Source organism: Salvelinus alpinus, chromosome 9 (genome assembly GCF_045679555.1).
Source record: "Salvelinus alpinus chromosome 9, SLU_Salpinus.1, whole genome shotgun sequence".
NCBI lineage: Eukaryota > Metazoa > Chordata > Actinopteri > Salmoniformes > Salmonidae > Salvelinus > Salvelinus alpinus.
This window is the reverse complement of record NC_092094.1, coordinates 29,980,369-30,227,940: the sequence shown is the minus strand read 5'-3', so window position 1 is coordinate 30,227,940 and position 247,572 is coordinate 29,980,369. Positions and strand designations below refer to the sequence as shown.

The 247,572-nt window shown below is 42.8% G+C and overlaps 6 protein-coding genes across 7 annotated transcripts; 2 read left to right on the top strand and 4 right to left on the bottom strand.

Annotated features, from left to right (window-relative positions):
- The first annotated feature begins 27,482 nt into the window (after window positions 1-27,482).
- On the top strand, window positions 27,483-40,252 carry LOC139584613 (zona pellucida sperm-binding protein 3-like). Its single transcript, XM_071416660.1, has 8 exons — window positions 27,483-28,001; window positions 28,301-28,419; window positions 35,424-35,527; window positions 35,754-35,931; window positions 39,098-39,284; window positions 39,470-39,552; window positions 39,727-39,827; window positions 40,140-40,252. Exons 1-8 carry the CDS (start codon window positions 27,543-27,545, stop codon window positions 40,199-40,201), a joined length of 1,293 nt encoding a protein of 430 aa, XP_071272761.1. The 5' UTR covers window positions 27,483-27,542; the 3' UTR covers window positions 40,202-40,252.
- Window positions 40,253-53,301: 13,049 nt separating this feature from the next.
- mapk8ip2 (mitogen-activated protein kinase 8 interacting protein 2) lies at window positions 53,302-185,378 on the top strand. Of its 2 annotated transcripts, none has more exons than XM_071416658.1 (14): window positions 53,302-53,763; window positions 126,953-127,058; window positions 158,245-158,475; window positions 158,598-158,676; window positions 166,564-166,665; window positions 167,221-169,549; window positions 169,658-169,866; window positions 175,326-175,401; window positions 178,586-178,758; window positions 179,029-179,138; window positions 179,267-179,389; window positions 180,246-180,316; window positions 180,424-180,522; window positions 181,374-185,378. In XM_071416658.1, exons 1-14 carry the CDS (start codon window positions 53,699-53,701, stop codon window positions 181,444-181,446), a joined length of 3,846 nt encoding a protein of 1,281 aa, XP_071272759.1. In that variant the 5' UTR covers window positions 53,302-53,698; the 3' UTR covers window positions 181,447-185,378. The 2 variants fall into 2 exon arrangements, with proteins under 2 accessions (XP_071272759.1, XP_071272758.1); XM_071416657.1 differs by having other exon boundaries at window positions 166,564-166,767.
- Window positions 73,442-80,046, bottom strand: LOC139584609 (gastricsin-like). Its single transcript, XM_071416656.1, has 9 exons — window positions 79,940-80,046; window positions 79,602-79,743; window positions 79,178-79,295; window positions 78,832-78,950; window positions 78,455-78,654; window positions 74,995-75,111; window positions 74,636-74,783; window positions 74,376-74,474; window positions 73,442-74,153 (listed from the first exon to the last, which is right to left on the bottom strand). Exons 1-9 carry the CDS (start codon window positions 79,993-79,995, stop codon window positions 74,001-74,003), a joined length of 1,152 nt encoding a protein of 383 aa, XP_071272757.1. The 5' UTR covers window positions 79,996-80,046; the 3' UTR covers window positions 73,442-74,000.
- LOC139584608 (gastricsin-like) lies at window positions 95,240-100,983 on the bottom strand. Its single transcript, XM_071416655.1, has 9 exons — window positions 100,878-100,983; window positions 100,540-100,681; window positions 100,116-100,233; window positions 99,770-99,888; window positions 99,393-99,592; window positions 96,769-96,885; window positions 96,438-96,585; window positions 96,178-96,276; window positions 95,240-95,971 (listed from the first exon to the last, which is right to left on the bottom strand). The coding sequence occupies exons 1-9, from the start codon at window positions 100,931-100,933 to the stop codon at window positions 95,819-95,821; spliced, it is 1,152 nt and encodes a 383-aa protein (XP_071272756.1). The 5' UTR covers window positions 100,934-100,983; the 3' UTR covers window positions 95,240-95,818.
- Window positions 113,217-119,386, bottom strand: LOC139584607 (gastricsin-like). The gene is made up of 9 exons (XM_071416654.1): window positions 119,280-119,386; window positions 118,875-119,016; window positions 118,451-118,568; window positions 118,028-118,146; window positions 117,651-117,850; window positions 114,877-114,993; window positions 114,462-114,609; window positions 114,202-114,300; window positions 113,217-113,940 (listed from the first exon to the last, which is right to left on the bottom strand). Exons 1-9 carry the CDS (start codon window positions 119,333-119,335, stop codon window positions 113,776-113,778), a joined length of 1,164 nt encoding a protein of 387 aa, XP_071272755.1. The 5' UTR covers window positions 119,336-119,386; the 3' UTR covers window positions 113,217-113,775.
- On the bottom strand, window positions 184,368-203,910 carry arsa (arylsulfatase A). The gene is made up of 8 exons (XM_071416659.1): window positions 203,424-203,910; window positions 195,795-196,035; window positions 190,042-190,260; window positions 188,883-189,052; window positions 188,558-188,682; window positions 187,030-187,157; window positions 186,789-186,891; window positions 184,368-186,554 (listed from the first exon to the last, which is right to left on the bottom strand). The coding sequence occupies exons 1-8, from the start codon at window positions 203,648-203,650 to the stop codon at window positions 186,256-186,258; spliced, it is 1,512 nt and encodes a 503-aa protein (XP_071272760.1). The 5' UTR covers window positions 203,651-203,910; the 3' UTR covers window positions 184,368-186,255.
- Window positions 203,911-247,572: the final 43,662 nt, after the last annotated feature.

Below are 247,572 nucleotides of genomic sequence, written 5' to 3'. Positions count from 1 at the left end.
GGGCGGGCCACTGAGGAGGGGGTTGGGCTGACCTCTCGGGAAGGGGTTGGGCAGGCCACTGAGGAAGGAGTTGGGCGGGCCTCTGAGGAAGGGGTTGGGCGGGCCTCTGAAGAAGGGGTTGGGCAGGCCTCTGGGGAAGGGTTTGGACATGCCACTGAGTAAGGGGTTGGGTTGGCCTCTGGGGAAGGGGTTGGGCGGGCCTCTGAGGAAGGGGTTGGACAGGCAACTGAGGAAGGGTTTGGACAGGCCTCTGAGGTAGGGGTTGGGCAGGCCACTGAGAAAGGGGTTGGGCAGGCCACTGAGTAAGGGGTTGGCCAGGCATCTGAGGAAGGGGTTGGGCAGTCCGCTGAGGAATGGGTTGGCCAGGCATCTGAGGAAGGGGTTGGGCAGTCCGCTGAGGAATGGGTTGGGCAGGCATCTGAGGAAGGGGTTGGGCAGTCCGCTGAGGAAGGGGTTGGGCAGTCCACTGAGGAAGGGGTTGGGCGGGCCACTGAGGAGGGGGTTGGGCTGACCTCTCGGGAAGGGGTTGGGCAGGCCACTGAGGAAGGGGTTGGGCGGGCCTCTGAGGAAGTGGTTGGGCGGGCCTCTGAGGAAGGGGTTGGGCGGGCCTCTGAAGAAGGGGTTGGGCAGGCCTCTGGGGAAGGGTTTGGACATGCCACTGAGTAAGGGGTTGGGTTGGCCTCTGGGGAAGGGGTTGGGCGGGCCTCTGAGGAAGGGGTTGGACAGGCAACTGAGGAAGGGTTTGGACAGGCCTCTGAGGTAGGGGTTGGGCAGGCCACTGAGAAAGGGGTTGGGCAGGCCACTGAGTAAGGGGTTGGCCAGGCATCTGAGGAAGGGGTTGGGCAGTCCGCTGAGGAATGGGTTGGGCAGGCATCTGAGGAAGGGGTTGGGCAGTCCGCTGAGGAAGGGGTTGGGCAGTCCACTGAGGAAGGGGTTGGGCAGGCCTCTGAGGAAGGGGTTGGGCAGGCCACGGAGGAAGGGGTTGGGTAGGCCTCTGAGGAAGGGGTTGGTCAGGCATCTGAGGAAGGGTTTGGGCAGGCCACTGAGGAAGGAGTTGGGTAGTCCGCTGAGGAAGGGGTTGTGTAGGCCTCTGAGGAAGATGTTGGGTAGTCCGCTGAGAAAGGGGTTGGGCAGGCCACGGAGGAATGGGTTGGGCAGGCCTCTGAGGAAGGGGTTGGGCAGGCTTCTGAGGAAGGGGTTGGGTAGGCCACGGAGGAATGGGTTGGGCAGGCCACAGAGGAAGGGGTTGGGCAGGCCTATGAGGAAGGGGTTGGGTAGGCCTCTGAAGAAGGGATTGGGCAGGCCACGGAGGAAGGGGTTGGGCGGGCCTCTGAGGAAGGGGTTGGGCAGGCCACTGAGGAAGGTGTTGGGCAGGCCGCTGAGGAAGGTGTTGGGTAGGCCGCTGAGGAAGGGGTTGGGTAGGGCTCTGAGGAAGGGGTTGGGTAGGGCTCTGAGGAAGGGGTTGGGTAGGCCTCTGAGGAAGGGGTTGGGTAGGGCTCTGAGGAAGGGGTTGGGTAGGGCTCTGAGGAAGGGGTTGGGTAGGCCTCTGAGGAAGGGGTTGGGTAGGCCTCTGAGGAAGGGGTTGGGTAGGCCTCTGAGGAAGGGGTTGGGCAGGCCACTGAGGAAGGGGTTGGGCAGGCCACTGAGGAAGGGGTTGGATAGTCCACTGAGGAAGGGGTTGGGCAGGCTTCTGAAGAAGGGGTTGGACAGGCGTCTGAGGAAGGAGTTGAGCAGGCTCCTGAGGAAGCGGTTGGGAAGGCCACGTCGGTAGTGTTTTCTGTCCCTTCACAGATTGAGCGTCACACAGACCGATAAGCATGGCCACTGCCATGAAGCAAACTGGACTCCACCTCATCGCGATGGCTTCACGACAAGAAGTGATCGTCAATATTCACTGGATACTCTGAGGAGGATGAAGGAGTTGTGGACACTTTTATAATGGATGGAGCGTTATTTACTTATTAGAAACCTGCCCCCTCCTTATTTGACTGTTCCTTTTATGAGGAGTCAAGGTTTTAGCCAATCGAATTCCCTGGATAATGGTCCTTTAGTAGCACAGTATTCAAAACAGTTGTGTAACATTTGCTAACATCCAACATTTTGGTCATGGCCTTGAGAAAGGTCTTCGTGACCGACACATATCATGTCATTGGAGGTTTTGCCGTTCTGTCAGTATCTTAGTGTGTGGTAGTTCATCCAACAACAAAAATAATGGTCAGATACAATTCAAAAGTGTAAGCTGCAAGGAGAATCCTGCATGGCCCCTTTTTTACTCTAGAACTGTGGCTAATGGCCCTTTAGTAGCAACTTATTCAAAATAGTTGTGTAACTGCTTTATGTTTTGGTAATGACTATTTAATGTAATCCAAAAAGTGATGGTTCCCATTTAAATGCAGTACCTTCAGAAAGTATTCATACCCCTATATATATGTTTTTCTCACTCCTCTACAGATACTACCCCATAATGACAGTGAAAACATGTTTTTAGAAATGTTTGCAAATTTATTGAAAATGAAATACAGAAATATTACATTTACGTAAGTATTCACACCCCTGCGTTAATGCATGCTAGAATAACCTTTGGCAGCGACTACAGATGTAAGTCTTTCTAGGTAAGTCTCTATGAGCTTTGCATACATGGATTATTTTCCCATTATTATTTTCAACATTCTTCAAGCTCTGTATTTGATCATTGCTAGACAACCATTTTCAGGTCTTGCCAGAGATTTTCAAGCACATTTACTGTAAGTCAAAACTGTAACTCGGCCACTCAGGAACATTCACTGTCTTCTTGGTAAACAAGGCCAGTGTAGATTTGGCCTTGTGTTTTATGGTAATTGTCTTGCTGAAAGGTGAATTTATCTCCCAGTGTCTGGTGGAAAGTAATCTGTACCAGATTTTCTTCTAGGATTTTGCCTGTACTTAGCTCCATTCCGTTTCTTTTTTTATCCTGAAAACCTCACCAGTTCTTCACGATTACAAGCATACCCATAATATGATGCAGATACCACCATGCTTGAAAATATGCAGAGTGGTACTTAGTAATGTGTTATATTGGATTTTCCCCAAACATGACACTTTCTATTCAGGACAAAAAGTGAACTGCTCTGCCAAATGTTTTGCAGTGTTACACTGAACAAAAATATGAATGCAACATGTAAAGTGTTGGTCCCATGTTTCATGAGCTGAAATAAAAGATCTCAGAAATGTTCCATACACACAAAAACAAATATTTCTGTTAGTGAGTATTTCTCCTTTGCCAAGCTAATCCATCCACCTGAGAGGTGTGGCATATCAAGAAGCTGATTAAACAGCATGATCATTACACAGGTGCATCAGCGTGCTCGTCGTCCTCACCAGGGTCTTAACATGACTGCAGTTGGCAAATGCTCACCTTAGATGGCCACTGGCACGCTTGAGAAGTGTTCTCTTTAAGGATAAATCACAGTTTCAACTGTACCGGGCAGGCATTGTGTACCGGATATGGCATTGTGTGAGCGAGCGGTTGGCTGGGTTATGGTATGGGCAGGCATAAGCTACGGACAACGAAAACAATTGCATTTTATTGATGACAATTTGAATGCATAGAGATACTGTGACAAGACCCAGAGGTTCATTGTCGTGCCATTCCTCCGCCGCCATCAACTCATATTTCAGCATGATAATTCCAACCCCATGTCGCAAGGAACTGTACACAATTCCTGGAATCTGAAAATGAAAAAATCTTCCATGGTCTGCATACTCACTAGACTTGTCACCCTTTGAGCATGTTAGTAATGCTCTGGATCAAGGTGTACGACAGCATGTTCCAGTTCCCGCCAATATCCAGCAACTTTGCAAAGCCATTAAAGAGGAGTGGGAAAACATCCCACAGGCCACAATCAACAGCCTGATCAACTCTATGCGAAGGAGGTGTGTCGTGCTGCATGATGTAAGTAGTGGTCACACCAGATACCGACTAGTTTTCTGATCCACACCCCTACCTTTTTTTAAGGTATCTGTGACTAACAGATGCATATCTGTATTCCCAGTCATGTGAAATCCATAGATTAGGGCCGAATTAATTTATTTCAGTTGACAGATTTTCTTATATGAACTGTAACTCAGTAAAATCTTTGAAATTGATGCATGTAATGTTTTATATTTTTGTTCAGTGTACTTTAGTGCCTTGTTGCAAACAGGACGCATGTTTTGGAATATTTAGATTCTTTACAGGCTTCCTTCTTTTCAATCTCTCAATTAGGTTAGCATTTTGATGTAACTACAATGTTGTTGATTCATCCTCAGTTTTTTCCTATCACAGCCATTAAAGTCTGTAACTGTTTTAACGTCACCATTGGCCTCATGGTGAAATCCCTGAGCGGTTTCCTTCTTCTCTGGCAACTGAGTTAGGAAGGACACCTGTATATTTGTAGTGAGTGGGTGTATTGATACACCATCCAAAGTGTAATTAATAACTTCACCGTGATCAAAGGGATATCCAATGTCTGCTTTAAAAATGTCATGCCCTGAACATAGTAAGCTGTTTTTTCTCTGTGTTATTTGGGGCGTGATGGTGACTTGGGTGGGTTATCCCAATCAGAGGCAGCTGTTTATCGTTGTCTCTGATTGGGGATCATATTTAGGCAGCCATTTCCCTTTTCTGTTTGTGGGATCTTGTCTATGTTTAGTTTCCTGTCTGCGCTATTTGTATAGCTTCACGTTTCGTTCGTTGATTTTGTTGTTTTTGATTCAGTGTATCATTCATTAAAAGAGAATGTACGCATACCACGCTGCGCCTTGGTCTCACTCATACAACGATCGTGACAAAAAAATATATATATATCTACCAATAGGCGCCCCTCTTTGCGAGTCATTGGAAAACCTCCTGGTCTATATGGTTGAATCTGTGTTTGATATTCAATGCTTGAGTGAGGGACCTTACAGATACAGTGCCTTCAGAAAGTATTCAGAGTTCTTGACTTTTTCCACATTTTGATGTTACAGCTTTATTCTAAAATAGATTACATAAAATAAATAATCAGCAATCTACACGCAATACCCCATAATGACCAAGTGAAAACAGGATATTAGAAATGTTCGCAAATGTATAAATAAATAACATTACTTACAGAAATACCTTATTTACATACAGTACCAGTCAAAAGTTTGGACACACCTACTCATTCAAGGGTTTTTCTTTATTTTTACTATTTTCTACACTGTAGAATAATAGTGAAGACATCAAAACTATGAAATAACACATATGGAATCATGCAGTAGCCAATAAATTGTCAAACAAATCAAAATATATTTTAGATTCTTCAAAGTAGACACCCTTTGCCTTGATGACAGCTTTGCACACTCTTGGCATTCTCTCAACCAGCTGACTGAATCGAGCATAGAAGTAATTTAGCTCGTCTGGTAGGTTCGTGTCACTGGGCAGCTCGCGGCTGTGCTTCCCTTGTAGTCTGTAATAGTTTGCAAGCCCTGCCACATCCGACAAGCATCGGAGCCGGTGTAGTACGATTCAATCTTAGTCCTGTATTGACGCTTTGCCTGTTTGATGGTTTGTCAGAGGGCATAGCACATGTGTCAAACTCAAGGTCATTTTATGTGGCCCGCGAGAGCTTAAAAGTTTTGAGTGTCTAAAAATAAATACCAAAAAATAAATTAAGAGCGTGCTTTGACCAAAAACTACATTCCCACAATGCCTTTCGACTACGCTAGCCACGGCAGTGTCCATGCCAACGAGTGGAATTGAGATATAAATAATGATCCCAAAATGTCCAGAAAGAGAAAAGTTGATGCAGACGGAAGACTGTTTCAAGAAAGATGGGAAGGCGAATACTTGTTTGTGCTTCAAGGAGAAAGACCGGTATGTCTTTTGTGTTACGAGGCGGTGTCGGTTGTCAAAGAGTACAATCTGCGTCGACATTTTGACACCAAACACGGAGCTAAGTACGCTAAAGCTAGCCTTCAAGAAAAGCAACAAATTGCCCAAGAATTAAAAGGCAAACTGCGGTCGCAGCAGAGTTTGTTCATGAAATCCACAGCCAAAAACGAGGCCGCGGTGAAAGCTAGCTTCATTGTGGCTGAAGAAATCGCCCACGCTTCCAAGTCTTTTTCAGAGGGAGCGTTTTTGAAGCAGTGCATGCTGAAGGTCTGTGAGCAGGTGTGTCCCGACCAGTTACAGACTTTTAAAAATGTCAGTTTATCAAGAAACACCATCGCCGACCGAGTGAAGGAACTAGCAGAAAATCTTACAACACAGCTGGCCGAGGAGACACGCAGCTACACAGCTTTTTCATTAGCTGTTGATGAAAGCACAGATAACACGGACACAGCGCAGTTATCAATTTTTATTAGAGGCATAAAGTCGGACCTCTCTATCACTGAGGAGCTGTTGGATGTGGCTGCAATGCATGGGACCACGACGGGACAGAACATTTTTGATGCGGTAGAGAAGTCCGTAAGTAAAAATGCATTGCAGTGGGAAAACTTGGTAGGATTAACTACAGACGGTGCACCGGCAATGTGTGGAGGAAAAGTGGGCTTGGTTGGACTAATGAAGGGGAAAATGCAAAAAATTAACTGTCACACGCCTTTGATAACGTATCATTGCATTATCCATCAAGAAACTTTGTGTGGGAAGGTGCTGGGGATGGAGGACATTGTGACCACAGTCATGAAAACAGTGAACTTCATTCGGGCGCGTGGCCTGAATCACCGTCAGTTCCAGCAGTTTTTGCTGGAGATGGGCTCGGAACACGGGATGTGCTGTACCATACAGAAGTGCGGTGGCTGAGTAGGAGCAAAGTCCTCAAGCGATTTTTCGAGCTCAGGAAAGACATTGCTCTTTTTATGCAGAGTAAAGGAAAACTCATGTCTGAACTATCAGATCCAAAGTGGATGTGTGACTTTGCTGTGTTGTGTGACATAACCGACCATCTCGCCCAGCTGAATCAGAAGCTGCAGGGACGCAAACAAGTCATCACGCAGATGTCCGACACGATCACGGCTTTCCAGCGTAAATTGGACTTATGGATGTGGCAAGTGAAACAGGACAATCTTGTTCACTTTCCTGTTTGTCAGAGCATGTCAGCCTCATTTCCCGAGACTTTTTCATGTGCTCAGTTGGCTACCAAACTGAGCTGGTTAAAGACTGAGTTTGATCGGCGCTTCTCTGACTTCAGAGCACAACAGTCTGGGTTTGACATCTTTGCCAATCCTTTCACCACCGATGTCTGCACTGCACCCCAACACCTTCAGATGGAGCTAATTGAGCTTCAAAGCGACAGTGGCCTGAGAGCAAAGTTTCAGGATGCTACAATCCAGGACCTTTACCGTCTGCTGCCTCCTGGTTTGATGCCACAGCTTCGACTTCATGCTGCCCGTGTTCTGTCCATGTTTGGGAGCACCTATCTGTGCGAACAGTTTTTTTCCATAATGAATCTGAACAAAAACAAGCACAGATCACGCCTCACGGATGACAACCTCCATGCTGTTCTACGCATTGCCTCAGCACAGGACCTAAAACCAGACATTGACACACTGGTAACGGGAAAACGGTGTCAGACATCTGGTCAGAAAACACACAGGCAAGCATTTTTTTTTAAACTTAATTAAAATATAATAAAATGTAATTCAACCAAGAAGAAGAACAGTTAAACTGTGTGCAATTTAATGATTGTGCTTGCATTTTGTTTTGTGTTTATCATTTTCAGAACATGATCAATCGATAGTAGAGAGAGAATCCACTTGGTGTGTTCAAGGACAGGCAGCATCTCCTCATCAAAGACTAACCGAAAAACTTGACCAATATAGTTGTGAACTGAGTCAACCTTTATTTTGGTATTTTTAGTTGATTACATATTATTTATGTGTAGCTGCTGTAGTAATTATTTAATGTTTGCAGGTTTATGTGTGTATGCAGACAAATTGTTGTCATCAAACCATCAGTTGGGTGCAAGGCTGTGTGCAGCCTTTTTTTGTAAAATGCTACATGTGTCATACATGTTCTTTGCAGCTCAGTTTTATGTTATTTTTCTTTATTCACTTGGACAGTTTGATCCTTCATTAATGGAGTTACAGTGGGGAGAACAAGTATTTGATACACTGACAATTTTGCAGGTTTTCCTACTTACAAAGCATGTAGAGGTCTGTAATTTTTATCATAGGTACACTTCAACTGTGAGAGAAGGAATCTAAAACAAAAATCCAGAAAATCACATTGTATGATTTTTAAGTGATTCATTTGCATTTTATTGCATGACATAAGTATTTGATACGTCAGAAAAGCAGAACTTTATATTTGGTACAGAAACCTTTGTTTGCAATTACAGAGATCATACGTTTCCTGTAGTTCTTGACCAGGTTTGCACACACTGCAGCAGGGATCTTGGCCCACTCCTCCATACAGACCTTCTCCAGATCCTTCAGGTTTCGGGGCTGTCGCTGGGCAATACGGACTTTCGGCTCCCTCCAAAGATTTTCTATTGGGTTCAGGTCTGGAGACTGGCTAGGCCACTCCAGGACCTTGAGATGCTTCTTACGGAGCCACTCCTTAGTTGCCCTGGCTGTGTGTTTCAGGTCGTTGTCATTCTGAAAGACCCAGCCACGACCCATCTTCAATGCTCTTACTGAGGGAAGGAGGTTGTTGGCCAAGATCTCGCAATACATGGCCCCATCCATCCTCCCCTCAATACGGTGCAGTCGTCCTGTCCCCTTTGCAGAAAAGCATCCCCAAAGAATGATGTTTCCACCTCCATGCTTCACGGTTGGGATGGTGTTCTTGGGGTTGTACTCATCCTTCTATTCCTCCAAACACGGCGAGTGGAGTTTAGAGCAAAAAGCTCTATTTTTGTCTCATCAGACCACATGACCTTCTCCCATTCCTCCTCTGGATCATCCAGATGGTCATTGGCAAACTTCAGACGGGCCTGGACATGCGCTGGCTTGAGCAGGGGGACCTTGCGTGCGCTGCAGGATTTTAATCCATGACGGCGTAGTGTGTTACTAATGGTTTTCTTTGAGACTGTGGTCCCAGCTCTCTTCAGGTCATTGACCAGGTCCTGCCGTGTAGTTCTGGGCTGATCCCTCACATTCCTCATGATCATTGATGCCCCACGAGGTGAGATCTTGCATGGAGCCCCAGACCGAGGGTGATTGACCGTCATCTTGAACTTCTTCCATTTTCTAATAATTGTGCCAACAGTTGTTGCCTTCTCACCAAGCTGCTTGGCTATTGTCCTGTAGCCCATCCCAGCCTTGTACAGGTCTACAATTTATCCCTGATGTCCTTACACAGCTCTCTGGTCTTGGCCATTGTGGAGAGGTTGGAGTCTGTTTGATTGAGTGTGTGGACAGGTGTCTTTTATACAGGTAACGAGTTCAAACAGGTGCAGTTAATACAGGTAATGAGTGGAGAACAGGAGGGCTTCTTAAAGAAAAACTAACAGGTCTGTGAGAGCCGGAATTCTTACTGGTTGGTAGGTGATCAAATACTTATGTCATGCATTAAAATGCAAATTAATTACTTAAAAATCATACAATGTGATTTTCTGGATTTTTGTTTTAGATTCCGTCTCTCACAGTTGAAGTGTACCTATGATAAAAATGACAGACCTCTACATGCTTTGTAAGTAGGAAAACCTGCAAAATCGGCAGTGTATCAAATACTTGTTCTCCCCACTGTATGTGGGTTTTCATAAGCTGACAAAATTTAAAAGGATTTATGTTAGAGCTACAAGCAAACATATATTTTCTATGCAACTGTAATTGTCACTTGAATAAGTTATAATGAGTTATTTAACATTAAGGAGGAGTTACATTTATTTTACATTACATTCGATTACATTTATAAGTTACATCTGGCCCTTTGAGGACAGCCATTATGCTGATGTGGCCCTCAGTGAAAATGAGTTTGACACCCCTGGCATAGAGGGATTTCTTATAAGCTCCCGGGTTAGAGTCCTGCTCCTTGAAAGTGGCAGCTCTACCCTTTAGCTCAGTGCAGATGTTGCCTGTAATCCATGGTTTCTGGTTGGGGTATGTACGTACAGTCACTGTGGGGACGACGTCATCGATGCACTTATTGATCAATCAATCAATCAATCAAATGTATTTATAAAGCCCTTCGTATATCAGCTGATGTCACAAAGTGCTGTAAAGAAACCCAGCCTAAAACCACAAACGGCAAGCAATGCAGTTGTAGAAACACGGTGGCTAGGAAAAACTCCCTAGAAGGGCCAGAACCTAGGAAGAAACCTAGAGGAACCAGGCTATGAGGGGTGGACAGTTCTCTTCTGGCTGTGCCGGGTGGAGATTATAACAGAACATGGCCAAGATGTTCAAATGTTCATCGATCACCAGCAGGGTCAAATAATAATAATCACAGTGGTTGTAGAGGGTGCAACAGGTCAGGACCTCAGGAGTAAATGTCAGTTGGCTTTTCATAGCCGATCATTCAGAGTATCTCTACCGCTCCTGCTGTCTCTAGAGAGTTGAAAACAGCAGGTCTGGAATAGGTAGCACGTCCAGTGAACAGGTCAGGGTTCCATAGCCGCAGGCAGAACAGTTGAAACTGGAGCAGCAGCACGGCCAGGTGGACTGGGGAAAGCAAGGAGTCATCAGGCCAGGTAGTCCTGAAGCATGGTAATAGGGCTCAGGTCCTCCTAGAGAGAGAAATAAATAAGAAATAGAGAAAATGAGAGAGAGAATTAGAGAGAGCATACTTGAATTCACACAGGACACCGGATAAGACAGGAGAAATACTCCAGATATAACAGACTGACCCTAGCCCCCCGACACATAAACTATTGTAGCATAAATATTGATGAAGCCATTGACTGATGTAGTGTACTCCTCAATTCCATCGGAAGAAGCCCGGAAAATATTCCAGTCTGTGCTAGCAAAACAGTCCTGTAGCTTAGCATCTGCTTCATCTGACCACTTCTTTATTGACCGAGTCACTCGTGCTTCCTGCTTTAGTTTTTGCATGTAAGCAGAAATCAGGACAATACAATTATGGTCAGATTTGCCAAATGGAGGGCAAGGGAGAGCTTTGTACCGTCTCTGTGTGTGGAGTAAAGGTGGTCTAGATTTTTTTTCCTATGATTGCACATTTAACATGCTGGTAGAAATGAGGTAAAACAAATTTGTTTCCTTGCATTAAAGTCCCCGGCCACTAGGAGCGCCGCCTCACGATGAGCGATGAGCGTTTTCCTGTTTGCTTATGGCCTTATATAGCTCTTTGGGGGAGGTTTTATTGCCAGCATCGGTTTGTGGTGGTAAATAGACAGCTACAAAAAATATGGATGAAAACTCTCTTGGTAAATAGTGTGGTCTACAGCTTATCATGAGATACTCTACCTCAGGCGAGCAGATTTTGTGCACCAGCTGTTGTTTACAAACATACACAGACCGCCACCCCTTGTCTTACGCTGCTGATGCAGCTTAAACCCTGCCAGCTGTATGTTATTCATGTCATCGTTCAGCCACGACTCAGTGAAACATAAGATATTACATTCTGTAATGTCCCGTTGGTAGGTTTTTCGTGATCGTAGCTTGTCTATTTTGTTATCCAATGATTGTACGTTGGCTAATAGGACTGATGGTAAAGGCAGATTACCCACTCGTCGTCGAATCCTTACAAGGCACCCCGACCTACATCCCTATATCTCCATCTCTTTCTCCTGCCAATGATGGGGATGTGGGCCTTGTCGGGTGTCTGAAGTAAATCCTTCACGTCTGACTCGTTAAAGAAAAAATCTTCTTCCAGTACGAGGTGAGTAATCGCTGTCCTGATATCTAGAAGCTATTTTCGGTCATACGAGACGGTGGCAGAAACATTATGTACAAAATAAGTTACAAATAACGCTAAAAAACACACACAATAGCACAATTGGTTAGGAGACCGTAAAACGGCAGCCATATCCTCTGGAGATATTGGAAGGAAAGGGTTATTCTGTGTAGGCCAATGACAAAGAAATCTCAATTTAATTCATTTTAAATTAAGGCTGTAACTCAACAAAATGTGGAAAAAGTGAAGGGGCATGAATACTTTCTGAAGGCACTGGACTGGATATAAATATCTGTTTTGCCTCTTGAGTGGCACAGTGGTCTAAGGCACTGCATCGCATTGCTAGCTGTGCCACTAGAGATTCTGGGTCCAGGCTCTGTCGCAGCCGGCTGTGACCGGGAGACCCATGGGGCAACGCACAATTGGCGCAGTGTCGTCCGGGTTAGGGGAGGGTTTGGCCGGCAGGGGGATGTCCTTGTCTCATCGCGCACTAGCGACTCCTGTGGTGGGACGTGCGCAGTGCACTATGAAATAACACATATGGAATAATTTAGTAACCAAAAAAGTGTTAAACATATCAAAATATATTTTATATTTGAGATTGTTCAAATAGCCACCCTTTGCCTTGATGACAGCTTTGCACACTCTTGGCATTCTCTCAACCAGCTTCACCTGGAATACTTTTCTAAGAGTCTTGAAGGAGTTCCCTCATATGCTGAGCATTTGTTGGCTGCTGTTCCTTCACTCTGCGGTCCGACTCATCCCAAACCATCTCAATTTGGTTCAGGTCGAAGGATTGTGGAGGCCAGGTCATCTGGTGCAGCACTCCATCACTCTCCTTCTTGGTAGAATAGCCCTTACACAGCCTGGAGGTGTGTAAGTCCCACTAAGCGCAAACCAGGTGGGATGGCATATTGCTGCAGAATGCTGTGGTAGCCATGCTGGTTAAGTGTGCCTTGAATTCTAAATAAATCACTGACAGTGTCACTAGCAAAGCACCACCACACTATCGCACCTCCTCCTCCATGCTTCACGGTGGGAATCACACATGTGGAAATCATCCGTTCACCTACTCTGCGTCTCACAAAGACATGGCGATTGGAACCAAAAACATTAAATTTGGAACAATCAGAACAAAATATATATTTCAACCGGTCTAATGTCCATTGCTCGTGTTTCTTGGCCAAAGCAAGTCTGTTATTATTATTGGTGTTCTTTAGTAGTGGTTTCTTTGCAGCAATTTGACCATGAAGCCCTGATTCATTCAGTCTCATCTGAACAGTTGATGTTGAGATGTCGGTTACTTGAACTCTGTGAAACATTTATTTGGGCTGCAATTTCTGAGGTCGGTAACTATAATGAACTTATCGTCTGCAGCAGAGGTAACTCTGGGTCTTCCTTTCCAGTGGAGGTCCTGATGAGAGCCAGTTTCATCATAGCACTTGATGGTTTATGTGACTGCACTTGAAGAAACATTCAAAGTTCTTGAAATTTTCTGGATTGAATGACATTTCCCTTTGCTTATTTGAGCTGTTCTTGCCATAATATGGACTTGGTCTTTTACCAAATAGAACTATCTTATGTATACCACCGCTACCTTGTAACAACACAACTGATTGGCTCAAATACATTAACCCTTGTGCTGTCTTAAGGGTCAAAAATGACCCGCCACTATGTTTAACAGCAGAGAAAAACCCCTAAATTGTATTTTTTCAACTTGAAATTTGATGACTTTTCTTAGAGTGACCCCAACATTAGAAAAAGTGAAACATCGCCTTTGTTCATATTTCCATGAAAGCACTACATCACCAGGGTACAAAGATTGTCTTTGGGTCCTTTTTGAAATAACATCATTTACACACCACAAAAACCACAAAGACACTGATTGAACTCAGCCAGCAGCTCCTGAAGAGGAAGATCCCCATGGTTTGCACAGTTAGAAATAACAAGCATGAGCTCTCCCCTGCACTCCTCGCAACAAGGGGAAGAGAGGCCTTCTCATAAAAGTTTGCCTTCACCCCCACCACTCTAGTTTCTTACCTCCCAAAGAGGAACAAGAATGTGGTCCTCCTGAGCACACTGCACAAAACGGCTGAGATCAGTGATCATGAGGACAGGAAGCCAGCCATCATCCTGGACTACAACCACAACAAAGGATGCGTGGACAACCTATACAAGGTGATTGGAACTTACAGCTGCAGGAGGATGACTGCCTGCTGGTCCCTGGTCATCTTCCTTAACATCATTGATGTGTCCTCATTCAATGCCTTCATGATATGGAACAAGATCAACCCTACCTGGATGTCTGCTAAGCGGAACAAGAGGAGGGTGTTCCTGCAGCAGCTGGGAAAGGCACTTGGAACGCCACACATTCAAAGAAGGGAGCACCTCCCCCGTACAGCAGCCTCTGCAGCACTTGTGAAAGCTGTTCAGGGGGCTGAATCTTGTCCTCATCCACCTGATGCTGCAGCTGGGGCAATCAAGTGGAGGAGATGCCAATTCTGCCCCCCAAAGAAGGACTGTAAAACAAATGCTATGTGCTGCACATGTGAGAAATACTTCTGCAAAGTCCATGCACACACACTTGCATACTGTCCTACATGTGCTAATTAGAGTTGATTGATTTATGTTCTTCATGTTTTTGTTTTGTATCTATCTTATTTTATTCTTATTTATTGTTGTTGTTTATAGACCTTGTGGGTGGGGGCAATGGTTAAAAAAATGGGAGAAGACTAGTATTTTGTAGTTTAATTCCTCATTGTACAGTACAGTATATAAAAATATATCACCATGTTGCCAAAAAAGTTAAAAACTGTTATTGTTTCCCTTCAATAAAATGCATTATAAACTACTTTCTGCACTTTTCTGCTACTTTCTTAGTCTATAAAAGTGCTATTTCTTGCAACAACAAAAATTTTTTTACACCTATGCAGTACCTTTAGCAAGAATAATAATAAACCTCTACTTTAGTAAAGAAAACAATTATGACAGGTGTGTTGTAATAAAAAATGAGTGGTGTCCACTGATTAAATGTCTTTCTGCATTGTGAAGAGGGAAAACCCAGATATTCACAAAGTTTGTGATGTTTCTTCATGCAAAATTGGTTTGGGTTTTAAAATTCAATTAAGCTGCTTTATTTTAGGGGTTTAGTGAAGGCGGGTAATGTTTTACCCTTAGGACAAGGGAAGTATACAGATAGTTAAGACTACACAAGGGCTAAGAAGGAAAGAAATTCCACAAATTAACTTTTAACAAGGCACACCTGTTAATTTAAATACATTCCAGGTGACTACATCATGAAGCTGGTTGAGAGAATGACAAGAGTGTGCAAAGTTGTCATCAAGGAAAAGGATGGCTACTTTGAAGAATCTAAAATATATTTTCATTTGTTTAACACTTTTTTGGTTACTACATGATTCCATATGTGTTATTTCATGGTGTTGATGTCTTCACTATTATTATACAATGTAGAAATAAAGAAAAACCCTTGAATGAGTCAGTGTGTCCAAACTTTTGACTGGTACTGTATACAGAGAAAATAATAAGGGTCCTAAAATGGAACCTTGCGGAACACTGAAACAGTTAGACTCCTGAACTGTGCATAAGATATGCCAGTCAGGTATCACAAGTTCAGTAAATGTATTTAAGCATTTGATAATTTATAATTTCTGTTCTGCTACAGTAACGTTTCAACACAGAAAAACGGCTTGTATGTGAAAATTAATCAGACTGTGTATTCATACCCCTTGACTTATTACACATTTGTTGTGTTACAGCCTGAATTTAAAATGGATTAAATAGATTTTCTTTCTCACCCATCTACACACAATACCCATAATGGCGAAGTGAAAACATGTCACTCCCTGATCTGTTTCACCTGTCTTTGTGATTGTCTCCACCCCTTCCAGGTGTCGCCCATCTTCCCCATTATCCCCTGTGTATTTATACCTGTGTTCTCTGTTTGTCTGTTGCCAGCTCGTCTTGTTTGTCAAGTCAACCAGCATTTTTTCTCAGCTCCTGCTTTTCCCAGTATCTCTTTTTCTCGCCCTCCTGGTTTTGACCCTTGCATGTCCTAACTCTGAGCCCGCTTGCCTGACCACCCTGCCTGCCCCTGACCCTGAGCCTGCCTGCCGACCTGTACCTTTGCCACATCTCTGGATTGTTGACCTCTGACTACCCTGACCCAGAGCCTGCCTGCCGTCCGGTACCGTTGCCCCACCTCTGGTTTACTGACCCTTGCCTGCCTTGACCGGTCTATTGCCTGCACCTGTTGGATTATTAAACCATTGTTAATTCGATGTTGTCTGCATCTGGGTCTTACCTTCATACCTGATAGTACGAACTGGCCATGACTGACCCAGCAGACTCGGTCCAGCTGAGCAATGCCATCTCCTCCCAGGGACCTGCATTTGTAGTCACGAGGATTTGCTTTGTAGTCTTATGGAGGGGGTCCACACGTTGGCTGACCGGGCATTGGACATGCTGCTGAAACAATTCCGCGGGTTGTCTGGGGGGCAGCCTGCCACAGTGGTAACCCCACCGCCCCTCAGTAACTCGGCGGTTAGCAGCACTGACCCACCGGCCACTCCACCTTTCCGGGAGCCCCGTTTACCACCCCAGAACGTTTTAATGGAGAGCCAAGCACCTGTTGGGCGTTCTTAGCTCAGTGTGCCCTCATTTTCGAGCTTCAGCCCTCCTCCTTCCCCTCGGATCGCTCCATGATAGCCTACCTCATCACGCTGATGTCTGGGAGGGCTCTCACCTGGGCTACCGCCGTGTGGGAACAACAGCCGGCCATGTGCATGAGTCTGGAGGGGTTCATGGGGGAGAGGTGAGGAAGGTTTTTGATGCCCTGTTCTCCGGGAGAGAAGCTGCCTGGAAACAAATCCAGCTCCAGCAGGACACCCGCAGAGTGGCCGACTATGCGGTGGATTTCCGCACTTTGGCAGCGGGGAGAGTGTGGAACCAGGAAGCACAGTTCGACATGTTCCTCCACGGCATCTCAGAGGAGGTTAAGGACGAGCTTCCTGCTCGGGGGTTACCCACGGATCTTGACTCCCTCATCGCTTTGACCATTTGCATCGATGGGCGATTGCGGGAATGACGGGTGGAGAGGGAATTCGATTTCGCTCGCACGTCCAGGGATTCCACCTCGCCTCCGAGTCAGCCCGGAAGTTCCCAACGGTCCCGTTGTCGAGAGCACCCGAGGTTTCCCGACCTTCCTCGAGAGTCATCGAAGGCCGAGGCACTGTTTACCGAGCCTATGCAACTGGGCAGAGCTGGGTTGTCGCCAGTGGAACGGCAATACAGGATCAACACCAGGAGCTGTCTGTAAGGCGGGACTGTGATGCGAGAGGTGTAATGCGAGAGGTGCTGGGTCCCCACTAGAGACATCCTGGACCCAGCCCTCATCGCCGACAACCAGGTATGTGCCGGGGGGGGGGGGGGGGGTACTGTCACACCCTGATCTGTTTCATCTGTCTTTGTGATTTCCTCCACCCCCCTCCAGGTGTCACCCATCTTCCCCATTATCCCCTGTGTATTTATACCTGTGTTCGTCTGTTGCCAGCATTTCTTTCTCAGCTTCTGCTTTTCCCAGTTTCTCTTTTTCTTGTCCTCCTGGTTTTGACCCTTGCTTGTCCTGAGTGAGCCCGCCTGCCTGACCACTCTGCCTGCCCCTGAGCCTGCCTGCCAACCTGTACCTTTGCCCCAGCTCTGGATTCTTGACCTCTGCCTACCCTGACAATGAGCCTGCCTGCCGTCCAGTACCTTTGCCACACCTCTGGTTTATTGACCCCTGCCTGCCTTGACCTGTCTATTTCCTGCCCCTGTTGGATTATTAAACCATTGTTAATTTGATGTTGTCTGCATCTGGGTCTTACTTTCATACCTGATAAAACATGCTTTTAGAAATATATTGACAATTAAATACAGAAATATAACATTTACATAAGTATTTGGTATTTTATTAGGATCCCAATTAGCTGTTGTAAAAGCAGCATCTACTCTTCCTGTGGTCCACACAAAACATTAAACATGACACAATACAGAACATTCACACCTCTGAATCAATACTTGTAAAAGCAGCTTTGGCAGCGATTACAGCTGTGAGTCTTTCTGAGTAAGTCTCTACGAGCTTTCCACACCTGGATTGTGCGACATTTTCCAATTAATCATTTGAAAATTCTTCAAGCTCTGTCAAATTAGTTGTTGATCATTGCTAGACAACCATTTTAAGGTCTTGCCATAGGTTTTCAAGTAGATTTACGTCAAAACTGTAACTAAGCCACTCAGGAACATTCACTGTCTTCTTGGTAAGCAACTCCAGTGTAGATGTGGCTTTGTGTGTTAGGTTATTGTCTTGCTGAAACGTGAATTAATCTCTCAGTGTCTGGATTTTGCTTGAACTCAGCTTCATTCAGTTTCTTTTTTTATACTGAAAAACTCCCCAGTCCTTAATGATTACATGCACACCCACCACTATGCTTGAAAATATGAAGAGTGGTACTCAGTAATGTGTTGTATTGGATTTTCCCCAAACAAAACACTTTGTATTCAGGACATGAAGTTAATATGCTTTGCCACAATTTTTGCAGTATTACTTTAGTACCTTGTTGCAAACAGGATGCATGTTTTGGAATATTTATATTCTTTACAGGCTTCCTCCTTTTCACTCTGTCAATTAGGTTAGTATTGTGGTGTAACTACAACGTTGTTGATCCATCCTCAGTTTTCTTTTATCATAACCATTAAACTCTGTAACTGTTTTAAAGTCACCATTGGCCTCATGGTGAAATCCCTAAGATGTTTCCTTCCTCTCCGACAGCTGAGTTAGGAAGGACGCCTGTATGTTTGTAGTGAGTGGGTGTATTGATACACCATCCAAAGTGTAATTCATAATTTCACCATGCTAAAAGGGATATTCAACGTCTGCTTTTTTAAAAATCTACCAAGGCATTGGAAAACCTCCCTGGTCTTTGTGATCAAATCTGTGTTTGAACTTCACAGTTCGACTGAGGGACCTTACAGATAAGTATGTGTGGGGTACAGAGATGAGGTAGTCATTCAAAAATAATGTTCAACACTATTATTGCACACAGTCCATGCAACTTATTATGTCACTTGTTAAGTAAATGTGTACTCCTGAACTTATTTAGGCTCGCTATAACGAAGGAGGTTAAATACTCAAGATATTTCAACTTTTCATTTGTAAGTAATTTGTAAAAATGTTTAAAAAAAATAATAAAAATAAAAATTTGACACTATAGGGTGTTGTGTGTAGGCCAGTAACAAAACATCTCAATTTAATCACTTTTATATTCCTGCTGTAACACAACAAATGTTGGAAAAAGTGAAGGGGTGTGAATACTTTCTGAAGGCCCTGTACCTGTACACAAGGTGTACTTGCAAGAATAACATTTGCTAACATCCAACATTTTGGCCATGGCCATGAGAAAGGTCTTTGTGACCAACACATGTCATGTCATTGGAGGTTTTTCCAGTTCTGTCAGTATCTTAGTGTGTGGCAGTTCATCCACCTAAACATGATAGTCAGATTCAATTCAAAAGCATTAGCGCAAGGTGGAAGCATCGAATCCTACATTGTCCCTTTAGACTTTTTATATATATTTTTTCCCCCCGCAATCAGAATACCTACCCTCAGAAAAATGAAAATGGGAAATGTTTTATAATTTTCTTACCTTTTTACAGTATTACATCATTTGCAACAGCAACATTACATGTGAGGAGAATAACATTATTTAACCTCACATGTGATCTTGCAATTTCACATGCGAAACTACAATTTAGACTGAATTTCACATATTAATCTGTAATTCACGTGAGGTGAAAACAAGTTATTCTCCTCACATATAAAAAAGGTGATGATATTTTTTTCAATCTCTTCGGTGCTATTTTCACATCTCTTATTTTTATTTCTCGTGTGTTTTTTTGTGCTACATTTATATTGATAGTGCATTGTTGGGTTTGGAGCTAGCAAGAAAGGCATTTCACTATACTTGTGAGATTAAAACTATAAGGGCACAAGGTGAGACACATATGCAGACACAGGAGGCAGATGGTTGAGCTCTGATATTTATTATAACACAAGGGGCAGGCGAGAGTTCATAAACCAAGTCAGAGTCCAAACAGTACAGGTCGTTAGGCAGGCTCGAGGTCAGGGAAGGATGAACGGTCAGGCAGGTGGGTTCGGTGTCCAGACAGGCAAGGGTCAAAACCAGGAGGACTAGGAAAAACAGAGACTGGGAAAAATAGGACCTAGGAGATAAACGCTGGTTGACGTGGCAAACAAGACGAACTGGCACAGAGAGACAGAAAACACAGGGATAAATACACCAGGGATGATGAGCGACACCTGGAGGGGGTGGAGACAAGCACAAGGACAGGTGAAACAGATCAGGGCCTGACAAAAACATGAAACAAAACGCCAAACTGGTTACACTTGTAATGCAGCAAGTCTCGTATTCAAAACTTTTTATTGTGCATTCATTTAGTTTGAAGACAACTTTCACCACATAACCATTGATACACAATATACGTTTACTGTAACATATCATGAGAAGATTGATTTAATCATCAAAACACAACATAATTATATCTTCTCAATTTTGTTATTTTAACAACCAGTAATTCCAATAGCAAAAAATGCAAGATACATGTTTCAAAATGTCCCTTTGAACGTCATATGCTCAAGTACTGTAAATCACAGTACGTTACACTCTTTTCACATTAGACATTACACATGCACTACCAATTAAAATTGACTGAACATCACATATCCATAATTTCTATCCCATGTGTGATCAAAGGTGTGAGTGTTGAAGACATCTTTCACAATCACTGATGCAAAAAATAAATGAATTGTTCAGATACAATTACAACATAGGTGTACTGTATCCAAATTCAACAAATGCAATACTTGAAAAAAACAATGTTTAGCAGGCACTAGTTTGCATCAAGCCTGTCTTGAGCATTTGACCTTGGGTTATCATCGACATTACAGTAAATGTCCTAATTATTCATGCACCTGGGCAAAACTTTTGGCAAGGTGAATCCGAGCCTGACATAGGCCTGGATTGATGCCATTGCATGCCTCATCCACGGCCTGTAGGAGGGTGGTAAACTCATGTGGATGGCAATCAAACATCTTCCACTTGTATTGTATTCATTGTATATTGTATTGTACTTATGTACTGTAGTGTTTCTGTATGCGACTCTGTTAGTAAGAGCATGGCATTAGCAACACCAGAGTTGTGGGTTCAATTCCCACTGGGGTCACATATGAAAATGCGTGGACTCACTGTTGGATAAAATCGTCTGCTATTTAAATGGAATATATTACGGTATTACAGTACTGTATTGGCCAATGCAATTTTAGTGAAACAGTGTGAACCCCACAGCTAAGGCCTAGATCAGATCGGGTGTTAACTAGCGACAGCCGCCACTCGCATAGCTGGTGCTTTGGCGGTGTCTGGGGTGTAACTGCATTAGAGCTTCAAATCAGAGCGGCTGCTCATGTGGTCATTGTCACGAAGCCACACCCAACCCACTTGTGTTAGAAGTTCATAGCAAAAAATTGTAGTCTATATAGAAATAATGACATTCAAATTGAAAATCATAAAAGCTGTCAAATCCACAAGCGGCTCCTAGCATTATACCTAAAGCGGACTTGCTATTGGCTGCATGACGGAGTCATATTATGATAAATCCCATGCAGCCTTGTTTACAAGTTCGAACACTGGAATGTGAGATGTAATCTACAACTCGATTAGGCTGATAGAAACCCTCATTTAGTTTAACCTCCTAGTCGATTGATGCACCGGTGTCAATTTAAGTATCATAATAAAAAAATCCCCATATCAGTTGGATGTGTCTCAATCCACCACATCCGCCAGTGTCGTACTTCCGCATCTGCAGTGAAAAGGTGGCAGAGCTAGAGTGGTGTTTGTCAGACCATGAGACATCAACCCGAAAATCGGTCTTCTCACGAAAACGTCTGGAGCGCCTGAGCGGTTTGGCCAACAAACTATGGAAAGATGAGACTCTCATGAACACAATGGTGGTCTCCGTTTTGCTCTATGACTTTTTCCCACCAGTGTCATGGGATTCGTCTAAAGGTAACTGGTACCAGTTTTTAAAAAGTAGTGGAAGTATGAAGGTAATTTTATGCATACCCAAAACAAGGGATTAAATATGTGTAAAAATTAAATGATATACACTACCGTTCAAAAGTTTGGGGTCACTTAGAAATGTACTTGTTTTTGAAAGAAAAGCAATTTTTTTGGTCCATTAAAATAACATCAAATTCATCAGAAATACAGTGTAGACACTGTTAATTTTGTAATTGACTATTGTAGCTGGAAACGGTTGATTTTTAATGGAATATCTACATAGGCATACAGAGGCCCATTATCAGTAACCATCAATCCTGCGTTCCAATGGCACATTTTGTTAGCTAATCAAAGTTTATCATTTTAAAAGGCTAATTGATCATTAGAAACCCTTTTGCAATTATGTTCGCACAGCTGACAACTGTTGTCCTGATTAAAGAAGAAAAAAAAGACTAGTTTAAACTAGTTGAGTATCCTGAGCATCAGCATTTGTGGGTTTGATTACAGGCTCAAAATGGCCAGAAACAAAGACCTTTCCTTTGAAACTCGTCAGTCTCTTCTTGTTCTGAGAAATGAAGGCTATTCCATGTGAGAAATTGCCAAGAAACTGTTATTTTGATGGACAAAAAAATTGCTTTTCTTTCAAAAACAAGGACATTTCTAAATGACCCGAAACTTTTGAATGGTAGTGTATATACAGTACCAGTCAATATTTTGGACACACCTACTCATTCAAGGGTTTTTCTTTATTTTTACTATTTTCTACATTGTAGAATAATAGTGAAGACATCAAAATGACGAAATAACACATATTGGAACATGTAGTAACCAAAAAGTGTTAATTTTTTTTGAAATATATTTTATATTTGAGATTCTTCAAAGTAGCCACCCTTTGCCTTCATAACAGCTTTGCACACTCTTGGCATTCTCTCAATCAGATTCATGAGGTAGTCACCTAGAATGCATTTCAAGTAACAGGTGTGCCTTGTTAAAAGTTCATTTGTGGAATTTCTTTCCTTCTTCATGAGTTTGAGCAAACCAGTTTATGTTGTGACAAGGTAGGGGTGGTATATCGAAGATAGCCCTATTTGGTAAAAGACAAAGTCCATATTATGGCAAGAACAGCTCATATAAGCAAAGAGAAATGACAGTCCATCATTAATTTAAGACATGAAGGTCAGTCAATCCGGAACATTTCCAGAACTTTGAAAGTTTCTTCAAGTGCAGTCACAAAAACAATCAAGCGCTATGATGGAACTAGCTCTCATGAGGACCGCCACAGGAAAGGAAGACCCAGAGTTACCTCTGCTGCAGAGGAGAAGTTCATTAGCGTTACCAGCTTCACAGAGTTCAAGTAACAGACACATCTCACCATCACCTTTCAGAGGATACTGTGTGAATCAGGCCTTCATGGTTGAATTGCTGCAAGAAACCACTACTGAAGGACACTAATAAGAAGAAGAGACTTGCTTGTGCCAAGAAATATAATCAATGGACATTAGACCAGTGGAAATCTGTCCTTTGGTCTGATGAGTACAAATTTTGCGATTTTTGGTTCCAACCGCCGTCTTTGTGAGACGCAGAGTAGCTAAACGAATGATCCGCATATGTGGTTCCCACCGTGAAGCATGGAGGAGGAGGTGTGATTGGTTTGGGGGTGCTTTGCTGGTGACACTGTCAGTGATTTATTTAGAATTCAACACACACTTAACCAGCATGGGTACCACAGTATTCTGCAGCGATACGCCATCCCATCTGGTTTGCGTTTATTGAGACTATCATTTGTTTTTCAACAGGACATTGACCCAAAACACACCTCCAGTCTGTGTAAGGGCTATTTGACCAAGAAGGAGCGTGATGGTGTGCTGCATTAGATGACCTGGCATCCGCAATCCCCCGACCTCAACCCAATTGAGATGGTTTGGGATGAGTTGGACCGCAGAGTGAAGGAAAAGCAACCAAAAAGTGCTTAGCATATGTGGGAACTCTTTCAAGACTGTTGGAAAAGCATTCCAGGTGACTACCTCATGATGCTGGTTGAGAGAATGCCAAGAGTGTCCAAAGCTGTTATCAAGGCGAAGGGTGGCTTCTTTGAAGAATCTCAAATATAAAATATATTTCGATTTCTTTAACACTTTTTTGGTTACTACATGATCCCAAATGAGGTACTTCATAGTGTTGATGTTGTCACTTTAATTCTACAAAGTAGAAAAAAGTAAAAATAAAGAAAAACCCTTGAATGAGTAGGTGTGTCCAAACTTTTGACTGGTACTGTATATATATACAATTATTTTCCTGAGTTTTCTTATATCTCCTAGATATGGGACAGACACTTCAAAACCTTATTCCTTATGAAACATTTTTGGACTGTCTTTTTTTACCATTTATGAATGCGTTATTCAACGCGCTTCTACGCTGTACTTGTTGCAGTTAAAAAAACAATTTGGGGGGGGGGGATAATGAAGCAAGCTTTATGTGACATCTTTTTTAGTGCGGACCCATTACACTTGTTGTTTTTGGGATTTGGTACTAAACACCAAATTCACCAAAACAACCACTATGCGGGTGTCGGCTAGTGCGTATCTTATAGAATCTAGCCCAAGGTTCAAATGGGAATAGGCTACAATGTCAGATATTTTGTATTTACAGTATACAACAACGTAATGTGTTATCACTGTACTTAATATAATAGTACAACCAAAATCAACTGAATTGCAGCTGAGATTACATTAGAAGTACATAGTGTAATTGATTAAAGCTTTTAGCGAATCTTTGCGTTTTAGGCTACTATAGCAATTGTGAAGATCTCAACAGACCTGTGACCTCTGCATGCTATCTTGAATATGCAGGCTTTCTATGATTACATACAAAGACATTTACAGTGCCTTCAGAAAGTATTCACACCCTTTGACTTTTTCATTTTGTTGTGTTACAGGCTACAGCGTGAATGTAAAATGTATTAAATTAAGATGTTTTTGTCACTGGCCTACACACTATATCCCATAATGTCAAAGAAATTAATAAAAAATTAAAAGCTGAAATGTCATTAGTCAATAAGTATTCAACCTCTTTGTTATGGCAACAACAGGGTTTAAAACCTCTCTAGGGTATGTGGGACGTTAGCGTCCCACCTCATCAACAGCCAGTGATACTGCAGGGCGCCATATTCAAAACAACAGAAATCCCATAATTTAAATTCCTCAAACATACAAGTATTTTACACCATTTTAAAGCTACACTTGTTGTAAATCCAGCCAAAGTGTCCGATTTCAAAAAGGTTTTACGACGAAAACACACCAAACGATTATGTTAGGTATGAGCCAAGTCACAGAAAAAGACAGCCATTTTTTCAGCTAAAGAGAGCATTAACAAAAAGCAGAAATATAGATTAAATTAATCACTAACCTTTGATAATCTTCATCAGATGACACTCATAGGACTTCATGTTACACAATACATGTATTTTATGTTCGGTAAAGTTCATATTTATATCCAAAAATCTGAGTTTAGGCAAGACACTACTGTTTCACTTGGCAAAAAGCCTGAGAAAATGCATAGCGCCACATTAAAATGAATGACTATGAAAATTACTATAAAATCAAACTTTCATTAAATCACACATGAAAGATATCAAATTAAAGCTACACTGGTTGTGAATCCAGCCAACATGTCAGAATTCAAATAGGCTTTTCAGCGAAAGCATACGATGCTATTATCTGAGCATAGCACCATTGTAAACAAAAGAGAGAAAACATTTCAACCCTGCAGGAGCGACACAAAGCTCAGAATAAAAATATAATATAATATATAATATAATATAATATAATATAAAAATATAAAGTATTGGAGCATGTAGTGAAGAAAAACTCAAGTGGTCAAAACCATCTTGGTGCACCGGGAGGAGCGGGTTTGCAAAACACCTTCCTAATATTGAGTTTTGCCCTCAGAACAGCCTCAATTCGTCGGGGCATGGACTCTTCAAGGTGTCGAAAGCGTTCCACAGGGATGCTGGCCCAAGTTGGCTGGATGTCAAAGGCACTTAAATCTTTTGCCTTGCCCATTCACTCTCTGAATGGCACAGATACACCATATATGCCTCAATTGTCTCAAGTCTTAACAATCCTTCTTTAACCTGTATCCTACTCTTTATCTACACGGATTGAAGTCGATTTAATAAGTGACATCAGTAAGGGGTTAAAGATTTCGCCTGGATTCACCTGGTCAGTCTTTGTCATGGAAAGAGCAGGTGTTCTTAATGTTTTGTACACTCAGTGTATATTTTCTTCATACAGACTAGCAAAAAATAAGTGAAAATTGACAAATTATCCAATGGATTATGATAGTTTTCTGGTTAAAAAAAGCTTGGGTACAAAAAAACTAAGTTTGCACCCTTTATTTGTATTTGCTCCATGGCTCAGGTGGTTAAATGGACACAAGGCTGTTTGGCTTATCTCAGTCACGAAGAGGAATACATTTTCATCTGTTTCTAATCAATAAACAATGCCATTCTGGTGGTTGGTAACATTCAAATAAAACCCAACCCTGAAACGAAACGTAGGCTGAAAAAAATGTGAAAATTGGTTATGATGATGACATTTTTTAAATAATATTTTTTATTTAACCTTTATTTAATGAGACATAATCCTGTGGTTTAAATTTAACCCTCAAAACAACAGTTAAAGTTGATGACTTTTTGCAAATCCAATGTATTTTCCACATAGACTCCATGTCTCAATATGTTGACAAATTACATTGAAATAACGTTGATTCAACCAGTTTGTGCCCAGTGGGCAGTCTCCTGTGTTGATCTTGTGTGTGTTCGACTGTGGCCTTGACAGAGGTCTTACTGACCGACACGCAGCATGTCAATAAATGTCAATTTTGCAAGTATACACAGTGTGAGAGGTCATTCACCCAGGCAGTCTGCTTCGCGTTCACTTAATCTACCCCCATGTGAAAGTAACATGAAAAATCTATTTTTACATTCAATAAATACATAATCTCAAATTATTGCAACCAGCAGTTTCTCTTTAAGAATGAATGAAAGGTTAGTGTGTTTCTTTAATCTAATCATGATATAGACTTGTATATGTTCATATATAATATATCATAATTACAGTATATGTTATTTTTGCAAAACGCTATATACTGTATCCACCTTACAAAATATAACTCACATATAAGAGAACTCTTACTGAAAAGGATGTCGAAAGTCGATCAAATGTGACACATAAGTAACATTTTAATATATTAACTATAGAAAAAATACGTTTGTGGCATCTATATATAAAGCAAACTTAGCAAACACACATATAAAGGTACCCAAAAACATTTATTTCTGATGAAAAAGCATTTTTTAACAACAAAAATCTTGAAACTTTGATAATATAACATAACATTTTTGGTATTAAGAAGTTGCTTTGAATAGTCTGCTATTAAAGGACCATCATCCACAGCATTTGATTGGCTAAAACCTTGACTCCTCAGAGCTAATAGGGAATGTTCAAATGAGGAGGGGGCGGGTTTCCAATAAGTAAACAACGCTCAATCCGTTATAAAAGTGGCCACTTCTCCTTCATCCACTTCACATCATCCAGTGAACATTGCTGATCAATTCTTGTTGTGAAGCCATGGCGATTAAGTGGAGTGTAGTTTGTCTCGTGGCAGTGGCCATGCTTGGCTGTCTGTGTGTTGCTCAGAATTGGCCACCCTTCAAACCCAATCGTCCGTCACTTCAGCAGCCTCAGCAATCACCGTATCAGAAGCCCAGGATCCCACCAAAAGACCAAACCCAGGCTAAGCAGAAGTTTGATACACCATTGGATTGGAGCTATCCTCTGGACCCAAAGCCAGAGCCCAAGATTATTGGGAGCTCAGAGGCGAGAACCCCTGTGGCTGCCAATTCAGTAAGGGCTGAGTGCAGGGAGAACATGGTCCACGTGGAAGCGAAGCACGACCTGCTGGGGATCGGCCAGTTGATCCAGCTAGAAGACCTCACTTTGGGAGACTGCCCTATGTCTGGATTTGACAATATCAACCAGGTGCTCATCTTTGAGTCTCCGCTGCAGTCATGCGGCAGCCAGCTAAGGGTATGTATTATAATGATGATAATGATAGTCATGAACTGTATTTATATTATTTGAAAAGCAAAATGAAAAATTATAACCCCAAATGAGTGATAAGTGGCAAAAAAATAATACAAGCCCAGGTATTTATATTGTATGTAGGGCATTATTGTACATGGCAGTTAGTTGTCAATTTACCTGAACAAATGGTTGGATAAAAAAAATCTCACATTCCTCACAATCTCACATGTCCTGTCCATAGTAAATTGGTCTATTTTAATTAAATTTGTGAATGTATTAATATTGTTGTGATTGTTTCTCAGATGACTACCAACTCCCTCATCTACATCTTCACTCTGTTTTACAAACCCAAACCTCTGGCAAACACCCCCCTCATCAGGACAAATGACGCGATGATCCTTATTGAGTGCCACTATCCAAGGTGGGAGGAGCAGACCTAGGTCCAAATAGTACAGACTGATTTAGTTTGCCTGCCACAACAGGAACTAATGAAACAGTTCCAAAAGTACCAGTCCTGCCCACCCAGCATGTAGTATAAGATAAATCAAGCAGACTTGAAGTATTTCAGGAAATAACCTCAACCCAGTGTAGCCAAAACCCACTAGCAATAGTGGGTAAACTCAATTCAATCAAACCTGCATTCTAATATATATATTTTTTTTGACAACTTAATTCAGAATATATATATATATATACATATTATATTATTATATTATAGTATTATATTATATTATATATATTATTATATTATATCATATTATATTATATATACAGTGGGGAGAACAAGTATTTGATACACTGCCGATTTTGCAGGTTTTCCTACTTACAAAGCATGTAGAGGTCTGTAATTTTTATCATAGGTACACTTCAACTGTGAGAGACGGAATCTAAAACAAAAATCCAGAAAATCACATTGTATGATTTTTAAATAATTAATTTGCATTTTATTGCATGACATAAGTATTTGATCACCTACCAACCAGTAAGAATTCCGGCTCTCACAGACCTGTTAGTTTTTCTTTAAGAAGCCCTCCTGTTCTCCACTCATTACCTGTATTAACTGCACCTGTTTGAACTCGTTACCTGTATAAAAGACACCTGTCCACACACTCAATCAAACAGATTCCAACCTCTCCACAATGGCCAAGACCAGAGAGCTGTGTAAGGACATCAGGGATAAAATTGTAGACCTGCACAAGGCTGGGATGGGCTACAGGACAATAGGCAAGCAGCTTGGTGAGAAGGAAACAACTGTTGGCGCAATTATTAGAAAATGGAAGAAGTTCAAGATGACGGTCAATCACCCTCGGTCTGGGGCTCCATGCAAGATTTCACCTCGTGGGGCATCAATGATCATGAGGAAGGTGAGGGATCAGCCCAGAACTACACGGCAGGACCTGGTCAATGACCTGAAGAGAGCTGGGACCACAGTCTCAAAGAAAACCATTAGTAACACACTACGCCGTCATGGATTAAAATCCTGCAGCGCACGCAAGGTCCCCCTGCTTAAGCCAGTGCATGTCCAGGCCTGTCTGAAGTTTGCCAATGACCATCTGGATGATCCAGAGGAGGAATGGGAGAAGGTCATGTGGTCTGATGAGACAAAAATAGAGCTTTTTGGTCTAACTCCACTCGCCGTGTTTGGAGGAAGAAGAAGTATGAGTACAACCCCAAGAACACCATCCCAACCGTGAAGCATGGAGGTGGAAACATCATTCTTTGGGGATGCTTTTCTGCAAAGGGGACAGGACGACTGCACCGTATTGAGGGGAGGATGGATGGGGCCATGTATCGCGAGATCTTGGCCAACAACCTCCTTCCCTCAGTAAGAGCATTGAAGATGGGTCGTGGCTGGGTCTTCCAGCATGACAACGACACGAAGCACACAGCCATGGCAACTAAGGAGTGGCTCCGTAAGAAGCATCTCAAGGTCCTGGAGTGGCCTAGCCAGTCTCCAGACCTGAACCCAATAGGAAATCTTTGGAGGGAGCTGAAACTCCGTATTGCCCAGCGACAGCCCCGAAACCTGAAGGATCTGGAGAAGATCTGTAGGGAGGAGTGGGCCAAATTTTTATTTATTTATTTATTTTTATTTATTTATTTAACCTTTATTTAACCAGGTAGGCAAATTGAGAACACGTTCTCATTTACAATTGCGACCTGGCCAAGATAAAGCAAAGCAGTTCGACACATACAACAACACATAGTTACACATGGAGTAAAACAAACATATAGTCAATAATACAGTGAAAAAAATAAGTCTATATACAATGTGAGCAAGTGAGGTGAGATAAGGGAGGTGAAGGCAAACAAATATATGTATAAATAAATAAAAATATAAAAAGGCCATGGAGGCGAAGTGAGTACAACACAGCAAGTAAAATAAAAACTAAAAAACACTGGAATGGTTGGTTTGCAGTGGAAGAAAGTGCAAAGTAGAGACAGAAATAATGGGGTGCAAAGGAGCAAAATAAATTAATAAATAAATACAGTAGGTAAAGAGGTAGTTGTTTGGGCTAAATTGTAGATGGGTTATGTACAGGTGCAGTAATCTATGAGCTGCTCTGACAGCTGGTGCTTAAAGCTAGTGAGGGAGATAGGTGTTTCCAGTTTCAGAGATTTTTGTAGTTCGTTCCAGTCATTGGCAGCAGAGAACTGGAAGGAGAGGCGTCCAAAGGAAGAATTGGTTTTGGGGGTGACTAGAGAGATATACCTGCTGGAGCGCGTGCTACAGGTAGGTGCTGCTATGGTGACCAGCGAGCTGAGATAAGGGGGGACTTTACCTAGCAGGGTCTTGTAGATGACCTGGAACCAGTGGGTTTGGCGACGAGTATGAAGCGAGGGCCAGCCAACGAGAGTGTACAGGTCGCAGTGGTGGGTAGTATATGGGGCTTTGGTGACAAAACGGATGGCACTGTGATAGACTGCATCCAATTTATTGAGTAGGGTTTTGGAGGCTATTTTGTAAATGACATCACCGAAGTCGAGGATTGGTAGGATGGTCAGTTTTACAAGGGTATGTTTGGCAGCATGAGTAAAGGATGCTTTGTTGCGGAATAGGAAGCCAATTCTAGATTTGACTTTGGATTGGAGATGTTTGATGTGAGTCTGGAAGGAGAGTTTACAGTCTAACCAGACACCTAGGTATTTGTAGTTGTCCACATATTCTAAGTCAGAGCCGTCCAAAGTAGTGATGTTGGACAGGCGGGCAGGAGCAGGCAGCGATCGGTTGAAGAGCATGCATTTGGTTTTACTTGTATTTAAGAGCAGTTGGAGGCCACGGAAGGAGAGTTGTATGGCATTGAAGCTCGCCTGGAGGGTTGTTAACACAGTGTCAAAAGAAGGGCCAGAGGTATACAGAATAGTGTCGTCTGCGTAGAGGTGGATCAGAGAATCACCAGCAGCAAGAGCGACATCATTGATGTAAACAGAGAAGAGAGTCGGTCCAAGAATTGAACCCTGTGGCACCCCTATAGAGACTGCCAGAGGCCCGGACAACAGACCCTCCGATTTGACACACTGAACTCGATCAGAGAAGTAGTTGGTGAACCAGGCGAGGCAATCATTAGAGAAACCAAGGCTGTCGAGTCTGCCAATGAGGATGTGGTGATTGACAGAGTCAAAAGCCTTGGCCAGGTCAATGAATACGGCTGCACAGTATTGTTTCCTATCGATGGCGGTTACGATATCGTTTATGACCTTGAGCGTGGCTGAGGTGCACCCATGACCAGCTCTGAAACCAGATTGCATAGCGGAGAAGGTGTGGTGGGATTCGAAATGGTCGGTAATCTGTTTGTTGACTTGGCTTTCGAAGACCTTAGAAAGGCAGGGTAGGATAGATATAGGTCTGTAGCAGTTAGGGTCAAGGGTGTCCCCCCCTTTGAAGAGGGGGATAACCGCAGCTGCTTTCCAATCTTTGGGGATCTCAGACGACACGAAAGAGAGGTTGAAGAGGCTAGTAATAGGGGTGGCAACAATTTCAGCAGATAGTTTTAGAAAGAAAGGGTCCAGATTATCTAGCCCGGCTGATTTGTAAGGGTCCAGATTTTGCAGCTCATTTAGAACATCAGCTGACTGTATTTGGGAGAAAGAGAAATGGGGAAGGCTTGGGCGAGTAGCAGAGGGGAGGGCAGTGCTGTTGTCCGGGGTAGGGGTAGCCAGGTGGAAAGCATGGCCAGCCGTAGAAAAATGCTTATTGAAATTCTCAATTATAGTGGATTTGTCGGTGGTGACAGTGTTTCCTATCTTCAGAGCGGTTGGAAGCTGGGAGGAGGTGTTCTTATTCTCCATGGACTTTACGGTGTCCCAGAACTTTTTTGAATTTGTGTTGCAGGAAGCAAATTTCTGCTTGAAAAAGCTAGCCTTGGCTGTTCTGTGTATATTGGTTTCTGGCTTCCCTGAAAAGTTGCATATCACGGGGGCTGTTCGATGCTAATGCAGAACGCCATAGGATGTTTTTCTGTTGGTTAAGGGCAGTCAGGTCAGGAGAGAACCAAGGGCTATATCTGTTCCTGGTTCTAAATTTCTTGAATGGGGCATGCTTATTCAAGATGGTGAGGAAGGCATTTTAAAAAAATGACCAGGCATCCTCTACTGACGGGATGAGATCAATATCCTTCCAGGATACCCCGGCCAGGTCGATTAGAAAGGCCTGCTCGCTGAAGTGTTTCAGGGAGCGTTTGACAGTGATGAGTGGAGGTCGTTTGACCGCTGACCCATTACGGATGCAGGCAATGAGGCAGTGATCGCTGAGATCTTGGTTGAAAACAGCAGAGGTGTATTTGGAGGGCAAGTTTGTTAGGATGATATCTATGAGGGTACCCGTGTTTACGGAATTGGGGTGGTACCTGGTAGGTTCATTGATAATTTGTGTGAGATTGAGGGCATCAAGCTTAGATTGTAGGGTGGCTGGGGTGTTGAGCATGTTCAAATTTAGGTCGCCTAGCAGCACGAGCTCTGAAGATAGATGGGGGGCAATCAGTTCACATATAGTGTCCAGAGCACAGCTGGGGGCAGAGGGTGGTCTATAGCAGGCGGCAACGGTGAGAGACTTGTTTTTAGAGAGGTGGATTTTTAAAAGTAGAAGTTCAAATTGTTTGGGAACAGACCTGGATAGTATAACAGAACTCTGCAGGCAGTCTTTGCAGTAGATTGCAACACCGCCCCCTTTGGCCGTTCTATCTTGTCTGAAAATCTTGTAATTGGGGATGAAAATGTCTGAATTTTTGGTGGTCTTTCTAAGCCAGGATTCAGACACGGCTAAAACATCCGGGTTGGTAGAGTGTGCTAAAGCAGTGAACAAAACAAACTTAGGGAGGAGGCTTCTAATGTTAACATGCATGAAGCCAAGGCTATTACGGTTACAGAAGTCATCAAAAGAGAGCGCCTGGGGAATAGGAGTGGAGCCAGGTACTGCAGGGCCTGGATTCACCTCTACATCACCAGAGGAACAGAGGAGGAGTAGGATAAGGGTACGGCTAAAAGCTATGAGAATTGGTCGCCTAGAGCTACTAGAGCAGAGAGTAAAAGGAAGTTTCTGGGGGCGATAAAATAGTTTAAAGGAATAATGTACAGACAAAGGTATGGTAGGATGTGAATACAGTGGAGGTAAACCTAGGTATTGAGTGATGATGAGAGAGATATTGTCTCTAGAAACATCATTGAAACCAGGTGATGTCATCGCATATGTGGGTGGTGGAACTGAGAGGTTGGATATGGTATAGAGAGCAGGGCTAGAATCTCTACAGTGAAATAAGCCAATAAACACTAACCAGAACAGCAATGGACAAGGCATATTTACATTAAGGAGAGGCATGCTTAATCGAGTGATCAATAAGGGTCCAGTGAGTAGAGGTTGGTTTGGGGTCGTGGCGATCCAGACAGCTGGCCGGGTATATGGCTATCGGTAGCAGCATAGGATGGAGGTCTGTTTGTAGATACCTCGTGCGTTTCCGTCGGTAGGTTAGTGGGGTTCCGTGTAGTGGGGTTCCGTGTGGTAGAGGGGATCAATCCAAATTGGCAAAATAGATATAGTGACCCAAGGAAAAAAATAAAATAAATAAATAATAATAATAATAATAGTTGTCCGATATACTTGTTCAGATAGCAGCCGATAAGACAGCTAACGATTAGCGGGCCTCAGATGAACGTTCAGGTAACGTCGGGACGGAGGTGCCGGTTGGATAAATCCCTCGGGCAGATAACGTCGGCAGTCAGTCGCGGCAGTCAGTCGTGAAGGCCCGGTGGGGTTCCGTATCTGCAGCAGCAACAAAAGAAACGGGTCCGGATGGTGATGGAACTCCTCAGCTGGCTAGCTCCAGAATGATTTGAGTTTGCTCCGGGGTCGACGTAAGCCAATAGTCACACGGTTTGCAGCTAGCTAGCTGCGGAATCAAGGTGCAAGTGTCCAGAGCCTGCGGCTGGAATCCGGGGAAACTGAGAGAAAAAAAGTCCCGGAATGCTCCGGTCCGAGTCGCGTTGCACAAAAGTGCCGGTAGATTATCGAGCTAAAGGAATAGCTGATGACCACAAAACGTGGGCAGCTGAAACACCAACGCTAGCCAGCAAACCGGCTAATTTCGGGGCAGCTACAGATTAGCTTCTGGCTAGCTATCGGAGTAGCTTCTGGTTAGCTTTCAGGCTAGCTTCTGAATTAGCCCCTGGCTAGCTTCCACGATGGATTTTCAGATTGAGGTAAATAATACTTTTTGTAATTGGTGAAGCGGGTTGCAGGAAAGCTTTTGCAGGAAAGCTTTTGTAGTTGAGTTCTTGGATAATAAAATAAATAAAAGATATGCGAAGAAAGGTGTAAATATATATATATACAGGACACGACAATACGGAACAGAAAAAGACGTCTGAACTGCTAAGCCACCTTGGACTAAAAATCCCTGCTGCAGTGTGTGCAAACCTAGTCAAGAACTACAGGGAACGTATGATCTCTGTAATTGCAAACAAAGGTTTCTGTACCAAATATTAAGTTCTGCTTTTCTGATGTATCAAATACTTATGTCATGCAATAAAATGCAAATTAATTACTTAAAAATCATACAATGTGATTTTCTGGATTTTTGTTTTAGATTCCGTCTCTCATAGTTGAAGTGTACCTATGATAAAAATTACAGACCTCTACATGCTTTGTAAGTAGGAAAACCTGCAGTGTATCAAATACTTGTTCTCCCCACTGTATATATATATACTAGAATGCAGGTTTGATTGGATTGAGTCTCTAGTTGCAGGTGAATACAGTACTACACTGTTTCACTACCATTAAAGTTATCATACTTTCACCACACCCACAGTGGACATTTATTTGGCTTCTTAATTTAAAACACAATTAATATTAAAACCAGGTATGGTGATTCCTATACAGATGTACAACACATTTATAAAAAACATTTGTAAAACAATGTCTCTCTCCTCCAGGAAACACAATGTGAGCAGCCTGGCCCTGATCCCAACCTGGACCCCTTTCTCCGCTGCTAAGTATGCAGAGGAACTCCTGTACTTCTCCATGAGGCTCATGACTGGTGGGTACAAATGCAGTGTAGAGAGGGTCCACACTAAAAAGCCAATTTCCCGGACCCAGATTTGGGCTTTTCCTGGGCTAAAAATAACTTTCAGTGGAGATTCTCCATCGAGTTCTAATGAAACTCTTAATTGAGTGTACTTTTTAGACCAGGAGTACGCTTAACCTGTTCATTTCGGTAATGTTAGTATCAATAGCAAATGTAATGTTACAACTTCTCTTGGCAGCTGACTGGCAGTATGAGAGGGCCGGTAACATGTACGTGTTGGGTGATATGGTGAACATCGAGGCCTCTGTCATGCAGTACTTCCACGTCCCCCTGCGTATCTTTGTGGACAGCTGTGTGGCCACCCTGGAACCCAACATAAACGCCAATCCCAGATACGCCTTCATTGAGAATCATGGGTAAGTAAAGGAGGGGGTTCAGTCAACACTAGGGGTGGTTTCGTGGACATAGCCTAATCTTGGATTTAAATGCACTTTTAAACTGGACTAATGAACATGTTATTTCTCAAAAAATGGTTTAGAATAGTCCTAGACTTTAACTAATCTGGAATTAACAGTCTGATTTCTAGAAATAAATTTTGAGCTAGTCCAGGTCTAAGTGAGGGTATAAACTAAACCAAGAAGGAGGCAGGTTTAACTTCAGAATAACGCACTGTGTCAATGACAATATAAACTCAGCAAAAAGAGAAACGCCCCCTTTTCAGGACCCTGTCTTTCAAAGATAATTCGTAAAAATCCAAATAACTTCACAGATCTTCATTGTAAAGGGTTTAAACACTGCTTGCTCAATGAACCATAAACAATTAATGAACATGCACCTGTGGAACCGTCGTTAAGACTCTAACAGCTTACAGACGGTAGGCAATTAAGGTCACAGTAATGAAAACTTAGGGCACTAAAGAGGCCTTTCTACTGTCTCTGAAAAACACCAAAAGAAAGATGCCCAGGGTCCCTGCTCATCTGCGTGAACGTGCCTTAGACATGCTGCTAGGAGGCATGAGAACTGCAGATGTGGCCAGAGCAATAAATTGCAATGTCCGTACTGTCAGACGCCTAAGACAGCGCTACAGGGAGACAGTACGGACAGTTGATCGTTTTCCCATTGGCAGACCACCTGCACAGGATCGGTACATCCGAACATCACACCTGCGGGACAGGTACAGGATGCAACAACAACTGCCCGAGTTACACCAGGAACACACAATCCCTCCATCAGTGCTCAGACTGTCTGCAATAGGCTGAGAGAGGCTGGACTGAGGGCTTGTAGGCCTGTTGTAAGGCAGGTCCTCACCAGACATCACAGGCAACAACGTCGCCTATGGGCACAAACCCACCGTCGCTGGACCAGACAGGACTGGCAAAAAGTGCTCTTCACTGACGAGTTGCGGTTTTGTCTCAGCAGGGGTGATGGTTGGATTCGTGTTTATCGTCGAAGGAATGAGCGTTACACTGAGGCCTGTACTCTGGAGCGGGATTGATTTAGAGATGGAGGGTCTGTCATGGTCTGGGCGGTGTGTCACAGCATCATCGGACTGATTTTGTTGTCATTGCAGGCAATCTCAACGCTGTGCGTTACAGGGAAGACATCCTCCTCCCTCATGTGGTACCCTTCCTGCAGGCTCATCCTGATGTAACAGTTTAACTTTAGTCCATCCCCTCGCGCGAACCAGGGACCCTCGGCACACATCAACAACAGTCACCCACGAAGCATCGTTACCCATCACTCCACAAAAGCCACGTCCCTTGCAGAGCAAGGGGAACCACTACTTCAAGGTCTCAAAGCAAGTGACGTCACCGATTGAAACGCTATTAGCGCGCACCACCGCTAACTAGCTAGCCATTTCACATCGGTTACATTCTCCCCCCTTTCAACCTCCTCCTTTTCCGCAGCAACCAGTGATCCAGGTCACGGCACCAATGTAACAGTATAACTTTAGTCCGTCCCCTCGCCCCGACCCGGGCGAGAACCAGGGACCCTCTGCACACATCAACAACAGTCACCCACGAAGCATCGTTACCCATCGCTCCACAAAGCCGCGGCCCTTGCAGAGCAAGGGGAACCACTACTTCAAGGTCTCAAAGCGAGTGACGTCACAGATTGAAACGCTATTAGCGCGCACCACCGCTACCACCGGTCACTGACATGACCCTCCAGCATGACAATGCCACCAGCCATACTGCTCGCTCTGTGCATGATTTCCTGCAAGACAGGAATGTCAGTGTTCTGCCATGGCTAGTGAAGAGCCTAGATCCCAATCCCATTGAGCATGTCTGGGACCTGTTGGATCGGATGGTGAGGGCTAGGGCCATTCCCCCCAGAAATGTCTAGGAACTTGCAGGTGCCTTGGTAGAAGTGGGGTAACATCTCACAGCAAGAACTGGCAAATCTGGTGCAGTCCATGAGGAGGAGATGCACTGCAGTACTTAATGCAACTGGTGGCCACACCAAATACTGACTGTTACTTTTGATTTTGACCCCCCACCCCCCTTCCTTTGTTCAGGGACACATTATTCCGTTTCTGTTAGTCATATGTCTGTGGAACTTGTTCAGTTTATGTCTCAGTTGTTGAATCTTGTTATGTTCATACAATTATTTACACATGTTAAGTTTGCTGAAAATAAACGCAGTTGACAGTGAAAGGACGTTTCTTTTTTTGCTGAGTTTAGGTTTCCTGCTTTCCCTGACAGAGCTTAAAGTTAAAGTTTTCCTTTTCCAAATGAGTTATTGCAGAATTAGGTAACTAATTTCACTTGCATGAAATGGTTGTCCAAACTTGGCTTTCTGTTGCAAAATAATATTGTTATGGGGTAATATTTTATTAACTGCAATTATTTTGAATGTTTGCTTTTATCTTCTGCATTGTTTTATTTTGATTGTTTGCTCCAGTCTGTGCTCATACATACAATGCTTGAATATTTGTGGTCCATACGAGGCTTCTGAAGCAACCTCAGATCATAACCACCTTCACATAGTGCATGTAATTATGCTGTGTTTACACATGCAGCACAGGTCTGATCTTTTTCCACTAATTGGTCTTATGACCAATCAGATCAGCTCTTTTGCCAATAATTGGGTATTTGATCAGAATTGGGCTGACTATGTTGACACAGCCGCTGTCAAGAGTCATGTTCCCCTGCTCAGACGTTGCTGACGCATACTAGATGTTACAATGCCTGGATAGGTATTTTACATTTCAGCTAACCGCATCATATGCTATAGTAATCTGTCATTGGTTGATGCATTCAACGTCTGAGCAGGGACACACAATCAAGGACTCCACGGTCTGGATCTAGAAAACAGTATTCTGAAGTTTTTTATTCTGGATTAATGTAAGAATCCTATTTGTGATGTAATTTAAGATCTGTCCAGGAAACCGGCCCTAACTGTGCAAAGTGTGATGAGTAACCTTGACTGAGGCAACATCTAATGCCTATGCTTGAGTTGTGCGGGCAACCAGGGCAGTTTAATGAGTGCACTGACTGTCATGTTGTTAAATGTGAGCCCAGCTAAAGCTTCCCCCTACCACGCCCTGCCCCTGCCCTTGCACCATCTGTACCCCCATAGGTGTCTGATCGATGCCAAAATGACAGGTTCCCACTCCCAGTTCATGCCTCGTTCCGCAGACTACAAGCTGTATTTCCAGTTGGAGGCTTTCAGGTTCCAGAGCCAGAAGGGGAGTGACCCAATTAATCCGCAGAAAACAAAGATACCTGTTCAGGCTGCTTCAGATTATCCCGCTACGCTCGACATGGTGAGTTAATTCATTCAGTTCAATACTACTTTATTTATCCCTCACAGGGCAGGTATGCAGACAAGCAGAAATAATACTAACAAATAACACGGAAACATATCACATGAGACATAATTTTTTTAAATTGGGTATTTATCCTATGCTTTAATTGTTACAATGGCCATGTTCTTGGTAAATTCCAACAGATCTTCATTACCTGTCACCTGAAGGCAACCACAATCGCCTTCCCTATTGATTTTGAGTACAAGGCCTGCTCCTTCATTAATACGTAAGTGTGTGCGTTCTACACCTGGGTCAAATACATGTTACATTAATGAAATAAATGTTCATACTTGATGACACAGCGTATGTTATGCAATACATGAAAGGTATTATTATGTTACGTCAATACTGCAATGCTGGTTTGATCGAATGTAGCCCTAAAGATGCAGTTTGTTAACAGGTGGAGGGAGGCTGGTGGAAATGATGGAGTGTGTGGCTGCTGTGACTCCACCTGTAGCAACAGGAAGGGACGCGATACCACTAAGCATCAAAAACCAGCAAGTACGTATGAGGCAACAAAGGTCTGCTTTTTAAGATAACAACAATCTGGAAACCTCAAAAATACTTGCAGAGAATGTTTGAATTTCTGAAAGGTCAATATCTGCTCACTGTTTGCTGCTCCTAAAATCCATTTTTGAAAGTGTTTTATTCCCCACTATAATAATTATTAATAAAGGTAACTTTTGAGAGCAGATAAAGAGTGAGTGAATATTGATGTTCTTAACCTAGCTGTCTTTGTATTGTCCAGCTGCTGAAGGCTACTTTTGGATATGTATAATGTCTCTCCTGTCCTTGTGTCTACTCTCTCCTCAGATATATGGGAGGGAGATGTTCAGCTTGGTCCCATCTTTATCACGGAAAAGGTTGAGCAATAAATTCAGACCCTGCCATTGGCATGCCCATTGAAATAAACATAGTTGATGGTTCATCATCGTCTGTGTCTTCATTCCTGCTGTTGATGTTATGCACTAATTCATTAAAAACTAAAGCCATGCACTAGTTTAGGTGCTGAACAGATAAAAAAGTCCTAGGTCTATTAATCAAATCCACAACTCTGTTTCCAAAAGTCACTTATTATTATGCTCATAACATATACCATATTAGACCATAATAATACTGACGTTGCATTTGTCTGCTTGATTAAGTCTCCTTGTAGCCTATTATCCAATGTTACAAACATATGCTCTCAGATCAGTATAAAGGGATGACCTTAGACAATTTTTATGAGCCTAATTATGTGTAAATGTATGTATGTAGGAAGGAATGAAGTGTATAAAGGAAAACAGGGTGCTATTTGAAACTTTTTTTAACAAGACCAGACGAACTTCTTATGGCTGCAATCCCGGTAACAGGATGATATGACAAATCAAATCAAATCAAATCAAGTTTATTTTATATAGCCCTTCGTACATCAGCTAATATCTCGAAGTGCTGTACAGAAACCCAGCCTAAAACCTCAAACAGCAAGCAATGCAGGTGTAGAAGCACGGCGGCTAGGAAAAACTCCCTAGAAAGGCCAAAACCTAGGAAGAAACCTAGAGAGGAACCAGGCTATGAGGGGTGGCCAGTCCTCTTCTGGCTGTGCCGGGTGGAGATTATAACAGAACATGGCCAAGATCTTGCCTTAGATGAAAAGCCCCTGATTGATCGTGCCCACCGGTCGCTGCGCCCAAAGCCCCGGGATGGGGAGAGGCCCCGTGACATAATTCTTCGAGTGCACTTTTTCCATGAGAAGATGGAGATTCTCCGACGAGCCCGCAATACCTGAGCTTTCAAGGACAGAGCTTCTCCATCTACCAGGACTACTCCCCCACTGTTTCCAGGCAGCGCGCAGCTTTCGGACAGGCCAAACGACTACTTCGGGACCATCCAGGTGTGAAGTACGGACTGCGATTCCCGGCCGTTTATGGCTATCTCATGATGGTAAAGACTACACATTTGAATCTCCGGATGAAGCTCTCTCTCACATTCAACGTCACATCAAGAAGTCTTGAACTTGCTCATAGTTCAGCAACTGTTGCTTGCGAACTGTGGATAGTAAGTAACCCACATGTGGTACAATTATGTTTAGCTACAACATGCTAATTTTGTATAGTTGGGGAGTTGGCGAACCCATTCAGGCTTATTTGATGTGATCATCTAGTGTGCTTGCCTTACAAGCATTCAGTCATTTTAATTTCATTGTATTGAGGTTTTACTTTACTCCTGTGTTTCTAGGCTGTCTTGCTCACCTATTCAGTTTGTTTACATAGTGTCTCAGTGACTCAAAATATTCTTGGTTATTTGTTTACTGCATCCGTTTGCATTGACCCAGTAAACAGTAAATGCTTCCCGAGGCGACACGTTTTTTGGGGTCTTCACTTAAATTTTAAAAGTTCTGAGCGTCATTTATGCCCAGCAAGCGTTCAACGTTGCGCACACGTAGTTTTTTGATCTTGGTTGTAAGCTGTCTCAGCATTCAACTAGAAAACTATTATAATAATAATTATTATTATTATTTTGGATTGTCTTACTACGATTTCCTTACTTCAAATTAGGTTTTCGGCTGAGAGCCTTTATACATTTTCTTTATTTTCTTTATTTTCTCTCTCAAATGCCTGTTATAAGACTGGGAATATAATTATATACATCTACAAGTGGTGCTTTTGTAATTTCGTCTGCACAAGGGATTCACTTGTATTTTTTTTATTTAAAAAATGATTATCTCTTTTTGCTGTTTGATCCACTAACAAAACGCGACTTTAAAGAGCGGGACTGTGGGTTTAGGTTTAAGACCGCACTCTCACAGACATACTGTGCGAAGAGAACATGTTCTATTTAGGCTTGTACCTCGTTTGGGGAGGTATTGTCTGGGATGGGGGGAGGGGGTGGGGGGAGGGGTTGAATTGTTCAGTTCTAATGTTGTCATTCTGTCTTTTTCGTTTTTTTTCCTGTACTTTTTCCAAACATCTACCACCGTACATTATTACTCTGAGACAAGTTATTCTGGGGGTTTTGGGCGCTCATTGCTTTTCCATTCTATGCGCTAATGACAGGGTTGTATAACGGGAATGCCCAGAGGGGCCGAAACAATGCGATCAAGTACATTTCGTGGAACATCAAAGGGGTTAATAACCCAGTGAAGCGTAAGAGGGTGTTGACACACTTAAAGGGTTTGAATGCAAATGTTGCATTTCTACAAGAGACTCACTTGAGGACTGGTGAGCACTTTAGGATGTGTAGGGACTGGGTTGGTCAAGTGTTCCACTCTAACTTTCATAGTAAATCAAGAGGGGCTGCCATTTTGGTTGATAAAGCTACTCCCTTTGTAGCTTCTGAGGTTATCGCTGATCCTAAGGGACGATACGTCATAGTAAACGGTAAACTGTTTTCTACCCCTCTTGTTTTGGCTAGTGTTTATGCTCCCAATTGGGATGACACAAGTTTCATTTCTTCCTTTTTGTCTGCTATACCCAATTTAGATTCTCATTTGTTGATTTTAGGGGGGGATTTCAACTGCAAAATGTCCCCAGTTCTTGACAAGTCCTCACGAACAACTACAGGCCCATCTAAATGTGCCCTACTTATTCAAGCCTTTCTTCAGAAATATGCCATGTTTGAGGCCTGGCGTTTCCTACATCCTACAGATAGACAGTATTCCTTTTATTCTCATGTTCATCAAACATACTCCCGGATTGATTACTTCTTTTTGGACAAAAAACTTCTGCCTAACCTTCGGCAGTGTACTTACAAGAGTATTGTTATTTCTGACCATTCACCATTAGTGCTTGAACTAGAGTTTCCCCAGCGACCTCCTATGTGTTATCAATGTCGTCTTAACCCCATTTTACTCTCAGATAAGGAGTTTGTCAATTTCATTTATTCTGAAATCACCTTATTCCTAGAAACTAATTCAACACCAGGTATGTCCTGCCCTACCATATGGGAGTCTCTCAAAGCATACCTACGTGGCCAAATTATTTCTTATACAGCCAACCAAAACAGAGTTCGCTCTCAGCGACTTCGGGACCTGAGCGAATCCATAGCCACATTGGATGAGAAGTATGCTATGGTTCCTTCCTCTGATCTGCATAAAGAGCGCCAACTACTCCAATCTGAATTTGATGAGCTTTCTACCAGGCAAGCTGAACAGTTACTCTTGCGAGCTCGGTACAGAGTGTATGAACAAGGCGACAAGGCCAGTAAACTCCTTGCACATCAGATCCGTAAATCTGAGGCCTCACGTTTAATCCCACAAATAAGGACCCCGTCTGGTGCCACCACAGTTATACATAAAGAGATCAATGATCAATTCAAACAATTTTACTCTGCGCTATACACCTCTGAATCCCCTCAAGACCCTTTGCTGATTGATTCCTTCTTTAATGGCCTGAATATGCCTTCAATTGATACAGACACCCATGACTGTCTAGAAGAAGAATTTACACCTGAGGAGATTGCAACAGCAGTGTCCGCAATGAAAAGTGGCAAATCACCGGGTCCGGATGGTTTTCCAACCGAATTTTACAGGACGTTTTCTGGTCTGCTTTGCCCATTCTTGTCTCGACTATTTGCAGAGTGCCTTAATACCTCAAAGCTACCGCCTAGTCTTTATCAGGCTTCAATTTCATTACTATTAAAGAAAAACAAAGACCCCCTGGAATGTGGATCCTATCGCCCAATCTCGCTTTTAAACTGTGATTACAAAATCCTAGCCAAGCTTTTAGCCATCCGTATGGAAGGCTCGCTGCACCAAGTAATACACTCTGACCAGACTGGCTTTGTGAGAAATAGGCATTTGTTTTTCAATATTAGGCGCCTTATGAATATACTGTACTCCCCAGCGTCGGAGGACCCAGAGGTGGTGGTCTCACTTGATGCAGAAAAAGCGTTTGACCGTGTTGAGTGGGATTACCTAACAGCTACTCTTTATAGATTTGGCTTTGGCCCCAAATTCATTGCGTGGATAAAGATTCTTTATTTTTCCCCCATGGATTCGGTACGGACTAACAACTTGTCCTCTGACTATTTTCCCTTGCACCGCGGATCCAGACAGGGCTGTCCACTCTCCCCCTTGTTGTTTGCTTTGGCAATCGAACCTCTCGCCATTGCACTACGCTCTAATGATGCCATTCAAGGAATAATCAGGACGGGCTCAGAGCAGAAAGTCTCGCTATATGCGGATGACCTCCTTTTGTTTATCTCTAACCCTGATACCTCATTGCCATGCGCCTTATCTGTTCTTAAAAGGTTTGGATCAATCTCAGGGTACAAGCTGAATCTAGGCAAGAGTGAGCTTTTTCCTGTAAACAAGGCAGCTTTAAAGTGCTCTTTTACAAGTTCTCAGTTTAGGATTGTCCGGGATCAATTCACCTACTTGGGAGTTAAAGTGACAAGAAAATATTCAAATTTGTTTCAGGAAAACTTGGTTGCTCTAGCAGACAGTTTGAAACAATCTTTTACTTTTTGGAATTCGCTACCTCTTTCTCTTATCGGAAGGATTAATGTCATTAAAATGAGTGTGTTGCCCAAATTTCTATATTTATTTCAATGTTTACCCATTTTTATTCCAAAATCTTTTTTTATTTCACTGGATCAAACATTCATGCATTTTATTTGGGATGGCAAGGTACCACGGATTGGTAGAAAACATTTACAGAAGCCTAAGTCATTGGGGGGTTTAGCTCTACCAAATTTTCAGACATACTATTGGGCTGCAAATTTCAGAGCCCTTCTGTACTGGCTGTAGACTGATCCTACTGGCCCTAGACCACTCTGGGTCCAGATGGAGTCTGAATCGTGTAAACCTGCTGCACTTTCTTCTATGTTGTGCTCGTCTCTCCCAGTGTCCCCAAGCAAAAGGTGTGTCAACCCAATTGTAAAGCAGTCTCTTAAAATTTGGAATCAGTTCCGTTTAGCCTTTGGCCTCCGAGGCTTTTCTCTATCAGGCCCAATCAATCAGAACATTTTATTTCCTCCATCTTTGAATGATGGGGCTTTTGGCATCTGGCACTCACTAGGCCTCTCCTCACTAGCCCAATTATTCTTTGATGATACATTTGCCTCTTTTGCTCAGCTACAGGAAAGGTCCCACTTTTTCCGCTATCTCCAGACTAGGAACTTTGTCAGAGCTAACACACCTGAATTTCCCCATAGGCCTGCGAATACAGCTATAGAGAGCATCTTGGAGCTGAACAAGCTTCCTAGGGGCGCAATTTCAGATGTATATGCAATCATTCATGACTTACAGAACCCTTCTTTGGTGCCTTTAAAGACTCGATGGGAAAAGGATTTGGGGGAGGAACTTGGGGAAGACACCTGGGAATCTGTGCTGCGCAGGGTGCATTCGTCCTCTTTTAGCACTAGACACAGCCTCATTCAATTCAAGGTGGTTCACCGTATCCACTGGTCTGGGGCCAGACTTGGAAGAATATTCTCTGATTTTGATCCTACCTGTGTCAGATGTAAAATTGAACCAGCCACACTGTTGCATATGTTCTGGGGCTGTCATAAACTGTCAGGTTTCTGGGAATTAATATTTAAATGTTTCTCTGATATATATGACACTGTTATAGATCCCTCTCCCCTTACAGCCCTTTTTGGAGTACTGCCCATAGGTACCCCCCTGTCAAGAATCCAGTCGGACACTGTTGCTTATACAACTCTTTTAGCTAGACGGCTAATACTACAGAACTGGAAGATGGCAGCTCCCCCATCTTATAAATATTGGGTGAGAGATGTGTTGTGCTCTCTGAAACTAGAAAAAACTCAATTCAATTCACGTGGGAACCCCAAACTGTTTAATGAGGCTTGGGCTCCATTCCGGTCTTACTTTAAACAGTCCATCCTCTGATGGCATTCCTATTAAAACCAAAATAAGTCTGTATTTGACCCCCCTGTGACTTAGGGGTTGGATGAGCATTTCTCTGTGTTTTTTTCTGGGGTGGGGGTGGGGGGCATTAAGGTTGATGTGCTTATTGATTGTGACCTGCGGATGCCTTGTTAATCTTGCCCGGGCAGAGACTAAGGTGTGAGCTTGTTTTTCCCAGTTATTTTTATTTTTAAATTTTGTTCACGCCTACATAAAATTATTATTATTCATTTTTTATTTTAAAGCATTGTAAACTTTTTATTTTTGGTCCAGTGGATGGTTGGTCTGTGGCCTTGACTGTCTGTGAGTGGTTGCATTTCTCCACCCCATCCCTTGACTGTTTACAGGAACAATAAACTACTGCAGCATAAATACTGGAGGCTGAGACAGGAGGGGTCAGGAGACACTGTGGCCCCATCCGATGATACCCCCGGACAGGGCCAAACAGGAAGGATATAACCCCACCCACTTTGCCAAAGCACAGCCCCCACACCACTAGAGGGATATCTTCAACCACCAACTTACCATCCTGAGACAAGGCCGAGTATAGCCCACAAAGATCTCCACCACAGCACAAACCAAGGGGGGGCACCAACCCAGACAGGAAGATCACGTCAGTTCAACACACTCAAGTGACGCACCCCTCCTAGGGACGGCATGAAAGAGCACCAGTAAGCCAGTGACTCAGCCCCTGTAATAGGGTTAGAGGCAGAGAATCCCAGTGGAGAGAGGGGAACCGGCCAGGCAGAGACAGCAAGGGCGGTTCGTTGCTCCAGAGCCTTTCCGTTCACCTTCACACTCCTGGGCCAGACTACACTCAATCATATGACCTACTGAAGAGATAAGTCTTCAGTAAAGACTTAAAGGTTGAGACCGAGTCTGCGTCTCTCACATGGGTAGGCAGACTATTCCATAAAAATTGAGATCTATAGGAGAAAGCCCTGCCTCCAGCTGTTTGCTTACTAATTCTAGGGACAATTAGGAGGCCTGCGTCTTGTGACCGTAGCGTACGTGTAGGAATGTACGGCAGGACCAACTCGGAAAGATAGGTAGGAGCAAGCCGATGTAACGCTTTATAGGTTAACAGTAAAACTGTGAAATCAGCCCTTGCCTTAACAGGAAGCCAGTGTAGGGAAGCTAGCACTGGAGTAATATGATCAAATTTCTTGGTTCTAGTCAGGATTCTAGCAGCCGTATTTAGCACTAACTGAAGTTTATTTAGTGCTTTATCCGGGTAGCCGGAAAGTAGAGCATTGCAGTAGTCTAACCTAGAAGTAACAAAAGCATGGATTAATTTTTCTGCATCATTTTTGGACAGAAAATTTCAGATTTTTGCAATGTAACGTAGATGGAAAAAAGCTGTCCTTGAAACAGTCTTGATATGTTCGTCAAAAGAGAGATCAGGGTCCAGAGTAACGCCGAGGTCCTTCACAGTTTTATTTGAGACGACTTTACAACCATCAAGATTAATTAATTGTCAGATTTAACAGAATATCTCTTTGTTTCTTGGGACCTAGAACAAGCATCTCTGTTTTGTCCGAGTTTAAAAGTAGAAAGTTTTCAGCCATCCACTTCCTTATGTCTGAAACACAGGCTTCTAGCGAGGGCAATTTTGGGGCTTCACCATGTTTCATTGAAATGTACAGCTGTGTGTCATCCGCATAGCAGTGAAAGTTAACATTATGTTTTCGAATGACATCCCCAAGAGGTAAAATATATAGTGAAAACAATAGTGGTCCTAAAACGGAACCTTGAGGAACACCGAAATGTACAGTTGATTTGTCAGAGGACAGACCATTCACAGAGACAAACTGATATCTTTCCGACAGATAAGATCTAAACCAGGCCAGAACTTGTCCGTGTAGACCAATTTGGGTTTCCAGTCTCTCCAAAAGAATGTGGTGATCGATGGTATCAAAGGCAGCACTAAGGTCTAGTAGCACGAGGACAGATGCAGAGCCTCGGTCTGACGCCATTAAAAGGTCATTTACCACCTTCACAAGTGCAGTCTCAGTGCTATGATGCGGTCTAAAACCAGACTGAAGCATTTAGTATACATTGTTTGTCTTCAGGAAGGCAGTGAGTTGTTGCGCAACAGCTTTTTCTACATTTTTTTGAGAGGAATGGAAGATTCGATATAGGCCGATAGTTTCTTATATTTTCTGGGTCAAGGTTTGGCTTTTTCAAGAGAGGCTTTATTACTGCCACTTTTAGTGAGTTTGGTACACATACGGTGGATAGAGAGCCGTTTATTATGTTCAACATAGGAGGGCCGAGCACATGAAGCAGCTCTTTCAGTAGTTTAGTTGGAATAGGATCCAGTATGCAGCTTGAAGGTTTAGAGGCCATGATTATTTTCATCATTGTGTCAAGAGATATAGTACTAAAACACTTAAGTGTCTCTCTTGATCCTAGGTCCTGGCAGAGTTGTGCAGACTCAGGACAGCTAAGCTTTGGAGGAATACGCAGATTTAAAGAGGAGTCCGTAATTTGCTTTCTAATGATCACGATCTTTTCCTCAAAGAAGTTCATGAATTTATTACTGCTGAAGTGAAAGCCATCCTCACTTGGGGAATGCTGGTTTTTAGTTAGCTTTGCAACAGTATCAAAAAGACATTTTGGATTGTTCTTATTTTCCTCAATTAAGTTGGAAAAGTAGGATGATCGAGCAGCAGTGAGGGCTCTTCGATACTGCACGGTACTGTCTTTCCAAGCTAGTCGGAAGACTTCCAGTTTGGTGTCGCGCCATTTCCGTTCCAATTTTCTGGAAGCTTGCTTCAGAGCTCAGGTATTTTCTGTATACCAGGGAGCTAGTTTCTTATGACAAATGTTTTTAGTTTTTAGGGGTGCAACTGCATCTAGGGTATTGCGCAAGGTTAAATTGAGTTCCTCAGTTAGGTGGTTATTAACTGATTTTTGTCCTCTGACGTCCTTGGGTAGGCAGAAGGAGTCTGGAAGGGCATCAAGAAATCTTTGTGTTGTCTGAGAATTTATAGCACGACTTTTGATGCTCCTTGGTTGGGGTCTGAGCAGATTATTTGTTGCGATTGCAAACGTAATAAAATGGTGGTCCGATAGTCCAGGATTATGAGGAAAAACATTAAGATCCACAACATTTATTCCATGGGACAAAACTAGGTTCAGAGTATGACTGTGGCAGTGAGTAGGTCCAGAGACATGTTGGACAAAACCCACTGAGTCGATGATGGCTCCAAAAGCCTTTTGGAGTGGGTCTGTGGACTTTTCCATATGAATATTAAAATCACAAAAAATTAGAATATTATCTGCTATGACTACAAGGTCCGATAGGAATTCAGGGAACTCAGTGAGGAACGCTGTATATGGCCCAGGAGGCCTGTAAACAGTAGCTATAAAAAGTGATTGAGTAGGCTGCATAGATTTCATGAGTAGAAGCTCAAAAGACGAAAACTGATTTTCTTTTTTTGTAAATTGAAATTTGCTATCGTAAATGTTAGCAACACCTCCGCCTTTGCGGGATGCACGGGGGATATGGTCACTAGTGTAACCAGGAGGTGAGGCCTCATTTAACACAGTAAATTCATCAGGCTTAAGCCATGTTTCAGTCAGGCCAATCACATCAAGATTATGATCAGTGATTAGTTCATTGACTATAACTGCCTTTGAAGTGAGGGATCTAACATTAAGTAACCCTATTTTGAGATGTGAGGTATCACGATCTCTTTCAATAATGGCAGGAATGGAGGAGGTCTTTATCCTAGTGAGATTGCTAAGGCGAACACCGCCATGTTTAGTTTTGCCCAACCTAGGTCGAGGCACAGACACAGTCTCAATGGGGATAGCTGAGCTGACTACACTGACTATGCTAGTGGCAGACTCCACTAAGCTGGCAGGTTGGCTAACAGCCTGCTGCCTGGCCTGAACCCTATTTCCTTGTGGAGCTAGAGGAGTTGTCTATGTTGGTAGATAAGATGAGATAAGATGAGAGCACCCCTCCAGCTAGGATGGAGTCCGTCACTCCTCAGCAGGCCAGGCTTGGTCCTGTTTGTGGGTGAGTCACAGAAAGAGGGCCACTTATCTACAAATTCTATCTTTTGGGAGGGGCAGAAAACAGTTTTCAACCAGCGATTGAGTTGTGAGACTCTGCTGTAGAGCTCATCACTCCCCCTAACTGGGAGGGGGCCAGAGACAATTACTCGATGCCGACATCTTTCTAGCTGATTTACACGCTGAAGCTATGTTGCGCTTGGTGACCTCTGACTGTTTCATCCTAACATCATTGGTGCCGACGTGGATAACAATATCTCTATACTCTCTACACTCGCCAGTTTTAGCTTTAGCCAGCACCATCTTCAGATTAGCCTTAACGCCGGTAGCCCTGCCCCTTGGTAAACAGTGTATGATCGCTGGGTGATTCGTTTTAAGTCTAATACTGCGGGTAATGGGGTTGCCAATGACTAGGGTTTTCAATTTGTCAGAGCTAATGGTGGGAAGCTTCGGCGTCTCAGACCCCGTAACGGGAGGAGTAGAGACAAGAGAAGACTTGGCCTCAGACTCCGACTCGCTACTTAATGGGGAAAACTGGTTGAAAATTTCTGTCGGCTGAATGTCGGCTGAATGAGCGACACCAATTGAGCATTCCTACAGCATGAGTTAGATGCACTATTGTAAAGTGGTTGTTCCACTGGATATCATAAGGTGAATGCACCAACTTGTAAGTCGCTCTGGATAAGAGCGTCTGCTAAATGACTTAAATGTAAATGTAATTTCCCTCCAGAAGCCATGAGAAAGTTGTCCGGCTGCGGGGACTGTGCGGGGGGATTTATACTACTATCTGTACTTACTGGTGGCACAGACGCTGTTTCATCCTTTCCTACACTGAAATTACCCTTGCCTAACGATTGTGTCTGAAGCTGGGCTTGCAGCACAGCTATCCTCGCCGTAAGGCGATCGTTCTCCTGTATATTATAAGTACAGCGACTGCAATTAGAAGGCATCATGTTAATGTTACTACTTAGCTTCGGCTGTTGAAAGTGCTGACGAACCATGTCCAGATAAAGCGTCCGGAGTGAAAAAGTTGAATGAGGGAAAAAAGTTGTGAGGGAAAAACTAAAAATATAAACGGTAATTAAAAAGTAAAAAGTAAAAACCGTAAAGTTGTCAGCTAGCAAAGTAAGGTTGGCAACAAAACGCACAGCAACACGTCTGCAAGTTCCAACCGGACAACAGCCAGTGAAAGTGCAGGGCGCCAAATTCAAAACAACAGAAATCTCATAATTAAAATTCCTCTGAAATACATGTTTCTTATACCATTTTAAAGGTAATCTTGTTGTTAATCCCACCAAAGTGTCCGATTTCAAATATGCTTTTCAGCGAAAGCACTACAAACGATTATGTTAGGTCACACCAAACCACAATAAGCACAGCCATTTTTCCAGCGAAAGATAGCAGTCACAAAAAGCAGAAATATAGCTAAAATGAATCACTAACCTTTGATGATCTTCATCAGATGACACTCATAGGACTTCATGTTACACAATACATGCATGTTTTGTTTGATAAAGTTCATATTTATATAAAAAAATCTGAGTTTACATTGGCGCGTTACATTCACTAGTTCCAAAAACATCCAGTGATAGTGCATAGCCACATCGTTTCAACAGAAATACTCATCATAAATGTAGATGATAATACAAGTTATACACATGGAATTATAGATATACCTCTCCTTAATGCAACCGCTGTGTCAGATTTTTTTAAAACTTTACGGAAAAAGCAAACCATGCAATAATCTGAGACGGAGCTCAGAACAAGAGTCAAATTAGCCGCCATGTTGGAGTCAACAGAAACCAGAAATTACATGATAAATATTCCCTTACCTTTGATGATCTTCATCAGAATGCACTCCCATGAATCCCAGGTCCACAATAAATGCTTGATTTGTTCGATAATGTCCGTTATTTATGTCCAATTAGCTACTTTGGTTAGCGCGTTTGGTAAACAATTCCAAAGTCACAAAGCGCGTTCACTAAAACGTGACAAAATGTCCAAAGGTTCCGTAACAGTCAGTAGAAACATGTCAAACGATGTATTGAATCAATCTTTAGAATGTTGTTAACATACATCTTGAATAACGTTCCAACCGGAGAATTACATTGACTTCAGATGAGCGATGGAACGGAGCTGCCTCTCACGTGAACGTGTGTGGTCAAAGCATGGTCACCTCATGGCAGTGGTTACTCATTCCTGTCTCCTTCGGCCCCCTTCACAGTAGAGTCATCAGACAAAGTTCTATTGACTGTTGACATCTAGTGGTTACATCTCGCTGTAATTTCAATGGGAGCTTGGTTGAAAATCTACCAACCTCAGAAAAAATCCAAACAGGAAGTGGAACTTCTCAGGTTTTTTCCTGCCATATGAGTTATGTTATACTCACAGACATAATTCCAACAGTTTTAGAAACTTCAGAGTGTTTTCTATCCAATACTAATAATAATATGCATATATTAGCAATTATGACTGAGGAGCAGGCCGTTTACTCTGGGCACCTCTGTGCACCTTTCATCCAAGCTACTCAATACTGCCCCTGCAGCCATAAGAAGTTAATCGGTAAATACTTAGTTAGACCACATGGGGCGGAATACTATAATTGTATTTCAGCACCCAACCAACTGAACAGCTCCTCATGGCATTTATAGTGTCCATGAGACAAACAACCCAATCCCCATTGTCAGTGGCGGTATTATTGAGCTAACATTTAGGTCTATTCCCTGCAATCACAGCTTTGCCAAACTATAGTTTTCAGCAACAATTCATGGCAAAGCATTCACAAACAAGTATTGTATGGCAATTAAGACAATCCACATTTTAGTGTTATTAAATAGCGATCCTGCCTGTCCTTTTATGTAATGGAGTCATGGTGCTCTATGGAACCCTTAGCAGGAGGTTAAATATCTTATCACATGCATAGGCTACCACCCACCCTCTCCAGTCGAGAATGAAAGATACCTCCAATCACCTGACAGAACGATTTAATATGTTTTGTTGCTATAATCTGTGTTTGACCTTGAATTTAAAAGCATGTTTTCTGCTGTCTGTACCAACACCCCACCCCCCTGCCTGCCCCTCCCTCTCTGCACCGCTGGCCCACCTCCGCTTCGTGTCACAGGCATCCTCCCAGCGGCAGACATTTGGCAAGGCAGGCAGCGGATTGCGGGTGTGTGGCTGGTCTGGCTGCATCGGGAAAAGATAGGGCTTTTTTGTGTGATTACGCAGTGCTGTTCTTTTTCTCTGCCATTTCCGGGCTGTAGAGTGGATAGCAGCTCAAGGCAAATGTGATGGTGATGCTGAGTACGCGTATCTGATTTGACTAGATCGAGGCCAGGGGGATCTGTAACAGGGTGGCGGTAGGATAGAGGGAGGGCGAGCGAAAGAAACTGGGCTGACCGTGACTGTGTCCGTCTGTCGCGCGCTCCGTGGTTGTTAATGGACTGTGCTCCTTCTGTGATTCTCTGCAGTCACTTTGAGCCGTTTTTGGAGGAAGATGGCGGACAGGGCTGAGATGTTTTCCCTCTCCACCTTCCACTCCCTCACTCCTCCAGGCTGCAGGTAAGACAACAAACCCGCCGACGGAGCAATGAGTTATCACCCAGAAACGGAAAGTATGAGTATCGGAAGCTGATGATGCTGCTCTACGTCTATATAGGTCTAGGACTGCGCGCAGTGCGTATAGCTGATGCTGTGTTGGTTTCGGCTTTGTCTTTGTCTCTCGCATGGTGTGAGTTCGTATTAAAAATACCCTTCAGCTACACACAACACATAACTGCGTTTCAGAGCAAAGGAGAGAGAGGAGGAATGGTCACAAAGGACAAGCCATTGATTTGTGGCTGTCACGTCATTTGCCTTGCTGGCAGGCCGCATTCTCTCTCTCTGATTCAATTACCTCAGAGGTAGAGGGAGTGAGGCCCACGCCCTGTTGAGACAAGCATAGCTCGAAATGGGTGCTGAGCTGTTGCTGACATGTTTTGTTTAATATCAGTAGCCACAAAATGCATATCTCCCTATTGTTAATTGTATTGGGTAGGTTGACACTTCACGTCTGTGCTCATGGTTTGGTGTAAATATAAGCTTAACTGTGTGTAGTACACTATGTGGATTGTCTGGCTGTCAGGCATCGCTAGATTTGACTCATTCTTAGAGATGATAGCTGGAGGCAGCAGCCGTCACCACTATCATGACCTGCTGTATCCTGTGCATGTGATAATACAACTTGAAACTTTGAAACTGCTAGGCTGTTGCCAATGCCATAAATTAAAAAACAGCTTATTGATCAAATAAATAAAACAATTCTCTCTAATTGAACATAATATAACAAAATACAATAATGGCTGTGGACGATAATATAATGGGAAGATAAATGTTACAGATTATGATAAGATTCCTTGTCTTTGTATGATCAGATTTAGTTATGGATATGACTCTAATATTAGATATTATTTTAATGGATTAAATTTGCAGAATCATATGGTTCCTCTTGTAACGTTCCTGACCTGTTTTATGTTGTTTTTGTATGTGTATATGGTCAGGGCGTGAGTTTTGGGTGGGCAGTCTATGTTTTCTGTTTCTATGTTGGTTTTGGTTGCCTGGTATGGCTCTTAATTAGAGGCAGGTGTTTTGCGTTTTCCTCTAATTAAGAGTCATATTTAGGTAGGGTGTTCTCACTGTTTGTTTGTGGGTGATTGTCTCCTGTGTCGTCGATGTATGTACCATACGGGACTGTTTGGTTGTTCGTTCGTTTTGATGTAGTCTGTTCCTGTCCGTGAGTTTTACGTTTTAGTTATGTAAGTTCATGTTCAGGTTTTCGTCTACGTCGTTTTCTTGTTTTGTAATTTTGTAAGTGTTTTGTTTTCGTGTGCCGTCGTGTCAAATAAAGAGATGGCATATTTCCCTAATGCTGCGTATTGGTCCACTGATCCTTCTCTCCTCTCCTCATCTGAGGAAGAGGAGGACAACAGCCCTTACACCTCTATAACAGGCACTCTATTCCCAAACTGGGGTACGCATGCCCCCAGTGGTATGCGCAATGCTGTGGGGGGTACACCAAATAAAAATGTGATTCACATTAAAAAAAAGAAATAATAATCTTCACATTTTCAAACAGTCCATTTATATTTTCCAACGGGGTTATACATTTGGGTAAGGATTTTTTCTCGCCTGAGTAGCCTCGTTTCACTGCCTAAAATTAAACCATCTAGTGTTCAGCGAAATAACAACACAATGTCAAATACAGGTAGCCTAGTCAAATAATTCATATCCAATCACATTAACCGTTACTCTCTCGCGGGAAATCCACTAACGGTTCGTATATAGCCAAACGTAGCTGTTGCTCATTCCATTCCATAGAGACACACACCAGCTCTACATGGTAGTACTGCACCGGCACCTGTCGATGACACAAGTTGTTCTGCTTCCACAAGCACATCCAATGCTAGCATCAGTAATTCTACATTTGCTGTTAGCTCAGCTAGCATGGACATTGACAGTTGTGAATCTGATGCAGCCGAAGAGCTACTGCCCCTTACCTGGGAAAGCACCGAACAACAGACAGGGACGTTGGACCATCGAAGAGGCACAAATGATGAGAACTACATTGATTTGGGGTTCACTTATATTGGGAGTAGTGCCTTTCCTCAGCCACAGTGTGTTATATGTGCAAAAGTACTATCTCACATCTCGATGAAACCTTCACTCTTGCGCAGACATTTAGAAACAAAACATGCCAATTTGAAAAATAAGCCACAGGAGTGTTTTGAGCGAGAATTAAGACGACTTTCGAGTAGTAAGACATGTATAAAAGCAACAGATACCATTAATAAGAAGGGATAGAAGAGTCTTATATGGTGAGCTACCGAGTATGGGGCAAGCCCCATACTTTTGTGGAGAACTTAATTCTTCCTCCTGCCAAGGATATAGCTGGGACAATGCTGGGGGAAAAGGCCCAAAAAACTACACAGACAATGCCTTCATCAAACAGCACTGTTTCACGAAGCATCAGTGACATGGCAGGAGATGTTTTGAAACAATTACTGCTTCACATACAAGTGGATTCTATGCGTTACAGCTGGATAAGTCAACAGACGTGGCGGGCCTGGCACAGCTCCTGGTATATGTCCGTTACGTTTATGGGGGGTCAATTAAAGAAGACATCCTCTTCTGCAAACCACTGGAAACCAGGACAACAGGAGAGGATATTTTTAAAGTACTGGACAGCTTTGTGACATCAAATGGACTTTGGTGGTCAAGATGTGTTGGTATCTGTACTGATGGCGCTAAGCCATGACAGGGAGACACAGTGGAGTGGTAACGTGCGTGCAAGCAGTTGCTCCCGACGCCACTTGTGTACACTGCAGCATCCACCAAGAGGCTCTTGCTGCCAAGAAAATGCCTTACAGCTTGAAAGACGTTTTGGACACTATAGTGAAAATGGTTAACTTTGTTAAAGCAAGGCCCCTGAACTCTTGTATATTTTCTGCATTATGCAATGATATGGGCAGCGACCATGTAACGCTTTTACAACATACAGAAGTGCACTGGTGATCAAGGGGCAAAGTATTGACATGTTTTTTTTTAAATTGAGAGACGAGCTTAAAGTTTTCTTTACTTACAATAGTTTTCACTTGTCTGACCACTTGCATGATGATGAGTTTCTCACGTTGTTTTTGCTCGCCTGAATGATCTCAATCTAGGATTACAGGGACTCTCCGCAACTATATTCAATGTGCCGGGCAAAATTGAGGCTATGATAAAGAAGTTGGAGCTCTTCTCTGTCTGCATTAACAAGGACAACACAGGTCTTTCCATCATTGTATGATCTTTGTGTGCAAATGAACTCAAGCTTACAGACAATGTCAAATGCGATATAGCGAAGCACCTGAGTGAGCTGGTTGCGCAATTACGCAGGTACTTTCCCGAAGTGGATGACACAAACAACTGGATTCGTTATCCCTTTCATGCCCTGCCTCCAGTCCACTTACCGATATCTGAACAAGAGAGCCTCATCAAAATTGCAACAAGCAGTTCTGTGAAAATGTAATTTAATCAGAAGCCACTGCCAGATTTCTGAATAGGGCTGCGCTCAGAGTATCCTGCCCTAGCAAATCATGCTGTTAAGACACTGATGCCCATTGCAACCACATACCTATGTGAGAGTGAATTCTTGGCCCTCACTAGCATGAAAACTAAATACAGGCACAGACTCTGTGTGGAAAATGATTTAAGACTGGGACTCTCTCCAATACAACCCAACATTGCAGAGTTATGTGCATCCTTTCAAGCACACCCTTCTCATTAACCTGTGGTGAGTTATTCACAATTTTTGATGATCAAATAAGGTTTTATACTGTTAGGTTCTAATTCTCAGAGTAAAAAACTCTACGGACACTATGAAATCTAAATCAAGTTTAATTCTTCCCAGAGGATCAATACAGCTGCATCAGACCAAGACATTTTCACACAAGCGCTGATATTTAACCATTCCTCATTAGCCGAGTCTCCTCCTACACATCTGTACAAACATCGTTCTTTACTTCTAGGCAGGACACTTAGTGATACAGGCCATAAACTTTTATTTCTCCCTTAACGTGACCTGACCTGATCTCGACCCCCGATCTCGACCCTCCTCCATCACTAATCCATGGCTCTCTCCCCTTATCAATGCCTGCCATATGTGATCGCTTCCCTGCACTCAACACACGGCTGTCATGGTGCCTGGTACCAGACTGTGTCTATTCTCCTCCCAGAGGATCCCTCCCATTGGATCCCTGATGGCTAACAATAACATATCCTGACATAATGTAAACGTTATACATTACCCTCTCTCTCTCAGTGACATGAATATGTATATTTCATATTCTCAGAACCCATCAGTAAGATGGCTAAGTAAAGAGCAAAATTATTGATTTATTATTATATTATTATTTGTGCCCTGGTCCTATAATAATAAATCGATCATGTTGTTTTTTTGCCACCATTGTAAGCATGCCACACACACACTATACGATACACTTCCCACGAGCTGGGTTGTGACAAAAACTCACACTCATTCTTATGTTTAATAAATGTATCGTATAGTGTGTGTGTGTGGCAGGCTTACAATGGTGGCAAAAAACAACATTTGAGAGTGAGCTGACCCTGGTGCTAGAGGGGGTACGCAGCTCGAGGTTGAATGTTTGAAGGGACTATAAACAGTTTGGGAACCACTGCTCTATAACATCCAGAAAGCCATACTGTAGCACATGTATTATTGTAGATCATGTGTTCCAACCTGAACTGAACTGGGATTTTTCATTCTTAAATAAGAAATGAGTGAGAGTGAGAGTGGGGTGAGAGGGAGAGGTCCTATGTTCCCTCAGCCCTATGTTCCCTCAGCCCTATTTTCCCTCAGCCCTATGTTCCCTCAACCTTTATTCCCTCAACCTTATGTTCCCTCAGCCCTATGTTCCCTCAGTACCCACTGAACCAATTTCAATAAAAACTGGCCAAATAATTTGTATTGTAATCAAATTTTGCCTTGTTTGGGGACGGAGATCATTAGACTAATACCTAGTGTGCTTTGCAAGTGTTCATTTTCGCATAACATTTTGGTCATTTAGCAGACACGTTTATCACACCATAATGCCATCACACTTCGGACACCAATGCAGTATATTTGGAGTGATAGGGGCCATGAAATTGTGAGCTGCTATAAAAATAGTATAGAAAGGTATTTTGTATTTTGAAATAGTGTAACTTATTACAAAATACATTACATTGTAGTTCAGGCCAGTGAAATACAAATTATAATATACTTAAAAGTAATTGAAATGCTTATTTCAAAAACATGTAACTGAAATACTGCCCATCTCTGTTCCATCATGCAACAGTGGATCAACTCACCAATCAACATTTGTACAACGTGTGCATTTCATTACCCACCCTCCGCCCCCTCGACCCCTGGTTTAGAAGATAGAACCGGGGGAAACATAGGGCTTTAAGCATCAGCTGTCATAGCAGTTTATCGATCACTGTACCTGTACACAGCCAATCTGTAAATAGCACACCCAACTTCACTTGTTATTTATCTTTTTGCTCTTTTGCACCCCACTATCTCTACTTGCACATCATAATCTGCACATCTATCACTCCAGTGTTAATGCTAAATTGTAATTATTTCGCCTCTATGGCCTATTTATTGCCTTACCTCCCTAATCTTCTACATTTACACACACTGTACATAGATTTTTCTATTGTGTTATTGACTGTACGTTTGTTTATGCGTAACTCCGTGTTGTTGTTTTTGTCTCACTGCTTTGCTTTATCTTGGCCAGGTCGCAGTTGTAAATGAGAACTTAATCTCAACTGGCCTACCTGGTTAAATAAAGTGAAATTAAATAAATAATTAAAGGGCTGAGGAAACATAGAATTGAGGAAACATAGTTTGAGGGAACATAAGGCCTTGGAAAATAGACATGGTCCCCCTTTGAAAGGTGTGCATTCTATGATGATTAGAATTTAGAGGCATACACAGGACTATTCTATGCTTCATTCTATGGCAGCTCCTCCTGAATGGACTTCTGGAATCCTGAGTGGAGTTGCGCTCCTCTCAGAGAATTGATAGTTTAAGAATCCCCTCTCAGATTTGCGAGCTACTGTAGCTAGAATTCAATCCCATTACCAGAGAGATTGATCCTAGCTCCTAGCCCTTCCTTCCTTACCCTCCCAGGCTCTACTGCTCATTGGGACTAATGCTAACCAACCACTGGCTTATGTAAATAACATTGGGAACGACCTTGAGGTCCAGACAAGAAGATACAGACCAATCAGAGATACCGGACAGGGTCCCATGTCATGAGAGGAGGGTGAAAATAAAAATATCAACACCATAAGCACAAATGACAACCACAACTGACTGAGAAAGGGGAACGGGAAACAGTAGAGGCCTCAGTAAATAGGATGTGGCAGGTGTGTGTGTGAAAGAAAGAGCTGCAAAGAGAGAGTGACAGAGAGAATGAGAGAGAGATGGCAGTGCTGTTTCGGGACTAAATGATGGCCACAGGATTCTCTCTCCCTTGTTCCTTTCAAAACAGGAAATAATACTTTCACTCCAGATGGTGGCAGCTTGGTTGCAATTATTTTGCTATTACTGCTCGGTGAGGTAATTTAGTGTTTCTCTTCTTTCCTTTTCTTTCTTTGCATGGTTAAAATACAATTTTACTGTTGCAGTTCATCCACTGGTCAATAACAGCACTGTAGGGCTAACCAATAAGAACTGTTTGATCTGAACCAAAATCAGATACAAACAGTGTTATTGACTGCTATTCCACATAACCTGACCATTGTGGATTTGTGGATTTCCATACTTCAGAAGAGGCTGTGTGTGTGTGTGTGTGTGTGTGTGTGTGTGTGTGTGTGTGTGTGTGTGTGTGTGTGTGTGTGTGTGTGTGTGTGTGTGTGTGTGTGTGTGTGTGTGTGTGTGTGTGTGTGTGTGTGTGTGTGTGTGTGTGTGTGTGTGTGTGTGTGTGTGTGTTTATGAGCCCTGACTGAGTACTGTTGATTAGTATACTACAGGAGAGGCCTGTTCTCCAATATATGAGGATATGGTTAAGCACACACAATGTGCTAACTAAATCACTATGATAAATCGAGGGATCTTATGAGACAGCAGTCTTGAGTGTGTGTTTGTGTGTGTGTTCATGCGTGTTTACATGAATGTATGTGAGAGAGAGAGAGAGAGAGAGAGAGAGAGAGAGAGTATGTGTGTGCTAGTGTTTTTGCTGTGAGTATATGCCATATACTTTAGATCTGATGTGCACATGTTTGTGTTTGTGTAAGTGTATTGCATGTGTGTGTATGAGCTATCTGGTTTTCCAGTAATCCTGATTGGAAGGTCCTGGAATCAGGAGGGAATAAGTAGGATATTTGGGAATCCTCCCACCAGGATTTCTGGAAACCCGGGGAATATAGGGAACGTTACCGGAATTTTGCAACCCTAGCCAGTGGTGTATTTGTGTAGTAGCCTACGGTCAGTAATTTATCTTACATAACCTCCAAATTGTTTTCCATGGGCACCATAAGCTTTGTGGGAGCTCTACTTCACACATACATGTGAGAAATATATCCCATTATATCTTGTCTATTTTTCCCTTCATAGACTGATGATCCATCAAAATAGTGACAGCACAGCGTGCGTGGAGTTAACTTGATTTACTGACATTTTCATTTCCATATGGAATATACGCCAATGACAGGCTGCTTTTAGCCTGCTTTTGTGTAGAGAGAACATGGGACTAAATACCCTAGGTAGTGCTTAATTTGTAAATCGGGAAGTCCCGGAACACATGGTGTGTGCGAGGGGGGGGGGGGGGGGGGGGGGTTTATCCGGGGCGGCTCTTAGGTACCGGGACACGTTGAGAAAAATTGGGTCAAAAACGTAGCAGCCAAGTAGCCTACTATCTATGGTGGTGAAACTCTCCAAGGTGCTGATTCATTCAAAGTATTTTAGACGTATGCACATACTTGAGTATAGCTGCAGGGCTTATGCAAGTCCGAATTTCTTATAGCCTAATCAAGGTACAACAACATGTTTAGATGACACTGCAGAACACCCACCATATCCACACATACTCAGCTGTGGGGCTTACAAGACCCGAATTTCAAATAATTTTCATGACATCAATGAAGCAGTAGAATAAATATCACAATATCGGAATATAACTTCAAATATAAAATATATATATGTTGGTTACAGCAGAACAAGCAAATATGAGAATATACAGGCCTCCTGCATATGTGATAATATGAAGCACATATTCAGATTACAAACTTGTTCTGTGAAGGTAAAGGAAAAGAAATCCTACCTAAGTTTTCAAAACCTCCCACAATGACTCTCCCCATGTCAAGTCCATTTAACTCCTGAGAATCAACTTCTTGCTCAAAGCCATGAGTGAGCATGTGGCTGTGATGCCTCCTAAGGCTGTTCTGAAGACTCTGACTGTAGTGTCAATTTATTTTTTCATTTTGCCTGTTAACCTGGGTGTCCTCTATAGCCATGTCTGCAATGCTTGCTGCCACGAGATGCTCCTTGGTTCAGGCATGTTCAAAACCTTTTTTCTGAGGGCTCTTTGTTGTTGTTGTTTTCCATCTGATGCATAGGATGTTGATTTACTGTACATTCCACCTACTCTTTTGATAGTTTAATCCCTCCAGTCGTTTCTATACCACAGCTCCCTACCTTTTTGCATGTTGTGCAGCCCAACTTTGAATACTGTATTACAAGCCAGGGGTTATACATTTGCTTGTTCTTGAACTGAAAATTGCACCTGCTCCGAGCACTTCGTCAGTGGATGCACTGCCCTCCTCCCCCCCAGCTCACCGTCTCCCTCTCCCACTGAGTCTGACTCGCCAGTAGGACTACTAGCTAGTGGAGGTGCCATTTAATATTTTTATACCTTTTATTTAACCTTTATTTAACTAGGCAAGTCAGTTAAGAACAAATTCTTATTTTACAATTACGGCCTACACTGGCCAAACCCTCCCCTAACTCGGACGACGCTGGGCCAATTGTGCGCCGCCCTATGGGACTCCCGGTCACGTCCGGTTGTGATACAGCCCAGGATCAAAGCAGGGTCTGTAGTGACACCTCTAGCACTGAGATGCAGTGCCTTAGACCGCTGCGCTACTCGGGAGCTCGTGGTGATGCTGAACTGGTGGGATTAGCATCGCCATCAGGAACAGTTTGCCCCTCACTCCTCTCCTCCGGCACAGTTCTCTGACTCGTTCTGGGTTAGATTCACCATCTTTCTCTGGATTTTTGGAGTCAAGCTCGATTGCCTTTTCTCGTCAATTTTTTTATTTGGCTTTTCCACGATTCAAATTCAGTAGGGAGACGACTAGACTAGGCTACGTGACGTGATTACGTAGGGACCTCTTCACTAGCTGACCACCACTACCAAGACCTATGTCAAGATCAGTTACTTACCCCACCGGCCCTCCCATAATCTTTATGTACAAATAAGAGAGCAGTTCTGGAATCAGAGAAGGATCACCGCGCTTTTACATGATGGTCTTTCTGGGGATCGGGAGAAATAACAAGAAGGCAAATTGATTTAATGCTGATCGCTTTTATTGGAATGTCTACAGTGCGAACAGTGAAATAATTAATAAATCATGCTGCGAGAGGTACTGGATCGGGGCCAATAGGTGCCGGAACAAACAAAGTCAAATCTGAGAGGTGCCGTATCCTGTTCCGACAGGATCCGGCTCAAATTAAGCACTGACCCTGGGATATAAACCACCATAAACCACCTGAAGAAATGTTTCCACAAATGTGAGTACTGAATAGTGTACCTAAATACATATGAACACCTTCAAATGTTGCAGTCTCTCTCTCCCTCTCTCTCTCTCTCTCTCTCTCTATCTATCTAATTTGTATCTCTCTGTTTGGATGTGTGTACAGTATGATCTTTATATGCCGAGACTCTGGTTCTCTCCTTTTGTGGTTTCTACTCTCTATGATTGGAGTGTGATTGAGGATTGCTAACCCCTTGCCTCTTTGGGTGGCTATTTCAATATGATCTCTTTTTTACATTCTGCCCCTTTGAAGCCAGCTGGATACTGGGATGGGGGAAGAGTGGAGCAGAGGGAGGGTAGGTGGGGAGGCATTCTCCAGAGCAGGATACTGGGATGGGGGAAGAGTGGAGCAGAGGGAGGGTAGGTGGGGAGGCATTCTCCAGAGCAGGATACTGGGATGGGGGAAGAGTGGAGCAGAGGAAGGGTAGGTGGGGAGGCATTCTCCAGAGCAGGATACTGGGATGGGGGAAGAGTGGAGCAGAGGGAGGGTAGGTGGGGAGGCATTCTCCAGAGCAGGATACTGGGATGGGGGAAGAGTGGAGCAGAGGGAGGGTAGGTGGGGAGGCATTCTCCAGAGCAGGATACTGGGATGGGGGAAGAGTGGAGCAGAGGGAGGGTAGGTGGGGAGGCATTCTCCAGAGCAGGATACTGGGATGGGGGAAGAGTGGAGCAGAGGGAGGGTAGGTGGGGAGGCATTCTCCAGAGCAGGATACTGGGATGGGGGAAGAGTGGAGCAGAGGGAGGGTAGGTGGGGAGGCATTCTCCAGAGCAGGATACTGCCACAGAGTATAAGAGGCTTAAATAAAAACACACATTTTAGACTAAGAGTTGTCTCTCTCTCTGCCCCCTCCCCATCTCTTAATTTTTCTTTCTTTCTTTCTCTCTCATTCTCACCCATATTGCATTAAAGAAAGATTATATCAATGATGGTAACTGAAATAACCTTAGGTCTTTTTGTGTTCTTTTTTTTTTTAACTTTCCCATTTCCAAATGGGTCATTTTTGCGTAATCCTTCATGATTCGGTTCCATCAGTAAGATAGTAATCCTTTTTTTTTTATGGTTTATTTCTCTTCGCTTTTGCGCAAGCCTCGGAATTATATCAGAATGGTTTCTTATTGAACAGTCCTCCTACAAATTAATTCATTTTAATATGAAGTCCAATGTTATTATCAGACTCGGCCATGGATATCGACATGCCATAAGCACAAAGATGGTCCCCACTCACATTAATAAAATCATGTGTTTTCATTTCGCTATGTTTCCTGAGGTAATAGATGTCCTCCAGACCAGAAACTGTGTTTGTGCGGGGGCATGCACATGTCTCTCTGTGTGCCTGATTGAGTGAGACGGAGATAAAGCACACATGGGTAGATTGCTTGGTACCTCAGTCACATACCCCTTCTCTTTTTTCAAAAGACCATAACATACTCTTTAGATTCCACCAGACAGCAACCCTGACAGTTGAACATTGGCATTGAGTTGAACAGTGAACACAGAGTGGAGACAGCCACAGATGAGAACACGGAGGCGAAGGAACTGCCCTGGGCCTGGTTTCCCAAAAGCATCTTAAGGCTAAGTTCATAATTAGAACCTTCGTAGGAGCATTGTTAAATCTCAGAGCTGTTTCCCAAAACCATCGTTATTAACGTTGCACTTGAAACATAGAATCACATGGTTTATCTGTCTCTATGTGACTGCCGATAACTTCAGAACAAAGTTGACTACAAATACTGCCAATGTCTTTGCAATTGATACAAACAAGTGACGTATAAAAATATACTAAAATACAAACAGAGATGATTGCATTAAAATATGAACAGTATTGCATTAAAATATGAAGTACATTTCATGTTCAATCAATTGAGTTCTATTTTGCTATTTGTAGGCTACTGTCTGTAATTTGTCTCAACATATTTCATGATGTGTAGCTAAACATGTATGCGATGATGTTCCAAATTGGTGATTTAGTGCATTTTTATTAGGTAAGCATTATAATAAGCTGCCTCAATATTTTCGGCCGTAGGTAGTAATATCTCTCAAGGATCTGATCTGTCGTCAGTATTGAGAAATAATTATAATATTAAGGCCAGTTTGAATGGAGAAAGCTGATCCGAGAGCAGCACTCCCTTTCTTTCAGTATTGACACTATGCCACAACAACGCACTTAGCAACTGTTCTCCCTAAGTGGTGTTTTGGGAAACGCATGTTACATCTTCAGCCGTTGTAGAAAAGATGCATTGTTAAAACACTTTTAAGCCTAAGTTCCATCGCTTTCGGGAAACCGGGCCCTGGTCTGCTTTGCTCTGCTCTGATATGATCACAAATGACAGAAGGAGAATGGAAGAACAAGTCTGTGGTTCAAGGACTGGTCATCAGTCTGAGAGAGGGACAGAGAGAAAGTGAGAGGGAGGAAGAGAGAGTGAGAGGGAGGGAGAGAAGGAGAGTATCGATACTGATATCATAGTACAGCACTGGCTATAGACCAGCAACAGGGCAGAGACAGAGACAGAGACCTGTCTACTTGAACTACACTACAAGTCAAATCACATCTGATACAATACACAGACACAACAGAAGAGATGTAGGATAGAATGGCAGTGTGGTTTACAATGGAAGACACATATTCATGGATCCCCCTTCCTCCTCAGTGTCAGATCCAGGTTGTAAAAGACTGGGTTGTGACATGGTTTTGGTCTCTTGTCTCCATGCCCTAATAAGGCCACCGCTTTCTCTCTAACCTCATGATTTATGCAGGATCACGTGCAGAGGAAGAGACCAGCCATTGCTACACTGGCTAAGGAGAGGAGGGGGACACATTATGGCGTCATACACATTTCAACACTGCTTAAGCAGCGAGGGGGCATGCGGTATTATGTAGTGATACATTTTGTCCAGTCAATGCCACGGGGCTCTTCTCAATATTCTAAACAGACTTCCTCCCCTCATTTCCTTGTGACAGGGTCAGGGTGAGTTTGAGGTTGAGGGAGAGAACTAGAAAGTGAACGAGAAAGACAGGGGTAAAAGCAATTGAGCGAGAGAAGGCTATTGGTCTTGTGCTTGCATATTACCCCCAGTGAGTATGCAGCTTTTGGTGTGACACACATTCCTCAGTGCTTGCAGGTGGCGGGAAATGGAGACACATTTAACTGTGACACACATTGCAGGGCTGCAGGAGAGCCACAGCACTTAGCAGATGAGACGGACGGACGGACGGACGGACGGACGGACGGACGAACGGACGGACGGACAGACAGACAGACAGATAAAACGGAGTCTGTAGACAGACACAGCAGTACACTAAACTCCTGAACCTGACAAAGCACAATACCAAAATAATCATATAGTGAGGCATTCAAAATGGCTGGTTTAAATATGGATATTAGCCAGTGGCGACCCGTCATTCAGGCTCTGCCCCACCTGTTTTGAGCCCCACATTTTAAGCAAAAAAATAAGTAAAGATAAATGATATATAGAGTATACTGTATATATCATTTTTTGAGGGGGGGCTTGCCTGTTTTGCATGTTATTTTAGCATTAATACGTGTCACATATCAGTTTACAAACAATGTAAAAAAAGAATAAACATATAATTCAGTTAATAAAGCTGCATACACACATGATCTCTTGTTTGTTTACTTGAGTAAGGCAGCTCCAAAATACAGGTGTTTCGGCCTAGCTCAGTGCGTTCTGTGGTTGTGGGGCGAGCCAGCAGAAAATAGGAGCATTGCGCCGTGATTGGCTCTGTGTTCTGTCACTCATGGGGACAGTACATCATCGCCAAGTTTAAGTTCTTAGTACGGGTAGACATCCAAAATTTCAGCCCTTTGGGTCCTGCCATAGAGTTATATTACAAGTGCCCTTCCAAGAAGGCTCAAGGTCATTGGCCACAGATAAAATGACATCAAATTACGTTATATGTACAGTAGCTTTGATTGGACTGATCATGTCAGTATCTAACTTTCAAATTTATATATATGCAGGCCTTAACCACTACCCTGAGAGCACTTGATTCAGTGTATCATGCAGCCCTCAGGTTCATTACCAATCAAAAACGTCTAACACATCATTGTGATCTCTACAGCGCTGTTGGCTGGTCGTCATTGACCTTGCGTAGGCTTAAACACTGGTATACACTGATTTATAAGGCCATATTGGGTAAAATGCTATTTTATCTCTGTTCTTTTTTAGTCAGGTCGGTAAATAAATATAAATTCCGGTCCCATTTTCATTTGCTTCTAACAGTACCAACATTTAAAACAGGTCATGGTAGAAATATTTTTTGTTACTTAGCTCCGTGGTCTTGGAATTCTCTCCTGAACATTTTAAAATTTGATGATCAAGTTTTTTTGGTGGAGTTTAAACACTTGATCGATGTATATATCATAGAAGAGTGTAATTGTCTTTAGAACAACTGTTTTTAGTCAAGAATTTTGTTTTTGTAACGTAAAATGTTTTTGTTGTACTGTATGTGTGTTTATAGTTTTGTTTAATGTTGTGTTAGTGTATGTAAGTTGTTTTGTCTGAAACATTGTTCCCCCTGCTGCTATTGGACCAGGTCTCTCTTGGAAAAGAGATGTTATCTCAATGAGAGAAACCTGTATAAATAAAGGTAAATAAAAAAGTATTACATAGGAGTCATCATCATGAATCAAGTCGACAATCTACTGGCAAATCCTTTTTAATCCTTGTCATATGAAGAGAAATAATGAATATACATTTTTGATAAAACGTTTCGGTGCTCTTCAGCCATTGGATATATAAAGATTACACATATATAAAGTTATATAAAGTTGGAAATCGCAAATTCAACAATGAGTCGTTTGGAAGGAATCAGTGGCTAACTGCAAGCATTTCAAAGCAACCACTAACGTTAGCCTGCTATTCAATGGAGTGGCTGTGTGAATGCCAGACCTTGATGACAAAGGTTGATGACAAAATTTGCCCACAAAGGATCGCCTTACCACCTTCACAAGGTGAGTCCAAAAATGTCTTGTATGCTGCTGAATAAATTCTGTAATATGCAAGGGAGATATGTATACTGTAGCTAAGACAGTAATACTAAGTGTATGTTTTGTAGTAAACTGTTAGTAGCCTTGTGCCTCACCCTAATAATTTGGTCTATTTTCACCAACGCTGTAATGTAAACACATCGTTCGTGGCCAGTGTGTGCTTGTTTGCTAACTTTTTTTGTACAGCTTTGACAGTGCTACTGATAGTAGTGGTGGTGCTTGGTTTGCACGTGCAAATTCAGCACACACAACATTCTATAATAGAATTTTGATATTTGACGTGTCATATTAAAAGCTTATTTAACACGTCAAATAGTGTTATTTGACGTGTATCTTTCTTGACACGCAAAGACCCAAACGGCGTTCAATGGGCCTCACCCTAATAATTTGGTCTATTTTCACCTCTTCATTTCGCTTACTGTTCTACCTTGGTGGTGCACATGTAGCCTATAACCTGTTTTAGAGAAATGTAATCATCGAATATTGAACTTTCATTGTCTTTTATATGCCCCCTTTATTTAATTTACGGTTCTGACTTGTTGTACAGGGAGAGCACTGTAAGAACGGCACGTGTTCTGAATTCTGTCGCTGTACATTTCAAAAGTGCTGAACAAATAGTTATATTGACTACATCCGTTCTAGCTCGCTCATTAATGTCTTAATCGAAATTACGGATTGCCTCTTATTGCTTGTCGTCCCCTTATGCCATAGTTTGTACATCTCAAATGTAGTAGAAACCACATTTGTTTAAGCAAGTCAGCCATATCAGCTATGTTTTTTTAAATGCAGTAAATGCGGCTGAATGAACTGTTTCGCTGCCAGGCAAGGCTCCGCTGATAGCCAGCTGTAGCAGTGGTAAGGTGTTGGGACTGCTTTATGTAGGCCCTAACAGTTTGTGGGCACCGTTTGTCACCGTTATAGTAAAATTCATGTTTTGTTTAGTGTTGTGTTGTGTAGTGGCTTTGCTGGCATGCATCTAACATTTTTGTGGGTTTGCCCCACCAAGATTTACATGCTAAAATTGCCACTGATATTAGCGTAGGGGTTGTGAGCTATGTGTAAACATTGCTGCTATTTGAGCTAATTCTACTGATGATTATTGTATGGTTCTCTTCCTCAGTTTTCTGTCTGGATGTGCTGCGTCGGGCAGTCACATGTGTAATAGCATTCATTGATTAACTAATCAAGTGGAGAAACGGAGCCCTCAAGGACATGGGTGTATTCTTTTGGGTGAAACGTTCCGAACGTTGCAGATAGAAATGTAATGTATAGAGCTGAGGTGAATCCCTATTTCTATTCTGTAATATTAAATTCATTCATTCACATTCTTCTCTTTACCGTGCTGTGATTGGCTCAGTTCTGTGCACCACTGGACCCGCCCACCGTAGTCAGGGCCACTCCCTGGAGTTACTGCAGCTGGAGGTGACATCACCCCATTTAACCTGTATGTGAGTCACTCCCCCACACACACATACACACACACACACACACACACACACACACACACACACACACACACACACACACACACACACACACACACACACACACACACACACACATACACACTTCCCCATCTGCCCCTCTCTCATACCACAGCTGATGATGGGTCTCATCCCCCCCAGAAACCTGAAACATTCGTTTAGCCTCATCCTCATTTTCCCATCTGGCTCTCCCTCCTTACTCATCTCTCTTCCCCTCCCTTTCTCCATTTCCAATCAGCCAATCATGTGTCTTCATTCCCCCTGGTGTGTTGACAGCTGCCATGGCGACACGTATGGAGATCCAGCTGTAGTGCTTTTCCATCATGACGCTCAGACACAGACACAAAGACGCACACACACGCACATCCTGCTTCTGTTGATCTGGTATAATTGGTATTGCTCTGTTGGAGAAAAACAGATCTCCTGGAGATTCATTGGAGGAGGAGGAGGAGAAGGAGAGAGAAGAGGGGGGAGTAGGGGTGGAGGGTAGAGGAGGAGGAAAGAGGGGAGAGGGCGAAGGAAGGAAGGTGGAGGAACTGATGTGTGACCTCATCTCCTCCCTCCTCCTCTGAGGTATTAACTTATTTTGAATCATCAATCATGTATTTCAATAGTCCAAGGTTGCTTCCTCTCCTTATCTTTATCCCTTTACCTGTTCTAATGTACGATCATCCACCAAAGGTTTTTCTTTGCATAACCTTCCCAGGTTTCTCTATATTTCTAGATTTGGACTTGTTGTGTAAAGGGCAATTCCATGCCAGGATGGCCCAAAGATATATATGATGTTTTGGATCTTCCTAAAATGAAGGTCTTTTGGGGGAAGAATTTATGCATTCACTTTTGAAATCTGTATCCAAAAGAATAATTGAAAAATTGCAAATTAGAGATGTAATCCGCATTCGGGTAAACAGAACCTGTTATTGTTTTTGTTTTGTGGATGAAACGGAGGTAAGCTGCATCGAGCAGTGTGGTAAAAACCAATTGCAGTTTTATTTATTTTTTATTTCACCTTTATTTAACCAGGTAGGCTAGTTGAGAACAAGTTCTCATTTACAACTGCGACCTGGCCAAGATAAAGCAAAGCAGTGTGACACATTCAACAACACAGAGTTACACATGGAATCAACAAACATACAGTCAATAATACAATAGAAAAAGTCTATATACAGTGTGTGCAATTGAGGCAGGATAAGGGAGGTAAGGCAATAAATAGGCCATAGTGGCGAAATAATTACAATATAGCAATTAAACACTGGAGTGATAGATGTGTAGAAGATGAGTGTGCAAGTAGAGATACTGGGGTGCAAAGGAGCAAAATAAAAATAAAAATAACAGTATGGGGATGAGGTAGTTGGATGGGCTATTTACAGATGGACTATGTACAGGTGCAGTGATCTGTGAGCTGCTCTGACAGCTGGTGCTTAAAGCTAGTGAGAGAGATATGAGTCTCCAGCTTCAGTGATTTTTCAGTTCGTTCCAGTCATAGGCAGCAGATAACTGGAAAAAGAAGCGGCCGAAAAGGAATTGGCTTTGGGGGTGAACAGTGACATATACCTGCTGGAGCGCGTGCTACGGGTGGGTGCTGCTATGGTGACCAGTGAGCTGAGATAAGGCGGGGCTTTACCTAGCAAAGACTTATAGATTACCTGGAGCCAGTGGGTTTGGCGACGAATATGAAGCGAAGGCCAGCCAACGAGAGCATACTGGTCGCAGTGGTGGGTAGTATATGAGGCTTTGGTGACAGAACGGATGGCACTGTGATAGACTGCATCCAATTTGCTGAGTAGAGTGTTGGAGGCTATTTTGTAAATTACATCGCCAAAGTCAAGGATCGGTAGGATAGTCAGTTTTACGAGTGAAGGATGCTTTGTTGCGAAATTGGAAGCCGATTCTAGATTTATTTTTGGATTGGAGATGCTTAATGTAAGTCTAGAAGGAGAGTTTATAGTCTAACCAGACACCTAGGTATTTGTAGTTGTCCACATATTCTAAGTCAGAACCGTCCAGGGTAGTGATGCTGGACAGGCGGGCAGGTGTGGGTAGCGATCGGTTGAAGAGCATGCATTTAGTTTTATTTGCATTTAAGAGCAGTTGGAGGCCACGGAAGGGGAGTTGAATGGCATTGAAGCTCGTCTGGAGGTTAGTTAACACAGTGTCCAAAGAAGGGCCAGAAGTATACAGAATGGTATCGTCTGCGTAGAGGTGGATCAGAGAATCACCAGCAGCAAGAGCGACATCATTGATGTATACAGAGAAGAGAGTCGACCTGAGAATTGAACCCTGTGGCACCCCCATGGAGACTGCCAGATGTCCAGACAACAGGCCCTCCGATTTGACACACTGAACTCTGTCTGAGAAGTAGGGCCTAGATTAACCTCTACATCACCAGAGGAACAGAGGAGGAGTAGGATAAGGGTACGGCTAAAGCCTATAAGAACTGGTCGTCTAGTACATTCGGAACAGAGTAAAAGGAGCAGGTTTCTGGGCACGGTAGAATAGATTCAAGGCATAATTTACAGACAAAGGTATGGTAGGATGTGAATACAGTGGAGGTAAGCTGATAGAAGATACTGATAGAAGCTGTTTTTCAGTCTCTCGGTCCCAGCTTTGGTGCTCCTGTACTGACCTCGCCTTCTGGATGGTAGCGGTGTGAACAGGCAGTGGCTCGGGTGGTTGATGTCCTCGACGATCTTTTTGGCCTTCCTGTTCATGCTGTTGAGTGTGTGTGCACACGTGTGTGCGTACATGTGTGAGTGCATGCATGCCTGTGTGTGTGTTTCATGTTGTGGTGAAAATGTGTCACTGTAGAGTCCTAAATATTTCACTAATGAGCTTTCATCCTAATCAGACACACACACGCGCGCACGGACACACACTCGCACACTCGCACACACACACACACACACACACACACACACACACACACACACACACACACACACACACACACACACACACACACACACACACACACACACACACACACACACACACACACACACACACACACACACACACACACCAGCCCCTGACCATGTTACAGAGATAATGAGAGCTTGTTTGTCCATTTCATAGTATACACTGCTGCTGCTCTCCTGAGGATACTTAGGACTTAATGCCATTTAACAGATGGCATATTTGACTGTGATATTTAGTTATTTCTATATGTATGATGTGTAGATGGTTGGATATATTTACAGGCTCCAATTGGGTAAAGCTGCTCTTGTTGTTTTTTGTTGCAGGTTCTGGCAACAGTCAGTGGTGAATGTGAGGTGTGATTTCAGTCTTACAGGCATCATGAGCTTGATGTGTCAGATACAGGAATTCAAAACAAATAGGATTATTGTGCACTTCAATAGTTTATTCAGTCTAAATGGAAGCTAAACAAACACCAAATACATCCAGTCTTGAGATTAAATGCGTTTATTTGTCAAAAATCATATTTTCATATTTCACTGTATTTCTGTATGTCATTTTCTTTTTCACTCAACTCAGAATTGCAACTCAGCATCATGATGCAATCCGCAACATGGCTGAACCTGTGTTCACATCCGATGTTGTCTGGGAACTAGGAGGTTGTCATTGCAATGCCAGAGTAGAAAGGAAACAACCTTACACCTTACAGCTGAACTGAAGATATTAGCAGATGTCATCTAACAAAGACCACAGCTTTAACCCAATGATGTCCATGCTTGCTTTAACCCCACTGGACCAAAGACAAACTGACCCACAGTGGTTGCCATGGGTAATATGCGTATTATAATGACCAGAGCGGTTGCCATGGGTAATAGATGTATTAAAATAACCAGAGAGGTTGCTATGGGTGATTCAGAATAGATGCCTTTGGTGATTGATGTTCTAGAATGGCCAGAGGTGGAATAGGTTCTGTGTGAGGTTTGGGATGGTAGACTTCTAAGAACGGTCGGTGTCTGTGTTGGTTTGCGGTCATGGTCATGTTGGTCAGGTTTAGGCTGCGGTGGCAAAGCCCACTTGGTTGCTTGTGCGGTCGTAGACGGAGTAGTACTGCATGAGGAAAACATCTCCCAAAATCCACAGGGGCTGTCCGTTCTGGGACGGCAGGTAGGTGGGGGTGATCCCCACGGAGCAGACCTGGTTGTTCTGGATAGAGAGGAGAACACGCATTTTGAGTGCAATACACACACACACAGGCAGATAAACACACATGCACTACTGACACATGGCTTAGGCATGCACAAGGCTTATGGACCAGCTTGAGCCATCTAAAATGGCCTTCATTATCCTAACATCAGTCATAGATGGTAACACACGGACAGACACACACACACACACACGCACACACACACGCACGCACACACACACCTGCTGGATGTATGCAGATGGCGGCAGGGGGAAGTTGATTCCATTGATGGTGAAGGTGAGAGTAGGCAGGCTGTTGATCTGGTTACAGTTCACTGTGTACTACATCAACAAACAATTCAAAGACATGAGTGACACAAAACATCCCTGTACTGGTTAACTCTGTTCTGCACTGGTTTCCCCAAACTCTACTTTCTGGATTACACTGGTTTATGGTGTCAGTTAGTACTGGTCTGTAATGGTTTATAATGGCTTCCTGCTACCTGTCCGTACTGGTCCTGCTGGGCTCCAATGGACTGCATCAGGGTTCCCATGATCTGTCTGGGTGCAGTCAGCATGGAGGTGCCTGTATCCACGATGGCCTGGCAGCCCTGCCCACACCACCCTGTCTCCTGACCGTTGATCTGGAACCTGGAGAAAAACAAGGGTTAGTGTTAGACAGACAGACAGACAGACAGACAGACAGACAGACAGACAGACAGACAGACAGACAGACAGACAGACAGACAGACTAGCATTGACAGCGGCCTTAGACATTTTTCATCCCAGCTTTTCCAGTCTCTTGGTGGTTCTGATGTCAGTGTATGGTTAAGTATGTTTAGTTGTTGTGGTTGATCCTGACCCTTGGATGCCGATCTGCCAGTATGTCTGGGAGGTGACGGGGGTCCAGTAGATCTGACCCTGATACTTGGTGTTGTCCACTTCTCCAAACGACAGCTCACTGCCCTGCTGGCCGTCCCTGCACAGAAAAAGAGTTTTAAGTCATCTAACAGTTTTACAAATAAAGTAGGTGGTTGGCAAGAAGATGGTTCACTCTTCACAGAAGACACTTTTCTCCTCAAAAATCTTGTGCCTTATATGGGTGATATAGTTTCTGGAGCAGGAATAATGAATATAACATTGATTATATACATAATTAAGTAAGTACATAATTGAAGTATATTACCCAGTCATCTAGAAAGCGAACACATTGGCTTGCAGAAGGTTCTGTGATATCTGTGTGTATTTTATATTGAGGTCCGGTAGTAGTACATTATATGTGTGGTAAGTAAGTAGTGGTAGGGGTACAGATGTCGGATCTTAACTTGATCACTTTTTTGTCACTGATCATTTTCCTGCTGCATCAGGAAATAGAAAAAAGAGCAGTTGTCTTTCTGTCCATGCTGGGGCAGTCGATCAGGGCTTGCTATTTAAATATCAAAATCCTCTTGCTCGATGAAACGTTAGGTCTGGGTCAAATTACTGCAACATTCAAATGTACAAACATGTATCTGAAATGCAGTTATACACATAAACAACCGTCGTTTGATATAGCTTAATAACAGAAGATAGATATTGGTCTCCACTAGGCTATGAGACGTTTCAAGTGTATCCTAAGTTCAAAATTGAGTTCAATCGTGGGGTGAAGTGGGTTAGGGCTTCTGCCTTCAGCGAGCACGTATAACCCTACCATTCCAGCCCATACCTTTCTGGCACAAATATCTCAATCCCCCCAATTTACTAGATTTATTTACACATTTTAAATATGGACAGTCTAGGGATATTTTACCCTCGATCTTAATTATAAATGACCATATCAGACACTTTTGGAAAACATAAACAGGAAACCAATTGTAACTATAGGCTACACCAACATTAGTGTCAGGTAAATTCCCACAGTAGATTATTTCTATTGTATGGAATGCTTGTCAAATAGATAAATCACCCTTAGTCTGTTCAAAAAGTACTCTGTTGTTCTGATTACAATACCAAACAGAGGGTGAACATATCTTGAAACACTTTGGTTGCAAGCAGGACTAAGGTAACGCCGACATCGTCTTTTAGGGAGCGGTAATAAAGTAATTGTGAAAAGGTGTGAAAACCGCTACTGTTTGTTTCCCTGGCTGAGTTGATGAGCTGATTTGGACCATCATCTGATTGACAAATGTAGGTCTGCTGTGGAACAATAAACTTTCCTCCAGTTTGGATGCTTGTCTGTGTTTTATAGTTCGGCTATGTATAATTTATAAAGTTCTAGTCTTTGGTGTGAATTGGAAGCCTGTATTGTGTGCCTTTAATATTTTATTTCTTAAAGCTGTCAAGATGTTTATACATTTGAGCCTATCCAAAGACCATTTCGTTGATTCATTTTACTTCTTGAAAACAGTTAAATAAATGCAATTAACTTGTGGGTCTAATGTAGTCTCAGGCTGGTCACTAGATCGCTCAGCACTGGATGCAAACTCCTGAGGTTCGTAGTGAGCTGCTTAGACCACTGCACTATTGCAGTTCACAATGCTCTAGCGAGGATTAAGAATATTCTGAATACTGATGATACATAGGCGCGTAATTTTGTATTATTTTGTTTTAAGCCTTCCCCAAACCATAGCCCTAAACTTAACCACTCTGAATTAATTCCTGAACTGTTAACATTTGAGTTGTTTCTGTTATAATCCTGTAACCACGCGAAATGAATGCTTCAAAAATAGTCATTGATCCATGAGTCAAAGGGCAGGGGTCGAATTTGAACCCATGCCGACTCTGACATGTCTGTGCCGGGGTCAGTGGCTGTAACCGCTGGACCACACAGGATTTGAGGAAAACAATGATTAATCCTGCCTATTGCTTTCCTTCAACATATAATTAAACAGTTAATGTAAAACAACAGATTTTCCCAAACGAAAAAACATCTACCCCCTACGAATATGCCAGTTTATTATAATCCACATAAGAATTAACACGAGACATGCCGTAGCCTTCACGTAGCCTACATAAGATACAATGTAGGTATGGTACTGCTTTGTATACAAACACGCTTCCAGCTGCCCACTGGAACAATTCTAAATACTTCTTCAGATATTCAAATCCTCCTGCTGCAAGATTATTTTCCTCCTGTGCTGAAAGCAGTCCAATTAACAGACGACATCTGTAGTGGTATATGTGTGGTAAGTAGTGGTAGTGGTATATATGTGGTAAGTGGTGTAGTGGTATATGTGTGGTAAGTTGTGGTAGTGGTATATGTGTGATAAGTAGTGGTAGTGGTATATATGTGATAAGTAGTGGTAGTGGTATATGTGTGGTAAGTTGTGGTAATGGTATATGTGTGGTAAGTTGTGGTAGTGGTATATGTGTGGTAAGTTGTGGTAGTGGTATATATGTGATAAGTAGTGGTAGTGGTATATGTGTGGTAAGTTGTGGTAGTGGTATATATGTGATAAGTAGTGGTAGTGGTATATGTGTGGTAAGTTGTGGTAATGGTATATGTGTGGTAAGTTGTGGTAGTGGTATAATTGTGGTAAGTTGTGGTAGTGGTATATGTGTGGTAAGTATTGATAGTGGTATATATGTGGTAAGTATTGATAGTGGTTTATATGTGGTAAGTATTGATAGTGGTATATATGTGGTACGTATTGGTAGTGGTATATGTGTGGTAGGTAGTGGTAGTGGTATATATGTGGTACGTATTGGTAATGGTATATGTGTGGTAAGTTGTGGTAGTGGTATATGTGTGGTAAGTTGTGGTAATGGTATATGTGTGGTAAGTTGTGGTAGTGGTATATGTGTGGTAAGTAGTGGTAGTGGTATATATGTGATAAGTAGTGGTAGTGGTATATGTGTGATAAGTAGTGGTAGTGGTATATATGTGGTACGTAGTGGTAGTGGTATATGTGTGGTAAGTTGTGGTAATGGTATATGTGTGGTAAGTTGTGGTAGTGGTATATGTGTGATAAGTAGTGGTAGTGGTATATATGTGATAAGTAGTGGTAGTGGTATATGTGTGGTAAGTAGTGGTAGTGGTATATGTGTGGTAAGTTGTGGTAGTGGTATATGTGTGGTAAGTTGTGGTAGTGGTATATATGTGATAAGTAGTGGTAGTGGTATATGTGTGGTAAGTTGTGGTAATGGTATATGTGTGGTAAGTTGTGGTAGTGGTATATATGTGATAAGTAGTGGTAGTGGTATATGTGTGGTAAGTAGTGATAGTGGTTTATATGTGGTAAGTATTGATAGTGCTATATATGTGGTACTTATTGGTAGTGGTATATGTGTGGTAAGTAGTGGTAGTGGTAAGTAGTGGTATAAGGGATGGTAGGAGTACTGACCTGGTCATGTAGAATGCAAATATGTTAGCCTGCAGAAGGTTCTGAGACATCATGTTGTCCATGACGGGAGTCTCTTGTCCTGCTGAGATGGAAGGGTAGGACAGGCCAAGGATACCATCAAACTGGGCCACAACAAAATTCTGACCTGGCTCGTCAGTGCTCAGACCAATCTCCTGGTTGGTGAGGATAATACCACCGACCTAAAGAGGGGACAAACAACACACACACTCAGCATCATGGAAACACTTTGGTTTTATTAGAATGGAAGTACATGTACTGTTGTGGCTGTATCTGTTGTGGCTTTTTATTGCAGGTAGTGAAGAGTAACTGTGTTAGAAGTAGTTAAGTGTTTGTAAGGTTGTTATGGTGGGACTCACGTTGACGGTGTCGTATCCGAAGACTCCACTGAGACTGCCAGCTCCGTAGGGCAGGTAGAAAGTTTCCCCATTAGCTGAGTAGGTGGACGACTGCTGGGGGTTGAACTTTGTGTGGGTGTCTGCAGGAGGAAGGGACACAAACAACTTAGAGGAAATATACTGTCTACAATGTATCTGGGAATGGTGTAGAAGTTACAATGGACTTAAATATCTCTGATAGTAGTAGTAGCAGTACTGTAGTAGTAGTAGTACAGTTAGTAACATTTACTGTTGAGGAAGTAGTAGTTAATTGATACACATAGTAGGTAGTTGTAATATTGTCATGAAGCTATCCAGCTGTACTCACTGCAGGCCTGAGTGTTGCAGAGTACAGAGTCAACCCACAGGTTGGCAGAGCCAGTGTCAAACAACACCTGGAAGGACTGGGGGGGAGTACCGATGGTGATGGCTCCATAGTAGGTGGTCTGGAAAACACAACAGGGAAAATACAGCTGACAAAAGATAGAGGTGCTGCTAATACATTCAGACAACAACGCATCAGATCTAGAATGGTTGGCGTGGTTTAGACTCTACTTCATGGAGTTAGACGTTATCTTGACATGGTTGTTATCTCGTTAGACCTAGAATTCACATTTTCTACATTAGCCTACATCATAGAACTTCATTCTGGTATATGAAAATAGACTACTGTGGACATAGACAGATATAGACAGGACATTGAGTAACATTCTAGATAGACCATACGCTTGGGTTTTAGAGCATGTACGTACGTCGGCGTAGTTGTTGATGTACATGGTGGCGGAGCCAGCGAATTCGTCAGGAAAGTATTTGAGAGCGGGGTCTTGGTAGGGCAGGTGTTCTCCCTTCTCCATCATTCTCTCACGGATTGACTTATGCTTCACCAGAGGGATCCTAGGGTAACAAGCACACAGATACACTCAGATATGAAGTCGAACTCTGCAAATGCAAATAGTTGTAGAGAGAGCGACAAGGAGTTATCATTGACTATGAGAGATGAGAAAAGAAAATTGTGTTTTAGGGAGAATTTAAGGAAAAAGAGCATCTGGATGGAGTGAAAATGTGAAAAATAAATAAAGTGAGTACTAACCTGTGGATTCCCTCAGCGAGCACAGCACATACCAGCACAATAACGAGATACTTCATGGTCACTCCTGAAATCACAGCCAGTGGTGGATACACCTTAGCTTGGGTCAGGACTGTTCTTATATACTGTACCAAACACACATATGTGCACACATGAATGCAAGCGGGTGTGATATGGGTACGCGTGAGTGTGTGTGTACACATCCCTTATCAGACTTAAGGAGGTGACTATCAGCTTCTTTTTCCCCTGACTCCACATTCTCTATTCAGTGTGCAGGCTTACCCCTACTCCCCTGTACCGATAGCAGCGCTAACCAAAACAGTACTATTAGTTTACTGAACCTTTATAAGGGAGATAACCAGATTAGATAAGATACAGGGCTCTATTTTAACAAACCGAAGGCAATGGCAAATCTTTTCGCTTACGGAAGCGCTATAGGTTCAGTGTTGTCAGAAGTGTTTTTGCTATTTTCACAACCACAATTATGAGACATCTCCAGACACAAACATTGGCAGTAGAATGGCCTTTACTGAAGAGCTCAGTGACTTGACATGAAAATTAAATCAAATTTTATTGGTCACATATACATATTTTAATTTATTTTATTGTGGGTGTAGTGAAATGCTTGTGTTCCTAGCTCCAACAGTGCAGAAGTATCTAACAGATCACAACATTACAAACTAATCTAAAAGTAAAATAATGTAATTAAGAAATATATAAATATTAGATTGATCAATGTCGGAGTGGCATTGACTAAAATACAATAGAATTGAATACAGTATATACATATGAGATGAGCAAATCAAATCAAATATTATTGGTCATATAGACATGGTGAGCAGATGTTAATGCGAGTGTTGCGAAATGCTTGTGCTTCTAGTTCCGACCATGCAGTAATATCTAACAAGTAATCTAACAATTTCACAACAACAAAGGAATGAATAAGAATATGTACATAATAACATATGGATGAGCGATGGCCGAACGGCATAGGCATGATGAGGTTGATGGTATAGAGTACAGTATATACATATGAGATGAGTAATGTAGGGTATGTAAACATTATATAAAGCGGCATTGTTTAAAGTGACTAGTGATACATTTATTACATCCAATTTTTAATTATTAAAGTGGCTAGAGATTTGAGTCAGTATGTTGGCAGCAGCCACTCAATGTTAGTGATGGCTGTTTAACAGTCGGATGGCCTTGAGATAGAAGCTGTTCTTCAGTCTCTCGGTCCCAGCTTTGATTCACCTGTACTGACCACACCTTCTGGATGATAGAGGGGTGAACAGGCCGTGGCTTGGGTGGTTTTTGTCCTTGATGATCTTTTTGGCCTTCCTGTAACATTGGCTGCTGTAGGTGTCCTGGAGGGCAGGTAGTTTGACCCCGGTGAGGCATTGGGCAGACCACACCACCCTCTGGATAGCCTTGCAGTTCCGGGCGGTGCAGTTGCCATAGCAGGTGGTGATACAGCCTAACAGGATGCTCTCAATTGTGCATCTGTAAAGGTTTGTGAGGGTTTTAGGAGTCAAGTCAAATTTATTACGCCTCCAGAGCTTGAGGGGGCACTGTTGCGCCTTCTTCACCAATGTCTGTGTGGGTGGACCATTTCAGAACGTCATTGATGTGTACGCCAAGGAACATGAAGCTTTCCACCTTCTCCACTGCTGTCCCATCGATGTGGATAGGGGCGTGCTCACTCTGCTGTTTCCTGAAGTCCACGATCAGCTCCTTTGTTTTGTTGACGTTGAGTAAGAGTTTTTTTTCCTGGCACCACTCTCTTAGGGCCCTCACCTCCTCCCTGTAGGCTGTCTCATCATTGTTGATAATCAGGCCTACTACTTTTGTGTTGTCTGCAAACTTGATGATTGAGTTGGAGGCGAGTGTGGCCACACAGTCATTGGTGAACAGGGAGTACAGGAGGGGGTTGGCATGCACCCGTGTAGGGTCCCTGTGTTGAGGATCAGCGAAGTGGAGGTGTTGTTTCCTACCTTCACCACCTGGGGGCGGCCCGACCTGAAGTCCAGGACCTAGTTGCACAGGGCAGGGTTCAGACTATAGGCCCTGAGTTTAATGATAAGCTTGGAGGGTACTATGGTGTTGAATACAGAGCAATAGTCAATGAACAGCATTCTTACATAGATATTCCTCTTGTCCAGATGGGATAGGGCAGTGTGCAGTATGATGGTGATTGCATCATCTGTGGATCTATTGGGGCGGTAAGCAATTTGACGTGGGTCTATGGTGTCAGGTAAATTAGAGGTGATATGATCCTTAACTAGTCTCTCAAAGCACTTCATGATGACAGAAGTGAGTGCTAAAAGGCGATAGTCATTTAATTCAGTTACCTTAGCTTTCTTGGGTACAGGAACAGTGGTGGACATCTTGAAGCAAGTGAGGACATCAGACTGGGATAGGGAGAGATTGAATATGTCCGCGAGACATATGTTGCGAGAGTTAAAACGCTTAAATGTCTTACTCACGTCGGACACGGGGAAGCAGAGCCCACAGTCCTCGGTAGTGGGCCGCGCCAGTGGTACAGTGTTATCCTCAAAGCGGGCGAAGAAGGTGTTTAGCTTTTCCGGAGGAAAGACGTCGGTGTGTCCGCAATATGGCTGGTTTTCCCTTTGTAATCCGTGATTGTCTGTAGACCCTGCCACATACGTCTCGTGTCTGAGCCATTGAATTGCAACTCCACTTTGTCTCTTTACTGTTGGTAGAACTTTAGTGGCGTTTTACTCAGTTTTGCTTTTTTTAAATCCCCAGCTACAATGAATGCAGTTTTAGGATATGTGGTTTCCAGTTTGCATAAAGTGTAGTTTTTTGAGGGCCGTCGGTATCGGCTTGAGGGGGAATATACACGGCTGTGACTATAACCGAAGAGAATTCTCGTGGGAGGTAATATGGTCGACATTTGATTGTGAGGTATTTTAGGTCAGGTGAACAAAAGGACTTGAGTATATGTAGTTATCACATTCACACCATGAATCGTTAATCATGAAACATACACCCCCGCCTTTCTTCTTCCCGGAGAGTTCTTTATTACTGCCTGCGCAATGTACTGAGAAGCCAGCTGGCTGTATGGATGGGGAGTTTATCCCGAGAGAGTCATGTTTCCGTGAAACAGAGTATGTTACAATCCCTGATGTCTCTCTGTAAGGAGATCCTTGTCCTGAGCTCGTCTACTTTATTATCCAGAGACTGAATATTAGCAAGTAATAAACTCGGAAGCGGTGGATGGTGTGCACGCCTCCTGAGTCAGACTTGAAGTTCACTCCGAATACCTCTTCTCCGTCGGTGGTGTTTTGGAGCAGCCTCAAACAGCTCAAATAAGCAAAAAGAAACGCCCAATATTACTTTCGGACATGAAGGTCAGTCAATCCAAAACATTTCAACATTTCAAGTTTCTTCAAGTGAAGTCGCAAAAACCATCAAGCGCCTAGCGCTGTTAAACAGCCATCAATAACACAGAGATGCTTATACCTACATACAGACTCGAATCTTTGGCCACTTTAATAAATGGATCACTAGTCACTTTAAATAATGCCACTTTAGTAATGTTTACATATCTTACATTTCTCATTTCATTTCATGTACATACTGTATTTTATACCGTTTATTGCATCTTGCCTATGCCGCTCTGTCATCGCTCATCCATATATTTATATGTACATATTATTTATATAATGAAGTATCCCAAAAATGTCAGTGACCGGGTTGGGGCTAACAGTTGTATTACACATATGTGAGAATACCTCAAAAATGGGGTCCCAGGGGCCACTCAAAGATTTGCATGACCAAAACATGTGTCCCACACTCGCTGGGGATCTCAAACACTTGGGGTCAACATTTGGGTATATTTTTGCCAATCTGTCATTTGAGTAATGAAGACGGTGCAAAACCTTAAACTGAATAAACCCATGCCTTATGCAAAATGATGATGTGTGGATACGCTCAATACTTGTGTGGATACGCTCAATGTTGCCATATATCATCGGGCAGCTCGCCACCTATGTCTTGCTCCTATGCAGATTTTGTATTTGCAAAGGAAGGCGGATTAATGTTCTGTATTATATCGTATAATCTGGAGATTGTGCCCTTCAGATAAGGGTTAAGATCTAAGCACCTCTCGACTGGACACTTAGTAGGCTCGAGTGAAAATGAAGTGATATGTTTTTTGGCAAAGCTGCGAGTTTGCAGGTATCTAAAAAAGTGGGTATTGGGAATATTATGGTCAACCCTCAGAGTATAGAATGAGACGAATGTGTTATCAACAAATAGGTCACAAAAAAACACCAGACCATTCCAATGCCAGAACTGGAATGTCGTGTCAATCTGCGAAGCTGGGAAGAGATGATTAGATGTTAATGGAGAGAAACCGCTTGCTTGTTTAAGGCTAAAGTGACTTCGGAATTGGGACCAGATTTGAACCTTTCAGTGATACCCATCCCGGATCCGGGATCCTCCTCATCAAAAAAGCTGACTAGCATAGCCTAGCCTAACGGGACAGGGATATCATATAATATAATTTTCATGAAATCACAAGTCCAATACAGCAAATGAAAGATAAACATCTTGTGAATCCAGCCATCAAGCACACAACCGCATATTTTCACCATGTTTCCACCGCATAGGTAGCTTTCACAAAACCGACAAAATAGAGATATAATTAGTCACTAACCAAGAAACAACTTCATCAGATGACAGTCTTATAACATGTTATACAATACATTTATGTTTTGTTCGAAAATGTGCATATTTGAGGTATAAATCATAGTTTTACATTGCAGCCACCATCAAAAATAGCATCAAAGCAGCCAGAATAATTACAGAGAGCAACGTGAAATACATAAATACTCATCATAAAACATTTATGAAAAATACATGGTGTACAGCAAATGAAAGATAAACATCTTGTGAATCCAGCCAATATTTCAGATTTTTTAAGTGTTTTACAGCGAAAACACAATATAGAATTATATTAGCTTACCACAATAGCCAAACACACAAAGGCATTTATTCACCGCAAAGGTAGCTTTCGCTAAAACCAGCAATAGATATAAAATTAATCACTAACCTTTGGACAACTTCATCAGATGACAGTCTTATAACATCAAGTTATACAATACATTTATGTTTTGTTCGAAAATGTGCATATTTAGAGCTGCAAATCGTGGTTATACATTGTGAATACGTAGCAACATTTTCCCAGAATGTCCGGAGATATTTTGGACACTCACCTAATCTGACCAAAGAACTCATCATAAACTTTACATAAAAATACTTGTTGTATGGCAAATGAAAGATACACTGGTTCTTAATGCAACCGCTGTGTTAGATTTTTAAAAATAACTTTACTACAACATACAAAATACATTATTGTGAGACAGCGCTCACATATTCTCCGCCCTGTTGGATTCTACATATTCCACAGAAATACGAAATAACATCATAAATGTTTTCTTACTTTTGCTGAGCTTCCATCAGAATGTTGTACAAGGAGTCCTTGGTCCAGAATAAATCGTTGTTTGGTTTTAGAATGTCCATTTCTTCTGTCGAATTCGCGCCACAATGCTAGCCAAGGTTGCTAACATTCCCATCCTCTCTTGGCGCAAAGAACGGAAAACTACAAAAGTCCCAATAAACGTTGAATAAACTGATAAAACTCGGTTGAAAAAACCTACTTTATGATGTTTTTCTAATATGTATCAAATAAAATCAGAGCCGGAGATATTCGCCGTGTATACCGAATGCTTTTCAGAAGACAATGTGGAGCTCCTTCGCGCGCCTTGGAAAACTGACAAAATGGCAGACCTGTCACTCCAAAAGCTCTTGTTCGACCTCAGATCAAGCTAGACACCCCATTCCACCTTCCACTGCCTGTTGACATCTAGTGGAAGGCGTATGAAGTGCATGTATATCGATAAATAAAAGCCAGTTGAATAGGCAGGCCCTGAAACAGAGCCTCGTTTTCAGATTTTTCACTTCCTGTATGGAAGTTTGCTGCCAAAGGAGTTCTGTTTTACTCACAGATATAATTCAAACAGTTTTAGAAACTTGAGAGTGTTTTCTATCCAATAGTAATAATAATATGCGTATTGTATGATCTAGAATAGAGTACAGGGCCGTTTAAATTGGGCACGATTTTTTCCAAAGTGAAAACAGCGCCCCCCTATTGACAAGAAGTTTTAAGGGACTTCCTAATCTTGGGTTTCAAAACATGGGTGCCAAGGTTCATGGGCATTGGGAAGCACAGGAGCGAGACCGGAGAAGTTGGAAGGCTTGACTGTAACTCCCTGGTTTTCTAATGTAGAAACCCAATAAACACATTTCAATATATTTGCTGACCGGTAGCAGTGTAAAAAATTAGGAAGGCCCGTGGGTTTAGGTCTCTCTAGATATACCTTTCTCATTCATGTATTTGACTTATTCCAAATGAAGTTGGAAATGTAGCTGTCCAGTTGTTTGAACATTGACTTTGGCAGAAAAATGGTGATCATTTGGAAAAGTACAATAACCTAGGTAGTATAGTTTTAGTTTTCTAAACAGAATTATTGCGACCTGTTAATGAAATGGGAAGAGACGACCACCTTATGAAATCATGCTTAGTGCACTCCAGGAGTGTTTTGAAGTTATATTTAAACAGAGTCTTAAATGAGTGTGTGACCTTTATCCCCAAATAAGTAAAGACCTGATGCTCCACCTTAAATGGGAAATTGGCATACCCAATTCCTTCTGTTAACTGATTAATGGGGAGGAACAAGCCCTGTGTAACGGGTGTTCTCCTCCTCTTCGTCTGAAGAGGAGGAGTAGGGATTGGACCAAAGCGCAGCATTGTGATAGGACATAGTAATTTATTAAACAAAACCGAAAACACGAAGAACACTTGAATTGATACAAAATAACAAAACGATGTAGACAGACCTGGACATGAGAACTTACATAACAACGAAGAACGCACGAACAGGAAAATGACTACACAAACGAACGCACAAACAAACCGAAACAGTCCCGTGTGGCGCAACAGACACAGACACGGAAGACAACCACCCACAACAAACAATGTGAAACCACCTACCTTAATATGGCTCTCAATCAGAGGAAATGTAAACCACCTGCCTCTAATTGAGAACCATATCAGGTCAACCATTAACCAACATAGAAACACATAACATAGACTGCCCACCCAAACTCACGCCCTGACCGACTAACACATACAAAAATAACAGAAAACAGGTCAGGAACGTGACATAACCCCCCCCCTCAAGGTGCGTTCTCCGGACGCACCACCAAAAGTCTAGGGGAGGGTCTGGGTGGGCATCTGACCACGGTGGTGGCTCAGGCTCTGGGCGAGGTCCCCACCCCACCATAGTCAATCCCAGCTTACGTCTCCCCCTCCGAATGACCACCCTCCTATTACACCCACTTAATTTAAAGGGTAACATCAAGATAAGGGGCAGCACCGGGACAAGGGGCAGCACCGAGATAAGGTAGCTCAGGACAGAGAGGTAGCTCAGGACAGAGAGGTAGGTCAGGATAGAGAGGTAGCTCAGGATAGAGGGGCAACTCCGGACTGAAGGGAAGCTCCGGACAGAGAGACAGCTCTGGACTGAGGGGCAGTTCTGGATTAATGGCAGCTCTAGGCTGAGAGGCAGCTCATGGCTGGCTGACGGCTCTGGACGCTCATGGCTGGCTGACGGCTCTGGACGCTCATGGCTGGCTGACGGCTCTGGACGCTCATGGCTGGCTGACGGCTCTGGACGCTCATGGCTGGCTGACGGCTCTGGACGCTCATGGCTGGCTGACGGCTCTGGACGCTCATGGCTGGCTGACGGCTCTGGACGCTCATGGCTGGCTGACGGCTCTGGACGCTCATGGCTCGCTGGCGGCTCTGGACGCTCATGGTTCGCTGGCGGCTCTGGACGCTCATGGTTCGCTGGCGGCTCTGGACGATCCTGGCTCGCTGACGGCTCTGGCAGATCCTGGCTTGCTGACGGCTCTGGCAGATCCTGTCTGGTTGGCGGCTCTGGCATATCCTGTCTGGTTGGCGGCTCTGGCAGATCCTGTCTGGTTGGCGGCTCTAGCGGCTCCTGACTGACGAACGGCTCTGACGGCTCGGGACAGACGGGTGGCTCTAATGGCTCGGGACAGACGGATGGCTCAGATGGCGCTGGGTAGACGGATGGCTCAGATGGCGCTGGGTAGACGGATGGCTCAGATGGTGCTGGGTAGACGGATGGCTCAGATGGCACTGGGCAGACGGATGGCTCAGATGGCACTGGGCAGACGGATGGCTCAGGTGGCACTGGGCAGACGGATGGCTCAGGTGGCACTGGGCAGACGGGCAGCTCTGGCCGGATGAGGCGCACTGTAGGCCTGGTGCGTGGTGCCGGAACTGGAGGCACTGGGCTAAGGACACGCACCATCAGGCTAGTGCGGGGAACAACAACAGGGCACACTGGACTCTCAAGGCGTACTATAGGCCTGGTGCGTGGTACCGGCACTGGTGGTACCGGGCTGAGGGCACGCACATCAGGGCGAGTACGGGGAGAAGGAACAGTGCGTACAGGGCTCTGGAGATGCACAGGAGGCTTGATGCGTGGTGCCGGAACTGGAGGCACTGGGCTGGAGACACGCACCACAGGGAGAGTGCGTGGAGGAGGAACAGGGCTCTGGAGATGCACAGGAAGCCTGGTGCGTGGTGTAGGCACTGGTGGTACTGGGCTGGAGCGGGGAGGTGGCGCCGGAAATACCGGACCGTGCAGGCGTACTGGCTCCCTTGAACACTGAGCCTGCCCAACCTTACCTGGTTGTATGCTCCCCGTCGCCCGACCAGTGCGGGGAGGTGGAATAACCCGCACCGGGCTATGTAGGCGAACCGGGGACACCATGCGTAAGGCTGGTGCCATGTAAGCCGGCCCGAGGAGACGCACTGGAGGCCAGACACGTTGAGCCGGCTTCATGGCACCCAATGGGAATGTGATGAAAGAAATAAAAGCTGAAATAAATAATTCTCTCTACTATTATTCTGACAGTTCACATTCTTAAAATAAAGTGGTGATCCTAACTGACCTAAGACAGGGAATCTTTACTAGGATTAAATGTCAGGAATTGTGAAGAACTGAGTTTAAATGTATATGGCTAAGGTGTATGTAAACTTCTGACTTCAACTGTAAATCCTTCACAGAGTTCAAGTAACAGACACATCTCAACATAAACTGTTCAGAGGAGACTGTGTGAATCAGGCCTTCATGGTCAAATCGCTGCAAAGAAACCACTACTAAAGGACACCAATAATAAGAAGAGACTTGCTTGGGCCAAGAAACACGAGCAATGGACATTAGACCAGTAGAAATCTGTCCTTTGTTCTGATGAGTCCAAATTTGAGACTTTTGGTTCCAACCGCTGTGTCTTTGTGAGATGCAGAGTGGGAGAATGGATGATCTCCGCATGTGTGGTTCCCACCATGAAGCATGGAGGAGGTGGTGTGATGGTGCTTGGCTGGTGACACTGTCAGTGATTTATTTTCAATTCAAGACACACTTAACCAGCATGGCTTCAACAGCATTCTGCAGCGATATGCCATCCCATCTGGTTTGCGCTTAGTGGGACTTAGTAAGGGCTATTTGAGCAAGGAGAGTGATGGAGTACTGCATCAATCACCCACAATCACCCGACCTCAACCCAATTGAGATGGTTTGGGATGAGTTGGACCACAGTGTAAAGGAAAAGCAGCCAACATGCTCTCAGCATATGTGGGAACTCCTTCAAGACTTTTGGAAAAGCATTCCTCATGAAGCTGGTTGAAAGAATGCCAAGAGTGTGCAAAGCTGTCATCAAGGCAAAGGGTGGAGAACGTAAAATCTAAAATATATTTTTGTTTAACAGTTTTTTGGTTACTACATGATTCCATATGTGTTATTTCATAGTTTTGATGTCTTCACTATTATTCTAAGTTGTAGAAAATAGTAAAAATAAAGCAACGAGTAGGTGTGTCCAAACTGGTACTGTATATGTCTACCGTGTTGGCTTGGGTTTGATTCCTGCCCACACCCTTCTGGCACAAGTAACTCAATCCCCACGATTGACTTGGTTTAGTTACACATTTCCAATATGGACAGTGTAGGATAGAGTACCCCCAATCTTGATAAGAAATGACCACACCAGGCACTTTTGGATAACATAAATAGGAAACAAATAATATAATAACAGTAGGCTACACCAACATTAGTTTACATTCATACAAAGTGTCGATGAATTGCCACAGGAGATTTACCATGGTAAACCAGGAAAGATGATTTTGTTGAGCTGGGACACTTTTCTTTAATATGTACAACAAAAATTTTCTTTGATGTGTAAATTATCAGAGAATTAGTTTTACATCATATTTGCACTTCTCCAGAAATAGCAGAAGATATTCCATTGTATTCGAGCCATGTGTGTGCTCAACATAAACTCATGAATGGTGAATCTTTCTAATAAGTTTGGTTTTTAATGAAATTAAACAAAAAACAATCAATCTGTTTTTAAAACAGCAATGTTTCTTAATAGGATTGGGTCAAAAACACAATATCATGAATCGAATGTCTTGTTCCATGAGCATAAGGCAATGTGTAAACATGTAGGACTAAGGGCTCTTCGACCTGAGGCATGGATGTTTTTCCTATCCATTGAACATAGTTTATTAAATAGTATACAGTAACCCTACACTAGGCCTAGTTATAACAAACATGTAGCCAATCTAGTTTTTGTTATTGACTTTAACATGGAAATATTTGTCTACACACATTCCATTCACATTTCTTAAATGCACTGCATATTCGAGCCATGAACAATTGGACAATGCCCAAAAGTTAAACTCTATAATAATATTAGCCTACCATCACCATTTATATGGCCTGTTAGTGACCTTGCCATTTGAAAGGTAAACAACCCGGTCAATAGCCGAGGCTACCAAGGACACCGATCAGAAAAATAATGTCCAATATAAAGAAAAAACGTGAATGTCTGTTGACTGTTTTGCTGCTCATTATATTTGAATAAGACATTGGTTATAGGCTACTGATTAGGCTACTGTGCGCCTCCTCTAGCAAAATCGATGCCATAACCAACTGCGTTACTGCCAAGACCAGCGACCAGTGAGTATTAAATATCCTCAGTAGCGCTGCTGGGAATTTGCACTTTGGCACACGTTTTTAAAGACACACCTACAATATTTCCACCCCTCCCACCTCAGCACAAGCGAGTTGATATAAAACAGGTAAATTACTGGCACCAGGGTTATAAAATAGCAGAGCGCTGGCTTTTACAAGTCGAAATTGCCCAAGAATGTGTGTTTGACACTAGAGCCACTTTAATACCAGCCGAAAATAGTCCACAGTGTTATTACTAATGGAATGTAGAAATACGATATGAGCTGAAGTTTAGTCAACATGGGTGAAATACTGTATACGTACTGTATGTTTTAATTACACTCTATAGGGGACTTTCAGGCAGACATCACACCAGAATTGTACTATAATTCAGGAGCCATCAACTAAATAAACATTTGAAAAGATGTAGCAACATTTTGGTGTGTGAAAGATGAGAGGTAGAGAGAGAGAGATGATAAAGAAATGTATTCGCAGTGGTGTAAAGTACATTAAGTAAAAGTACTTTAAAGTACTACTTAAGTAGTCTTTTTGAGTTATCTGTACTTTACATCACTATTTATATTTTTGTCAACTTTTAATTTTACTACATTCCTAAAGAAAATGTACTTTTTACTCTATACATTGTCACTGACATCCAAAAGTACTCGTTACATTTTTAATACTTAGCAGGACATAAATGGTCCAATTTACACACTTATCAAGAGAACATCTGTGGTCATCCCTACTGCCTCTGATCTGACGGACTCTTTAAAGGTTTCGTTTGTAAATGATGGCTGAGTGTTGGAGTGTGCCGCTGGTTATCCGTAAATACAAAAGACACGAAAATAGTTCCGTCTGATTTTCCTAATTTAAGGAATTTGAAATTATTTAGTCTTTTACTTTTGCTGTAGCTCAGTTGGTAGAGCATGGCGCTTGCAACGCGAAGGTTGTGGGTTCTATTCCCATGAAGGAGCTCTATGAAATAAAGTATGAAAATGAATGCACTCATCACTGTAAATTGCTGCTAAATGACTGTAATCTAATCTAATCTTTTGATACTTAAGCATATTCTAGCAAGTACATTTACTTTTGATACTTAAATGTATTAAAACCAAATCCATTTAGACTTTTACTGAAGTTGTAAGGGTGCGTAACTGTTGGCAGGGAAGTCAAATACAGGAGAGCAGAACTTAGTGAATAGCCGGAGCAGTTTAATATATAAAACTAATGGCATACAAAACAACAAACACATGGGTACAAAACCCGTAGCGCACCAGTAACACATAGCACGAGTACTTACAAAATAAACAACTCCCGACAAGGACATGGGGGAAACAGAGGGAAAATATACAACATGTACTTAGGGAATTGAAACCAGGTGTGTGTGAGAACAAGACAAACCAAATGGAACATGAAAAATGGATCGGCGATGGCTAGAAGACCGGTGACGTCGACCGCTGAACACCGCCCGAACAAGGAGAGGAACCGACTTCGGTAGAAGTCGTGACGGAAGTAGTATTTGACTGGGTGACTTAGATTTACTTGAGTCATTTTCCATTTTCTACTTTTACTCAAGTTGAGTACTTCTTCAACTGTGTATTTGTTTCAAAATGGCTCTGAAAGAGTGGAGATGTCCATTGTTTTGGCTGTGTCATTGGAAATCCCCTAGTACTACTGCATAATAAGCACTTCGTGTTAATCAGTAATACAGATATAAAGCACAATACACTGAGATATGAACACCTCTCCAAGGTCATGAATAACAATGTGCAGGGAAATACTTCTCCAAATATTTACCAAGTTGTCTATTTTAATGTTAACATAATTGGAGATAGTTTCTACACACACTGATACAGAAACAACAGTCCTGTCACGCCCTGACCTTAGTATTCTTTGTTTTCTTTATTATTTTTGGTTAGGTCAGGGTGTGACATGGGTGATATATGTTTTTTGTCCTGTCTAGGGTTTTTGTATGTTTATGGGGTTGGACCAGTCTAGGTGTTTTGTATGTCTATGGTTGCCTAGATTGGTTCTCAATTAGAGGCAGCTGTTTATCGTTGTCTCTGATTGGGAACCATATTTAGGCAGCCATATTCCTTGAGTATTTCGTGGGTGATTATCTATGTCTATGTTTAGTTGCTTGTGTCAGCACTATTAGATTATAGCTTCACGTTCGTTTTTTTTTTTTTTTGTATAGTTCGTTCTGTGTTCTTCCTTAATTAAAGAAGATAAATTCAAATCACGCTGCGCTTTGGTCTCATCGCTACGACGAACGTGACAAGTCCTGTAAAGAGCGCTCACAAAGGCCTGAATAGTTTATTTTCACACAGCACTTCATATTTGATGACATACCAAATTCTGTCCTTGCTGGTCAGTAGCTGTGTGTGTGTGTGTGTGTGTGTGTGTGTGTGTGTGTGTGTGTGTGTGTGTGTGTGTGTGTGTGTGTGTGTGTGTGTGTGTGTGTGTGTGTGTGTGTGTGTGTGTGTGAACTAGTCATGATTGTTGATTTAGCACTGATTTTGTTACTGATTGAGCTTTGATAAGGTATGCAGTTCTGCCCTGATTTAGACAGTTATCTAGCTTCACATTTCTACCGCCGATGTATTTTCTGACTTACCCTGCTTCACAGTGGCTCTGTATACATCTGTACTAGGCCCTGTCTGGACTGTCCTGTTCTCACTAGAAAACCTGCAATGCAGCATTTCCCTCTGAGCCTCACACAGTCTCTTACCAATGGAGTAGAGAGCTGAGCCTCTGTTGGAACTAATGGACCACAGATATACAGATGTTTTATAGAAACTAAGAAAACAGGATGATGAGCTCATTTAAGCACTGTTGTGTCTGTAAACTGGGGACCTGAAAACATAGAGAATAGTGCTGAACTCCTCTGTCTGCTTAGAGAGCAAAGCAAAAGATGGAGGGTGTGTGAGTTCTTGTGTCTTGTGTGTCTGGTGAATGAGACACAGACCCAGACAGACAGTGACAGGCCATATCTCAGAGCAGGCTTCCCCAGGGTCGGAGCAATCTGTGTGGACATGAGTCAGAGAGATGCTCCCCTTTGAAGGGTGGAGGGGTCAGGTACATGAGGACTGGGGGTGAAATCACAAATTGGTGTGTGTGTGTCACAAACGTGTGTGTCTCTCCTATCTCTGCTCCTGACAATCAGTTTAAGCCAGTGTATGATTGTGTGTGTGTGTGTGTGTGTGTGTGTGTGTGTGTGTGTGTGTGTGTGTGTGTGTGTGTGTGTGTGTGTGTGTGTGTGTGTGTGTGTGTGTGTGTGTGTGTGTGTGTGTGTGTGTGTGTGTGTGTGTGTGTGTGTGTGTGTGTGTGTGTGTGTAGAAACAAAAAAACATGCACACACACACACACCAGCCCCTGAAATTAAATGTTGAAGCTTTCATTAAAGTCCCTTTCACAGGGAGGATACTTAGGACTTAACAGATGGTGTAATGTATGCTTACAACTCACACCCTCAAACATCTAGATCCCCTGAACGCAGCTCACTCTCCAGATCCCAACCACCTGAATTCCAATCACCTGTTCACACACCTGTATGTCATTATCACACACTATTTAGTTCAGTTCTTTGCACCCCATCACTGTAAGGTAGTGTTTGTTTTGTGACACACGTCTTTCGTAACTTTGTTTTTCCCGTGATTTTCTCCTCCTGTTTATGATAGTTTTTTCCTGCCTCACTAACGACGCCTTTTGCCTATTCCCTGCCTCTACTTTAACCTATTGGATTTCCTGTTATCTACCTATTGCCTGATCTCCCGGACTACGTTACTAGCCTTTTCCCTAACTGCACTGTTGCCTTTTTGGACCCCTGTTTATGACCTTCTGCCTGCCCCTGGACCCAGCTACCTGCCTCCTCCTGTGGTCAGTTTCAATAAACACCTGCTGCGCCCTGCGCTTGAAACCAGCTCTCTGTCTCCCCTCGTGTTCATTACAGATGGCATATTTAGTTATTACTGCCATTATGTAATAAATATTTCAATAGGAAAGATGTGTAGATGGTTGGAAATATTTACAGGCACCAATTGGATAAAGACGCTCTTGTTGTTTTGCCATTTCTGGCAACAGTCAGTGGTGAATGTGAGGTGTGATTTCAGTCTTACAGGCATCATGAGCTTGATGTGTCAGATACAGGGATTCAAAACAAATAGGATTATTGTGCACTTCAATAGTTTATTCAGTCTAAATGGAAGCTAAACAAACACCAAATACATCCAGTCTTGAGATTAAATGCGTTTAAGTGTCAAAAATCATATTTTCATATTTCACTGTATGTCATTTTCTGTTTCACTCAACTCAGAATTGCAACTCAGCATCATGAAACAATCAGCAACATGGCTGAACCTGTGTTCACATCCGATGTTGTCTGGGAACTAGGAGGTTGTCATTGCAATGCCAGAGTAGAAAGGAAACAACCTTACACCTTACAGCTGAACTGAATATATTAGCAGATGTCATCTAACAAAGACCTCAGCTTTAACCCAATGATGTCCATGCTTGCTTTAACCCCACTGGACCAAAGACAAACTGACCCACAGTGGTTGCCATGGGTAATAGATGTATTATAATAACCAGAGAGGTTGCTATGGGTGATTCAGAATAGATGCCTTTGGTGATTGATGTTCTAGAATGGCCAGAGGTGGAATAGGTTCTGTGTGAGGTTTGGGATGGTAGACTTCTAAGAACGGTCGGTGTCTGTGTTGGTTTGCGGTCATGGTCATGTTGGTCAGGTTTAGGCTGCGGTGGCAAAGCCCACTTGGTTGCTTGTGCGGTCGTAGACGGAGTAGTACTGCATGAGGAAAACATCTCCCAAAATCCACAGGGGCTGTCCGTTCTGGGACGGCAGGTAGGTGGGGGTGATCCCCACGGAGCAGACCTGGTTGTTCTGGATAGAGAGGAGAACACGCATGTTGAGTGCAATACACACACACACACAGGCAGATAAACACACATGCACTACTGACACATGGCTTAGGCATGCACAAGGCTTATGGACCAGCTTGAGCCATCTAAAATGGCCTTCATTATCCTAACATCAGTCATAGATGGTAACACACGGACACACACACACACACACACGCACACACACACCTGCTGGATGTATGCAGATGGCGGCAGGGGGAAGTTGATTCCATTGATGGTGAAGGTGAGAGTAGGCAGGCTGTTGATCTGGTTACAGTTCACTGTGTACTACATCAACAAACAATTCAAAGACATGAGTGACACAAAACATCCCTGTACTGGTTAACTCTGTTCTGAACTGGTTTCCCCAAACTCTACTTTCTGGATTACACTGGTTTATGGTGTCAGTTAGTACTGGTCTGTAATGGTTTATAATGGCTTCCTGCTACCTGTCCGTACTGGTCCTGCTGGGCTCCAATGGACTGCATCAGGGTTCCCATGATCTGTCTGGGTGCAGTCAGCATGGAGGTGCCTGTATCTACGATGGCCTGGCAGCCCTGCCCACACCACCCTGTCTCCTGACCGTTGATCTGGAACCTGGAGGTGTACCAGGGTTAGTGTTAGACAGACAGACAGACAGACAGACAGACAGACAGACAGACAGACAGACAGACATTGACAGCGGCCTTAGACATTTTTCACCCCAGCTTTTCCAGTCTCTTAGTGGTTCTGATGTCAGTGTATGGTTAAGTATGTTTAGTTGGTGTGGTTGATCCTGACCCTTGGATGCCGATTTGCCAGTATGTCTGGGAGGTGACGGGGGTCCAGTAGATCTGACCCTGATACTTGGTGTTGTCCACTTCTCCAAACGACAGCTCACTGCCCTGCTGGCCGTCCCTGCACAGAAAAAGAGTTTTAAGTCATCTAACAGTTTTACAAATAAAGTAGGTGGTTGGCAAGAAGATGGTTCACTCTTCACAGAAGACACTTTTCTCCTCAAAACTGTTATGTCTTATATCAGTGATACAGTTTCTGGAGCAGGAATAATGAATATAACATTGATTATATACATAATTAAGTAAGTACATAATTGAAGTATATTACCCAGTCATCTAGAAAGCGAACACATTGGCTTGCAGAAGGTTCTGTGATATCTGTGTGTATTTTATATTGAGGTCCGGTAGTAGTACATTATATGTGTGGTAAGTAAGTAGTGGTAGGGGTACAGATGTCGGATCTTAACTTGATCACTTTTTTGTCACTGATCATTTTCCTGCTGCATCAGGAAATAGAAAAAAGAGCAGTTGTCTTTCTGTCCATGCTGGGGCAGTCGATCAGGGCTTGCTATTTAAATATCAAAATCCTCTTGCTCGATGAAACGTTAGGTCTGGGTCAAATTACTGCAACATTCAAATGTACAAACATGTATCTGAAATGCAGTTATACACATAAACAACCGTCGTTTGATATAGCTTAATAACAGAAGATAGATATTGGTCTCCACTAGGCTATGAGACGTTTCAAGTGTATCCTAAGTTCAAAATTGAGTTCAATCGTGGGGTGAAGTGGGTTAGGGCTTCTGCCTTCAGCGAGCACGTATAACCCTACCATTCCAGCCCATACCTTTCTGGCACAAATATCTCAATCCCCCCAATTTACTAGATTTATTTACACATTTTAAATATGGACAGTCTAGGGATATTTTACCCTCGATCTTAATTATAAATGACCATATCAGACACTTTTGGAAAACATAAACAGGAAACCAATTGTAACTATAGGCTACACCAACATTAGTGTCAGGTAAATTCCCACAGTAGATTATTTCTATTGTATGGAATGCTTGTCAAATAGATAAATCACCCTTAGTCTGTTCAAAAAGTACTCTGTTGTTCTGATTACAATACCAAACAGAGGGTGAACATATCTTGAAACACTTTGGTTGCAAGCAGGACTAAGGTAACGCCGACATCGTCTTTTAGGGAGCGGTAATAAAGTAATTGTGAAAAGGTGTGAAAACCGCTACTGTTTGTTTCCCTGGCTGAGTTGATGAGCTGATTTGGGCCATCATCTGATTGACAAATGTAGGTCTGCTGTGGAACAATAAACTTTCCTCCAGTTTGGATGCTTGTCTGTGTTTTATAGTTCGGCTATGTATAATTTATAAAGTTCTAGTCTTTGGTGTGAATTGGAAGCCTGTATTGTGTGCCTTTAATATTTTATTTCTTAAAGCTGTCAAGATGTTTATACATTTGAGCCTATCCAAAGACCATTTCGTTGATTCATTTTACTTCTTGAAAACAGTTAAATAAATGCAATTAACTTGTGGGTCTAATGTAGTCTCAGGCTGGTCACTAGATTGCTCAGCACTGGATGCAAACTCCTGAGGTTCGTAGTGAGCTGCTTAGACCACTGCACTATTGCAGTTCACAATGCTCTTGCGAGGATTAAGAATATTCTGAATACTGATGATACATAGGCGCGTCATTTTGTATTATTTTGTTTTAAGCCTTCCCCAAACCATAGCCCTAAACTTAACCACTCTGAATTAATTCCTGAACTGTTAACCTTTGAGTTGTTTCTGTTATAATCCTGTAACCACGCGAAATGAATGCTTCAAAAATAGACATTGATCCATGAGTCAAAGGGCAGTGGGCCGAATTTGAACCCATGCCGACTCTGACATGTCTGTGCCGGGGTCAGTGGCTGTAACCGCTGGACCACACAGGATTTGAGGAAAACAATGATTAATCCTGCCTATTGCTTTCCTTCAACATATAATTAAACAGTTAATGTAAAACAACAGATTTTCCAAACGAAAAAACATCTACCCCCTACGAATATGCCTGTTTATTATAATCCACATAAGAATTAACACGAGACATGCCGTAGCCTTCACGTAGCCTACATAAGATACAATGTAGGTATGGTACTGCTTTGTATACAAACACGCTTCCAGCTGCCCACTGGAACAATTCTAAATACTTTTTCAGATATTCAAATCCTCCTGCTGCAAGATTATTTTCCTCCTGTGCTGAAAGCAGTCCAATTAACAGACGACATCTGTAGTGGTATATGTGTGGTAAGTAGTGGTAGTGGTATATGTGTGGTAAGTTGTGGTAGTGGTATATATGTGATAAGTAGTGGTAGTGGTATATGTGTGGTAAATTGTGGTAATGGTATATGTGTGGTAAGTTGTGGTAGTGGTATATATGTGGTAAGTTGTGGTAGTGGTATATATGTGATAAGTAGTGGTAGTGGTATATGTGTGGTAAGTAGTGATAGTGGTTTATATGTGGTAAGTATTGATAGTGCTATATATGTGGTACGTATTGGTAGTGGTATATGTGTGGTAAGTAGTGGTAGTGGTAAGTAGTGGTATAAGGGATGGTAGGAGTACTGACCTGGTCATGTAGAATGCAAATATGTTAGCCTGCAGAAGGTTCTGAGACATCATGTTGTCCATGACGGGAGTCTCTTGTCCTGCTGAGATGGAAGGGTAGGACAGGCCAAGGATACCATCAAACTGGGCCACAACAAAATTCTGACCTGGCTCGTCAGTGCTCAGACCAATCTCCTGGTTGGTGAGGATAATACCACCGACCTAAAGAGGGGACAAACAACACACACACTCAGCATCATGGAAACACTTTGGTTTTATTAGAATGGAAGTACATGTACTGTTGTGGCTGTATCTGTTGTGGCTTTTTATTGCAGGTAGTGAAGAGTAACTGTGTTAGAAGTAGTTAAGTGTTTGTAAGGTTGTTATGGTGGGACTCACGTTGACGGTGTCGTATCCGAAGACTCCACTGAGACTGCCAGCTCCGTAGGGCAGGTAGAAAGTTTCCCCATTAGCTGAGTAGGTGGACGACTGCTGGGGGTTGAACTTTGTGTGGGTGTCTGCAGGAGGAAGGGACACAAACAACTTAGAGGAAATATACTGTCTACAATGTATCTGGGAATGGTGTAGAAGTTACAATAGACTTAAATATCTCTGATAGTAGTAGTAGCAGTACTGTAGTAGTAGTAGTACAGTTAGTAACATTTACTGTTGAGGAAGTAGTAGTTAATTGATACACATAGTAGGTAGTTGTAATATTGTCATGAAGCTATCCAGCTGTACTCACTGCAGGCCTGAGTGTTGCAGAGTACAGAGTCAACCCACAGGTTGGCAGAGCCAGTGTCAAACAACACCTGGAAGGACTGGGGGGGAGTACCGATGGTGATGGCTCCATAGTAGGTGGTCTGGAAAACACAACAGGGAAAATACAGCTGACAAAAGATAGAGGTGCTGCTAATACATTCAGACAACAACGCATCAGATCTAGAATGGTTGGCGTGGTTTAGACTCTACTTCATGGAGTTAGACGTTATCTTGACATGGTTGTTATCTCGTTAGACCTAGAATTCACATTTTCTACATTAGCCTACATCATAGAACTTCATTCTGGTATATGAAAATAGACTACTGTGGACATAGACAGATATAGACAGGACATTGAGTAACATTCTAGATAGACCATACGCTTGGGTTTTAGAGCATGTACGTACGTCGGCGTAGTTGTTGATGTACATGGTGGCGGAGCCAGCGAACTCGTCAGGAAAGTATTTGAGAGCGGGGTCTTGGTAGGGCAGGTGTTCTCCCTTCTCCATCATTCTCTCACGAATTGACTTATGCTTCACCAGAGGGATCCTAGGGTAACAAGCACACAGATACACTCAGATATGAAGTCGAACTCTGCAAATGCAAATAGTTGTAGAGAGAGCGACAAGGAGTTATCATTGACTATGAGAGATGAGAAAAGAAAATTGTGTTTTAGGGAGAATTTAAGGAAAAAGAGCATCTGGATGGAGTGAAAATGTGAAAAATAAATAAAGTGAGTACTAACCTGTGGATTCCCTCAGCGAGCACAGCACATACCAGCACAATAACGAGATACTTCATGGTCACTCCTGAAATCACAGCCAGTGGTGGATACACCTTAGCTTGGGTCAGGACTGTTCTTATATACTGTACCAAACACACATATGTGCACACATGAATGCAAGCGGGTGTGATATGGGTACGCGTGAGTGTGTGTGTACACATCCCTTATCAGACTTAAGGAGGTGACTATCAGCTTCTTTTTCCCCTGACTCCACATTCTCTATTCAGTGTGCAGGCTTACCCCTACTCCCCTGTACCGATAGCAGCGCTAACCAAAACAGTACTATTAGTTTACTGAACCTTTATAAGGGAGATAACCAGATTAGATAAGATACAGGGCTCTATTTTAACAAACCGAAGGCAATGCCAAATCTTTTCGCTTACGGTAGCGCTATAGGTTCAGTGGTGTCAGAAGTGTTTTTGCTATTTTCACAACCACAATTATGAGACATCTCCAGACACAAACATTGGCAGTAGAATGGCCTTTACTGAAGAGCTCAGTGACTTGAAATGAAAATTAAATCAAATTTGTGTTATTGTTATTGTGGGTGTAGTGAAATGCTTGTGTTCCTAGCTCCAACAGTGCAGAAGTATCTAACAGATCACAACATTACAAACGAATCTAAAAGTAAAATAATGTCATTAAGAAATATATAAATATTAGATTGAGCAATGTCGGAGTGGCATTGACTAAAAGTATTATTCTTTTTTTTCACCTTTATGTAACTGACTTGCCTAGTTAAATTAAAAAAATTAAAGAATAAAAGTGGCCCTATATACTTGGAATCACGGGCCACTTTAATAATTAAACACTAGTCGTTTAAATAATTTTTAAATACTGCTTTACTCATCTCATATGTATATACTGTATTCAATTCTATTGTATTTTATAGTTAATAGACTTTTTTTCTATTGTATTATTGACTGTATGTTTGTTTATTCCATGTGTAACTCTGTGTTGTTGTTTGTGTCGCACTGCTTTGCTTTATCTTGGCCAGGTCACAGTTGTAAATGAGAACTTGTTCTCAACTATCCTCCCTCGTTAAGAACAAATTCATATTTACAATGACTGCTTTGGAACAGGTTAACTGCCTTGTTCAGGGGCAGAACAACATATTTTTACCTTGTCAGCTCGGCAATTCGATCTAGCAACCTTTCGGTTACTTGCCCAACACTCTAACCACTAGGCTACCTGCCGCCCTTCTAAGGTGCAGGGTTACGTAACTGCAAACTTGATGATTCAGTTGGAGGCGAGCGTGGCCATGCAGTCATTGGTGAACAGGGAGTACAGGAGGGTGCTGAGCACGCACCCTTGTGGGGTCCCTGTGTTGAGGATCAGCGAAGTGGAGGTGTTGTTTCCTAACTTCACCACCTGGGGGCAGCCCATCAGGAAGTCCAGGACCTAGTTGCACAGGATGGGGTTCAGACCCAGGGCCCCGAGCTTAATGATGAGCTCGAAGGTGTTGTGGTGTTGATGTTCTTGAAGGTGCTATGGTGTTGAAGGCTGAGCTATAGTTAATGAACAGCATTCTTACATAGGTGGGATGGATGGGATAGGGTGGTGTGTATTGTGATGGCGATTGCAACGTCTGTGGATCTATTGGGGCGGTAAGCAAATTGAAGTGGGTCTATGGTGTCAGGTAAAATAGAGGTGATATGATCCTTAACTTGTCTCTCAAAGCACTTCATGATGACAGAAGTCAGTGCTCTAGGGCGATAGTAATTTAATTCAGTTACCTTTGCTTTCTTGGGTACAGCAACAATGATTGACATTATGAAGCAAGTGGAACAGCAGACTGGGATAGTTAGAGATTATATATGTCCGTAAACACTCCAGCCAGCCGATCTGCACATGCTCTGAGGGACACGGCTAGGGATGCCATGCGAGCCTTGCGAGGGTTAAAACGCTTAAACGTCTTACTCACGTCAGCCATGGGGAAGCTAAGCCCACAGTCCTTGGCAGGCCGCGTCAGTGTCACTGTGTTATCCTTAAAGTTGGCGAAGAAGGTGTTTAGCTTGTCCGGAGGCAAGACGTCGTGTCCGCGACGTGGCTGGTTTTCCCTTTGTAATCCGTGATTGTATGTAGACCCTGCCACATGGGTCTCGTGTCTGAGCCATTGAATTGCGACTCCACTTTGTCTCTGTACTAACGTAGGGTGGGGGAGGGCCTTTTAGGCATTTTGAAAAGTTGAGTAGCAGTGGTCCAATGTTATCCCAGAAGGAGTACTACAGTCAATGTGTTGCTAGAACTTCAGTAGCGTTTTCTTCAGATTTGCTTTGTTAAAATCCCCAGCTACAATAAATGCAGCCTCAGGATATGTGGTTTCCAGTTTGCTGAAAGTCCAGTGTAGTTCTTTGAGGGCCGTTGTGGTATCGGCTTGAGGGGAAATATACACGGCTGTGACGATAACCAAAGAGAATTCTCTTGGGAGGTAATTTTTTTATTTGACCTTTATTTAACTTGGCAAGTCAGTTAAGATCAAATTCTTATTTACAATGACGGCCTACCAAAATGAAAAAGGCCTTCTGCGGGGACGAGGGCTGGGATAATAAATATAGGACAAAACACACATCACAACAAGACAGACACCACAACACTACATAAAGAGATACCTAAGACAACAACATAGCATGGCTGCAACACATGGAAACACAGCATGGTAGCAACACAACATGACAACAACATGGTAGCAACACAACATGGCAGCAGCACAACATGGTAGCAGCACAAAACATGGTACAAACATTATTGGGCACAGACAACAGCACAAAGACAAGAAGGTAGAGACAACAATACAAGCAGCCACAACTGTCAGTAAGATTGTCCATGATTGAGTCTGTCACGACTTCCGCCGAAGTCGGTTCCTCTCCTTGTTCGGGTGGAGCTCGGCGGTCGACGTCGCCGGTCTTCTAGCCATCGCCGATCCACTTTTCATTTTCCATTTGTTTTGTCTTTGTTCCACACACACCTGGTTTTCATTTCCCAGTTACTGGTCATGTATATAACCCTCTTTCCCCCATGTCTTTGTGTGTGATTGTTTATTGTTCAGGTCTGTACGTTTCCGGCTGCTTTTTTCCAGGTGCTGTTTTCACCCGTGCTTTGTGGCAACCGTTATTGTGCGCACATTGGTATTGCTACCTTGTGCTATTTCTTTAGTAAAGTGCGTTGCTTACTCATCTCTGCTCTCCTGCGCCTGACTTCATGCACCAGCTACACCCACCGCCTGACAGAGTCTTTGAATGAAGAGATAAAACTGTACAGTTGTCTTTTACAACTCATTCCAGTCGCTAGCTGCAGCGAACTGAAAAGAGGAGAGACCCAGGGATGTATGTGCTTTGGGGACAGAACGGGTATTGTATGTGGAGGATGAGGGCTGTAGTAGGTATCTCAGATAGGGGGGAGTGAGGTCTAAGAGGGTTTTATAAATAAGCATCTACCAGTGGCTTTTGCGACAGGTATACAGAGATGAATAGTTTACAGAGGAGTATAGAGTGCAGTGATGTGTCCTATAAGGAGCATTGGTGGCAAATCTGATGGCCATCTAGCCGCTCGAGAGCACTCTTACCTGCCGATCTATAAATTACGTCTCTGTATTCTAGCATGGTTGGATGGTCATCTGAATCAGGGTTATTCTGGCAGCTGGGGTGAAAGAGGAGCGATTACGATAGAGGAAACCAAGTCTAGATTTAACTTCTTATGGCTGCAATCCCGTTAACGGGATCGACATGACAACAGCCAGTGAAAGTGCAGGGCGCCAAATTCAAACAACAGAAATCTCATAATTAAAATTCCTCAAGCATACAAGTATTTCACACCATTTTAAAGATACACTTCTTGTTAATCCCACCACAGTGTCCGATTTCAAAAAGGCTTTACAGCGAAAGCACCACAAACGATTATGTTAGGTCACCGCAAAATCACAGAAAAAAAACAATTTTCCCAGCCAAAGACAGGAATCACAAAAACCAGAAATAGAGATAAAATGTATCACTAACCTTTGATGATCTTCATCAGATGACACTCATAGGACTTCATGTTACACAATACATATATGTTTTGTTCGATAAAGTTTATATTTATATCCAAAAACCTTTACATTGGCGCCATGTTCAGAAATGCCGCCAAAATATCCGGAGAAATTGCGGAGAGCCACATCAAATAACAGAAATACTCATCATAAACGTTGATGAAAGATACATGTTTTACAAAGAATTAAAGATACACTTGTTCTTAATGCAACCGATGTGTGAGATTTCAAAAAAGCTTTACGGCAAAGCACAATATTCAATAATCTGAGAACAGCGTTCAGCCACAAAAGGAAGCCATACAGTTACCCGCCAAATTGTATAGTCAACAAAAGTCATAAATAGCATTATAAATAGCATTATAAATCTTCACTTACCTTTGCTGATCTTCGTCGGAATGCACTCCCAGGACTCCCACTTCCACAAGAAATGTTTGTTTTGTTCGGTAATAACCATAATTTATGTCCAAATAGCTATTTTTGTTAGAGTGTTTGGTAAACAAATCAAAAGTCAGGAAGAGCGTTCATTAAAAACAGACAAAATGCCAAAAAGTTCCGTAACAGTCAGTAGAAACATGTCAAACGATGTATTGAATCAATCTTCAGGATGTTTTTAACATAAATCTTCAATAATGTTCCAACCGGAGAATTCCATTGTCTTCAGAAGTGCGATGGAACAGAGCTCACTCTCATGTGAACACTCATGGTCAGAGCATGGTCAGCTCATGGTAGACCTTACTCATTCCCGTCTCCTTCGGCCCCACTTCACAATAGAAGCATCAGACAAGGTTCTACAGACTGTTGACATCTAGTGGAAGCCGTAGGAAGTGCAAACTGACCCATATCCCACTGTTTATTCGATAGGCGATGAGTTGAAAACCTACAAACCTCAGATTTCCCACTTCCTGGTTGGATTTTTTTCTCAGGTTTTTGCCTGCCATATACATTTACATTTAAGTCATTTAGCAGACGCTCTTATCCAGAGCGACTTATGAGTTCTGTTATACTCACAGACATCATAATAATATGCATATATTAGCAACTGGGACTGAGGAGCAGGCAGTTTACTCTGGGCACCTTTTCATCCAAGCTACTCAATACTGCCCCTGCAGCTATAAGAAGTTTTAACCTTAGGGTTAGGGTTAGGGTTAACCCTAACCCTAACCCTGAGAAAAGGACAGTGTACCGTCTAGCCATACTCCCAAGTACTTGTATGAGGTCACTACCTCAAGCTCTAAACCCTCAGAGGTAGTAATCATACCAGTGGGGAGAGGGGCATTCTTCTTACCAAACCACATTACCTTTGTTTTGGAGGTGCTCAGAACAAGGATAAGGGCAGAGAAAGCTTGTTGGACACTAAGAAGGTTTTATTGTAGAGGGTTTAACACAAAATCCGGGGAGGGGCCAGCTGAGTATAACACTGTATCATCTGCATATAAATGGATGATAGAGATTCCTACTGCTTGAGCTATGTTGTTGATGTAAATTGAGAAGAGCGTGGGGCGTAGGATCGAGCCTTGGGGTACTCCCTTGGTTACAGGCAGTGGCTGAGACAGCAGATATTCTGACTTTATACACTGCACTCTTTGAGAGAGGTAGTTAGCAAACCAGGCCAAAGACCCCTCAGAGACACTAATACGCCTTAGCCGGCCCACAAGAATGGAATGGTCTACCTTATCTACCTAATGGTCTACCTTATTACACCATTGCTTAGAATCAAGAGCAATGGTGACGTCATTTAGGACCTTTAAGGTTGCAGTGACACGACCATAACCTGAGCAGAAACCAGATTTAATACCAGAGAGAATACTATTGACATCAAGAAAGCCAGTAAGTTTTTCCAACACTTTAGATAAACATGGCAAAATAGAAACTGTCCTATAACAGTTAGAATCAGCTTGATCTCCCCCGTTAAATAAAGGACGCACCGTGGATGCCTTCCAAGCAATTGGAACCTCCCCAGAGAGGAGAGACAGGTTAAAAAGGTCAGAGATAGGCTTGGAGATGATAGGGGCTGCAACCTTAAAGAAGAATGGATTTAAACCATCTGACCCAGAGTTTTTTTGGGGGTCAAGTTTAAGGAGCTACTTTAGCCCCTCGGACTCACTGACTGCCTGCAGGGAGAAACTTTGTAGTGAGGCAGGGGAAAAAGAGGGAGGAGCATAGGGGCTAGTCGCATTAGAAGGGCTGGGAGATGAGGAAATGTTGGACAGGCAATGAGGCATGGCTGAGTCATATAGGAATGCTGACTTAATGAAGTGGTGATTAAAGAGCTCAGCCATGTGCTTCTTGTCAAGTAACAACCACATCTTCAACATAAAGGGACATGGGCAGCTGTGAGGAGGAGGTTTTATTCTTGAGATTCGATCAACAGAGAGCAAGAACTGCTCCTTAAAGTAACTACCTTTGGCCTTCCGGATAGCCTGAGTGCACTTATTTCTCATTTGCCTGAACAAGAGCAAGTCAGCCTGAGTATGTGTGTGCCAAGCATTTCACCAAATTAAATTTTTGAGGTGGAGTAACTCTACCAGATCAAGGTCTACAAGGCTACTGTGCACCTCCACTGGCAAAATCGATGCCATAACCAATTGTGTTACCGCAAAGACCAGCGACCAGTGCGTGTTAAATATCACCACTGCTTGAAATTGGCACTTTGGGACACGTTTTTAAAGACACACCTACAATATTTCCACCCCTCCCACCTCAGCACAAGCGAGTTGATATAAAACAGGTAAATTACTGGCGCCAGGGTTGCAAAATAGCAGAGCACTGGCTTTTACAAGTCGAAATTGCCCAAGAATGTGTGTTTTACACTAGCATTGCCTTAACACCAGACAAAAATAGAGTCCACAGTGTTATTACTAATGCTATGTAGAAATACGATATGATCTGATGTTTAGTCAACATGGGTGAAATACTGTATACTGTTATGTTTTAATTACACTTTATAGGTGACTTTCAGGCAGACATCACACCACAATTGTACTACAATTCAGGAGCCATCAACTAAATAAACATTTGAAAAGATGTAGCAACATTTTGGTGTGTGAAAGATGAGAGGAAGAGAGAGAAAGAGATGATAAAGAAAGAGAGAGAGGAGATAAATAGTTTACACAGTCTCTTTTAATTAAAAGTAAATGCACAGTATTTGCAGTAAAAATACTTTAAAGTACTAGTTAAGTAGTTTTTTGAGGTACAATATCTGTACTTTACTTGACTATATAGTTGACAATTTTTACTTTTACTTCACTACATTACTAAAGAAAATGTACTTTCTACTCCCTGACACCCAGAAGTACATTCTGAATACTTAGCAGGACAGGAAAATGGTCAAATTTACACACTTATCAAGAGAACATCCGTGGTCATCCATACTGCCTCTGATCTGACGGACTCACTAAATGCTTCGTTTGTAAATGATGCCTGAGTGTTGGAGTGTGCCACTGGCTATCCGTAATTTTACATTTACTTTTGATACTTATGTCACGTCCTGACCAGAGTTCTTATGTGTTGTGCTTGTTTTAGTGTTGGTCAGGACGTGAGCTGGGTGGGCATTCTATGTTGTGTGTCTAGTTTGTCTGTTTCTGTGTTCAGCCTAATATGGTTCTCAATCAGAGGCAGCTGTCAATCGTTGTCCCTGATTGAGAATCATATATAGGTGGCTTGTTTTGTGTTGGGATTTTGTGGGTGGTTGTTTCCTGTGTCAGTGTTTGTGCCACACGGGACTGTGACGGTTACTACGTTTGTTGTTTTGTGTTTTGTCTAGTTTTCTTGTCATTAAATCATGGAAACTTACCACGCTGTACATTGGTCCTCCGATCCTTCTCGCCTCTCCTCGTCTGAGGAGGAGGACGACATAGACTGCCGTTACAGAACCACCCACCTAACTCGGACCAAGCGTTTCCTACCTGCCTTCGCCACACTACCCTTTAGCCCCCCCCCCCCCCCCCCCAATACATTTTTGGGGTTTCTTCACGGGCTTCCAGCCAATCTTCCGTGCTGCCTCCTCATACCACCCCATGTCCAGGAGTCCTGTGTAGCTGGCCGCTGCTGCTGTCGCTGCCCGTAGCCACGCTTGAACCAAGCGTTCCTCCTCCACGCACTCTCCCTGTGGTGCGTGTCTCCAGCCCAGTACCTCCAGTTCCGGCACCACGCACTAAGCCTCCTGTGCGTCTCCAGAGCCCTGTACGCACTGTTCCTGCTCCCCGCACTAGCCTTGAGGTGCGTGTCTCCAGTCCGGTACCACCAGTTCCGGCACCACGCACCAAGCCTCCTGTGCGTCTCCAGAGCCCTGTACGCACTGTTCCTGCTCCCCGCACTAGCCTTGAGGTGCGTGTCTCCAGTCCGGTACCACCAGTTCCGGCACCACGCACCAAGCCTCCTGTGCGTCTCCAGAGCCCTGTACGCACTGTTCCTTCTCCCCGCACTCTCCCTGAGGTGCATGCCCTCAGCCCGGTACCACCAGTGCCGGTACCACGCACCAGGCCTACTGTGCGCCTCGAGAGTCCAGTGTGCCCTGTTCCTGCTCCCCGCACTAGCTTTGAGGTGCGTGACCCCAGCCCAGCACCACCAGTTCCGGCACCACGCACCAGGCCTACTGTGCGCCTCAGCAGGTCAGAGTCGGCCGTCTGCCCAACGCCGCCTGCACTGCTCGTCTGCCCAGCGCCGCCTGAGCTGCCTGCCTGCCCAGCGCCGCCTGAGCTGCCTGCCTGCCCAGCGCCGTCTGAGCTGCCTGCCTGGCCAGCGCCGTCTGAGCTGCCTGCCTGGCCAGCGCCGTCTGAGCTGCCTGCCTGCCCAGCGCCGTCTGAGCCATCCGTCTGCCCAGCGCCATCTGAGCCATCCGTCTGCCCAGCGCCATCTGAGCCGCCCGTCTGTCCCGAGCCATCAGAGCCGCCCGTCTGTCCCGAGCCGTTAGAGCCATCCGTCAGTCAGGAGCCGCTAGAGCCGTCCGTCAGTCAGGAGCCGCCAGCCAGTCAGGAGCTGCCAGAGCCGCCAGTCAGTCATGAGCCGCCAGTCAGTCATGAGCCGCCCTCCAGTCATGAGCCGCCCTCCAGTCATGAGCCGCCCTCCAGTCATGAGCCGCCCGCCAGTCATGAGCCGCCCGCCAGTCATGAGCCGCCCGCCAGTCATGAGCTGCCCTCCAGTCATGAGCTGCCCTCCAGTCATGAGCTGCCCTCCAGTCCGGAGCTGCCATTAGTCCGGAGCTGCCCTTCAGTCCAGAGCTGCCCTTCAGTCCGGAGTTGCCCATCTGTCCTGAGCTACCTCTCTGTCCTGAGATACCGCTCTGTCCTGAGCTGTCTCCTAAATCATGTGGGGGCCTTGGGGAGGATTCCTAGGCCAAGGTCGGGGGCGAGGGTCGCCACTCAAAGGACGCTAAGGAGGGGGACAAAGACAGTGGTGGAGTGGTGTCCTCGTCCTGCGCCGGAGCCGCCACCACGGACAGATGCCCACCCAGACCCTCCCCTTGAGTTTTAGGGGTGCGTTCGGAGTCCGCACCTCAGGAGGGGGGTACTGTCACGTCCTGACCAGAGTTCTTATGTGTTGTGCTTGTTTTAGTGTTGGTCAGGACGTGAGCTGGGTGGGCATTCTATGTTGTGTGTCTAGTTTGTCTGTTTCTGTGTTCAGCCTAATATGGTTCTCAATCAGAGGCAGCTGTCAATCGTTGTCCCTGATTGAGAATCATATATAGGTGGCTTGTTTTGTGTTGGGATTTTGTGGGTGGTTGTTTCCTGTGCCAGTGTTTGTGCCACACGGGACTGTGACGGTTACTACGTTTGTTGTTTTGTGTTTTGTCTAGTTTTCTTGTCATTAATTCATGGAAACTTACCACGCTGTACATTGGTCCTCCAATCCTTCTCGCCTCTCCTCGTCTGAGGAGGAGGACAACTTAGACTGCCGTTACAACTTAAGAATATTTAAAACCAAATACTTTTAGATTTTTACTCAAGTAATATTTTACTGGTTGACTTTCACTTTTACTTGTGCCATTTTCTATGAAGGTATCTTTACATTTACTCAAGTATGACGATTCAGTACTTTTTCCACAACTGTGTATTTGTTTAAAAATGTGGAGAATTCCATTGTTTTGGCTGTGTCATTGGAAATCCCCTAGTAGTACTGCATAATAAGCACTTAGTGTTAATCAGTAATACAGATATAAAGCACAATACACTGAGATATGAACACCTCTCCAAGGTCATGAATAACAATGTGCAGGGAAATACTTCTCCAGATATTTACCAAGTTGTCTATTTTAATGTTAACATAATTGGAGATAGTTTCTACACACACTGATACAGAAACAACAGTCCTGTAAAGAGCGCTCACAACGGCCTGAATAGTTTATTTCAGACAGCACTTCATATTTGATGACATACCAAATTCTGTCCCTGTATCACCCTGTAGGCTGCTGCTGGTCAGGAGCTGTGTGTGTGTGTGTGTGTGTGTGTGTGTGTGTGTGTGTGTGTGTGTGTGTGTGTGTGTGTGTGTGTGTGTGTGTGTGTGTGTGTGTGTGTGTGTGTGTGTGTGTGTGTGTGTGTGTGAACTAGTCATGATTGTTGATTTAGCACTGATTTTGTTACTGATTGAGCTTTGATAAGGTATGCAGTTCTGCCCTGATTTAGACAGTTATCTAGCTTCACATTTCTACCCCCGATGTATTTTCTGACTTACCCTGCTTCACTGTGGCTCTGTATACATCTGTACTAGGCCCTGTCTGGACTGTCCTGTTCTCACTAGAAAACCTGCAATGCAGCATTTCTGTCACAACTTCTGCCGAATTCGGTTCCTCTCCATGTTCGGGCGGTGTTCAGTGGTCGACGTCACCGGTCTTCTAGCCATCGCTGATCCATTTTTCATGTTCCAATTGTTTTGTCTTGTTCTCACACACACCTGGTTTCAATTCCCTAAGTACATGTTGTATATTTTCCCTCTGTTTCCCCCATGTCCTTGTCGGGAGTTGTTTATTTTGTAAGTACTCGTGCTATGTGTTACTGGTGCGCTACGGGTTTTGTACCCATGTGTTTGTTGTTTTGTATGCCATTAGTTTTATATATTAAACTGCTCCGGCTATTCACCAAGTTCTGCTCTCCTGCATTTGACTTCCCTGCCAACAGTTACGCACCCCGTACAATTTCCCTCTGATCCTCACACAGTCTCTTACAAATGGAGTAGAGAGCTGAGCCTCTGTTGGAACTAATGGACCACAGATATACAGATGTTTTATAGAAACTAAGAAAACAGGATGATGAGCTCATTTAAGCACTGTTGTGTCTGTAAACTGGGGTCCTGAAAACATAGAGAATAGTGCTGAACTTCTCTGTCTGCTTAGAGAGCAAAGCAAAAGATGGAGGGTGTGTGAGAGCTTGTGTCTTGTGTGTCTGGTGAATGAGGCACAGACCGAGACAGACAGTGACAGGCCATATCTCAGAGCAGGCTTCCCCAGGGTTGGAGCAATCTGTGTGGACATGAGTCAGAGAGATGCTCCCCTTTGAAGGGTGGAGGGGTCAGGTACATGAGGACTGGGGTTGAAATCCCAAACTAGTGTGTGTGTCACAAATGTGTGTGTACGTGTGTGTGTCTCTGCTCCTGACAATCAGTTTAAGCCAGTTTTTGATTGTGTGTGTGTGTGTGTGTGTGTGTGTGTGTGTGTGTGTGTGTGTGTGTGTGTGTGTGTGTGTGTGTGTGTGTGTGTGTGTGTGTGTGTGTGTGTGTGTGTGTGTGTGTGTGTGTGTGTGTGTGTGTCACAAACGTGTGTGACTCTGCTATCTCTGCTCCTGACATAATCAGTTTAAGCCAGTTGATGATGGTGTGGTGTGTGTGTGTGTGTGTAAAAACAAAAAAACACACACTTGTATGCATACGCATCCACACACACACACCGGCCCCTGACCATGTTACAGAGATAATGAGAGCTCGTTAGCAGAAGTGAAATGTTGAAGCTTTCAATGAAGTCGCTTTCACCGGGAGGATACTTTGGACTTAATGCCATTTAACAGATGGCATATTTGACTCTGTGATATTTTGGTATTTCTATAGGTATGATGTGTAGATGGTTGGATATATTTACAGGCTCAAATTGGGTAAGATGCTCTTGTTGTTTTTTGTTGCCGTTTCTGTTAACAGTCAGTGGTGAATGTGAGGTGTGATTTCAGTCTTACAGGCATCATGAGCTTGATGTGTCAGATACAGGGTTTCAAAACAAATAGGATTATTGTGCACTTCAATAGTTTATTCAGTCTAAATGGAAGCTAAACAAACACCAAATACATCCAGTCTTGAGATGAAATGCGTTTATTTGTCAAAAATCATATTTTCATATTTCACTGTATTTCTGTATGTCATTTTCTTTTTCACTCAACTCAGAATTGCAACTCAGCATCATGATGCAATCCGCAACATGGCTGAACCTGTGTTCACATCCGATGTTGTCTGGGAACTAGGAGGTTGTCATTGCAATGCCAGAGTAGAAAGGAAACAACCTTACACCTTACAGCTGAACTGAAGATATTAGCAGATGTCATCTAACAAAGACCACAGCTTTAACCCAATGATGTCCATGCTTGCTTTAACCCCACTGGACCAAAGACAAACTGACCCACAGTGGTTGTCATGGGTAATATGCGTATTATAATGACCAGAGCGGTTGCCATGGGTAATAGATGTATTATAATAACCAGAGAGGTTGCTATGGGTGATTCAGAATAGATGCCTTTGGTGATTGATGTTCTAGAATGGCCAGAGGTGGAATAGATTCTGTGTGAGGTTTGGGATGGTAGACTTCTAAGAACGGTCGGTGTCTGTGTTGGTTTGCGGTCATGGTCATGTTGGTCAGGTTTAGGCTGCGGTGGCAAAGCCCACTTGGTTGCTTGTGCGGTCGTAGACGGAGTAGTACTCCCTGAGGAATACATCTCCCAAAATCCACAGGGGCTGTCCGTTCTGGGACGGCAGGTAGGTGGGGATGATCCCCACGAAGCAGAACTGGTACCCACCCTGGTTGTTCTGGAGAGAGGAGAACACGCATGTTGAGTGCAATACACACACACACAGATAAACACACATGCATGCACATGCACTACTGACACAAGGCTTATGGCCTTCATTATCCTAACATCAGTCATAGATGATAACACACGGACAGACACACACACACACACACACACACACACACACACACACACACACACACACACACACACACACACACACACACACACACACACACACACACACACACACACACACACACACACACACACACACCTGCTGGATGTATGCAGATGGCGGCAGGGGGAAGCTGACTCCATTGATGGTGAAGGTGAGAGTAGGCAGGCTGTTGATCTGGTTACAGTTCACTGTGTACTACATCAACAAACAATTCAAAGACATGAGTGACACAAAACATCCCTGTACTGGTTAACTCTGTTCTGCACTGGTTTCCCCAAACTCTACTTTCTGGATTACACTGGTTTTTGGTGTCAGTTAGTATTGGTCTGTAATGGTTTATAATGGCTTCCTGCTACCTGTCCGTACTGGTCCTGCTGGGCTCCAATGGACTGCATCAGGGTTCCCATGATCTGTCTGGGTGCAGTCAGCATGGAGGTGCCTGTATCCACGATGGCCTGGCAGCCCTGCCCACACCACCCTGTCTCCTGACCGTTGATCTGGAACCTGGAGGTGTAACAGGGTTAGTGTTAGACAGACAGACAGACAGACAGACAGACAGACAGACAGACAGACAGACAGACAGACAGACAGACAGACAGACAGACAGACAGACAGACAGACAGACAGACAGACAGACAGACAGACAGACAGACAGACAGACTAGCATTGACAGCGGCCTTAGACATTTTTCACCCCAGCTTTTCCAGTCTCTTAGTGGTTCTGATGTCAGTGTATGGTTAAGTATGTTTAGTTGGTGTGGTTGATCCTGACCCTTGGATGCCGATTTGCCAGTATGTCTGGGAGGTGACGGGGGTCCAGTAGATCTGACCCTGATACTTGGTGTTGTCCACTTCTCCAAACGACAGCTCACTGCCCTGCTGGCCGTCCCTGCACAGAAAAAGAGTTTTAAGTCATCTAACAGTTTTACAAATAAAGTAGGTGGTTGGCAAGAAGATGGTTCACTCTTCACAGAAGACACTTCTCTCCTCAAAAATGTTATCTCTTATATCAGTGATACAGTTTCTGGAGCAGGAATAATGAATATAACATTGATTATATACATAATTAAGTAAGTACATAATTGAAGTATATTACCCAGTCATCTAGAAAGCGAACACATTGGCTTGCAGAAGGTTCTGTGATATCTGTGTGTATTTTATATTGAGGTTCGGTAGTAGTACATTATATGTGTGGTAAGTAAGTAGTGGTAGGGGTACAGATGTCGGATCTTAACTTTTTTGTCCTGCTGCATCAGGAAATACAAATGAGCCTTGTGGGTCCCTGAAAAAGAGCAGTTGTCTTTATCTCCATGCGGGGGCATTTGAGTCATTGGGATCAGGACTTGGTTTCAAAATAAATGTCTCTCTTTTTCACTGAAAAGCCATGCCTAGGTCATACACATCAACAACCGTCATTTTATATAGCATAACAACACAAGATAGATATTGGTCTCATCTAGGCTATGACATACAAGCTTTAAGTGTATCCTAAGTTCAAAATGTAGTTCTATCGTGGGGTGTGGTAGGGTGGGGTGGGTTAGGGTTGCTGACGTCAGCTCGCACATATAAGCCTACCATGTTGGCGTTGGTTCAATTCCGGCCCACAACTTTCTGGCACAATTAACTTAATCCCCCGATATACTCGATTTATTTACGCATTTTAAATATCGACAGTCCAGGGATATTTAACCCCTGATCTTGATAAGAAATGACCATATCAGACACTTTTGGATAACATAAATAGGAAACCAATAAAATTGTAACTATAGGCTACACCAACATTAGTGTCATGTCAATTCCCACAGTAGATACTTTATTTCTATTGCATGGAATGCTTGTCAAATAGATAAATCACCCTTAGTCTGTTCAAAAAGTACTCTGTTGTTCTGATTACAATACCAAACAGAGGGTGAACATATCTTGAAACACTTTGGACTAAGGTAACACTGACATCGTCTTTTAGGGAGCTGAAATGAAGTGAACAATAATGGTCGCTATTGAGATCAGCTGTGCGGGTGAATTTAGAGCGTATCGATAATTTAACGGGACATCAGCTGATGATAATCTAAGTGCCATCGATGGCTGCAATATGTCCCTTGTTTTTGATTATATTCCACTAGGCTACATTCGGAAGGCTACCCATTAGCCTCCATTATTACATTTCCCTGGCTGAGTTGATGAGCTGATTTGGGCCATCATCTGATTGACAAATGTAGGTCTGCTGTGGAACAATAAACTTTCCTCCAGTTTGGATGCTTGTCTGTGTTTTATAGTTCGGCTATGTATAATTTATAAAGTTCTAGTCTTTGGTGTGAATTGGAAGCCTGTATTGTGTGCCTTTAATATTTTATTTCTTAAAGCTGTCAAGATGTTTATACATTTGAGCCTATCCAAAGACCATTTCGTTGAGCTGAGATACTCTTCTTTGTGTAAAAAATCTGACTATTTGTTTAACTTTTTGAAAACATTTTTAAAAATGCAATTAACTTGAGGGTCTAATGTAGTGTCAGGCTGGTCACTAGATCACTCAGCACAGGGCGCAAACCCATGTGGTTCGGAGTGAGCTGCTTATGGCAGATCACAATGCTCTAGCGAGCATTATGAATATTCTGAATACTGATGATACATAGGCGCGTCATTTTGTATTATTTTGTTTGAAGCCTTCCCCAAACCATAGCCCTAAATTTAACCACTCTGAATTAATTCCTAAACTGTTAACCTTTGAGTTGTTTCTGTTATAATCCTGTAACCACGCAAAATTAATGCGTCAAAAATAGACATTGATCTATGAGTCAAAGAGCAGTGGGCCGAATTTGAACCCATGCCGACTCTGACATGTCTGTGCCGGGGTCAGTGGCTGTAACCGCTGGACCACACAGGATTTGAGGAAAACAACAATTAATTCTGCATATTACTTGACCTTCAACTGATAATAAAACTATTTATTTAAAACAACTGATTATCCCCAACAACAAAAAACATCTACCCTCTACGAATATGGCCGTTTATTATAATCCACATAAGAATTAACACGCCGTAGCCTTCACGTAGCCTACATAAGATACAATGTAGGTATGGTACTGCTTTGTATACAAACACGCTTCCAGCCGCCCACTGGAACAATTCTAAATAATTCTTCAGATATTCAAATCCTCCTTCTGCAGGATTATTTTACTCCTGTGATGAAAGCAGTCCAATTAAGATCTGACATCTGTAGTGGTATATGTGTGGTAAGTAGTGGTAGTGGTATAAGTGTGGTAAGTAGTGGTATTGGTATATATGTGGTAAGTAGTGGTAGTGGTATATGTGTGGTAAGTAGTGGTAGTGGTATATGTGTGGTAGGTAGTGGTATATGTGTGGTAAGTAGTGGTAGTGGTATATTTGTGGTAAGTAGGGGTAGTGGTATAAGTGTGGTAAGTATTGATAGTGGTACATATGTGGTAAGTAGTGATAGTGGTTTATGTGTGGTAAGTATTGATAGTGGTATACAGTATATGTGGTAAGTAGTGGTATATATGTGGTATAAGGGATGGTAGGAGTACTGACCTGGTCAGGTAGAACGCGAACAGGTTGGCCTGTAAAAGGTTCTGTGACATGATGTTGTCCATGACGGGAGTCTCTTGTCCTGCTGAGATGGAAGGGTAGGACAGGCCAAGGATACCATCAAACTGGGCCACAACAAAGGTCTGACCTGGCTCGTCAGTGCTCAGACCAATCTCCTGGTTGGTGAGGATAATACCACCGACCTAAAGAGGGGACAAACAACACACACACTCAGCATCATGGAAACACTTTGGTTTTATTAGAATGGAAGTACATGTACTGTTGTGGCTGTATCTGTTGTGGCTTTTTATTGCAGGTAGTGAAGAGTAACTGTGTTAGAAGTAGTTAAGTATTTGTAAGGTTGTTATGGTGGGACTCACGTTGACGGTGTCGTATCCGAAGACTCCACTGAGACTGCCGGTTCCGTAGGGCAGGTAGAACGTTTCCCCATTAGCTGAGTAGGTGGACGACTGCTGGGGGTTGAACTTTGTGTGGGTGTCTGCAGGAGGAAGGGACACAAACAACTTAGAGGAAATATACTGTCTACAATGTATTTATCTGGGAATGGTGTAGAAGTGATAATGGATTAAAATATCTCTGACAGTAGTAGTAGCAGTAGTAGTAGTAGTAGTAGATGTTCTGTAGTAGTAGTAGTACAGTAGTAGTAGTAATAGTAGTAGTAGTAGTAGTATAGTTAGTCATATTTATTGTTGAGGAAGTAGCAGTTCGTTGATACATGTAGGTTGTTGTAGTATTAGCTAGCAGTGGCTTTCATTGTCATGAAGCTATCCAGCTGTACTCACTGCAGGCCTGAGTGTTGCAGAGTACAGAGTCAACCCACAGGTTGGCAGAGCCAGTGTCAAACAACACCTGGAAGGACTGGGGGGGAGTACCGATGGTGATGGCTCCATAGTAGGTGGTCTGGAAAACACAACAGGGAAAATACAGCTGACAAAAGATAGAGGTGCTGCTAATACATTCAGACAACAACGCATCAGATCTAGAATGGTTGGCGTGGTTTAGACTCTACTTCATGGAGTTAGACGTTATCTTGACATGGTTGTTATCTCGTTAGACCTAGAATTCACATTTTCTACATTAGCATACATCATAGAACTTCATTCTGGTATATGAAAATAGACTACTGTGGACATAGACAGATATAGACAGGACATTGAGTAACATTCTAGATAGACCATACGCTTGGGTTTTAGAGCATGTACGTACGTCGGCGTAGTTGTTGATGTACATGGTGGTGGAGCCAGCGAACTCGTCAGGAAAGTATTTGAGAGCGGGGTCTTGGTAGGGCAGGTGTTCTCCCTTCTCCATCATTCTCTCACGGATTGACTTATGCTTCACCAGAGGGATCCTAGGGTAACAAGCACACAGATACACTCAGATTGTGATATGTGGTGAACTTTGCAAATGCATAGAGGGGGAGGGAGAGCGACAAGGAGTTATCATTGACTATGAGAGATGAGAAAAGAAAATTGTGTTTTAGGGAGAATGTAGGGGAAAAAGAGCAACTGGATGGAGTGAAAATGTGAAATAGAAGGAAACTGAGAGGCTATATTATTTGAAGTGAGAGAGAAAGGGAGATGTGGTATTGTATGTAGTGGTTGGAGTACTAACCTGTGGATTCCCTCAGCGAGCACAGCACATACCAGCACAATAACGAGATACTTCATGGTCACTCCTGAAATCACAGCCAGTGGTGGATACACCTTAGCTTGGGTCAGGACTGTTCTTATATACTGTACCAAACACACATATGTGCACACATGAATGCAAGCGGGTGTGATATGGGTACGCGTGAGTGTGTGTGTACACATCCCTTATCAGACTTAAGGAGGTGACTATCAGCTTCTTTTTCCCCTGACTCCACATTCTCTATTCAGTGTGCAGGCTTACCCCTACTCCCCTGTACCGATAGCAGCGCTAACCAAAACAGTACTATTAGTTTACTGAACCTTTATAAGGGAGATAACCAGATTAGATCAGATACAGGGCTCTACTTTAACAAACCAAACGCGGTGGTAAATCTTTTTGCTTACGGTAGCGCTATGGGTTCAGCGGTGTCAACAAAAAATAAATCACTGAGAATTTTTGCTCTGCTTCAAGATATTCAAATGAGCCTCATGAGTCCCTGAAAATTAGCAGTTCTATTTCTCTCAATAGGGGGTAGTTTAGTCATTGGGGTCAAGGCTTGCAATCAAAATTATGTTCTCTCTCGCTCCCTCAAACGCTAGGCCTAGGTCCTATTACTGCAACATTCAAATGTACAAAAATATATCTGAAATACAGCCATATACATCCACAACCGTAGTTTTATATAGCTTAATAACCCAAGATAGATATTGGTCTCCACTAGACTACAACATACACGTGTCTAGTGTATCTTAAGGTTATGAATAAACTGTCAACGTTTTGTTTAATTGTCGCCCGGGGTGTTCTAGCGGTTAGGGCCAGAACCATACAGTACCAGTCAAAAGTTTGGCCACACCTACTCATTCCAAGGTTTTTATTTATTTTTACTATTTTCTACATTGTAGAATAATAGTGAAGACATAAAAACTGTTAAATATGTCACGTTCTGACCTTAGTTCCTTTTTTATGTCTTTATTTTAGTTGGTCAGGGTGTGAGTTGGGGTGGGCATTCTATGTTGTTTTTCTATGTTTTGTTCTAGTCGTTGTATTTCTATGTGTTTGGCCTAGTATGGTTCTCAATCAGAGGCAGGTGTCGATCGTCGTCTCTGATTGAGAATCATACTTAGGTAGCCTGTTTTCCCACTATGGGTTGTGGGTAGTTACTTTCTGTTTAGTGTTTTTGTTTTGCACCTTACAGAACTGTTCATTTGTCGGTTTGTTGTTTTTGTTCAGTATTCATTTCTTTATTAAATTATTATGAATACGTACCACGCTGCACTTTGGTCCTCTTCTCCTTTCACCAATGACAACCGATACAAAATAACACATATGGAATCGTGTAGTAACCAAAAAAGTGTTAAACAAATCAAAATATATTTTATATTTGAGATTCTTCAAAGTAGCCACCCTTTGCCTTGATGACAGCTTTGGACACTCTTGGCATTCTCTCAAACAGCTTCATGAGGTAGTCACCTGGAATGCATTTCAATTAACAGGTGTGCCTTGTTAAAAGTTAATTTGTGGAATTTCTTTCCTTCTTGTTAATGCGTTTGAGCCAGTCAGTTGTGTTGTGACAAGGTAGGGGTGGAATACAGAAGATAGCCCTATTTGGTAAAAGACCAAGTCCATATTATGGCAAGAGTCAAAATCGAATCAAATCAAAGCAAATAGTGGTCACACCAGATAATGACTGGTTTTCTGATCCACACCCCTACCTTTTTTTTAAGGTATCTTTAACCATCAAATACAGTGGGGCAAAAAAGTATTTAGTCAGCCACCAATTGTGCAAGTTCTCCCACTTAAAAAGATGAGAGAGGCCTGTAATTTTCATCATAGATACACTTAAGCATTTCATAAGGTTTTTCATAAGCATTTCAAGGTCCTGGAGTGGCCTAGCCAGTCTCCAGATTTCAACCCCATAGAAAATCTTTGGAGGGAGTTCAAAGTCCGTGTTGCCCAACAACAGCCCCAAAACATCACTGCTCTAGAGGAGATCTGCATGGAGGAATGGACCAAAATACCAGCAACAGTGTGTGAAAACCTTGTGAAGACTTACAGAAAACGTTTGACCTCTGTCATTGCCAACAAAGGGTATATAACAAAGTATTGAGATAAACTTTTGTTATTGACCAAATACTTATTTTCCAACATAATTTGCAAATAAATGCATTAAAAATCCTACAAGGGGGGTCTTGTAGGCATTTTGAAAAGTTGAGTGAAACATACACCCCCGCATTTCTTCTTTCCGGAGAGTTCTTTATTCCACTCTGAATACTCTTTCTCCGCCGGTGGTATTTTGGAGCAGCCTCAAACAGCTCAAATAAGCAAAGAGAAATAACAGTCAATCATTACCTTAAGACATGAAGGTCAGTCAATCCCCAAAATTTTAAGAACTTTCACATTTTCTTCAAGTGTAGTTGCAAAGAAGTGCTATGATGAAACTGGTTCTCATGAGGACCGCCACAGGAAAGGAAGACCCAGAGTTACCTCTGCTGCAGAGGATAAGGTCATTAGAGTTAACTGCACCTCCAGATTGCGGCCCCAAAAAATGCTTCACAGAGTTCAAGTAACAGACACATCTCAACATCAACTGTTCAGAGGAGACTGCATGAATCAGGCCTTCGTGGTAGAATTGCTGCAAAGAAACCACTACTAAAGGACACCAATAATAAGAAGAGACATGCTTGGGCCAAGAAACACGAGCAATGGACATTAGACCGGTGGAAATGTGTCCTTTGGTCTGATGAAATTTTTGGTTCCAACCGCCGTGTCTGTGTGAGACGCAGAGTAGGTGAACGGTCGATCTCTGCATGTGTGGTTCCCACCGTGAAGCATGGAGGAGGAGGTGTGATGGTATGGGGATGCTTTGCTGGTGACACTGTCAGTGATTTATTTACAATTCAAGGCACACTTAAACAGCATGGCTTCCACAGTATTCTGCAGTGATACGCCATCCCATCTGCTTTGTGCTTAGTGGGACTATCATTTCTTTTTCTGCAGGACAATGACCCAAAACACACCTCCTGACACGCCTGCTCCCTCTCTTCCCCCCTGGCACTCGAGGGCGCCAGGCTCCCCAGCATTGCGCACTTCTGCCATCATCATTACGCACACCTGCCATCCCCCCGTCACGCTCATCAGTGATTATTGGACTCACCTGGACTCAATCAACTCTGTCCTTAACTTCCCTATATCTGTCTGGTTCCCCGCTCTGTTCCCTGCTTCTGTATTGATTGTCTTATGTCCTTGTATACCCATGTGCTGACATTGCTCCTGTCTTGTTTTATGTCTGTTCCTGAATAAATGTTTAACTCCCTGTACCTGCTTCTCATCTCCGGCGTAGGGCCTTACACCTCCAGGCTGTGTAAGGGACATTTGACCAAGGAGAGTGATGGAGTGCTGCATCAGATGACCTGGCCTCCACAATCACCCGACCTCAACCCAATTGAGATGGTTTGGGATGAGTTGGACTGCAATGTGAAGGAAAAGCAGCCAACAAGTGCTCAGTATATGTGGGAACTCCTTCAAGACTGTTGGAAAAACATCCCTCATGAAGCTGGTTGAGAGAATGCCAAGAGTGTGCAAAGCTGTCATCAATGCAAAGGGAGGCTACTTTGAAGAATCTAAAATCTAAAATATATTTTTGTTTAACACTTTTTTGGTCACTACATGATTCCGTATGTGTTATTTCATAGTTTTGATGTCTTCACTATTATTCTAAGTTGTAGAAAATAGTCAAAATAAAGAAATTAGTTGGTGTGTTGACACTTTTGACTGGTACTGTATATGTCTATTGTGTTGGCGTTGGTTTGATTCTAGCCCACACTCTTCTGGCACAAGTAACTCATTCCCCACGAATGGGTTGGTTTAGTTATACATTTCAAATATGGACAGTCTAGGATATTGTACCCCTGATCTTGATAATAAATGACCACACCAGGCACTTTTGGATAACATAAATAGGAAACAAATAATATAATAACAGTAGGCTACACCAACATTAGTTTACATTCATACAAAGTGTCGGGAAATTGCCACAGGAGATTTACCATGGTAAACCAGGAAAGATGATTTTGTTGAGCTGAGACACTTTTCTTTGATGTGTAAATTATCAGAGATTTTTTTTACATCATATTTGCACTTCTCCATAAATAGCAGAAGATATTCCATTGTATTTGAGCCATGTCCGTTCTCAACATAAACTCATGAACGGTGAATCTTGCTAATAAGTTTGGTTTTTAATCAAATTAAACGAAAAATAATCAATCTGTTTTTTAAAACAACAATATTTCGAAATAAGATTTGGTCAAAAACATGATATCATGAATCGAATGTCTTGTTCCATGAGCATAAGGCAATGTGTAAACATGTAGGACTAAGGGCTCTTCGACCTGAGGCATGGATGTTTTTCCTATCCATTGAACATAGTTTATTAAATAGTATACAGTAACCCTACACTAGGCCTAGTTATAACAAACATGTAGCCAATCTAGTTTTTGTTATTGACTTTAACATGGTAATATTTGTCTACACACATTCCATTCACATTTCTTAAATGCACTGCATATTTGAGCCATGAACAATTGGACAATGCCCAAACGTTAAACTCTATAATAATATTAGCCTACCATCACCATTTATATGGCCTGTTAGTGACCTTGCCATTTGAAAGGTAAACAACCCGGTCAATAGCCGAGGCTACCAAGGACACCGATCAGAAAAATAATGTCCAATATAAAGAAAAAACGTGAATGTCTGTTGACTGTTTTGCTGCTCATTATATTTGAATAAGACATTGGTTATAGGCTACTGATTAGGCTACTGTGCGCCTCCTCTAGCAAAATCGATGCCATAACCAACTGCGTTACTGCCAAGACCAGCGACCAGTGAGTATTAAATATCATCAGTAGCGCTGCTGGGAATTTGCACTTTGGCACACGTTTTTAAAGACACACCTACAATATTTCCACCCCTCCCACCTCAGCACAAGCGAGTTGATATAAAACAGGTAAATTACTGGCGCCAGGGTTGCAAAATAGCAGAGCACTGGCTTTTACAAGTCGAAATTGCCCAAGAATGTGTGTTTTACACTAGCATTGCCTTAACACCAGACAAAAATAGAGTCCACAGTGTTATTACTAATGGAATGTAGAAATACGATATGATCTGATGTTTAGTCAACATGGGTGAAATACTGTATACTGTTATGTTTTAATTACACTTTATAGGTGACTTTCAGGCAGACATCACACCACAATTGTACTACAATTCTGGAGCCATCAACTAAATAAACATTCCAATAGATGTAGCAATATTTTGGTGTGTGAAAGATGAGCGGTAGAGAGAGAGAAATGATAAAGAAAGAGAGAGATGAAAGAGAGAGGAGATAAAGAGTTTATACCTGTCTCTTTCAATTAAAAGTACATTTATTTGCAGTGGTGTAAAGTACTTAAGTAAAAATACTTTAAAGTACTACTTAAGTAGTTTTTTGAGGTATTTGTACTTTACTTGACTATTTATAGTTTTGATTACTTTTACTTCACTACATTCCTAAAGAGTGGAGATGTCCATTGTTTTGGCTGTGTCATAGGAAATCCCCTAGTACTACTGCATAATAAGCACTTAGTGTTGTTAGGTTCTTATTTTTCAGAGAAAATAACTCACGGACACTAGAGAAGCTTTAACCAAGTTTAATTCGTCCCAAAGGTTCTGTACAGCTGTATTCAGACAGCAAAACATTTCTCCCCATCACAGTTATATACATCCTACTTAAGAAACGCCTTCTCTCCATTCCTTACATCTTATTGTTCAACAGAAAGAGGGTAACAGGATACCAAACCCTTATTACTCCCTTAAGTTAAGGGAATCTGTCCAAACCTCCTGACCTCAACCCTCACCTCCTGACCTCAACCCCTCCTTCAACTAATCCACAGATATCCATCTGTCTTCCCTATATCGACACGTCGCTCTCCTCTCCTCCATCAAACACATTCCAAAGCCTTCTGGCTTCTACAGAGAACCCTTAACTTCTGACATAAAACCCATTCTCTTCCACTCCTTATCATTTAGTTAATATCTCAATTTTCAAAGTTTAGCCGTTTCCAACAGTGTTAATCAGTAATACAGATATAAAGCACAATACACTGAGATATGAACACCTCTCCAAGGTCATGAATAACAATGTGCAGGGAAATACTTCTCCAGATATTTACCAGATTGTCTATTTTAATGTTAACATAATTGGATATAGTTTCTACACACACTGATACAGAAACAACAGTCCTGTAAAGAGCGCTCACAACGGCCTGAATAGTTTATTTTCACACAGCACTGTGTGTGTGTGTGTGTGTGTGTGTGTGTGTGTGTGTGTGTGTGTGTGTGTGTGTGTGTGTGTGTGTGTGTGTGTGTGTGTGTGTGTGTGTGTGTGTGTGTGTGTGTGTGTGTGTGTGTGTGTGTGTGTGTGTGTGTGTGTGTGTGTGTGTGTGTGTGTGTGTGTTTATGAGCCCTGACTGAGTACTGTTGATAAGGTATGCAGTTCTGCCCTGATTTAGACAGTTATCTAGCTTCACATTTCTACCCCCGATGTATTTTCTGACTTACCCTGCTTCACTGTGGCTCTGTATACATCTGTACTAGGCCCTGTCTGGACTGTCCTGTCCTCACTAGAAAACCTGCAATGCAGCATTTCCCTCTGAGCCTCACACAGTCTCTTACCAATGGAGTAGAGAGCTGAGCCTCTGTTGGAACTAATGGACCACAGATATACAGATGTTTTATAGAAACTAAGAAAACAGGATGATGAGCTCATTTAAGCACTGTTGTGTCTGTAAACTGGGGACCTGAAAACATAGAGAATAGTGCTGAACTCCTCTGTCTGCTAAGAGAGCAAAGCAAAATATGGAGGGTGTGTGAGAGCTTGTGTCTTGTGTGTCTGGTGAATGAGGCACAGACCCAGACAGACAGTGACAGGCCATATCTCAGAGCAGGCTTCCACAGGGTCGGAGCAATCTGTGTGGACATGAGTCAGAGAGATGCTCCCCTTTGAAGGGTGGAGGGGTCAGGTACATTTATTTATTTTTATTTCACCTTTATTTAACCAGGTAGGCTAGTTGAGAACAAGTTCTCATTTGCAACTGCGACCTGGCCAAGATAAAGCATAGCAATTCGACACATACAACAACACAGAGTTACACATGGAGTAAAACAAACATACAGTCAATAATACAGTAGAACAAAAGAAAATGAGGTACGATAAGGGAGTTAAGGCAATAAATAGGCCATTGTGGCGAAATAATTACATTATTGCAATTAAACACTGGAATGGTAGATGTGCAGAAGATGAATGTGCAAGTAGAGATACTGGGGTGCAAAAGAGCAAGATAAATAAATAAATACAGTATGGGGATGAGGTAGGTAGATAGATGGGCTGTTTACAGATGGGCTATGTACAGGTGGAGTGATCTGTGAGCTGCTCTGACAGCTGGTGCTTAAAGCTAGTGAGGGAGACATGAGGACGGGGGGTGAAATCCCAAACTGGTGTGTGTGTGTCTCTGCTATCTCTGCTCCTGACATAATCAGTTTAAGCCAGTTTATGATGGTGGGTGTGGTGTGTCTACTATCTATGTGTACTTTTAACGTTCTCCCTCCTGTTCTTCCAGGCCTTCCCATGACATTAGTCTTGAGGAGTTTGATGATGAGGATCTGTCTGAAATCACAGACGACTGTGGAATAGGACTCAACTATGACTCTGATCCCTATGAAAAGGTAGGACACAAACACACACGCATACATACACATGCAAGAATGCACACAGACAAACGCACAGGCACACGCACACAAATGTAATGTAGTGAAACAGCAGGTCTGTAATTAAAATAACTTTTCTGGTGGCTATTCTGCTCTCATCATTAAATAGATTAACTTGCAGATGGCTACAAACTACTGCTGCAAACTACTAAACTCTCCTCATATAGAATACAACAAAAATACTTCTGTTTGGCTTGCTGTTTGGGGTTTTAGGCTGGGTTTCTGTATAGCACCTTGTGACAACGGCTGATGTAAAAAGGGCTTCATAAATACATTTAATTGATTGATGACTTCCTACACATTTGAAGCAAAGCAACTTGTATGTCAGACTGTTCGTGTTTCTTTGTGCGGCTGTGTCAACACATGGTGCTCATGGCTTTTATTAACAGTTGCTATTGGTGACTGCCGCTCCCCTTAGGTAGTTAATAACAAGTAGAGAGAGAGGGTGAGATAGAGAAAGATCGAAAATGAGAGAGAGAGAGAGAGAGAGAGAGTGATAGACTCTGCCAATGTATGTGTTGCTCTGCTTATCTCTTATATAAGTGGCAGTGTAACTAGCTGTTAATACCTGTGTGACCAGTGCTGCCATCATTACATTAGTGACCTTATAGATGCACTAAGCACAGCCCTGCTCTTTCATTTCCATCCTATCGACATCAGCTCCAACATCAGAGCAGAATATGAGTGGTATTGTACTGTAATGTACAACTCAGATCCCCTCTTAGAGACCGAGATCTGGTAGGAATAATCCAGTCCTGTACTACTGGAGAAGCACTGGGTCTGTTTCCTCTCTATCATATCTCCCCCTCTCTCTCCCCTGTTCTCTCCATCTTTGTCTCCCCCTCTCTCTCTCTCCCTTCCCCCTCTCTCTCCCCTGTTCTCTCCGTCTTTGTCTCCCCCTCTCTCTCTCTCCCTTCCCCCTCTCTCTCCCCTGTTCTCTCCGTCTTTGTCTCCCCCTCTCTCTCTCTCCCTTCCCCCTCTCTCTCCCCTGTTCTCTCCATCTTTGTCTCCCTCCTCTCTATCATATCTCCCCCTCTCTCTCCCCTGTTCTCTCCATCTTTGTCTCCCCCTCTCTCTCTCTCCCTTCCCCCTCTCTCTCCCCTGTTCTCTCCGTCTTTGTCTCCCCCTCTCTCTCTCTCCCTTCCCCCTCTCTCTCCCCTGTTCTCTCCGTCTTTGTCTCCCTCCTCTCTCTCCCTTCCCCCTCTCTCTCCCCTGTTCTCTCCGTCTTTGTCTCCCCCTCTCTCTCCCTTCCCCCTCTCTCTCCCCTGTTCTCTCCGTCTTTGTCTCCCCCTCTCTTTCTCCCTTCTCCCCCGTTCTCTCTGTCATTGTCTCCCCCTCTCTCTCTCCCTTCTCCCCCGTTCTCTCTATCTTTGTCTCCCCCTCTATCTCCTGAGGGATGTGAATGTTTTATTTGTGTGGCTCTGAGCCATGGCTGCAGCACAGGGTGAATGATCCAGTGCAGTTTGCTGCTATGCAGAGACAACCTTCCTCCTCCCTCATCATTTCCTTCTACCTCTCCTCCCCTCTCTCCCTTGTCTGCCCATTCCTTCCTCCGTGCTATGCAGAGCTCCGCTCAGAGAAAATCTTCCTCCTCTTTTCCTCCCTCGAATCCCCACTGTATGTGTATGGATACAGGGATACAGGGATACAGGGATTAGAGAGAGAGAGAGAGAGAGAGAGAGAGAGAGAGAGAGAGAGAGAGAGAGAGAGAGAGAGAGAGAGAGAGAGAGAGAGAGAGAGAGAGAGAGAGAGAGAGAGAGAGAGAGAGAGAGAGAGAGAGAGAGAGAGAGAGAGAGAGAGAGAGAGAGAGAGAGAGAGAGAGAGAGAGAGAGAGAGAGAGAGAGAGAGAGAGAGAGAGAGAGAGAGAGAGAGAGAGAGAGAGAGAGAGAGAGAGAGAGAGAGAGACACACAAACACAGTCATATTTATAGATGTCCACTCTCTCCACTGTCATCAAGGATCAGATTGTAGTCGTTCAATTTATTTGGGTTATCATGACCTCTTCTTATTGATCTGGTGATGTTTTACTGTAGATAAATGATGTCACATGTCAATGTTTAGATGTCCTCAATGGAGTAATACTGTTATGAGTACATTATGATATCATACATTTTTTTTTTAAACACTACCATTTACACAAGCTTAACTCTGGTCGGAATCAGCCCATATGAGCTGTGATGGGCTTCTTGCTGTAGCTGTGCTGTTGTGTTATGAGATAACCCAACGGTGCAGATAACCCAACGGTGCACACAGTCCCAGTCTGCTCAGTTCAAAGATGTGTGGGTGTATGCCAGAGATGGTGTTACTCTGTGTTATGTTACATAATCAACCCCACCCCCACCACATTGCTCATCCCCACAGAAACTAATCCTGCTGACATCAGACCAACACTCTGGATTAAACACAGAGCTTCAGAGTTTTTGCGTGTGTGCGTTTCAAGTTGTTGTCCTGTTGGAAGGTGAACCTTCGCCCCAGTCTGAGATCCCGAGTGCTGTGGAGCAGGTTTTCATTAAAGATCTCTCTGTACTTTGCTCCGTTCATCCTTCCCTCGATGCTGACTAGTCTACCAGTCCCTGAGCTAAAAAACTTCCCCACACCATGATGCATGCACCATTATTCATAGAGCTCAGAGTGACCATTGGGTTCTTGGTTACCCTGACCAAGGCCCTTCTCCCCTGATTTTTCAATTTGGCTGGGCGGCCAGCTCTAGGAAGAGTCTTGGTGGTTCCAAACTTCTTCAATTTAAGAATGATGGTGGCCACTGTGTTCTTGGGAACCTTCAATGCTGCAGAAATATTTTGGTGCCCTTCCCCAGATCTGTGCCTCGACGTATTCCTTTCTCAGAGCTCTACAGACAATTCCTTCAACCTCATGGCTTGGTTTTTGCTCTGACATGCACTGTCAACTGTGGGACCTTACATATACAGGTGTGTGCTTTTTCAAATCATGTCCAATCAATTGAATTTACCACAGGTGGACTCAGTCAAGTTGTAGAAACATCTCAATGATGATCAATGGAAACAGGATGCACCTGAGCTCAATTTCGAGTCTCATAGCAAAGGGTCTGAATACTTATGTAAATAAGGTATTTCTGTTTTTATTTTTTATACATTTGCAAAAAAATCATTTTGGGGGGGGGGTCATTATGGGGTATTGTCTGTAGATTGATGAGGGGTGAAAAATGATTTAGTCAATTTAAGAATAAGGCTGTAACGTAACAAAATGTGGAAAAGGGGAGGGGATCTGAATACTTTCCGAATGCACTATACATATACACATACACAAACACACAAATGTTGGCACGTGTGTATACTAACAGAAACCACTGACTGTGTGAGAGAGGCTTAACGACTGACGATGGCTTGAGACTGGTAGATGACAATCACCCAATCAAATACAGTAAACAAACACACACACATACCATCATAAACTGGCTTAAACTGATTATGTCAGGAACAGAGATATGAGTCTTCAATCATCTCATTTCTTAAAATACCAGAAAGGGCATTTAGTTGTCAGAGAAGATTTGAAAGCTTTAAAATGTCATGTTTTGACAACATAAGCCCATGCCTCCCTCCATCCTATTGGTGGAAACTGTTGTAGTTACTAATGTATTTTTGAAGATGACACAGAATGCTTTGAGAATGAAGAAAACATAGATATTTTCATGTGTGTAATGATGTTTTTCCACTTGGTTGAACTGTTGGAGTAAGCTGCGATACTTACATGCCAGCACATACACATGCTGCACATACATACAGAAATAATCAACCTAATAATTGTTAATTTCCCCATCACACACATAGAAGCAAATCCAGTGGTTTGTAAACCCTAATATTGACATTCTGAATAACATGAATGATTATGTTGTAGTAGTATTATTTTTACTAACTTGGGAACTTTCACAGGTAAACATGTTCTCACTGTGATTCTTATGCAGATTGAGTAAAGAGGAGAGGAGGGGAGAGGATAGAACACTGGCCTACATTTCCCATAATGCTTCAGTGGAGAGGAGAGGGAGGTTATCCCTGAGTCTGATTTCTCCTGACAGTTTCTGCATGTGTCCCTGCAGTCTCATGACCTGACTGTCTGTCTGTGTCTAGGAGTTAGAAATAAGCTACACCACCCCCCCTTTCCTTCACCCGGCGCTTATCATTCTATCGTGTCTTCTTCAGATATCGTTTACAGTTCATTTTCCCAATGGCACTTGTAACTTTTGCCTGTCACATTTCATGGCCCTTGATAATGTCCCCATTTTAATATCCAAGTAGATATTTCCGTTTATCCCACGTACACGATTCTCTCACCTGAGCTTGTTCTCTCTCTCCACGCTCACTCCACACGCGCTCTCAGCACCCCGGCCCTGGTTTATGGCTCAGACTCAGATAGGAGTGGTAAAAGTCACTGTCTCTCATTGCACGTCTTTGTCGCTCTTTCTTCAGCCGGTTAGGGGGGGTTGTGAGGTTAGATTTCATTACATTTCTGTTTCAGGAAACCAGACAAACATTGACTATATGATGAATTAAGACATTAACCTTTTCTTAATACCATCTCTTTGACAAATGTCAAAAATCATAACATAATGTTACTGCTAAAACTTTTTTCTATATTAGCCCATACTCCCTTATTCTACTGGCGACCTCTAGGAAGAGTTACCAGATCCTGAAGTTAGCACCCTAACCCCTTGCAGAATTCCCACTCCAGGATCCCAATCTGGTGAATTTTTTTGCCCCAAAAAACACAACATGAAATCAGCAATACACATATCACAATCCATTTGAAGTAACTGTCATCCCTTATTAACATATATTTTCCTTTCTATGTGCAGCCTGAACACAGTACCACTGTATAAGTACCCAAAAACCATGACCTCAGGGAACCGGTAATTTTCCCCTTTCACACACGTGATTAAAACTTCTTAAGACTAGGGGGCGGTATTTTCGTTTTTGGCTAAAAAACTAACCCATTTGAAACTGCCTATTTCTCAGCCCCCGAAACTAGAATATGCATATAATTGTCAGATTAGGATAGAAAACACTCTAAAGTTTCCAAAACTGTCTTAATATTGTCTGTGAGTTAAACAGAACTGATATTGCAGGCGAAAACCGGAGGAAAATCCAATCAGGAAGCGCCCCTGTTTTTGAAACCTCTCTGTTCCTATGTATCCCCATTGCCCATTTAAAGGGATATCAACCAGACTTCTTTTTCTATGGCTTCCCTAAGGTGTCAACAACCTTTAGACATAGTTTCAGGCTTTTATTTTGAAGAATGAGCGTGAACGACCACATTGCGTAAGTGGATAGGTGGGGGCTCTCAGAGTGAGTTGTGCGCAAAAGGGAAAGGCAGCCATTGTTACTCCCGGTCCTAGTGAAAAACCAACTGTCCCGGTTGATATATTATCGAATAGATATTTGAAAAACACCCTGAGGATGGATTATAAAAAATGTTTGACATGTTTCTGTGGACATTATGGATATAATTTGGAATTTTTGCCTGCGTTGTCGTGACCGCTCTTTCAGGAGGATTCCTGGGCATAATGCAGCAAACTAACGGAGGTATTTGGAAATAAAAAATATCTTTATGGAACAAAAGGAACATTTGTTGTCTAACTGGGAGTCTCGTGAGGGAAAACATCTGAAGATCATCAAAGGTAAACGATTAATTTGATTGCTTTTCTGATTTTCGTGACCAAGTTACCTGATGCTAAGTGTACTTATTGTTTTGTTGAGCGATCGATAAACTTACACAAACGCTTGTATTGCTTTCGCTGTAAAGCATAATTTCAAAATCTGAGACGACAGGTGGATTAACAAAAGGCTAAGCTGTGTTTTGCAATATTGCACTTGTGATTTCATGAATATGAATATTTTCGAGTAATATTATTTACCTGTGGCGCTATGCTACGCTATGCTAGTCAGCGTTTCTGATGACAATTACCCCGGATACGGGATGGGTGGTTCAGAAAGGTTAACTTCTTGTGAATCCAACCACGGTGTCAGATTTCAAAAAGGCTTTACGGCGAAAGCATACCATGCGATGATTTGAGAACATCACCCAGCAGAGAAATCATTACAAACAGTAACCAGCCAAGTAGAAGAGTTACACAGGTCAGAAATAGAGATATGGGGCCTCCCGGGTGGCGCAGTGGTCTAGGGCACAGCATCGCAGTGCTAGCTGTGCCACCAGACACTCTGGGTTCGCGCCCAGTTTTTGTTGCAGCCAGCCGCGACTGGGAGGTCCGTGGGGCGACGCACAATTGGCCTAGCGTCGTCCGGGTTAGGGAGGGTTTAGCCGGCAGGGATATCCTTGTCTCATCCCGCACTAGCGACTCCTATGGCGGGCCGGGCACAGTGCGCGCTAACCGGGTCACCAGGTGCACAGTGTTTCCTCCGACACATTGGTGCGGCTGGCTTCCGGGTTGGATGCGCGCTGTTTTAAGAAGCAGTGCGGCTTGGTTGGGTTGTGTTTTGGAGAACGCATGGCTTTCGACCTTCGTCTCTCCCGAGCCCGTACGGGAGCTGTAGCAATAAGACAAGATAGTAACTACTAACAATTGGATACCACGAAATTGGGGAGAAAAGGGGGTCAAATTCAAAACAAAAAATACAAAAAAGAAATAAAAGAAAAGAAATAGAGATACAATTAATCACTTACCTTTGATGATCTTCATATGGTTGCACTCAGAAGATATTAATTTAACGTTACTCAATAAATGTTCGTTTTGTTCGATAAAGTCTCCCTTTATATCCAAAAACCTCCGTTTTGTTTGCGCGTTTTATTCAGTAATCCACAGGCTCAAACGCAGTCACAACAGGCAGACAAAAAATCCAAATTGCATCCGTAAAGTTCATAGAAACATGTCAAACGATGTTTATATTCAAACCTCAGGTTGTTTTTACTGTAAATAATCGATAATATTTCAACCGGACAATAACGTCAAGGTAAACAAGAAAGGTGCGCTCTCGGGATTGCGCATGAAAAAGCTCTGTGACACTTTAGGGTCCAGTCATTCAGACTGGTCTTACTCCCTCATTTTTCAGAATACAAGCCTGAAACAATTTCTAAAGACTGTTGACATCTAGTGGAAGGCATAGGACCTGCAATTTGAGTCCTAAGTCAATGGATACTGTAATGGCATTGAATAGAAAACTACAACAATAAAAAAATCCTACTTCCTGGATGGATTTTTCTCAGGTTTTCGCCTGCCAAATCAGTTCTGTTATAATCACAGACATTATTTTAACAGTTTTCGAAACTTTAGAGTGTTTTCTATCCAAATCTACATATGCATATCCTAGCTTCTGGGCCTGAGTAGCAGGCAGTTTACTTTGGGCACGCTTTTCATCCGGCAGTGACAATAGTGCCCCCTATCCTAGAGAAGTTAATTTACTGGGTAACTGATATGCTTCTGATAATGCCTCTACCTCCAGACCATTTTTATTGGTTTTCCTGTTGCTGCTAACGTGCCGCAATGTGACCACAATGTACCGAAATCATGAGCTACTCCAAATGCATACCACACACAGCGTACCCCGTTACGTTACTCTCTTCTCTTCTGTGTTCATGTGACTAGAGCCATCTGTATACAATACTTTTCCCGATTCCAATGCTGTCTCTTGCAAATCAGGCCTAAGTTTTGGAGTAATCTGATCTGGGTCACATGTATGCGATTCACACTCCCCGTGCAACAGCATTAACGACGTAGGTTTCAAAGCACCAATCTTATGAAATTGTAGATTTTCCCCATTTAACGTTAACTCGCATTTTGTCCATCTTGCACCAGCAAAATGTTGTGCTTTCGTGCTGTTCACTATGGTTGCTACTGCGTGTGGAACATACAAATCTACTTTTTGGCCATTGTAATGGAAGCCGTGTTATGCAACACCATTTCAGTCGCCTGTACCGCCCTAAGGCACGGTGGCATTCCTTTTGCCACCAAGTCAATGATTTACTCCAGTACATTACTGGTCTCTCTCTACCCCACAACTCTGTGCAACCACCACGTCACAACGTCCCTCCTGTTCATTAACAAAAATGCTAAAACAGATAATTTTAGATTTGGCAATGGCAATGCTAGCACTTGACAAAATGCTTCTTTAACTCGACAAACGCTTCCTCACACTCTTGATTCCACTCTCTCCTCTCATGGGGACCCTTCCCCCTTTCGTCAACTCTGTACGTGTCTCAGCAATTTCAGAGAATGACGAAATAAAATGTGTAACAAAATTGAAAACTCCTAAAGTTTTCCTGAGCATGCGAGGAGTGTTTGGCCGTGCCAAAGAACACATTGTTTCTACCCGATCCCGGGTAATGTGTATCTTGCCCTTAGAAATCAAAACCCCCAAATATGTTACCTCTTGCTTTGCTAGTTGTGCTTTATGACCCTGTTCCGCCAAATTGTCTACCAATGTGGTGCGGTCTCGCATATGAGTTTTGTTGTCTTTTGACACTAATAACGAATCATCCACGTATTGTACCAACACAGAACCTACCATTACACCCTTTTAATGATTGTTTCAATGCAAAATGATACCAAGTGGGACTATTTGTAAATCCCATCGGTACTCAACTAAAAGTTAGGTAAAACGTGATCTCATACGTCTTCCATCAAAATGATTACTTGTTGCTCTTTTGAAAAAGATGCAAACCCTTGTATAGCTGCATTTCCTGCTAAAGCACTAGGTTCCAGTATCACCTTACACTCATTCTTCCAATGCCCGATAGCTCCCTGTTTTAGATGTGGGACTATCTCCTTACGCTTTGATGTTTTTTTCTCTACGTTTCTTAGTTTTATCCTGGCCATTGAAACTATAGTTAGTGATTTTCTCTATGGCCCTATTAACCTTCTACGTCTGCGAGTTGAGTTATATTCCACTCTCAAAACATCGTCTTGAATTAAATCTACTAACCCCGTATTCATTCCGGGTTTATCGTGATGCATTTTCTGTTGATAGAATGCTGACATCAAAACGCTGGTATATTGAGCTTTTGATTCTGGTTTTATGTCCTTGTGCCAAGTCATAATTGCCTCCCTGAATTCTTTATTTGATTTCAATTCACCGTCAGCAGGAAAATGTTGTTCACTTTTATCTAATTTGCAAAATGTTTCCCATATTCCAGCCGAATTGGTAGAATGCTTGTGTGCTTCTTTTAGCGCTTCCATGGCTTTATTAAACTCTGCTAGCTCTATTTTACAGGGAGAAACAGGTCCGTTTGTTGCCATATCAATAGTTATTATTTCAGATTTCTTCACTCCCGTCTATAATACACACCTTTTAACTGTTTTCTAAGATAGCACTACACACTTCCCCTACACACTTTCACGGCACTTAATACCTTGTATTATAACCAATACCATAAACGTCTGCGAATCTATTACTGGAGAATACGGACAGGACTTTATGTCCTATTCCAGTACTTCCTCAAATATCCCTATTATTGATAACCCACATCATCTCTCATCGCGCCCTCTCCCCATAGGGCATAAACCAACCTCTTTCACACACACTCACACCCTGTGCTCTCACGGCCACTGCTACTGGGCCTTTTGCCCTTCTTATAGGTCTATATACCATTACACTATTGTTTTACTCTCCACAGGATTACCCTGTTCAGGACTTCCCCTCTCTTTATTAGATTCTACCCTCCACAGGAACTATCCTGCTTGGGACTTATGAGACTTACCCTGCACAGATCTCTTCTGCTCGGGACTTACTCTTTAAATTTTACCCTCCACAGGAACTATCCTGCTCGTGACTCATGAGATTTACCCTCCACAGATCTATTCTGCTCCGGACTTACTCGCTATGAGATTTACCCTCCACAGATCTATTCTGCTCCGGACTTACTCACTATAAGACTTACCCTCCACAGGATCCATCCTGCTCGGGACGTACTATATACTTATATGGTACTAGCATATACCACAAAGCTACGACCGGTCATCACACAATGGGCCTATAGAATTAAACTTAAGCTTTCCAGGTCCGTATCCCATAATTAGTTCAGACAACGATTCTCATCTCCCTAAGATGTCAAAATGAGTGGGAACAGATATAGGAACTAGCCTACCTAGTTTGTTGCCAGCTCTGCTCCACTGATCTGGACTTTTTGGTTTGACTACAAATCGTGATGAATCCTGCCGACAACGCCATCTGTTAGGTTCTTATTTTTCAGAGTAAATAACTCACGGACACTAGATAACTTTTAACCAAGTGTAATTATTCCCAGGGGTTCTGTACAGCTGTATTCAGACAGCAAATAATTTCAATCCATCACAGTTACATACAACCCACTTAAGACACTCCTCCATTTTTCCAATCCTTGCATCTTAACAACATCAACCTACTCAGATTTTCTACACACATAATATCTTGTCTCAATTTTCTAACATCTGTGGCATTGGCTCACAGGCAAACAGGCAAGGGAATAAAATAAATATTGCTAGAACCTATTTCTTGAATTCTAAATATCAGACATTTGAAAGCTCTAATTTTGACCATCATAATACCTCTGATGGCAGTAACTTTACAAGCATTAATTATGGTCAATTTAGACTGAGAATAGTATATAATTATGGTAAAGGGTGATATAAGTATAGCCAGTTATAATTAGCAGATTAGCAGATTATAAAAAATAAGATCAGTCTTTACGTGGCTAAAACGTGCCCTAAAGGAAATCTCAAATATTATGGACACATTAGAAATAGTGCATATTTGGAGACTAAAAACCCTGACCTAGTGAGATATACATGGAGGAGACTTAATCAAGCTAGTCACTTTGACTACTTTCTTGTCTCTTTCTCTCTTGCATCAAAGGTTAAGAAAGTTGTATTAGGAGATAGAATGCGATCGGACATCATCTAATTGGCATTCACATAACTTTTATAGATTTTCCACATGGATGGGGGTATTAGAAATGTAATAAAAGTTTACTAGAGGACAACTTATTTTTAATAATGTGTGAAAGTTAAATATTTCGTAAAAATATTTTTGAATTTCGCGCGCTGCCTTTTCAGTGGAATGTTGTGGGTGTTCCGCTAGCGGAACCCCTGGGCGAGAAAGGTTAACTACTCCTATAGAAATGGTAGTTTGTCAGGTACTCGGCAGGATGGTCTGATTTCTCTATTATTAAAACAAGACCCAGGTGGCAAATATAAAGACTCAGTCTATCTAAAAGACTGGAGGCCCCTTACACTTCAAAGTTGTGATGCAAAAATACTGGCGAAATGCATAGCACTCAGAAATAAAAGGGTTTCACCAGGTATTGTTCATCCTGATCAGACAGGTTTTTTACATGGATGATACATTGGAGATAATATACCACAACTACTAGAAATAATAGAACATCATGACACATCTAAGAAGCCAGGCCTGGTATTTATAGCGGATTTTGAAAAGGCTAGATAAAGTAAGACTGGATTTTATTTTGAAATGCCTGGATTTTTTCAATTTCGGTGATTCTCTTCTAAAATAATGTGTAGCAACGTCAGGTGTAAAATAGTAAATTTAAAGAACAGCTACTTCTCAGAGTTTTGAATTGTCAAGAGGAGTTAAACAAGGGTGTCCGCTGTCACCATATCTATTCATTATGGCCATCGAAATGCTAGCTATTAAAATCAGACCCAATAACCACATTAGAGGATTAGATATCCACGGCTTAAAACAAAGGTGTCCATGTATATCGATGACTCAAGTTTTATATTAAGTCCGCAAGCTAGATCCCTGCAATGTCTCATTGAAGATAACTTTTCTGTACTATCTGGACTAAAACCTAATTATGATAAGTGTACAACATTATGTACTGGATCTTTAAAAAATTTAACTTTTACATTACCCTGCAGTTTACCTATAAAATGGGCTGATGGTGAAGTAGACATAGTTGGTATTCATATCACAAAATATGTAAATAAGCTCTCCACAATGAATTTCATTAGAAAACGTGTAAAAATAGACAAGATCATGCAACCATGGAGAGGTAAATACAGTGGCTTGCGAAAGTATTCACCCCCTTGGCATTTTTCCTATTTTGTTGCCTTACAACCTGGAATTAAAATAGATTTTTTGGGGGGTTTGTATCAATTGATTTACACAACATGCCTACCTCTTTGAAGATGCAAAATATTTTTTATTGTGAAACAAACAAGAAATATGTAACGATCGTCTAATGAGGATGAGGAGGAGGAGTAAGGGTCGGACCAAAATTCAGCGGTGAATGTGGACATAACGATATTTATTAAAGTAAAGACGTAACACGAAAACACTTTAACAAACTACAAAACAAATAAACGATGTAGACTGACCTAAAACATGTGAACTTACATATAACGAAGAACGCACGAACAGGTACAGACTACATACACGAACGACAAAACGAAACAGTCCCGTGTGGTGCAACATACACAGACACGGAAAACAACCACCCACAAACAAACAGTGTGAACAGCCTACCTTAATATGGTTCTCAATCAGAGGAAACGTAAAACACCTGCCCCCTAATTGAGAACCATATCAGGCAACACATTGCACCCAACATAGAAACACAAAACATAGAATGCCCACCCCAACTCACGCCCTGACCAACTAAACACATACAAAACAACAGAAAACAGGTCAGGAACGTGACAGAACCCCCCCCTCAAGGTGCGAACTCCGGGCGCACCCCTAAAACTCAAGGGGAGGGTCTGGGTGGGCATCTGTCCGCGGTGGCGGCTCCGGCGCAGGACGAGGACACCACTCCACCATTGTCTTTGTCCCCCTCCTTAGCGTCCCGTGAGTGGCAACCCTCGCCCCCGACCATGGTCCAGGAACCTTCACCAAGGCCCCTCCTAAATATAGACAACTCAGGACAGAGAGGTAGCTCAGGACAGAGAGGTAGCTCAGGACAGAGGGGTAGCTCAGGACAGAGGGGTAGCTCAGGACAGAGAGGTAGCTCAGGACAGAGAGGTAGCTCAGGACAGAGAGGTAGCTCAGGACTAATGAGTGGCAGCAGCTCCGGACTGAGTGGCAGCTCCGGACTGAGTGGCAGCTCCGGACTGAGTGGCAGCTCCGGACTGTAGGGCAGCTCCGGACTGTAGGGCAGCTCGGGACTGTAGGGCAGCTCCGGACTGTAGGGCAGCTCATGACTGTAGGGCAGCTCATGACTGTAGGGCAGCTCATGACTGTAGGGCAGCTCATGGCTCATGGCTCATGGCTCGGGACAGACGGATGGCTCAGATGGCTCGGGGCAGACGGATGACTCAGATGGCGCTGTGTAGACGGATGGCTCAGATGGCGCTGGGCAGACGGATGGCTCAGATGGCGCTGGGCAGACGGATGGCTCAGATAGCGCTGGGCAGACGGATGGCTCAGATAGCGCTGGGCAGACGGATGGCTCAGATAGCGCTGGGCAGACGGATGGCTCAGATGGCGCTGGGCAGACGGATGGCTCAGATAGCGCTGGGCAGACGGCAGACTCTGGCCGGCTGAGGCGCACTGTAGGCCTGGTGCGTGGTACCGGAACTGGAGGTACCGGGCTAAGGACACGCACCATCAGGCTAGTGCGGAGAACAGCAACAGGGCACACTGGACTCTCAAGGCGTACTATAGGCCTGGTGCGTGGTACCGGCACTGGTGGTACCGGGCTGAGGGCACGCACATCAGGGCGAGTACGGGGAGAAGGAACAGTACGTACAGGACTCTGGAGACGCACAGGAGGCTTGGTGCGTGGTGTAGGCACTGGTGGTAATGGGCTGGGGCGGGGAGGTGGCGCCGGAAATACCGGACCGTGCAGGCGTACTGGCTCCCTTGAGCATTGAGCCTGCCCAACCTTACCTGGTTGTATGCTCCCCGTCGCCCGACCAGTGCGGGGAGGTGGAATAACCCGCACCGGGCTATGTAGGCGAACCGGGGACACCATGCGTAAGGCTGGTGCCATGTAAGCCGGCCCGAGGAGACGCACTGGTGGCCAGATGCGTTGGGCCGGCTTCATGACATCCGGCTCAATCCTCAATCTGGCCCGGCCGATACGAGGAGCTGGTATGTACCGCACCGGGCTCTGAACACGTACAGGAGACACCATGCGCTCTACTGCGTAACACGGTGTCTGCCCGTACTCTCGCTCTCCACGGTAAGTACAGCGAGTAGGCGGAGGTCTCCTACCTGACTTCGCCACACTCCCCTTTATCTCCCCCCCCCAATACATTTTTGGGGTTTCTTTTCGGGTTTCCAGCCACGTCTCCCTGCTGCCTCCTCATACCACCGCTCCTGGGCTTTAGCTGCCTCCCTCTCTTCAAAAGAGCGGCGATATTCCCCTGTCTGAGCCCAGGGTCCCTTTCCGTCCAGAATCTCTCTCACATTGCACCCAACATAGAAACACAAAACATAGAATGCCCACCCCAACTCACGCCCTGACCAACTAAACACATACAAAACAACAGAAAACAGGTCAGGAACGTGACAAAATAAGACAAGAAACCAGAAAACTTGAGCGTAAATAACTATTCACCCCCCAAAGCCAATACTTTGTAGAGTCACCTTTTGCAGCAATTACAGCTGCAAGTCTCTTCGGGTATGTCTCTATAAGCTTGGCACATCTAGCCACTGGGATTTTTGCCCATTGTTCAAGGCAAAACTGCTCCAGCTCCTTCATTTTGGATGGGTTCCACTGGTGTACAGCAACCTTTAAGTCATACCACAGATTCTCAATTGGATTCAGGTCTGGGCTTTGACTAGGCCATTCCAAGACATTTAAATGTTTCCCCTTAAACCACTTGAGTGTTGCTTTAGCAGTATCCTTAGGGTCATTGTCCTGCTGGAAGGTGAACCTCCGTCCCAGTCTCAAATTTCTGGAAGACTGAAACAGGTTTACAGGCATCCATCATTCCTTCAATTCCCAGGCCCTGCCGATGAAAAACATCCCCACAGCATGATGCTGCCACAACCATGCTTCACTGTGGGGATGGTGTTATCGGAGTGATGAGAGGTGTCGGGTTTGCGCCAGACATAGCGTTTTCCTTGATGGCCAAAAAGCTACATTTTTGTCTCCTCTGACCAGAGTACCTTCTTCCATATGTTTGGGGAGTCTCCCACATGCCTTTTGGCTTATTTTCTTCTTTAAGCAATGGCTTTTTTCTGGCCACTCTTCCATAAAGCCCAGCTCTGTGGAGTGTACAGCTTAGTGGTCCTATGGATAGATACTCCAATCTCCCGCTGTGGAGTTTTGCAGCTTCTTCAGGGTTATCTTTGGTCTCTTTGTTGCCTCTCTGATTAATGCCTTCCTTGCCTGGTCTGTGAGTTTTGGTGGGCGGCCCTCTCTTGGCAGGTTTGTTGTGGTGCCATATTCTCTCCATTTTTAATAATGTATTTAATGGTGCTACATGGGATGTTCAAAGTTTCAGATATTTTTTTATAACCCAACCCTGATCTGTACTTCTTAACAACTTTGTCCCTGACCTGTTTGGAGAGCTTCTTGGTCTTCATGGTTTCGCTTGCTTGGTGATTCCCCTTGCTTAGTGGTGTTGCAGACTCTGGGGCCTTTCAGAACAGGTGTATATATACCGAGATCATGTGACAGATCATGTGACACTTAGATTGCACACAGGTGGACTTTATTTAACTAATTATGTGACTTCTGAAGGTAATTGGTTGCACCAGATCTTATTTAGGGGCTTCATAGAAAAGGGGGTAAATACATACACTATGCACGCACCACTTTTCCGTTTTTTCTTTGTTATAATTAATCTTTGTTTTTGTTATAATTTATTATAATTTCACTTCACCAATTTGGACTATTTTGTGTATGTCCATTACATGAAATCCAAATAAAAATCAATTTAAATTACAGGTTGTAATGCAACAAAATAGGAAAAATGCCAAGGGGGATGAATACTTTTCCAAGGCACTGTACCTTTCTATTTATGGAAAAATTTCCCTGATTAACTCCTTAGTCATCTCTCAGGTTACCCACTTACTTATGGCGCTTCGGCGATTCGTTTTTCAAATCATATGAGCAAAAAAAGATTTAGCTTTATATGGGACGCTAAACCAGACAAAATAAAGTGTGCCTATCTATATAATGAATATGAATTGGGTGGGTTGAGATTATAAAATATAATAAAACTAAACCTCTCTCTAAAAGCATCACTTATTCAAAAGTTTTACTTGAACCCTAAATGGTTCTCAAGTAGATTACTAAGAAAAGCTCATCAATTGTTGAAATATTGCCTTTTTGCCATTTTCGATGAAAAAAAGTATTTTTTTCAACTTATCTCTCTTTTTCAAACAAGCATTGCAGAGCTGGCTACAATTTCAATTTCATCCCCCTGAAAAGATAGAACAAATGTTACAACAAATATTATGGCTGAACTCAAATGTGCTGGTTGATAAAATACCAGTATTTATGGGAAAGGCTATTTTGGCTATTTTGTTCTTAAATTATATTGTAAATTGGAATGGTGGAGTTATGTCCTTCATTGAGTTATCAGAATTGTACAGGAAGGTCTGCTCAATCCAGGAGTACAACCAATTCATTACAGCATTACCCCAAAAATGGAGGAGGCAGGTGGCAGCGGGGGGAGGTAGGGAACTGGTCTGTCTGCCCAATATAAAGGAGCAAAACTGTTGGAGGAATAAAAATAAATAGGAAAGTATTCCAGTTTCATTTGAGGACCAGGAAGTTGACAACTGTGCCATACAGATTGCAAAATAGTTGGGAAGAGATTTTTGATGTACCGATTCCATGGTACAGGGTGTATGAGTTGATATATAAAACAACGAAAGATTGAAGACTTCGTGCTTTTCAGCTAAAATTATTCGAAACCATTTATTTTGGTATTGCCCTTAGGTAGCCTGTTTCTGGTCTCAGGTTCAGGAATGGCTGAAAATGCATAGCATTGATATAAATTGACCCTAGAAATAGTACTGTTAGGAGAACTGGAGAGACCGGATCAGTCAATTACTAATATACTAATACTCTTAGTAAAAGTATTTATTGTCAACTCGCAATATGAGGTTTCTATTCGATTAGATAGATTGAAATTGTACGTTAAACATCACAGCATAGTTGAAAGATATATGTTGCGTAAAAATCCGAAGAGGGTGTCCAGCAGAGATAGGTGGGATGGGCTGAGGGAAGCTGAGGGTTGGGATGTGGAATTGGAGACAAGTGTGAGTGGAGTTACTGTGCTGGAGATAGAATGATGGTTGAAGATAAAAGTAAAAAATAAAGTCAAATAAAACAGTGTTTTACAGCTAATGCCGGTTTGCCTGAGGCTGATGCCATGCAGCTGTTTGTACACATGCATATGCACACGCTCTCATTCAAATAAACGCATACAAGAACACACACATACATGTAATAGTGCAGACATGCATACAAACATATACAGTTGGCATTGCTGTTATGATTTTAGTTGTCCTTGATTTCCTTTGCTTTAAAAAATATATACATACTTTTTTTTTGCATTGTTGTTTGCTGTTTTCTTCTGTCTTTTTCTTTTTTCTCTTTAGTTCATTGTCTTGGTTGTTGGTGCATTGGGGGGTTCTTGGTGGTGGGGTATGGAATTAATTGTATTTTTTATTTGTATTTTTCTTGGGGGGGACTGTGGGAGGGGTCTCGGATGGTTGAGGGACAGCTATTGGGGAACTGTGGGGTGATCTTGGAGGGTTCGAGTTCACATTTTTTGGGGCCTGGTGGGAGATCTGTCAATGTTCCCTTGAGCAGGGCATTGTCCCTGAATGCTTCTGTGTATCGCTCTGAATGGGAGTCTGTTGGATGACTGGTATGGTGTAGTTGTTGAGCGGGTTCACTGCAAGTATATTGTATGTTGTATGTTTCGGGTATATAAAAAAAAAAAATGCAAAAAAATATAAAACAATGATCAACAACCAATTTGACAGAGATTGAAGAATTTTGAAAAGAATAATGGGTAAATGTTGAACAATTCAGGTGTGGAAAGCTCTTAAAGACTTACCCAGCAAGACTCACAGCTGTAATTGCTGCCAAAGGTGCATCCACAAAGTTTTGACTTATATAAATTAGATATTTCTGTAATTCATTTTCAATACATGTTTTCACTTTGTAATTATGGGGTATTGTGTGTAGATGGGTGAGAAAAAAATTGTTTAATCAATTTAGAATTCAGGCTGTATCACAACAACAAAAAGTATGAATACTTTATGAAGGTACTTTATATTTTTCCTTTTCTTCCCTGTTCTTTCTTCTCTCTCTATCTCTCTCTCTAACAGTGATTAATGCCCTGCTCATATGCATTATTCATAGTATGACATAGCAAAGCGGTAGAAGACAAATAGGGTCTGTGGGTCTGTGTCTCTCAGATACTGTACTCTGGTAGATCTCTCCTCTATGTGCACTAATTTACAGAGAAGGAATGACATCATTGCTGGTGTTAGAAATATAATTAGGGCGATGAGAAAAGCCATTAGGATTATTAATCAATCACCAGTGACTAGATGATATTGATAAATCAGGAGGTAATCAATATTAATCCATCTGTTTTAGGATTAACATAGATTAAATAATAAATATGTGAGTTTGGTTTCCTGTTATTGGATATATACTCGTAGAATGTGATGAACCGAGAATGTGACACAAAGCAAACTAACACATTAACAAATATTACAGCAATTTTCTCCTTCCTACAATATAAATATAGAGAGTTGCTTCAGTTAGCTCCAACATTTCAAATCATGCCTGCCCTCCCCTAAATGAGAGCTGAGAGTCTGGAATTCTAATCATGCTCCTCTTAGCCTGTGGATCTAGGGTTTATTCTGAAACAAGAACACACTCCCAAAAACACAGCAGCGAAACACACTACCAGCCAGCCAGGTGTATGCCAGCAGACTGCTCTTAGTCGTAACCCAATGCAACACACTCTATATTGTGATTTGTAGTCATATTTGTATAACTGTAAATGGGAGCTAGGTAGAGTATTCCATTGTAGCTGTTGTTCCTGTTGAGGTTCAATAGAGGTATTCTCCCTATTAGCTGTGCTCTGTGGGCCTGATTCTGACTTAGAAAATGTACGCCTTTGATACGTTCTACTCAGTAGTTGGTATTCAGACTTACCTTATGCAGGTGCGTAGCAGGCTTTACAGGTGTGGTTCCCATCTAATTCACCCACAGAAAAAATTCCCACTTGCTGGCCAACAGATATTTGTGTGGAGTTTTATTCAATCGGGTTTTCAGTGCATTTATCTTAAGGCATCCATTTAAATACGGTGTACCTTTAATTAGAATTTTGTTGACAGACTAGCATACATCGAAAGAACACGGGTTCAGATTATAGGGATACATATCAAAAAGCCATCTAAATAAACTCAGCAAAAAAAGAAACGTACCTTTTTCAGGACCCTGTCTTTCGAAGATAATTTGTAAAAATCCAAATAACTTCACAGATCTTCATTGTAAAGGGTTTGAACACTGTTTCCCGTGCTTTTCAATTAACCATAAACAATTAATGGACCTGTGGAGCGGTCGTTAAGACACTAACAGCATACAGACAGTAGGCAATTAAGGTCACAGTTATGAAAACTTAGGACACTAAAGAGGCCTTTCTACTGACTCTAAAAAACACCAAAATAAAGATGCCCAGGGCCCCTGCTCATCTGCATGAACGTGCCTTAGGCATGCTGCAAGGAGGCATGAGAACTGCAGATGTGGCCAGGGCAATAAATTGCAGTGTCCGTACTGTGAGACACCTAAGACAGCGCTACAGGTAGACAGGACGGACAGCTGATCGTCCTCGCAGTGGCAGACCACGTGTAAGAACACCTGCACAGGACCGGTACATCCGAACATAAAACCTGCGGGACAGGTACAGGATGGCAACAACAACTGCCCAAGTTACACCAGGAATGCACAAATCAAATCAAATGTTATTTGTCACATACACATGGTTAGCAGATGTTAATGCGAGTGCAGCGAAATGCTTGTGCTTCTAGTTCCGACCATGCAGTAATATCTAACAAGTAATCTAACTAACAATTCTACAACTACCTTATACACGCAAGTGTAAAGGAATTAATAAGAATATGTATATAAAAATATATGAATGGGCGATGGCCGAACGGCATAGGCAAGATGCAGTAGATGGTATAGAATACAGTATATACATATCAGATGAGTAATGTTGGGTATGTAAACATTATATAAAGTGGCATTGTTTAAAGTGGCTAGTGATACATTTATTACATCAATTTTTCATTATTAAAGTGGCTAGAGATGAGTCAGTATGTTGGCAGCAGCCACTCAATGTTAGTGATGGCTGTTTAACATTCTGATGGCCTTGAGATAGAAGCTGTTTTTCGTCTCTTGGTCCCCACTTTGATGCACCTGTACTGACCTCGCCTTCTGGATGATAGCGGGGTGAACAGGCATCGGGTGGTATAGGTGTCCTGGAGGGCAGGTAGTTTGCCACCGGTGATGCATTGTGCAGACCTCACTACCCTCTGGAGAGCCTTACGGTTGTGGGCGGAGCAGTTTCCGTACCAGGTGGTGATACAGCCCGACAGGATGCTCTCGATTGTGCATCTTTAAAGGTTTGTGAGTGTTTATTGTGACACGCCGAATTTCTTCAGCCTCCTGAGGTTGAAGAGGCGCTGCTGCGCCTTCTTCACCACGCTGTCTGTGTGGGTGGACTATTTCAGTTTGTCTGTGATGTGTACGCCGGGGAACTTAAAACTTTCCACCTTCTCCCCTACTGTCCTGTCGATGTGGATAGGGGGCTGCTCCCTCTGCTGTTTCCTGAAGTCCACGATCATCTCCTTTGGTTTGTTGACATTGAGCGTGAGGTTATTTTCCTGACACCACACTCCGAGGGCCCTCACCTCCGCCCTGTAGGCCGTCTCGTCGTTGTTGGTAATCAAGCCTACCACTGTAGTGTCGTCTGCAATCTTGATGATTGAGTTGGAGGCGTGCATGGCCACACAGTCATGGGTGAACAGGGAGTACAGGAGAGGGCTGAGAACGCACCCTTGTGGGGCCCCAGTGTTGAGGATCAGCGGGGTGGAGATGTTGTTACCTACCCTCACCACCTGGGGGCGGCCATTCAGGAAGTCCAGGACCCAGTTGCACAGGGCGGGGTCGAGACCCAGGGTAATGAGTTTGGAGGGTACTATGGTGTTAAATGCTGAGCTGTAGTCGATGAACAGCATTCTTCCATAGGTATTCCTCTTGTCCAGATGGGTTAGGGTAGTGTGCAGTGTGATTGCGATTGCATCGTCTGTGGACCTATTGGGGTGGTAAGCAAATGGGAGTGGGTCTAGTGTGTCAGGTAGGGGGGTGTTGATATGGTCCTTGACTAGTCTCTCAAAGCACTTCATGATGACGGAAGTGAGTGCTACAGGGCGATAGTCATTTAGCTCAGTTACCTTCGCTTTCTTGGGAACAGGAACAATGGTGGCCCTCTTGAGCATGTGGGAACAGCAGACTGGGATAAGGATTGATTGAATATGTCCGTAAACACACCAGCCAGCTGGTCTGCGCATGCTCTGAGGACGCGGCTGGGGATGCCATCTGGGCCTGCAGCCTTGCGAGGGTTAACAGGTTTAAATGTTTTACTCACGTTGGCTGCGGTGAAGGAGAGCCCGCAGGTTTTGGTAGCGGGCCATGTCAGTGGCACTGTGTTGTCCTCAAAACGAGCAAAGGAGTTGTTTAGCTTGTCTGGGAGCAAGACAACGTGGTCCGCGGCGGGGCTGGTTTTCCTTTTGTAGTCGGTGATTGACTGTAGACCCTGCCACATACCTCTAGTGTCTGAGCCATTGAATTGCGACTCTACTTTGTCTCTATACTGACGCTTAGCTTGTTTGATTGCCTTGCGGAGGGAATAGCTACACTGTTTGTATTCGGTCATGTTTCCGGTCACCTTGCCCTGATTAAAAGCAGTGGTTCGCGCTTTCAGTTTTGCGCGAATGCTGCCATCATTCCACGGTTTCTGGTTGGGGAATGTTTTAATAGACGCTGTGGGTACAACTTCACCGACACACTTGCTAATAAACTCGCTCACCGAATCAGCGTATTCCATCAATGTTATTGTCCGACGCTATGCGGAACATATCCCAGTCCAAGTGATCGAAGCAATCTTGAAGCGTGGAATCCGATTGTTCGGACCAGCGTTGAACAGACCTGAGCACGGGAGCTTCCTGTTTTAGTTTCTGTCTATAGGCTGGGAGCAGCAAAATGGAGTCGTGGTCAGATTTTCCGAAAGGAGGGCGGGGGAGGGCTTTATATGCGTCGTGGAAGTTAGAATAACAATGATCCAGGGTTTTGCCAGCCCGGGTCGCGCATTCGATATGCTGATGAAATTTAGGGAGCCTTGTTTTCATATTAGCCTTGTTAAAATCCCCAGCTACAATAAATGCAGCCTCAGGATATGTGGTTTCCAGTTTACATAGAGTCAAATTAAGTTCTTTCAGGGCCGTCGATGTGTCTGATTGGGGTGGGATATACATGACTGTGATTATGATCTAAGAGAATTATCTTGGTAGATAATGCTGCCGGCATTTGTTCTATGTCAGGTGAACAAAAGGACTTGAGTTCCTGTATGTTGTTATGATCACAACCACGTCTCGTTAATCATAAGGCATACACCCCCGCCCTTCTTCTTACCAGAGAGATGTTTGTTTCTGTCGGCGCGATACGTGAAGAAGCCGAGTGGCTGTACCAACTCTGATGACGTATCCCGAGTGAGCCATGTTTCCGTGAAACGAAGAACGTTACTATCTTTGATGTCTCTCTGGAAGGCAACCCGTGCTTGGATTTCGTCTACCTTGTTGTCAAGAGACTGGACATTGGTGAGTAGTATGCTCGGGAGCGGTGCGCGATGTGCCCGTCTATGGAGCCTGACCAGAAGACCGCTCCGTCTGCCCCTTCTGTGGCGCCGTTGTTTTGGGTCGCCGGCTGGGATCCGATCCATTGTCCTGGGAGGTGGACCAAACAGAGAATCCGCTTCGGGAAAGTCGTATTCCTGGTCGTAATGTTGGTGAGTTGACGTTGCTCTTATATCCAATAGTTCCTCCCGACTGTATGTAATAAAACCTAATATTTCCTGGGGTAACAATGTAAGAAATAACACATAAAAAAACAAAATACTGCATAGTTTCCTAGGAACGCGAAGCGAGGCGGCCATCTCTGTCGGCGCGGTCTGTGCTCTGTTTGGCTCCATCAGTGCTCAGACTGTCCACAATAGGCTGAGAGAGGCTGGACTGAGGACTTGCAGGCCTGTTGTAACACAGGTCCTCACCAAACATCACCGGCAACAACGTTGCCAACAAAGTGCTCTTCACTGACGAGTCGCGGTTTTATCTCACCAGGGGTGATGGTCGGATTCGTGTTTATCGTCAAAGGAATGAGCATTACACCGAGGCAGGTACTCTGGAGCGGGATCGATTTGCAGGTGGAGGGTCCGTCATGGTCTGGGGCGGTGTGTCACAGCATCATCGGACTGAGCTTGTTGTCATTGCAGGCAATCTCAACGCTGTGCGTTACAGGGAAGACATCCTCCTCTCTCATGTGGTACCCTTCCTGCAGGCTCATCCTGACATGACATTCCATCATGACAATGCAACCAGCCATATTGCTCGTTCTGCGCGTGATTTCCTGCAAGACAGGAATGTCAGTGTTCTGCCATGGCCAGCGAAGAGCCCGGATCTCAATCCCATTTACATTTAACATTTAAGTCATTTAGCAGACGCTCTTATCCAGAGCGACTTACAAATTGGTGCATTCACCTTATGATATCCATTGAGCACGTCTGGGACCTGTTGGGTGAGGGCTAGGGCCATTCCCCCCAGAAATGTCCGGGAACTTGCAGGTGCCTTGACGGAAGAGTGGGGTAACATCTCACAGCAATAACTGGCAAATCTGGTGCAGTCCATGAGGAGGAGATGCGCTGCAGTACTTAATGCAGCTGGTGGCCACACCAAATACTGACTGTTACTTTTGATTTTGACACCCCCCCCATTATTCAATTTCTCTTAGTCACGTGTCTGTGGAACTTGTTCATGTCTCAGTTGTTGAATCTTGTTATGTTCATACAAATATTTACACATGTTAAGTTTGCTGAAAATAAACGCAGTTGACAGTGAGAGGACATTTCTTTTTTTGCTGAGGTTATATACATATTCGTCTCCGTTTCAGCACCAACTGGTAAACGTAAAAATACTCTCATATTGTAGGTTATTTAGGCACATTTTGGAGTTAGGAAAGTATGTATGAGTGGTTTGGAGAGCCTTTACACACTAAATACTGTATAGTGATGAATACAAAATACACTGGTTTGATTCATCCTGAAAGTTGTCATATTAAAGTTCAATCCATGAAATATTGGAAGGTGGGGAAAAAGTGTACAATAGGGGTTGAACAATAATCCTATAAATGTACTCTAATCCTTACTAATCATGGAACTGTATGACAATGGTCCAGTCGTCTTGAACCATGCGCCAGGCTCCAGGTTTAACCTGCTACGTGTGGTCTGACTTCCATAATGATTCAAATAGGCTACATGTCCCATATTATTGCACAACATTGCCTAATATGGTCCACTAATGCTAGCGACCCTCAGGAACAACTACACAGACCTGAGAGGAAAGAAAGATAATCAGAATGAAATGGAATGTTGCAAAATATAAGCTACAAATTGAGGAAACTAACACTAAAGTGACAGTTATAAATGTATGTGGTATTACTGACGGTGGCTCCTGATAGTGGCTAATATTTAAAATGATACAAGATCAGAATACTGTGTATCTGTGGACACACCTCCGCTACACCTTAATTTCTTAGATCTCAAGTTCTAGGTGAATAGCATGCTATTCTCATGATGAAGTTCAAGGTCAGATTACGCATAGAGAGGAAAGCGCATCAAAAGGGAATTACGTTCCATTTACGGAAGCTTAACTCAGCCCATATGAGCTGTGATGTGTTTCTTGCTGTAGCTGTGCTGTTGTGTTATGGCTAACAGCTTCTGTTTTAGCCATGTTCATTAGAGAAGGCTGCTCTCTCTCTCTCTCTTTCTCACTCTCCCTCTCTCTCTTTCAGAAAACCCAACCCTGTCAAACCAGGTTACATTCAGGTTCACTGAACTTTTCAGTAAGCAATATAGCTAGTATTCAGATCAGAAACAACCCTGAACTGAAAGTCCGATCTATGTGCATGTCCATTAGCAGAATACTTGTGACCGACACTGCAGACTCATTTCATTTCTCTGGATGTAATGATGTTGAGGTGAAACTCATTCATAACATCCCTCTGATTTTCCCCAGTCAGCAGAAGGGCTCTGCTTCCGCCAGGCTGCCTGAAAGGCTTGTAACAGGAGGGAATGTCAGCTCTGTCTTTACCCACTAGGAGGGATGTCCTTGGGAACCTGAGAACTGGGGATCGCTCCTCAAAGAGACACACACAAACACACACAGTCATATTTATAGATGTCCACTCTCTCAACTGTCATCAAGGATCAATTTATTTGGGTTATCATGACCTCTTCTTATTGATCTGGTGATATTTTACTGTAGATAAATGATGTCACATGTCAATGTTTAGATGTCCTCAATGGAGTAATACTGTTATGAGTACATTATGATATCATAAATACACAACGCTATCAATATGACTAAAATATTACTAGATAATATAAAAATGTAGATCACATATATTATTTTCTACTAATAAAAATCAATCGCCCATAAAAGATGTGAAATATCTCTTGTACAGTTGGCTATGTCATTGATGTCCTCAGATAAAATGTACTGTATCTGTCACATGTAGCTGCTATATTTCCCCTGGGTTATAGATGGACTGTTTCCTCTGGGTCATATGCTTCCATTAAAACCCTAGTTCTGAGAGAGAGTTTTTATAAAATCTTTGTTTTATACTTAATTATTAACACAAATAAGTGCATTTTAAGAAATTAAACAACAAATTTGTCATTCCTAAATAAAGATTACAAACAATAAAATTATCTTTTACAGCCGAGAAGAACTCAAAATACACTTTTATTCTGGCTTTGACTAATCCTTAAAAAACACATCTTACATCCTGCCCATATCCAGTGTCTATTTTGTGTTTCCTACTCAGAAATATGTTACATCTTACAGTAGCTTGTCCCAAAAAACATTTAACAGTTTACATTTTATTTTCTGTTCTTACTAGTAAAAACAATGTTATTGAAAATCTCCCATACAGCTGTAAACAGACTCCAGTATTTCAAAGAGAGGCTTTATCCTCTCACACTCCATAAAACAGTGAAACATTTTTATCTTATGTTACAAAAAGGACATCCATCTTCAACATCTGAGTTGATAACAGATACAAAAGCATTAACTGCAAAGATGCCATGCAAAACCCTCCATTGCATGTCACCAGTGGCCTTTTGTAACGGTGGCTTGTACAGTGCTCTCCATGCTGGCTTTACCTTGTCACCAGTGCCCAGTTTTACCCTCCAAGGAGTGTATTTTCTAGTCTTCAATGTGTCTTTATTCAAAACCTTGACACACCCCCTATATAAGTATTTCCCATTCACCTCATCCAACCCCCTCTCTTCCAACCCTCTCAAATCCATTAATAATGCCTTTCTTTCTGACTCTGGGATATTGGGTGTAAACCCTAGTCTTGGAAATGGGACTTTTTCATCTGGTACCTTCTTCTATTAAGCATAAACTCCGACAATCCTTTACGACCTCACCCCCAAATGTTCAGCCACTCGTCCTCCATCCATTAAGGTGGGCCCAGTCATGGCCATTCACTGTTTTAGGGTGATGATTTTGCCCTTCACCAGAATCTTGGAGAAATGTGGAACAGCTGCAGTTGTACAATCCAGTCTTGCCCCAAACACCAGAGGTTCCTCCAGCAGCCAATGCAATGACTACGTTGGAGTGCGTCTGGACACCTTCATTATGCTCCACACCCTAAGAAGAACTCAGTAAAACGGAGGTACTCCTTCCCTAGAAATCTGTCTACTATCAACCAAAATGAAAGCCTTCAAGATACCTAATCCCCTGACCTGCTGTAATACAAGACCTGCCACCCCTCTCCAAACCACATTTCCGGTCCATAGAGCAACCTTTGGATAAACTGAAACCCGGAAAGCAGCAGCCCTTCTAGCAAGATGTACAAGACCTTATTCCCCCTCCTCTTTTGACAAATACAAAACACTTTGTGGAACCCAATGATATTTCTCAGAAAATAAATCTACAATAATCGCCTGTATCTTAGCCAGAAGGCCAGATGGTGGCTCTAAACATGACAACCGATGCCACAGTGCAGAGGCAACCACATTGTTAACAATAATGGTACGCCCCCTGTATGACATACGATATAACAACCAACGCCATCTCCTCATCCTCCCTTCCACCATTTCAAGCACCCCATTCCAATTTGTTTCCATTGTCCCCTCATCCCATAGGTACACTCCAAGATACTTAAACCCCCCTTACACCATTCCAGCCCCCCCTGGGAAAGCCATGATCCCTCCAGACCATTTTCCAATCTGTAAATCACAAGTTTTGTCCCAATGAGACTCAAACTATCCACCTCTGCTTGATTTTTCACTAAAATAACTACATCATCAGCATAGGCTGAGAGACAAATAGGAGGAATATCCTCTGAAAGGTACACCCCTTCAATGCGACTTCTAATGCTATTTAGTAGTGGCTCTATAGCGATGGCATATAACATTTCTGACAAAGAACATCCCTGCCTAATACCTCTACACACTCTTCTGTTGTCAAAAGAGGAATGTCAGGGTGAACCGAAGACCTGACGAACCCGCCACATATGTTGACTCTGTATGTCGGAGTTGAAGTTCCACAGCTCACAGGTGTGCCTGGCATGGATTGTGACTCCATCTCGATCCTCGCCCTTTTCAACGCGTAAGTGAGTCAATGATTCCAATGATTCGTCTGACAAACAAAGAACTTTGCATCCTGCAGGCATAGATCAAACTTTGCGTCCCCCAGGCATGGATCAAAGCTGGCGAGACATTCAATAACGCCATCTTCACAGACGAATCAACCGTGGCCCTTGAGCAGTTTATCAAGAAGATAAACGAAAGCATAAAGATGTTGATGCAGAAATGCTGTTTTTAGTTATAAATGTAACACTTTAGAGTACTTAAGCATCAAATACATTGCAAGTTGAGGGATTTTCACAACAGTAGCCGGGCTACAAAAAGTCTATTGTCCTGCTAATAGGAAACATTTGCATGATGGCCTACATTCTTTATTGTAACCACAATGTCACACATCATTTGTATCTACCTTTCCAATTACTTTTTACTTGCGCCTTTAATTATTAGTTACATTGTTTTAGTTCGAACGTGCAGACTTTTTTTCTTTAAATGATTGTTTTATGTAGGATGCTACATTTTTGACCAGTTGCACTTGTAAGTAGGCCTAATAAAAGAAATCATACTTCTATTAGGCTGTTAAGCCTCATAGCCTACCTCAGCCAGTTAAGTTATTTTCTATAGGTCTAGACTCCGAAGAAATAGACTCCAATTAAGCCCTCTTGTTGTTTGTAAAGTCAAATTAAAATGAAGATCATTGTTGAAATGAATTGCCCGACTGGTGTAGGTTTTCTCCATCTGTTGATGTGCAAGACTTTCATAACAAGTGTCGCACATCTCTCATGTCGCACATCAAATTGAAACATATTGTCATTCTCTGACCCAAAAATATGCACAATTGTCTATATTAACTAAAATATTTCCCTCAATTGTACAGTTTTTGCGTGACTCGTTATGACGTTATAACTACTTACATTTGCTTCCCAGGTACTGCTTTATTGGCTATCTTTGCTGAAGAAAGTCACCAGGGAGCGGTGGCTCGCGTGAAATTCGTCATTGGAACCACTCGATATGATTGGTCATATAAAAACCTTGGGACCCAAATGCATAATGCGTGCTCTTTACTCCCCCTTGTGGTGGTCTGGAACAATGAATCCGTGACGCTGGGTACCTCTAAGTCCCGCGGTGTAAGCTCACAACTTTGAAAGGAGGAACCACTGTAGGCGTACAGAGGCCTGTGCTCCAATGGCACGTTGTGTTAGCTAATCCAAGTTTATAATTTTAAAACGCTAATTGATCATTAGAAAACCCTTTTGCAATTATGTTAGCACAGCTGAAATCTGTTTCTGGCCTTCTTTAGACTAGTTGAGTATCTGGAGCATCAGCATTTGTGGATTCGATTACAGGCTCAAAATGGGACCCAAATGGGACCCAAACAAAGGACTTTCTTCTGAAACTCGTCAGTCTATTCTTGTTCTGAGAAATGAAGGCTATTCCATGCGAGAACTTGCCAAGAAACTGAAGATCTCATACAACGCTGTGTACTACTCCCTTCACAGAACAGCGCAAACGGGCTCTAACTAGAATAGAAAGAGGAGTGGGAGGCCCCGGTGTACAACTGAGCAAGAGGACAAGTACATTAGAGTGTCTAGTATGAGAAACAGATGCCTCACTAGTCCTCAACTGGCAGCTTCATTAATTAGGGATAGGCATCCCGCTAGCTGAACAACTTCTGGTGAAACTGGAGGGCGCGCAATTCAAATAAATAATCATACAAATATGGATATTAAACATTTAGGTACATATAAGTGTCTTATACCGGCTGAAAGCTTAAATTCTTGTTAATCTAATGGCACTGTTTGATTTACAGTAGCTGTTACAGTGAAAATATGCCATGCGATTGCACCCCACATCAAAATATTTTTCCACTGGCACAGGTTTCATACATTCACAAATACCGATTACATTTTCACTTACTTTTTGAAAATCTTCCTCTGATTTGTCATCCAAAGGGTCCCAGCTATAACATGTAGTGTTGTTTTGTTAGATAAAATCCTTCTTTATACCCAAAAAAGTATGTTAAGTTGGCGCCATCGATTTCAGTAATCTACTCGTTCAACAGAGAACGGAGAAAGGAATCCAAAAATCTACCCATAAACTGTTTCAACAAGTCAAAATACGTTTCTATATACTCCTCAGATACCCTAAAATGTAATCGAACTATAATATTTCTTACGGAAAGAAGTATGTTCAATAGGAAACCGTTTTTAGCAGGTGCGTCCTGTCTTTATGGCGCGTGCAAACACGAATTTGCAAGACTGTGTCCCTGTACTAAAACTGATATTTCTTATTCGTTTTTGAAGTTACAAGCCTGAAACCTTGAACATAGACTACTGACACCCTGTGGAAGCCATAGGAATTGCATCCAGGGAGCAAATTTTCAATATGACCTTTTACTTGCCTTTCTAAGAGGATGGTCTCTAAAAAAAAACGAATTCTGGATGTTTTTTCTTTGGAGTTTCGCGTACCATATTTTTTATTTATTTATTTTATTTTACCGTTATTTTACCAGGTAAGTTGACTGAGAACACGTTCTCATTTGCAGCAACGACCTGGGGAATAGTTACAGGGGAGAGGAGGGGGATGAATGAGCCAATCTATTGTGTTATATTCTCCTACATTATTTTAACATTTCTACAAATGTCAAAGTGTTTTCTTTCCAATGGTACCAATTATATGGTACCAATTATCAGGGCCTGAGAAACAGGCAGTTTACTTTGGGCACATCATTCAGGTGGAAATTGAGAAAAAGGGGCCTAGCCCTAAGAAGTTATTAAATAGTACACGCAAAACACCAGTCTCAACGTCAACAGTGAAGAGGCGAGTTGCAAAGAAAAAGCCATATCTCTGTCCAGTGTCTGTGTTCTTTTGCCCATCTTAATTTCTTATTTTTATTGGTCAGTCTGAGATACGACTTTTTCTTTGCAACTCTGCCTAGAAGTCCAGCATCCTGGAGTCGCTTCTTCACTGTTGATTGCAGTGCTTTGATGTGTGTTTGAACGCTGATACGTATACTGCAGTGCTTGATTATAGTGTTATATTCTTCTTGTAGGCTGCTATGGGTTTACCTGTCCCACACCTTTCTCTGAAAATTATTGCAAGGTGACTCTGGGGTTGTTGCTTTTGTTCATACTAGCATTTGAAAATTGCTGACAGAATCGCAATTCAGCGGCTTACATTGTAAAAATATTGTTAAAGCAATCTCTTCCTTACCGCAAGTCATTCAATGTCTCTCCCCCTCCCCTTTTTATTCTCTCTCTCTATCTCTCTCTCTCTCTATCTCTCTATCTGTCTATCTCTCTTTCAGGACTGTCTGATTCTGGAGAAGAGCAATATGCACCACCCGGTCTGCTCCTTCCAGGACGACTTCCAGGAGTTTGAGATGATCGATGACGAGGATGAGGAGGATGAGGAAGATGAAGACGAGGTGGACCCTGACACTCCTCCCTCCCCCACCGCTTCCCCTCCTTCTTCCCCCACCCTTGGCACGCTGAAGAGCCGGCCCACCACTCTCAACCTCACCACCACTGTCTCACAGGTACACATGCACGCACACAATCAACCTCCAACCTTATCACATTTAACACCAGACTTTGCTTTCTGCTCTCCTCTGATTTGGTAAATTATGCTGACCTCTCTCTCTTTTTCTCTCTCTCTCAGGACTCACTGAACAACAACAGCAGTCTTTCTCCAAAGAAGGGCAGCTGGCAGGACTCTCTACGCAACCCTACCTCACAGGGTGAGTACTATGCTGTCATACTGTTACCACTCCCCCCTACTCATTACTTATCCAATAGTAATCCACTGCCAACGCCTAGCAGCTTATTTCCTCCAAATGTCCTCCAAATGTTCAAGTATTTAAAAAATAAATGTATACTTTTTTTTATTTTCTTGTTTGGGAGGCTACATGCACAGTACACAAATGTATATACATTTTTTGTCCCTTTGTCCCAACCAAAAATCATGCCCGCATTTTATCAACATATTTAAACAAAAGTAATAAAAAATGTAAAAGTTTGATTTTTTTTTTTTTTCAATCAGCCATTCCGACCTGTCTATTACAATCACGTTGCGCTTATGAAAGATATATATCATAAAGATGTGATACTGGTGATGTTAAACACTCCAATCGTTGTTGAGATCTGATATTCTGAGCAGCGCAAGATGAGACTTAGACCAATGTCATAGGCCTATCGTCAACCAATCACATTTCTCAAATCCTTTCGGGCTACATTCCAGCTAAACTTAGCGAGGACAGTTAGCCTTAACTACTTAAAAAAAGTGTTTTTCTGACAAAGGTCATTTCGTCAAACTTGTGAGGCTATACATGGCCATCTTTGCTTCTACCTTACTCAAACCCATTTTAAAAGCCTCCCTTCCTAACTGTTTTACATTTCCTGAGACCAACCAGAAATGTTCCTTGGCCAAGTATTCCCAGATTTTCATAAAACATGTGGTCTCTCGTTTCTGCATCACCAAATTTTGTGCGAGACAAAAGAGTAGGCTAAGTGTGCTTCAATGAGCTTGTTCGGTGCAGCGGGTGCTGTGCTCTGCCACTTCTCACAATGGTGCTCCTTTAGTAAAATTAGATCAAAGCTGAATCAATGTCTTGGAAGATCACATAATTATTAATTAGTATTCTAATAGCTTAGTATAATGTTACTGTTACACAAAAACCCACACCTTAGTCATTTCTTATGACATTTTAGGATGGTTAGCTGAATGGTCCAAGTTTTTTTATCATGCAGCCAACACTCAGCAGCGTGCGCTACTAGGCAGAATTTACTTTGATTGAAACAAAATACAGGAAGGCTTTATAGTTTGTTAACACCATCTGCTCTAATTTGCTTACGAAAAAGTAATTGAAGAAGATTTAAATGCATATTCCTATGAAACTGATTGAGATCAAATGATTGGCATGCAGATGCAGTTTGGACATATCACCAGTAAAACGTGAAGAATTATAATTCACAATTGACAGTGATGATGGCCTATTTTGAAATGAGGTATACTTAGTGTTTAAAGGTATTAAAAAGATAAACATTTCTTGAGACATTGTGTGGGTGCACTGTATGCATATTCTATAATTAAACAAGAAGGCACGAGGGGGTGTGGTATATGGCCAATATACCACGGCTAATGGCTGTTCTTACGCACGACGCATCGCGGAGTGCCTGGACACATCCCTTAGCCGTGGTATATTATCCATATACCACAAACTCCTGAGGTGCCTTATTGCTATTATAAACTGGTTACCAACGTAATTAGAGCAGTAAAAATGTATATTTTGTCATACCTATGGTATAACACGACTGTCAGCCAATCAGCATTCAGAGGTCGAACTTCCCAGTTTATGATGATATATATGTGGAATTCCTAGTCTCTGGCAGCATTTGGAACTGCCTATCTGCGGTCAAGAATGCAGAGTTCATCTCAGTTTATCCTGCCCTTCACTCCCTTGACTTTTTGGCCCTGACGGAGACATGGATCACCCCAGAGAACACTGCTACTCTAGCTGCTCTTCTCTCATAGCCCGAGAGCATCTGGTCGTTGCGGTGGTGGCACAGGGCTACTCATTTCTCCTAACTGGAGATTTTCTAGTCATGACAGGGAGACATAGTGGAGTGGTAACGCTCGTGCAAGCAGTTGCTCCCGACGCCACTTGGGTTCACTTCAGCATCCACCGAGAGGCTCTTGCTGCCAAGGGAATGCCTGACAGCTTGAAAGACGTTTTGGACACGACAGTGAAAATGGTTAACTTTGTTAAAGCAAGGCCCCTGAACTCTCGTATATTTTCTGCATTATGGGCAGTGTGATGCTTTTACAACATACAGAAGTGCGCTGGTTATCAAGGGGCAAGGTATATACACATTTTTTTTTTTTAATTGAGAGACGAGCTTAAAGTTTACTTTTACTGACCATAATTTTCACTTGTCTGACCGCTTGCATGATGGCGAGTTTCTCACACGACTGGCCTATCTGGGTGATGTTTTTTCTCATCTGAATGATCTGAATCTAGGATTACAGGGACTCTTGAGGTCAGTTGCACACAAAAAATCATACAATGATGGAAAGACCTGTGTTGTCCTTGTTAATGCAGACAGAAAAGAGCTCTAACTTCTTATTCATAGCCTCAATTTTGTCCAGCACATTAAACATAGTTGCGCTATGTTTTAAGGGATTGATTTGCACTTTTCGCACCAAAGTACATTCATCTCTAGGAGACAACGCGTCTCCTTCCTGAGGGGTAAGACGGCTGCGTGGTCCCATGGTGTTTATACTTGCGTACTATTGTTTGTACAGATGAACGTGGTACCTTCATGCGTTTGGAAATTGGTAGGCCTTGAAATGCATTCACAGGCACACCTCCAATTGACTCAAATGATGTCAATTAGCCTATTAGAAGCTTCTAAAGCCATGACATAATTTTCTGGAATTTTTCAAGCTGTTTAAAGGCACAGTCAACTTAGTGTATCTAAACTTCTGACCCACTGGAATTGTGATACTGTGAATTATAAGTGAAATAATCTGTCTGTAAACAATTGTTGGAAAAATTACTTGTGTCATGCACACAGTAGATGTCATGACTGACTTGCCAAAACTATAGTTTGTTAACAAGACATTTGTGGAGTGGTTGAAAATGACTTTTAATGACTCCAACCTAAGTGTATGTAAACTTCCGACTTCAACTGTATGTGAGAGTTGATTCTCGACCCTCACTAGAATGAAGCTAAGTACAGGCACAGACTGTGTGTGGAAAATTATTTAAGACTGAGACTCTCTTCAATACCTCCTGCATTGCAGAGTTATGTGCATCCTTTCAAGCACACCCTTCTCATTAACCTGTGGTGAGTTATTCACAATTTTTGATGAACAAATAAGGTTTTATATGTAAGATGGCTAATAAAGAGCAAAATTATTGATTATTATTATATTATTATTTGTGCCCTGGTCCTATAAGAGCTCTTTGACACATCCCGCGAGGAGGGTTGTGACAAAAACTCACACTCATTCTTATGTTTAATAAATGTATCATGTAGTGGGTCTGCATGCAGTTGCCTGCATCCGTAATGGGTCTGCGACCAAACGACCACCCCTCATCACTGTCAAACGCTCCCTAAAACACTTCTGCGAGCAGGCCTTTCTAATCGACCTGGCCGGGGTATCCTGGAATGACATTGACCTCATCCCGTCAGTAGAGGATGCCTGGCTATTCTTTAAAAGTGCTTTCCTCACCATCTTAAATAAGCATGCCCCATTCAAAAATAATTGAACTAGGAATAGATATAGTCCTTGGTTCACTCCAGACCTGTCTGCCCTTGACCAGCACAAAAACATTGTGTGACGTTCTGCATTAGCATCCAATAGCCCCCGTGATATGCAACTTTTCAGGGAAGTTAGGAACAAATATACACAGGCAGTTAGCAAAGCTAAGACTTGCTTTTTCAAACAGAAATTTGCATCCTGTAGTACTAACTCAAAAAAGTTCTGGGACACTGTAAAGTCCATGGAGAATAAGAGCACCAGCTGCCCACTGCTCTGAGGCTAGGAAACACTGTCACCACCGATAAACCCACTATAATTGAGAATTTCAATAAGCATTTCTCTACGGCTGGCCATGCTTTCCACCTGGCTACCCCTACCCCGGTCAACTGCCCGGCACCCTCCACAGCAACCCGCCAAAGCCCCCACCATTTCTCCTTCACCCAAATCCAGATAGCTGATGTTCTGAAAGAGCTGCAAAATCTGGACCCCTACAAATCAGCCGGGCTAGACAATCTAGACCCTCTCTTTCTAAAATGATCTGCCGAAATTGTTGCAACCCCTATTACTAGCCTGTTCAACCTCTCTTTCGTATCGTCTGAAATTATCAAAGATTGGAAAGCTGCCGTGGTCATCCCCCTCTTCAAAGGGGGTGACACTCTAGACCCAAACTGCTACAGACCTACAGTGAGGGAAAAAAGTATTTGATCCCCTGCTGATTTTGTACGTTTGCCCACTGACAAAGAAATGATCAGTCTATAATTTTAATGGTAGGTTTATTTGAACAGTGAGAGACAGAATAACAACAAAAATATCCAGAAAAACGCATGTCAAAAATGTTATAAATTGATTTGCATTTTAATGAGGGAAATAAGTATTTGACCCCCTCTCAATCAGAAAGATTTCTGGCTCCCAGGTGTCTTTCATACAGGTAACGAGCTGAGATTAGGAGCACACTCTTAAAGGGAGTGCTCCTAATCTCAGTTTCTTACCTGTATAAAAGACACCTGTCCACAGAAGCAATCAATCAATCAGATTCCAAACTCTCCACCATGGCCAAGACCAAAGAGCTCTCCAAGGATGTCAGGGACAAGATTGTAGATCTACACAAGGCTGGAATGGGCTACAAGACCATTGCCAAGCAGCTTGGTGAGAAGGTGACAACAGTTGGTGCGATTATTCGCAAATGGAAGAAACACAAAACAACTGTCAAACTCCCTTGGCCTAGGGCTCCATGCAAGATCTCACCTCGTGGAGTTGCAATGATCATGAGAATGGTGAGGAATCTGCCCAGAACTAAACAGGAGGATCTTGTCAATGATCTCAAGGCAGCTGGGACCATAGTCACCAAGAAAACAATTGGTAACACACTACGCCGTGAAGGACTGAAATCCTGCAGCGCCCGCAAGGTCCCCCTGCTCAAGAAAGCTCATATACATACCCGTCTGAAGTTTGCCAATGAACATCTGAATGATTCAGAGGACAACTGGGTGAACGTGTTGTGGTCAGACGAGACCAAAGTGGAGTTCTTTGGCATCAACTCAACTTGCCGTGTTTGGAGGAGGAGGAATGCTGCCTATGACCCCAAGAAACCATCCCCACCGTCAAACATGGAGGTGGAAACATTATGCTTTGGGGGTGTTTTTCTGCTAAGGGGACAGGACAACTTCACCGCATCAAAGGGACGATGGACGGGGCCATGTACCGTCAAATCTTGGGTGAAAACCTCCTTCCCTCAGCCAGGGCATTGAAATGGGTCGTGGATGGGTATTCCAGCATGACAATGACCCAAAACACACGGCCAAGGCAACAAAGGAGTGGCTCAAGAAAAAGCACATTAAGGTCCTGGAGTGGCCTAGCCAGTCTCTAGACCTTAATCCTATAGAAAATCTGTGGAGGGAGCTGAAGGTTCGAGTTGCCAAACGTCAGCCTCGAAATCTTAATGACTTGAAGAAGATCTGCAAAGAGGAGTGGGACAAAATCCCTCCTGAGATGTGTGCAAACCTGGTGGCCAACTACAAGAAACATCTGACCTCTGTGATTGCCAACAAGGGTTTTGCCACCAAGTACTAAGTCATGTTTTGAAGAGGGGTCAAATACTTATTTCCCTCATTAAAATGCAAATCAATTTATAACATTTTTGACATGTGTTTTTCTGGATTTTTTTGTTGATATTCTGTCTCTCACTGTTCAAATAAACATACCATTAAAATTACAGACTCATCATTTCATTGTCAGTGGGCAAACGAACAAAATCAGCAGGGGATCAAATACTTTTTTCCCTCACTGTATATGTATCCTTCCCTGTCTTTCTAAGGTCTTCGAAAGCCAAGTTAACAAACAAATAACCGACCATTTCGAATCCCACCGTACCTTCTCCGCTATGCAATCTGGTTTCAGAGCTGGTCATGGGTGCACCTCAGCCATGCTCAAGGTCCTAAACGACATCATAACCGCCATCGATAAGAGACATTACTGCGCAGCCATATTCATCGACCTGGCCAAGGCTTTCGACTCTGTCAATCACCACATTCCTATTGGCAGACTCGACAGCCTTGGTTTCTCAAATGATTGCCTCGCCTGGTTTACCAACTACTTCTCTGATGGAGTTCAGTGTGTCAAATCGGAGGGCCTGTTGTCCGGACCTCTGGCAGTCTCTATGGGGGTGCCACAGGGTTCAATCCTCGGGCCGACTCTCTTCTCTGTATAGATCAATGATGTTGCTCTTGCTGCTGGTGATTCTCAGATACACCTCTATGCAGACAACACCATTCTGTATACTTCTGGCCCCTCTTTGGACACTGTGTTAACTCGTAGCACGCGTAGCACACGCTCCAGCAGGTATATCTCACTGGTCACCCCCAAAGCCAATTCCTCCTTTGGTCGTCTTTCCTTCCAGTTCTCTGCTGCCAATGACTGGAATGACCTGCAAAAATCTCTGAAGCTGGAAACACTTATCTCCCTCACTAGCTTTAAGCACCAGCTGTCAGAGCAGCTCACAGATTACTGCACCTGTACATAGCCCATCTATAATTTAGCCCAAACAACTACCACTTCCCCTACTGTATTTATTTATTTATTTATTTTGCTCCTTTGCACCCCATTATTTCTATTTCTACTTTGCACATTCTTCCACTGCACATCTACCACTCCAGTGTTTTACTTGCTATATTGTATTTACCTCGCCACCATGGCCTTTTTTTGCCTTTACCTCCCTTATCTCACCTCATTTGCTCACATTGTATATAGACTTATTTTTCTACTGTATTATTGACTGTATGTTTTGTTTATTCCATGTGTAACTCTGTGTTGTTGTATGTGTCGAATTGCTATGCTTTATTTTGGCCAGGTCGCAGTTGCAAATGAGAACTTGTTCTCAACTAGCCTACCTGGTTAAATAAAGGTTAAATAAAAAATATATAATTTAAAAAATGGATCATGCGGGGAGGTAGATGGTAGATGTTCATGCTCCCCTGTCCTCAGTGATTCTCTCCTGTGATTCTGTCCTGTGGTTCTCTCCACAGAACAAAGGGACATGATGTAGTTTTATAACTCAGCCCTAGCCTGGGGTTGACCAATTAGAATTCCTTGCAATAAAACTGGGCCAATGGCCAAATAACAAATATCCTATTTCAGGTTGGACCAATGAGAACGTGCCACACGTAGCTATAAGTTCAGGACTGACATTCCTAACAGATGTTGAACTGAAAACCAACTATTTCCATTGATAATTCCCTATTGACCGTTAGTACTCTATTGACTTTTAGTGCTTTTGACCTCTTGTCCTCTGCGTTGTGTATTTATCTTCTAAATATTCTTACAAGGTGATAATCAGAGAGTATATGTTGGAGAACCTTGGCTGTGTGTGGATTGTAGTTGGTCTTTCAGATTTGTCCCGCATGTCCAGAATGGTGTTCATGTCTGTCCCAATAACAAGTTGGATTTCAGTTAATTTGGCTTGCGTAGCTGGGATCTCACCTCGTAGTAGGACTCCCTCTGTTTTAGCAGTTTGGTTACTCAGGTCTGGGTAGATGCTGATCCTCTTCCCTGCATTGGGTCAGACCCCTGGATTCCGCTGCAAGGTTAACAAATCGCTGCTTACTTCAAAGCTGTGGATCGGTACAATCATACAGCGAGCTGTTGCGGAGTTGACCCATGCGGTGCGTAATGTTAATCAGCGGCATGGGACCCACCTTTCCTGACGGAACAGTTCATAGAAAAGATTGCTTATGAAGGAATTCCCTAGCTTTCTAAGGAAACGTTTTTCTACAAATGTTTGTATGATCATTTATCTACCTCTTAGTATTGTCTTTAGATGCTGTGTCTTTAAATGTTACAGAAAGCTGTTGTCCTCTGCTTGCAGGCCGTCTGTCTCCAACCCACTCTTGTCTGGAGGATGGGAGTCACGTGACGGGCCAGTGCCCCTCCCAACCAGCCCCCCAGGCCCCAGGGTCCCAGAGCAAAGGTACTCCCCCCAAACAGGCAGGGGAGGGCGCCTACCCCCAGTCCCCTCGCAGGCCCCTCCTTTGCGACATGGAAGGCAACAGACGGGAGAGGCCTGAATACGGTAACAAACAAAATGGCTGCCTGTCAGAGTTCAGAGGTCATCATCCCCCATAAACATGAAGTGACGTGATGTGAAAGTGTAGTCGTCCTGTCCTCACTGGCCAGAGCTATAGATAAAGACTTTGGCAAACTTCGTTTGGGCTTCTCTAATAAATGGGCTCCATTTTGACACCAATAGTTCCTAGTCCAATTTGTGAGAATTCATTTGTTATTGAGTGTTTGGACGCAACACAAGGATAGTTTGCATAGGTCGGTTTATCTCATGCTCCCCTCACTGCCATCCCCACTTTGGTGACTTCTGGTTCAAATCTGCTATTGTTATAATGCTCACATGATCAATTCTCATTTCTCTCATTTCTCATTTCTCCCTCACCCTCTACCATCTCTCTTTATCTATCTTCACTCTTTCTCTTCCCTGTCTCCCCTTTCCCCTATATCTCCCTCTCTCCAACAGGCTCCTTCGGTCAACACAAGTCTCACCCGGGCTCTAATGAGGTCATTAACTCCTCAGCTGACCCTCTGATCTTCAGAGTTCCATCCCTGGATGATCAATCCCAATGCTCTGACACTGAGGTTGACCACGACCTCAACAGCGCTGACCACAACCACAAACTTTCACGGTCCTGCACGTCCACCCAGCGACGTGCCACCGACACCTACACGGTCACCACTGAGTCAGGCCTAGACCCGGAACTGGAGAACGACCCAGATGGGACCAGCCGATGCCTGTCCTCCACTGCTCCCATCGGGGGGAACGACGGAGCTGACACCCCTCTGTCAGATGAGGAGCTGGAGAAAGATTTTGACGTAGAGTTTATGTGTAAGGAGACCTATGACATGGTGTGTAAGGAGAACCAGAGCTCAGTCTACGTTGAGTTCCCCTCCATCGAGCCCTCTGAGCTGGCTTCCTTCTCCAGCTACATGTCATCAAGCCGCTCTGATGTTCTCGACCAATCCCGAAGCACTGATCAGAGCCAGCGTCCAGGTGCAGCCAATGAGGTGGCCAATGACTCCAACTCTCCATCCTCGGACCCGGGTATTGCTGACATGAACGCCAAGCGGTGCTACACCAACTCAGACCAAGACCAGGACCTGAGCTCTCCCGGGTCTGACTCAGACATTGAAGGGGAGCTTGAGGCAGCATTCGCCTGCGGAGGACCCCTGGTCTCCAACATGATCTCTTCCATCTCAGAGACAGAGCTGGACCTGACCAGTGATGACAGTAGTAGTGGACGCTCCTCCCACCTCACCAACTCCATCGAGGAGGCCAGTTCACCCACCTCCGATCAGGAACTGGACCCGGACACCGAGTTAGAACAGGACAGTGGAATTGTGGGAATGAAGGTATCACTCCTCCTTGGCCAGCCAGACTCCATCAAAGAGGACTCACCCTTACCCTCACCTTCACAACTTTTCTCCTCCACCCTGGCCACCCCCTCCCCTGCTGACTCCCTCATCCTACCCCCAGAGCCCTATGATGACGGCCAGGCTCTGATGGGCCTACAAAGTGTAGATGATGATGATGATAATGACTTGCCCTATGAGCACCAGGCCGACCCAGATGAGACCCTGCCCCCAGCCCAGCGCTGTGAGGACAGCATGTCCAGACAGATGGTCCTCCAGATAGAACCAGACCACAGCCTGGAGAGCTTCAAACGCTCCTTCTACCTGCCAGTAGGACCAAGACTCATACCCACCCATGCTGACGACTACGATGGGAACAGTGAGGGAGGGTCCGAGTCGGAGAGCGAGGATGAGCTGAGCGAGAATTCAGACTCACCCTGGTTGCTAAGCAACCTGGTGAACAAGATGATCTCGGAGGGGTCTTATCCAATCAGCTGTCCTGAGGACTGTTTCAAGAGGTCAGTGTCCATCTCAGACACCATCTCACCCTCCTCGGACATCGAGCCAGACGCGTTCACCGAAGCCACGGACGAACAAATGCAGAAATCTGGGACGAAGAGTTCGAAGGAGGAGGATACAGAAGGGAGGGGCCTGAGGAAGGAAGGGAAGGATAGAAATAAGAGGGAGAAGAGTGCAGAGCCACCCAAAGGGAATGCAGGGAAAGCAAAGGAAAGATTTGGCTCCTGTCTGTACATGAACAATCCTACAGCTGACACCATCAGACCGGTGATCGTGGAGCGCTATGGCAACAGGGTATCCACAGACAACAACCACACTCAGGACTCTGAGAAAGACTTCACCAGCCCTAAATCAGGCAAAAACACCAAGAAGAAGGATGAGGATATGGATGTTATTGTGGAGCCTGATAATGACCTGATGATGCTGGAGGGGAGGAAGGAACTGGACTCTCCCAGTCTGAGTGAGAGCGTAGCGAGTGACAAGGACGAGGGCCGCGAGATGGAGACCAAGCCCACCGGACGCTCTACGGCCTCCCTGGAACGCATCACCACGGTCAAACACAGCATGACGCTGGACATCCCCACGGCCCAGACCAACCGATGCTTCAGCCTCACCTACTCCACCGACAACGATGAGGAAGAGGAGGAGGAAGAGGAAGGAGACTGCTCCCCATTCCTGAGCTGCCTGAGGAAGCAGTCATCCTATCGTGGCAGCAATCAATACCTGGACAGCTCCCCGCCTATCGATGAGAGCGTCCGGGACCTCCCCCTGTCAAAGCAGGACCCCCCCCTGTGTGTGAGGGACCTCCCCCTGCAGGCCCTGCGGTCCAGGCCAGATGATGATGGTCTGGCGTACGACTCCATGAAGTACACTCTGGTGGTGGATGAGAACACTACACTGGAGCTGGTCAGCCTCAGGCGGTACGTACCTACGGAAAGGGCCCACCTTCATTAAGGGTTTAGGTGGACTTCATTTAAAGTACATGTAGTTGTTTAATTACTAACCTGTGTGAACCGTGTCCCTCCCAGGTGTACCTCAGTGCTGAGTGACGACAGTGAGCTGTCTACACTGTGTGATGATGACCCTCTTGGGACGGGGGAGGTGGGGAACGGCCGGGGGAACGGAGTGGTGCAGCCAGAACTCCTCAGCTCGTCAGAAGACTCCTCCCCCGAGGCTGACATGCATTTCTCCAAGAAGTTCCTCAACGTGTTTGTCAACAGCACCTCACGATCCTCCAGTAAGTAGGATGCACACTAACAGACTAACTAACTACAGTGCCTTTAGAAAGTATTCATACCCCTTGACTTATTCCACATGTTTTTGTGTTGCAGCCTGAATTCAAAATGGATTAAATAAGTGTTTCATTCTCACCCATCTACACACAATAACATGTTTTTAGAATTTTTTGTATTGAAAATGATATACAGAAATATCTCACTTACATAAGTATTCACACCCATAAGTCAATAAGTGTTAGAATCACCTTTGGCAGCGATTTCAGTTGTGAGTCTTTATGGGTAAGTCTCTAAGTATTTTGCACAACTGGATTGTATAATATTTGCACCATATAATTTTTATATAATGTAATTCAATATAATTCAAGCTCTGCCCAGTTGGTTGTTGATCATTGCTAGACAGCCATTTCAAGTCTTGCCATAGATTTCCAAGCCTATTTAAGTCAAAACTTTAACTAGGCCACTCAGGGACATTCAAGGTCATCTTGGTGAGCAACTCCATTGTATATTTGACCTTGTGTTTTAGTTTATTGTGCTGAAAGGAGAATTCTGCTGAAAAGTGAATTTGTCTCAGAATGTCCGTTGGAAAGCGATTAAAGCAGATTTTCCTCTTGGATTTTGCCTGTGCTTAGCTCTATTCCGTTTCTTTTTTCATCCAAAAAAACTCTCTAGTCCTTGCCAAAGACAAGTATCCCATAACATGATGCAGCCACCACCATGCTTAAAAATATGAAGAGTGGTACTCAGTGATGCGTTTTGTTGGATTTACCCCAAAAATAATGCTTTAATTTCTTTCGCACATTTTTTGCAGTTATACTTTAGTGCCTTATTGCAAACAGGATGCATGTTTTGGAATATTTTTTATGTACAGGCTTTCTCCTTTTCACTCTGTCATTTCGGTTAGTATTGTGGAGTAATTACAATGTTGTTGATCCATCCTCAGTTTTCATCTATCACCTATCACAGCCATTAAACCATTTGCCTCATTGTAAAATTCCTGAGAGGTTTCCTTCCTCTCCGGCAACTGAGTTAGGAAGGATGCCTGTATCTTTGTAGTGACTGGGTATATTGATACACCATTCAAAGTGTAATTAATAACTTCACCATGCTCAAAGGGATATTCAATTTATACTTTTTGTATTTTTATCAATAGGTGCCCTTTGTGAGGCATTGGAAAAACTCCCTGGTCTTTGTGGTTGAATCTTTGTTTGAAATTCACTGCTCGACTGAGGGACCTTACGGATAGTTGTATGTGTCGGGTACAGAGATGAGGTGGTCATTTTTTTTTTTTAAATGCTATTATTGCACACAGAGTGAGTCCATGCAACTTGGTATGTGACTTGTTGCTCCTGAACTTATTAGGCTTGCCATAATAAAGGGGTTGTGTCACGTTCGTCTACGGTCTATGCAGAGAGAAAGCTGGAGAGAAAGAGCTGGTCATTAGGATGCAAAGTATGATGATACTTATGATTGTATTTTACAATGGGATGAACCCACCTTATGGAGGGAAACCTATTTGTGTGAGGGCCATTTGCACGAGAAGGGTGATTGTGCGCGCACGCCTGTGTGTGTGTGTGTGTGTGTGTGTGTGCGTGCGTGCGTGCGTGCGTGCGTGCGTGCGTGTGCGTGCGTGTGTGTGCATTTAGAACAAACTTCAGTTGTACTGTTGACTAGTCATCAAGTTCACCAGATGTCACGATCATCATAAGGAGTGGACCAAGATGCAGCGTGGTATGTTTCCATCCTTTATTTTGGAATAGAAAACTTCAAAGAATAAAACAACAAAATGAACAACTGAAACGTGAAGCTAGAATAATGCTGACAGGCAACTATACATAGACAAGATCCCACAAAGCACAATGGGGAAATGGCTACCTAAATATGATCCCCAATCAGAGACAACGATAAACAGCTGCCTCTGATTGGGAACCATACTAGGCCAACATAGAAATAGAATTCACCTAGATAACCCACCCTTAATCACACCCCGACCTAACCAACATAGAGAATAAAAGCTCTCTATGGTCAGGGCGTGACAGGTTGAATACTTATTGACTCCTTAAACATAATTCCACTTTGACATTATGGGGTATTGTGTGTAGGCCAATGACACAAAATCTAAATTTTATCCATTTTAAATTGAGGCTTTAACACAACAAAATGTGGAAAAGGTCAAGGGGTGTGAATACTTTCTGAAGGTACTGAAACTAACAATGTTACTGCACCTCCCAATCCTCTGTAAGCAGGCTACAAACTAACTAGCTAACTAATTCCTTAACTAGCTAACTCACTGTATCTCACAATCTTCCAGTAACTAATACTGAACAAAACTATGAATGCAACATGTAAAGTGTTGGTCCCATGTTTCATGTGCTGAAATTAAAGATCCCATCATTTTTCCATGCGCACAAAAAGCTAAGTACTCTAAAACTTTGTGCACAAATTTGTTTACATTCCTGTTAGTGAACATTTCTCCTTTGCCAAGATAATCCATCCACCTGACAGGTGTGGCATATCAAGAAGCTGATTAAACAGCATGATCATTACACAGGTGCACCTTCTGCTGGGGACAATAAAAGGAAACTCTAAATGTGCAGTTTTGTCACACAACACAATGCCACAGATGTCTCAAATTTTGAGGGAGCGTGCAAATGGCATGCTGACTGCAGGAATGTCTGCCAGAGCTGTTGCCAGAGAAATTATTGTTCATTTCTCTACCATGAGCTGCCTCTAACGTCATTTTGGAGAATTTGGCAATACGTCCAACCGGACTCACGACCGCAAACCACGTGTAACTACACCAGCCCAAGACCTCCACATCCGGCTTCTACACCTATGGGAAATCCATACACCAGCCACCCGAACAGCTGATGGAACTGAGGAGTATTTCTGTCTTTAAAAAAGCCTTTTTGTGGGGGAAAACTAATTTTGATTTGCTGGGCCTGACTCCCCAGTGGGTGGGCCCTCCTCCCTGGGTGGGCCCTCCCTCCTCCCTCCTCCCTCCTCCCTCCTCCCTCCTCCCTCCTCCCAGGCCCACCCATGGTTGCACCCCTGCCCAGTTATGTAAAATCCATAGATTAGTGCCAAATGAAATTATTTCAATTGACTGATTTCTTTATATGATCTGTAACTCAGTAAAATCGTTTAAAATGTTGCATGTTGTTTTTAGATTTTTGTTCAGTTTAACTTACTGCATCTCACAATCCTACAGTAACTACCTAACTTACTGCATCTCACAATCCTACAGTAACTAACTAACTTACTGCATCTCACAATCCTCCAGTAACTAACTAACTAACTAACTATCTTACTGCATCTCACAATCCACAATACACACAAACGAACTAACTAATTAATTAACTAGCTAATGTCCTGCATCTCACAATCCTCCAGTAAGTAGGCTACAGACCAACTAACTAACTACAAACTAACCATGAGCACCTGAACAATTTGAGCTACTAGCAAGGGGGATAGGGGCTGTAGTCAAACATATTGTTGTGACGAAAAAAGTGGTGAATGAAGCTTATACTTGGGTTTTCATACCATTTTGACTCTCATTTGATAAATCATATGATAAATGAGTGTCCATGTTAGCTCTCCCTGTAGCGTGATAAAAGATCACTGAACCTTCATTAACCATTCACTTCATTAATGAATGATCATATACAGTGGGGAGAACAAGTATTTGATACACTGCCGATTTTGCAGATTTTCCTACTTACAAAGCATGTAGAGGTCTGTAATTTTTATCATAGGTACACTTCAACTGTGAGAGACGGAATCTAAAACAAAAATCCCGAAAATCACATTGTATGATTTTTAAGTAATTAATTAGCATTTTATTGCATGACATAAGTATTTGATACATCAGAAAAGCAGAACTTAATATTTGGTACAGAATCCTTTGTTTGCAATTACAGAGATCATACGTTTCCTGTAGTTCTTGACCAGGTTTGCACACACTGCAGCAGGGATTTTGGCCCACTCCTCCATACAGACCTTCTCCAGATCCTTCAGGTTTCGGGGCTGTCGCTGGGCAATACGGACTTTCAGCTCCCTCCAAAGATTTTCTATTGGGTTCAGGTCTGGAGACTGGCTAGGCCACTCCAGGACCTTGAGATACTTCTTACGGAGCCACTCCTTAGTTGCCCTGGCTGTGTGTTTCGGGTCGTTGTCATGCTGGAAGACCCAGCCACGACCCATCATCAATGCTCTTACTGAGGGAAGGAGGTTGTTGGCTAAGATCTCGCAATACATGGCCCCATCCATCCTCCCCTCAATACGGTGCAGTCGTCCTGTCCCCTTTGCAGAAAAGCATCCCCAAAGAATGATGTTTCCACCTCCATGCTTCACGGTTGGGATGGTGTTCTTGGGGTTGTACTCATCCTTCTTCTTCCTCAAAACACGGCGAGTGGAGTTTAGACCAAAAAGCTCTATTTTTGAATCATCAGACCACATGACCTTCTCCCATTCCTCCTCTGGATCATCCAGATGGTCATTGGCAAACTTCAGACGGGCCTGGACATGCGCCTGCTTGAGCAGGGGGACCTTGTGTGCGTTGTGTGGATTTTAATCCATGACGGCGTAGTGTGTTACTAATGGTTTTCTTTGAGACTGTGGTCCCAGCTCTCTTCAGGTCATTGACCAGGTCCTGCCGTGTAGTTCTGGGCTGATCCCTCACCTTCCTCATGATCATTGATGCCCCACGAGGTGAGATCTTGCATGGAGCCCCAGACCGAGGGTGATTGACCATCATCTTGAACTTCTTCTATTTTCTTCTATTTTCTAATAATTGCACCAACAGTTGTTGCCTTCTCACCAAGCTGCTTGCCTATTGTCCTGTAGCCCATCCCAGCCTTGTGCAGGTCTACAATTTTATCCCTGATGTCCTTACACAGCTCTCTGGTCTTGGCCATTGTGGAGAGGTTGGAGTCTGTTTGATTGAGTGTGTGGACAGGTGTCTTTTATACAGGTAACGAGTTCAAACAGGTGCAGTTAATACAGGTAATGAGTGGAGAACAGGAGGGCTTCTTAAAGAAAAACTAACAGGTCTGTGAGAGCCTGAATTCTTACTGGTTGGTAGGTGATCAAATACTTATGTCATGCAATAAAATGCAAATGAATTACTTAAAAATCATACAATGTGATTTTCTGGATTTTTGTTTTAGATTCCGTCTCTCACAGTTGAAGTGTACCTATGATAAAAATTACAGACCTCTACATGCTTTGTAAGTAGGAAAACCTGCAAAATCGGCAGTGTATCAAATACTTGTTCTCCCCACTGTACATAATTAATGGTCTATTACAAATGGGAAGAACAAGAATTTCATCAACATAAGTTATTTTGACAGATGCAGTTATTATTTATTTAGATTTTATTCAGAGGTCCTATGGGTTACATTAATGTACCGCCCAACAAGTGTATCGGTGTTCTCACTGGGGTGTGTGTTTACCTGTGCAGGTACAGAGTCATTTGGGCTGTTCTCCTGTACCATCAATGGAGAAGAGAGGGACCAGACACACAGGGCTGTCTACAGGTGAGCCATAGCATTCAGAACATCATTTACAGACATACGTACTGTGTTATATAAACAGAGAGCAACACAACAAGCAATCTGAAATCCTGATCAGACAAAAACCTGTGGTTATTGTAATGTTATCATAGTAAGAGAACATACAGTATAATAATCTCTTATCTGTTTGACTCTTTGTTCTTAGTCCCACACGTAATATGGACCGTAGGTGATATGGGACAAAGGATGGGTGTGTGCAGTAGGAGAATGTGAATCTGGTGAATCACCAGTGGTCTGGAGGGAGGGAGGGAGGGTGGGAAGAAGAGATTGAGGGAGGAAGAGAGGGATGGGGAGCGAGAGGAGGGAAGTTGTCATGGTTACAGCTGTGGCCTTAGTGACACCGCAGGAGTAACAGCTATATAGCTATATAGAAAAGATTGCGCCGACAGACACGGTCGCCCTGTTTCTAGCTCCTAGCCAACTCAGCAGTTAGTTTTTGTGTTATTTCCCCCCAAGCTGACACTGCGACAGTGCTCAAGAAACTACAAACTGGAAACCGCCTATCCTGAGGCTGCATTTTTTCGTTGTAGCTGGGGACATTAATAAGGGAAATCTGAGTAAAACGCTCCCGAAATGCTATCAACACATCTCATGTGCTACATATGGAGAGAACACGCTTTACTATTATTACTCTCCCTTCCGGGATAGTTATAAGGCCCTCCCCTGCCCTCCCTTCGCTAAATCAGATCATTCCTCCATCCTGCTCCTCCCTGCCTATAGGCAGAAAGTTAAATAGAAAGCCTCCTTGGTAAGGACTGTTCAACGTTGGTCTGGCCAATCAGAATCTATGCTTGAATACTCTTTTGATCATGCGGACTGGGAAATGTTCCGGGTTTCCTCTGGGAATAGTATCGACGTATACATTGACTCGTGACTGTGTTCATCAGGAAGTGTATAGAGGATGTTGTTCCTACTGTGACGATTAGGACTTATCCAAACCCATCCCCATGGATTGATGGCAGTATTTGCACAAAACTGAAAGCCTGAACCACCGCATTTAACCACGGCGAGGTGACTGTGAACATAGACGTGTACAAACAGACCAACTATAACCTCTGTAAGGCAATTAACAGAGGTAAAATGACAGTACAGGGAGAAAGTGGAGTTGCAATTCAATGGCTCAGACATGAGGCGTATGTGGCAGGGACAAAACAAGTGTCATTGCACTGCACACTGCCCTATCCGACCTGGATAAGAGGAATGTCTATGTGAGAATGCTGTTAATCTACTTTAGCTCAGCCTTCAACACCATAGTGTCATACAAGCTCATCACTAAGCTCAGTGCCCTGGGTCTGAACCCCTCCCTGTGCAACTAGGTCCTAGACTTCCTGATGGGCCGACCCCGATGGTGAAGGTTGGCAACAACACCTTCGCCACGCTGATCTTTAACATGAGGGCCCCACAGGGGTGCGTGCTGAGCCCCCTCCTGTACTCTCTGTTCAACCATGACTGCATAGCTACACAAGTATCCAACTCAATCATCAAGTTTGCTGACAACACAACAATGGTAGGCCTGATTACCAACAACGATGAGACAGCCTACAGGGAGGAGTTGAGAGGCCTGGCAGAGTGGTACCAGGAAAATAACCTCTTCCTCAACGTCAACAAAATGAAGAAGCTGATCGTGGACTACAGGGGACAACAGAGAAAGCAAGCCCCCATCCACATCGACGGGGCAGCAGTGGACAGGGTCAAAAGCTTCACGTTCCTCAGCGTGCACATTCCTGAGGATCTGAAATGGTGCCTCGACACCGATACCAGTGTGGTGAAGCTTCAACCTCAGGAGGCTGAAGAAATTCGGATTGGCCCCTAAAACCCTCACTAACTTCTACAGATGCACCATCGAGGGTATTCTGTCAAGCTGTATCACCACCTGGTACGGCAACTGCACCGCAGCAGGGCTCTCCAGAGGGGGGTGCAGTCAGCCAAACACATAATCGGGTGCACACTGCCTGCCCTCCAGGACATCTACAGCACACGGTTTTGACGGGAAGGCCAAAACATTTTTTAAGGACATCAGCCACCCAAGCCACAGCCTGTTCACCCCGCTACCATCTAGGAGGTGGAGACAGTACAGGTATATCAAAGCTGGGACTGAGAGACTGATAAACATCTCCAGGTCGTCAGACTGTTAAACAATCATTACTAGACAGCTTCCGCCCGTTACCCTGCCCTGAACCTTAGGCACTGTCACTAGCTAGCTAACATCCAGTACTCTACCCTGCACCTGAACCTTAGAGACTGCTGCCCTATATACATAGAGCCATTGAACACTGGTCACTTTAATAATGTTTACATACTGTTTTACCCACGTTATGTTTATATACTGTATTCTAGTTATGGCTCATCCTATATAACTACACCTGTAAACACCTATTCATATACTGTCTATACACAGCATTTATATGTATACATATTTATATTCCAAACTCTGACATGCTCGTTCTGTTATTGCTCGCTCTGATATTTCTTGATTACATTTTTTATATGTTTTTTAATTTTGTGTATTGTTATTGTTAGATATTACTGCACTGTTTGAATTAGAAACATAAGCATTTCACTGCACCCGCAAATCTGTTTTATTTTTATTTTTATTTAACCTTTATTTAACTACGCAAGTCAGTTAAGAACAAATTCTTATTTACAATGATGGCCTACCCCGGCCAAAACCGGACGACGCTTGGCCAATTGTGTGCCTCCCCATGGGACTCACAATTACGGCCGGATGTGATACAGCCTGGATTCGAACCAGGGACTGTAGTGACAGCTCTTGCACTGAGATGTAGTGGCTTAGACCGCTGCGCCACTCGCCAACTGTTTCTTGGTGTACGGGACCAATAAACTTTGATTTGATTTATACTCACACCAGCCTGTCACCACCTGGGTATCACTCTGTGTGTGTTTGTGCCCCCTGTTCCATTCCTCCGTAACTGAATCATTTTTATCTCCCTAGCCTTTATACTACTATCATCCAGCACTTCCCCTCCCCCTTCTCTCCCTCCTTAAGTGTCTCTGCTGTTACTTCAGCTAACAGCCTCTCCTCGGGTAGACACCTGATACCCAGACAGATGCTGCTTCCTCCTCACTAAAACCCAATAATGTGTGTGTGTGTCTTTACCCTCTGACCTCTGTCTCCTGCCCCCTACAGGTTTATCCCCAGACATGTGGATGAGTTGGAGCTGGATGTGGATGACCCTCTATATGTCGAGGAAGAGGAGGATGACTACTGGTACAGAGGCTACAACATGCGGACGGGAGAGAGGGGGATATTCCCAGCCTTCTATGCCCATGAGGTCATAGGGCAGTCCAAGGAGATAATGGGTGAGTAGAATATTAGGGGGCAGGTAGCCTAGCAGTTAGAGCATTGGGCCAGTAACTGGAAGGCTGACCCTGCAAAACAACACATTTTACTGCACCTATCCCATGTATGTTACAATATTTTATATTCATGTCTGGTAAGAGAACAGTTCTACTGGAAAATTCTATACTGAGTATGTCAAGTGTTTCATCACTGGAGACACATAACCTGAATGTCAATAAGATAAAATCCTTCCCATCTGATGTCATCTCCTGTGTGTGCACTTCCTGTAGGAATGAAGAAGAACCCAGCCTGGATGGACAGTTTCAGTGTTCAGTTCCTGGGTTCTGTGGAGGTGCCCTATCACCAAGGCAATGGCATCCTCTGTGCTGCCATGCAAAAGGTAAACAGGAAATGCATCACTCTGGGTTTGGTGAACCTACAGGTCATAGGGTCCTCAATAGTCTGAATGAGACAGTGTTTAAATAATAAAGTTGATCAGTATTGAACTCTCTCTTTCTTCTCTGTCAGATTGCGATAGCGAGGAAGCGGACGGTCCATTTGCGGCCCCCCTCTCTGTGTGAGCTGGAGATCAGTCTACAAGGGGTTAAACTGGTGATGAGCCTGGAGGATGAATACGACACTATGGATGAGGTGAGATATGAAGGGTTGAGAGATGGGGAGGAGTGTAAGTAAGGGGTGCAGGGGAAGGGCGGGAGGGTAAGGGATGAGTGCAACAAATGTTATAAAAATGGCAGACACTCTTGAGCAACTGTAGTGCATTCAAAAGGAGGCTGAAACGACCACATAGTATGAGCATCTCTCTCTCTCTCATTTTCAATTTCAATTTAAGGGACTTTATTGGCATGGGAAACATATGTTTACATTGCCAAAGCAAGTGAAATAGATAATAAACAAAAGTGAAATAAACAAATTAAAAGAAAACATTACACTCACAAAAGTTCCAAAAGTATAAAGACATTTCAAATGTCATATTATGTCTATATACAGTGTTGTAATAATGTGCAAATAGATCAAGTACAAAGGGGGAAGTAAGTAAACATATAGGTTGTATTTACAATGGTGTTTGTTCTTCATTGGTTGATCTTTCACAAATCTTGCTGCTGTGATGGCATGCTGTGGTATTGGGAGTTTGGGAGTTTATCAAAATTGGATTTGTTTTCAAATTCTTTGTGGGTCTGTATTCTGATGGAAATATGTGTATCTAATATGGTCATACATTTGGCAAGAGCTTAGGAAGTGCAGCTCAGTTTCCACCTCATTTTGTGGGCGGTGCGCAGATAGCCTGTCTTCCCTTGAGAGCCAGGTCTGCCTTTGGCGGCCTTTCTCAATAGCAAGATTTCCTTAATTTTTGGTCAGTCACAGTGTTCAGGTATTCTGCCACTGTGTACTCTCTGTTTAGGGGCAAATAGCATTCTAGTTTGCTCTGTTTTTTTTGTTTTCTCATGATTTGGTTGGGTCTAATTGTGTTGCTGTCCTCTCTCTCCAGTTTGACAGATGTAGTCACTTCTTCCAGATGAAGAACATCTCTTTCTGTGGATGCCATCCAAAAAACAATTGGTAAGATAATTCATGTTGACGATACATTTCATTAGACAATAAACACCAAGAATATCAACTTGCTTTACTTACACTTCACCTAATTCCCCCCCTCTCTCTCTCCTCAGCTACTTTGGCTTCATCACTAAGCACCCCATGCTGAACAGGTTTGCCTGCCACGTCTTCGTCTCCCAGGAGTCAATGCGGCGTGTGGCCGAGAGTGTTGGGTGAGTCACACACAGTACCTCAGTGTCTCCCTCTCAAATGATTCTCATTCCTTTTTAAGCTCTGCTTGTAAACCTAGGGATGAGGGATAAGGAAAGCACTCTCTGGTACTCTGCCTCTCCACAGCATTATTTGTTTTATTGAAGTTGTAGCATTGGCTGTTCTCCAGTAGTCTAACAATGCTTTCACACATATCCCAATCTCAGTCATTACTGCTGATGTGAATAATGGTGGAAACCATAGCCTACCTATTAAGCCATTTAGTTCAGTTGGCACAATGGAGAGGAGAAGAAAGTACATTAAAAAGTGGAGAGAGAATCAGCTGGGGTTTATAATGACCGCAGTTCCTGTCCTGTTAATCTTGTATGAATCAGGCATATCAGGTTTGAATTATTAAAGACGGCCATTGTTCAAGGTCGACACAGCAGAGCAGAGGGCAGAGCAGGGATGGGCTGGTGAGTGAGTCAGTATACTTTTATTTAACTATGCAAGTCAGTTAAGAACAAATTCTTATTTACATTGACGGCCTACCCCGGCCAAACCCTAACCCGGACGACACTAGGCCAATTGTGCGCCACACTACCGGACTCCCAATCACGGCCGGTTGTGAAACAGCCTGGAATCGAACCATGGTCTGTAGTGACACCTCTAGCACTGAGGTGTAGTGCCTTAGACCGCTGCGCCACTCGGGAGCCTAAAATGGGGAATGATGGTATGGAGAAATGTTTACTAAGCTGAGGCTCATCTTGGACTAGAACCATGATGTTAGTCTGGCTGAGACATTTTTGCTGGGTGATTTAGTAGGACATCTGTTTGCTAAGCTAATCCCTCTGTTGTCTGTCTCCCTCTCTAGACGGGCTTTCCAGGAGTATTACCAGGAGCACCTGGAGTACGCCTGCCCCACCGAAGACATCTACCTGGAGTAGAGCAGGCAGGAAGCAGGAAATGTTGCCATGACAGCAGTATTCTCTTCTTCTTCCTGCTGCTGCTTGTATGTTTATCAATCTCAATCACCAGAGGACGCTGGTGGGTCTTCTTCTCTCCATTGCAAAAATACCCCCTATATCTCTCTCTAAAACTGAAATGTTAATTTCAGTTCTACAGTATGCTACATGTTTTATTTATTGATTCATTTGTTTGTTTATTTTCCCTCTTCTAGATGGATTGCCTGTTTATTTTACCTTTTTTTCCTATGATACAGTTATAGGAATAAGGTGCTTGGCACCTGTTATTTTAGATATGACGTATCCTCCTCGGTTAAAAAAACAAGTACAACAATTATATTCCTACTACTGCTATTTCACATGTTCGAATGCATGGTTAGGAGGGTAATGCACACACAGAGCTATTAGGACACAAAACCAGCTCAACATTGAATAGGACCTGGATCATATTATTTGGTCAGATATGGTTTGGTGTAAATGTACACTACCGTTCAAAAGTTTGGGTTCACTTGTTTTCGAAAGAAAAGCACATTTTTTGTCCATTAAAATAACACCAAATTGATCAGAAATACAGTGTAGACATTGTTAATGTTGTAAATGACTATTGTAGCTGGAAACGGCAGATTTTTTATGGAATCTACATAGACGTACAGAGGCCCATTATCAGCAACCATCACTACTGTGTTCCAATGGCACGTTGTGTTAGCTAATCCAAGTTTATAATTTATAAGGCTAATTGATGATTAGAAAACCCTTTTGCAATTATGTTAGCACAGCCGTTTCCATCTGAAAACTGCCTAGAAGGCCAGCATCCCGGGGTCACCTCTTCACTGTTGACATTGAGACTGGTGTTTTGCGGGTACTATTTAATGAAGCTGCCAGTTGAGGACTTGTGAGGCGTCTGTTTCTCAAACTAGACACACTAATGTACTTGTCCTCTTGCTCAGGTGTGCACTGGGGCCTCACACTCCTCTTTAAATTCTGGTTAGAGACAGTTTGCGCTGTTCTGTGAAAGGAGTAGTACTCAGCGTTGTACGAGATCTTCAGTTTCTTGGCAATTTCTCACATGGAATAGCCTTCATTTCTCAGAACAAGAATAGACTGATGAGTTTCAGAAGAAAATGCTTTGTTTCTGGCCATTTTGAGCCTGTAATCGAACACACAAATGCTGATGCTCCAGATACACAACTAGTCTAAAGAAGGCCAGTTTTATTGCTTCTTTAATCAGAACAACAGTTTTCAGCTGTGCTAACATAATTGCAAAAGGGTTTTCTAATGATCAATTAGCCTTTTAAAATGAAAAAATTGGATTAGTTAACACAATGTGCCATTGGAACATAGGAGTGATGGTTGCTGATAATGGGCCTCTGTACACCTATGTATATATTCCATTTAAAAAATCTGCCGTTTCCAGCTACAATAGTCATTTACAACATTAAGAATGTCTACACTGTATTTCTGATCAATTTGATGTTATTTTTATGGAAAAAATTTGCTTCTCTTTCAAACATTTCTAAGTGACCCCAAACTTTTGAATGGTAGTGTATATTTGTTCAATATCGACAAACTGCTGTTCGTTCGACTGGTAGTGAGATTGAAGCGAAGTAGAGCGAGAGTAGTTATCTGACTTGGTCCGAGCTAACCCCTGTATCGTATGAGACATTGTGTGTTCTGTAAATATATGTATAGGCAGTAGAGAAATACAGACACCTCATGCATATAAACTATGTAAGTAGCATCCACAACCAATAATCAAACAGGAGGAAGACAAAGAAAATTAAATGGGAAGGAAGAGAGGGATGATGTTTTAGCCCAGTGTTTATCAAACAGTGGGTCGGGAACCATTGGTGGGAGTGGGACCTATTTCAGAGAACTTATCCTTTAACTGGTTTGTTCTGTGGCTTATGCCTGGTTACATTTCTCTTCTGTAGTCCCTTCCCCTAGCTTATTTGATGTCCACCATTTTGAAATACATAGTTTTGACATTTGTTGGCGGCAGATCAGAAAGAACAGTTGCAGTAGTCATCTCTCATTGGAAAACAACTCCTCTAATCAAATCTCCAGACACAGCCGAGTGTCAGGAAGAGGTTGCCATGGAAACTGGGGTGATAACTGTCAGTGCTTTGGGAACAGAGCGAGAAGAAAACATTATTTAGCTTCTGGACTTTAATGGTGTAAATACAATATTATCGAAATTACCTATGTTATATTCCTTTCCATCTTATCCAACAGTGAAGTGTCCTGATGTACAGATACTACACAATGTTTAGAGATAATCAATCTGAATATCAGGTCGAGGACAGTTGGTCCTCTTCAGGAGAAGCCATAATTCCACGGTTCTGATAGTTCAACACTACTCCCTCACAGGAAACACTATTGTACAGGTGTGTCGGTCTGTTTAAGTTGATGAGTACACTGAGAATAAGGGCACAGTAAAGACATGAGATAGATAATGCTTAGAATTGAGTGGTGTATTCTTCTCATGTCCCTCCACCTTCTCTTTGAGGTGGAGCAGGTCAGAATTAGGGTAGAGTTTAAGTTAGAAAAAAATAACATTTATTTGGTCTGAGCAGTACAGTTTTAGAAGTTGATTTTACAATGTCTAATGGCTCATATTCTGCTTGAGAAATGACCTTTCCAAATGTACTCCTTGATTTTCATCTGGTCATAGGTAAGCCAATATACAGTACATGGTTTGCTTACTTATAGTAGGACATTATACTTTTTAGTTGTCTTTTTCCAGTTCAATTAGCATACTGTAGACTACAGTGCAACATCAAACAGATGGAGTATAGAAAAGTGGAGAACACAGAATGAATTGAAATAACAGGCATCCCTACTGCAATCCCCAATATCAGGTTGAGTACAGTAGAGTAAACGAGGGACTCGCTTCTAGACCCAGATACACATCATCTACTGCTTTTATTCTTCAACAAATATTAAACAGCAAAAAAAGGATCATGTAGACAAGTGCATCATTGATCTGCTGGTGATGAGTTGGTGACCAGTTTATCATTAGTGACAGTGGGGAGTGTGTAATCTAAATGTGTATCGCTGTCAGTTAGATCCTGTAAATACTATAAAGAGTTGAAAAGATTGTACTGTGTCCTTTACGTTATGTATGTTATTGAAATTAATATTTAAAATAAGAGAAATTCAAAAAAGTTGACAAACATGAAAACCAAGGTGGAATTTTTTTTTTTACATTTCCAGTTCTTGTTTTTATTTGAGTGTGCTGCGTTTCCACACGTTGACTCTATGTCAACTACCAAGGTGACATTTTGAGTTCTTGCTAACTCAAACATTCACCCCACAGACAGGCTTTAGCAGCACCCCTTTAGGCATATCTGTGACATCATCATTAGGGGACACATGTAATGTGTCACCTTTGACCTTGCTGAGATCCAACAACACACCCACCCAATTGCTGGCCAATCTGCTGATAGAGCAGAGAAGTAGAGCTGAACCAATTAAAAACAGCTTTCAGAGAGCCTGCTTTTATACAGGAACCTATCGCATCTTGCCAATGTAGCCCATGGCTTTGAGCTCCAGACAAGCTCCATATCTTACCTGTACCAGTTAGTTTTGTCTTTTGTTTTTCTGTCCTGTAAGAGCTTAGTTGAAGCCTTTCTATCTTCCCTGATAGCTACAGTACACCAACCGATTCCCTAGTCCTGTATAGCAGCTCAAACATCCAGTTAACAGTTCATCTAAACTTTGGACTTTAATACCTAAACAAATTAGATTCTTCACTGTATAACTAGAGCATCAGTATGTGACAAATACAAAGTTATCTATATTGTATCTTAAAAAAATGACTTGTACAAATCTAAAAGTAAAACATAAAAAAAAAAATACACTCTGCCTTGTCATGGGTTTGGTATTATGAATAAAATATATGCTTGATGTCCAAATGCGTCTGACTGTCTCTTTCTTGTGCTTGTGTCACCGTGCTACTGAGTCACAATAACAGTTTCATGAATCTGTTCATTTATAGGGTAAAATCCTAACTTCAGATCTGCCACTGTAATTCAAATGTCAACATTAATGCATGATTTAGATCCAAGCTACAATCATGTATCTCAGACCAACAACCTGATTATAGACTAGCTAGGCCATATAAAATTGTCATCTGTAAAATACATTTCCTTAGATTTGTACAATTTGTTTACATGAAGGTCTGTCTAGTTAGTAAAGATATGTTTGAACTTAACTACCACTCCTCTCCTCTGGGTGTGAGATGTTACATACTCTCTCACTATAAAATAGTGTATTAATATAATCCTGTATTTAAAAAGAATACACACACCGTCTTTCGTAAAACTAGCCAGGGCCCGGTTTCCCGATAGCGATGGAATTTAGGCTTACGAGTGTTTTAACAATGCATCTTTCCTACAACGGCCAAAGATGTAACATGCGTTTCCCAAAACACCACACAGTTGCTAAGTGAGTCATTGAGGCATAGTGCTTTTGGGAAACCGGGCCCATTACAGTAGTCTTTGGGTGTTGTTGTCACTGGAATGCAGGGTCCACATGAGGATGAGGGTGCCCGCATCCATAGAATTAGAATTGGTAGATCAGACACTCATGTGGAACAATGGCCATACTGGATATACCATTTCTAATGTTTGAAAAAGTGCTGCTTCCCACAGTCTCTCATATGGCTTAAAGAACTGTCTTTCCACACTTTCAGAGGTTAAGTTTTGGGGTACCTCATCCACAGTAATAGAGGTACTAGATCTAGTCTTACTTAAGGTATAGTACAAGCTTTACTGACGGTTTGAGGCTGCATCAGCCACACTGGCAGCAGGAAGGTTTGGGGGTGCAGTGCGGGGTGCAGCAGGGCTCAAGATCAGGGTCGCTACCTTTCCCGATCTGGCTCTCCCCAAACTCCATGGAGGCTTCAAACTGTTCCTTGACCACGCCTATCCTCTGTAGCAGGGCCTGCAGGTCGGGGCGTCCCAGCGGAGACAAGGGGTAGTTCTCACTGGGGTCAGACTCCAAGTCAAACAGCAGGGGAGGATCATGGGGCTTCAGGAAGGAGATTATGTGACAGTCCTGGTCTGGGGTGGTCTCGCTATGGCCTGCACCTGGGGGACAGACAACGAGGGAAAGGTGGTTCAGATAGACATTTTAGATTTAGGCCAGGTTCCATTTCAGCCTCTGGCTGGCCCCTTTGCCATAGTGTTTAGGAATGCATCTTGTTGTTAAAAAGCTAATTACAAAAGAGCACAGCAATCACATCAGGAACACAAAACAGGAACTTTGGAGTACCCTATTCTGCAGTATGACAGTGTGCGTGACTCTCTCTCACACACACTTACCACGTGTGTAGAAGTGAGCCTTGTATTTGCCCAGCCTGAGAGCGAACAAGCCGTACTTCTCACTGGGGTCTGTAGGGTAGAACATCATGGCCTCTCTCTTACTCTACAACACAGGAAGTTAAATAGGTATGAATAACAATGTCCAAGTGTTTAAGTCAAGAACACATTATGCAATCTTCTATTCTTCAGCCCAAATGACGTTTAACTAAACTCAGAGTGAAGTGAATAACGTCTCCCATACCGGTCCGTGGTTGACCAAGATGTCCGTCATGTCCACTCCGTCCAGCTGCACCATTGGTAGTTTGGCCCCCGCCAGCCCTGCGATGGTGGGCATGATATCCAGGGTGCTAGCCAGCTCATGGGTGACCCCTAGAAAATATAGTTCAAATTAGATGTACAGTGCCTTCGGAAAGTATTCAGACCCCTTGACTTTTCCCACATTGTTACGTTACAGCCTTATTCTAATATTGATTAAAATAACTTTTTCCTCAGCAATCTACACACAATAATGATTTTCGCAAAAAAACTGATTTCAGACCCTTTGCTAAGAGACATGAAATTGAGCTCAGGTGCCTCCTGTTTCTATTGATCATCCTTGAGATGTTTCTAAAACTTGATTGGAGTCTACCTGTGGTAAATTCAATTGATTGGACATGATTTGGAAAGGCACACACCTTTCCAGGTGGTATAAGGTCCCACAGTTGACAGTGCATGTCAGAGCAAAAACCAAGCCCTGAGGTTGAAGGAATTGTCCGTAGTGCTCCGAGACAGGATTGTGTCGAGGCACAGATCTGCAAAAGGGTACCAAAACATTTCTGCAGCATTGAAGGTCCCCAAGAACACAGTGGCCTCCATCATTCTTAAGTGGAAGAAGTTTGGAACCACCAATACTCTTCCTAGAGCTGGCTGCCCGGCCAAACTGAGCAATCGGGGGAGAAGGGCCTTGGTCCGGTGGTGAACAGAGTAAAGTACAGAGAGATCCTTGATGAAAACCAACTCCAGAGTGCTCAGGATCTCAGACTGGGGCGAAGGTTTACCTTCCAACAGGACAGCAACCCTAAGCACACAGCCAAGACAACGCAGGAGTGGCTTCGGGACAAGTCTCTGAATGTCCTTGAGTGGCCTAGCCAGAGCCCGGACTTGAACCCGATCTAACATCTCTGGAGAGACCTGAAAAATAGCTGTGCAGCAACGCTCCCCATCCAACCTGACAGAGCTTGAGAGGATCTGCAGAGAAGGGAGAAACTGTCCAAATACAGGTGTGCCAAACTTGAAGCGTCATACCCAAGAAGACTTGAGGCTGTAATCGCTGCCAACGGTGCTTCAACAAAGTACTGAGTAAAGGGTCTGATACTTATATAAATGTCATATTTTATGCAAAGATTTCTAAAAACCTGTTTTTGCTTTGTCATTATGGTGTATTGTGTGTACATTGATGAGGGAAAAAACTATTTGATATATTTTTTTAATAAGGCTATAACATAATAAAATGTGGAAAAAGTCAAGGGGTCTGAATACTTTCTGAATGCATTGTAGTTCTGAATCTAGTTGAAATGGAGGGGGGGGCCTAAATGTGACCACGCCAACTAACTCCTGCTCTGTGAATACCCCCATACACATATGTCAGCAGTATGATAAGCCTGGCAATTTTTTAAATTGAAATTAAACAAGGGATCTTCAGGGCTACAACATTCAGCCAATAAGCGTGGGTGAGTGTGATGATACATTTATTTTGTAGTTGAAAGGACTACATATCTCTCCTGACAGACCTGGTGTGATGGTCCCAGGCCAGTAGGCGATGGCAGGTTCTCTCATGCCCCCTTCATAGGTGGTGCCCTTACCACACTTCAGAGGACCAGCATTACCCCCCCGAGACATACGCATCAACTCAGGCCTGGATGGGTAGAGAGGGGGATTGGAGAGATTCACCAAAGGTTGAAATGTGAAAGGCTTTTAGTCCTTTAACATTTGTTGTAAAACCAGTAGTAAACACAAGCACACATACTGTAGGCAACTAAACTATTACATAATATCCATACACGCTGCTAGTAAACTACACTGACACACCATCACACACACAAACACAGTTCCTACCCATTATCAGCAGTGAACAGTATGAGAGTGTTGTTGAGGACGCCAGTATGTTCCAGAGCTGAGAGCAGATTCCCTACTGTAGAGTCAAATTCCAGCAGAGCGTCACCAAACGGACCCCTACGAGACCGTCCTGCCGTTGCCGGGCCTGCATACTGGGGGTAGTGGGTGTGCTGGAGGACAGAAAGGGGGGAGAGACGGTTCACCTGGAAAGTTGTTGGAGGAGTACCCACTACCTTTGAACTTGAAACGATTGTTATCTTCTCACATGAGAGGGGCAGTAGAGGAAGAAGAGATGACTACATGAGGGGCAGATGAGGAAAAAGAGATGATTACATGGGAGGGGTAGTAGAGGAAGAAGAGATGATTACATGAGGGGCAGATGAGGAAAAAGAGATGATTACATGGGAGGGGTAGTAGAGGAAGAAGAGATGATTACATGGGAGGGGTAGTAGAGGAAGAAGAGATAACTACATGGGAGGGGTAGTAGAGGAAGAAGAGATGATTACATGGGAGGGGTAGTAGAGGAAGAAGAGATGATTACATGGGAGGGGTAGTAGAGGAAGAAGAGATGATTACATGGGAGGGGTAGTAGAGGAAGAAGAGATGACTACATGGGAGGGGTAGTAGAGGAAGAAGAGATGACTACATGGGAGGGGTAGTAGAGGAAGAAGAGATGACTACATGAGGGGCAGATGAGGAAAAAGAGATGATTACATGGGAGGGGTAGTAGAGGAAGAAGAGATGACTACATGAGGGGCAGATGAGGAAAAAGAGATGATTACATGAGGGGCAGATGAGGAAAAAGAGATGATTACATGAGGGGCAGATGAGGAAAAAGAGATTATTACATGGGAGGGGTAGTAGAGGAAGAAGAGATGATTACATGGGAGGGGTAGTAGAGGAAAAAGAGATGATTACATGGGAGGGGTAGTAGAGGAAGAAGAGATGACTACATGAGGGGCAGATGAGGAAAAAGAGATGATTACATGGGAGGGGTAGTAGAGGAAGAAGAGATGATTACATGGGAGGGGTAGTAGAGGAAAAAGAGATGATTACATGGGAGGGGTAGTAGAGGAAAAAGAGATGATTACATGGGAGGGGTAGTAGAGGAAGAAGAGATGACTACATGAGGGGCAGATGAGGAAAAAGAGATGATTACATGGGAGGGGTAGTAGAGGAAGAAGGGTTGTTTCTTCCTGGTAGACTGGGTGATGAAGTCTGTGGCAAAGTCACTGTAAACCCTCTCCAGATCCAGGAAGTCCACAGGCTGCTGCTTTATGACATCATTGTGCATTAGTGGGATGGTTACCACGCCGACGTCACAGTGTCCGAAGCATTTAACATCTGGAGGGAAACATGTCAGATTCTGACAGGGTCCCTGGGAAAGAAAGATAAAAGGAGAGAGAGTTAAGAGAGATACAAACAAAAGGGGGAGGCAGAGAGGGAGAAGAGGATAAGAGTAAGATTGAGAAAGAGCGCAAACTAATGCAAAAGTGACAATGTCCTTTCTCTCCCTTAGCTGTGGCAATGAATACAGAGACACTGACAATATACAGTGCTTTAGGAAAGTATTCAGACCCCTTGACTTTTTCAATGTTACAGCCTTATCTTAAAATGTATTAATTAATAAAAAAATCAAAAAATCCTCAATCTACACACAATACCCCATAATGACAAAGTGTAAAACAGGTTTAGAAATGTTTGCAAATGTATAAAAAAACAACAACAGTAAAACCTTATTTGCATAAGTATTCATACCCTTTGCTATGAGACTTGACATTTAGCTCAGGTGCATCCTGTTTCCATTGATCATCCTTGAGATGTTTCTGCAACTTGATTTGAGTCCACCTGTGGTGCATTTAATTGATTGGACATGATTTGAAAAGGCACACACCAGTGTCCCACAGTTGACAGTGCATGTCAGAGTAAAAATTGAGCCATGAGGTCGAAGGAATTGTCCATAGAGCTCCGAGACAGTATTGTGTCAAGACACAGATCTGGGGAAGGATATAAAAAAAATTCTGCAGCATTGAAGAGTCCCAAGAACACAGTGGCCTCCATCAGACTTAAATGGAAGACGTTTGGAACCACAAGACTCTTCCTAGAGCTGTCCGCCCGGCCAAACTGAGCAATCGGGCGAGAAGGGCCTTGGTCAGGGAGGTGACCAAGAACCCGATGGTCACTATGACAGAGCTCCAGAGTTCCTCTGTGGAGATTGAAGAAACTTCCAGAAAGACAACCATCTGGTTGGTCATGACTCACAGCAACACCATTATCCCAGAAACCCTAGACCCACCCCAATTTGCACACCGCCCCAACAGATCCACAGATGATGCAATCTCAAATGCACTCAACACTGCCCTTTCCGACCTGGAGAAAAGGAACACCTGTGTGAGAATGCTATTCATTGACTGGAGCTCATCGTTCCAACACCATAGTGGCCTCAAAGCTCATCACTAAGCTAAGGACCCTGGGACTAAAACACCTCCCTCTGCAACTGGATCCTGGATTTCCTGATAGGCTGCCCCTAGGTGGTAAGGGTAGGTAACAACACATCCACCATGCTGATCCTCAACACGGGGGCGTGTTCAGTCCCCTCCTGTACTCCCTGTTCACTAATGACCGCATGGCCAGGCACGACTCCAACACCATCATCAGGTTCGCCGATGACAACAGTGGTAGGACTGGTTACCGATAACGATATGACAGCCTATAGGGAGATGATCAGAGAACTGGCCGTGTGGTGGCAGGACAACAACCTCTCCCTCAACGTGATCAAGACAAAAAAGATGATCGTGGACTACAGGAAAAGGCTGTAGTGGAGCAGGTTGAGAGCTTCAAGTTCCTTGGTGTCCACATCATCAACAAACTATCATGGTCCAAACACACTAAGACAGTAGTGACGAGGGTACGACAAAGCCTATTCCCCCTCAGGAGACTGAAAAGATTTGGCATGGGTCCTCAGATCCTCAAAGGGTTCTACAGCTGCACCATCGAGACCATCCTGACTGGCTGCATCACTGCCTGGTATGGCAAGTGCTCGGCCTCCGACCGCAAGGCACTACAGAGGGTAGTGCATATGGCCCTGTACATCACTGAGGCCAAGCTTCCTGCCATCCAGGACCTCTGCCACCCTAGTCATAGATTGTTCTCTCTGCTACCGCATGGCAAGCGGTACTGGAGCGCCAAGTCTTGGTCCAAAAAGCTTCTTAACAGCTTCTACCCCCAAGCCATAAGACTCCTGAACAGCTAATCAAAGGGCTACCAAGACCCCTCTTTTACACTGCTGCTACTCTCTGTTTATTATCTATGCAAAGTAACTTTAACTCTACCTACATGTACATATTACCTCGACTAACAGGTGCCCCTGCACACTGACTCTGTACCGGTGCCCCCTGTATAAAGCCTCGCTATGTTATTTTACTGCTGCTGTTTAATTATTTGTTACTTTATTTTCTATTTTTTAATTTACACTTATTTTTCTTAAAACTGCATTGTTGGTTAAGGGCTTGTAAGTAGCCATTTCACTGTAAGGTCTACACATGTTGTATTCGGCGCAAGTGGCAAACAAGATTTGATCTCTGCAGCACTCCACCAATCAGGCCTTTATGGTAGAGTGGCCAGACAGAAGACACTCCTCAGTAAAAGGCACATGACAGCTCGCTTGGAGTTTGCCAAAAGGCACCTAAAGACTCTCATGCCATGAGAAATAAGATTCTCTGGTCTGATGAAATCAAGATTGAACTCTTTGGCCTAATTGCCATGGGTCACATCTGGAGGAAACCTGGCACCATCCCTACGGCAATGCATGGTGGTGGCAGCATCATGCTGTGGGGATGTTTTTCAGTGGCAGGGACTGGGAGACCAGTCAGGATCGAGGGAAAGATGAACGGAGCAAAGTACAGAGAGATCCTTGATGAAAACCAACTCCAGAGCGCTCAGGACCTCAAACTGGGGCGAAGGTTCACCTTCCAACAGGACAACGACCCTAAGCACACATCCAGGACAACACAGGAGTGGCTTCGGGACAAGTCTCTGAATGTCCTTTAGTGGCCCAGCCAGAGCCTGGACTTGAACCCGATTCAACATCTCTGGAGAGACTTGAAAATAGCTGTGAAGCAACGCTCCCCATCCAACCTGACAAAGCTTGAGAAGAATTGGAGAAACTCCCAAAATACAGGTGTACCAAGTGTCATGACCGTCCTGTGAGAATCACAAAGGGTCAGATCAGCTTGGCAATGGCTGACAACCAGACCCTCTCCCAAACGCAAAGGGGTGGAGGAGGGAACTGTGGGGTTTTGACACCTCCACACCCGGTCGTAAATTTAAGCAGGAGAGAACTATCTACCCTTTAGTATCAACCACAGGAATGTATTTGTCTTGAGAGACTTTTGCCCGCCCAAAACTCTAACGTCCAAAAAGTGAATAATGGAACAATATTTCTAACGTAACGATGTAGGAAATGGTCAGTGGGGAGATGTAGAAAACTGATGTTAAATTGTTTTTCATTGTGTGATGTTATTAAAAACTATATGGACACTATATGGACCAAATACTATAACTTGGAAAGTATACCCCCTTTATCTGTTTAGTTTTCATCCAATATGACATTTTTTATTTTTGTTAAGATAGGAATGTGTTGTAATTTTTTGGCACATTAAGTAGCCACACCCCGAGTGAGGTCAGAGAGCTTGTCAGACGGACGGAGCCGTCCCCTTTGACGAGAATGCATAAAAAGCATTGCCAACAAAATCAACATTAGAGCAGGAAACGTGAGACAAGAGCTACATGTTTTAAATGGTTGAAACTCTGAACTTCAACACAAGGTGAAGAAATAAACTCACCTTCCTATAGACCAGAGAGACAAAGAGCTGTAGCTCATGTACATCGTGGTCCGAATCCTGAATACCAACACGAGGAAGAAGCGAGAAGCTCACCTCAGACAATCACTGGTACAGCTGATTAGCTGGCTTAAGTCAGATATTGAGAAAAGTACATCTAAGTGAGACTATCCTACAACGCTCATCACCAATGGGAACTGACGACATGGCTGGTTATCTTCCAGAGTGAACAGTAGAAGACTGGAAAGGGGAGACCCCTTTCGGACAATCAGAGCCATACAGCTGGAACGCCAACAACCTTCCAAAGAAGGGCTGTTCCGACATAAATAAAACTCACACGTAAATACATTCATGATTTCTTATTCCATACGGGCGGCAGTTTGTGTGCAAATATGATTAACTGTGAGAATAATTCTGAAATGTCTCGACAATAAGTGTGCCTTTTTCTCTCTCTCTCTCGCTCTTCCACCCTCTCCATCTATGTTGTAACAACCGTCATATTTTGTCAGTCCACTAGGGACCATTGTCTCATGTAAAGGGTGTATGTGTATTCTGTGTTATTATTTAGTTAGCTAGTTAATCATTTGTATAGTACTGAATAATGAGCAAGGATGGTGTTTTTGCAGATCCAAGAAGGTTGAGACTGGTCGGGATTTTTTAAATTTAAATTGTACCTTTATTTAACTAGGCAAGTCAGTTAAGAACAAATTCTTATTTACAATGACGGCCTATGATGACTTTATATGAGGTAATGATTATTAACATGACTGTTTATCAATGAAATAGGTAAAGACCTTATAGAGTTTCATTCGGAAGATGTTACCTCTCTAAACTACTTCTTCCTTGGTGCCCCAAATCCTAATGAGTTAATTGTTACATGATTAATTTCAATCGGGTAACAATTAAAACATAGTTAATGGACTAAATAAATAACAGTCATCAGATGAATAAAAGTAAAGGGTAAAGGGTCTGAATACTTATGTAAATGTGATATTTCAGATTTAGTTTTTTTATACACTACCGGTCAACAGTTTTAGAACACCTACTCATTTAAGGGTTTCTACATTGTAGAATAATAGTGTAGACATCACACCTATGAAATAATACATATGGAATCATGTAGTAACCAAAAAAGTGTTAAACAAATCAAAATATATTTTATATTTGAGATTCTTTAAAAAGCCACCCTTTGCATTCAAAGGAATGCATTCTGTGCATTCAAATAGCAATTATCAAATGCAATTGTGTTCGTTGTCCGTAGCTTATACCATAACCCCACCTCCACCATGCTGCACTTCTCAAGCATGCCAATGGCCATCTAAGGTGAGCATTTTCCCACTGAAGTTGGTCACGATGCCAAACTTCAGTCAGGTCAAGAACCTGGTGAAGACCACCAGCACACAGATATGCTCATCATGCAGATGAGCACAAACTATCAGACGGTGTTTGACAGTTTGTGCAGAAATTCTTCAGGTTGTGCAAACCCACGGTTTCATCAGCTTCCGGGTGGCTGGTCTCAGACGATCCCGCAGGTGAAGAAGCCAGATGTTGAAGTCCTGGGTTGGCATGGTTACACGTCATCTGCAGTTGTGAGGCCGGTTGTACGTACTGCCAAATTCTCTAAAACGACACGGTAGAGCTCATGGTAGAGGAATTACCATTTAATTCTCTGGCAACAGCTCTGGTGGACATTCCTGCAGTCAGCATGCCAATTGCACGCTCCTCAAAACTTCAGATATATGTGGCATTGTGTTGTCTGACAAAACTGCCCATTTTAGAGTGGCATTTTTTGCATCTGTCTAATGATCATGTTATTTAATTAGCTTCCTGATATGCAACACCTGTCAGGTGGATGGATTCTCTTCGCAAAATAAAAATGCTCAGGGATGTAAACAAATTTGTGCACAAGAGAGAAATAAGCTTTTTGTGAGTTTGGAACATTTCTGAGATTTCTTTTTTTTCAGCTCATGAAACATGGGACCAACACTTTACATGTTACGTTTATATTTTTGTTCAGTGTAGTAACTACCAGTTACCCAATCAATTAACAACTACCAGTGAACACACTGACCATGTCATGGGAGTAGGGGACCCCCAGGTAGTGGTCAAAGCCCTGTCGGGTGGGCAGGTACATCCCGTTCTCCCCCACCCCCAGGTGCCATTTCCCCATGGCTGCCGTGGCGTAGCCCAGGGGCTTTAGCACCTCTGCTATGGTGGTCTCGTTCAGCGGTAGACCCCCGCGGGAACCGGGGTAGAACACCCCCGGGTACACCCCTGACCGGGTCTGGTAGCGCCCTGTCAGCAAAGACGCCCTGATGGGAAAAGACAACCATAATTAAATTTATTTAAAACATTGATACAAGTGGTTGATGAACACAAAATAGATGTTGCGCTGCAGTGTGTCTATGATCAGATATTACATTCAATTCAGAAAGCTTTGTCAGTGAGATTTTAGTTTGAGTGACTGAAATCATGGATGCTGGTCTTCCTGACAGGCAAACCCCAGGTGGTTAACCCCTTACACTCATGGAAATTGGCCTATGGATAGGTCTACATCGAAATGTTTCTTACAGAAGAAATATGGAAAGTATATGCATAACCATGTTAGCAATTAAAAGGGAACCGTTTGGAGATTATGGAAAAATTATTAGACTAAAAGCTGAGGACACAACTGTTCACATGATACAAGACTGAATCCAAACATTACACTGTTGATTTTATGTGCATTTTACATTTACTGTACTTTTCACTGCATTTGTTGATAACGAAATCTGAAAATACTCTTGATACATTCTGTAACATGATAAGAATATTATTGGAAAACTTGGGACAAAACAAAACAATGACAAGGGGTTTGAGTGAAAGGTCTAACTGGTGTTTTCAAGTTGCCAAACACACCTCTCCAAAGTGTGCACAGTTGATAAGTAATTTCAATGCACTTTTATGACTCAAAGAAGATTCTAACAAGAACAGTGCTCTTAAGAGCCCTCCTAGCTGTGCTGTTGAGGAACTAGAGCAAGCACACTTGTAGTGTGTTTGTTTGGAACACAGCCCTGCATCCACGCCTTCACACAATTACTGTAGTTCTTTAGGCACTCCAAAAACGGTCCATTATGAATCGCAATCTGGATCAGGTGGGCATATTATAATTTTTTTAATATGATCTTACAGTGTTATGCTTTTACAAGGCAATTCAGAGAAGCAGACCATAATTTTGGTGCGCATATAATGGAGTCATGAGTGTATTTAGATGAGTGGTCTGCGGCACACTTTCACAATACAGCAAACATAGGCTAATTCTGTTCAGGACAACCCAGGGTATAAAGCCATGCCATCTTGTAACTGTACATCAAACATAGGGATCATAAATGTTGACACAAGTTTTATGATATGGATATCTGAAAAGCACATTTGGACTCACGGGTGTTTGGCTTGCTTGTATGGCATAAAAGCGGTATTTATTATAGTCTCATCTTTTAAAATACATTTTAGGGGCCTCCCGAGTGGCTCAGCGGTCTAAGTCACAGCATCATTACAGACCCGGGTTTGATCACGGGCACTATCACCATCGAACGGCGCACAATTGGCCCAGCGTCGTCTGGGTTAGGGGAGGATTTGGCCGGGGGATCAAACCCGGATTTGGCCGCTCATCGAGCTCTAGCAACTCGTGGCGGGCCGGGTGCCTGCAGGCTGACCTCGGTCGTCAGGTGCACGGTGTTTCCTCCGACACATTGGTGTGCGGCTGGCTTCCGGGTTAAGCAGGTAGGTGTTAAGAAGTGCAGTTTCGGAGGACGCATGACTCGACCTTCTCCTTCCGAGCGTGTTGGGAAGTTGCAGCAATGAGACCAGATCAAAATTGGGGAGAAATTTTACAAAAAAATGTATAATACATTTAGTCCTCATAAATTACAGCATTTCCCAAAAGATGGGGAGTGTCGCTGCACAGCTATTCGCAGGTCTCTCCAGAGATGTTCGATCGGGTTCAAGTCTGGGCTCTGGCTGGGCCACTCAAGGACATTCAGAGACTTGTCCCGAAGCCACTCCTGCGTTGTCTTGGCTGTGTGCTTAGGGTCAATGTCCTGTTGGAAGATGAACCTTCGCCCCAGTCTGAGGTCCTGAGTGCTCGGGAGCAGATTTTCATCAAGGATCTCTCTGTACTTTGCTTCGCTCATCTTTCCCTTGATCCTCACAAGTGAACCAGTCCCTGCCGCTGAAAAACATCCCCACAGCATGATGCTGCAACCATCATGCTACACCATAGGGATGGTGACAGATTTCCTACAGACGTGACACTTGGCATTCAGGCCAAAGAGTTCAATCTTGGTTTCATCAGATCAGAGAATCTTGATTCTCATGGTCTGAGAGTAATTTAGGTGCCTTTCGGCAAACTCCAAGCAGGATGTCATGTGCCTTTTACTGAGGAGTGGCTTCCCTGGCCACTACCATAAAGGCCTGATAGGTGGAGTCATGCAGAGATGGTTGTCCTTCTGGAAGGTACTCCAATCTCCACAGAGGAACTCTCGAGCTCTGTCAGAGTGACCATTGGGTTCTTGTTCACCTCCCTGACCAAGGCCCTTCTCCCTCGATTGCTTAGTTTGGCCGGACGGCTAGCTCAAGGAAGAGTCTTGGTGGTTCCAAACTTCTTCCATTTAAGAATGATGGAGGCCACTGTGTTCTTTCGGACCTTCAATGCTGCAGACATTTTTTGGTACCCTTCCCCCAGATCTGTGCTTCGACACAATCCTGTCTTGGAGCTCTACAGACAATTACTTCAACCTCATTCCTTGGTTTTCGCTCTGACATGCACTGTCAATATAGACAAATAAATATATATATATATATATTTGTAATAATGACAATTACAACAATAATAAATGAACAATGAACACTTTTATTTTAACTTAATATAATACATCAATAAAATCAATTTAGTCTCAAATAAATAAGGAAACATGTTCAATTTGGTTTAAAAAAAAACAAAGTGTTGGAGAAGAAAATAAAAGTCCAATATGTGCCATGTAAAAAAAAAAGCTAACATTTCCTTGCTCAGAACATGAGAACTTATGAAAACTGGTGGTTCCTTTTAACACGAGTCTTCAATATTCCCAGGTAAGAAGTTTTAGGTTGTAGTTATTATAGGACTATTTCTCTCTATACCATTTGTATTTCATATACCTTTGACTATTGGATGTTCTAATTGGTACTTTAGTATTGCCAGCCTAATCTCGGGAGTTGATAGGCTTGAAGTCATAAACAGAGCATTGCTAAGAGCTGCTGGCAAACGCAGGAAAGTGCTGTTTGAATTCTTTTAACTAAATATGCAGGTTTTTAAAAAAAATGTACTTCTGTGTATTGATTTTAAGAAAGGCATTGATGTTTATGGTTAGGTACATTAGTGCAACGATTGTGCTTTTTTCGCAAATGCGCTTTTGTTAAATCATCCCCCATTTGGCGAAGTTGGCTGTCTTCGTTAGGAAGAAATGGTCTTCACACAGTTCGCAACGAGCCAGGCAGCCCAAACTGCTGCATATACCTTGACTCTGTTTCACAGAACGCAAGAGAAGTGACACAATTTCCCTAGTTAAAAGAAATTCATGTTAGCAGGCAATATTAACTAAATATGCAGGTGTAAATTTTTTTACTTGTGTATTGATTTTAAGAAAGGTGTTGATGTTTATGGTTAGGTCCACATTGGTGCAACGACAGTGCTTTTTTCGCGAATGCACTTGTTAAATCACCCGTTTGGCGAAGTAGGCTGTGATTTGATGATAAATTAACAGGCACGGCATCGATTATATGCAACGCAGGACAAGCTAGATAAACTAGTAATATCATCAACCATGTGTAGTTAAATAGTGATTAAGTTAAGATTGATTGTTTTTTATAAGATTAGTTTAATGCTAGCTAGCACCTTACCGTGGCTCCTTACTGCACTCGCATTACAGGTAATCAGCCTGCTACGCAGTCTCCTCGTGGAGTGCAATGTAATCGGTCATAATCGGTGTCCAAAAATGCCGATTACCGATTGTTATGAAAACTTAATCGGCCATTCCGATTAATCGGTCGACCTCTAATATAGACAGGTGTGTGCCTTTCCAAATCACGTCCAATCATTTGAATTTACCACAGGTGGAATCCAATCAAGTTGTAGAAACATCTCAAGGATGATCAATGGAAACAGGATGCACCTGAGCTCAATTTCAAGTCTCATAGCAAAGGGTCTAAATACTTATGTAAGTTAATTCCGGTTTTGATTTTTAATATATTTGCAAACATTTCTAAAAACTTGGTTTTCCTTTGTCATTATGGGGTATTGTGTGTAGATTCATGAGAAGAGTAATATTTAATCAATTTTATAATAGGGCTGTAACGTAACAAAATGTGGAATAAGGGAAAGGGTCTGAATACTTTCCGAATGCACTGAATTTTGTATTATCTATTATAGACCTGTATCGGTTAGTGATCATTTATATGACACTATTTGCCCACAGCATGCATTTTTTGACAACTCTGAATGTCTAAAGAATCTGTTCTTCTGCAATATGAACACAGAACATTTTCTACTATTATCGTGGCGATTTGACACAATTACAATCATGGTCTTGAATTGGACTCGTCTGGTCTCGGTCTCGATTTGCTCAGGTCTTGGTCTTAAATCAGTCTCGCTTTAGGTGGTCTTAAACAGTGCTATCTGCACTGACTCAAGATCAAAGCGACCCTAGCTGCGTTTGTACATTTGTTGATAATATTTACCCAGTTATAGCAAATTTTTGGTCAGCAATGAAAATCCTGGAAAAGCCAAGGTGTGTGCATCACCTGTGCGTTTGCGCCAGTGATCCATTGTCGGGGGGGGGGGGGGGGGGGGTTAATGTCATTGTCATGTCCGATGTCCTAAAATAACTCCACTGGCACTTGTGTATAATTGCAAACACGCAGTTGATGAAACAAATGCTCCATACTCCGGTTGTAAAACTGTCTCAAGCGCTCAAAATTGGCTAGGATTCTCCTCTATTCAATACTGGCCATGCAATTCTGACAAAGTAAAAAAATATATTATTACAATAGCCTAATTGACAAGTAACTCCTATGCTGTCAAGATCTCCTGTGAACACTTAATATTTTAACCTTACACATAGATAAACATCTTAGTTAGCTTCCTGGTTCATTGAATGAGGGAATCATTTTACAAAGACATAAAAAGTATTTGGTTGTAACTGTAATGTTGCAGGGTGACCAACCCTCTTCCCGGAGTCCAGGAGAGCTACTTGATATGCAGGAGTTTGCTCCAGCTGTGCTCAAACACCTCACATTGTAAAAAAATTGTGTTTGAGCAGGGTTAGCTAAAAAGCCTGCAAACAAGGAAAAACTTGTTCTAAGGATCAGGCAAAGCTCATGTTCCAGTTTATAAGAGTTTTATTCAAGAAATGTCCAGGAAGTTCCCTCTCAGGATAAAGCTAAATCTTTATTTACACATCTGCACAAAGAGCTGTTTACCCCACAAAGAGGGAGGTACGCTTACAAAAGAGATAAGGGGTAATTGGCTCCATTCCCTTAGAAGAATAGTAACAACAAGAACAGGCCGATTAATTATCGGCATGGCCGATTAATTAGAGCCGATTTCAAGTTTTCATAACAATCGGTAATTGGCATTTTTGGACGCCGATTATGGCCGATTACATTGCACTCCACGAGGAGACTGGTGGCAGGCTGACCACCTGTTACGCGAGTGCAGCAAGGAGCCAAGGTAAGTTGCTAGCTAGCATTAAACTTATCTTTAAAAAAAACAATCAATGTTAATATAATCACAGGTTAACTACACATGGTTGATGATATTACTAGTTTATCTAGCTCGTCCTGCTTTGCATATAATCAATACGGTGCCTGTTAATTTATCATCAAATCACAGCCTACTTCGCCAAACGGGTGACGATTTAACAAGCACATTCGCGAAAAAAGCACTGTCGTTGCACCAATGTGGACCTAACCATAAACATCAATGCCTTTCTTAAAATCAATACACAAGTAAAAAAATTTAAACATGCATATTTGGTTAATATCGCCTGCTAACATGAATTTCTTTTAACTAGGGAAATTGTGTCACTTCTCTTGCGATCTGTGCAAGCAGAGACAGGGTATAATCATGCGAACTGTGTGAAGACCATTTCTTCCTAACAAAGACTATAATTAATTTGCCAGAAATTTACATAATTATGTCATAATATTGAAGGTTGTGCAATGTAACAGCAATATTTAGACTTAGGGTTGCCTCCCGTTCGATAAAATACGGAATGGTTCCGTATTTCACTGAAAGAATAAACGTCTTGTTTTTGAAATGATAGTTTCTGGATTTGACCATATTAATTACCTAAGGCTCGTATTTCTGTGTGTTTATTATATTATAATTAAGTCTATGATTTGATATAGCAGTCTGACTGAGCGGTGGTAGGCAGCACTTTCCTGCGTTTGCCAGCAGCTCTTCGCTGTGCTTCAAGCATTGTGCTGTTTTTTGACTTCAAGCCTATCAACTCCCGAGATTAGGCTGGCAATACTATTGTGCCTATAAGAACATCCAATAGTCAAAGGTATATGAGATACAAATGGTATAGAGAGAAATAGTCCTATAATAACTACAACCTAAAACTTAACTGGGAATATTGAAGACTCATGTTAAAAGGAAACACCAGCTTTCATATGTTCTCATGTTCTGAGCAAGGAACTTAAATGTTAGCTTTTTTTTTTTACATGGCACATATTGCACTTTTACTCTCTTTTCCAACACAGTGTTTTTGCATTATTTAAACCAAATTGAACATGTTTCATTATTTATTTGAGACTAAATTGATTTTATTTATGTATTATATTAAGTTAAAATAAGTGTTCATTCAATATTGTTGTAATTGTCATCATTACAAATATGTAAATGTATAAATAAATAAATAAATAGTCGGCCGATTAATCGGTATTGGCTTTTCTTGGTCCTCCAATAATCGGTATCGGTGTTGAAAAATCATAAACGTTCGACCTCTAATTTTTACACCTTTAATTACATTGGTAACCAGTTTATACTAGCAATAAGGCACCTCAGAGGTTTGTGGTATATGGCCAATATACCACGGCTAAGGGCTGTATCCAGGCACTCCGCATTGTGTGGCGATAGGGCCTTATTGCTTAATTATTGCATGGCCCACAGTGACGTTCTGTGCATTCAGATGATTATTTAGGTTAACTCTTTTGTTCTCCAGAATACATGCACTTGATTTCTTTTATTCAAGGCCCATGTACAATGGTTCACAGTGAACTTTTTGCATAGATAAATATGCAACCACTTTTCATCTTCAGCAAAGTTGCTGAAATATTGCACATGTTTACATTCGAAAGAAGTTGTAATTCATTCACATTTTAGTGTAATTTAATGTACATTTTATATAACAACATGTTTCCTAAGTCGTAGCGCCGATAAAGGACGATATCCATCCGGACCTTTGCCACCTAGGAAATGTGTGTCACTGGACCTTCTCAAATAGTAGTTGAGTATCCCTGCTGTATCCTGTGCACGTGACCAATATTTAGATTTTTTTTCACTGCCCACCTCACTCATCCCTAAACTGTAGAGTTGTTTCTCATATATACCCCACAGCCTCCTGATTTTGATAAGGATATTAGCTATTGTTACTGTAATATGTTGCTAGTTAGTTACTACCTGGAGGGGCTGCAGACGGGACTGGTGCAGTAGAAGTCAGTGAATCTCAGTCCGTCGGCCGCCAATCGGTCCAGGTTGGGGGTGAGCGAGGTTGGATGGCCGTAGCATCCTAGGTCGCCGAACCCCAGGTCGTCCGCGAACAGGACGATGAAATTCGAGGGAGGGGAGCCCGAGCAGCTCGTAACAAGCAGGTACAGTAAGGTGGTGAGAGATAGAAAATGGCCCATTCTGACTTGACTGTTGCAACAAGCAGAAGTTAGTCATGAAAAGGAAAAGTGCTTAACGTTAGCTATCTATCTAGCTACTTCGCTTTAAAAATGTGTTCAAGGTCGAGGCCTAACGATTTAACAAAATTGCTCTACGTGTTCACTTACTCTCCAATGTTATGTAATATTCCCTGTATCGTTGAGAAAATAGCTGCGAGAGTTTGCTACACTACACAACTGACGCAACATAAAAATCATGTGATTACCGAGACACAGTTGGCGCATTTGAAAGTCGTCAGCAGTGTTTTGGAAATGAAAAAGTCCGTGGTCTACCACAAGGGGTCACTATATAACTATGTTTTGCCTGGCCGTGGCAGGTTTCCCCATCACCCCATCCCACTCTCTAAGTTTGCTTTGAAGATTCTTACCTTGAGTCATTAAACTCCTGTCAACTGGTCTATGTGACACCTACTGCCTGCCTTGTCTTGGTCATGCTCACGGTATGAGGGGTGGCCAACACTATTCAAGGAGAGTTACTGGTTATAACTTGAAAACCTAAAAACAGGCTTTTGTTCCAGGCCTAGGCCTGGCCTACTCAATCACACCCAAATCAGCTGACTATTAGAATCAGATGTGTTTAGAGCAGGGATGGAGCAAACTCCTGTATCGTTCTCTAGGATAAGAGTTGGCCACTTGCCGGCTTTTCTTCTTCGATGGGTTTTAAACGGCGGTTGGCATCCAATGTTAATGGCCATTACCGCCACCAGCTGGACGGGGTGTTAAATAAGAAACTTTAAAAAAATATTCCAGTAAAATGATATCATACAAAATAAGACAACTAAAAATATATATTTTTTAATTCAACGTCATACTTCTTCAATCACAGTCCACTCCAAAATACATCCCTACACAGGCTCTGGCCTGTGATGTGGCTACATTCACCGACTGGATTTCCTGCACCACTTCGGCTGTAAAATCACGAAGCCCCAAAAAATGTTCAGCAGCATTCACAATGATTCAAATTTTCTTAGACTTCTTCTCCGCTTGTGATGTACAGTTTATGACCATTACAATAAATAATACAAAGTCCAACTTTTTAACATGTAGCATTTCACTATCCCTCGGTTGATGAAAAAAACCTTTACTGGTCTTGGCGGTTCTACTACCATTGCTTCTTCCCCGCTACTCGTTCCCACCAATTTTCTCACCGCCTCCAGATAGGAGACACGCTGGATACTCCTTACCCTTGCCACCTCATTCTCCTTCACCAGGGCACTCCAAGAGTTCAGGAGCATGTTTACCTGCACAGTTGCAGAATTTCCCTTCATCTGGCATACGATATCTGCACACACTTGACACATGACCAAATATTTTACAGTTATGACACTGAAGGGGCTTGTGCACAAAAGCTCTTACAGGGTATCTCATTAATAACTTTATATGAGAAGGGAGAGACTTCATCAAAAAAGAGTAGCATAGAGGAAGTGAACTTCTTTTCTCCATCTACTGTTACCATGCAGGTCAATTGACGAGCACCAACCACTCCATCGATTCTTCAGTTATATCCTCTGCCTTTATTTCTTTCACCACTCCAGAAATAACCCCCTTGATCGGCACCCTGCTACGAAAACCCATGCAGGAAACATTCCACTCCATATCTTTTTGAGTCTTAACACACGCTTCTTCTGCTCCGCAGACACACAGGTCTAAATAAGACCACTTCTTGTGACTCTCACTGACCACACTTTCTTCCAACACATTCCAGATTTTCCTGGAGACGTTAAACAGATTTCCCAAGTAGCATTCATTCAAAACCCTGACTCCGTCCAAAAACAAGTCTAGTGGTTTCCTATTTTCCAACATAGCTTTACTTCTTTTGTTTCCCTTTTTCTTCAACGCTGTAATCCACTCATTCTCACTTTCTGTACTATTAGCTTCACTCGACTCATTAGCCGTTTCAAACAAAACCTCAGTTTCCGTCAACGAACGTCTACGTCACTTTTCTGCTGGCCACTAAATGGGTTGAGAGTTTTGGCTAACCTTACCAGCTAATAGTGTTCCTTCAGTCCTACGTTCCCTCAGCCATATGTTCCCTCAGTACCCACTGAACCAATTTCAATAACAATTGACACAAATGCTTATTGTCCAAATCATTTGCATTGTAATCAAATTTGGCCTTGTTTGGGGACGGAGATCACTAGAATTATACCCAATGTGCTTTGCAAGTGTTCATTTTCACATAACATTTTGGTCATTTAGCAGACGTTTTTATCACACCGTAATGGCATCAGACTTCTGACACCGATGCAGTACATTTGAGTTGATAGGGCGCCACAAAATGTTGAGCCGGTATATAAAAGTATTTAGTATTTTGAAATTGTGTAACTTACTCAAAACAATCATTGCAATGTAGTTCAGGCCAGTGAGATAAAAATGACAAAATTCTCAAAAGTAATTGAAATACGTATTTCAAAAATATGTATCAGAAATACTACCTATCTTTGTTCCATCATGCAACAACAATGGCTCAACTAACCAAAAGACGTACATCATGGGTGTAAATATATAAGCTATGTGAGATATTTGTTTCCTGACTCCTGGTTTATAACATAGAACTGAGGGAACATAGAACTGAGGGAACATAAGGCTGAGAGAACATAGGGCTGAGTGAAGGGAACATAGGGCTGAGGGAACAGGTCTGAGGAACATAGGGCTGACAGAACATAGGTCTGAGTGAACGTAGGACTGTGGGAACATATGTAGGTTGAGGGACTATAGGGCCCAGGGTACATAGGGCTGAGGGAACATAGGGCCCAGGGAACATAGGGCCCAGGGAACATAGTGCTGAGGGAACATAGGGCTGAGGGAACATAGGGCTGAGGGAACATAGGGCTGAGGGAACATAGGGCTGAGGGAACATAGTGCTGAGGGAACATAGGGCTGAGGGAACATAGGGCCCAGGGAACATAGGGCTGAGGGAACATAGGGCCCAGGGAACATAGGGCTGAGGGAACATAGGGCCCAGAGAACATATGGCTGTGGGAACTGAGGGAACATAGGGCCCAGGGAACATAGGGCTGAGGGAACATAAAGAACATAGGGCCCAGGGAACATAGGGCTGAGGAAACATAGGGCCCAAGAAACATAGGACTGAGTGAACATAGGGCTGTGGGAACATACGTAGGCTGAGGGAATATAGGGCCAAGGGAACATAGGGCCCAGAGAACATAGGGCTGTGGAACTGAGGGAACATAGGCCCCAGGGAACATAGGGCCCAGAGAACATAAGGCTGGGGGAACATAGGGCCCAGGGAACATAGGGCTGAGGGAAAATAGGGCCCAGAGAACATAGGGCTATGGGAACAGGGAACATAGGGCCCAGAGAACATAAGGCTGGGGGAACATAGGGCCCAGGGAACATAGGGCTGAGGGAAAATAGGGCCCAGAGAACATAGGGCTATGGGAACAGGGAACATAGGGCTGAGGGAACATAGGGCCCAGAGAACATAGGGCTGTGGAACTGAGGGAACATAGGGCTGAGAGAACATAGGGCTGAGAGAACATAGGGCTGAGGGAACATAGGGCCCAGGGAACATACTGTAGGGCTGAAGGAACATAGACATGGTCCCGTCATTGGGTATAGCCAAACCACTGTCCTCTGCAGCGCCCTTGCACACACTTTGCCATTAATTCGACCTGACACCCAGTCAATGAACTTAACAGGAAGATAAATATATTGCTGATTCAGTGGCCTGTGAGTCACCGGCAGAGACAAGAGAACGTCAGGGTTGATTTTATAAAGTAAAGAGGAGCCTGAGCCTCAGCACCCACCGTCCACCGGCTTGGTAGTTATTTGTTTATATATTCTTTCAGGGCCACGCTTCGCTGGTGTGGAGAGGGAGGGGCCACACTTCGCTGGTGTGGAGAGGGAGGGGCCACACTTCGCTGGTGTGGAGAGGGAGGGGCCACGCTTCGCTGGTGTGGAGAGGGAGGGGCCACGCTTCGCTGGTGTGGAGAGGGAGGGGCTACGCTTCGCATGGTGTGGAGAGTGAGGGGCCACGCTCGCTGGTGTGGAGAGGGATGGGCTACGCTTCGCTGGTGTGGAGAGGGAGGGTGTGCATGTGATGTGTGTGTGTGTGTGTGTGTGTGTGTGTGTGTGTGTGTGTGTGTGTGTGTGTGTGTGTGTGTGTGTGTGTGTGTGTGCGCGTGTGCGTGTGCGTGTGCGTGCGTGTGCGTGTGTGTGTGATAGCGTGCGCTATCTGTCGCGCTAGATGACTTCCCTATGGTAGCAGGTTGACTGATGTTATTTTTTATTGCCGGGTAAAAAAACGTCTGAAACTAAGCAGAGAATAAAGGTATTCTATTCTAATGTATCCTGGCTGAATTGTATCCTGCATGCACAGATTTCCTCACTCAGCAGTCTTAGGACAGTGCTGGCAATGTAAGAAAGATGTCAAACTGGAAGGATATTAAAGTGATGTGGGCTGCTGCTAAAAAAAAATCTAAGAATGTATTTTTTAACTGGTCCTTTTTATTATGCATGAGTTCCACCTTTGTGTAGCCAGTACCATGCCTTAATTAGAGAATGTGTATGTGCGTGTGGTGTGTGTGTGTAGTTGTCAGTTAGCCTGCCTGCTGCCCAGCACCAGTGTTGTGCCTTAGGGACTCGTTGCCGTGGCACCAGCTGATTTGATTTACCATTCACTTTCACTTCTCTCTGCAGGACTGGCCTACATGTACATTCAGATCACTGTGTGTATGTGCATTGCATGAGCTTACATTGGCTCAGGAGGGAGGGAGAGAGATAGTAAGAGGGAGAGAAGCAGAGAGAGGGAGGGAGAGGGTGGCCTGAGAGCGAGAACAGATGAAAAAAGACTGATGCTTTTAAAGGGTTCCTCCATGCCCCTCTGTGTCATTTTATCACCCGTTCTCTGGCCTCCTCTCTCTCTCTTCCCTCTCTCTCTCTCTTTCATCTGTCACTTATGTATCACACTGAGGCTATTACTTCCATCTCTGGGGGGAGGTGGGAAGAGGGAAGTGGGAAGATGTTTGCGTGCCTGTAATGTTAAGTCCTATGATCCTGACATACTTAATAACGCTGCAGAATATATTGGAAGGGTCTGATAAAGGAAGAGGGGAAGGAAAAGGGAAGAGGGATGGCAGGCAGACTCTCTCCCCTTCACACTCTGCTGTGCTGAAGGATAGAGAAGCCTGTTGCATTATGGAACATCTGTGTTGAGTTTCCCCTTTCTTCTCTGTCGCTCTCTTTCTCTCTGTCTCCCTCTCTTTCTTTCCTTCTCGCTTCCTCTCCCCCTTTCTTTCTCTCCGTGTGTGTGTGTGTGTCTTCCTCGTCTGGTTTTGAGGGATCAGCAGAAGATGTGCTGACCCAGTTCCCAGCCGTGTGTGTGTGTGTGTGTGTAGTGAGGTTTAAAGACTCATAGGGCTCAGGGGATGAAACCAGACTAGACTCTTATCAGTACCTGTGCAGTGCCTACCTACACACACGCACACACGCCCGCACGTATGTGACAAGAGGGGGGTGCTGCCATGAGACAGCATCTGTTTTCATGACCTTATGGGGAGACAGGGAGAAAGAGGGGGAGAGGGAGCTGCAGAACACCCTGAGAACCACTAGAAAATGAATCCTGCCATCTAAACTCCCTCAGGACACAGTAGAGAGGGATGCGATGAGAGAGGGATGGATAAAAATGAGACTTAATCTCTTGACTGCTGCTCATACCTACAGGAGAACATACCTACACCCCTTTCTCTCTATTTGTCTCTCTCTCTCTCTCTCTCTCTCTCTCTCTCTCTCTCTCTCTCTCTCTCTCTCTCTCTCTCTCTCTCTCTCTCTCTCTCTCTCTCTCTCTCTCTCTCTCTCTCTCTCTCTCACTGTGGGGTTGCAGAAGAAGTGTTTTTTTTTTAATGATACACGATGGTGCCAGTGCTCATGTCTTTTCCCAGTGCAATCAAGCCGTCAGTCAGTGTACAGGACTTATAATAGAGCTTATAATAACTGTCTGTGTACAGTACCTAAATATACAGATATTCAGTAGTGGAGGAACAGGAGTGACTGAGCAAGTCACAGACTGTTTCCCAAGTCGGCAGTAGAGGTCGCCACTTGATCAAACCACATGTTCTCTGCCTACTAGCCTTATGAGACTGATCTTCACGTCTGCTTTCATTTCAGCATCACTGCTTGAGAGGGCCATGGCAGGTGCTGTCAATAGACCTGACTGCTCCAGCACTGCTACTAATAAAATCCATAGAGATCTGATATATTATGTCATTTTATGATAAAATACATAATGTTCATCAACACAGCCTTCATGCTTCTACTTAAACCAAATAGAAGGGTCATGTCTGTCCAATCAGATTACCGCTCTTAACCACTGCCGCCCGTCGATGAAGTCCACATGCGAGATTGTTTGTGAGCGGTAATTTGATTGGCTGTAGGGACCCAAGACAAATCCCTACATGGATATACTGTATATCTGATTAAATGATTAAATGAATTATTGTATTTATAAAGAACATGCAGCAGGACACATCATTATGTAAGGGATAATCAACGAGGGGCTCTGCATTCTATGGAAAATAAGGAAGGACATGGAAGGTGTGTTCCACGACCCACTAGCTGACTGAGATGTCTTATTTCCAATACTCTGTATGTTGCTCTAATGTCCTTCAAAACAACTATAGTTCATTCTTACATGTTCTATGTTTGAGCTGCTTTTGAAAGCAAAAGTCAAATTGAAAACATTATTGACATTGTTGAATTAGATCTAGTAACCTTGCTAGCTACTTCGGTGGATGTTGAACACATTTCTACCGTCAAATGAACACATTTTTTAATTATAGCCATGGTATAAAATTGATAATCAACTTGTGGCTCTATGCGTTCTCTGGAAAATAATGCAACTCTGTGGAAGGTCAGTTCCACTTCGCTAGCGCGTCCTTGATTATCCTTTACATAATGACTAATATAGTGGCAGTAATCCATGTGCTCCATTGCCTTGGTAACTGGCAATGGAGTCATGTAAGCACATTGTTTCTCAATAAAGAAGTTATCAGCAAAGTCATGTCTTATTTAAGATACTATGTATATTGCTCTAATGTCCTTCAAACAACATGTAGACCTACTCACCACTGGGCTGGTTGGGTCAAACATTATCCCAAACAGCCTGACAAAACAGCAATAAAAGCCCAAAGAACAACAGTAGGGCAGAGACAGTGTTTTGCTGTATATATTCACTTTTGGTCTTCAAGAGTGTGGCTGAGGACCATCTCCCAGCCCCACTAGATGTACTTACAGCAGGATTCATGATTCCCAATTTGTGACACATGTAAGAGAGAAAGACAGGCCAAGTATAGACCATACAGTATATTGTGTTCCCTACAGTTTATAGAAAAGAGCAGAAGCGCTGAACTCTCCGTTCAGAACCAAGTCTTACCTACAGGTTATGGAAAATGTGTTCTTTGAATGTTTTTCCAGTAGGTTTCCTCAAGGAGAAAGCCCCCACTTATACGTCAAAGATAATAACACATAAACACTTTAGTAAATATTACAGTAATGTTCCATAAAACACTACAGTTTACTACAGTCTGCAAAAACACTACAGTAATTATTATAGTAAATAGTATTCTTTTGTTTTACTACAATAGTGAATACTATGGTAAAGTCAGCAAAAACACTACAGTGAATACTGTAATATTCCTACCAAAGTATACACTATAGTATTTTTTGTGTGGGGTTTCCTTACTCATGGCAACTTGGCTCAACTACTGAGCCAGTCCTCAGTACTGAGATGTATGAGTGACCGTGACCTCTCCCCAAGTCCAACTCTGTCCTGTAATCTCATAAAACCTCACCGCCCCTTAGTGTGTGTGTATGTGTATGTGCATGTGTGTCTGTTTGTGGAGGGGGAGGGGAGATATTTAAGATACTCTCGATGTTGCTCTAATGTCCTTCAAACAACATGTAGGCCTACTCACCTCTGGGCAGGTTGGGTAGGATTCAAACTTTATCCCAAACAGCCCAATGAACAACTAAAGGGAAATCATGATGGAAGCCAACAGTAATCCTTCATAAGAGGGTGTATATATTCACTATGGGGTTTCCAGAGTTTGGCTCTGATGCTCATCTCCCAGCCCCACTAGATGTACTCACAGCAGGATTCAGGAAAGCTGCTTTTTGCCAGAGCATTGGATTCATCTATTATGGACTGCAGTAATAGTGGTGATGTATTCAGATATTTTCCATACATGCATGCTCCCCCAGTTTCTTCCTTCCGTCATAATCCCTCAACAAACACACAGTATCCCCATATAGCCCCATACACAATCTCCCCTACAGATGTAGGATCTTAATTTGAGCCAGCAACAGGAAATGTGAATTATTATGTGGATTATAATGAATGGACATTTTTGTCACGATTCAGGAAACTAGTCATGACTTCACAAGAGAGTTGTTTAAACGTAAACAATTTTTTTTAAATCTAAATGCGTTTTTTGGTAGAAATGCCTTCTCGAACATGTGAACTTTCATGTGCCTTACTATCAAACTTGTATGCCATCTGTAAATACGAATAAAATGGTTAAATTAACGAGCCTAGTTGGTTTAGCCACAGAAAAAGTAAACAATTTTTTTTAAATCTAAATGCGTTTTTTGGTAGAAATGCCTTCTCGAACATGTGAACTTTCATGTGCCTTACTATCAAACTTGTATGCCATCTGTAAATACGAATAAAATGGTTAAATTAACGAGCCTAGTTGGTTTAGCCACAGAAAAAGGGGGCAACCTTCCCGCTAGCCATGATTTGCTGAGATAATGAGTGGGCTAGACATGCCGAGAGATGAGTTTGGATTGGTCTGCCTATTGTCTACTGTCTATTGGAGCTGGTCAGTATGTCCAGGTAATTGTGTCAAACGTGGCTTTTTTAATGTATCGCGTAGTAAAACTGCATAAACCTAATGTCAAGTTAATGTGTACCGTTAGCTAGCTAACGTTAGCTGGCTGGCTCGCTTGCTAATGTTATGTGTATGCTCTCCACTTTCTGGAGGACCGAGTTTTGAAATCAGTGGAATTCGAGTATGATAGTTAAGGAGATGGAGAAAACACCAGTCTGGATTACATCTTCAAACTAAGGGCAACCATGCATTGCATCAGACAGGAGACGCGTCCAGCCATGATGTACACTGGTAAGATAGTCTAGCTCGCTACGTTTTCAGATATTACACATTTCTAATTTTGACAGAAAGTGGTTTCATATCAAGTGTACTGTTAGCTAACTAACGTTAGCTGGCTGGGTCGCTAGCTAAAGTTATGTGTTTGATCTTATTCTTCGTATCTCGAGTCACATTTGCTTGACTAGTTATAGCCATAGAACCTGGTTGGTTAGCTACCTGCAGATTCATGCATGGTAGTAACGTCATGAGTTGTGATTATGGTCCATTGTTTAGTTAGCTAATTAGCTACATGTCTTAACAAAAGACCACTCTAATTTTGACAAAGTATTTTAATTTCAAGTTAGTGTACTGTTAGATAGCTAGCTAATGTTAGCTGGCTGGCTCGCTAACTAACGTTACGTCATGCGTTGGGATTCATTGTTTACCTAGCTAGCTATGTATCTAGCTACATATCTTAACAAAAGACTCTTGTCTTAGTGTGCCAGAGCGCAGAATAACTGATTGATTTGTGAACGCTCAACACCGGTTGAATATGTCTGGTGTCAGTAAATGTCAGCAACAAAGCGCAATTCAATTGTTGCCAGCAGCACTGTTACAGTCACCAACGCTCTGGATAACATAAAAATTGCCTCACCAGCTCTGCTAGGGGGAGTAAAATGGTCAGAGTGGGGTGTTCTCTCATTATGTGTCTGGAAGTAGCTAGCCAATGTTAGCCTGTTAGCTTTGGTGCTTGACTGTCGTTGGGAGGTCAGAGCTTTCGGGAACAACCCTACTTATTGCCCAGAGCGTCCAGTGTGCGTGCTGAACATTAAACGCTCTGAATTTAGGACGGACAATCTGACAGCACAGTTGCAGTCACCAACACTCTGGATAAATTAACTTCTTTGGGATAGGGGGCAGCATTTTCACGTTTGGATGAAAAGCGTGCCCAGAGTAAACTGCCTGCTACTCAGGCCCAGTTGCTAATATATGCATATTATTAGTAGATTTAGATAGAAAACACTCTGAAGTTTGAATGATGTCTGTGATTATAACATAACTCATATGGCAGGCGAAAACCTGAGAAAAATCCAACCAGGAAGTGGTAAATCTGAGGTTTGTAGTTTTTCAACTCATCGCCTAATACAGTGTCTATGGGGTCATATTGCACTTCCTAAGGCTTCCACTAGATGTCAACAGTTTTAGAACTTGTTTGATGCTTCTACTGTAAAGGAGGGGGGAATGGGAGCTGAATGAGTCAGAGGTCTGCCAGAGTGGCATGAGCTGACCACGCGCGTTCACGTGAGAGCAGCCTGCGTTCCATTGCAATTCTAAAGACAAAGGAATTCTCCGGTTGGAACATTATTGAAGATTTATGTTAAAAACATCCTAAAGATTGATTCTATACATCGTATGACATGTTTCTACGGACTGTAACGGAACTTTTTGACTTTCCGTCTGGACCTAGTGATCGCGCGTCATGAATTTGGATTTGTGAACTCAAGGCGCGAACAACAAGGAGGTATTTGGACATAAATGATGGACTTTATCGAACTAAACAAAAATTTATTGTGGAACTGGGATTCCTGGGAGTGTATTCTGATGAAGATCATCAAAGGTAAGTGAATATGTTCCGCGGAGCGGAACCCCGTTCCCAGACAGGATAACAGCCTAATCAGCTCTGCTAGGGCGAGTAATGTTCAGTGAGCTGTTCTCTCTCTCTTAGATGTCTGGAAGTAGCTGGCAAGTTAGTACAGAATGCATGGATCAACCCTTAAAGAGATGGGTGAGGCTAAGGTTTAAGAGGGTGTGAACAATGCTGAATGGGTGTAGACAAAGAAGGGCTCCCCAATAGTAGTACCAAAACATTGAAAGACGGTTTTCTCAAAAGTGAGTTTACAAGTTGATCAACTTTCAAAACATAATTACTTTCCCATTGTTTCATTAAATGCAGTGTATGATTCACCATGTTGTAGGGTCTGAGTCTCTACTTTTATCCAATGTAAAAAAACAGAAATTCAAATGTTGCTACATTAGACCGAATCCAGGTGGTGAATCACATTTGTGTAGGGGTTGATACATTTTTTGTAAGGAATATGGAAATTACAAACTTCAGAAGCCTTTAAAACCTCAAATACATTAGAAGTTTAAATGTCCTGCATTGCAGAAAAGTTATGCTGCAACAGGGTGATCAAATTAAGATCCTACATCTGTACTCTCACTGTTTACAGTGCTTTCAGAAAGTATTCACACCCCTTGACATATTGCACTTCCTAAGGCTTCCACTAGATGTCAACAGTCTTTGGAACCTTGTTTGATGCTTCTACTGTGAAGAATGAGGGAAGGAGAGCTCTTTGAGTCAGGTGTCTGGCATGAGCTGACCACGCGCGCTCCCGTGAGAGCGACCTGCGTTCCATCGCATTTCTGAAGACAAAGGAATTCTCTGGTTGAAACATTATTGAAGATTTATGTTAAAAACATCCTAAAGATAGATTCTATACATCGTTTGACATGTTTCTACGAACTGTAATGGAATTTTTCGACTTTGTCTGGACCTAGTGCCTGCGCATTTGGATTACTGTACTAAACGTGCGAACAAAAAGGAGGTATTTTGACATAAATTATGGACGTTATCGAACAAAACAAACATTTATTGTGGAACTGCGATTCCTGGGAGTGCATTCTGATGAAGATCATCAAAGGTAAGAGAATATTTATAATACTATTTTTGACTTCTGTTTTTGACTTCTGTACTCAGATTATAGCATGGTGTGCTTTTTCCGTAAAGTATTTTTGAAATCTGACACAGCGGTTGCATTAAGGAGAAGTTGATCTAAAGTTCCATGTATAATACTTGTATCTTTTATCAAAGTTTATTATGAGTATTTCTGTAAATTGATGTGGCTCTCTGAAAAATAACCGGATGTTTTGGAGGCAAAACATTACTGAACATAACGAGCCAATGTAAACTAAGATTTTGGGATATAAATATGAACTTTATCGAACAAAACATACATGTATTCTGTAACATGAAGTCCTATGAGTGTCATCTGATGAAGATCATCAAAGGTTAGTGATTAATCTTATCTCTATTTCTGCTTTTTGTGATTCCTCTCTTTGGCTGGAAAAATGGCTGTGTTTTTCTGTGACTAGGTACTAACATAATCGTTTGGTGTGCTTTCGTCGTAAAGCCTTTTTGAAATCGGACACTGTGGCTGGATTTACAACAAGTTTATCTTTAAAATTGTGTAAAATACTTGTATGTTTGAGGAATTTAAATTATGAGATTTCTGTTGTTTGAATTTGGCGCCCTGCACTTTCACTGGCTGTTGTCAAGTCGATCCCGTTAACGGGATCTCAGCCATAAGAAGTTAAGCGCATTTTTACTTCTGAACTTATTTAGGCTTGACATAACAAAAAAGTTGAATACTTATTGACTCAAGACATTTCAGCTTTTCATGTTTTATTAATTTGTAAACATTTCTAAAAACATAATTCCACTTTGACATTATGGGGTATTGTGTGCTGGCCAGTGAGAAAAAAAATCTAAATTTTACCCATTTTAAATTCAGGCTGTAACACAACAAAATGTGAAAGAAGTCAAGAGGTGTGAATACTCTCTAAAGGCACTGTATACAGGGGTTACCATCCTCATGGCTACTTGTCTCAACTCCTGTGTGCTACACAGTTCTTGCCTGAGCCCATCCTCAGTACTTTGATCTATGAGTGACCGTGACATGCCCCCTGTCCCTGAGTCCAGCTCTGCCCTGTAATCTTATAAAACCTCACTGTGTGTGTGTGTGTGTGTGTGTGTGTGTGTGTGTGTGTGTGTGTGTGTGTGTGTGTGTGTGTGTGTGTGTGTGTGTGTGTGTGTGTGTGTGTGTGTGTGTGTGTGTGTGTGTGTCTGTTTTTTTTAGAGAGAAGCAGTGAAAGGTGGGGAGATCTGTGTGTGTCCGACCCCTGCCAAGTAATCTTATAAACCACTCTGAGTGGCCCTCATGCAGCCTTTGTCCTGTCCACTCACCAGTCTGACCCCACAATTTGTTATTACCTGAACAAAACAGCTCTCTTAAAATGTGATTTGTCCTTTTCCTGGGCTCACCTCTCTCTCACCCACAGAGATGGACACTGCCCAGAACCCCAGACACCTCCAGTGACACATATGCATCAGGTCCAGTTAGTGAAGGAGGATAGAGAGTGTGTGTGAAGCCAAATACAAAGAATGGATGAACAGACTAGTCAGAGGCTGCAACATGGCGTCCAGCTGTTAAGTTGGCCAAAATGTTTCTGTGTGCCTGTGCAAGTAAACTGATCATGGCCTAACTGGTCACAACTTACACTAACTTACACAAGATACTGTGCAATGTATTCACACCTTTTAGATGTCTTTGTTGCACAATACACACTGGAATAATGAGCAGAGTTGATTCATACTTAATCTCTACATATATACAAACATCCGTGTAAGTTGTTCACTGGACATGATTCAAATATTTCCCTGCACCAGCACTCTAGATAATAGCTTCCCTTAATGTAGCTACAGAAATGCTAATATCACCTCTAATAGTCATTAATAAACATATCCAAACACGTTTAACATGCTACATTGCTGTAATCTCACATTAGCAATTCACATAAGGTACATTCAATCAACACGCTAAATTGGTTACGCTGCGTTAAGAAGATAGATCAGTGTTGCACTGCGTTTTGAGAATCAGCAATGCTTTATATTTTTATGCTACTGTACAGTACATTGAGTGTCATTGAGTCATCATGCTACATTGGCATTGTGTCGCGTTAGCATGCTGCATTACCATTTGGAGATGAGATAAACCAGAGCAATTAATTTACTTTACAGAGATCAACTAATTTGGCTTCCTATAATATTTTGAGTGATAATGGGTTGTAGATGCTGTGGTTTTCTATGGCAAGACTACAGGGTGGTCTGAAATGAGATTATGTTATAAAAGATACCAGGAAGTAATCCTAAATATAGGAGCCAAATCTTCCCATGCTTTCATTCAGTGAGTGATCCACTTCTGTATGAGATCTGCTCTGATCTTGACCTGCCTTTGGCCATGATAAGACCTCAGTGGGATACTTCAGGATTTTGGCAATGAGGAACTTTATCTACTTCCCCAGAGGCCGATGAACGTGTGGATGAAAATGTTATGATGCTAGCAGATACCCATAGACTTCTAGTCATTGAGCTAACGCTAGTTAGAATTGGCTCTCAAAACTACCTCTAACTTCCTTCACACTGGACACAGAGACATAAAAATGGTATCCACAAGTTCATCTGACTCTGCGGAAGTAGATAAAGGGCATCATTGCCAAAATCCCGAAATATCCCTTTAAAACTGTAAATAATCACAACGTAAGAATAGATTATTATTTTGGCTTTCTTACACGCTACAGGTTTAACCAAAGATATATCCTCATTGGGCAATTTCCATATTTATGCAAATGCTGCTGTTAAAGTTAATAGTCATTTATTTCGTTTTCAAAATGTTCAATGGGAAGCAGACCATTTTATAATTTTTTTAAACATTTATTTAACTAGGCAAGTCAGTTAACAACAAATTCTTATTTACAATGACGGTCTACCAAAAGGCAAAAGGCCTGCAGGGACAGGGGATAAAAAATTGAATAAAAAAATAAAAAATAGAACAAAACACACATCACAACAAGAGAGACACCACAACACTGCATACAGTTGAAGTCGGAAGTTTACATACACCTTAGCCAAATACATTTAAACTCAGTTTTTCACTATTCCTGACATTTAATCTGAGTAAAAATTCCCTGTTTTAGGTCAGTTAGGATCAACACTTTATTTTAAGAATGTGAAATGTCAGAGTAATAGTAGAGAGAATGATTTATTTCAGCTTTTATTACTTTCATCACATTCCCAGTGGGTCAGAAGTTTACATACACTCAATTAGTATTTGATAGCATTGCCTTTTAAATTGTTTAACTCGGGTCAAACGTTTCAGGTAGCGTTCCACAAGCTTCCCACAATAAGTTGGGTGACTTTAACCCGGAAGCTTACAAGAAATCCTGCTATGCCCTGCGACGAACCATCAAACAGGCAAAGCGTCAATAAAGGGCTAAGATTGAATCATACTACACTGGCTCCGACGCTCGTCTTATGTGGCAGGGCTTGCAAACTATTACAGACTACAAAAGGAAGCACATCCGTGAGCTGCCCAGTGACATGAGCCTACCAGACGAGCTAAATCACTTCTATGCTCGCTTTGAGGCAAGCAACACTGAGGCCTACATGAGAGCATTAGCTGTTCCAGACGACTGTGTGATCACACTCTCCATAGCCGACGTGAGTGAGACCTTTAAACAGGTCAACATACACAAGGCTGCGGGACCAGACGGATTACCAGAACGTGTGCTCCGGGCATGTGCTGACCAACTGGCAGGTGTCTTCACTGACATTTTCAACATGTCCCTGATTGAGTCTGTAATACCAACATGTTTCATACAGACCACCATAGTCCCTGTGCCCAAGATCACAAAGGCAACCTGCCTAAATGACTACAGACCCGTAGCACTCACATCCATAGCCATGAAGTGCCTTGAAAGGCTGGTAATGGCTCACTTCAACACCATTATCCCAGAAACCCTAGACCCACTCCAATTTGCATAACGCCCAAACAGATCCACAGATGATGCAATCTCTGTTGCACTCCTCACTGCCCTTTCCCACCTGGACAAAAGGAACACTTATGTGAGAATGCTATTCATTGACCACAACTCAGCGTTCAACACCATAGTGCCCTCAAAACTCATCACTAAGCTAAGGATCCTGGGACTAAACACCTCCCTCTGCAACTGGATCCTGGACTTTCTGACGGGCCACCCCCAGGTGGTGAGGGTAGGTAGCAACACATCTGCCACGCTGATCCTCAACACTGGAGCCCTCCAGGGGTGCGTGCTCAGTCCCCTCCTGTACTCCCTGTTCACCCACGACTGCATGGCCAGGCACAACTCCAACACCATCATTAAGTTTGCAGACGACACAACAGTGGTAGGCCTGATCACCGACAATGACGAGACAGCCTATAGGGAGGAGGTCAGAGACCTGGCCGGGTGGTGCCAGAATAACAACCTATCCCTCAACGTAACCAAGACTAAGGAGATGATTGTGGACTACAGGAAAAGGAGGACCGAGCACACCCCCATTCATCGACGGGGCTGTAGTGGAGCAGGTTGAGAGCTTCAAGTTCCTTAGTGTCCACATCACCAACAAACTAGAATGGTCCAAACACACCAAGACAGTCGTGAAGAGGGCACGACAAAGCCTATTCCCCCTCAGAAAACTAAAAAGATTTGGCATTGGTCTGAAATCCTCAAAAGGTTCTACAGCTGCAACATCGAGAGCATCCTGACTGGTTGCATCACTGCCTGGTACGGCAATTTCTCGGCCTCCGACCGCAAGGCACTACAGAGGGTAGTGCATACGGCCCAGTACATCACTGGGGCTAAGCTGCCTGCCATCCAGAACCTCTACACCAGGCAGTGTCAGAGGAAGGCCCTAAAAATTGTCAAAGACCCCAGCCCCCCAGTCATAGACTGTTCTCTCTACTACTGCATGGCAAGCGGTACCAGAGTGCCAAATCTAGGACAAAAAGGCTTCTCAACAGTTTTTACCCCCAAGCCATAAGACTCCTGAACAGGTAATCAAATGGCTACCCGGACTATTTTTATCGTGTGCCCCCCCAAACCCTCTTTTACGCTGCTGCTCCTCTCTGTTTATCATATATGCATAGTCACTTTAACTATACATTAATGTACATATGTACATACTACCTCAATTGGCACGACCAACCAGTGCTCCCGCACATTGGCTAACCAGGCTATCTGCATTGTGTTCCGCCATCCACCACCTGCCAACCCCTCTTTACGCTACTGCTACTCTCTGTTCATCATATATGCATAGTCACTTTAACCATATCTACATGTACATACTACCTCAATCAGCCTGACTAACCGGTGTCTGTATGTAGCCTCGCTACTGTATATAGCCTCGCTACTGTTTTTCACTGTCTTTTTACTGTTGTTTTTATTTCTTTACTTACCTATTGTTCACCTAATACCTTTTTTGCACTATTGGTTAGAACCTGTAAGTAAGCATTTCACTGTAAGGTCCTGTTGTATTCGGTGCACGTGACAAATTGTCTTTGATTTGATTTGAATCAGAGTTAGTTTGGCAGCTGGGGTGAAAGTGGAGCGATTACGATAGAGGAAACCAAGTCTAGATTTAACTTTAGCCTGCAGCTTTGATATGTGCTGAGAGAAGGACAGTGTACCGTCTAGCCAGACTCCAAAGTTTTGCCCCCCCCCCCCCCCCCTTTCCCTTTTTTCTTGGTGTCTGAAGTTAAAACTGGCAATACAGCATTGGATGCGGCAGAGGAACAGTACCAGTAGCCAAGGCAATACATTGTCACTATGCTCCACCATTTATTTTTCAATTTCCAATGATTGTGATGTGATATAGCTTTTTGTGGAATTATTTATTATCCAGCATCAACTTATTTTTGTTCTATAGCATATCAGGTTAATTGGATGGTCTCTGGCTGAGATGAAATGGCATGATAGATTAGAGGCATTGTATATGATACTCCAATAACATCATTGAGTATGTTTGTAAAATCATCATTTGATAGTGAAATTGAATCTCTTGAATAACACAACTAGCCTGCTCAAAATGATTTATGACTGTGGCTCTAGATTTTTATGAGAACTTCGCTCCTATGTCATGCATTATAATGCATTATGAAGATGTTAATGTGAAGAGATACTTGGTATGATATAATGAACAGAGATAAATCCAATTTAGGTGAATAATGTGTTTCTCTCAAGCCCACCCATTGCTCTTTTGTTAATGTGGTGTGTATACATGTCAATGATTAAGAATGTGTGATCTGAGCTGGTCTTTGTAGCATGTCATTACTGCCTCAGAGCTCAGAACAAGGCTCATTAAGGTTACTGAAGTGGAATGTCTGGCCTGCTCTGACTCTCCATTATACAAAAAAGTAAGGATGAGGAGTGTTTCCATTGTAATAAGAAAATAGAATTGAGCATAATAGTTATCATAAAAAAGCACAAGATCTCTCCCAGACATCACTTCATCACGGTTGAATCTCAGAATGTGATCCGTAATAACTTTAAACCAATGGCATATTCACATAGAATCCATTGAAACTAGAGGCTATGTTGCTGCATTTTTTGCCTTGATAGAGGACCATTATAATTATGATAAGAGATATGAAAAGTGTCCATTATACTATGCTTCAAATCAACAGGATAACATCTCAGCTTCCCTGATACTGTAGCATCACCAGTGCTGGCTCAATCAGATGAAACATATCTAGTGCGGAAGTATGTAGACTATGAATGAGTAACTAAAGTACAGCAGTGCCAACTCTATCTCATTGAGAGAGCCTATCTATTACCCTGATGGGATGGGCCTCATCCAGACCCATGACTCTGCATAGGCCTGGACCCTGCCCTCCCTCCCTCTGTCAGAGTGTTTAAGCTATCAGGCTGCGTCTCAGATCCAATAGACCAATGTTCGCTGAGTTAGCCTCCCAGTGGAGCACAATCCTCAAATCAATTACCACCCCTGTAACCACAACCCCAAATCCCATTTCTCTGTGTCACGCTCAATAAAAGCTATTCCCTCTCTCTCTGTCTTTCTGTCTCTGTCTCTCCCTCTCCAATCTCTCTCTCTATTCTCTATATTTTCTCTTTCTCTCTTTGCTGTACTCTCTCTCTCTGTCTCTCTCCGCTGACTCTCTGTGCTCTTTATGTAACCAACTCTCCATTTGCCCTATATATGTGTCGATGTTGCATGTACTGCACAAACCCATAGCCCATGCCACTAGATCAAGAAGTGTATTACTCTGAGCCATCAGTTGACTAAAGGCTGACCACCTGTTACACTCTATGACCTCCCTTTGATCTGACCTGCTCTCAGCAGCTGATAGTCATCAACTGTAAGGTATCAAGATCAAATAATATTTTATTGGTCACATACACATGGTTATCAGATGTTAATGCGAGTGTAGCAATGCTTGTGCTTTTAGTTCCGACAGTGCAGTAATATCTAACAAGTAATCTAGCAATTCCCCAATAACTACCTACTGTAATACACACAAATCTAAAGGGGTGAATGAGAATATGTACATATAAGTATATGGATGAGCGATGGCAGAGCGGCATAGGCAAGGCGCAATAGATGGTATAAAATACAGTACATACATGTGATATGAGTAATGTAAGATATGTAAACATTATTAAAGTGGTATTATTTGAAGTGGCATTGTGTAAAGTGACTACTGATCCATTTATTAAAGTGTCCAGTGATTGGGCCTCAATGTAGGCAGCAGCCTCTGAGTTAGTGATTGCTGTTTAGCAGTCTGATGGCCTTGAGATAGAAGATGTTTTTCAGTTTCTCGGTCCCAGCTTTGATGCACCTGTACTGACCTCGCCTTCTGGATGATAGCGGGGTGAACAGGCAGTGGCTCGGGTGGTTGTTGTCCTTGATTATCTTTTTGGCCTTCCTGTGACATCGGGTGGTGTAGGTGTCCTGGAGGGCAGGTAGTTTGCCCCCGCTGTTGCGCCTTCTTCACCACACTGTCTGTGTGGGTGGACCATTTCAGTTTGTCTGTGATGTGTACGCCCAGGAACTTAAAACTTTCCACCTTCTCCACTGCTGTCCCTTCGATGTGGATAGGGAGGTGCTCCCTCTGCTGTTTCCTGAAGTCCACGATCATCTCCTTTGTTTTGTTGACGTTGAGTGAGAGGTTGTTTTCCTGACACCACACTCCGAGGGCCCTCGCGGCACCTATCTAACATGTACCAGTATGAGCCTGGATGTGATACCATATTCCCAAATTGTATTCCCACATTCTTAACCCTATAGAAGACGAGTGCTAAAACGTTGGTGCGTCTATGTATTGAGTATTTGGGAGTAGTGTGGGGCTTTTTTACATTCTGAAGCCAACCAACCACCCTACAAGACCAGATAACACCCAGATAGTGAAACAGTTCAGTTCAAGGGGTTTTTACGTCAAACTAGCTTCAACTACCTTCCTCTGCTACACTTTTAAACAGAGGCCAAATTAGCAACAGCAGTTCTGAAGTAAGCATATTCCCATTAATGTTTACATAGAGATTCTGTATTCTTTTATCAGATATATCCCAAGTGGCATGGGACTCAGTGTGTGTTTTAAGATGACGGTCCTCCTTTCACAGCTTTGAGTATTGAGCATCATTAAATACTGATTCCGTGGACTGTTGAGTTGTCTTTACTTTATAACACATCCCCACTGTTAATGCTTGCTGGTGTGAGAGTCTCAGACACTTCTTTATAAAAGGAAGATCGAAAAGCAGCATCACCAGACACACAAGCACACACACAGGGCTGACAGGAGTTGGCATGGTATCAGATCCACTGCTATAGCTGAGTGTCTGTGGGGGATTGAGGCGCGAGTTCTGTGTTTTTTTATAAAGAAAACCTAGTTAACATCTACCTGCAGCATGCTGATAACACTGAGCGTCTCATTCCCTGGTGAAATGGAGGGAAACGTACCTCACATTCATGCCTTTGTCGTCAACAAAATAGAAAACGACTTCGCTAGGGATTAAGTTGTGAATTTGGAAAACAGATTGTGTTGGGACATACAGTGGGTTTCATTGACTGGGGGGATTACTGCTAGACACCCACACACAATACAGTCCCATGGGAACAGAGGCGAGGTGGGGTGTTTTACATTGACTACAACAGAAGCAGACATAAAGGCATTCAGTCAGAGATGACTGGTAATTGGGCACCATGGGGTGTATCTCAATAGTCTAAATAAAGGCTACTTCTCAATAGGATATGAAGCACTTCTTTCCCTCGTCTCTTTTCCTTCATCAAGCGCCAGCTCTACGGGTGGCAAAGCCGGGCATGGACCCCCCCCAGATAGAATTTGTGCCCCCCCCCATAAACATAACAAATGGTATATGAATTACTATGCCCGGTTTTGCCAATGTAGCGCCCCTGGGCCTCCCAGTAGTGCAGACCGGGACAGAGGCTACATGCCGGTGTGCGCTCATGATCTGAGGAGGGGGAGAAAGGGGGATGTAATCATTTTATATTTTGTAGTTAAAATCCCAAAATGCATTCTGATTGGGCACTTAGCCATGCAATGTCATAAGGCACTGCCTTCATTACCTTGTTTAAGATGCTCATTGGATCCCAGGGTGGGGTCAAATTGCCATTTTTTTCTCTCACAGAGAGGGAAAAAGGTTGTTCACTTTTGCAGGTAACTACAGCTAGTTTTGTTACGTTTTGGTAGTGGTGCACTGAATAATTATAGCTAGTTGGCTAAGCTTTGACCAGCATGGATTCTGAAAATGTCTGGGCACTGTTAATAGTAAAAAACTGAGGACCACCATGTCAAGACCAACGCAGAGCTCACCGAGCAGCCTGCTAGCCTAGTAGCAAATGCAATACCTGCACATCCCTTACTCCGCCTCTGACCAACAACGATCTAAATGAGCCATGGACTAGCACCAGCAGCATGAGGGTAACATCACAACAAGCATCTGCACCTCTGTTACCCCAGCCAATAGCACCTGACCACCTCTGTGATTAGGAGCCAGCGCGCATTTGTCTCGACACTTACCTGAGCCGCATTTTCAGTGGGAGAAAGTGGACCTTTTGTAACGCCTGGTTCAAGGTCTGCATTTGGTTGTAATGCACGCTATGTCTTCTAAAGAGGCGATAGGGGACTTTTTCAATATGTGTAGCTCCCTGTACAATTTCTTTAGGAAACCCATGGTGGCTGCACGGTACACTGGGGAAAAACTGAGAAGACTTCTTGATTAGTGATGGACTCGCCACAATGTCAGTCATTTTGAAATCAATTCACAACATCACAGAGATGCACGATGAAATGTAATCTACTCGTGCATATGGCACAGATGTGAGACTTGAGGCCACAGGCTTATTGAAACCAGTGACAGATCCAAGCTTTAAGTTTATTGCTAACATGACTCACAAAATTCTAGGACTCCTCCACTGTCCTAACCAGTTACTGCAGTCTGAAGCTACTGATCTGCAATCCTGTGTCAAACTTGTCCGAAGTATTGGTGTGTTGACAAACTGCCAAGAGGGCATGAGCACACCAGCTCCAAGCAAAATGACAGAGACTCATAAGTAAAACTCTGCAAGAGTATGTAGTTGTGTAAGGAGTGACGCCGGACAGGAGAAGCAGGTACGGGGAGTCAAACTTTTAATCAGGAACGGACATAGAACATGACAGGAACAGCGTCAGTGCACGGGAAAATAAGGACATATGACAAACATCAATCCCGAAGCAGGGAAAAGAGCTAGGGAACAGACAGATATAGGGAAGGCAATAACACAAGTAATAGAGTTCAGCTGAGTCCAATGAGCGCAGATGCGCATGACGGAGAAAGGCAGGTGTGCGTACTGATGGTGGCTTGATTGCGTAATCCTGGAGAGCCTGGCGCCCGCGAGCGCCAGGGGGAGGAAGAGTGGGAACAGGCGTGATAGTACCCCTTCTCTAGGGGCGCCACCCGGCGTCCAACCTGGGCGAGCCGGCTGAGACATGGGCGCTGGGCAAGCAGGCTGGGAGAGGGGGAGGAAGAGCGGGAGCAGGCGTGACAAGTTGAACTCACAGTGGGTCAGCATGATAATGGAGACAAGAAGAAGTGTAAACAACTGTTTATCAGCACTTTGGATGCCGTGCTGGGGGAAATGTCCTCACGATTTAGCGAAGGAAATATTCAACTGGTGGAAACTGTGCACCATGGATCCCAAGAGCCCAAACTTTTTGTATGTGAACAAGGTCAAGCTACTGTTGAATCTAACCAAAACTGAACCAGTGGAAGCGGAGTTTATTGTGGCTCGCACATTCTTGCAAAGAAACAACAAATGGACCCTACTCAGTGTTCTTCAAAGATACGGCGGGCCTTTGTCAACAATGCCGACTGTGCTGTTGGCACTGAAACATGGATTAACATTTAGGGCATCTAAAGCAATGTACGAAAGTTCCTTCTCCACCCTGAAGAACGTATTCAGTGAACACAGACTATCATAGAAATGCAGTACTGAGAGAGACTTGGTAATTTTTTCAATCAATCATGTTTATTTAATATTGATTAATTATTGCAATAACTAGGCTGGTTGACCCTCCACCCTTGAGTGTTGGACCGAGTAACCTAACCTTTACACAAATGCAGAGTACTATACATAGCTGACACTAACACTGCTCAGTCATGGTTGGTTCAACCCCCCTCATGCAGACCAAGGAGCATCATAAGCCACTCTGGGTTCATCCTGTAGTTATCTGCACGTGGGTTGTTGTCTTAACCCCACCCTGGCTTAGTTTCCCAGATGCAAGGATGATTTTGAGACAATGAGGGATTGTTCTACTCCAAAGATATCTCTAGTAAAACACATTATTGTCTATGTAATGCAGTCTTTAACTAATTTGTCAGTTCAAGCCATCTCTGGTGACCATATGCCCAGATTAGCTGCAGGGAACTAGAGTGGAGCCCATGAAAACACAGAATTAAACAGAACATAAATGTTCTATTTGTTAAGTATTAATTGCTAACTATTAATATCAAACAAACCAGGTAAATATGTAATGTTTCTATTATAAGACTCAGCATGTTACATCAATAAAAATCCCAGCTTGTCCAGCTGGCATTTGAGATGGACCTGACAAGTACATTTCACCAAAGAAGGAGAATGGAATCAGAAACTTCACATGAGGTTCGACACATCATCGAGGAGGCTTCAGGTCGTCTAAATGGTAAGCTACAACTTTTAATTTCCTGGCCGCTGTGCCAGAATAATTAATTAATTGGTTTTCCCTCCTGTAAGCCTGTTTTTTGGCAGATGTTTTATTGTAATGTATAGTTACTTTAGGCCTTTGCTTTTTATTTCAATGCATGTTAGATTTATCTCTGATTGTTAATGTCATTGCTTGCTTTTGTGGGTCTAATTGCTATTGATAAATATAGAGCTTTGCATTATTTGATGGGTATAGGGACAATGACCAATGTAGCCTATTGGTTGTCCTCTGAGGTGAGCCCTGGCCTGGTGCATCTTGGGCTACCAGTCTTCGTGGGGCTTCTCTTCAATGTTGCATGCTTTCTTGTGTGCAAAATGACAGCTGTTGTGTATATGGCTATATTTCAGATAGGCCTTTTTTTGTAAATTTTTTGTACATTTTATATGTCGCAGCAGTATAGGACCAATACCGGGTGTAGCCTACTAAAAGAAGTAGGCAAATGTTCACTCTATAATTCATTTGCATTACACGTTGTGTGATTGACTACTGTAAAAGTTGTCAATACTATGAAAACAACACATCCTACTTTTTCTCCCCCTCCCTGAGCTTTTGATATAGCGTGTGTGTGTTGCTCTTTGAATTCACTCTTATTCGCGGCAGATTCAAATTGGCTACTGTTATGGAGGACATTTCACATCAGCTATGAATGTAGAATATGCACTTAGTTTGACTTAGTTTGCTTTTCTGAAACTCTCCAACAGAAAATATTTCGCACCTGGAGAAGTGGCGGATTGGCTTACGTTGAAGTTGAAGTTTACGCTAAGTGTTGAAGTTTACGCTAAGTGTTGAAATTTACGTTATGAAGCCTGTAAGAATCTTTGGTAGCCTAGTGGTGCTCATCCTGTCCAGCTGATCTGTGCATGTTGGTATGCGCAAATGATGTATAGGCCTATGGCAGATATGGCTGCATTTCGGATACACTTGTACAGTACCTTTAGAAAGTATACATAAAACTTCACTTTATCCACATTTTGTTGTGTTACAAAATACTTTGTCATGTCAAAGCTGAAGAAAAATTCTAACATTGGAAAATAGAACACTAATATATCTTGTTTAGATAAGTATTCAACCCCCTGAGTCAATACATGTTAGAATCACCTTTGGCAGTGATTACAGGTGTGATCTGGGTAAGTCTCTAAGAGCTTTGCACACCTGGATTGTACAATATTTGTCAATTATTCTTTTAAAAAGTCTTCAAACTCTGTCAAGTTGGTTGTTGATCATTGGTAGACAGGCATTTGCAAGTGTTGTCATAGATTTTGAAGCCGATTTACAGTACCAGTCAAAATTTGGACACACCTACTCATTCAAAGTGTTTTTCTTTGTTTTTACTATTATCTACATTGTATAATAATAGTGAAGACATAAAAACTATGAAAGAACACATATAGAAACAAGTAGTAACCAAAAAAGTGTTAAACAAATCAAAATATATTTTAGATTTTAGATTCTTCAATGTAGCCACCCTTTGCCTTGGTGACAGCTTTGCACACTCTTGGATTTCTCAACCAGCTTCACCTGGAATGCTTTTCCAACAGTCTTGAAGGAGTTCCGACATATGCTGAGCACTTGTTGGCTGCTTTTCCTTCACTTTTCAGTCCGACTCATCTCAAACCATCTCAATTGGGTTGAGGTCGGGTGATTGTGGAGTCCAGGTCATCTGATGCAGCACTCCATCACTGTTGGGTCATTGTCCTGTTGAAAAACAAATGATAGTCCCACTAAGCGCAAACCAGATGGAATGGTGTATCGCTGCAAAATGCTGTGGTAGCCATGCTGGTTAAGTGTGCCTTGAATTCTAAATAAATCACTGACAGTGTCATCAGCAAAGCACCCCCACACAATCACACCTCCTCCTCCATGCTTCACGGTGGGAACCACACATGCGGAGATCATCAAAATCATCAAATCAAATGTTATTTGTCACATGCGCCGAATGCAACAGGTGTAGACCTTACAGTGACATGCTTACTGTGAACGCTGCGTGTAACACATCCGGTGTCAGGATAAATAAAAAGCAAGGTCTGCTAACTTTCTTTAATTATGTTTAATTACCGCAAACAATGAATGGCAAATGCAATTTTCGTATATACGGGTTCGCTGCATCACCACGCAGGGTAAACAGGGAACTGCAGGAAGTACGTAAACAGCTGTTCTTATACCGTGATGACGTAGTTCCAACGCGTCTGTTGGCCTATCACAGTAGAGGCTGGGCGCGGTTTAGACTTTGCCCCGCCTTTGCTGGCCCTCGGATTTGTCCAAGCCCCTTGGCGCGTTCCTTTTGTCCACATCTGGTTGCTGGGTAGATTAGATCCGTCTTGTGTCTGTCGATTCTACACTGAAACAGTTCCTAATATGGTATTGTCCAGTATTCTAACCTCCTGGTTGGCCTAGAGAGATGCACCCCTCCCCTCTCCAGACTGACCACAGCTTTTATGGCCAGTGTTGGTCAGTCCTTACACACACCCATCTGTATTGTTTGTGTGTGTGTGTGTAACAAAACAATATTCATCTTCAAACAATATGCTAACAGGCTATAGTGCATAAACATAAATCCTAACATTACTTACAAGCCCTTAACCGACAATGCAGTTCACCTACTTTGCGTCTCACAAAGACACAGCGGTTAGATCCAAAAATCTCAAATTTGGACTCATCAGACCAAAGGACAGATTTCCACCGGTCTAATGTCCATTGCTTGTGTTTCTTGGCCCAAGCAAGTCTCTTCTTAGTATCGGTGTCCTTTATTAGTGGTTTCTTTGCAACATTTTGCCCATGAAGGCCTGATTCACTCAGTCTCAGTTGATGTTGAGATGTGTCTGTTACTGGTAATAAGGAACTTAACCTCTGCAACAGAGGTAACTCTGGGTCTTCCTTTCCTGTGGCGGTCCTCATGAGAGGCAGTTTCATCATAGTGTGTGATGGTTTTTGCAACTGCACTTTCTAAGTTCTTTATATTATCCGTATTGACTGACCTTCATGTCTTAATGTGACAATGGACTGTTATTCTCTTTGCTTATTTGAGCTGTTCTTGCCATAATATGGACTTGGTATTTTAACAAATAGGGCAGTCTTCTGTATCTTCTGTATACCACCTCTACCTTGTCACAACACAACTGATTGGCTAAAACGCATTAAGAAGGAAAGACATTCCACAAATGAACTTTTAACAAGGCACACCTGTTAATTGAAATGCATTCCAGGTGACTACCTCATGAAGCTGGCTGAGAGAATGCCAAGAGTGTGCAAAGCTGTCATCAAGGCAAAGGGTGGCTACTTTTAAGAATCTCAAATATAAAATATATTTTGACTTGTTATTAAAACTTCTTAGGGATAGGCCCCTTTTTTCTCCATTTCCTGTCAGAATGACGTGCCCAAAGTAAACTGCCTGTTGCTCATATATAAGGATATGCATTGGAAAGAAAACACTTAACACTTGTAGAAATGTTAAAATAATGTAGGAGAATATAATACAATAGATATGGCGAAAATCCAAAGAAAAACCAACCGGAATTTTTGGTTTGAGAGAGACCATCCTCTTAGAAATGCAAGTTAGCTCTCTGGATGCAATTCTTATGGCTTCCACATGGTGTCAGCAGTCTATGTTCAAGGTTTCAGGCTTGTAACTTCAAAAACGAATAAGAAATAACAGTTTTAGTAGAGGGACACAGTCTTGGAAATGTGTGTTTGTGCGCACCTTGAAGAAATTACACACCTACTAATATCGGTTTCCTATTGAACATACTTCTTTCCGAAATAAGTATTATAGTTTGATTACATTTTAGGGTATCTGAAGAGTAAATAGAAACGTATTTTGACTTGTTGAAACAAAGTTTATGCTTAGATTTTCGGATTCCTTTCTCTGCAAATTGAACGAGTGGATTACTCAAATTGATGGCGCCAACTACACAGACTTTTTGGGATATGAAGAAGGATTTTATCGAACTAAACGACACTACATGTTATAGCTCGGACCCTTTGGATGACAAATCAGAGGAAGATTTTCAAAAGGAAAGTGAATATTTAATCGTTATATGTGAATGTATGAAACCTGTGCCGGTGGAAAAATATTTTGATGTGGGGCGCTGTCCATGTTTCCGCTGTAATAGCTACTGTAAATCGGAAAGTGCAGTTAGATTAACAAGAATTTAAGCTTTCAGCACATGTAAGACACTTATATGTACCTAAATGTTTAAAATACATAATATTTATGATTATTTATGTGAATTGCGCCCCCTCTAGTTTCACCGGAAGTTGTTCAGCTAGCGGGACACCGATCCTTAAGAATGAACACTTTTTTGGTTACTACAGTCATGGCCAAAAGTTTTGAGAATGACACAAATATACATTTTTACAAAGTCTGCTGCCTCGGTTTGTATGATGGCAATTTGCATATACTCCAAAATGTTATGAAGAGTGATCAGATGAATTGCAATGAATTGCAAAGTCCCTCTTTGCCATGCAAATGAACTGAATCCCCCCAAAATATTTCCACTGCATTTCAGCCCTGCCACAAAAGGACCAGCTGACATCATGTCAGTGATTCTCTCGTTAACACAGGTGTGAGTGTTGACGAGGACAAGGCTGGAGATCACTCTGTCATGCTGATTGAGTTCGAATAACAGACTGGAAGCTTCAAAAGGAGGGTGGTGCTTGGAATCATTGTTCTTCCTCTGTCAACCATGGTTACCTGCAAGGAAATACGTGCCGTCATCATTGCTTTGCACAAAAAGGGCTTCACAGGCAAGGATATTGCTGCCAGTAAGATTGCACCTAAATCAACCATTTATCTGATCATCAAGAACTTCAAGGAGAGCGGATCAATTGTTTTGAAGAAGTCTTCAGGGCGCCCAAGAAAGTCCAGCAAGCGCCAGGACCGTCTCCTAAAGTTGATTCAGCTGCGGGATTGGGGCACCACAAGTACAGAGCTTGCTCAGGAATGGCAGCAGGCAGGTGTGAGTGGATCTGCACGCACAGTGAGGCGAAGACTTTTGGAGAATGGCCTGGTGTCAAGAAGGGCAGCAAAGAAGCCACTTCTCTCCAGGAAAAACATCCAGGACAGACTGATATTCTGCAAAAGGTACAGGGATTGGACTGCTGAGGACTGGGGTAAAGTCATTTTCTCTGTTGAATCCCCTTTCCGATTGTTTGGGGCATCCGGAAAAAGCTTGTCAGGAGAAGACAAGGTGAGCGCTACCATCAGCCCTGTGTCATGCCAACAGTAAAGTATCCTGAGACCATTCATGTGTGGGGTTGCTTCTCAGCCAAGGGAGTGGGCTCAGTCACAATTTTGCCTAAGAACACAGCCATGAATAAAGAATGGTACCAACTCATCCTCCAAGAGCAACTCTCCCAACCATCCAGGAACAGTTTGGTGACAAACAATGCATTTTCCAGCATGATGGAGCACCTTGCCATAAGGAAAAAGTAATAACTAAGTGGCTCGGGGAACAAAACATCAATATTTTGGGTCCATGGCCATAATCCCATTGAGAACTTGTTGTCAAACATCAAGATGCTGGTGGACCAACAAAAACCCACAAATTCTGACAAACTCCAGGCATTGATTATGCAAGAATGGGCTGCCATCAGTCAGGATGTGGCCCAGAAGTTAATTGACAGCATGCCAGGGTGGATTGCAGAGGTCTTGAAAAAGAAGGGCAACACTGCAAATATTGACTCTTTGCATCAACTTCATGTAATTGTCAATAAAAGCAGTTGACACTTATGAAATGCTTGTAATTATCTGACAAAAATATCTAAAGACACTGAGGCAGCAGACTTTGTGAAAATTAATATTTGTGTCATTCTCAATACTTTTGGCCACGACTGTACATGATTCCATATATGTTATTTCATACTTTTGATGTCTTCACTATTATTATACATTGTCGAAAATAGTAAAAAAATTAAGAAAAACACTTGAATGTGTAGGTGTGTCCAAACTTTCGACTGGTACTCTAAGTCAATACTGTAACTAGGCCCCTCAGGAATGTTCAATGTTCTCTTGGAAAGCACATCCAGTGTATATTTGGCCTTGTGCTGAAAGGTGAAGTTGTCTCCCAGTGTCTGGTGGAAAGTAGACTGAACCAGGTTTTCCTCTAGAATTTTGCATGTGCTTAGCTCTATTCCGTTTCTTTTTATCTCAAAAACTCTCTAGTCCTTGCTGATGACAAACATACCTATAATATGACGCAGCCACCATCATTCTTCAAAATATGAAGAATGGTACTCAGTGATATGCTGGATTTGCCCCAAACATAACGCTTTGTATTCAGGACAAAAAGTTAATTCACAGCAACTAAACTCTGTGACTGTTTTAAAGTCACCATTGGCCTCATGCTGAAATCCCTGAACGGTTTTCTTCCTCTCTGGCAAATGAGTTAGGAAGGATGCCTGTATCTTTGTAGTGACTGCGTGTATTGATACACCATCCAAAGTGGGATTAATAACTGCACCATGCTCAAAGGGATGTTTTAATGTCTGCTTTTTTTTTACCCATCTACCATCTTTGTGGTTGATTCTGTGCTTGAAATTCACTGCTCGACTGAGGGACCTTACAGATAATTGTATGTGTGGGGTACAGAGATAGAGTAGTCATTTAAAAATCATGTTAACACTATTATTGCACTCAGTGAGTCCATACAACTTATTATGCAACTTGTTAACATTTCAGCTTTTCTTTTTTTATGAATTTGTAAACATTTGTAAAAACATAATTCCACTTTGACATTATGGGGTATTGTGTGTGTGTGTGTGTGTGTGTGTGTGTGTGTGTGTGTGTGTGTGTGTGTGTGTGTGTGTGTGTGTGTGTGTGTGTGTGTGTGTGTGTGTGTGTGTGTGTGTGTGTGTGTGTGTGTGTGTGTGTGTGTGTGTGTATCAGTGACACAAAATCTCAATTGAATGCATTTTTCAGATACATTTTTGTACATTTGAACAGCAGTACTGTAGGACCAATCTACCTTGTTTTATTAAGGCTCTAAACCAATACTAGTTGTGCCCCCCATTGGATTTAAAATATCCCCTCAGGCATTTCATCCTGGACCTGGGCCTGGCTGCTGGTACGCACAGCAACAAAGTGAAAGATATTCAAAACACCATTAAATTCTGAAACAACAAATGAGGTTTAAGAAAGCATAGGACTGATGTTTCCAAACCTGGGGGTAAGTTGAAAATCCTACTTGGAGAAGAATGTTGAAGAAGATCCATGTGTATCTACTCTCCCTAGCAAAGCTGACCACCCAGTATATTCAATCAGGCTTGTCCTCAGCTGCCAATTAATAGATACATTGCCATTTTGACTCACTTTGGGATCAGTTTGAGGCTTGAGAGGTTTGAGAGAGGCTAAATACCCAGAATCCTAATTGACATGAGTGAGACACACTGTCTTTCTATAGCAGAAGGGGTGTGAGGAGAATAGCTGTGTAGAATGTTCTGTCTGTGCGCTTCTGAACACAAATTTCAATATCAAACACAGGAGTTAGGGGTTTCTATACACACACACACTTATCTATTGTTAATGCTGGTGTGGATTACCTCCAATTAAAGAGAGTGTTTACCCAAACACCAGACACACAGGTACGCACTCATGCACACACACAACCTCCCTGCTGCTGACAGGCGGCCTCCCCTAGTCTTGCTGGCAGGACACAGTGTGGGTATTCTATATTATAAACCTGGTGGTTCAAGCCCTGAATGCTGATTGGCTGCAAGCCGTGGTATATCAGACCGTATACCATTGGTATGACAAAAAGATACTATTTACTGGTTTACTTACGTTGGTAACCAGTTTTTAATAGCAATAAGGTACCTCATTCCGCTCCTCCTCGGGCCCTATTGCTTAATTTTACCCCAATCCCCACCTCTGCTAGCCTGTCTGAGTCTAGTTGAGCTGAGCTCAGACATGGCCAGCCTGCTTGAATGAACAGGTATTGTTTCCCAGCTCCATATCCCCTTACAGCTTTTCCACAGGAGACAAAGACAGGCCGACATACCTGCCTCTCATACACACACACATGAGAACAGACTCACACACTGACCTGTGTGTGTCATCATTCCATCCCGGGTCTAGGATGGCAGTAGGGGTGTTTAGCATTTTCCTCAGAAAGCAAGACAGAGTATCTGTAAATAAGGTACGTAGAATGCGTCTGTTTTCAGATCTGTTCTCTCAATCTGTGAAAATGTTTGAGGATGTGAGTTGTTGACCCCCCCAGTGTCCTGTACCGTACCTCTGTCTCCTCTTTTCATCGCCTCCACCCCAGGGGCTCTTTCTCATCCCTCCTCTCCCCTTTCCAGCTCTCCATCCTTCAATTAGTATGAGTGCATGGCGGGCTGGAGAGGCAGGCTACAGTGGGAAACATCACTGTGTTCTCACCGCACAGCGATGACAACAGAGAGGACTCTATCACTGTGCACTTAATGTGACTTACAGTATAGGGCTATTTCACTGTATCCTATTGAAAGATAATGTTGTCCCCTGCAGTTATTATTCAAGCTTTTATTTTGATATAGCTGGCCAGAGGTATGACAATTTGACTTTGGATAGTTTTTTAGGGGGGTTGATTCCACAGAGGGATCTTAGAGTGGACTTGGTCAATTCACTTTAGTGTGTTTTATATCTTGGAATACATTTTCCACTGTGATATATTGTTGCCTTATTATTTTACCATGCCTATGTTGGTGTGTATAATTATAAACCAAAACAAATCTATCATCTGAGTTTAGCAGAGCTGGTATTAGAAAATATGATAATCAAGAACTGTAGCTAGTTAGAATGGTACGGCCCATTTCCCTTGAAACTACCAGTTGCATTTCCCACTTCACCTTTTATTTATTTTGGCTCCTTTCAGAGAAAGTATGCTAATTATGTGATTCAAACTTAAACTAGTGAAATATGCTCCTTGTAAACTTTATTCATACATTGAGTCGGATCTACAGTGTTTAGCTAGAATGTTATCTTTGCTAGCTCTCCTGTTGTTTTTAGCATTTGCTAACAATGTCACTAGTTATGCAGCTAAGGATGTTAGCATTTTAGCCAGCTATTACCCTTGATAAAATAAATTTGCTAACAATGTCACTAGTTATGCAGCTAAGGATGTTAGCATTTTAGCCAGCTATTACCCTTGATAAAATAAATTATCTTGGCAGGAACTGAGGGTTTACTTCTATCAGCGAGTTGCTTTCTCTATGCAGGTAGTCCTACTATCTTAATTTGATCATAAAAAATGGTTTTATATTTTTATGTCATTGTATTTTATGATATAGCTAATATACCTTGTGGTATCATATGTGCGTGTGGAGATTCAAACAGTGGCAGTCGGTGACGTTTACGATGAGGGAGGACAATTATTTTTTAAATGAGCATGGCCTTATTTCTATTACAGCATATTGGATGACTGTCATTCATATTCCATTCACCCAGCTCATTGTAAAATCGATAGGTTTAGTCTACTACATGATACTCAAATTGTCCCTATACCCATCATGAGGTTGCTATAACCTTGCCAATGAATGAAAGTTTACAACATAGGTTCCCAGGTCGAGATAAATATTAGAGTAATCAAGGTGACAGACATTGACACATTCAATACCGCTTCCGTTTTAAGAAATGTTTTTCAACAAAATCGGCAGAATGAATACACCCCTGATCACACTCAAACACAGTTCACTTTCATAGCAGCCACATACAAACAGCATAATCATTTTGCTCATGGTGTAATTTCTTCTCCTCCTCTTACCTTCTCCCTTCGCTTGTGGATTACAGTGCACAACATATCAGCTGTCTGTGACCAGGCGAAAAAATCTTTCCAAGTCAAACTTTATATCATAACCACTAACTGCTACACATAGCCTACATCGTCACCATATTAGCTAATGTCATAGTCAACATAGCTACTAGAACTAACGCGTTAGTAAACCCGCTACAATCATGCAGTACAGTCAGCAAGCAGTTTATCAGTTACACCGGTGGGCCCTGGTGGCAATAAATTAATAAAACTTACATTGACTTGGAAGAGTTCCAGTGTTGGATAGCCATAGCCAGCTAGCTAACATATCACCCCTCTCTGTTTGAGCCAGGTGTTTGAGTAGGCTAAACTAGCTAGCTGAATTTGCTAGCAAAGTGAAGGTGAAAAAAACAAATCTCTCTCTGTCATTCTCTCTCTCTATCGCTTCTCCTTCATTTTTAAAGAAATGAATTTGTTCAAAACGGTTAAACTATTGTTTTCTCTCTCTTTGAGTCAACTACTCACCACATTTTATGCACTGTAGTGCTAGGTAGTTGTAGCTTATGCTTTCAGTACTAGATTCATTTTCTGATCCTTTGATCGGGTGGACAACATGTCCGTTCATGCTGCAAGAGCACTGATAGGTTAGAGGACATCCTCCGGAAGTTGTCATAATTACTGTGTGAGTCTATGGAAGGGGGTGAGAAACATGAGCCTCCTAGGTTTTGAATTGAAGTCAATTTACCCATAGGAGGACGGAAAAACTAGCTGTCCTCCGGCTACAACCATGGTGCTACCCTACAGAGTGCTGTTGAGGCTATTGTAGATCTCATTAATTACAAAACAGTGTGTTTTAATCAATGATTTGGTTACGTGAATATATTTAGTATAGTTTTATCTGAAAAGGATCATCTTTTTAATGTTTAACTATTTACATTTATGCCCCTTCCCTCTCCTCCATCTCACTCACTCACTCACTCACTCACTCACTCACTCACTCACTCACTCACTCACTCACTCACTCACTCACTCACTCACTCACTCACTCACTCACTCACTCACTCACTCACTCACTCACTCACTCACTCATTCATTCATTCACTCACTCACTCACTCACTCACTCACTCACTCACTCACTCACTCACTCACTCACTCACTCACTCAGTCTGTTCCCTTCCTCCCTATTCTGCTCTCTCTGCAATCCCAGCTCTACTGCACACATACACCATTGATTAAGCTGCCTGTCTTCTAGAAGAAATCAAACCAACTTTCCACTGTGTTGTGGTGACTTGTTAGCCAGTGTCTAATCTTTTGTCCAAGCTGTTTCTCCTGGCAAGGCAAGCAGCGTTAGAGATTTACCGAAACATTTATATTTCACCTCTCTCTGGTCTCAATTTATTGTACTTTAAACAGATGGATTTTTGTAGATTGTAATGGATGTAGGCCATGAACATGTGTATGAATGTGGAAGCATGCATCTGTGTGTGAATGTGTATCATGTTTGTTTGAAGGTTCTATCTGTGGAAGAGCTTAGTAAGTTTTTTATTGTAATTAGACAGTGAGATAAGCTGAGCTGTGGCTGTAGAGTAGTACAGTACGGGAAGTGAAGGGTGTGTCTTAGGTTTGGACGATATTATAATACTACTGATTGTATGTCAGCAAAGGTTAAATTGCCTCCCACCACCCATGCTACAGGTGGTCTGCTCATTGTTCCAGACCCCTTTTTGAAGGTGACTGTTTCAAGTTTCAAAGTTTATTTTCCACGTGCACAGGATACAACAAGTGTAAATCAGTACAGTGAAATTATTACCTTGAGAGCTCTTTCCAACAATGCAGTGATAGTAATAATGATATATACTGAACAAAAATATTAACGCAACATGTTAGCAGTTGATCCCAGAACCCATAATCTTTCTATACACACAAAAACATATTTCTTTCAAATTTTGCGCACAAATTTGTTTACATCACTGTAAGAGAGCATTTCTCCTTTGCCAAAATAATCCATCTACCATAAGCTGCCTCCAACATTGTTTTAGAGAATTTGGCAGCACGTCCAACCGGCCTCACAAGCGCAGACCACGTGTAACCACGCCAGCCCAGGACCTCCATATCTGGCTTCTTCATCTGCGGGATCAACTGAGACCAGACACCCGGACAGCTGATGAAACTGAGGAGTATTTCTGTATGTAATAAAGCCTTTTTTGTAAGAAAAAACTCATTCTGATTGGTTGGGCCTGGCTCCCACAGTGGGTGGGCCTGTGCCCCTGCCCAGTCATGTGAAATCCATAGATTAGGGTTTAATTAATTAATTTCAATTGACTGATATCTTTCTATGAACTGTAAATCAGTAAAATCATTGAAATTGTTGCATGTTGCGTTTTATATTTTTGTTCAGTATAGATAATAGAAAATATAATAAAAAATGAAGATTACATTTAACACCACACAAGAACTACGATGGGAGTTAAAGAAATACGAGAATGCAAGTTCATATACAGGTCAGGGCCAGTATCTTTTTCAATAGAATGGTTGAGGTGGGTTTATACCTCAAAAGTGGTAGTAGGATATACAGTTGAAGTCGGAAGTTTACATACACCTTAGCCAAATACATTTAAAGTCAGTTTTTCACTATTCCTGACATTTAATCGAAGTATAAATTCCCTGTCTTAGGTCATTAGGATCACCACTTTATTTTAAGAATGTGACATGTCAGAATAATAGTAGAGAGAATTATTTATTTCAGCTTTTATTTATTTCATCACATTCCCAGTGGGTCAGAAGTTTACAAACACTCAATTAGTATTTGGTAGCATTGCCTTTAAATTGTTTAACTTGGGTTAAACGTTTCAGGTAGCCTTCCACAAGCTTCCCACAATAAGTTGGGTGAATTTTGGCCCATTCCTCCTGACAGAGCTGGTAAAACTGAGTCAGGTTTGTAGGCCTCCTTGCTCGCACAAGCTTTTTCAGTTCTGCCCACAAATTTTCTAGAGGATTGAGGTCAGGGCTTTGTGATGGCCACTCCAATACTTGACTTTGTTGTCCTTAAGCCATTTTGCCACAACTTTGGAAGTATGCTTGGGGTCATTGTCCACTTGGAAGACCCATTTTCTACCAAGCTTTAACTTCCTGACTGATGTCTTGAGATGTGCTTCACGGTTGGGATGGTGTTCTTCGGCTTGCAAGCCTCCCCCTTTTTTCTCCAAACATAACGATGGTTATTATGGCCAAACAGTTCTATTTTCGTTTCATCAGACCAGAGGACATTTCTCCAAAAAGTACAATCTTTGTCCCCATGTGCAGTTGCAAACCGTAGTCTGGCTTTTTTATGGTGGTTTTGGAGCAGTGTCTTCTTCCTTGCTGAGCGGCCTTTCAGGTTATGTCGATATAGGACTCGTTTTACTGTGGATATAGATACTTTTGTACCTGTTTCCTCCAGCATCTTCACAAGGTCCTTTGCTGTTGTTCTGGGATTGATTTGCACTTTTCGCACCAAAGTACGTTCATCTCTAGGAGACAGAACGCGTCTCCTTCCTGAGGGGTATGACGGCTGCGTGGTCCCATGGTGTTTATACTTGCATACTATTGTTTGTACAGATGAACGTGGTACCTTCAGGCGTTTGGAAATTGCTCCCAAGGATGAACCAGACTTGTGGAGGTCTACCATTTTTTTCTGAGGTCTTGGCTGATTTCTTTTGATTTTCCTCTGATGTCAATCAAAGATGCACTGCATTTGAAGGTAGGCCTTGAAATACATTCACAGGTACACCTCCAATTTACTCAAATGATGTCAATTAGCCTATCAGAAGCTTCTAAAGCCATGACATAATTTTCTGGAATTTTCCAAGCTGTTTAAAGGCACAGTCAACTTAGTGTATGTAAACTTCTGACCGACTGGACTTGTAATACAGTGAATTATAAGTGAAATAATCTGTCTGTAAACAATTGTTGGAAAAATTACTTGTGTCATGCACTAAGTAGATGTCCAAACCGACTTGCCAAAACTATAGTTTGTTAACAAGAAATTTGTGGAGTGGTTGAAAAACAAGTTTTAATGACTCCAACCTAAGGGTATGTAAACCTCTGACTTCAACCGTACATGTACAGTAAACAGGGCTGAAAATGTATTCGTAGCAGGAATATATAAATACTTATGGTAATGTACTAATGGTAATATTTACTTGTAAACAGGAGTAAAAGTGACCAGTAGCAGGTTAAATAGATAAATACTAATGGTAATGTACATGTACGTCCTGGATGACTAGGAGCTCACTCCCAGTGACGCGCTTGCCCGTCCGGACCACCCTTTGCACAGCCCTCCCGTTGTGGGCGGTGTAGTTGCTATACCAGACAGTGATACAACCAGTCAGGATACTCTCAATGGTACAGCTGTCAAAGTTCCTGATGATCTGAGGGGCCATGACAAATTATTTCAGCCTCCTGAGGGAGAAGAGGCATTGCCGTTCCTTCTTCACGACAGTTCTGGTGTGAGAGGACCATGTTAAGTCATCAGTGATGTGGACACTGAGGATCTTGAAGCTCTTGCTCCACTGTTGTTCTGCCTTCCGGAACAGATATTTGACTGTCTGCACACACCCACACAGGAACAGGCTTTCTCTAGCAAAACACTGGATTCTATTAATCTGTTCATATAAGAAAACTCCTAGCTATTGTGGCTGTCTGTATCCAGGGTAGCGATCAAAGCTCCTTAGCAGCCCATCTGTGTTCCTCTGCATCTATTACTAGTTTCTTCCAGCCTCCTACCACCTCGGGGTTGGGTGTAACCTCCCTGTCCTGGTGCTCATATCAAACACCCATTCTCACACAACAATTGGCCTAATGAGCTGGAATGACAGCCGGGTCGGCGAATGCCGCGATCCCATTATCTTCCTCTGGTTATGAGTGGCAGTGGAAGTGACACGGGCTGAACTGTAGCAGAGGCTCCTCTGACTCCCCCTGTCAGGACTGTGTGATATGCTAATTAGTTCCAGGAAGGTCCCGAAAAATATGATGAGAGAGTGGACGAGAGAGAGAGGTGTGGGAGAGAGACAGAGAAATAAAGGTGGGGAAAGAGATATAGAGAGATAGTAATGATAGTCCCTCTCTAGTCCTGGATAGGTAGGCCTGTTAGAACAGCTTGTTAGAAGCCAAGGCAGAATAACAAGTTGTTTTGAGTCGGTTCAGTGACAACTCCACAAGGGAAAATGTCAGCCATTAGCCTGAGTCAGTGTGAGATGACATGTGAAGAACAGGAGCACAGCTTACTGACAGTGTCAACAGTAGACCTTCACCATCGGACAGCTTCATACAAGCACTTGTGCTGCCATCGACAGATAAACTAGTAGGCTAGTATATGACTTCTGCTCTAGTGTCAAACATCAATGACACAAAGGTCACTCTTTAACCTAGAGGGAAAAGTGAATGAATCCAAAGTAGAATATCATTAGGCCTACTGCCTGAAAGTGGGAGTCGACAGTATAAACTCTATGAAGAGTATAGGACATTTTCAGCATATTATGCACCTTCCTAATATTAAGTTGCACTCCCTTTTCTAATATTAAGTTGCACCCCCTTTTGTTCTCAGAATAGCCTCAATTCATCAAGCTTCGTCGAAAGCGTTCCCCAGGGATGCTGGCCCATGTTGACTCCAGTGGTGGGCCGTCAGGGCCTGCAAGGCCTTCTCTGCTGGCCTAAACATCATCAGGATATAATTTTTTTTAAAATATATTTTCCCACAAATATGTATTAAATTATTCCCCAGAGTAAGAGTTATACTCTTCATTTCATAGCTTTCCTCTTGGTTGCACTGCTTCCAGCCCCAGGTTGAGATTTGGAGGGCTGGTCTTTATGTTAGATCTTTTATCCAATCATATTCAGCCATCATGTGTTGCCAGGGGTCTAAAATCTGCTCTCAGGCCTTCAGAATCAACAGTGCGGGCGCTTGTAGCTTAAAGTGAATGGAAATTAAAATTTTGTGTCAACCAATCAGCTTTAGAGTTGGCTATTGTACGCCTGCTGGCTGGCTCCAGTGTTACACAGGAGCCAGCTAGCAGGCCTAGGGCGTCCACGTCTTTTGATTGGATTACCAATATTGAGAGGCAGGTCCTATGGGCAGGTCTATGCAGATCTAGGAAACTCTACTAAGCTGTTTTTTGAACCCACAATGGCGGAAGGAGGAGAAGATATCGATTTCGTCGAGGATATAATTATAACGCCATTCTCAAGACGAACTTTTCAAGAAAAGTTAGACATTGTAAGGAGAGGTCGCCCGACGCCACAAAGCCTGTCACAGGCGGGAAAGGGGTTCGTTCGCTCGCCACTTTCAAAGTTTCAACTACGAGCGCTGTCAATGGCTCAAAGGCTCCGAGAAGCACTGCAAACTGTACTGCTGGGAATGCCTATTATTTGCAAGTGATCGATTTGGTGTTTGGAGCCACACTGGCTTTGCAAACTTGAGTTGTCTGTTAAACACTGTTTACCCAAAAATTTCAATTTGTCAATTTCAAGGTGACGCAACGCCTGGTTATACTGCGTTTCTGTCTAAATGTATAGTGTCTAGAGCCATGGCATAATTGATGATAATAAGAGGTGGATTAATTCGGGTGGGATTGTGTAGTACCTCACTGAAGGCCTAGGCCCCAGGCCCACGGCACGCCACTGGTTGACTCCAATGCTTCCAACAGTTGTGTCAAGTCGGCTGGATGTCCTTTGGGTGGTGGACCATTCTATATACACACAGGAAACTGTTGAGTGTGGAAAACCCAGCAGCATTGTAATTCTTGACAAACTCAACCCGGTGCGCCTGGCACCTACTAACAAATCCTATTCAAAGGCACTTAAATCTTTAGTCTTGCCCATTCACCCTCTGAATGGCACACATACAAAATCCATATCTCAATTGTCTCAAGGCTTAAACATTCATCTTTAACCTGTCTCCTCGCCTTCATCTACACTGATTAAAGTGGATTTAACAAGTGACATCAATAAGGGATCATACATTTCACCTGGATTCACCTGATCAGTTTGTCTTGGAAAGAGCAGGTGTTCCTAATGTTTTGTACACTCAGTGTAAAGTGTTAATTCATATTATAGAGGAATGTTTTGCTGAGTCCCAGACTACTATATGGCAGGCCTAATGGAAGACGGGTGAATAATTGGCGGTATTACCAGCTCTACCATCTCTTCCTCTGAGACTCCCACCATGATTAGAGAACTAATTGTGCCCTAGCATCGGACACACACACACACACACACACACACCACACTACAAGCACGCTTTACCTCAGTGACTGATTTAGTGATATTGCAGTAGCAACAGGGTGTAGTTTTAACATAGCCTTCATAATCATCCAACTGCCTTATTTTCAAATTCAGCATCAGCTTCCCTGAGCCACACAGGTCCTGTGTGGCTCAGTTGGTTGAGTGTGGTGCTTGCAACGCCAGGGTTGAGTAGGTTCGATTCCCACAGGGGACCAGTACAAAAAAGTATGAAAAATCTATGCCCTCACTACTCTAAGTACCTCTGGATAAGAGCATCATGCTAAATTACAAAAAGGTAAGTGGAGTTACATGGTGTTAATATTCTCCATTCATTTGGGATGAAGGCCTCCAGATATCTGTTAAAACATGTAACAGGATCTTCACAACATATCACTCAATGTGACTTTAAACCACTTTCAACGTTAAGAAAAAGTAAATTTTGGAGTGAACTGTCCCCTTTGATATTACCACTTCAATTACAGATTTACCTTTATTGTGAAAATGAACACTTTCTGCTAAACTAGACATTTAAGATTCAGTTATTGGTTATTTTTATATTGTTATGTAATGTAACATACTTTGGCATGGGGAGCTTTGACTGATTTTCTTTTGGACTGTGTTTTTCTTTAGAATAAATATTTTTTAAACTGATTGTCTTACCTGCACCAAATCAGTAATCAAAGAGGTAGGCAGCATGTTTCAGAGGTCTCATTCTCAGTGTTGGTGTTTCATGTTTTAACCCACAAAACCCCATAACTGTTGTTCATTCCTAAGGGCCATTTAGACTCCGTGAGCAGGGATGGGCAACTGGCGGCCTGCATCCCTTTTTTAATTAAATGTTTTATGTTTTTAGGAACTCAGTCGGGGTCACAACTTACTGTTGAGAATTAGAATAGTAAAATACACAAGGTGCAATTTTCGAAATTAGGTTGTGCATCAGCAGTTTTTCAAGAAATAATGAATGGACAGCAGCGTAATGAAGCAACACATCTCATCTATAATCCTTTTAGCAGCAGCAGGTTGTGTCTGAGTAGGTAGAGACCTGTGGATGGGCATAGTCAATGTGGATATTCTGTGGGAGAGAAGTAGTTAGCCATTTAACAGTCTTATGGCCAGGGGATTGAAGCAGTTGGTTGCTTTTTATATTATTATGTAATATAATATATTTTGTCATGGTGAGATTTGACAGATTTTCCTTTGGACTAAGTTTTTGTTTAAAGTAAATATTTTGCAATTTCGAAATTTGGTTGTGAATCAGCAGTTTTTCTCTTGTTATATTAGCCACGACAGTAACTCAATTAACCCATGTCATCATAACTTTTTTAGATTGGTAAATTAGTCTAGCGTCCCGTCATTCAGGGCAAATTCAAGCCCCTTGGGGGCTGCCATAGAGTTACATTAGAAGTGGCGATCCAAGAAGGCTCAAGGCCATTGGCCACAGATAAATTGACGTCAAATCACGTTATATCTACAGTAGCTTTGATTGGACTGATCATGTCAACATCATACTTTCAAAATCTTAGCAGTCATCATCATGAATCAAGTTAACAATCTACTGGCAACTCCTTTTCAATCCTTGTCATATGAAGAGACATTATAGATACTGTAGAACGTATCGGTGCTCATCGGCCATTGGATATAAACATTACACCACAAGTTGGAAATCGCTAATTCAACAATGAGTGGTTTTGAAGGAATCAGTGGTAAACTGCAAGCATTGCAAAGCAATCACTAGCCTGCTATTCAGTGGAGTGGCTGTGTGGTCCAAGTCTGGGTTTAAGGGTCTCTTTTCCAAGCTTAAAAGGATAAACATTCATGCTGTCAATCCAGCATGACTTCTGCCACGTTCAAAACAACTGGAAACTCGTAACTGGAAATCTCAGACTTCAGTGAGTTCAAGACAACTGGGAACTCAGAAAAAACCAGCTCCAACTGGGAAAATATGTTTCCGAGTTGAACGGTCATCCAACTCGGAATGAGTCGGGAACTCATTCAACCTTGTTTTTTTTCTGAGTTCCCAGTTGTCTTGAAAGCACCATAAATCCAGAGAATGCCAGACTTTCATGACAAAGTTTGATGACAGAATTTACCCACACAGACCGCCTTCCTGTTTAAGTGAGCACAGCACAACAAGGTGAGTCCAAAAATGTATTGTATGCTGCTGCACAAATTATGTAATATGCCAGTGTGATATGTATACTGGAATGTAGCTAAGAAGGTAATACTAAGTGTATGTTGTGTAGTAAGCTGTTAGTAGCCCATGTGCCTCCCCCTAATAATTTGGTCCCTTTCCCCCTCATAACTTTGCCTACTGTTCTTACTTGGGGGTGCACATCTAGCCAATATCCTTTTTTAGAGAAATGTAATCCGCGAATAAGAGCTTTCATTGTCTGCTTATATGCACCCTTTATTTATCCTACTGTTCTGACTTGGTGTACAGGGAGAATACTTTAAAAACAGATCATGTTCTGAATTCTGCCAGAGAAGGCTCCACTGATAGCCAGGTGTAGCAGTGGTAAGGATTCACTCCATGGTGCTGAAAAAAAGGCTCTGCTGTTGGGACAGCTTTATGTAGGCCCTCACAGTTTGTGGGCACCGTTTGTCACCGTTATAGTGCAATTAAAGTATTGTTTAATGTTGTGCTGTGTTGTGTAGTGGCTTTGCTGGCATGCATCTAAACAATTTTTATTTTTTTGCCCGACCAAGATTTACATGCTAAAGTCGCCACTGCTGTCAGCTATCTAAACTTGTTGTATTCATGGTCAAATTACCTACCAGGGGGCCAACATTGATTTTATTAGTCACTCTCACTCAGATATTTTATTAAAAACTGCAAACATTTCTCTCCACCCTATGGCAAAATGTTTAGAACGGCAGGAAATTAGCTGTAAAACTG

Bases quoted from the DNA above. Each gene is read 5' to 3' on its own strand.
- LOC139584613 (XM_071416660.1), top strand. From the start codon at position 27,543: ATGGCGATTAAGTGGAGTGTAGTTTGTCTCGTGGCAGTGGCCATGCTT. The intron at 39,285-39,469 runs GTGAGTTAATTC...AAATTCCAACAG, and splicing joins ATCCCGCTACGCTCGACATG to ATCTTCATTACCTGTCACCT. The intron at 39,828-40,139 runs GTACGTATGAGG...CTCTCTCCTCAG, and splicing joins TAAGCATCAAAAACCAGCAA to ATATATGGGAGGGAGATGTT.
- mapk8ip2 (XM_071416657.1), top strand. From the start codon at position 53,699: ATGGCGGACAGGGCTGAGATGTTTTCCCTCTCCACCTTCCACTCCCTC. The intron at 175,402-178,585 runs GTGAGCCATAGC...TGCCCCCTACAG, and splicing joins ACACACAGGGCTGTCTACAG to GTTTATCCCCAGACATGTGG. The intron at 180,317-180,423 runs GTAAGATAATTC...CTCTCTCCTCAG, and splicing joins TGCCATCCAAAAAACAATTG to CTACTTTGGCTTCATCACTA.
- LOC139584609 (XM_071416656.1), bottom strand. From the start codon at position 79,995: ATGAAGTATCTCGTTATTGTGCTGGTATGTGCTGTGCTCGCTGAGGGA. The intron at 79,744-79,939 runs GTTAGTACTCAC...TTGTTACCCTAG, and splicing joins CTCGCTGAGGGAATCCACAG to GATCCCTCTGGTGAAGCATA. The intron at 74,475-74,635 runs GTAGCAGGAAGC...TTGTTGATGTAG, and splicing joins AGCAGGACCAGTACGGACAG to TACACAGTGAACTGTAACCA.
- LOC139584608 (XM_071416655.1), bottom strand. From the start codon at position 100,933: ATGAAGTATCTCGTTATTGTGCTGGTATGTGCTGTGCTCGCTGAGGGA. The intron at 99,889-100,115 runs GTGAGTACAGCT...TTCCTCCTGCAG, and splicing joins CTGCAACACTCAGGCCTGCA to ACACCCACACAAAGTTCAAC. The intron at 96,277-96,437 runs GTAGCAGGAAGC...TTGTTGATGTAG, and splicing joins AGCAGGACCAGTACGGACAG to TACACAGTGAACTGTAACCA.
- LOC139584607 (XM_071416654.1), bottom strand. From the start codon at position 119,335: ATGAAGTATCTCGTTATTGTGCTGGTATGTGCTGTGCTCGCTGAGGGA. The intron at 119,017-119,279 runs GTTAGTACTCCA...TTGTTACCCTAG, and splicing joins CTCGCTGAGGGAATCCACAG to GATCCCTCTGGTGAAGCATA. The intron at 118,147-118,450 runs GTGAGTACAGCT...TTCCTCCTGCAG, and splicing joins CTGCAACACTCAGGCCTGCA to ACACCCACACAAAGTTCAAC.
- arsa (XM_071416659.1), bottom strand. From the start codon at position 203,650: ATGGGCCATTTTCTATCTCTCACCACCTTACTGTACCTGCTTGTTACG. The intron at 189,053-190,041 runs GTAATCATCTCT...TCTGTCCTCCAG, and splicing joins TCCTCTACTACCCCTCCCAT to CACACCCACTACCCCCAGTA. The intron at 186,555-186,788 runs GTAAGTGTGTGT...TCTGTCCCCCAG, and splicing joins GGCTCACTTCTACACACGTG to GTGCAGGCCATAGCGAGACC.